At 31.9% G+C, this 276,670-nt stretch overlaps 1 protein-coding gene, 1 long non-coding RNA gene and 1 other non-coding gene across 4 annotated transcripts; 1 reads left to right on the top strand and 2 right to left on the bottom strand.

Annotated features, from left to right (window-relative positions):
• Nucleotides 1-118,582: 118,582 nt before the first annotated feature.
• Nucleotides 118,583-265,160, bottom strand: LOC126750601 (LIM/homeobox protein Lhx5). 2 transcript variants are annotated; one of them, XM_050460247.1, is made up of 7 exons: nt 264,775-265,160; nt 244,797-245,004; nt 225,598-225,821; nt 162,419-162,579; nt 159,166-159,417; nt 123,454-123,745; nt 118,583-119,295 (listed from the first exon to the last, which is right to left on the bottom strand). In XM_050460247.1, the coding sequence occupies exons 2-7, from the start codon at nt 244,967-244,969 to the stop codon at nt 119,072-119,074; spliced, it is 1,326 nt and encodes a 441-aa protein (XP_050316204.1). In that variant the 5' UTR covers nt 244,970-245,004; nt 264,775-265,160; the 3' UTR covers nt 118,583-119,071. The 2 variants fall into 2 exon arrangements, with proteins under 2 accessions (XP_050316204.1, XP_050316205.1); XM_050460248.1 differs by having other exon boundaries at nt 123,463-123,745.
• Trnar-ccu (transfer RNA arginine (anticodon CCU)) lies at nt 226,439-226,511 on the top strand. Its single transcript has one exon. It is a non-coding gene; the product is annotated as a tRNA-Arg (tRNA).
• Nucleotides 265,161-269,315: 4,155 nt separating the features above from the next.
• Nucleotides 269,316-270,277, bottom strand: LOC126733647 (uncharacterized). Its single transcript, XR_007659803.1, has 4 exons — nt 269,955-270,277; nt 269,725-269,895; nt 269,514-269,668; nt 269,316-269,429 (listed from the first exon to the last, which is right to left on the bottom strand). It is a non-coding gene; the product is annotated as an uncharacterized LOC126733647 (long non-coding RNA).
• Nucleotides 270,278-276,670: the final 6,393 nt, after the last annotated feature.

Raw genomic sequence — 276,670 nt, 5'->3', positions numbered from 1 at the left:
GCTGTGCAACATTTCTTCGAATGTGTTCACAGTTTTCTGCACAAAACACAAAAATGTGGAGGAAAGGGGGTTACTTGTTAATGGGAAGAAATTCTATGGCCCTCTATTGAGGATGCAATAATTCGAACTAATTTTGACATTTCATTTCAACCAATCAAAAAAAGCGTAGTCAAATTCGGCGCCAAATTTGAATTCAATTAAGAGCGGGAAATTCGAGTTCAAGGCCCGCCCAATATGGTAAAACTACTAAATGGCACAATCCTGCGATACTTCACTCGATTAAAACAGATTAGTGTTGTCAATACTGGTTTGCAAAGTGAATTTGCACACGAAGAAACAAATATATTCCTTATACAAATCTATTTTAACCAAGCAGAACACCGGCCGAGTGTGCATTTTGATGTAATTTAATCATAAGCTAAAAAGAATGTTCCTTCAGTAATAACGTTTATTTAAAATGCAGGTAAACCAATAAAACACCACTGCATCATTTAATGTAAACAAAAATATTATATTTAATCATCTTGAAAATAAAAATACAACTTTCCAAGTATTCTAATGTAATATCATAATAATAGTCTTGGCATGTTCTGTTTGTAGTCTTTGAGATACTAAAATAAATAAATTACTTCTTTGTACAGAAGTTATAACTGAGGAACTTTATTGAAATTAATTTCATTTAATTGCATATAAAACAAATATATACTCTAAAACCAACAATGATTTTTAATATAAAGTATATAATTCCTAGAGAGGACATATTTTATCAATAAGTTGCTGGTGCAATCTACAGTGGTTCAGGTCAAAAAATTGAAGTTTAGTTAATCGTACGATAATCAGTTTTATCGTAATTATGATTAAAATTTATGGTGTATTTCCTGATTTAATGTTACTGTTGTTTGTTTAAAAAAAATTCCGATGGACTATCTTCTACACGCATATATACATTTTATCAAAGTATTTTTTTTCTAGCCTCAACTAACAGAAAACCTACATAACCATCTTGACTTTGGTGTAAACGAATCTTTTTAGCGGTTTTCTTATCGCTGAAAATATACCGGATAGTCAAACCATTATAAAACCCATACATATAAGGTACCTGCAGGTAATAAGGCCTGGATACAACGAACAAAAACATAAGTATTTTTAGTATTTATAATTGTATTTTTAATTTATAACTGCAGATATTTTGGTTAGACTTTATATTTTGTGATTTCAATAGTTTATTAGATTAAATTTAGCCCACATAATTTAAATAAATTTACATAATATTTCGTCATGGATGGGTAATAAGGCCTATAAAAATAAGCTATAGGCCTTATTATCCTCATGACAAATTAATGATTTTATTAACATATTATTAAATTTCTAAACTATTCTTGTTTTATTTTCAGTGATTTTTAACATCATGCCTCCTAAAAGGGCATCTTAGTGCGAGGAGGATTTAATATCAGCAGTTCGATCTGTTCAACGCGGTACTCTGAGTACATATGGGGCTGGGACAAGGTTTAATATTCCCAGAAGAACCATTAGAAATCATGTGCAGAATGGAATCCTAATAAAAACACTAGGTGGTAAATCTATTTTAAAAGAAGAACAAGAAGCCGATCTCGTTAAAAGAATAATAAGATTTAGTGAAATAGGTCTACCTGTGACTCCACGGATCCTTCGTCGATTGGTATTCAGATTCTGTGAAGATAATAAAATTGCTCATCAATTTAATACAACTTCAAAACTTGCTGGTAAAGACTGGCTAAAGGCTTTTATGAAGAGAAATCCTGTAATTTCTAAAAGAAAAGCACAGTTTATGAATCCAGCTAGGGCTCAAAAACTTAATAAATTTATAGTTGATGATCATTTTTCTTTATTTTTAAAGGAAAGAGGCTAAAGCCAGAATTACATGATAATTTGCCAACAGGAACTGCAGTGGAAAAATCAAGTAAAGGCTACATGACTAACGAACTTTTTAAAGAATTCCTCAAGCACTTAGCCCGATACAAAAGTCGAGGAAGGTGCCTCTTAGTTTTTGATGGTGTAGCTTGTCATCTTAATTTGTCAATTGTTGATGTTGGAGACTCACTTGATATAGATCTCTACTGTTTGCCATCGAATACAACACATGAGCTTCAACCCCTCGACAAATCTGTATATAGTTCATTTGAGCATCATTGGGATAATGAGGTATTATTATTCTTGGATCAGAATCCTAACAAAAAGCTGACCAAATCACGTTTTAAAATCATACTTTCAAATGTTTGGTCTCAATGCATGACACATAGTAACATTATAAACGGTTTTAAGGCTACTGGTCTGTTTCCATTAAATCCCGATGCAATTCCAGAAACAGCATTTGCTCCTTCAAGTCTCTCAGACGTACCGGCACCGGAAGATACCAACAAAGAAAATAGGCGTCCACCTGAATCTCCTCAACCTGGTCCGCCTGGAATGGCATCCAACAAGTCTGGCAAATTTTCCTATTCCAATGTTTACTCTTCTGATTCGGATTCGACTGATGACCATATCCCTCTTGCTGAATTAAAGAGACGAACAACAAAAGTCACTTCTTTTAATGAGCTTTTGCCCACATCAGTAAAAACTAATGAAAAACCTAAAAAAAATCGAAAAAAAGGTCTAAACTACAAAGGAACTCCAGTCACTAGAGATCTTTTTACCGAGGAGAACAAAAGTCGTGCCAAATTGAATAAAGATATTGAAAGCTCCAGGGAAAAGTTAAGTACCGAATGGTATTGCCATGGATGTGAGGAAGATAGGCAGGCCGATATGAGGCAGTGCAGCAAATGTCTTAAATGGTACCATGAGGAATGTGTTGGCTTAACAGTCAATGACATGAATGATTTTGAGTGTCCCGATGGCTGCTAAACTTTGCCCAATTAACGAGTTGTGCCATTTTTATGTATAGGCTTTATTAAACCTCCATCGGATAATAAGGCCGATTTGCGTTATTTTTCTTAATATTTATTTTTTGTTTTCTAGTTTTTTTAGAGATTATTTTTTTAAGTTTGTTAAAATTAATATAACCTTATAAGCACTTTGGTGTATTAAACTAAATATTAACATTACAGTCTTTCACTTCATTAAATTTTTTTCTTAGCTAGGCCTTATTCCCCTCACTTATATATACTTTGATGAGCGGTAACCTTTTTAAGGTATCTGTAATTTTAAAGATTTACCACTTTACACTTTGCATTTTAGTAAATATTTCGTTTTGATCGTTGGTGTTGTTTGATTTTTTTAACAAGGCTTAATGAAGGTCGATGGTCCATTTTAGCTTTGAAGTTGATATACCTTAGGTGTACAATCAGAGACAACCAAAAAATTGGTTGTCTCTGGTACAATAAAAAATTTTCACAGCCAAATGACAGTCGAAGTAATTCTTTATCGACATGATTATAGCGTCGCATTGCAACTCTGTTAATGCTACTGACGCAAATTCTACTAGACGTTATAATTGTTACAGCAAGACCATAAAAACCACTGGAATCAAACGACTTTTCTTATCTGTCTAATGATGTTGATGACCATATATATATTTGTCTTAATCTGCTTGTGTGATTGGATAGATTAGGAATAAGCATAGATTAATACTTCCTAGATAGGAAACTCCCTTAAAAGCCAATAGAACACTAAACCGTCGATTAAATGTTGCGCCCTCTGAATGTCGAGAAGTAATACTAACTGGAAACAAAAATGAGTTCGTCACGTCATAGTAGCCGGAAGTTTAAAAATCGATTATCGCGCCAAATTTGAATTTTGTCCTACTCTACCGTGAGCTTAAAATTAATGGGAAATGTTAGAAACTATAGTAAGTAAATAGAAAAAGAATTAAAATAAGATTATTTGTCTTCATATTAATCAAAGTTCTCTATCAAGTAAGTAATCAAAGTTCTATGTATCACTTTTTCTATTTGCATACTATAAATTCTGAAAGACCCATACATTTCCTAGTAGATATATATATCTGGGCTTCAAAAATGAAAAAAAAATATTCAGAATATGTAAGCAAAAAATTCACAAGTGGTACAATAAAAATTATTATTCATACAAGTTTGGTAAAACATAAAATAAAATATAAACATTTTTCCAAATTTCATAACGTATAAACTTATAACTTAGTTTAATTAGAAACTTTATTGTATGAAGAACAAACGTTGTAAAGTAGATTTAATTCAAGGTGTTAACAAAAAGTTAAAGTAAATGTCATCAAGAAATTACTGCATACTCAATTCACCAGTAATGTTTCTTAGTAATTATTATAAATTAAATATATATTTATATCTATAGTAGTCGATTAAAATCCAAAACAATTTTTTAATCAATGCTTGATTATTGTCTGAAGAAAGCATCCCAGACTGAGCTTTTACTGCCTGGAAAAGAAAGATGATATTTCTTCCAGACAGTTGAAGCCTTGACACTATAACTGTCTGAAGAAAGCATTGCATACTAAGCTGTAACATACCTTAAAAGGTATATTTTAGTTTTACCAGACAGTGACTTTGTTTCTGGACCTCAACTGCCTGGAAGAATAAAATGATTTTCTTCAATAAACTAAATATTTAAAACATTTCGAGTCCATACAAGCATCAAGTTTGTATATGGAATAATGTGTGGATGGATTGATCATAATAAAATAATTATCTATAGCATATAGAAGCTATAAAAGCATATTAAAATCTGAATAATTTTTGTAATAACCTGAGATGAGACTATAAGAGCCTACTAAAATTATAAAAATTATTCCAATAATTCTTAATAATATACCTTGATAGTTAATATATTAATTATTCCAGTAAAGCGCATAAAGTTTTAACAATTTTTTAATTTTTTACTGAAGATTGTTTAACAATGTTGAATTACAACAAAATAATTATTACTTATTTGCATTTGAAATTTTCAGAGATTTGTATAAATCCAAGATTTGTATAAAATCCCTCCAAAATTGCTGAAATTGCTCTTCTCGCTGTAAGTTTTGACATTAATGCTGTCAAAAGGTATTTAAGAACATAAGATTCTTAGGAAAGAATTAAGGAGAAGAAGGAGTTCTGCTGCAAAAATTTAAATCTTATCCTATTTTGCCTTATTGCCCATGTAGGATCCTATGGTATTGTTAAAAACCTAGGTGCAGTTTTTAACCTTCATTTTATTTATTTCTGAAGCTATTACATGACAATCTATCAGCTTGGTGGATATTCTGTTATCAGCTCAGCTCTATGTGATACAAAATGGGCAGTTAGTTCTTCATAGTCATGATCTTAAGAAAAATATTTTCCAATGGAATGTCCTATACATTCTAACTTACCTTCTATTAAGCCTGGAAGGTTAATTGAAGGTATGACATCTGGTTTAGGCCCTCCCCTTGAATTGGACATGAATGAATCAGGAGTAAAATAATCTTCATATACATAGAATTCTAATTAGAATTGTTTATTACCGAGATTTTCATAGTTTTAAAGCTTAGGAATCTAAACTCAAGTATTAAACATATTGGGCCTGTTAAAAAATGAGGAAATCTGTGTCTTTTGCTATACACAGATGTAACACGACAGCTTGAAAAGTCTTGAAAAGTCTTGGTCTCTCCTGGTGATGTGTCCGAAGTAACCCAGAATGCGGCGTCGGCAGCTGGAGCACAATCGATCGGTGATTCCTAATTCGTTTAATATCGACCCATTGGTCCGGTGTGCAGTCCAGGGTATGCGAAGCATCCTCCGCCAGCACCACATTTCAAAAGCATCTATTCGGTGCCTGTCGCTCGACTTTATTGTCCAGGATTCGGAACCATACGAAAATATCGAAAACATTAGGGTCTTTACCAGGGCTCTTTTCGTGTTTTTGGTTATGGATCTGTCTTTCCATATCTTGGATAAGTTTGACATTGCTGTCCTCGCTAATGCTATCCGCCTTCTTATTTCTGTTTCACACCCTCCCTTGCTGTTTATTAGGGACCCTAAGTAGATGAATTCATCTACTACTTCAATTCTATTTTGCAGATTTCTTAACTATATGGTGTTGCTCCTATCAATGACCCTTAACTTGGTCTTGTCTAGATTTATTTCGAGGCCTAGAGCTCGGCTTTCATTAACGACCTGATCAATAAGTGTAACCATCTCATCTTCATCTCTTGTTATTAGGGTAGTGTCGTCCACGTATCTGAGATTACATATCTTTCTACCATTGATTGACACACCTCCTTCAAAATTTTCCAGGGCTCGTCTCATTATGAATTCACCGTAGGCATTGAAGAGTCTCGGTAATAGGATACATCCTTGACGGACGCCTCTATGTACTTTGAAAATGTTTGATGTTTTATTGTCGAGACTAACTATGGCATTGTTATTTTCATAAAGGTTGGTTATTAGAGATATGAAATGCGGAGGGACTCCCATTTCTTTCAATACGCTCCAGAGACTACTCCATCGAACACAGTCGAAAGCCTTTTTGTAATCTATAAAGCACAAGAGCATGGGGGTATTGAACTCCCGGGCTTTCTCGATTAATTGTCGGATGTTGAATATTTGGTCCCTAGTCCCTCTTCCCTTAACGAAGCCTGCTTGTTCTGAAGGGATTTGACTCTCTAAGTAGTTTTGCAATCGTCTATCTATTATTTTAAGCAGGATTTTGCTGGTTTGCAGGATGTGTGATTAGAGATATCGTTCGATAATTTTCGCATTTTTTGGTGAATCCCTTTTTGTAAATAGGAATAAATGCAGACGTTGTCCAGTCTTTAGGCCATTGACCACTTTGCCAGATCTTATTACATATATCATGTAGGATTTTGGTTCCCGGGTCTCCTAGTACTTTTATGAGCTCAGCACGAACATTGTCTGCATTGTCTCTGTATCTTTTTATTTAACCTCTTGTACAGGTCGCAGTCTTCTCCCGTTAGGGTGCCCTTCTTTTTCATTTCTTTTCGTTTGTTAATTGTTTCTATGGTGCTAGCTTGTGTGATCCAGGGTTTGTTTGGCCGATTTATGGGGTTATGTGTTAGTTGAAGGTGATCTGCTGTCGTCTTAATAACATTTCTCAATGCTTCCCATTCTTGGTCTGGGTCTTGTTTATTCATTATGTCATGTTTTTCGGCCTCCAATTTGTTTTGTATTTCTTCTTGAAATTGCCGTTTGGCTGTTTCCGTCATGTTGATCCTGTTGCGTTGGTGGTAAATTTTTTTTAGAAGGAGCCTGAACTTCATTAGTAATAAATTATGATCTGAACCACAGACAGCTCCAGGGTACGTCTTGCAGTTAACGACGGAGGATTTCCAGCGAGATCTGACCATAATGTAGTCAATTTGATTTCTGTATCTATCTCCTGGTGATGTCCATGTGTATAGGCGTCTTTTATGATGTGCAAATAATGTGTTTGCGATAGTAAGATTTTGTTCTTGGCAGAATTGAAGCATTCGTTCACCTCGTTCATTTCTTGTCAAGTTCATATATGGTAGCATTCAGCTGCTCATAAAACGCCTCAATAGCTTCGTCCGAGGAGTCACTAGTTGGGGCATAGGCTTGTATGACGTTGACGTTGAAAGGTTGCGATTTGATCTTTATTGTTATGATGCGATCGTTAACAGCATTGTATCTCAAACTCAAACTCAAACTCAAAAATGCTTTATTGTCAATATAAACATAGAAATTGTAGACAAAGCCAATAGACTGTAAATTAAATGAATAAAAACGAGAAACTAATTTAAAATAAAATAAAATTATATAAAACTTTGAAAAATACTTAAATGCTAATAATTAAAAAATTCACTTAAACTATAGTACGCTTTACTAGCAAGAAATATTTTCGTCCTTGTACGTAGGCTTTTTTCAGTCTTAAGTTGTCTTATTTCTAGTGGAAGTTTATTAAACAGCTTTCTACCTCCATATATGATAGAGCTACGGACAAGTTCAAAATGAGGAATGGGTAGCCTCAACAAATAATTTTGTCGCGTATTATAGCGGCTTCCTAAGTGGAGTTCCTGTTTATATTTTCTAAAAACTAAGCAAACTGTTACCAAAATAAAGATACAACACAGGGTTAAAATATTATGACTTACAAAAAGCGGGCGACATGAGTCACGAGGCTTGGCCCCACATAGATATCTAATGGCCGGTGGCATTAGATAGCGAACGGTGGCATGGTGATGGCTTCATTATTCAAACATATATCATTTGTATTACATTTAAAATTAAGGATATTTGTTTTGGAAACATTAAATGTCAAAAAATTTGCATCACACCAGTCTTTTATTTTTAACAAATCTGCACGTATATTGGCCTCCATTTGAGAAACATCAGAGTTTAAAGCTAAGACAGCTTTGGCGGTTGATCTGGGCAGTAAGAAAGCAACTCCATTGCGGCTTCTGTATCATTTCCTGAAAAGTATACTGTGTCTCCTGAGTCTGTGGTGTAATGACCGGATCCTTTCCAGTGTGTTTGCGACATGCCTAGCAGATCTATTTTGTTTGCGCGGGCTTCTTTTTCGATGATGTACAGTTTTCCTGCCTGGAGAAGCCCTGTGAAGGTTCGATTTAGGAATTATAAATAAGAATGCCAAATGCGCTTACACCATTGTATATTACTCTCTTCGATGATATCTGGTATATTAGTAGTTATTTTAAAAACAGTGTTCTACATAATTGTCGTGCATACGTGTGCAATAGTATTGCATAAATATTTAACAATAATAATAATTCATTGTATAATAAATTAATATACAGTATGATACTTGAAAATAAATAACATATATCACTATTATATTATTGTACCACATCTCCCCCTTTTGAAAGAATGAACTACATTTTTAATGAAATAAAAATGGAGTACTTTCGTACAAAAATAAATATTCATAAGGTATATGCGCTTTTTTACTACATTTTACACTTCTATTTTACAATAAAAATAAAATTATTAGAGGTTCAAGGAAAGTGTTAAGAAAAAGATAAGAGGAATAATAGAAAGAAAATAAATAATAAAGAAAGGATAGAAAAGAAAAGTATTTATCGATCGAGTATAGATTTAAATATATATATTTTTTTTTTTTTTTTTAAATGAAACCTAAAATGTTAACCCTAATTTTACTTAAACAAACTTATTACCTAAATAAACTTATTACTTAATTAAAGTACACATGTACTTAAGTTGTTTAATTTAAATATAATGCTACATAATTCTTAACTATTTCGAAGCCTAAACAATACGTGTTAAGTTATTAAATTATGAACCTCTTTTTGCGAAGATTTGCATTGACTTATGAGTACATAATATGTATTATAAAATATTAGGTTACAAGGTTAGTAAATTAAAACTAGTACATGTTTTCTTTTCGGTACAACTGCTATAATTGACATAATTAATTGTTTTTCTTTTTTTTTTTTACGATAAACACTGAAAATGGCTTTTTCACTATAATCACTTATAAAAATGCTGTAATCTATTTTTATGCACTTTCACTTTAGCGTCACTTTTACTATTACTTAATATACAATTTACACCTTCTACCTCCTCTACTACGAAAGGGCCTTTATACCAAGGGTCAAATTTCGTTCTATTTTCATTATTTAAAAGTACTGAGTCACCGGGTTTTAAATATATTTCTTTAGACTGTTTATCGTATTCTAATTTTCGCTGAACTTTTGCTTTTTGAATAAAATCATTGGCTCGTCTATTTGCAATTTGTAAGCGATATCTGACTTCTTGATAATATGCGTCGATATTATATACAGGGTCTATCAAAGTACCATTTAAAATATTAGAAAAATCAACCTTACGTGCAAAAACTAATTCAAATGGCGTATATTCGTGATATACACTGGGAGTTGTGTTATAACAAAAGCTGAAATAGTTTGTCCATTCATCCCAATCGTCTTGCATTTCGTTTATGTACATTCTAAGAAACTCATTTAAGACTCTATGATTTCTTTCGCAACCACCTATAGTTTGACTATGGTAGGCTGTCGAAATAGAATGTTTAATTTTTAGAAGTTCAGAAAGTGATGTAAGTACTTCGTTTTTATACTCAGTGCCCATATCGGTTCTGATTTCCTGCATTGGGCCATAATTAAGAATAAATTCATTAAACATTGCCCTAGCTATAGTTTTAGCTTCTTTATTCGGAATAGGGATAATTTTGACAAATTTAGTTAACTCGCACTGGATTGTTATTGCATACATATTGTTGTTACAAGTTTTTCTGAATGGTCCAATCGTGTCGATACATGTGATGTCAAATGCTTTTTGTGGTGTAGGTGTTATTACCATTGGCTCTGAATGAGTTATTTTTCTCTTATTAATTTGACACTTTTGACATTTTTTAACGTATTTGTTGACATCGCGGGACATTCCTTTCCATCGGTAATTTGTTCTTAGCTTCTTAAGCAATTTTTTCTGTCCACAGTGACCTCCGGTAAGTGGATTATCATGATATTCCTGTACTAACGCTAACTTGTCATCATTATTTTTAATAATTTTGGGCTCTTCATACAGAAAAATAGTAAGATTTTTTAATTTACTTAAAGCAATATTTTTTAATTCGTTTATTGTGCACAATTTAAATATTTCATCTGTTATTTTTAGCTTTAGTTCCTTAATGTTGCAATCAGCAGCCATTTTTTCCAGCTTAGACAAAACTGTTCCTAAGAATGATTTGTCATTACTGATTAACATTTTATCCTCGATTATAAAATCTTTATTCTTACCCATAATTATCCATAGATATTTATGCTGAATTTTAAATTTTACATAAGCTAATTTTAAAATATTACTATTTTCTAAAGTCTCTAAGACTTTTGGTTTAACCGTAAACGGCATGCTAGCATTCTCGCTATTATCTTCTGTTAAGGTAGTATCCTTTTTTGCCATTGCCCGTGTTACTGCAAATACGTTGACTGTTTTGTTATTTATCGCCAAATCGCTTAGTTCGCTAATACAAATTCTCGATAATGCATCTGCTCCTACATTGTCCTTTCCTTTAATATATTCAATTTCAAAATTATATTCTTCTAAATCTAATCGCATCCTGGTAAGTTTTGAAGATGGGTCTTTCATAGAAAAGAGATACACTAAAGGCTTCTGGTCAGATTTTACCAAAAATTTATTTCCGTACAAATATGGCCTAAAATACTGAATCGCCCAGTGGATGGCTACTAATTCTTGTTCTATAGTCGCTTTATTAGATTCTCCTTTAGTGAATGATTTTGAAGCGTAAGCTATTGGCAATTCTTGCCCATTAAAGTTTTGTGATAATATAGCGCCACAAGCATTTTTTGATGCGTCTGTTGTTAAAATAAATTGTTTATTAAAGTCTGGGTATTGTAAAATTTCGGGTTGCAACAACGAATTTTTAAGATAAATAAAAGCTTGTTTACATTTTTCACTCCATTCGAATTGCGTATTTTTTCTTGTTAACATATTAAGAGGTTTTGCAATTTCTGCGAAGTTTCGAATAAACCTGCGATAATAGTTACAAAATGCTATAAAGCGTTTTACTTCATCAGCATTTCTAGGCTCTGGGTATTTATTAATAATGTCGTATTTTGACTCGTCAGGCAAAATTCCATTACTAGTAATCCTGTGACCTAGGTAAGTAACTTCTTGCGAAAAAAAATTGCATTTTTCGGGATTTAATTTTAAATTGTATTTTCTGCACGTTTCAAATACACTACGTAAATTTTGTAAATGATGATTTTTTGAACAACCAATTACAATTACGTCATCCATGTACAAGAAAGCCTTTTCAGGTGTTATTCCAGCAAATGCTATATTCATCATCCTCTGGAAACTGTTTGGGCTTATTCTGAGGCCAAATGGTAACCTTGTAAATCTGTAGCTACCTGTACTTGTACTAAAAGTTGTAAAATCTCTAGATTCTTCTGCAAGTGGTATTTGATGAAAGCCCGCCTTTAAATCTAGGGTTGAAAACCATTTAGCACGGCCTAGTTGGTCTAAAATATCGTCAATTCGAGGCAATGGAAATTTATCAGGGATAATTTTCTTATTTGCCTCTCTAAAATCCACTACTAGTCGCCATTTTTTATCATGACCCTTAGATTTCTTAGGTACCAAAAGGATTGGACTATTGTAAACGGCATTAGATTCCTCTATTATGTTTTCCTCTAACATTTTACTTACCTGTGCATTTATTTCTTTAGATTGGGAAAGCGGTGTTCGATAATTTTTTATATAGAAAGGTTGCTCATCAGCTAATTTAATTTTTTGTTTATAAAAATTGTTTGTTGTTAATTTATCACATTTTAACCCAAATATATCAGCAAATTCCATGCATAATTCGGTGGTTTCCTTTTTCGCGCATTCCGGGATGTTTTTATTTAATTCCTTTAATAGTTGATCTTTTCGGTTATTTTGATTACAATGCAATTGATAACACGAAAAGTTTTTTAGGGGTTCGGTTACAATTTTAGGATTATTTATGGTTATGGTTTCGCATGTTGTATTTAGAATTTTAATTATTGGACTTGACCTAGAAATTATGGTTGATGCTATGAAAACGCCTGGGGATATTTCGTTATTTAATACAACCGAATCTTCTTTAAGATATTTTAACTTTTCTACTTTTCTAATTATTTCACATCTCGGGGGGATAATTAACATATCTTTTGCAGGGCTGTCATGAATTGGTATAGAGATAAAATTATTATGAAGTCTTATTTGCATTGTCCAATTAGAGTAGTCCAATTGACATTGATATTGTGTAATAAAATCTCTACCAAGAATTCCATCTGCTGGTATGGGAAAATTATCCTCAACTATGTGAAAATTTTGTTTTAAAGAAAAATTGTCAATAAACATTACAGTTTTAGTAGTACCTATGGAAGTTATATGTCCTTCTGTAACACCGTTTATCCTGCTAGCATTTGCTCTGTCAACTATTTGGTTTTTATCGATTTTTGTTCGCTTAATTAAAGAAATATCGGCACCAGTATCTACGATTAATGTTATTGTTTCATTTTGTGTCATTTGGGTCTGAACGACGATAAAATTTGACAACGATAGGTCCATGTTAAAAATATTTATTGCTCCCCCAATGGACCTGGTTGGGGTGATAATTCGTTTCCCGAATTATCTGTCTCAAAGCTGCGCACAGAATAGTTTCCTCTGCCTCGTTGAGAATAGCCCCTGTGACCTCTATATCTGCTATGGCCACCATGATAATTATTATGGATAGGAACTTCAGGATTTCTATTAAATCCTCTTTTCCATTGTCCTTGCGCCCTAGGATAATGACCTCTATAATTTGGATTTCCTCTATTGTTGAATCGATTTTGTGTAAAAAGGACTGTAGAATTTTTTGATTCAGTTTCGACGCTAACAAACTTTGTCAAGGCGTCTTGAGTTGTGTTGAATGTGCCTGCTTCCATTATCAACCTGGATCTTTCTGAGGTTGCATTCGATTTTAGGGCTTTAACTGCAATATTAGTTGTATAACCCTCTGCTACATTTACTGGTACACCTTCGTTTATGTACGCTCTTTTTAAGCTTGTTGCTAAAGCTTCTATGTCAGATGCATATTTTGATGTATCGCTGGATCCTTGTTTAAGAGCTAATAATTTTGCCGAAACTAACTGCGAACTTTCACCCTTAATATTGCTTGTTAATTTTTTTGAATTATAATTGGTATGGTATCATTATTGCCAATAAGGTCTCTTGCTTTACCAACTAATTTAGTTTTAATAAGAGCCACGGCATTTGCTTCGTGCCCTTCGCAATTTTCTTGGATTAAAGTTAGTGCGTCAATAAAAGATCGAAGTTTATCCGCTGAGCCATCAAAATCATTGCACAAAACCCTGCTGGTGAAATTAAAAAAATCCATTTTAGTCATCGCCATTTTGCCAGTTTCAATTTTAATTTCAGTGTTTGTATTTTCTTCGTCTGAACCCTCTGAAGAGTTTTCACTGTCAATAATATCCTCCTCAATCACGTTTGGATCAATTAGTTCAGTGCACGATGTAGGTATTTTATACGAAACATTTAATACTTGATATACCCTGACTACTTTATCTCTTGAGACGGAAAAAAGTTTTTTAATAGCAAAATACTGTTCTTGACTTAAATTTTTGTAATCATGTAATACAAGTTGCACAAAGGTATTATAGTATTTAAGTAAATTATCCCTAACTTCTTTTTTAATTTCCTCTGATTTAGGTATTTTTTTTCTTTAAGACTCTTTTTGATTCGTTAGTAATTAATATTTTTAAATTTGATAACTTGGTATAAAGTTCCTCCCAAGCTGATGACATAAAAATAACTAAATTTAGCCTAAATTACAGTAAAAAAAATCTAACATAATAGTAGTACATGAAAAATGTAAACAAAAATCCAACATAAAAATTATTATTCAGCTATATATATGTAATATGTAACTTTATAATATATTATAATATTATAACTTTCGATTACTTTATGAACTAATAAAAAAAAATAGTTTTACCCCCAAAAATATTTTAAAACTGCTAAATAGCCAAAAAATCTTATTCTAAATATGCACAAATAAATAAAATTACATACCAACTATAATATAACATTTGTGTGGTCCATGTCCTGGGACGGATGCAAAATCACCATTACATATCCTTCTTCCATCTTCCAATAAACAGGTGGCGTTTAATCGCTCGTCCTTAATGTCACTGATTTCAGGTTTTACTAAAATATTTTTCTACACCAACACATTGTTTCTTCTTTCACTAACACGGACTTACAAACACAAACCACTATGTAATAGTCTTACTTAGACATCACCAACTGGAGCTTTCAGCATAAGACTTCTTGACAAGTCTCTTTTCATGTTTCTGCGGTAAGCCTTCCTAATTTTTAGTAACACCAAGGTTACAACATAGCTTGTTCTTCCACTATAAAATTGGAGTTTACCACACCTGTGTCCGTAACTTCAGCATGCTTGGTGTTAGTAGTACCCATATTGACTCACACTGTATGTTACTGTACATTAGCACACTTTACAGCAACTAGCTCCCATACTTTTACCACGGTTTTACTATAAACATTTTTCTTTTTGTACTATATACATATAGAACAATTACTACTCTTACTGAAAAATGCACTAAAAAATGGTGTTTGGCACTGGCAGGGTCGCCATGTGAAGGTTCGATTTAGGAATTATAAATAAGAATGCCAAATGCGCTTACACCATTGTATATTACTCTCTTCGATGATATCTGGTATATTAGTAGTTATTTTAAAAACAGTGTTCTACATAATTGTCGTGCATACGTGTGCAATAGTATTGCATAAATATTTAACAATAATAATAATTCATTGTATAACAAATTAATATACAGTATGATACTTGAAAATAAATAACATATATCACTATTATATTATTGTACCACAGCCCTTGGATGTTCCATGAGCCGATTCGTGTAATGTAGCCGATATTAATTCCTTCTCGTATGACGTTTTCCAAGACCGCTCCCTCCGGAGATCCGAATGGGGAGCTATTTAAACCTCTGGAAATTTTCGTATTGAACATAGTCATGATGTTCTCTTGGGAAAAATAATGAAGGTGGTTTCCCCTTGCCTTCCTTCATGGTTGGGATAGGAAAGGATGTGTGGTGTAGGTCTGTAAGGATTATGGGTAGGACGTGATGCCTCCAAGTCGGGAGGTGGAGAACATCAATTGCTTCGTGTGGGCAGGGATACCAAGCCCTGAAGTAGATCTATTCTCCCTTGGGAATGAGAAAGAAGTATTTACCCGCTACCACTCTTATTACATTAAACTCTATTACATTCTCTATTACATTAAGCTCTGTCAAATTTTCCCAGACCTGATCCTTTTCTTTCCAAGAAGTTGCATCAGTCTTTTTTTGATTCAATTTTATCTGCATATTGACCTACTAAATTACAGAGCAAAATAACTTCTTTTTCAGAAAAGTTTACCGACCTCTTTTTTTTATCAGGTCATTGAGACATCCTCTAAAAAAATAATTTAAAAAAAAAATGATTAAAATTCTACCAAATTCACTGCACAGTATACAGTTTCTAAAAAGCTGTGTACTGTGATTCACTGGCAAATGCCTAGTATAGCAAAAATGCAAATACGTATTAATACTAGTACTAACAGAAAGAATATCGGATTTGGCATAAAACAAGTATACAAGTACCTTTAACTATTATCACACATTAAAAACCAAACACTTCCATTATTTTTGTTTATTTTATTTATCTTCTCAGGACCGGATATTCATAACCCTAATCTTTATTTTTTTCTTAAGAATATTATACCGGCCACAACAATTATGTTGTTGCCAAACTGTCAACGTTCTGCTACTTAACAACAGGTTAAAATTTGGTTCATAATTCCTCCTACAGCTATTGGTAGGTTTACCGAGAGAATAGAATTTATCTGCCTGATAACACACAGGAACTTTACCAGCTGGTCTGTAATTTGGCCCTAAACATAAGTAAGTTTTCTGTCATAAAGCGTGAAGTGGGCCTTATGGCGTTTTGTCAAATGTGTCAAGTATTGATATTATGTCAAATTCAATGTAGAGAGGACTCATTTCTAATCTAAAACTAAGGGTGTCGCCCACTAGATCGGAGCGCGCCGCAGCGTATGGCAGCGCGCCGGAAAGTACTTTTTATAATACATTGTTCTAAATGGGAGTCCGCTCACTTGTCGGAACAGCACCGATCGGCAGCGCAACGAAGCGACCAGAATTCTATGTTGGGTATATTTTTCCGCTGCCGTACGCTGCCGATTGCGGTGGTGCTACGCCGCGCGCTGGCTAATGTGCGATACGTAGCGACGTAATGAAAGGTTTTTTTTATGAAAAAATAAATCGAGGATGGGTTGTCAAATGATATCAGGTCAAGGCTATCCTACATATTGATTAAGATCGATCTTAGTTTCGGATCTTATACTATAACTAAATACACATTTTATTGTCAGTATGTTCTTAATCCATTATTCCTCTGTTATCATTTCATTTTGAACTGTGCCCTCGGGGGAAGAAAAATAATTTGCAAACAGATATGGCCTCCATCGTTACATTTCCTCCCACTCGTCGTAAATTTTGAAGATTATCATTGTTAAGGTTATTGTCAACTGATTCCAATGAAATTAAAGAAGGCCTTAAAAAATTATGTAAACAACAGGTCGCTAAAATAACTTTGTCCACATGTTCGGGGCTCATTTTTAATCTCCTTTGATAAATCCTAAATACTTGTGTCAAAATTCCAAAAACATTTTCAGATAACCTTCTGGCTCGGCTCAAGCGACAATTAAAAGTTTTTTTTGATATATTGTCTTTTTTGTCTAATTTGTGAACTAGGAAACGATCGCAATGAATGCTTGTTTAGAGGGAATGCTTCATCGCCTACAATTACGTGAGGCACGATGATATTGGTTCCTCGAAGACTTTTATCAGGAGGTATATTAAAAGAGTTCTGCAACAGTGCTTTTCCCATATTAGGAGAAGCAAATATTCCTCCATCACTGTTCTTTCCATAGGCACCTACATCTACACATATAAAACGATAATTGGCATCTACTAATGCCAGTAGAACGACACTAAACGTCTTTTTGTAGTTAAAATATAGCGAACCATTATTGGCAGGTGCTTCAATAATAACATGTTTGCCGTCGATGGCACCGATGCAATTGGGGAAATTCCATAGTTCGTAAAAGTCTTTTTCAACCGTTTTCCATGTTTCCTTTGTTGGGTTTGGCATGACAATATTGCGTACTTTAGTCCAAATTATGTCACAAGTTGAATATACAATTTCTCTATTAGTGCTTTCTCCTAAGCAATACGAAAATGCAATTGATCTAAATGAATCTCCTGTAGCCAAGAATCTGAAAAGAAAATTTTTATATTTCAGCTTCAAAATGTAAAGATAAATGCAAAAAACTAAGAGACAATTTTCGCAAAACCATGAAAGCTCGTAAAACAAAGAGTGGGGATGCTGCAAAAAAAATTAGGCCCTGGAAGCTTGAACAACAGATGGCTTTCCTTCTTCCACACATCACTAAAAGACCTGAAACCTCAAACATACAAATAACAGAGGAAGAAACTGGAAATGCAAGTGAAGAGGATTCTTATTTCAATATTAGTTCACCACCGCCCACTCCATCGACTATATCGACCTCATCAGCCCCTAAGAAAAAAATACAGAAATATCAAAAACTAACAAAAAAATGGAAAGTTTTTAAAGCTGTCAATGAAGCTGAATTAGCAGCTTTATCTGAAAGACAACTCGTACAATCAAATAGAGCTGAATATCCACCATATCCACTCTCATCTTTATCACAAACATCTCGTCAGCATTCAAATAACTTTCAAGATTCTGTGCTATTGGCAATACCTCAAACATCACCAGACATAAACCATCAATACTATTCCTACACTCAACCATCATCATCATATCAACAGACACAGGCCCCACAATTTTCCGAGTATCTTACCAATTTACATAATTTAGATGATTCACACTAGTTGCCTGAACACTTATAAAAATAATTAGGAAAACTTTTAATTTTATTTTTTTATTATAATTTAGAAAATGTATTTTTTGAGTTTTTTTGCATATTAGAGGTGTACTTTCTTTGTAATATTTTTTGTATGAGAATCAACAAGTTATTTTAGAAGGTTGCCTTTAACTTGCCTTAATTATCTGTTAAATTAAAGTTTTACTTTTTTTCTATTAAACCACTTAAATTACCTATTTTTGAATGTAATTAACCGTAAGCATACAGCTAACCTTTCTTCTGGACCTATAGCTTGACGAAATGACGTATTTTGTCTTTCTATTTCTGGTTTTAGGTAACCTAATAGTTTCATGAATTGTCCATGCGTCATTCGGAAATACTGATGAAACTTAATTTCGTCTTCTATTAGATCAGGAAATAAAGTATAGAATTCACCCTCAGTCTTACGTTTTTTACATATATTATGTATCCAACATTTTCTTTTTTTTTTGTTTTTTTTCTGCTTCTTCGCACAAAGCAGAAATTATAAATACCCCTTCCTCATCGGAGGACAGCATTGTACAAACTGAAGAAACTCAGCTAGCCGCTCCGCGTCGCTTCGGTTTAGCGCGCTCTATGTGCGTATGGGCAAGAAAATGCGCTCCGCCGCGCTGCCATGTGCTCCGGCACGCTCCGCTCTAGTGGGCGACACCCTTTAGTCTAATCAAATGGTAGAAAATAGGGGAAAGTTTTGGTGTAATTTTGAAATTTTCTTTATATATGATTTTTGGGCTGCTTTACACGATTATCAAGTTTGCCAACACGAATTTTGACCGGAAATGGGTTTTGAGAAGGAAACTTCCTTAAAAAGGGTATTTTTTAATATTTTATTTAAAAAACTAAAAACATATTTATGTTAGGTAAATATTGGTTATATGAACGGTTCAGCCGCGATGAGGGCGCAAAATTAAAGGTTTCTTCACCAACGCGTCCTTTTCCTTGAAGGCCCGGGCTCTTCATCGGCACATATAATACAAAAAGGGTCAAAAGAACTTACATATTGCTGTTTATTTATTATTCCTAGTTTAGACTACCTTGTCTAGTCTCCTTTCCTTCTTTCATTTGTTCAGTGACGAAGAAATCCAACTCCAATTAATTCCCCATTGAGATCGGCAAAGCTTCATCTTCATCTATACAGGGTGTCCCGTAAATAGTGGTCCAAATGAAAACTCCTATTAGATTGGACTATTTCCAATCAGAATAATCCAACATAGCTCTAACGAAAGTGTTACGGTTTTCGAGATATGATTGATTTTTGCGACATTTTAAGAAATACCTACCTGTAATCAGTTTTTTTATGGTGTGTCACTAAATGAAAAAAAATCACAATTTCTTGGGTTGGATATTATTTGCCGATAGAGGCGCTTTATGATGCGTATTAAAATTTTTGAGTTATCCAAATATTTTTCACAGGAAAAATTTTTGAAATTGCTATATCGGATTTTTTTCTTCTTTTCAAAAAGTTTGAAGTCCTATGACGCAATAAAATAATAATAGACTCTTGGTGCCCATTAGCGTAAAAACTTATTTATGCCATGCCGTATTAAAGACAAAAACTTTTTGAATTTTTAGTTAACCTCAAAAAAAATGGTAGTTTAAATGCCGAAAGAACTATTTTGTGAAAAAAGAAAATCGTTTTTTTTTTTCGATGTAAATTAATTCGGTTTATTTGTGTTTTGCAATTTTACAAAAGGTGTTCAAAATGGCCACCACCTGCTGCCTTATAAAGGATCGCTTAATCCGTTGCTTAATCAATTTGTGGACAGGGATTATTAATGGTGAAATTATAGGACCGTTTGAGTTGCCGCAAAATCTCAATGCTGAATATTATCTCCATTTTTTGCAAAATATTCTCCCCATCCTTTTGAAAAATGTTCCTTTAGGCATTCGTAGAAATATGTGGCTGCAACACGACGGATGTCCTGCGCACTACGGTGTGCAAGTTAGAAATTTTTTAAATGAATCCTACCCTAACCGATGGATCGGACGTCTAGGACCTATACTGTGGCCCCCACGGTCACCTGACCTAAATCCTCTTGATTTTTTTACTGGGGATGCCTTAAAGAAATTGTATAGAGGAGACCCATACAAAACATTGAAAATCTGCGCGAGCGCATCCAAACTGCTGCTCAAGAGATAAATAGAGCTGGCCACGCTCAACGGATTAAGCGATCTTTTATAAGAAGGTGTAGGGCGTGTATAGCAGCAGGTAGTGGCCATTTTGAACTCCTTTTGTAAAATTGCAAAACACAAATAAACCGAATTAATTTACATCGAAAAAAAAACGATTTTTTTTTCACAAAATAAACTCCTGGACAAAATTATCGCACCACTTGATTTTAAGAGATTTTTTTTTAATAAAGATAAAAAAATAAGCAAACTTATAAGCATTGTTAACTATGCATTATTAATTAACAAAAACAATTATATTCTATTTAACAAAACGAGATTTAAGTAACTAAATTCAATACAAGGAAAAGCATCGATTTTCACTAACTTCAATTTTGATACAAAAATAAAACAATAGACCCATAATGAATTCTTAATAACGTATATTGCCACCTCTAGCTGCAATGACCGCTTGAAGTCTTCGCAGCATTCCTCGTATCAAATTATGAAAACTTTCATGCGGATGTATTCTCACTCCTCACGAGGAGCATGTTCCATGATAAAGCATAAACATAGTTTTTGTTCTGCTTTTATACGAGAAAAGATATTAACTGTTTTAACTGATATTTATTTTTATTTAAATTTTCTTGACAAAATAATTAGTGGTGCGATAATTTTGTCCAGCAGTTTAGTTCTTTCGGCATTTAAACAACCATTTTTTTTGAGGTTAACAAAAAATTCAAAAAGTTTTTGTCTTTAATACGGCATGGGATAAATAAGTTTTTACGCTAATTGGCACCAAGATTCTATTATTATTTTATTGAGTCATAAGACAAACTTTTTGAAAAGAAAAAAAATCCGATATTGCAATTTCAAAAATTTTTCCTGTGAAAAATATTTGCATAACTGAAAAAATTTAATACGCATCATAAAGCGCATCTATCGGCAAATAATATCCAACCGAAGAAATTGTGATTTTTTTTTCATTTAGTGACACAACATAAAAAAACTGATTACAGGTAGGTATTTCTTAAAATTTCGCAAAAATCAAAATATCTCGAAAACCGTAACACTTTCGTTAGAGCTATGTTGGATTATTCTGACTGGAAATAGTCCAATCTATTAGGAGTTTTCATTTGGACCACTATTTACGGGACACCCTGTATATAGACAAAAGAAAATGGAATTTTTAAATTGGTATTTGTTAATAATAACTTTGAACTCATACCTTGTATAATTTCTTCGTCTTCTTTTATTGATTCTCCAACAAGATCCAATTCTTAATTCGTTCGCCATTTCCACCTCATCTTCCGGGTTTGCAAGAGAGACTGGTGTATTATCGCAACTGTTTTCGCAGTTGAAGCACAAGCTACTACTAAGCCCTGCTTTTTTACAGTCACAATTTCTTTGGCAATTTGTAGTGCACTTACATGACAAGCTTCAGTAAATCTGGGGGAGCAGGTGGTAACAAGCTAGTCACAGGTGAAAGACCATTTTTCGATTGTTTCCATCCCCACTCTTCTGGGTTTTTCTCGACACCCAATCATTGCTGGACCTGATAGTACACTCTTAGTGAGTGTTGTCGCGCTGCAGCAGCAGATAGCGGCAGTGATGCAATGTTTGCCTTGAGCTTAAAAGCAGATTTCATGTATCCATATAGTGAAACCAAAAAACATTCACCAGCATCAGCAACCATATCCTGAGTAGCATTGGAGTCTTTAAATACTTTGATACGGTCAGCAAGATACGGGTTTTTTCTCAGGGTATGAAGGAATTTCAGTTTTCCTTGATTGTACAATGCCGATGTTGTATCACAACCACTCATTGCGTGCAAGAACAGAATATTATCAGCGATTAATGTGTCACTTATAGCATCAGTGGGAGAGAAAAAAAAAACAAAATTAAAGGTTCATTGAAACTTTCAGAAATCAGCTTCGAATGTGTGTCGAAAGAAATGGTCGCCACTTGGTCTCTGTAATTTTCAAAACTTAATAAAAACAAAATGGCATACCATATATTTTTAGTTAATAAAAATCAAATATAAATAGCATTTATTAAAAAATTATTATTTAATTTAAAATTATTAAAAAACGCAACATTGGCGTTTTTATTAAAAATCAAAATGTGGGAGATCATTTTGCCGGACCCTGTAGATTATATTTGCTTGCAATTTTTTTGATTTTCTGATTTGATTATTTACTAGCCGTAGACACTTTGTTCTTCCCAGGTTTCAAAAAGAAAACATTCAAGTGTTCGCAGAGACCAATTAAAATTACCAAGAGGTCTATATCCTTACCCACTATAATCACCTTCTCATTGGTTGGAGAAAGTTGCAATGCTGTGTTTACTATTAGGGTATCAGCATCTTCTTTCGCCTGTTTGCAAAAAATTCCTACCGAAGTAAATCTCGCAATGAGCATTGATATGAACCGACTATTGTTTCTCATGTTAGCAAGAAATCTCTATTTTGCCATCGTTGGTACCATTGTATCATCAAACAACATGTCAGCTGAAGCCAGTTTTCTTGATCTGTTCATACGCTCTCTACTTTTTGTACCACCGTCGAGGCCTTCGGGGTACCCATCAAAAACAATTACTGCGTTTGATTGATATTTTGATTTGACATATTCTACACATACTTTTCACAAATAGAAAAAATGTTTCATTACCGTATGTAAGAGAAACCCGCCATCTATGACGTATTGAACTTGGATACTTAACTGGTTGCTTTTTAGGGGTTTGAGTGCTCTATGAAGAGTGGATTTGGTTCCTTTTCGTAAACCATTGTCAAACAGTGTTAAAGAAAAGGGACCTAGATCATAGCTCAAAAATTCCTCGAGCTGCTTCTCTGAATGTTTGGCAATGGTCATTCTTTGGACCAGAGTTGTTGGATTGATAGGTATTACTTCATTTTATATCTGTATCGCATTAGTCATTATTGCCAGAGGTTGCACTCGATCGCTCCTTTTAAATTTGATAGTTCCGAAGTCACCACAAACAATTCTATCAATACCTTTACTGCCCACATTCCAAGTTTTATGGCAGGTTATCCGATCGTCAGCCACAACACCAGTGCTGATTGAATATAAATCGGGGTTTTCAGGGAAAGGAAAATGTTGCAGGAGCCATTCATACATCTCGGCCTGATCCTTGTTGTCCCTTATAACTCTTGAGTCTTTCAGTGCTACGTGCTGTTCTGATGATTGAAAGGTAACCCCACTGTAATTTTCGATCTGTTCACAAACGTGTTGCACGGAGGTTATCCCCAATGTCCACCTTGCCAATACACCTTCTCCTACCCCACGACCGTGTGTGAGACCTCCATGAAGTTTCATATTCTTCATGAGAAACTGCTCGATGGTCATGTCCGTCCAGGTTCCACACCAGAATTTGTCAGATCGTCGAACTGTGAAAAAACCGCCGGTAGTAAATTTTTCATATTCTGCGGCAGACATTGTTTGTTTTAGATTTAGCATATCTTGTAAATACAGATGAGCGCATTTAGCATACGCAAAGTGTCCTGACGCATGAAAATATGGTAGCATATTCCAAACAGTTTCAAGGTGTTGATCCCAGTTGCCCATTCTTTCAGACGAGATGAATAATTTCACAAGAGTAACTAGCTGTATATACTGAACCCAGAGCTGAGCAGTCGGGCCACGTTGTTTCAGTTGTTGCAGTTGATGGTTTACCTTTTCCTTGAATTCGCGACATTCATCAGGATCAGATGCAAGGATCACTGATTTGTCAAAGTTGTGTGAAATATCGTTTAGTTTTGTTTCGATTTCTGAAGAAAATGTTATCATCTGCATTACAATCTTCATAAGTGCAACCTGGGCTAAAAAGTGAGCTCTTACAGCTCTGTAGTAAGCATGACCAGTCATAATTTTTTCTATGGAATTTAATGCGTAAATGATATTGAATAAATCTTTCAGGCCACTGCCGTCCATTATGTAACCTAAGGACCCTAAAAAGGAGTTGGCAGGGCAGTGTTGTCAGATTGCAGTGAGTTTCATGCCAGCCGGTCTGAACCGTCGATCGGACAGCAAAACTTATAACATAAAGTTTATATTTTATACTAATTTTTTGAATTCTTTAAAAAAAATTAAAATCTTCTTTTTTTTGGACAAAAAACAAGTTTCCGGTGAAAAATCGTGTTGGCAAACATGAAATTCATGCATATCTGCCTGTAAAACGTAGTGAAACCGAATATCAAAACTACACCAAAACTTTCCCCTATTAGCCCTTTTTGATTACCATTTGATTAGACTATATGATTTTCAATTGTAAATATTAATAAAGAAACAATTGTTCCGACGTTTTCTGCATCACGTAATCGGAAAAAAAATTCCCAATAGCAACAAGTACCAATTTCCTGGTACACGGTTATAATGACACATTAGGTCCCGGTTACACGTGTTTATTTGACGCGTACCGTCGGACGAGACACGCACTATCGCCTGGTCTGTCATTATACTACGTACTATCTGGCCATATCATTACGTTATTATCATAATCGCTCGCAGGCTGACGGCAAATTGAGGCCGATAATACTAATGATATTACTTTACCCGGTGCCCACGGACTACGATGCCGATACGGGGTATACCGAAATGATAATACCGGGAATATTTTGTAAGAAGGAGCCGGGGCTTAATGATATTTGATTCGTTTGACATTACGTGAATACTCTATCTCTCTCTCTCTCTCGTCAGGGATTTCGGAATAATAAGATGGAAATAGAATCAGTGATTCTGATAGCAGGGCTTGAAAGCTTGGGCGATTTACATAACACTAAAAAAGCTTCTACTCCTCAACATATAGATAGGGATAAGAAAGAGAAATTACGTTCTCAAGACTACACGGACTGTCAAGCATATATGTCATATAAAATGCAACCATTTTTCATAGTAATTTTTGTAATTCGGCTGCAAGTATAAATTCTACTTGTAGACGATTTTCTTTTACTTCTGCAAAAAATTAACTTTTATTAATCAGATTTTGCGAAAAATCTTAACAAAATTTATCTTTTCTCATATTTCGCATAAAATTTTTCTAGGTGTTTAGGTGTGACACACGTGGGATAAAGGAAAATTTCTAAAAAAGCAGTGAATTATAGTTGTGTGAAATAACTGAGAAATAAACACTAATTGGCGGCATTGCATTTACATAAATAGTTATTGCAATTAACATTTTTCACGAAAATGGCAAGTACAAATGTAAACAACAAAAGTGAGAAATAGATTCTGAGAAGAAGAAAGCCGCTGTGTTAAATCTGTGGACAGCAAAAGACACAGATTTCCTGGTTTTTTACCAGGCCTAATATGTTTAATACTTTGGTTCAGATTCTTAACTCTTAAAACCATGAAAATCTCAGTAACAAATAATTCTATTTAAAATTCCATGTATGTGAACGTGCTTTTACTCCTGATTCATTCATGCCCAATTCCTTGAATCAGTAGGAGCCTTAAACCATTTGCCATACCTTCGGTTAACCTCCCAGGCTCAATACAAGGTAAGTTAGAATCGTCTTTATCAATTTTGGAATAGCTGAGCATGCTTACTGTTTGTTGAAGTCCTATATGACAGACAGAGTCTAGCAACTTAGGCTTCGCCTTTTCAAGATCAGACAGATTTATAGCAATCTCAGGACTAGAACTACCACAAGGAAGTTATATGGATCCTCTGCTGTTTTTGTACTTCTTTGACTCCCTGCCAGATTGCCTCTCTAACTCTGCTGGGCTTCTGTTTGCAGCTTATTTTAAACTTTGTAGAGTTGTTAAGATACAAGAAGGTTGTATTCGACTACCGTAACAATTAGTGACCCACCAGAGGTGGTAAGCTTAAGCCTAATTATTATTGAGAAACTGCTTGGGTTAAACTAAGCTCTTTAATTAATAATTTGCCTTTATCGTAGTAAAAAAAATATTATGATAATATTTTTATCTGATATATTTGACATCAATAAAATAATATCTTTTTACTTCCTAGTAAGTTCAAGATGAATAGAACATTCCATTTAAAAATGTCTTTTTTCGGACCATGAATATAAAGAACTGACCACTTTTGATTACATAGAGCAGCATCCGAGAACCGAAAAAAAACTGCACCCTGGTCTTTAGTAATACAATAGCATTCTAGATGGACAATGTGGCAAAATATAACAAATTTATTTCTTTATTAATTTTAAAAATTATTACCTCAAAACATGCATTCTATTTCCTCTAATGTCTGGAAGACCAAAATAAATTGCCCAGTAAAACTCAATCCGCAGAAGAATTCCTCTTTTTTTTATGGTAAACACAAGCACAAGAGGAAAGTCCTATGTCACTCTTGGAGTGGTGCTTGCGCGAAGATATTTGCGGGCATTTATCTTGAATGGCTGTAGGTTGTATGCGTCGGGAAATATGTGAGGTAAAAGCCCGTTCCACAAAGAAGATGTTCTCCAGATGAATGAGTCCCGATACAGCGAGGTCCTTGGGGTAGGCAGGTGGACTCGATGTTGATGAGCCGCAACTGCTAGACGCGTCCTTCTTGCCGAAACAGCCCTGGGTGGAATCAGGCCTGCCAGCTCAGAGCAGCACTTACCGTGATAATAACGGTAGAATAAACAGAGATCGGCCACCTTTCTCCTGTGCTCCACACTATCCAGACTCTTTGTCAGTTCTGGTTTATCGATAAGACGAATAGCTCTCTTCTGTATAGAATCCAGCAGGTTTAAACTATGCTTGGGTGCAGAGCTCCAGACATGCGAGCAATACTCGAGGGAAGGGCGTATTTGAGCCTTATGAAGAGTCAGCAGCTGTTCTGGTGTATACAGTCTTTTCGTTTTGAAAAGCACTCCGAGTTTTTTGGAAGCCGCCCTGGCGACCTCGGCAACGTGGTCATGCCAGGACACACTGTTGGTGACTTCGACTCCTAGAAGATGTAAAGATGATTTCATTGGCAATGTTTTCCCTGCCATAACCAGCTCCGGGCCACCAAGGTTAGCCTTCATCGTAAATACTGCAGCCTGCGTTTTTTTAGCGTTAAAATTGACCAAATTGTTATCGCCCCACTCCAAGATTGCTCTAATATCGTTGTTAATTGAAGCTACTTGTTGCTGCCTAAGATTCTGAGAACTTGCGGCTGTCGTTGGTTTGGCGGACTTAAATGTGGAAATAAGTGTGCTATCGTTCGCAAAGCTGTAGATTGGATTGACAGTGGTTCCTAGCAAATCGTTGATATATACCAAGAAAAGGGTGGGGGATAAAATGCATCCTTGAGGGACTCCAGCGTTAATGTTAAATTTGTCGGAGAGGTATCCATCGATGGCTATTTGGATTGTTCGTTTTTCAAGAAAACTTTTGATCCAATTCAATAATAGTTTTGTATGCCGATTGAGGAGAGCTTGGTTAGTAGTGCCTCATGCCACACTCTGTCAAATGCCTTGGAAATGTCAAGAGCGACTGAGCGGGACTTGTCGTGCTTCTCCATGGCCTCCGTCCACAAGTGTGTGACGTAGGCCAGAAGATCGCTGGTGGATTTAAGCTTTCGGAAGCCGTATTGATGATCGCTGATTAGTCCAGATGATTCCAGATATCTTAACAGTTGTTGGTTGACTGCTTTCTCCATAATCTTCTATATTACTGGAACTAGTGCAATCGGGCGGTAATTGGAGGGCATCGTCTTCTTACCCTTTTTGGGTACAGCTTGCACTCGAGCAGTTTTCGAGCTTGTTGGAAATTGGCACTGCTTATACGATGCCGTGAACAGTCTACATAAGGGAGGAGTCAATTCGTCTGCACAATGTTTTAGTATTAGGGCTGGAATTCCATCGGGTCCAGAAGCTTTGTTGGTGTCTACGCTTTTAAGAATTTTATTTATAATTCGTTGGGGAAACAAAATTTCTCCCATCGATGAATTCACCTTTGGCAAATATGGCGGTGTTTTGCCTTGCGAGTGCAGAGTAGATTTGGACGCGAAGAGTTAACCCAGTAAGTTGGCTTTTTCCCTTGCTGTTACCGCCATAGAACCATCATCTGCTGTTAGGGGTGACAAGGCCGACTTCGAGCAAATCCTTGACTAACGGCTTTCGATACCGACCAGAGAGATCTTTTTCCATTTGGGCAGTTTAGCAGTTTGTTTTTGATCCTGTTGTTGTGACTCTCTTTGAATTCATCAATAATTCGCTTGCAGCTATTTCTGGAGGCTAAAAAGTTCCTCCGATTTTCGATGGAAGGATGTTAACGCCATTTGCGATATGCTGCGTTTTTAGTTTTTACTGCCTTTTTGCAATTCAGGTTGAACCATTGCTTGTTGCTTGATGCGCATTTAGTAGAAAAAGGGATATAAGCTGCCATTCCTGCCAAGATCGTGTCTGTAATTTGGTTTGCACATTCTGAGATGTTATTGGTTCTAAAGCAGACTTCTTTTCAAGGGAATGAGCGAGAAAATTCCCGAAGATGGTTCCACTCTGCTGATTTATAGTGCCATACCTTCCGCGGCATCGGAGGATCCTGCGTTTTAACCTCCAACTGGCAAGAGACTGTTATCAATTTGTGGTCCGATGTTCCTAGGAGGGCATGTACTAATACTGTGTACGAGTCAGGGTCTGAAGCCAAGGCCAGATCTAGGAGACTCGCGAACTCGCCGTCTCGATCGGGGATTCTGGTAGGTTCCTCCACAAGCTACGTAATCCCGCACATGGTGGCAAATAGCTCAGCTTCTCGTCCTTCATCGTCGTTCTTGTTGCAGAAGCGCAGCCAGTTGATATTGTGAATATTAAAATCACATATGACGATGATTTCTGCGCTTGGGTAGTCAATTTGCAGATGGTTAATGCAATCAACCAGGTTCAAAAAGAGCCGTCTATATTGGGTGTCGCTTGGTGGTCTGTAGATACAGCAGATAAATTTCGTGGCACCACTGGCTATTATTTTGACCCACATGACGTCGAAGTCCGCAGGTTCAAGCGTTTCCTCCCGCTGGCAACTCAAATCGTTCTTGACAAGTTTAGGCCTCTGATGTTGCAGAAATTGATTTTTAGGCTTTTTGATCCGCCTGATGGACCCCCCCGACCAGCCTCCGCCCGGAGATCCGAATAGGAGGTGAGTTTACCTCCGGAAAGTTTTGGTCGTGAGGGCGCCATCATGCATTTACTTTTCTTCTTCATTTCCCCTTTGGAAACCGGACACATCGACATGGCGGCGAAACGTGAGTTCCATGGAACCACTTCACGCCGCCTAAGTCCTATGTGGTGGTATTGAACCGGGCGATGCAAGTAAACTTCTTAAACCAACAAGCAAACTCTTGTTTCTGTATAGACTTTTTGACAGCCTCACTATCAAAACTTACTCTAAAGCTAACGCCAAACCTGAGAGAAGATCAATTTCACCAGTTTTGATGAATTTTGGAATTTTGATTTTATACAAATCTTGGACTCTATGAAATTCTCAAAGCCAAAAGGAAAAATGGTAGGCTCCATTGCCTCTTTCATTGCTAATTTGTTGATAGTTATATAATTTATAATATTTACCAAGGAACATTATCTAGTGAATTGAGTAGAGGGTAATTCCTTGGTGATTTTATTACATTTGTTTTGCCTTTGTACATTTACCATAACATTTTGCAACACCCTGTAAAGATTATACTTTGCAAACTTTGCAAGTTCCTAATTATATTAAATTGTAAGCTCATACAATTTAAACGAATTTTTATATTTTATTTAATGTTGTACCAAACTTATATAAATGTTAATTTTTATTGTATAACTTATTTTTTTCTAAAATCTCTTTTCCCCATATAGTATACATTGTTCTGGGTTTCAGCAATGGAAGTGAATATTTTTTGCTTCATTTCTTAAACCCAGAACAATGTATCTAGTAAAAAATGTATGGGTCCTTCAGAAATTATAGTACGCAAATAGAAAAAGTAATAATAGGAGGACTTTGTTGAATATGGAGACCAAAAAGGATCCTATTCATAACTTTTTCTATTTGCGTACTTTAGTTTACTAAAAACCACACATTTCCCACTAATTTTAAGCCCACAGTTTAGTAGACCAACATTCAAATTTGGCGCCATACTCAAATTTTAAATTGCCCGCTACTATGACGTCACAAACTCATTTTCGTTTCCGGTTAGTACTACTCCCCGACATTCAGGTGGCGCAACATTCACCGAGGGTTCAGTGTTGCTCTTATAGGAGTTTCCTATCCAAGATGTATTAATCTATGTTGTGAGAGTAGAGCGCATGATGCGAACTAAGTAGAGAAGGGGGCACATAGGTCCTCTAGGATTATTTTAATACAGGTAGCGCCATCTATTGGAACATATTAAAAAGGGCAAGCACGGACTCTACTTCACAACGTATATCAGTTACAGCCATGCGGTTGTAGTGTAAGAGTCAACCTTACCTAAAATCTGATTTTCAAGGTACGATATATTAAATTTTGTACTTACTTTAAGTGTGATTATACCATAGTTGTTTAAATAATATCATCTTTTATATCCCATAAAGAAACTACCAATATTATGCTATAAAACAAGTTAGCTGTCATTGGCGTAAATTAAGGTTAGTTTGAGTGGTGGTCATTTTAATTTTTTTTGTGACGTTGGGGCACATAGGTCCTCTCATGGTCCTCTGTGCCCCAGTTAGGACCTATGTGCTCCACTTATAATTTTTATTTTTGATTGGCTCTGTTTTTTTTTAAATCTATGTCTTCCTAAATGTTGTTTTTTTTAGATGGTTCGTACCTACGTAAAAAAAAGACCAGAACCTTCATGGACGGAAGAAGATATGAGAAGAGCATTTCAACTGATCTACCAAAATGAAATTTCGATACGAAAGGCCTCTGAACGGCTTAATATACCTAAGACTTGTATTTTGCGTCGCAAGAAAAAACGAATTAATTCCAAAATCACCAAGGAACGACCACTTTAAACAAGTTTTTACTGAGCAGCAAAAAAAAGAATTAGTTGCGCATATTTTGGACTTAGAAAAACGCTTTTATGGTGTAACTCCTTTGGATGCTCGTAGATTGGCCTTTGAGTTAGCGGAGATTATGAAGCTTAAACATCCGTTTAACAAGACCGCAAAATTGGCAGGAGTTGACTGGCTCTCCGGATTTAAAAAAAGGAATCCTCAGCTTTCCGTTAGAGCAGCCGAGCCTACTAGTATAGCGCGAGTAGCTGGGTTTAATAAGCCTCAAGTTAAAAAATTATTTAATGTTATAAGAGCAGTTTCGGATACCCATAATCTTCAACCAGACCAGATCTATAATATAGATGAAACTGGGGTCAATTCGGTTCCAGTTCCCAGGAAAATTTTGGCTGAAAAAGGGAAAAAACAAGTTGGCCGTATAGTAAGTACTGAACGTGGATTCAATGTCACAGCCGTTTGTGGAATTTCAGCTGCAGGAACCTACACTCCGCCGTTTTTTCTTTTCACCAGGTGCAGTGGGTTATGCCAATGGTTCTGGATGGATAGATTCTGATTATTTCGTCAATTATTTAGATCATTTTATAAACTACGTAAAGCCTAGTCCAGACAAAAAATATTATTAATCCTTGATAATCACAATAGCCACAGGACATTGGCTGCAATAAATAAGGCAAGAGAAAATAATATTATAATGGTCTCCCTTCCACCCCATACGAGTCATCGTCTACAGCCACTTGACTGCACTGTGTTTGGGTCTTTAAAGCACCAGTATGCAAAGGAGTGCGATTTATGGTATACTAATAATTTCATTATATGACATTGTGGAAATGTTTTTCAAGGCATTCCTTCATGTTGCTACTATGGAAAAGGCTGTAAAAGGCTTTCAAACCACAGGAATATTTTCCTTTAATGATGAAAATTTTTCCCGATGATTGTTTTCTGCCCGCCGAAGTCACATATGTGCAAGTGGAAGAAGTTGAAAGTCCCGTGATCCATGACTCTTTACCTTGTGAAAATTCTCTACCTGTTGGAAATCTAACAAACGACAACCAATCTGAAACTGAAAATCCGGTTAAGCCAAGCTGCCGTTATAGGACTTCGTTTAAAGATGCCATTGTAAAAGTGTCTCCAAGGCCAAAGTCAGATGCCCGTAAAAATTCTCATAAAAAAAATTGCCGAGCTCAGCATGCAGAAGAATTGACTAGTTTTCCATTTAAAGACCAGCTGATTGCAAAAGAAGCTGAAAGTAAGCAAAAGACCAATAAGGTGAAGAGGAAAATTAAAGAACATGTAACTGCAAAGTCTTCAACGAGTATGGAAAAAAATAAAAAGACAAGGAAAGATAAAAAACAACTTGCAGAGCTTTCAAGCAGCGAGAGTGATGAAGAAGACGCTAGCACACTTATTGTCCAAGCAAATATGGAGAGTCAAAAGCAGGAGAGGGATGGAAGAGAGGAAATAAAGTGCAGTGAAAGAAGACCTACGCGTATTGCTTAGTGATTATGAATTTATAATCAAAATCTTGACCAAGGTCAACGATAAACTATTGGGGTTTCACAAAAAACCATCGAAGTAGACATCGACAGAATAATTCAGGTCGGCGGCTGATTCGAGCACTAGCAACAATATGAGAAAATAAACGACATTTGTATTTACAATCTACCTGAGCAAGCAAAGGAAAATATGACACAAAAGTAGGAAAACTCAGACGATATGGAAATAGAATTACAGAGGACCTAATGAGGAACCGACTGACCTTTATCCAATAGCATAAGAAAAACGGACGAAGAAAAATGTCTTGGTTTGGTAATATTTTTTGACAAATAGACGGTGTTATGAAAATATCAGATGAAAACACCTTAGAACCTCTAAGGCCTACATTATAATAACACTATTTTTGGTTTATTTATTATATAATATAATAAATAAACATAATTTGGTTTATGGTTATTTCTGGTTTAAAATGTAAACTTATCACAGATATCAAAATGAGGCGAAAATGCGATGGTTTCAATGTCTTTTTTCTTTTATCATATATCAAATATTTTGGATTACAACCATGAGGTGGAGGAGTGTGGCATAATTGATGCAGGGTTGCGATGGTATGGATAGTATTTGTAATATTCTTTGTGGTAAGAATCAATTATAATATTAAAGTTTTGGTTCGGTCAGAGACATTTGCAATTAAAAATATTTCCAGGTACAATATACCAAAATTCGACATATTTTATAATGAGACTCAGTGTAACAAAAATTATAGTGTTGTGATTTGGATAAAGCAGCACCATCATACAAGTAACAAAATGATAAAGTTCTCGGAAATAAATATTATCAAAATAACAATACAAATTTAAATATTGTTGGTGTTTATTGACGTATTTTAATAGGACCAAGAATAATGGATATACCTGTAGTCTCCTTAAACAGGACTGATGATGAGGGGCGCCCAGCAGAGAACTTTCCGATTAGTGACGGCCTAATGCAGATTATACGGGAGCCAACCAGAATACCTGATAAAGAAGATACATTATAGATCAGTCAATTGGAGACATTTAAAACAAGTCCAGTCTTCAGTTCCCTTGGAATGATGTTTGTTTCAGGACCAATGGTTCTTCATTGTGTGTGAGCCAGATTTCAGAAGTGATTTTGGTAGCTATAGAGGCTTATATTTCAAATACCTTGAAAAGCTCTTCATACAGCAAACCATTGTTTGATAAAAGTTGCATTAATGCAATCAACAACAAAAATACTGTGACGATTGATACCTGCAAAGAAGAAAAAAATGCTCAATTCCCCAAATGGATCAAAATCATTCTGGTCTGCAGCAAAAGCAAGGTTTCTGTAGAACCATTGACTAAGGAAGATGGTTTTATTGCAATGACCACAATGACCACAAGGCAAAACATCACCTACTTTATCAAAAAGGCTTCTTCGATGCCAAAAATAGTTTTCCGTCACAGAGATCTTGAAAAAGTTCTCAAAAGCTTCATCACTAACAAGGCCTTTGGTCCTGATAAAATACTCTCAATAGTATTAAAAAAAGTGTGGGGTAGTGCTGACTCCACCGTTGTGCTTATAGTTCCCTGGAAACTATAAACTTGGGCGGAATCAACCGATATCCCAAAAAAAGGATAAAAGATGGTGCTTATGAATTACTGTCTGATTGCTTTAGTCTCGGCAATCACTAAGGTAATGGCGAAACTTGTCAATCGGCTAATTTTAAAATACCTCACGAGATTCCACCAACATTATTAGCGATCGTCATTGTGATTTTCAAAAACACAGGTCTACTGGCGCTGTTGGCCTATGTCACGTATGTTGGAGACTATTGAGAAATATGGCGAATCTCATGCAATAGCTCTATGTAATATTTCAAGGCATTTTATAGGTCTGGCATGAAGACCTCTTAAACAAACTATATTTTTACCACCAACTCTCATTGCTTGGCTTGGAAGCTTATTCGAGAAGACATTCATCCAGGTTATTATTGATGGACACACCTCGCAGAGGTTTTAAGTGAATGCTTCAACCCAACCCAACCCTACCCCCTTCCTGTTATATATGAACGATTTGCTCGACAAGACGAATTTAATTTACAGCTTCGCTGATGACATTACATTGGTGTCTTCAATATCAATTATTTGACCCAACGTAAGCAATATCAATATATTGCGTACCTTGGGTCTTCGTCAGTTCGCTTGTTAGGTGTGTAGGTTGAAAGCAATATGTCTTGACAGGAGCATGCAGCCGGGAATAGCTAAAGCAATTTCTCAAAAACTTGGAACGAAAGGGCTGTGTATACCGCAACAGTTTTTAATTCTTCACAAGGCTCAGATTCATTCATCTCTTGAGTATTGCTCTCACATACGAATCTCTGCATTTTAAAGCTACAGAAGAGGGCCATTCATTTTATAGGAGATCCAGAGATTACTAGAAGCTAGAAGAGTGTGGTGCATAGAAGGGAGGTAGAGGACCTAACCCTATTTTAACGATATCATCATGGTAAATGCTCTTCCGAACTGGCCATATTATTTTTCGTAGAGCTATATACTGAGAATGCAAATATGACTTATGAATATCGAATGCATCTGCAGATGCCTTGTTGTCGCTATGTCTTGAGAATGTCGCTATATCGGGACTCCTTTTTATGAAGAAATGCTAGTCTGTGGAATGAACTTCCAAAGCACGTATTTCCCGAATGTTACGACTTGTAGAACTTAAAAAATATCCAGAGACACCTTCGTGGGACTGGTGCTATTCGTGATACTCGAGTACCATAGGGTTTGCCCTTTTGTATCAATGTATTCCGTAAAAAAATAAAAGCTCATGAGTTTCTTCACTAAAAAGCTACTGATTATATAATGGTCAATCTCGCATGCGGAATACCCTGGACCATTGGAATTTCCCCTAGACTGATGTGTCTATGATTTTTTTTTAATAAAGTTGCAAAACCATCTTAGATATAAATCGAGGGCCCCTTTTTTAGCCTTGGCCTATACGACGGTAAATATAAACATCAAAAATTATATAGGAAGGTGACGTAAGAATCAATTAATTATTAGAAGTATTTAACGAAATATTGAAGAACTTAAACATAAGAAATACCGACAATATTAAAGTTTTGGTTCTGTCAGAGACATTTGCAATTAAAAATATTTCCAGGTACAATATACCAAAATTCGACATATTTTATAATGAGACTCAGTGTAACAAAAATTATAGTGTTGTGATTTGGGTAAAGCAGCACCATCATACAAGTAACAAAATGATAAAGTTCTCGGAGAGAAATATTATCAAAACGAGTTTGAAAAATAACAATAAAAATTTAAATATTGTTGGTGTTTATTAACGTATTCTAATAGGACCAAGAAGAATGGATATACCTGTAGTCTCCTTAAACAGGACTGATGTTGAGGGACGCCCAGCAGAGGACTTTCCGATTAGTAACGGCCCAATGCAGATAAAGAAGATACATTATAGATCAGTCAATTGGAGACATTTAAAACAAGTTCAGTCTTCATTCCCTTGGAATGATGTTTGATTCAGGACCAATGGTCCTTCAACGTGTGCGAGCCAGGTTTCAGAAGTGATTTTGGCAGCTATAGAGGCTTATATTCCAAATACCTTAAAATGCTCTTCATACAGCAAACCATTGTTTGATAAAAGTTACATTAATGCAATCAACAACAAAAATACTGTGACGATCGATACCTGCAAAGAAGAAAAAATTCTCAATTCCCCAAATGGATCAAAATCATTCTGGTCTGCAGCAAAAGCAAGGTTTCTGTAGAACCATTGACTAAGAAAGATGGTTTTATTGCAATGACCACAATGACCACAAGGCAAAACATCACCTACTTTATCAAAAAGGCTTCTTCGATGCCAAAAATAGTTTTCCGTCACAGAGATCTTGAAAAAGTTCTAAAAAGCTTGATCACTAACAAGGCCTTTGGTCCTGATAAAATACTCTCAATAGTATTACAAAAAGTGTGGGGTAGTGCTGACTCCACCGTTGTGCTTATAGTTCCCTGGAAACTATAAATTTGCGCGGAATCAACCGATACCCAAAAAAAGGAAAAAAGACGGTGCTTATGAATTACAGTCTGATTGGTTTAGTCTCGGCAATCACCAAGGTAATGGCGAAACTTGTCAATCGGCTAATTTTAAAATACCTCACGAGATTCCACCAACATTATTAGCGACCGTCATTGTGGTTTTCAAAAACACAGGTCTACTGGCGCTGTTGGCCTATGTCACGTATGTTGGAGACTATTGAGAAATATGGCGAATCTCATGCAATAGCTCTATGTAATATTTCAAGGCATTTTATTGGTCTGGCATAAAAACCTCTTAAACAAAGTGTATTATTGCCACCAACTCTCATTGCTTGGCTTGGAAGCTTCTTTGAGAAGCCATTCATCCAGGTTATCATTGATGGATACACCTCGCAGAGGTTTTAAGTTAATGCTCCAACCCAACCCTACCCCCTTCCTGTTATATATGAACGATCTGCTCGACAAGACGAATTCAATTTACAGCTTCGCTGATGACAGTACATTGGTGTCTTCAATATCAATTATTTGACCCAACGAAAGCAATATCAATATATTGCGTACTTTGGGTCTTCGTCAGTTCGCTTGTTAGGTTGGAAGCAATATGTCTTGACAGGAGTATGTAGAAGGGAATAGCTAAAGCAGCTTCTCAAAAACTTGAGGCTCTCTTTAAAACAAAAAGGCTGAGTATACCGCAATAGTTTTTAACTGTTCACAAGGCTCAGATTCGTCCATCTCTTGGGTATTGCTCTCACATACGAAGCTCTGCACCAACACACTTTAAAGCTACAGAAGAGGGCCATTTGTCTTATAGGAGATCCAGAGATAACTAGAAGCTAGGAGAGTGTGATGCATAGAAGGAATGTGGAGAACCTGACTCTGTTTTATCGATATGACCATGGTAAATGCTCTCCCGAACGGGCCCATATCATTTTTCCTAGAGCTATATACGAAAGCAAATACGAATTATGAATATCGATGCCTAGATTGTCGCTATATCCGGACTCCTTTTTATGAAGAAATGCAAGTCTGTGGAATTAACTCCCAAAGCACGTATTTCCCGAACGTTACGACTTGCAGAACTTTAAGAAGTATATCCAGAGACACCTTCGTAGCCGTGATACTCGAGTACCATAGGGTTTGCCCTTTTGTATCAATGTATTCCGTAAAAAAATAAAAGCTCTTAGTTTCTCCACTAAAAAACTACTGATTCTATAATGGTCAATCTCGCATGCGGAATACCCTGTACCATTGGAATTTCCCCTAGACTGATGTGTCTATGATTCAGTACTATGTTTTTTTTTAATAAAGTTACAAACCCATCCCAGATATAAATCGAGGGCCCCTTTTTAGCCTTGGCCTATACGACGGTAAATATAAACATCAAAAATTATATAGGAAGGTGACGATTTAGTAAAAAGTAATTTTCGAATTTAAAATTCAAATTTAAATACGTCTGCCCTTAGCCCTGGGGGATATTTATGCTTAAGCCATCATCATCATAATTCAATACAAGCATCAATTGCAACAATTACATCATTAACATAATGTCTGTATAATGTGTAAGACGTGCGTGCCCTGTTTTATATATGTCGAGAACATACCGCTAGAAGACTGATTTTTTTTTGGTTAGTATTATTTGAAGTTCCCGCCGCCGTATTGTTAGTGGCGCTTCTAGCGCAATGAGGAGTAATGACCATGTATGACATTTTAATTTCCACTAGATTTGTGTGCGAATATGAAGGAATTAGATAAGACAATCAAATATTGACAGGCAAGTTTTTCCGATAATATATTAAAATATGATTATTTTATCCCTCCGGTCCACCAGTACGTGATTAAAATCATACATTCCCGATTTAATATGATTAGTTTTTCCATTTCGAATAGATGGCGGTAACCCTAAACGCATCAAAATTCAAATAATAACGACCTTTTTTGATGAAGATTTATGGTTTCCGATGAAGATGAAACCCTTAAAAAAATTGATGTATATAATCGGTTATCGGAAACGCCGTTTTCTTTCCCATGGAGGAGGACCATAAAATTAGAGCTCCGTTTAAGTGTCCCAAATAGTTATTTTATTTTATTTAAAAAATGATCCCGACGTTTGACAGTTTCGGTTAATTTACGAGCGGGCGACCCTGCAATTTCGCGCTAGCTACCTTCGCCACTTAAAATTTTTATCGTTCTCCCTTTCTCTCTCTACAAAAAATTACATAAAGAAATCCCCAAGTCCCCCGTCTGCTCTGCCATGGGTTCGCCGATGGTCTGTTAGTCGAAATCCTTATATAATTAAATTTAAAAACGATAAGTGCCTTCGAAATATTTGGCTCAACTAAAATTCTAACTTGAAAATGTTCGGCACATGTTCTGGATGTAGTCACAAGCGTGCCTTTAAGGAACCTAAGAATGCGGGGAAGTTCTTGCTTACACTTGGAAGTTATGCAAGCAGGAGTGTATTCCTCATATTAGAAAAGCATTTCAATTAATTTTTTGAAGGTGGTAGACAATGGTACAGTGAAAACATCTTATCGGACTTGCATTGTCTTATTTATTTAATGTAACACGACGTTTCGGTTTAACAGTTTACACTTGATAACGGTTGGAGATACTTACCAACCGAAACGTCATGTTACATTAAATAAATAAGACAATGCAAGTCCGACAAGATGTTTTCATTTCAATTAAATGTCTGAATTTGAGCTTTAGAGGAAGCCTTAAGTGAAATTAAAATTAGCAGTTGGCAAAAGCTTGATGAATTTTGAAAACAGATTAGAGAAATGAATGAAGAAGTTAATATTAAGCAATATCTAAGTATAATGAGGAACACTTCTTCCGGTACGCTTATGAGATATAAAACTAAATAGGAGAAGGAAACTAAATAGGTATAAGAAATATCCAGCAACAGTCAGCTGGAGTAGAAGTATTTATAAAGTATTAGACGAGTGTATGGAGAAGAACACACTTTTTGGAAAGATAAGCTAGACTATGAAGAAATACATCATTACAGAAACAGCATCATTATCGTTTAGATTGGATTGCACTTAATACAGATTAGAGAGATCAAGGATATTCAATAGACTCAAATATACAAATGACGTGCCTCTGGTTAATATCATTACTAATTACATAAAACTACTTTAACTTTGTAATACTTCAAATAAGTATTCTAATTATCATTAGAAAAGCATTGAGAAGATTAGAAAAATTTGAGATCATTAGAAGTATACTGAAGTGAAGGACTAAAAGAACAGATTGAGTTGGATTATACTAGAAACTGATGAAGATATAGATGCAGAATGAATATATGAACGAACTGTAAGCTAGATTTGTCTTTACCTAACATTACACTAAATTAACCAAGAGAACTTTGATGGCAATAGAAATATGAACAACACCATTGCATTAATTTAAGACCTTGGTCCTTTACAAGCTAAGTTCTTTCGGCAAAGGTGCCAAAGTGCAATAGAACGACATAAATAGCAAAAACAGGGTCTTATCTGAAATGTCTGAAAGTCAAAAAGTCCTGTAACTTAATTTTGTTTAATCTGTCTGAAAATGCTGAATAAGATGACCTGCGTAAAGCTAAGAGACTTAAACTTGGTGTGGTTGAGGTTACAATTAATATAGTGAATGCATCAATAATTGGCAAACGTAATAAAGTGTCACCACCATTCTCTGCGTATTATACTTCATTCTCCCGAAGAGGTTTTTGTGGTATTGAAAGACACTGGACAGAGGTCAAAAAGTTTATTTAGTCAGGTTTAATATTAGAAATTCTAACTTAATAATTGAAGAAGGTACCTAAGGCAAAGGCAACAAAATGGCGAGAAAGACCTTTTCTTGAAATATGTTAATTGTGTTCCTAAAATAATAGCAAGAAGCTGAGTTGTCTGAGCTGAGCAAAATCTAATTATTATAGGGATCGCTTAAATATGTCATCAAATAGGCAAAGAGAGTGTTGGTCGATTATTAATGATTTTAGACATTGCCATAGAAAAGTATCGGAACCGGAGTTAAGACCTGACATTTTAAACGACTATTATTGTGATGTACCTAATATCTTGCTCAAGGGCATTCGTTTCTATTTTGTCTACCCTCTCTAATATAGTTGAAAAACTTGCAAAAAGCAGAATTTTGTCCTTTTTACATCATAATGGCATTTTGTCTACAAATCAGTTTGGATTTCAAGCCGGTAAAGGGACTCATGATGCTCTTTTTAGCTTTTTGGAGAGCGTCTATGTGTCCTTGAATTCTGGAGAGTCATCGGCGGCAGTGTTTTGTGATCTATCCAAGGCATTTGACTGTGTGGATCATGGAATACTGTTATCTAAGCTCGATAAATATGGTTTTAGAGGCGTAGCGTTGCGATGGCTTGAGTCCTATCTATCAAATCGTACTCAGAAGGTTACAGTGTCTGGGCGTTTGTCTGCTTCTAGATCCCTAAAATGCGGCGTTCCCCAGGGTTCAGTGTTGGGACCACTGTTATTTTTACTGTATGTGGATGACTTGAGTTCATTGAAACTGCAGGGCAAGGTGGTTCAGTTTGCTGATGATACCACCATACTATGGAGCCATAAAAATTCTGATTATATTAAGACTTGTATCCTTGAAGACCTTCAGATTTTATCAGGGTGGTGTGCTTCCAACAGACTCGTGTTTAATGTAAGAAAGACGTCTATTATGGGGTTTAAGTGCGATGTTCAGGGTCTGATGTTTGACGAAAATTCCCTCTTGCAGAATAAAGAGTGCTGCAAGTTCCTAGGAATTACCATTGATGGTCGCCTTCGGTTTGAAGATCATATTTTACATTTAGCTGGGAAATTATCTTCTGGATGTTTTGCAGTAAGAATGGCAAAACAAGAGCTGGGAGGGGTGGTTGCACGTTTAGTGTACTTTTCACTTATTGAATCTCATATTCGGTATGGCTTGCCTTTTTGGGGTTTAACCAATAAGGGGCTACTTAACATTATTTTGTTATTCAAAAAAAAGCAGTTAGATACCTGTGTTCTGCTAAGTTAAGAGATTCTTGCAAACCCTCTTCATTTCTGAAAAAATCCTAACTCTTTTTTCACTCTTTATCTTAGAAACAGCTGCTCTTATTCACAAAATTCCCAAACTACCCTCTGACACTGGCCATTTGACTCGTCGTGTAAATGATGTTCCCCTACCTATTCCTACGTCTTCCCTTACCAAAAACTCATTAATTTACATAAGTAAAAAAATTTACAATCATGTTCCTCTGTGTGTTAGACATATATCGGATGTTAAGAAATTTAAAAGAGAATTAAAGTCGCTTTTATTGGCTAAGGCATATTATAACCTAAATGACTTTTTTAATGATAGGTTTTAACCTTGGACATGTTGGAAAATTTTCTTTTTTTTCCTTTTTTCTTCTCTAGTTTTGTCAACAAGTTTACCTTTATTTAGTAATTGATTGTTTTATTTAGTTATCTTTAATTCAAGTATGTTCAAAAAGTTTTGTCTTCTTGTGTTTAATTTTGTTCATTGTTTTGTCAATTTTTGAAATTGTATTTGTGTTTTGTTTTTTTAGCTTGTAGGATGCTTGTACACAAGATTATTCTTACGTAACATAGCACATTTTCTTTCTTTCTTTCTTTCTTTCTTAGTGTGAATCTGCCAGCGTTTGCATGAGAGTTGTTTGAATACGTCCAAAATGTTGGTAGTCTGCGTACTAAACCTCAGTTGCTTTTCGAGAATATCTCTTACTCCCAGTAGTGATATTTAATGAAATATGTTTATCCTACAATTTCACAGATTCTGAACTCCAGCTGGTTTATTATAACATACGTCGAATGGACAGATCCTAGGAAACCAGTAAATTCTCCAGGAAAGGAGGTGAAATGAATTTACTAGTAGACTTTCATCATCAATTAAAACTATTTATCATTTATTTGTCCAAATAGAAATAAAGGAAAATAAGTTTATGCTTGGAACAGTCTATCTGCCTCCTAGGGATACCCTCAAAAAGTACGTTGAGTTAAGTGAATGCCTTAAGACAGTATCAGAACAGTATGATAAATGCAAGCTCATTTTCCTGAAGCATCGCCTAATGAGGTACAGCCCATTCAGGATATACCAGAGTGATACAAAAGTCGTTTAAAATTGGCTGAATGTTATGACGTCACTATCATTTATTCAGAAATAAGAAAAGAAATCGCCTTAAGTGTTCCTAGATGACCCATTCAAAATGTATGGGTAATATTTAATAGACAGGTGCTTTTACATTTTTTTTGTTTGCGTTTTTGTTGTGTTTTTATAATTATGTTATTTTGGGCCCTGATTTCAATTATTAATATTTCGACCAAAAACAAGTCAATCTTCTGGAATTACGGTCAGCCGAGTATATAAGGAGCTGCGTCGCATTACTGCTCGAAGGTCTGCGAATCTTCCGGAATTATAGTCAGCCAAGTATATAAAAAGCCGCGTCGCCGCTGGGAGTCGGTTGCCAGTTCAGTGTACAAAAGTTCGGAATATTGTCGCGAGATTTAAATTAGACATAAATAGTTGTAAATAAAAAAAACTAAATATTAATAAGTAATCGTGTTTCGTAGTATGTATTTTTGATTATTTTAATTCACACTTAACGAACGGGTAAAAACGCTTCAATATCATAATCTTTATCAAGCAAACGCAGTTGAAAATGAGAGCAATTTTACTCTATATTTTGAATTTGGTATTCTCTAAGGGCAGCAAAGCTGGGGTTATACTGGCAAAAGCTTGGTGGCCAAGAAGCCAACACTACCCACCCGTATCCTTTAAAATTCGATGTATTAACAAGAATTTAAATAATGGCGGTTTATAATGTAATGGATATTATAGGGACTTTTTTCTCAATTTGATTGGGACACCATGTTAATGACTAAGCCACTTGATAACATGGTTAATTTATTTAAGATTAAGCTATTGTTTATGACTGCTTTGTTTCTTTAAAAAAATACTCTGCATGAAATTTCCCATTTGGTTATCACAGAAACTGAAGGAAGGCTTGTTTAGTAACTATGACCAATTTTCTGTACTGTAAGAGCTGATTGTAAGGCATTCAAAAGAGAGTGCTACCTAATATATGTAACTGTTAGTTTTCACTTAGGAATAATGTAAGCAAATTTTGGAAATATGTAAACACAAAGTGAAAAGATTCTGGCATTCTTTATGAAGTGTTTTATAATGAAATAAGGGCTCCATCGGGGGAGGAAATTGTTAATCTAAGTGTAGAATTCTTATCAGATATATATGGAGAAAACCCTCGATAAAACTTTTCTATAGGATACCATTAACTTATCTTGTCATATAATCTCAATGCTTATATGATAAAACAAAGTGCACATGCTTTTGCGTAAGTTTTTTGAGATAAACACATTGAATGCACCAAAAAATGATGGAGGTAGTGTAAAAGCATATGAATCACTTTATTAATACAACCCTATATATATGATCTATAAGAAATTCTTATCCCTGGACGTAATAAGGGACCTGGTCCTGATGGTATTCCTTCTATTCTTATCCGATAAAGTGCTTTTATACTCCTCTGGTCACTTTTTATAATTTTCAGTATGTCCCTTAATAGTGGAGTTTTTCCAGAACTCAGAAATCAGGTTTCATTACATCCATCTTTAAGTCAAAGGACAGGTCGCAACTAACCAATTAAAGACCCATAAGCATTTTAAGTTATATCCGCACAATGTTCGACAGCCTAGTATAGGATTTTCCAGTCTAAAGCTCTGTTTTATCGACCAACAGTTTGGAGTTCTTTTGCAACGTTCAACTGAACTTAACTTACTTACCTGCTGAAATCATTGGAAGAAGGTTGCTATGTACACGCTCTTATACAGATTTCTCTTCTATTCATGCAATCTTAATTAACAAATCGAAGACTACTGGCACAGCATAAAGAAACCAGCAGTCGCACTTCAATAAAAATACATTGGCTTGAATAAGCGAGTTCGGTGCATGTGTACTAACGCAGGCGAGGCATATTTGCTTATAGTAGGGATGCCGCTGACACTCGCTACGGTCCACGTGGCTTTTGCCTTGGCTAGAGCCGGACTTAAACATTTTTTTAGATATTATTATCTTTTAAAATAAAAATACCTACATAGTACAAATATTGATTTTTTAATATTAATAAAGTTCATACAATAACAAAATATTTAAACAAAAATAAACATCGCATTTCTACATCTAACAACGACGATATAGAAGAATACGTGCAGGACGTTAATTAGGTATGTATTATAAATTTAAGAGACCATTCTTTGAATAATTTTAAAATAAAAAGTTCATATAAACATATGTCCAAAAATTCTTCGTTCTCAATATACAGGGTGTTAAAATTTAACAACAACTAAAATATACGCAACTGACTTTTGTGCAATTTTTATCATGTTCTGTGGATTATACAAATAAAACTTTTTTGTCTCTTGAATTTTTTTCGTATCATGCTTAGTTAATAATAAATTCCAAAAGAAACTTTTCCCCAAATTCCTTGTGTGATCCAGGCATATGCAATTAAGTGGACTTTTTTTTTCTCGAAAAATAAGCGAGATACGAAAAAGTTGTATTTGTATTTGAGTGAATCAAATAAGATATTAAAAATGGCACAAAATTCAGGTGCCCCAATTTTTTTGCCACAAATATTTCTTCAGGTCCCGTTCGAGATTACACTGAACCTAATAAATTTAATCATATTAGGGGTAAATTAGCTCCTTAATATTATAAATAACACCGCCAGAGAACTTGCGGACCTATGTTCATATGAACTTTTTGTCTTAAAATTACTCAAACAATCGCCTGTTAAATTATGTATGGTACATACTTAATTAACACCCTGTATAGTAACGGTTTTAGATTAACATCTGACTACATAGTAGTTTAAGGACAACTAATTATACAAATAAAGTAATATTTCAAAACAAATAGAAACTCTTAGGCCAATAAATAAAGACAAATAGTTGGCAACAATTCAAAACAGTTCTAACATCTGCGAATTTTTGTTATATTATTAAGTACCAACTAAAGTAAAAGTATACAATTTTGCAACTCTCTTAAATATGACAACATTGTTAAAATGGCAGAAATATAAATAATGTCCTTAAAAATCCAAAAAAAATATTACATTGCTGCAACCTTAATTGATGCTTAATTATGTTATTTAAGCCATACAGCCAAATTTGCAGCTATTAAAAACTTTGGCAAAGTCAATTATTTTGCTTCATTAAATTAAAATTAAATTTTTGACATACCCCTCTTTTAATATAAAAGTTTTTATAAAAAACGCTACGCTTTGTAAAAACGCTATTAAAATAGTCACTAAGTACGGCGCTGAACTAGGCGATACACCTATGAACACAGTTCGATAAACAGTGAGCTCGGCATCCGGAGAACATGGCTGCGGCATGGCTAAGGATGCTATTAGTTCGCTTACATTTTCGAGCGGAGTGCGACTGCTGGTTTCTTTATGCTGTGCTACTGGTATATATGGTCAGCTTTTAATGTGGTTGAAGTATTATCTCACTGGTAGAACACAGATGGTGCTACTTAATAATTTTCATTCGGAGAAGATCAAGGTAGTATTCCTTCTGGAGTACCATAGGGTTCTCATCTTGGTTCATAACTCTTTAACAATTACGTTAATGATATATCAACTTTTTATGTTTGCACATGACGGTTCACAGAATGGATGATTGCGTTAAGTTACAGTCGGATTTAGATCGCTTGGTTCAATGATGTGATCAAAATGTTATAGAGTTAAACCTCAAGAAGTGTCATTTGGTGGTTTTTAGTCGTGGTAGAAATCCTACAGAGCATGTCTACAATATAAGTGATTGTCCTTTGGTTAATATCTCCCAAGTTAGAGACGTATAAGTTATACTTCCTTGCACTCCGAGTTTTTTGGAAGCCGCCCTGGCGACCTCGGCAACGTGGTCATGCCACGACACACTGTTGGTGACCTCGACTCCTAGAAGATGTAAAGATGATTTCATTGGCAATGTTTTCCCTGCCATAAGCAGCTCCGGGCCACCAAGGTTAGTCTTCATCGTAAATACTGCAGCCTGCGTTTTTTTAGCGTTAAAATTGACCAAATTGTTATCGCCCCACTCCAAGATTGCTCTAATATCGTTGTTGGTTGAAGCTACTTGTTGCTGCCTAAGATTCTGAGAACTTGCGGCTGTCGTTGGTTTGGCGGACTTAAATGTGGAAATAAGTGTGCTATCGTCCGCAAAGCTGTACATTGGATTGACAGTGGTTCCTAGCAAATCGTTGATATATACCAAGAAAAGGGTGGGGGATAGAATGCATCCTTGAGGGACTCCAGCGTTAATGTTAAATTTGTCGGAGAGGTATCCACCGACGGCTACTTGGATTGTTGGTTGTTCAAGAAAACTTTTGATTCAATTCAATAATGAGTTTTGTATGCCGATTGAGGAGAGTTTGGTCCCGAGAGTTTGGTCTCCGTCCACAAGTGTGTGACGTAGGCCAGAAGATCGCCGGTGGATCTAAGCTTTTGGAAGCCGTATTGATGATCGCTGACTAGTCCAGATAATTCCAGATATCTTAACAGTTGTTGGTTGACTGCTTTCTCCATAATCTTCGATATTACTGGAACTAGTGCAATCGGGCGGTAATTGGAGGGCATCGTCTTCCTACCTTTTTTTGGGTACAGCTTGCACTCGAGCAGTTTTCCAGCTTGTTGGAAATTGGCCCTGCTTATACGATGCCGTGAACAGTCTACATAAGGGAGGAGTCAATTCGTCTGCACAACGTTTTAGTATTAGGGCTGGAATTCCATCGAGTCCAGAAGCTTTGTTGGTGAGAGTCCTACGAGTCCTACGCTTTTAAGAATTTTATTTATAATTCGTTGGGGAAACGAAATTTCTCCCATCGATAAATTCACCCTTGGCAAATATGGCGGTGTTTTGCCTTGCGAGTGCAGAGTAGAATTGGACGCGAAGAAATTACGCAGTAAGTTGGCTTTTTCCCTTGCTGCGCTGTTACCGCGATAGAATCATCATCTGCTGTTAGGGGTGGCAACTTCATGGTATAACTCCCAAGTATTTCAACGTAATCAAAAAACACCGTTTTCTACTGCTTTGTTGAGAATCACTAGTGTAACTATCGAGGTTGCTATTATCAGTTTCACCATCAGAGTTTTATTTAATAGTTTCCATAGTTTTTAAATTATTCTTGAAGACTAATGGTTACCGTTCAACGTACTTCACATTATTGTCCAACGTACTTCACATATCCTTTATTATCACAAAGTCTCTTCAAATTTTGGGTCTTATTGACCGTTGTAAAGAGATTTTCTTAATGTAACATCCATCAACTTTAATAAAGTTTTAAAGCATTTAATAAAGAAAGTGTCGCAGGTTTAGGACTTTAAATAAAACTGATTTCATTTCAGAAGAAATGTTTCTGAAGAAAGAGAATTTTTGAAGAAATAAAAATATTTCTGTTTAAAAAGCCTGATAAAACTGCCAAGTGTCCAGTGATGAGATATGAAAACATAATGAAGTATTGCGCTTTACATCTACGTCTACGTTAACAAATAAAAAAAAACACCACAACTGAAGGGACAAAATAAAATAGCTATGTACTATGTACTGTATACTAGAGAAAACCGATTTTTCCAAAAAAAAACATTTCTAGAAGGTCGGCATTTTTTTTGAGTGAAGTGTTTTATCTTACAGATTTCCTAACATACTCGTCACTATTCAGAAGGCACAAAGGAGAGTTTTTTTTTTAATTTTTGTGAGGGTAACACAATCTTGTGAGGATTTTTCACAAAAAGAAGAAGAGCTTGAAAAAACTCTTTTTTGAATAAATAATCTTTTATGGCTCTTCCAATACAAAACCATTAACTCAACATCAAGATTTTAATATCCCCAAATAATATATCGAAGTTTATTATAACATTCAGGCTAAACGTTAAATGAGCCAATTACGTCCCGAAAGCGTCTTGGGGGCCAAAGAAGCCGACCGATTCTCAAAGGCAGTTCCGGGGGCACTTGAGCCCATTATTTTATTAAAAATTACAATAAATTTCGGGTTTTCGGCCAATTTTTATTCACAACGAACTTTATATCGAAAATAGGAAAAGTACCCCTAGTTATGTATTATTTTAGGATATAAATAATCGCTCGGTAGGTCATTTGGTCATTAGGACAGACTGCTACGTCGTTTTAAGTGTATAATTTGATGAATTTTTATTATAGATAAAATTACCCAAGGGTAAAGTTTTTACCAAAAAAAAAACTGCGATTTTTTTAATATAAACCTCAATTTGTTTCATATAATTCAGTAAGCGTAGCCTAACCTAATACATCATTACCCTTGCGTCAATTGTCAACAGGAAACACAATGGCTACAATAAACGTCAAATAAATTCATTTTAACATTATATTCCAGGTCTACCAACAGTATGCTACTAAGGCCACATATACTTACATATTTCGAAAGATTTCCTCGTACTTCGAGAACAACAACTTATATTCCGACTCCAGTTTGGCTTTAGAGATTCTGTTCAGTCCATCCTGGAAAACAACATGAGTAGGAGAAACAGTATCGGCAGAAACATTAGCGGAACTTAGGGTTTCACGTGGGGTATCACAGTGGAAACAAGATAAGTCCAAGATTCGCTTGGACCTATCTTCTTCTTAATATGCATTAATGAGCTTTTCCTGTGTACTCCGAAGTTTGAATTTACTTAATACTATAACAAAAACCCAGAACTCTATTTGTAGTAGAAGAGTGGAAGGTATTGGGGTATAGGTTTATGCAAGGCTTCTTTGATGAGAAGTCTTTCTGAATCTGATTCACTGGATACCCTAAGAAATACTTACCATACGTTTCTTCAATCAGTTAAGAGTTACGAGATTATGGGACTTTTGTAGCACTTTTTATAGAGTATTTGCTCTTCAAATAATGGCAGTACGAAGTTTGGCAAGTCTTCAATGTCGAGAGGCCTACAGGGAAACCTTCAAAAACTTTAAAATGTTGATCCTCTCTGCGATTTTTATTTTATATTCTCTTAAATTATGACTGTCCAACGTGCCATAGACAGGACATTAGAGCGGCATTTTGTCCTTTGAAGAAAGCTCCAGACCAGAAAAAGCCAGACCTGAATTTACATGAGTACAAGCCTCCATGTAACATTAGGGGTTTGCAAAATGCAACTTTTAAAAAAGTAATAAAAAACTTCTTGATACAAAATCCATTTTATTTCCAGGAAGAGTTCATGAGCTGTGTTCATACCAACAATGTGACTTTTAGATATGTACCCTCAGTAATTTTTATGTCCAACTGATTTATTACTGTGATTATGTGAGTTTCTTTGTTATATGTGTGAAAACTGTTTATCAATAAACTATCTAAATTTTAATTTTTATAACGCAACTTGTCATTTCATCTCATAACCTATAAACTTAATCAATTTATTCCATACGGTTCAGTAAGCCCATATACCTATAAACTAGGGGTTTATAAGTATATAAGTAAGCCTAACCTAAGATTTGTCACGTCATTGCAGTTATGTCACTTGTCACACGCAAGAAATGGCTACAATAAACGTCAAATAAGCTCATTTTTATATTATTTTCCAGGCTTACCAACAGTTCTAAGGGCACATATATTTACATCTTTCGAAAGACTAAACCATTAAAAAGTGGATGGCAGCCTTTAATTACTAAAAAAGATCAATTTTACGTAACTTGTTCATAAATTTCTCTCTGCCCTTTTCAGCAATAAAAATTTTATTTTTATGACGTTCGACTAGCTAAACTGAGATCATAACCTATAAAATTAAATTTGTTCTTTACAGTTCAGCAAACCTTAATATTTATCACGTCTTTGCCCTTATGTCACTTGTCAACCGAAGGTTACAATAATCGTCAAAGAAGGTAATTTTTACATAATTTTCCAGGCTTACCAACAGTACTAAGAGCACATATATTTATATATTTCAAAAGACTAAACCCTTAAGAAGGGTGGCAGTCCTTGTCCAACAAATTGAAGTTACGACCCTACGGCTATGACCTCCAATTTAACAAAAACCACATTTCTATTAAAAATAAAAATAAATTCATGAAAAAGTGACCTTAATTTTATTTAGGGCTGCCACCACCTTATTAAAGGTTCAATTTTTCCGAATATGTGAATACATATACGCTTTGTGTTGTTGGTAAGCCTGTAAAAGTGCATTAAAATATCCTTATTTGACGTTTATTGTAGCATTTTTTTTTCGGTTGATAAGTGACATAAGGGCACTCACGTGATAAATAATAAGTTGGGTTTACTGAACTGTATGGAACAAACTTGATTTTATAGCTTATGACCCCAGGTTGATAAGTCAACCGTCACAAAAATCATATTGTTATTATTAAAAACGAGAAACTCATGAAAAATTTACGAAAAATCGATCTTATTTATAGTACCTGCTAAATATTCTTAAGAATTCAATTTTTCGAAATATGTAAATTCATGCTCTTTTAATGCTGTTGGTCTTCTTCTAAAGGTGCTTACAGTGGTACCTACTACGGTGTCATCTGCATATCTAATATTATTGATAAGTTGATCATTTATTGCAGTACCTTGATGATTCATTCAAGGCGTCTCTATAGAGATTTTTGAGATATATTAAGCAATGTCGGTGATTGTATGTATACATTTGTTATTTGTGGGCCGTAGGGGTTGTTTATTTCGGAAAGATGAAGAATTTTTTAGTAACTGTGTAACTATCTCTTTCAGCTCTAATAGAGCTACCTTTATTTCTATGTTAATGTCTACTTTATTAGGTTTAGGATCAAAATAGGGTATTAAATGAATAATATATTGTAACGAAATTCGGGAACACACTTTTATTGTCAACGTCAAAAGCACTAACCTAACTCGCCTTGACTGTCGTTTAATTGTTTCCAAGGTAAAAACTGACTAAACAATTAAAACTGAATGATATGTCACGAAGCGCGTCCTTTTTAAAACCCGATGGAACAGTTTCGAAATATTTAGAATTATCTTTATTGTTTTTGCCCAAAGAGACCAATAATTTTAGGAGAATACTGACAGTCAAAGCAAGCAAGTATACAAATTCTAGAAAATTAGAACTACAAGGATTTACAATAATATAACCTAAATAACCTAAATTGGGGCCAAAATGGGGCTCTCAAACAAGATGAACTACCTAAAAACTAAACACCATAGATGAAAATAATAAACCAAACGTAAGTAGAACCCTAAAGAAACCCTACGAATCAACTTTAACTACAGAATACTAATAAAATTGTACAAAAACTAGCAGAATAATTAACGTATTTACATTTTCATAATAATATTTATCTTTCTGTGTGAATAATGGTATGAAATTGTTCATTTGTCTGTAAAAAATACATTCAAAAGCTGAAATGTCAATTCATAATTAATTATGATTTAAAGTCGTCTGTTTCTAAATTGGAATCTAAAGATTTCTTTGTTATTTTAACCAATCTCTTAACCTTTAAGCTTCTGGCCAATAAGGTGCTTAATTTAAAGAGAATTTAGCAAATTTGTTAGATCAATACTGTTAAAAGATGGCGATTCTCTGATTTAAAAGTTAAAGGTTACCAAAAGGAGAAAATTTATTATAAAGATTGAGTTTTAAATATGAAAAACTAATTGAATTTATAACTTTAATTATCGGATATCTAGAATATTCGTCTACAAGTAAGAAAAGTGTTGTTGGAAATAAGACCTGCAGAATCTACATTTATGCATTGAAGAAGGTAGTCAGGTCAGGTGCAGAGATAACTGGATCTATATTGTTTCTTTTTGTGACAATGATGCCGAATATATGCTTAATGAATACTAAATACTACAGTGAACAGCCCCTAATTAGTAAATCGGATCGATTCTAAATTCGAAGGTGACCTTCGCAAACCCTTGTCTGATTGAGGCTTTTACAGTGAGTGAAACAAAGATGCGTATAGATTATACTACAGCGTTCCAGTGGCGTCGCCACTGGTATTTTTTTCGCTGTTTAAAATAACGACGTATCTATATTCATTACGGGGTAATATATCAAGTTAACAACCAAACCACCCAATGTTGAAGGTTGTAAATAGTTAAAGCCCGTGAATTAGAAACTCGGGTGTAAGTATAGAAGGCCCGAAAGCGAAATGAAATAACAAATGGCCAAGGGTAATAAATGTGGCCGAGGCACGTCAAGTCCGGAATAAGTTACGTGGGAAAACCGGGATGTTAACGACGTTGCGTTAACGTCAACGTATTACGTATATATATATGTATGTACGTGAGGCACATTAGATGAATTTTCGCTACATGTGTGTGCGTTCCCGCACTATCTGTTGACATTATAATCTTCAGATTTCTCTTTCAAACTTATATATTTATGCTAGCATATAACAAAGAAGGCACACAAATTCGATATAGATAAAAAAATAAAAAATTACAATTTTAGTGAATTGCATATATACTTATCTAAGTTCAAAACTCAAAAGAGTAACATAACATATTATTATTAAAAGTATCCATAAATTAAAACACTATAAACGACATATTAAAATAATTAATTATATGAAATAATTATTATTCTAAAAGAACTAGATACCCCGGACCACTCCGACTACTCCGACACGTCAAGCATTCATGCATTGGAACCAGCCTGTTTACAAAGGTTCTCCAGTATATACAGGGTGATCGTAAAGTAAGAAATAAATTTAATAACTCATAAAAAATTCATAAAATTTCTTTTTTAAATCACTTGGACCCCTCGATTTAATTTTTCTTGGGGCATATTTTGAGAAAAAAAATTTTATACAGGTTATTTAAAAAAAACTTTGCAAAACTTTTTTTTTTAAGTTGCAACCTAATTTTTTTATTGTATTTTTGCATTGTCCTCACAATTCTAAACATTTTTCATAGAGCATGCGCTTTACCTAAGTCCAAGCGTTTTGGAGTTATTAAAAGAATAATTAATATCAATAGCTATTATCCATCGAGTTAGAATCCTAAGGAGCCGCCATAAGAACCAATTTTGCATAAAGAAAACTGGTCTACTAGGCGTAACCTAATTGTACTCAAGATCATATAAGAATTTTCATAACAAAAATGCTATGAATTTAAAAATTGCAAAAATTTTAACACTATAATTAAAAAATTCTTCCCACGGACATAAACAATCATAACAGGAGGTTTTTAATGAATTTTAGCAGATTTTTCAATGCTAAATGGCAATTCTTGTTTTACAATAATTTATTTTCTTGTTTTTTTTTTAATCGTAGTATAATATTATTAATTATGTATAAAAAATTTTAATAATTTTTCGTTAACAAACTCTAAGGCTGTTTCTACTAAAAATAATATAGTTACTAGGTACCAAAAGGTGTTGAAGTGGTAGTCAATTTTTTAAATTCTTTTAATAATAAAAGTAAGGTTCGAAGTTTTTTATTTCAACATCATCACCTATAAAGTCCACTAAAAGTATGGACTATTCTTCATCGTTATAAACGCCTGAAAAAAACAATAAAAACTGTGTGTCTAAAAGTTGTACATTATACGTAGGAATATAAAAAATAACACAATTTTTGAATTTTCAAAAAATTAATTGTCCCTTGAACAAAACTATCTTATTGCTATGATGTCTTATGCTTTCTGATTTATTTGTTTTTTCTTTGGCAAGATGGTATAATCTAATATTTGTGTACCTATTTGCCACAGCTTTAATTAACAAAATTCGGTGGTTATCAAATACTGACTGATCATTACTATGAACTACTAAATTTGAAAATATGTTTCTGTTCACAAACTTTTTAAGAGTTATATTTACTACAGATTCTGCTGAGACTTGCTTTTTTGGACTGGATAATAAAACGTTTTTTATAACTTTTTCAGTTTCCATACATATCGCCAAAACATCTGTTGAGGGATATTGAAGTCCGCCTTTATTTTTTTTATTTATAAAATCCCTGGTAACGCTTGTCAAAGCAGATACACAGTCTGAACATATAATTTTTTTCTTTAAATAATGTACAACATATCCTGCTATATAGGTAATAATATGCTTAGAAAATTCTGAAAGAGGATCTGGCAAATAATCATGATCTCGGTTAACTAATTCGGCTAACTCTCCGTCAATATTTTCATCGAATTCAAGAGCTCTATAATGTCTAGAAGTAATATTAATTTGACTTACAGGCTCACATTTTAAAATTGGAAGTTGCTCTAAGGGCACCGCATTTCTACGAAAACTGTACCGTAATTCCACATGAACCAGTAATTTTTTATAAGCAGATTAAAATTGTCGAGCGGTGGGGTTATTATTATAACCTCCTTGAGAGCGGATAGATCCAAAGAACAACTCCAAGTGATCTTGAGAAAATTTGTAAAGGGGTAAAAACTGTAAAATAGTTGTGGTCACTAAATTTTTAAATAAAATGTTCAGACTGGCTATACATAGTTTCAGCCCTAAAAATCCTGTATGTCTTGGAGAATCTAAAAGTAAAGTTCCACCAACATGTGTTTTTAAAAAGCTTAAATATTTATCTGTAGAATTTAAGAACAAATGGATTTTTTCATAATTCTTGAGAGATAAAGGTTTTTTGAAATCATATTGAACTAAATTCCTAGAGTTTAAAATATCGAATAAATTGTTAATTATTAACACGAATCTCGCAGTAGCCCCAGCTCCAATGAATTGTTTTAAATGGAGTTCATTTTCACAAAAAGCTAATGCAGTGGTAACACTTTTACTAAACACTTGAGTAGCAAGCTTTACATGCATTTTTTGCTTAGTAAAAGCTACTATATGTTGTTGCCTTAATTTATTTGCCAAATGAAATGATTCATTTTTTTGTAAAGTAATTAATTCCTTAACATAGTTCCAAGACACTAATTCATCATTATCATCAGCAAGTGATCCCTTTTCACGCAGAGTATTACGAAGCAACTTCACCATATGACATGGATCTAAAAACAAAACAACATAATCGTTCGTTGAGGGATGTTTAAAAAAGATTTTCAAATTTTTATGGTTCAATCTACAGCCCAAAAGATTTGCCATGGCCAAACTTACAGGTGGGCCATCACATGTCAAACTGACAACCTTTATACCCACTTCATGGCATTTTTCCAAACACTGTAGCACAAGTCCCTTTTTCTGTTCCGAGGTCATGCCGGCAATAAGAAAAAAGCCAACAGGAATTTTCCAGTAACCATTCACACAATTTAAAAGGAACACCAAGGCATCCTTAGCAAGAGAGGTCTTTCGATCCCGTTGCAAGATCAACATACCCATAGCACTTGTCTTTTTCAGAATCCCATTCTGCATGTTGCCGAATAGACATCTCATCGATAATCAGGCTGCATATTATTAGATTTTTCTCAGCAGAAACTTTTAGCTGTAAAACCTTAAATGATTTACTGGTAAATCCAGGTTCTCCGTTAATGCTTTGGTACCACCGATTTAACGTTCTTGTGTGAGGTAAACACAAACTAAAGGTTTTTCTTACATAATTATATGCGGCTGGAAAATAGAAATGAAGAGTTAAAGCGAATACTTTTAATTCTTCAGAATACTTTCTTGGTAATGCTTTGTTTCTTGCTCTTTAATATTGCCTCATAAATAATTCTTGAGATCCCCCGCCTAGTTTGTTAATCACATCTAAACATTCTTCTTGCATACATTTTTTCTTCCGTATCTCTTAAATAATCTCCTGCATGATGCCAATACGTTTTTCTCTTCGAACTAGTTTTCTTTGTAGTGACCTAATCCTCCCCCTACCGACTAGTTATGTTTTATCTAGTTTATTAATTAACTTTCTTTTTCTGGGAGTAATATCACCAGTATCACCTGCCTGCATCATAGTAGATGGCCCTGGCTCTGCATTATTACTAGTTTTATCCCCTTCATTACCAATTGAACCAATATTAAGTGCTTGCTTCACCGGGAGTGAAGTATTTGATAAAATTTGAACACTAATATTTGGTGGTTCAACTTTAACTGGTTTATTGAACTCCTGATTGTCCACTCGCTCCTAAAATTTTAAATTATGTATACATATAATATGGTAAAAAATGAAATACAAAAACGGGTACTTTTTAGAAGTCATGCTTTCGGAAATACTATTAATTATAACCAACATCTTAACATCAACAAAATGAAAAAAATCAATTAAAAAAAATAAATATTAGGCACCTAAAAGTTGCATGTTTGAATCCATACAGCATTCAAAATCAACTTATGCTTTCATGTAAAAAAAAAAGAAAAAATTTTACAAAAAGTATGAAATTAAAAAAAGTATTAAAAAAATTTAAAAAAGGAACATTAAAGAAGATTTCGACTTCAATTCATTCAAACTTCAATTTATTTAAAAAATTGTAATTTATTTATAACTTATAACTTTGCAACAAGAGATTGGGTAGGTTCTTACAAAGTAAAGATGAGGTCAACCCGTTAAACCATAAAAATTTTTGTGTAGAACCACTCCTAAACTTTGATATATTTTTTTTTGTATTTTTGTATTTTAGTGTTGGTTGTAGGTATAATAGGTATATTATATGTTGTATATCAACTTCTTATAGATTGTAACAATGGGCTTTTGCTCGTTTATGTATAAATAAATAAATAAATAAATGTGCATGCTGCTTAAGCTCGGTTTTACATTAAGTGAGCTTAAATTTTGTTGGTGCCCTTACCGGTCAATTATTGTTTTATAACTTACAAAAATAAGCATTGCTATAAAAAATTAACCACTTCAATATAGCCATTGATTATGTTATTGTTTAGGTAAGTTTAGGTTTGTTATTGTTTCCTAAACAATAACATAATCAATGATATAGCCATCATACAACCACAATTATTAACTACTGATATTACTTATACTACCAGAATCATATTTATTTAGATATTTACAGAGTAATTACTTATAACACGTTTATTTATTTATCCGAGTATTTACCTAAGAGGGATAAAAGGTTGGAACAGCATTTCCTCTTTAACGAACATAACTACTTAAGCTTCGGTTTATGTGTGACTCAGAAAAATGTTTAGAACACAAAACAATATATTTTGTCGGATTCCAGCCAGTTCTATTTACATTTACAAACTCAATCCAAATCTTACGAAGTGCCGGATCTTTGGGAAACCTACAAGGGAAAGGGAATGCCTACTCGTCTACTTTAGTTTTTAATAGCAGCTTAGGAGCTTAAGTTCATATTTTTCACGCAAACATTTTTTAGATACTGCCCTGTATATTGTTGTGGTTTCCTAATACTAACCTATGGAAAGTTTTTGATGATTTCTTCTTATCTACGCCATCCCTGCTCTTGCAGGAACGAAAAGCACATGACACCATTATTATTTTCCAATATTTCAGCTAAATAAAACGCCTAAATCTTAAAAAAAAACCTCGTAAACGTGAAAAATAGCAAGACAACTTTCGCGAACAGCTGTTTGACGTTTGTGTCGAAAAACTCCGCCGACTATGCTTGCTTTTGATTACATGATCACGGCTCCTTAGAATTCTAACTCGATGCTATTATCGTTGGCAGTTCTGTGTGTATTCTGTATGTGTTTCTTAAAGATAATCAGCGCGTAGCATCTAGGTAGGTAGCAAAGGACATAAACACTGAAAAAACACGTATTTTTAAAATACTACATATGAATAAATATTATGTAGAATAGCATTACAAGATGTATCTTCTTGAAGATGCAAGTTCCTGAGGGAACTTGCATCTTATAATAACAACACTGGATGAGGGAAGGACGTACACAATTAAATCGAAAAATAAACATGTGAGCTGGCGTTGTTGGTTACATTATTATCGAGTCTTTCTTCTTTAAAGAAAATTTAGCGGGTGAGAGATACATGGGTTTTCTAGAAGAGGAACTTATTCCAGCTCTGGATACACACTATAACTTCTGGTTCCAACAACATGGTGCTCCCTCCTATTTTACTGTGGAAGTTCGAACTTAGTTGCACGACATTTTCCTAAATAGGTGGATTGGAAGGAGCGGTGTTATTGAGTGGCCACCAAGATCACCCGATCTAATACCACAAGACGTTTTTTCATGGGGATTCCTTAAAGGAGAGGTAGCTAATCGGAAAATAGATGATTGAAAACAAAGCATAAGAGTCAAGAAATATGTCGAATAACACTCGAGATGGTTCAAAATGTACAGCAAGAATTTGCAGATCGATTAGGCTTTTGTCAGTTGACTTACGGAGGATATTTTAAACATTTGCTGAAATATATATTTTTTTAAGTTTACAAAGCTTCGTTTTTGATAAAATAAAACGTTTTAAAAATTATTTTATTTTTCCTTTTCTTGAAATTTTGAATGCCGACCTCGGTAGCACCGTGGGCAAGGTGTTCACGATGCGATCGTGTGGTCTCAGGTTCGAATCCTGGCATGGGCATGGTTGTTTGTGTTTGTCTTATAAAAACAAAAGCACTTGTGGTTCGGAACCTACATTAAACTGTAGGTCCATAATAAAACAACAAAATTTGGCCGCCGTCGAAATACGACGCGAGACCATTGTAATTGAGGAAGAAGAAGAAGAAGAAGAAATTTTGAATGAGAATAACTCCAAAACGCTTGGACTTATGTATAACACATACTACACGAAAAATGTTTAGAAGTGTAAGAGCAAGCCAAGAATTGAATTGCAATTTAAAAAAAATGGTTTTTTAAGACTTTTGTTTTTTTTTGACGTTTTTTTTTTGCAAAATATGCCCCAAAAAAAGAAAATCTAGGGGTCCGAACGTCTTAAAAAAAATTACGGGCTTTGAGTTTATACCTTACTTTACAACCAACCTGTATATTAATGATAAAGTAACACTGGTATTCATAGTCCGTCTCCAGCTGCTCGCCAGAAGAAATTTTCGGAGATTTTGTCAAATTCGTTTCATAGTCGATCGCCCGCCGAATGTCGCATGCATAATGTCAACTGAAAACAAGGTGATCTCTCGCCGGCATAAATAATATATTACATGGGCCTGTACTTCGTCGAAGATATATAAGGGACCTTGATAATCCACTTGATTTTTAAAATGATGTGCAGTTTAGGAGGAAAAATGTAGTTCTTTATCATTTGACAGCGTTAATACAACCGCATTAGCAGAAAGTGAATATGCGTGGTTTACCGGTGCCTCCTCTAATTGCTTTATTATGTGCTTTAAGATTCTACGTAACAGGAAGTTTCCAGGCATGTAATTCTACATTTTAAAATATCTCGTTATTTACTATTATTAACCTATACAATCTTCAAAAATTAACTGAAATAATTTTTACTTTTTAGTTAACTTGTGGTGATTTAAGAGGTTTGTCGCAGCCAACAGTGTCCAGAAGAATAAAAAAAGTTTCCGTAGTTATAGCTCACCAAGCTCAAAATCAAATTAATATGCCTATCACACCTGCAGAGAAACAGCGAACTTATTAGGCATTTTACCGAATCTCTCGCTTTCCTGAAGTTATTGGATGCATTGATTGCACGCATATTCCTATAAAAAATCCCGAAGGACCATTTGCTGAATTATATCGGAACAGAAAACGTACATTCAGCATAAATGTACAAGCGGTTGCAGGCCCAAATTTAAAAATTATGGACCTTGTGGCTAGATGGCCAGGTCGAGAACACGATAGTATGATTTTTAATAATAGTGTTTTAAAAGCCAGATTTGAAGTTGGTCACTTACATAAATATCTATTAGGTGATAGTGGATATCCCTGTTTACCTTATCTTATGACTCCATTATTACATCCACAAAATGATGCTGCAAACCGATATAACACCAGCCAAATAAGAACTAGGAATGTAGTGGAACGAATATTTGGAGTCTGAAAAAGACGATTTCCTTGTTTGGCGAAAGGTCTAGGTAATAAATTGGAAACGGTTTCTACAATAATTGTAGCTTGTGCGGTGTTACATAATAAAGCCATTGACGTAAACGATAATCTCGACGACATATTCATTCAGGACAATGAGAATATACAGGAGGATATACCTGATGTGCGAGGACAAGTAAGAGGGAATGCCCAGGTTATGGTTATGGTGTTCGTCGTGCGCTAATAGCACGACAATTTATGGCGCACAATTTTTAAGGAATATACGTATATGCAGGATTTCCAATTTGTATTGAATAATGTGTCTAATTTTTAAAAAATACCCTGTTTAAAATTTTTTTAAACAAAATGTTTTCGCATATTTTGGTGACTTTGATTTTTTTTTATCCTGTCACTTCGTTGGCATGACAACCAAGTTTTTTTTAATGCCAACATACTTTTTTTAATTCGTATTTCGAATATACTCTTTTTCAGTCATAAAATCTGATGTGATTATTATGAGGTTGCATAAAATAAAAGATGGTATAGCATATTTTTTATTTTAGTTTAATTTGTGTGAAGTATTATGTAATTTATAATCATTTAATATTTAATAAATTAATGTTAAATCAAACCTAGCTTTTTTCTGATGTAGACTTTTTTATTAAAAATTAAAAGAAGTCAAGTACATAATGATATATTAATTTTATTATCAGATTAGTATCATTAAAATATGTTTGTAGAAAATCATACAACAAATAGCACAAGTGTAAAAAAATAGCACTACTGAAGGCAATAGCTATTCTGACAAGGTCTTTGTTTTCATTTTTGCTTGTTTTAGTTCCTCCTCCTTAATTAAAAGCTCTATTTGAGCTATCTGTCTTTTTATAGAAGCTTCTTTCTTTTGCTTCCTCTTTTCGAGTTTTATGGATTTCCATTAATTGCTGTCTCCAGCTTTGCATTTTTTATCCTCTTCTTTAGTAGGCTGTTTACATCCCTATCAGATGTCGCTTTCGGGATCGAAGTACGTTTTTTCCTATGTAATGGACTATAGCTGTGATGCTCTTCTTTGGGCACCTCATGTGAGACTGTTACCTCTGGTATTGGACTTTGAACGATCAAAGAAATGGATGAACCCGGTATATTTTCAGATGTAATCGTATGAGGATATTTTGATATATCTAAAATAAGAAATATTTTATACTAATTTACACTAAACATAGATTCAAATATTAAAGATTTGTTAATAAAATAATTAAATTCAGAAAAAGTTAATCTTGAAGACATTTCAATAATTTAATAATATAGGTAATCTAATACATAATTTAATCTTGAGAAATAAAAAAAAGGTAAAATTGCAATATGATGAAATGGGAATTTCATTTAAATGGTATTACTTCTTGATGTGTTACTTTTAATTCTGTAAACCACCAAATAAAATATATTACCTTGAAAGCAATATATCTACAGTTAATAGATAATACTTATGATTATTCTTTTAACACAGTGGTGCTTATTATAGCCATGTAATGCTGGGTATAACACACTATTATACTTACCCAAATAATCCTTTTTGCCTTCTCCTTTTTCAAATATGCCATCACTGTCAAATGGATTCGGCACACACTCTGTTAAATGAGGAACTTCATCTATCCCCGGAATTAACTCCTTGTCAGGTATAGATTCTCCACCCCCTGTAACCATCCTGGAATGTCTCTCTTCAGCTATATCTCCCTTTCTTTTTATCCCAACAGCGTCTGAGTTGTACTAAAGTGCGCTAAAATAAAACATTATCCTCTATTATAGAGTAATTTTTTATAATTCGTACCAACACTTCCTTATCTTCTCTTGTATACGGTACTGCCATTTTTGCCCGTTTATACAACTCAAAAATGTGTTTAGAACTATTATAGATACAAAAGAGGTGGATTTCTGAATAGTACTGAATATAAAAAACACAACAGGGCGCGTCGCCGCCGCCGGTCCGTTCGCCAGCCGGCGGTTCTTCAGCGCTCGATTATGAAATACACATTTTGGCGATTCGCCACCTATTCGCCCCCCGAAATATTTGCCGGCGAGAGATATTTCAGCGGCTCTCTCGGAGATGGACTATGAATACCAGTGAGTATACCCAACCTGGAGAACGGAAGTTTTTTAAAAGTACAATGTGGAAGTACCATTGAAAAAGAGGATATAAAGAGACGCCCAGAAGCTTAACGGTGTCATGCGTTGATATGTCAGCTGGTCTCGGAGTGAAGATAACTTTATTACTTGACCTTAACTTCACCCTTTAAAAAGAAACCTCGGTATATATACCTGTGATGTCATCAGCAAAAATAGTAAATTTTCTTTTTGATTTTTTCCTTAAAGATTTTATTAATGGCAAGTCATTAGTATAAATAAAAAATGTATAGGTATCAAATAGATCCCCAAGGAACACCTCGCTTTATGCTGATGATATCTTATCTGATCACTATTAGTAAAGTAGAAAGACACAGGTTTAATGCTGTTAGAGCTACGCCCATTCTTAAAGAGTTTCTTCAAGAGTATATCAAAGGAGAACGCAATCAAATGCTTAACTCAGATCGCAGAACAAGACCCTGCCAAACTGTAAGTTGTTCAAAGAGATCACAAAGAATTAATTAAAAATCTAAAATAACCATAGCAGTACCTACTTGTATCTTTCTAAAACCAAACTGACAGGATGTGAAGAGATTATTTTCATTGAAAATTCTGCTAATTGAACGTTTGAGATTATGGGCAGCCAAGAGATAGGATGGTTGCTCATCGATTGATTTAGTAAGAGACACAATGAGAAAATCTTTGACCGACGGAACCAATCTGACATTCAAACCATAAATACCATGCTAGTCTTATTTTTTAGTCATCAACATTCCCTTTAATTTCTATGAATGACACAAGAGAGAAAGAAAACACATCTTCCGGCATACCCAAACCAGACAGAGACAGAACTGGATTACTCCTTAATAATGGAATATTTTTTAACCGTATAATCGAATACGTGAAAAGAAGTTATTGAATTCATCTGCGATTATAGAACATTCATGAGAATCTTTTGACGTACCTATATTACTCTTAATAAGTTGCCATACAGCTTTAGTTGGTTTTTGAGCTGAAGACAAAGAATTATAATTTGACCCAATTTTTGCTTGCTGTATAGCCAATCTATAAATTTTTGATACATTTAGGTACTAGAATAGTGTCAAAGCATCTGCGCATTAGAATTAAATTAAAACCTGAATAGTATGGAAGTCAATTTGACGACGATTACAAGACAAGACACGAATCAGTCTGTGAAAATCTTCCTGTATCTTCTTCACGTGAAATACTGCAAGTCGACCAGACTCCTATTCAACTTACCTTATAGCAGTTAGATGATGTGTATAGATATGATGTGCATCTTTACAAATACCATCACTATCATTATTGAAACCACATTCAGTAGATTTGCCTCTATTAACATCCGGTCCTTCATCATCATAAAAAGATGAAGCCGGTCTGGATTTAATCTGAAATGATTTTGCCGGCAAAGTGGGAGAATTCTCTACAAATTTTAAAGAAGTCAATCAGGTTATAAGAACAACCAGTTTTCCCCGGGGAGGGCCGGGGCAGAATAGCCCTCCGGTACGCTCTGCCTGTCGTAAAAGGCGACTAAAAGAGCAACCCCTTTGGTGGTAGATGTTGTCCACTTGCATCGCCCGGTTCAATACCACCACATAGGACTTAGGCGGCGTGAAGTGATCCCATGGAACTCACGTTTCGCTGCCATGTCGATGTGTCCGGTTTCCAAAGGGGAAATGGAGAAGAAGAATAAATGCATGATGGCGCCCTCACGACCAAAACTTTCCGGAGGTAAACTCGCCTCCCATTCGGATCTCCGGGCGGAGGCTGGTCAGGGGGGTCTATCAGTCAAATGTTCACCTCATTTATCCTGGATACGATCTACACACCTGATTTCGACTAAACTTTGGATTGGCAGTATTTGTCATCCATCTGCAAATTGACCCCATGTCAACCATCTGCAAATTGACCACCCAAGCGCATAAATCATTGTCATGGGTGATTTTAACGTTCACAATATCAACTGGCTGCGCTGCAACAAGAACGACGATGAAGGACGAGAAGCTGAGCTATTTGCCACCATATGCGGGCTTACGCAGCTTGTGGAGGAACCTACCAGAATCCCCGATCGAGACGGCGAGTTCGCGAGTCTCCAAGATCTGGTCTTGGTTTCAGACCGTGACTCATACCCTGTATCAGTACATGCCCCCCTAGGAACATTGGACCATAAATTGATAACAGTCTCTTGCCAGTTGGAGGTTAAAACGCAGGATCCTCCGATGCCGCGGAAGGTATGGCACTATAAATCAGCAGAGTGGAACCATCTTCGGGAATTTTACCGCTCATTCCCTTGAAAAGAAGTCTGCTTCAGAACCAATAACATCTCAGAATGTGCAAACCAAATTACAGAGACGATCTTGGCAGGAATGGAAGCTTATATCCCTTTTTCTACTAAATGCGGATCAAACAATAAGCAATGATTCAACCTAAAATGTAAAAGGGCAGCAAACACTAAAAACGCAGCATACCGCAAATGGCGTCAACATCCTTCCATCGAAAATCGGAGGAACTTTTTAGCCTCCAGAAATAGCTGCAAGCGAATTATTGATGAATGCTAAGAGAGTCACAACAACAGGATCAAAAACAAACTGCTAAACTGCCCAAATGGAACAAGATCTTTCTGGTCGGTATCGAAAGCCGTTAGTCAAGGATTTGCTAAGTCGGCCTTGCCACCCCTAACAGCAGATGATGGTTCTATCGCGGTAACAGCAAGGGAAAAATGACTCGACAAATGGCATGACAACCAAGTTTTTTTTAATGCCAACATACTTTTTTTAATTCGTATTTCGAATATACTCTTTTTCAGTCATAAAATCTGATGTGATTATTATGAGGTTGCATAAAATAAAAGATGGTATAGCATATTTTTTATTTTAGTTTAATTTGTGTGAAGTATTATGTAATTTATAATCATTTAATATTTAATAAATTAATGTTAAATCAAACCTAGCTTTTTTCTGATGTAGACTTTTTTATTAAAAATTAAAAGAAGTCAAGTACATAATGATATATTAATTTTATTATCAGATTAGTATCATTAAAATATGTTTGTAGAAAATCATACAACAAATAGCACAAGTGTAAAAAAATAGCACTACTGAAGGCAATAGCTATTCTGACAAGGTCTTTGTTTTCATTTTTGCTTGTTTTAGTTCCTCCTCCTTAATTAAAAGCTCTATTTGAGCTATCTGTCTTTTTATAGAAGCTTCTTTCTTTTGCTTCCTCTTTTCGAGTTTTATGGATTTCCATTAATTGCTGTCTCCAGCTTTGCATTTTTTATCCTCTTCTTTAGTAGGCTGTTTACATCCCTATCAGATGTCGCTTTCGGGATCGAAGTACGTTTTTTCCTATGTAATGGACTATAGCTGTGATGCTCTTCTTTGGGCACCTCATGTGAGACTGTTACCTCTGGTATTGGACTTTGAACGATCAAAGAAATGGATGAACCCGGTATATTTTCAGATGTAATCGTATGAGGATATTTTGATATATCTAAAATAAGAAATATTTTATACTAATTTACACTAAACATAGATTCAAATATTAAAGATTTGTTAATAAAATAATTAAATTCAGAAAAAGTTAATCTTGAAGACATTTCAATAATTTAATAATATAGGTAATCTAATACATAATTTAATCTTGAGAAATAAAAAAAAGGTAAAATTGCAATATGATGAAATGGGAATTTCATTTAAATGGTATTACTTCTTGATGTGTTACTTTTAATTCTGTAAACCACCAAATAAAATATATTACCTTGAAAGCAATATATCTACAGTTAATAGATAATACTTATGATTATTCTTTTAACACAGTGGTGCTTATTATAGCCATGTAATGCTGGGTATAACACACTATTATACTTACCCAAATAATCCTTTTTGCCTTCTCCTTTTTCAAATATGCCATCACTGTCAAATGGATTCGGCACACACTCTGTTAAATGAGGAACTTCATCTATCCCCGGAATTAACTCCTTGTCAGGTATAGATTCTCCACCCCCTGTAACCATCCTGGAATGTCTCTCTTCAGCTATATCTCCCTTTCTTTTTATCCCAACAGCGTCTGAGTTGTACTAAAGTGCGCTAAAATAAAACATTATCCTCTATTATAGAGTAATTTTTTATAATTCGTACCAACACTTCCTTATCTTCTCTTGTATACGGTACTGCCATTTTTGCCCGTTTATACAACTCAAAAATGTGTTTAGAACTATTATAGATACAAAAGAGGTGGATTTCTGAATAGTACTGAATATAAAAAACACAACAGGGCGCGTCGCCGCCGCCGGTCCGTTCGCCAGCCGGCGGTTCTTCAGCGCTCGATTATGAAATACACATTTTGGCGATTCGCCACCTATTCGCCCCCCGAAATATTTGCCGGCGAGAGATATTTCAGCGGCTCTCTCGGAGATGGACTATGAATACCAGTGAGTATACCCAACCTGGAGAACGGAAGTTTTTTAAAAGTACAATGTGGAAGTACCATTGAAAAAGAGGATATAAAGAGACGCCCAGAAGCTTAACGGTGTCATGCGTTGATATGTCAGCTGGTCTCGGAGTGAAGATAACTTTATTACTTGACCTTAACTTCACCCTTTAAAAAGAAACCTCGGTATATATACCTGTGATGTCATCAGCAAAAATAGTAAATTTTCTTTTTGATTTTTTCCTTAAAGATTTTATTAATGGCAAGTCATTAGTATAAATAAAAAATGTATAGGTATCAAATAGATCCCCAAGGAACACCTCGCTTTATGCTGATGATATCTTATCTGATCACTATTAGTAAAGTAGAAAGACACAGGTTTAATGCTGTTAGAGCTACGCCCATTCTTAAAGAGTTTCTTCAAGAGTATATCAAAGGAGAACGCAATCAAATGCTTAACTCAGATCGCAGAACAAGACCCTGCCAAACTGTAAGTTGTTCAAAGAGATCACAAAGAATTAATTAAAAATCTAAAATAACCATAGCAGTACCTACTTGTATCTTTCTAAAACCAAACTGACAGGATGTGAAGAGATTATTTTCATTGAAAATTCTGCTAATTGAACGTTTGAGATTATGGGCAGCCAAGAGATAGGATGGTTGCTCATCGATTGATTTAGTAAGAGACACAATGAGAAAATCTTTGACCGACGGAACCAATCTGACATTCAAACCATAAATACCATGCTAGTCTTATTTTTTAGTCATCAACATTCCCTTTAATTTCTATGAATGACACAAGAGAGAAAGAAAACACATCTTCCGGCATACCCAAACCAGACAGAGACAGAACTGGATTACTCCTTAATAATGGAATATTTTTTAACCGTATAATCGAATACGTGAAAAGAAGTTATTGAATTCATCTGCGATTATAGAACATTCATGAGAATCTTTTGACGTACCTATATTACTCTTAATAAGTTGCCATACAGCTTTAGTTGGTTTTTGAGCTGAAGACAAAGAATTATAATTTGACCCAATTTTTGCTTGCTGTATAGCCAATCTATAAATTTTTGATACATTTAGGTACTAGAATAGTGTCAAAGCATCTGCGCATTAGAATTAAATTAAAACCTGAATAGTATGGAAGTCAATTTGACGACGATTACAAGACAAGACACGAATCAGTCTGTGAAAATCTTCCTGTATCTTCTTCACGTGAAATACTGCAAGTCGACCAGACTCCTATTCAACTTACCTTATAGCAGTTAGATGATGTGTATAGATATGATGTGCATCTTTACAAATACCATCACTATCATTATTGAAACCACATTCAGTAGATTTGCCTCTATTAACATCCGGTCCTTCATCATCATAAAAAGATGAAGCCGGTCTGGATTTAATCTGAAATGATTTTGCCGGCAAAGTGGGAGAATTCTCTACAAATTTTAAAGAAGTCAATCAGGTTATAAGAACAACCAGTTTTCCCCGGGGAGGGCCGGGGCAGAATAGCCCTCCGGTACGCTCTGCCTGTCGTAAAAGGCGACTAAAAGAGCAACCCCTTTGGTGGTAGATGTTGTCCACTTGCATCGCCCGGTTCAATACCACCACATAGGACTTAGGCGGCGTGAAGTGATCCCATGGAACTCACGTTTCGCTGCCATGTCGATGTGTCCGGTTTCCAAAGGGGAAATGGAGAAGAAGAATAAATGCATGATGGCGCCCTCACGACCAAAACTTTCCGGAGGTAAACTCGCCTCCCATTCGGATCTCCGGGCGGAGGCTGGTCAGGGGGGTCTATCAGTCAAATGTTCACCTCATTTATCCTGGATACGATCTACACACCTGATTTCGACTAAACTTTGGATTGGCAGTATTTGTCATCCATCTGCAAATTGACCCCATGTCAACCATCTGCAAATTGACCACCCAAGCGCATAAATCATTGTCATGGGTGATTTTAACGTTCACAATATCAACTGGCTGCGCTGCAACAAGAACGACGATGAAGGACGAGAAGCTGAGCTATTTGCCACCATATGCGGGCTTACGCAGCTTGTGGAGGAACCTACCAGAATCCCCGATCGAGACGGCGAGTTCGCGAGTCTCCAAGATCTGGTCTTGGTTTCAGACCGTGACTCATACCCTGTATCAGTACATGCCCCCCTAGGAACATTGGACCATAAATTGATAACAGTCTCTTGCCAGTTGGAGGTTAAAACGCAGGATCCTCCGATGCCGCGGAAGGTATGGCACTATAAATCAGCAGAGTGGAACCATCTTCGGGAATTTTACCGCTCATTCCCTTGAAAAGAAGTCTGCTTCAGAACCAATAACATCTCAGAATGTGCAAACCAAATTACAGAGACGATCTTGGCAGGAATGGAAGCTTATATCCCTTTTTCTACTAAATGCGGATCAAACAATAAGCAATGATTCAACCTAAAATGTAAAAGGGCAGCAAACACTAAAAACGCAGCATACCGCAAATGGCGTCAACATCCTTCCATCGAAAATCGGAGGAACTTTTTAGCCTCCAGAAATAGCTGCAAGCGAATTATTGATGAATGCTAAGAGAGTCACAACAACAGGATCAAAAACAAACTGCTAAACTGCCCAAATGGAACAAGATCTTTCTGGTCGGTATCGAAAGCCGTTAGTCAAGGATTTGCTAAGTCGGCCTTGCCACCCCTAACAGCAGATGATGGTTCTATCGCGGTAACAGCAAGGGAAAAAGCCAACTTACTGGGTAAACTCTTCGCGTCCAATTCTACTCTGCACACGCAAGGCAAAACACCGCCATATTTGTCAAGGGTGAATTCATCGATGGTAGAAATTTCGTTTCCCCAACGAATTATAAATAAAATTCTTAAAAGCGTAGACACCAACAAAACGTCTGGACCCGATGGAATTCCAGTCCTAATACTAAAACGTTGTGCAGACGAATTGACTCCTCCCTTATGTAGACTGTTCACGGCATCGTATAAGCAGGGCCAATTTCCAACAAGCTGGAAAACTGCTCGAGTGCAAGCTCTACCCAAAAAGGGTAAGAAGACGATGCCCTCCAATTACCGCCCGATTGCACTAGTTCCAGTAATATCGAAGATAATGGAGAAAGCAGTCAACCAACAACTGTTAAGATATCTGGAATCATCTGAACTAATCAGCGATCATCAATACGGCTTCCGAAAGCTTAGATCCACCGGCGATCTTCTGGCCTACGTCACACACTTGTGGACAGAGGCCATGGAGAAGCACGGCGAGTCCCGCTCAGTCGCTCTTGACATTTCCAAGACATTTGACAGAGTGTGTCATGAGGGACTCCTTACCAAGCTCTCGTCATTTGGCATACAAAACTCATTATTGAATTGGATCAAAAGTTTTCTTGAACAACGAACAATCCAAGTAGCCGTCGATGGATACCTTTCCGACAAATTTAACATTAACGCTGGATTCCCTCAAGGATGCATTCTATCTCCCACCCTTTTCTTGATATATATCAACGATTTGCTAGGAACCCTTGTCAATCCAATCTACAGCTTTGCGGACGATAGCACACTTATTTCCACATTTAAGTCCGCCAAACCAACGACAGCCGCAAGTTCTCAGAATCTTAGGCAGCAACAAGTAGCTTTAACCAACAACGATATTAGAGCAATCTTGGATTGGGGCAGTAACAATCTGGTCAATTTTAACGCTAAAAAAATGCAGGCTGCAGTATTTACGATAAAGACTAACCTTGGTGGCCTGGCGCTGGTTATGGCAGGGAAAACATTGCCAATGAAATCATCTTTACATCTTCTAGGAGTCGAGGTCACCAACAGTGTGTATTGGCATGACCACGTTGCTGAGGTCGCCAGGACGGCTTCCAAAAAACTCGGAGTGCTTTTCAAAACGAAAAAACTGTATACACCAGAACAGCTGCTGACTCTTTATAAGGCTCAAATACGCCCTTCCCTCGAGTATTGCTCGCATGTCTGGAGCTCTGCACCCAAGCATAGTTTAAACCTGCTGGATTCTATACAGAAGAGAGCTATTCGTCTTATCGACAAACCAGAACTGACAAGGAGTCTGGATAATCTGGAGCACAGGAGAAAGGTGGCTGATCTCAGTTTATTCTACCGTTATTATCACGGTAAGTGCTCCTCTGAGCTGGCAGGCCTAATTCCACCCAAGGCTGTTCCGGCAAGAAGGACGCGTCTAGCAGTTGCGGCTGATCAACATCGAGTCCACCTGCACACCTCAAGGACGTCGCTGTATCGGGACTCATTCATTTGGAGAACATCTTCTTTGTGGAACGGGCTTCCACCTCACATATTTCCCGACGCATACAACCTACAGCGATTCAAGATAAATGCCCACAAATATCTTCGCGCAAGCACCACTCCAAGAGTGACATAGGACTTTCCTCTTGTGCTTGTGTTTACCATTAAAAAAAAAAAAAAAAAAAAACCAGTAACTCGGATCTACGGCAACGATTTTTCCAATCTGTAGCTGTAAGACAATTTATGAAGCCACTTGCTCAAAACACCTAATTGGCTATCTACCAAAAATAAACACCATATTAGGACATCATTTCTACTTGTATCTAAGTCAACTAAATTCATTCCCGAATAGTCTTTTTGGGATTAATTCTATATATTTGTTTAAAGTAAAATTAAAGGAATGGATTCTAAGTTAGAGAGTATATTGAATATATCGTAGACTATAAAAATAAATAGATGTATACATGTTTTTTACAAAATTAGTATAACTAAACTTTAATTTATTACTATTTATTCCTAATTTAGACGCAAAACCCTATTTTGACAGACATCACCAACTTGGCTATTATACATGATACTTAGATGTGATCAATTGTTTATTTTACAATGTCATCAACTTGAAAATTGTTATTTGAATGTATTTTAGCACTACTTAGCAGTAAAAACTTGAATAGCATAAGTAGTTTTAATCAGTATTAGTATAACAAGATTGATAGTACCAAATTAAGATTTTTGTTTATTTAACAACTACTTTGTTTAAATTATTACTCTGTGTATTCATAAACCCCTAACAAGCTAACCTTTTGTGGGTCATTTTTTATTTAGACATTTTTATTTTAAACTTCATTTTACTGTATTTTATTGAACAAACTTATTATTATATTATTAATATTTGTTTGTGAGCTCTTTACACCTGCCTTTCGGGGTTAATTATTGGATCAGCAAGCGGTTTTATTGCTGGGAGCTCTGCTAAAAAGAATGTCCTTTCTTTTGTTAACTTTTTCACTGAGTCCTTGACAGATGTCAACTACATTTCTTGGCACACTGCCTTCCCCAAGACCAAAAACTCCTTTAAGACCTTTGTCAGGGTAAACCAAGGATTGTTAATAATAATATATAAACTTATGAAAGCAGGCATTGTCGGTCCTCTCTTAAAATGGCTTGAGACTTACCTAACTGATTGAACACAGGTTGTCAAAGTGTTTGGTTATGAGTTACATGAGATTTGGGTATTATCTGGTGTTCCACAAGGGTCTCATTTGGGGTCTCTGTTAATCATTCTTTATGTAAATGATATCTCAGAGTGCACAGATGATTGCTTCAAGCTTTAGTCAGATTTAGTAAGACATTATGATTGGTGCTTTAAGGATGGTATGGACTTTAGAGGCCTATTAGTTTTTGGTTGAAAACGGAAAAAGATCTCATTTGAGTGTTTTTCTGAACTGTTCGATTGTGAAAATTTGTACCATTTGTGACGCACCATGGGAAAAAAGGGGTACAAGCCGATCTTTTCAGAAGTAAATACCGATACTGTCATAAGATCATATCAAGGGAGAACCGCCATCATAAACGTAGAATATGGGAACATAGAAATAAACCTAAATAAAAAGTTAGTAAGAAATCTATCATAATTATAACATATGTAATTTGCATACAAATGCTTTTTATTAGATAGGTATTTTTACTCTAATAAAAGGCGTTAAACAAACAGAAAGAGTTCATAAACGGTAACATACTGCTTATAATGTCTTTAAAGCATTAAGGTCCACTATTAAATCAAATATTGATTTAGCTCATAAAGATTTTATAGTCAATACTGAAAAATATATTAAAAAAGACCCGAAAAACTTTTGAAAATTTATACAGGAAAGGCGAAGAACGTATAGAATCCCTGGGTCAATGAGTTTTAACAATATCAGTTTAACTAACCCTGATGACATAGTCAGTCCGACTTTTTTGGTAATGCCTTTAATCAATCTCTACCCTATTACTACTGATGATGTCAAAACTGAATCATGCAGATGTGCCAAATGCTCTTAAAAAAATAGCACAAGTGTAAAAAAATAGCACTACTGAAGGCAATAGCTATTCTGACAAGGTCTTTGTTTTCATTTTTGCTTGTTTTAGTTCCTCCTCCTTAATTAAAAGCTCTATTTGAGCTATCTGTCTTTTTATAGAAGCTTCTTTCTTTTGCTTCCTCTTTTCGAGTTTTATGGATTTCCATTAATTGCTGTCTCCAGCTTTGCATTTTTTATCCTCTTCTTTAGTAGGCTGTTTACATCCCTATCAGATGTCGCTTTCGGGATCGAAGTACGTTTTTTCCTATGTAATGGACTATAGCTGTGATGCTCTTCTTTGGGCACCTCATGTGAGACTGTTACCTCTGGTATTGGACTTTGAACGATCAAAGAAATGGATGAACCCGGTATATTTTCAGATGTAATCGTATGAGGATATTTTGATATATCTAAAATAAGAAATATTTTATACTAATTTACACTAAACATAGATTCAAATATTAAAGATTTGTTAATAAAATAATTAAATTCAGAAAAAGTTAATCTTGAAGACATTTCAATAATTTAATAATATAGGTAATCTAATACATAATTTAATCTTGAGAAATAAAAAAAAGGTAAAATTGCAATATGATGAAATGGGAATTTCATTTAAATGGTATTACTTCTTGATGTGTTACTTTTAATTCTGTAAACCACCAAATAAAATATATTACCTTGAAAGCAATATATCTACAGTTAATAGATAATACTTATGATTATTCTTTTAACACAGTGGTGCTTATTATAGCCATGTAATGCTGGGTATAACACACTATTATACTTACCCAAATAATCCTTTTTGCCTTCTCCTTTTTCAAATATGCCATCACTGTCAAATGGATTCGGCACACACTCTGTTAAATGAGGAACTTCATCTATCCCCGGAATTAACTCCTTGTCAGGTATAGATTCTCCACCCCCTGTAACCATCCTGGAATGTCTCTCTTCAGCTATATCTCCCTTTCTTTTTATCCCAACAGCGTCTGAGTTGTACTAAAGTGCGCTAAAATAAAACATTATCCTCTATTATAGAGTAATTTTTTATAATTCGTACCAACACTTCCTTATCTTCTCTTGTATACGGTACTGCCATTTTTGCCCGTTTATACAACTCAAAAATGTGTTTAGAACTATTATAGATACAAAAGAGGTGGATTTCTGAATAGTACTGAATATAAAAAACACAACAGGGCGCGTCGCCGCCGCCGGTCCGTTCGCCAGCCGGCGGTTCTTCAGCGCTCGATTATGAAATACACATTTTGGCGATTCGCCACCTATTCGCCCCCCGAAATATTTGCCGGCGAGAGATATTTCAGCGGCTCTCTCGGAGATGGACTATGAATACCAGTGAGTATACCCAACCTGGAGAACGGAAGTTTTTTAAAAGTACAATGTGGAAGTACCATTGAAAAAGAGGATATAAAGAGACGCCCAGAAGCTTAACGGTGTCATGCGTTGATATGTCAGCTGGTCTCGGAGTGAAGATAACTTTATTACTTGACCTTAACTTCACCCTTTAAAAAGAAACCTCGGTATATATACCTGTGATGTCATCAGCAAAAATAGTAAATTTTCTTTTTGATTTTTTCCTTAAAGATTTTATTAATGGCAAGTCATTAGTATAAATAAAAAATGTATAGGTATCAAATAGATCCCCAAGGAACACCTCGCTTTATGCTGATGATATCTTATCTGATCACTATTAGTAAAGTAGAAAGACACAGGTTTAATGCTGTTAGAGCTACGCCCATTCTTAAAGAGTTTCTTCAAGAGTATATCAAAGGAGAACGCAATCAAATGCTTAACTCAGATCGCAGAACAAGACCCTGCCAAACTGTAAGTTGTTCAAAGAGATCACAAAGAATTAATTAAAAATCTAAAATAACCATAGCAGTACCTACTTGTATCTTTCTAAAACCAAACTGACAGGATGTGAAGAGATTATTTTCATTGAAAATTCTGCTAATTGAACGTTTGAGATTATGGGCAGCCAAGAGATAGGATGGTTGCTCATCGATTGATTTAGTAAGAGACACAATGAGAAAATCTTTGACCGACGGAACCAATCTGACATTCAAACCATAAATACCATGCTAGTCTTATTTTTTAGTCATCAACATTCCCTTTAATTTCTATGAATGACACAAGAGAGAAAGAAAACACATCTTCCGGCATACCCAAACCAGACAGAGACAGAACTGGATTACTCCTTAATAATGGAATATTTTTTAACCGTATAATCGAATACGTGAAAAGAAGTTATTGAATTCATCTGCGATTATAGAACATTCATGAGAATCTTTTGACGTACCTATATTACTCTTAATAAGTTGCCATACAGCTTTAGTTGGTTTTTGAGCTGAAGACAAAGAATTATAATTTGACCCAATTTTTGCTTGCTGTATAGCCAATCTATAAATTTTTGATACATTTAGGTACTAGAATAGTGTCAAAGCATCTGCGCATTAGAATTAAATTAAAACCTGAATAGTATGGAAGTCAATTTGACGACGATTACAAGACAAGACACGAATCAGTCTGTGAAAATCTTCCTGTATCTTCTTCACGTGAAATACTGCAAGTCGACCAGACTCCTATTCAACTTACCTTATAGCAGTTAGATGATGTGTATAGATATGATGTGCATCTTTACAAATACCATCACTATCATTATTGAAACCACATTCAGTAGATTTGCCTCTATTAACATCCGGTCCTTCATCATCATAAAAAGATGAAGCCGGTCTGGATTTAATCTGAAATGATTTTGCCGGCAAAGTGGGAGAATTCTCTACAAATTTTAAAGAAGTCAATCAGGTTATAAGAACAACCAGTTTTCCCCGGGGAGGGCCGGGGCAGAATAGCCCTCCGGTACGCTCTGCCTGTCGTAAAAGGCGACTAAAAGAGCAACCCCTTTGGTGGTAGATGTTGTCCACTTGCATCGCCCGGTTCAATACCACCACATAGGACTTAGGCGGCGTGAAGTGATCCCATGGAACTCACGTTTCGCTGCCATGTCGATGTGTCCGGTTTCCAAAGGGGAAATGGAGAAGAAGAATAAATGCATGATGGCGCCCTCACGACCAAAACTTTCCGGAGGTAAACTCGCCTCCCATTCGGATCTCCGGGCGGAGGCTGGTCAGGGGGGTCTATCAGTCAAATGTTCACCTCATTTATCCTGGATACGATCTACACACCTGATTTCGACTAAACTTTGGATTGGCAGTATTTGTCATCCATCTGCAAATTGACCCCATGTCAACCATCTGCAAATTGACCACCCAAGCGCATAAATCATTGTCATGGGTGATTTTAACGTTCACAATATCAACTGGCTGCGCTGCAACAAGAACGACGATGAAGGACGAGAAGCTGAGCTATTTGCCACCATATGCGGGCTTACGCAGCTTGTGGAGGAACCTACCAGAATCCCCGATCGAGACGGCGAGTTCGCGAGTCTCCAAGATCTGGTCTTGGTTTCAGACCGTGACTCATACCCTGTATCAGTACATGCCCCCCTAGGAACATTGGACCATAAATTGATAACAGTCTCTTGCCAGTTGGAGGTTAAAACGCAGGATCCTCCGATGCCGCGGAAGGTATGGCACTATAAATCAGCAGAGTGGAACCATCTTCGGGAATTTTACCGCTCATTCCCTTGAAAAGAAGTCTGCTTCAGAACCAATAACATCTCAGAATGTGCAAACCAAATTACAGAGACGATCTTGGCAGGAATGGAAGCTTATATCCCTTTTTCTACTAAATGCGGATCAAACAATAAGCAATGATTCAACCTAAAATGTAAAAGGGCAGCAAACACTAAAAACGCAGCATACCGCAAATGGCGTCAACATCCTTCCATCGAAAATCGGAGGAACTTTTTAGCCTCCAGAAATAGCTGCAAGCGAATTATTGATGAATGCTAAGAGAGTCACAACAACAGGATCAAAAACAAACTGCTAAACTGCCCAAATGGAACAAGATCTTTCTGGTCGGTATCGAAAGCCGTTAGTCAAGGATTTGCTAAGTCGGCCTTGCCACCCCTAACAGCAGATGATGGTTCTATCGCGGTAACAGCAAGGGAAAAAGCCAACTTACTGGGTAAACTCTTCGCGTCCAATTCTACTCTGCACACGCAAGGCAAAACACCGCCATATTTGTCAAGGGTGAATTCATCGATGGTAGAAATTTCGTTTCCCCAACGAATTATAAATAAAATTCTTAAAAGCGTAGACACCAACAAAACGTCTGGACCCGATGGAATTCCAGTCCTAATACTAAAACGTTGTGCAGACGAATTGACTCCTCCCTTATGTAGACTGTTCACGGCATCGTATAAGCAGGGCCAATTTCCAACAAGCTGGAAAACTGCTCGAGTGCAAGCTCTACCCAAAAAGGGTAAGAAGACGATGCCCTCCAATTACCGCCCGATTGCACTAGTTCCAGTAATATCGAAGATAATGGAGAAAGCAGTCAACCAACAACTGTTAAGATATCTGGAATCATCTGAACTAATCAGCGATCATCAATACGGCTTCCGAAAGCTTAGATCCACCGGCGATCTTCTGGCCTACGTCACACACTTGTGGACAGAGGCCATGGAGAAGCACGGCGAGTCCCGCTCAGTCGCTCTTGACATTTCCAAGACATTTGACAGAGTGTGTCATGAGGGACTCCTTACCAAGCTCTCGTCATTTGGCATACAAAACTCATTATTGAATTGGATCAAAAGTTTTCTTGAACAACGAACAATCCAAGTAGCCGTCGATGGATACCTTTCCGACAAATTTAACATTAACGCTGGATTCCCTCAAGGATGCATTCTATCTCCCACCCTTTTCTTGATATATATCAACGATTTGCTAGGAACCCTTGTCAATCCAATCTACAGCTTTGCGGACGATAGCACACTTATTTCCACATTTAAGTCCGCCAAACCAACGACAGCCGCAAGTTCTCAGAATCTTAGGCAGCAACAAGTAGCTTTAACCAACAACGATATTAGAGCAATCTTGGATTGGGGCAGTAACAATCTGGTCAATTTTAACGCTAAAAAAATGCAGGCTGCAGTATTTACGATAAAGACTAACCTTGGTGGCCTGGCGCTGGTTATGGCAGGGAAAACATTGCCAATGAAATCATCTTTACATCTTCTAGGAGTCGAGGTCACCAACAGTGTGTATTGGCATGACCACGTTGCTGAGGTCGCCAGGACGGCTTCCAAAAAACTCGGAGTGCTTTTCAAAACGAAAAAACTGTATACACCAGAACAGCTGCTGACTCTTTATAAGGCTCAAATACGCCCTTCCCTCGAGTATTGCTCGCATGTCTGGAGCTCTGCACCCAAGCATAGTTTAAACCTGCTGGATTCTATACAGAAGAGAGCTATTCGTCTTATCGACAAACCAGAACTGACAAGGAGTCTGGATAATCTGGAGCACAGGAGAAAGGTGGCTGATCTCAGTTTATTCTACCGTTATTATCACGGTAAGTGCTCCTCTGAGCTGGCAGGCCTAATTCCACCCAAGGCTGTTCCGGCAAGAAGGACGCGTCTAGCAGTTGCGGCTGATCAACATCGAGTCCACCTGCACACCTCAAGGACGTCGCTGTATCGGGACTCATTCATTTGGAGAACATCTTCTTTGTGGAACGGGCTTCCACCTCACATATTTCCCGACGCATACAACCTACAGCGATTCAAGATAAATGCCCACAAATATCTTCGCGCAAGCACCACTCCAAGAGTGACATAGGACTTTCCTCTTGTGCTTGTGTTTACCATTAAAAAAAAAAAAAAAAAAAAACCAGTAACTCGGATCTACGGCAACGATTTTTCCAATCTGTAGCTGTAAGACAATTTATGAAGCCACTTGCTCAAAACACCTAATTGGCTATCTACCAAAAATAAACACCATATTAGGACATCATTTCTACTTGTATCTAAGTCAACTAAATTCATTCCCGAATAGTCTTTTTGGGATTAATTCTATATATTTGTTTAAAGTAAAATTAAAGGAATGGATTCTAAGTTAGAGAGTATATTGAATATATCGTAGACTATAAAAATAAATAGATGTATACATGTTTTTTACAAAATTAGTATAACTAAACTTTAATTTATTACTATTTATTCCTAATTTAGACGCAAAACCCTATTTTGACAGACATCACCAACTTGGCTATTATACATGATACTTAGATGTGATCAATTGTTTATTTTACAATGTCATCAACTTGAAAATTGTTATTTGAATGTATTTTAGCACTACTTAGCAGTAAAAACTTGAATAGCATAAGTAGTTTTAATCAGTATTAGTATAACAAGATTGATAGTACCAAATTAAGATTTTTGTTTATTTAACAACTACTTTGTTTAAATTATTACTCTGTGTATTCATAAACCCCTAACAAGCTAACCTTTTGTGGGTCATTTTTTATTTAGACATTTTTATTTTAAACTTCATTTTACTGTATTTTATTGAACAAACTTATTATTATATTATTAATATTTGTTTGTGAGCTCTTTACACCTGCCTTTCGGGGTTAATTATTGGATCAGCAAGCGGTTTTATTGCTGGGAGCTCTGCTAAAAAGAATGTCCTTTCTTTTGTTAACTTTTTCACTGAGTCCTTGACAGATGTCAACTACATTTCTTGGCACACTGCCTTCCCCAAGACCAAAAACTCCTTTAAGACCTTTGTCAGGGTAAACCAAGGATTGTTAATAATAATATATAAACTTATGAAAGCAGGCATTGTCGGTCCTCTCTTAAAATGGCTTGAGACTTACCTAACTGATTGAACACAGGTTGTCAAAGTGTTTGGTTATGAGTTACATGAGATTTGGGTATTATCTGGTGTTCCACAAGGGTCTCATTTGGGGTCTCTGTTAATCATTCTTTATGTAAATGATATCTCAGAGTGCACAGATGATTGCTTCAAGCTTTAGTCAGATTTAGTAAGACATTATGATTGGTGCTTTAAGGATGGTATGGACTTTAGAGGCCTATTAGTTTTTGGTTGAAAACGGAAAAAGATCTCATTTGAGTGTTTTTCTGAACTGTTCGATTGTGAAAATTTGTACCATTTGTGACGCACCATGGGAAAAAAGGGGTACAAGCCGATCTTTTCAGAAGTAAATACCGATACTGTCATAAGATCATATCAAGGGAGAACCGCCATCATAAACGTAGAATATGGGAACATAGAAATAAACCTAAATAAAAAGTTAGTAAGAAATCTATCATAATTATAACATATGTAATTTGCATACAAATGCTTTTTATTAGATAGGTATTTTTACTCTAATAAAAGGCGTTAAACAAACAGAAAGAGTTCATAAACGGTAACATACTGCTTATAATGTCTTTAAAGCATTAAGGTCCACTATTAAATCAAATATTGATTTAGCTCATAAAGATTTTATAGTCAATACTGAAAAATATATTAAAAAAGACCCGAAAAACTTTTGAAAATTTATACAGGAAAGGCGAAGAACGTATAGAATCCCTGGGTCAATGAGTTTTAACAATATCAGTTTAACTAACCCTGATGACATAGTCAGTCCGACTTTTTTGGTAATGCCTTTAATCAATCTCTACCCTATTACTACTGATGATGTCAAAACTGAATCATGCAGATGTGCCAAATGCTCTTAAAAAAACTTAAAAACAAAGAAACTTCTGGTTTTGATGGTGTACCATTCTATCTGTTGCGTGATTGTGCCTCTGCATTTGTGAAGCCTCTCTGTACTATCTTTAACTTATCTCTTTGTACAAGCACCTTTCCTAATGTTTGAAAATTTGCCAAAATTTGTCCCATCTTTAAATCGGGAGAAAAAAATGTGGTGAATAATTTACACGGACTTCGCCAAAGCCTTTGATAACATAGACCATGCTTAGATTTCTTGCATAGAAACTTATCAAGCTTGGTTTTCATTCTAATCTTGTACAATTTTTTGCTTCCTATCTGGCGGATAGACACTAGTTTGTGGAGTATAATGGGTTTAGGTCATATGTTTATAAAGCATATAGCAGTGCTCCTCAGGATAGCAATCTTGCTCCTTTTTTATTTTCCATTTTTATCAATGACATATCTGTTAACATTTTAAGCAATAGTCTTCTGTTTGCTGACGACCTAAGGATATTTCGCATTAAAACTAATTGGGATGACTGTTTGCTTCTCCAAAATGATATTAATTTAATCTACAACTGGTGCAAGATTAATAGGCTTCCTCTCAATATTGAAAAGTGTAAAAAGATGTTCATTTCTTTGCTAAAAAATTAAATTAGCTTCGACTATACATTAAATGGTACAATTTTTTCTAACTGTGATTATGTTCCTGATTTGGGTGTTACTACTGACAACAAGCTTAATTTTTGCAATCATATCGATAATATCATAAAGTCATCTTTAAATAAAATCTCTTGGTTTTATTATAAGAGCTACATCAAACTTCACTAATATATCAAGTAGAATCATCTTATTTAATTCCCTAATAAAATCGCGATTACTTTATGCGGCTCCACTCTGGTATCCAAACTATACTGTTCACATTGTTAGGCTTAAATTTGTTCAACGTGAATTTCTGAAACATATCGCTTTTAAAACTGATAAAATTTATCCGAAACAAGGATACGATCAACACTTATTACTCAGCAGATTCAATATGCTTTCCCTTCATCAGGAAACCATTTATGCAGGTTTGTTTTGTCTTTTCAAATTATGTAACGGTCGTATTAACTGCCCTTGCTAGCAGCTCTACACTTTGTTGTGCCTTACATTAATACTAGAAGACAAAACATTTTTTACTTACAAACACATAGCACAAATTTAGCAAAGAGAGAGCCTTTATACAGAGCATGCTCTTGGTTTAACTTGGTCCACTTGAGTCTGGATGTCGATCTCTGTAATATGTCTTCTCGTCATTTAAAAAAAATATTATTAAATAATATCGTAAACCTATGTAGTTACTATGCCTCTTATATATTTTTTTTTCTTCTTGAACATATTTTATGATTGCCTATTAGTTATATTTTGTCTTAGTTAATATTGTCTTAGTGATTAGGATTAGATTCCTGTTAGACAATAAATATATTTGAATTTGAATAATTTGATTAATAATAAATATTTATCATGTAAATTTTTTTTGACGACGCCACTGGTAAAGATTCACTGTGTCGGTGAAATCAACAATGCGATCAAGCGGCGTTGCGATGTTGTTGCCTTTTTCTATAATATACATTCATTTAACGTTAAATATTGACTTCTTTATATAGTATCTAGTACAATGCTTCAGATTTTATTAAGAAGGAAGAACAGTATTGTTTTGTGCCTGTTAAAATAAGTGACAAATTTTTGTGATCTTATAAAGTGTTTTTTTGCTCTTTCTGCATAAGCATTTGACATTATTACATCCAAGATGTGGCAAGCAAACAACTTCCCATAGTTCGACGGCAATGCTAGTTCTAGCCTTTCAATTATCTAAGGTGTAGAAAACCTCAGAATCACTCTTATCTCATAGGTGATACTATGCTGGAATCTGTTAATAAAATCAAGAATGTGAAGGAAGGTTTTACTTGACAGCGATCTGAGCTTCACACAGCATTCCACATATTTCAAATATAATAACTACTTCGTTCCTAATGCTCGGTGTTATTAAAAGGAGTATGAGTTAGGTTTAGTCTATCTAGTATTACATTTTTACCTCTTTTTTATACAATTCTTTTTGTAATGTTGAGTTAAGCCTATTGATAAATAAATAAAAAAATAAATAACAAAAGTCCTTACTCCCGCCACTAATATACGATTTTACGGTATTTAAGAGTCGCAAACCCATGTAATAGCGATAATAATAGAGTCGCCCCGGAAGTAGAAAAACCCATCAGTCCGCCCACGATGGTAATGGTAATCGATGAACGTAATAATTGCGAGGACAATTGCCAATTTTTGAGGGCCATCTGTTGTTTTAATTGGGGGGTTTGTTGGAAGTTTATCGGTTTCGGAAGGCGTGCGGTTAAAATGTTCAATTTTACGGATATATAACTAATTTTGGGGTTGGGGTTGGCACACTCCCTCGAAAATCCTACGAAAAAATTATTATATTACCCGACCGAAATGTGTTCGTTACCATAAGAAAATCGCGCTTTTTAAAACCATTCGTGCAGTTAATCGTAGCGATTCAAACCCATAATCCGAAGGAGAAAGAATTAGGAGCTAAAACGTATAATTGCTACTGAAAACGTTTCATTATCTTGTTAAAAGCTGATGATTAAATGTTGATATAAGCCCAGCAGCACGATCCTTAAATGATCCTCTATATTTAGACTAAAAATATGTACGAAAGTAGCACAAATGTGCTATTTTTAGGAAAAGTTTGCTGATTATAGAGCAAGTTTTTTAAGAAAATGTCCTATCAGGTTTTTGAGAAAGGCGCATTACTCGCTATAAAGATGGTTCAATAAGATAATTTTAACTATGTTTTAAACTTTTATTGCTTTATTATTTTAGCATACATAAAGTGTCATAAAAACAGGATAACGTTATGATTAAAATTTAAAAAAAAAATTATTAATACAAAAAACACAATATAGTTAATTAATTAAAATCAGTCTAAAACCTAGAAAAGTAAACTATGTGAATAGATTAAAATATTTTAGTATTATACATATGACTAGAAAGTTCTAAAAGATGCATATGCAAGACCTTAAATTTAAAAAGCTGCACCACACATTGTTCAGAATTGTTGAAGTTTCTAATAATTACTTTGCACTGAACGTACAAACGGAAAACGTCATTGCCGGCCTATACTGTCTTATACTTACTTGTTGCCATCTCCAGCGTTTGGTGTGTTCTATGGTTCATAATTGATATGACAGATGACTTAATTTAATTTATGCCTTTCATAGAGTAATTAAAAGTATAAGAGGGTTCAATCCCATAGTAACAAGTAGGCACCATCTTTACCCTAAACTCGATTGCAGTATCACGGATGCGGTCTAACCGAACTATACTAATTGACATTTGTCACAGTCGGTAAAATAGTCTACTGTAATACCGATCCGTCATAGAAATGAAAGGCGGGCTATTCAAAATTTTAGAAGGGCGCGGTTTTAAAAGTTTTTTTAAACAGCGTAAAGGCTGTGAATCTCGATCACAAACTCTAAAAAAATTTTGAAATAGTGCAAGTGTATTAGTTTAATTTTTGAAGAAGCTAAGAGTGATAATGTATGTAATTTAAGTTTATTTCTTACATTTTTTAAATTGAATTCGTTAGTGTTTTTGACATTAAATTCATCAAATTTGCTTTTAAGCTGTTTAGTTAATGCATTTAGGCCCTTCAAAAAAATAAATTATTAATAATGCGCTTTTTCATTGATTTTTAGAGAATGTGAAAGAGATTTTACAGCCCAATACGCTATCAAAAAAAGATTTAACGGGTCAATTATGTAAGACAATAATTTAGAGATTTAAGTATAATATATTAAGTCCTATTTTGAGAATTAAATGCTCGATACTAACAATGTTAATTTCACTGTTATCAACAAATTAACAAGGGCAGGGGTAGAATTAAAGTCAATTGTAAAGTAAGTTTATAGTCTTAAAAGGGATCCTGATACAATTTGTTTTTGTTCTGCTTTAGCACAACAATGTCCATGGTATGTATTTTGCTTTTTCTACATTTTGAGGATATGATACAAAAATTACCATTTATCAAATTTATAAATTAATTATTTATAGACATAGGAACTATATTTCTCAAAAATATGCCCCAAAAATTTTACGTTTAGTACCTACTTTTTTGTACAGAGGGTACCCAAAAATGTTAGGAGAGTGGTAATATATAAAAAGTAACCCTGTAATTAAAACATTTTTTATGGAGAGTATGATATTAAAAATTAGTTGACATTGATGTATACCCTAAATTCTAGATGTCATCGGTCCTTTTTTTAAATATTCAAGGAGAATCTCTGGATCTTACTCCCATCTTATCGAGGTGAGGTACCTCCTTGAGTAGTGACCTGGTAGAATGGAAGTTGTTTCACTTATTGTGCTTTTGGTACTTCCTAGCAGCAAAGCACTGATGATACCTTTCGTCAGACCTAGTAAAAAAAGTTTAAAAGTTTTTGTAGGGTGGATTTATTTAGTAGAGCTAGACTGCTTTTTAAAAACCTGTATGATTTTGGACCTCTTTTATAAAATGCTAGGGCATATACCTTATCTTTGGTTGTCCATGTTGGTCTTTTTATTTTTAAATTTGTAAAGCAATTTGGAAAAAAAAGAGGCTACTGAAGGATCCATATTTTGCTCTAGTTCTTTAAAAACTTGGGTTTTTGACAACTGATACGCCGCTTTCAATTTTTGTTTGCTCGAAAACAGTTTGCTTTTTAATTTACAGATTCTGTTGCTTTGGGTTTTGTTTAGATAATACATTTTTTTTTCTAGGAGTAAGATTTTTAACCCTTGTTTCAGAAATTTGACTCAACATACTAAAAATCTATTTTTTTGTGCCATTTTCTCCATCAAAATGCCCTATGCTTCCCACAACCTTTCTTTTCGAATTAGGGTGAATGACCATTGGCCTAGCATAATTATGTTCATTCTGAACATTGTATTGAGATTGCTGGATTATAACAGTAGGTAATAAAGTCAATGTATCTTCCCAAGGTACTTGTGGCTCAACTAGTACTGGGGCATTTTGAATAATACTTGGGCCAGCAATTGGGAGAGCACACTTTCTTAAACGAGTATGTATAGTACTAGTAAATGAAATATCATCAAAATAGTCTTGACATAAATAACACCTTGTTGAGGTTGGACTTAAACCAAGTATTTTAAACCATTTGGACCTCCTAATAATGTCACTTTAAGGAAATTTAAAGAAAATTTTATTTTTGTATGAATCCTCAATAGGCCAATTATGTATTAGAACAAGTAGTGCCTTGTATTTAAAAATGAATTTTCCTGATGATAATGTTATTAGGGTAGTCTTAAAATGGTAAACAACAATTTTAGCTGACCTACAACATGGTGAAAACAATTTGATAAAAAAAATTGCACTTATCCCATCCTAGGGATCTGAAACCACACAATAAAACAACAAAAAAGCTTCTATATGATGAAATTACACTTTAATGACGGGCGCCAAAATAAAAAGAAATAAGCGAATGCGACGATCGATGATGCGAAGGTGGGTGGTGGAAAGGGATGAAAGAAAATCGATAATCTAATGACAATTATGACAGAAGTTGGCCCTCGACGCGGTCTAACCGAACTAAATTTTTTAGGTTAAGTTTTAGAACTTGATGATCAGGTTAGGCTACCTTTCGAACACTCTTTTAATATTCATTTCTCTATGGTGCCTTTCCTGCTGAATCATGCCAAGATAGAAAGTTATTAAACTTTGTCTGTTAATTATTTAATTTTGTCAAGATAAATAAAAGGTACACAGGAATCCCAAGGAAATTACAGGAAATCCCCAAAGAATTCGCCAACAGAATCGTAGGCCTTTCCAATGAACACTATTTTTAACTGTTTTTTAAATATTCTTTGGCATAGAGACTTTTTAATCAAGATGGGAAGATGACTATATTAATACTATTATAAAATATTGATCTTTTTGTTAGATTAGTTTGATTGACCTTAAGGTTGAGATAGGCTGGAGAAAGTTGAAAAATTGTGTTCTGCTTGGATACTGGGGGATGTGAATTGCCAACTTCCATTGGTATTTACAGTGTAAGCAAGCAGTCACGAGAATGAACAAGCATAGGAGAGTGTATGTGTACCTTTTCTTGGACGACAAGAAACCCTGGAATTTACCTTACATCATTTGAAGAATACAACTGCCAGACTTTGCCCAGAAAGCAATACCCTACCAGGAAGGGATTAAATAATGAATATTAAACTATTTTGCTAATCCTTGGGCCAAGTGCCTGAACACTGATCCTGACAGTAAAGCATCCAGATTTATTGGCAAGAATATTTATCTGTGTGTGAAATTTGAGCTTCTTATTGATAAAAATTCCAAGAAATTTGCTGCCTAATTTTACTACATTTGAAAGATACCAATTTTGTCTTTGTGTGATTTACTGATAGAAGGTTAAAGTTGCACCAAGATTACACCAACTGCAGATCCTCCGAAATAATCGTATGGAGGTAGACTGGGTTCAAAGCCTTCCACAGAATTGTGGTGTCATCTGCGAATATCGTTACGGATTAGAAGAATAGCAATATCATTAATATACAACAAGAGAAGGACTAATTCTAGAACCGAACACTGGAAAGCCTTATCGTGGATTCATACTTATCATGCGTCGACCAAGTAGAAAAAATATAAACAACGATAAAGCATGTCCCCTAAACCCATATAGGTTAGCTTCTGCATCAGAATGCCATGACCAACAAAATCAAATGCCTTAGCCAAATCACAAAAGAGTACTGTAGAAACTCCACCATCATTGATAAACGTGTGCAAGTCCTGCAGCATAATTTGTTATTGACAAGTTTTTTATGATCTTAAACATTGTGGAAAAAAGGAAAAAATTGGCTGAAAGTTGGAAGGATCGTCTTGTTGACCATTTTTGTAAATGGAAATAATTTTGACTCTTTTTAGAGAAAAATAACATTCTACATAATTGTTAGAGAAAATATTGCTGAGTATAAAGCAATTTGTTTCATGAAAGTATCATTGGTAGTTCCTGAGAAAATTGGTTATAATGTCAGGACTAATTTATTCCAAGTGATTGACTCGGTTTAAGCTTTGATACCTCCGAAATCGCTCCATGTAGAGCAATTTTTTTTTAAAACATTATCATTAGTAGTTCTTAAGAAACTTGACTTGTAAGCTCAGACAGAAGCCTCGAGGGCTATTTGACTTCTAGTAATTCACTGGGTTTGAACTTTGATAATTCAATAATTGTTTATTTAAAAGATTTTTAGCATTCTATATTTGATTTAGAAAAGATATTGCTAAATAGAAAGCAATTTGTTTCATGACGTTAACATTGGTAGTTCTTGAGATAATTGATTTTAAGGGCCAAGGAGTTTTCAGGACTAATTCACTTTAAATGATTGACTCGATTTGAGCTTTGATAACTCGGAACTAGTTCGTTTAAAAGATTTTTACAATTTTACATTATTTTTAGAGAAAATGTTACTCAATATTAAACAATTTCTTCATGACGTTATCATTGGTAGTTTTTGAGAAAATTGACGTGGAATGCCAGTGAGAAGCTTCCACGACTATTTTACTCCAAGTGATTGACTTTTCAGTATGTGCTTTAATAACTTAATGGAAAAAAGGGATTGCAATGCCGGAGGGTTTTCGGGATCCCGCGATTTCGGGATTGAGAGATTAATTCTCAGGAATGCATCTAGCAATCTGGGCGAGGTTAGAAAAAGGGATAAAGGAAGATTGGGAATAATGATGGGTATGCCAGATAATGCCAGATTTAACTGTTTTATGGTTGGAATGAATTCTGATCTGAAGGATATGGTTTATAGTAAGTCATTATGGCCAGCAGTAGTGTGTTTGTAGCGTCCAATTCATTAAATACTTATTCAAATCGAACTTTGGTCATAATATCCCTACTCTTTGTGTCACAAATTCTCAATCTACAGTTGCAGAAAATGTAGCAGAAGGCGAACTAACCATATTTCACTTGAATACGCAGAGTAATAATAATAAATTATTATAATAGTGTAATAAACTATTTTTAGTGATTCCTTAAATTTTCCTTAGATCTCCTAGGATCTTTGGATACTTAGTTTTGACTAGGATCTCAGGATTTTCGGGATCGCGATCCCGGGATTGCAATGGAAACGGTTTACTTAAAAGATTTTGATATTTCAAAGATAATATTTACAGACTATTGAGTATTAAAAATATTGCTTAATATAGAGCGATTTGTTTCATAACATTATCATTGGAAGTTCTTAAAAATATTGAATTGAAATGCCAATGAGAAGTTTCCAAGACTATATTACTCCATGTGATTAACTCAGTACAAGCTTTGGTAACTGAAACATATTTCATTTAAAAGATTTTTATTTTTCTATATTATTTTTAGGGAAACATTATTGAATATAGAGCATTTTTTTCATTTCGTTATCAGTAGCTACGTTTACAACGCGTGTACCAAATATTTAATACTTGGATCAAATGACGTTATGAGTACTATTTTCTTGGTGTAAATGGCAGCGCACTAAAATTTGATACCCAAATTTGATGCGTCCCAAACAGGGTAGATTAAATTTTTTTTTGGTGTTAACACCTAAGACCTATTTTGAAGTACCAAAATGACAAGATTGACATTTTATTGGATGTTCGGTTAAGAGGTTTTTATTTTTGTACACAAAAATTAAGAAGAAGAGGAAGAGAAGGACAAGGGTAAACATTAAAAAAAATTATTACGTTTATGTTTATTATTTTTAAACAACAATAACACTTTTAAAGATTTAAAGGTTATGTTCTATAATTTTTCGTCTAAACTCCCTTCAACTGACATTTTGATCCTTAAGATAATCCTGCACTAATTTAACCGCCAAAACAAAATCAATCCTTGTAAATAGGGCTGTACTAAATAAAAGTAGTCTATCATTTGATCCTAATAGATCCGCGCGTTGTAAACGTAGCTATTAGGAGTTCTTGCAAAAATTGACTTCAAGTGCCAGTGAGAAGCTTCCAGGACTATTTCGCTCCAAATAATCGACTCGGTATGATCTATGATAACTCAAAACTGGTTTATTTAAAAGATTTTTAACATTCTACATTATTTTTAGAACAGATATTGCTAAATATAGATCAATTTTTTATGACGTTATCATTGGTAGTTCTTAAGAAAATTAATTTTAGATGCCAGGGAGAAGCTTCCAGGACTAATTCACTGCAGTGATTGACTCGGTTTGACCTTTGATAACTCGTAAATGGTTCATTTAAATGATTTTTAATGTTTTACCTTATTTTTAGAAAAAATGTTGCTGAATAATGATAAATTTTGTTTATGAGATTACCATTGGTAGTTCTTGAATAAATTGGTTTAGAATGCCAGTGAGAAGCTTCCAAAACTCTTTTATTCTAAGCGAGTAACTTGGTACTTGAGTCTTGATAACTCGGAACTGGTTCTTTTAAATGAGTTTTACCATTCTACATTATTTTTAAATAAACCATTGCCAAATAAAGAGCAACTTTTATCATCACTTTATCACGGCTAGTTCTCAAGAAAATTCCAGGCATATTTCATTCCAAGTGATTGACTTAGTATAAGCTTTAAAAACGCAAAAATTATACATTTAATAGATTTTTAAAATTTGACATTATTTTTAGAGAAAATATTGAGTATTGAGCAAATTTTCTCATGGAATTATCAATGATTTTTCAAAAAAAAAAAATTCTTTAAAGTTGCAATAAAAATCCACAATATAACATAATTTTTCTAAAAAAAAGAGCACAAAGGACTTTTAAACCGGCATATAATGCCACATGAGAAAATCCTGTTCGGTAGACCGCCATCATATACCGGTTGGTACTTTCTCACATGAATGAACCTCGATGATGATGCTTTATCTCGCGCAGGTTTTTTTTAGTTGTTGCTGTTCTTTTATTTGGTTTTTAATAATATAAAAATCGGGACCGGGGATGGGATGGGACGACCGGCGATTATTAGGTTCCGCAGAGTGCAGTTCTTCTTCTTCTTGTTCTTCTTCTTCTTCTCCTGCAGTTCACAAACCATTACCGCGCATCGGGTTATTAAGGTAGAAGAAGCTGGGCCGGGATAATTATAGAGTACCACCGATACGCCGAGACCCCGAGTACGTGCTTCTGGAGACGTGACTATGTTGGAGGAGGAGCGATTGGTTTTTTACTTGATGCTTGCCTGCTTCAACTCTTCTTTTTTTTTTAATACGATTTGATAGTGCTGGTGCCAACAACTTTACCCACTATACTTTAAAGGTGCTTTCATTGATTGTTTTTTTGCTAAAATTGGTCTTTACAAAGTTTAAACTGTCATTTGGATGTCAACCCCACGTGCCGCCAAAATAAAAATAAAAAGGAATTAGTTTAAAGTGGGGCAAAGAGAGATTGTTACACTAGTAAATACTTATAATGACAAAAATTAAACATTTGCAGATGACAAAAGCATTTTATCGAAAGATGGTACCTATTCTCCATTTTCATTTTTACGTCAAAAAACGACCAAGGGTCATACCCAAGTCAGGAAAAAAAAAGTTAAGAAAGAAAAAGATTTTACTACTTTACTGATATGTTGTAGATATTGTGAATAAGACTTAATAGACTCTATATATTGTAAATTAGCCTTGAACAAACTTGACAGTTTAAACAGTACGGAGAAGGCAATCTGTGAGTCAAGTGACGTATGTGTTGGTTATTCCATGAGTCATCCTAAAAATTAAGACGATTAGAGCCAAAATAGCTAACAGATAATGTAAAAACAGACGACAAAAGCATTTTTGGCCAACCATCTACCATTTTAAAAGTTTGGACTATCATTCTTACGTCAGTGGTAGTTTTACTCACAAATCATATAATAGGAAAACTTGAAAAACTTTTATACGAGAAAAATTTGCAGATGATTTAATATTGTAAAAATAAGCTAAGATTCGCGATGTTGATAGGGCTGTTATGTTGATAATTGTGTCTCCAAAATGGCCGTAATTTGCCATTTTGAATTTTAAAACTCTCGTTCTTATGTCAATGGATTATGGAAACCACGACCAAATTTTATAAATAATTTTTAAAAAATCCAGAAGGAGCGTTTAAATCAAATTTAGATTAATTTGCAGATGACACGAGTATTTTTGGTTCAAGATGCTGACCATTGACCATGAGAAGGACAAGACTTTTACACAAGAAATCATTTATCTATAAACAAAACATTTTGCAGATGGCATTAACATCCTTGCACGAGAAAAAGATTAAGAACGGCATTGTTAACGGTATTGTCATGTTGACGCTTTTTTTTGAACATATTTTGCAGATGATACAAGCATTGTTGTAAAAACTGTAATTTTTCAACGTCAAATTTGGCTGATAACTGATAATGAAAAAAACTAAAGACCGACACAAGCATTTTGAGTTCAACACGGTAACGCACGGTGACGGACTATTCGTCTTATCATCTTGGACGCAAAACAAATTATGATTAAATTGACAGGGTTTGTTATGTTGACGCCTTTTTTTTAAACGTTAAATTTTAAAGTTGAATATTTTGCAAATGACTGAAATTTTTTTGCTGAAAGTGCCATTTTCAATGTCAAATGTTCGGGTTCAAGGTGATGACCATCCGCCATTTTAAAATCGTTTATGTGACGTGCAGATAATATAAAAATTGTTTTCGCTTGACTATATTGACGCCTTTTTTTGACATCGTTATTTTCCAACGTCAAATAATTGCAGATAACTGACGATTAGAAAAAACTAAAGATTTACAGATGATACAAGCATTTTAAGTTCAGTAAGGTAGGCATTCATTATTTTCAAATTTTAAACTGTCATTCTTAGGTCATTTGATAATTTATCACGCTCAATTTTGATATAATAATAAGCTCATATAGAAGAAGCATTAAAGTTTGCAGATGATACACATAGCCTTAGACTTAAAAGCTACTCGGATGAGTGTTGTTGACTGAGCTGTCACCTTAATGCTTTCTTTTAAGACGGCATCAACTTTTCAAAAAATTAAAATTTGCAGATGATGCAAAGGTTTTTGGGATGAAAAAAAAATTAACTTCGGCATTCTGATTTGAGTGTCAATATATAACGGATCAATTATATGTAGATGACACGAGCATTTTGAGATCAGAAATCTTGAAATCATTCCTACGTTGTTGATTATTTACTCAAATTTTATATCATGATAAGCTTATAGAAGGAAGTGAGAGACCTTTACAGCAAAAAATTAAGAATTTGCAGGTAACTGTATATCCTTAGACGTAAAACAAACTTAGATGTTTTTTTCGAAAATGCCATTTTAAATGTTTAAATTATCAATATAAGGAAATTTAAAATTTGCAGATGATGCACTTTGAGTTCAGGACGATGAATGTAAAAGTAAATTGAAATTTGGCAATATAAAAAAATAGATTTGCAGATGATACAAAGGTCCTGGAATGAAAACAAATGTCAACAATGCTGATTTTAAGGATTTTAAAACTGTCATTTTTAACGTCAAATGTTTTGCAGATGATATAAACATTGTTGCTAGAACTATCATTTTTCAGTGTCAAGTACTTGCCGATGACACAAGCATTCTAAGTTAAAAATGATGAATATAAAAATAAATTAAAATCTATCAATTTAAAAAAAATCTATTTGCAGGTGATACAAACTTCCTTAGACGAAAAACAAATTAAGATCAGCACTATTGACAGGGTTGTTATGTTCACGCTTTTTTAAAACTGTCATTTTTAACGTCAAATATTTTGCAGATGGCACAAGGTATCATTGATGACTGTCATTTTCAACGTCAAATGTTTGCTGATGACTGATAATGAGAAAAAGAATTAAAGATTTGCAGATGACATGTATGTATTTTGAGTTCAATTTTATGATGAATTCAAAAATAAATTAAAATTTATTATTATAAATCAAAATTTTAATTTGCAGATGATACAAACGTTCTGAGACAAAAAAAATTAAGATCGGCATTGTTGACAGGGTTGTCACGTCGAGGCTTTCTTTGAAACTCTCATGTTTACCGTCAAATATCATGCAGATGACACAAACATTGTTGCTGGAACTGTCATGTTAAATATTTATGGTTCAGGATGATAACTATCTGCCATTTTGAAATTATTTGCATAATTTGCAGATGATACAAGTTTTGTCAGTGATACTATAACTTTGCAACATCAAACATGTGAAGATGACTGATGAGAAAAGCTAAAAATTTGCAGATGACCCGAGCATTTTAAATTCAGGATGATGAATATAAAATAATTAAAATTTGCAGATGATACAAATGCTTAGGTTCGAAAACAAATTAATATCGGAAGCTTGAAATGCATGAAATTGCCATTTTTAACGTAAAATGTTTGGCAAATGACAGCTATACATTGTTGCTGAGATTTGTCATTTCTCAACGACAAAATATTTTGCAGATTAAAGATGATGAAAGAAAAACAAAAGATTTGCAGATGACATGAGCATTTTAAGTGCAGGATGATGAATTTAAAAATAAATTAAAGTTTCTCAATATAAAAAAAAATTTGCAGATGGTACAAGCAATGTTGCTAAAACCGTAACTTTTCTACGTCAAATATTGGTAAATAAAAAATCAAAAAATAACTTAAAATTTGCCAATATAAAAATTAGCAGATGATACAAACGTCCCGAGACATTGTCATGTTGATGCTTTTCTTAAAACTGTCATTTTTAACGTCAAATATCTGGCAGATGATACAAACATTGCTGGTGAAACTATCGTTTTTTAACGACAAATATTTGCAGTTGACACAAGCATTTTGACTAAAGGATAATACATATAAAAATAAATTAAAATTTGTCAACATAAAATAAAATAAAAATTTCCAGATGATACTAACATCCTAGGACAAAAAACAAATTAAGGTTGTCATGTTGCCGATTTTCTTAACTGCCTTTTTTAATGTTAAATATTTTGCTCATGATACAAACATTTTTGCTAGAAGCATTATTCTTTAACGTCAAATATTTGCAGATGATACAAAGCTCCTGGGATAAAAACAAATCAAAATCAGCATGGCTGACAGGGTGGTCATGTTTAAATTTCTTTTTAAAACTGTCATTTTTAACGTAAAATGTTTTGCAGATGATATAAACATTGTTGCTGGAACTATCATTTTTTAATGTCATGTATTTGCCGATGACACAAGCAATTTAAGTTAAAAATGATGAATATAAAAATAAATTAAAATCTATCAATTTAAAAAAAACTCTTTGCAGATGATACAAACTTCCTATGACAAAAAACAAATTAAGATCAACACTATTGACAGGGTTGTCACCCTTTTTAAAACTGTAATTTTTAACGTCAAATATTTTGCAGATGGCACAAGGTATCATTGATGACTGTCATTTTCAACGTCAAATGTTTGCTGATGAGTGATAATGAGAAAAAGAATTAAGAATTTGCAGATGACATGTACGTATTTTGAGTTGAATTTTATGATAAATATAAAAATAAATTAAAATTACTTATTATAAATCAAAATTTTAATTTGCAGATGATACAAACGTTCTAAAACAAAAAAAAATAAGATCGGCATTGTTGACAGGGTTGTCACATCGAGGCTTTCTTTGAAACTCTCATGTTTACCGTCAAATATTATGCAGATGACACGAAAGCATGAAAGCATTATTGCTGGAACTGCCATTTTTTAATGTTAAATATTTGGGTTCAGGATGATAACTATCTAACATTTTGAAATTGTTTGCGTGATTTGCGGATGATAGAAGCATTGTCGGTGATACTATAATTTTGCAACATCCAACATGTGAAGATGACTGATGAGAAAAAACTAAACATTAGCAGATAACACAAGCATTTTGAGTTCAGGATGATTTAAAAAAAAATCTAACTGGTCAATATAAAAAAAATGCAAATGTGTCGGATAAAAAATAAATTTAAATCATCATTGCTTACAGGATCAGAAATTTTAAAATTGTGCACTGTCATTCCTACGTTTTTTGATTATTTACTCAAATTTTATATAATGATAAGCTTGTATAGGGAAATGAGAGACCTTTACAGCAGAAAAACTAAGAATTTGCAGATGACTCCATATTTTGCAGATGATACTAACATCCTAGGATGAAAAACAAATTAAGATTGTCATTGTTGTCAGTGTAGTTATGTTGACGCTTTTTTATAACTGTCATTTTTAACTCTAAATATTTTACAGATGATACAAGCATTATAACTAAAACGACAAATATTTGCCGATGACTGAATAATGAGTTTGTAGATGATAAGCATTTTGACTGCAGGATGATGAATATAAAATAAATTAAAATTTGTTAATGCAAAAGAAAAGTAAATATTGTCGATAACGCAATAATGACTAAAAATCTAAACATTTGCAGATGGCACAAACGTCCTGGGAAGAAAAAACAAATTAAGATCGGTATTGTTGACAGGATTGTCATATTGGCGCTTTTTTTATACTGTCATTTTTAGCATTAAAATGTTTGCAGATAACACAAGCATTGTTGCTGGAACTGTAATTTTTTAACGTCAAATATTTGAATTTAGGATAGTGACTGCCATTTTGAAATTGTTTGGGTGATTTGCGGATGATAGAAGCATTGTCGGTGGTACTGTAACTTTTCAACGTCAAATATTTGCAGCTGATAACGAGAAAAAATGGAAAAAAAAAACAAAAATTTACAGATGATACAATTATTTTGTGTTCAGGATGATGAATAAATAAATTAAAATCTGTGAGATAGAACATAAAACAAAATTAACATTTGCAGACGATACAAACGTGTCCCAGAACGTTTGTAGAACTTTTTGTATTTTTTATAGGATAAGCCTTTAATTACAGTATAAAATAGGAATTGGAAAATAGGATTGCAGATGATACAAAACATCCTGGACAAAAAGTAAAATTTAGATGAAGTTGAGAGGGCTTAACGACAAATATTTGCGCATGACTGACACTGAGAAAAAAACTGAAGATTTGCAGCATTTTTGGTTCAAGATGGAACTACTATCTTAAGTCAATATATTAAATTATGAAATATTTGCAGATGACACCAACATTGCTACTGGAAATTTTTTATAGATAGACAATTATTAAAACAACTTGGATTTAAAAAGGTCAATGAACTAGTTGCAATACACACCAACATTTGTGTAATTTTTCTGCTTAGCCACGCTGTATCGTAACAATAAACTTGTGTTCAAATTATCCACTTTTGGACACTATATAGGCAAACAGCATATAATGTGTGAAAGACGTCTATTGTATGCCTATAATAAATAATGCGACATTGCCAACGTGTCTATAATTTCTAATAAATTCAAATAACTAATCCTGACACACTTGAGTTCATATGACAAATGTATATTTTTTAAATTATTACATTACAATCTGGTCCTTCGAACCGGATCTATTAAATATACTCCTCTTAGTGAAACTTCCTTATTATAAAAATTCGGTGCACACATACACGCACACACAGTAGCTAAGTAAAATGCAAATTTTTTAAGTAATTTATTGTTGTCAGCCTGTATCAAAAAAAAAAAAAGAAAAAAAAAGCACGAACAAGGCGAGCCGAGTAGCCTCGGGTACATTCGGAAGCAGAAGGGCAGGTTGACGATCTAAGAAGTGTGTAATTACGTTTGACATGTCGGAGATATATCGGCTCGGTACCCGGTTATTATCGCATATTAAAACCCTTCCTTCGGAAATCTATACTGAAATTACAATCCATCGATGTGGAGAATTGTTAGCGATGATTGCCATCGAACGACCGACCAGGTTTAGATAATTTCCTCTTGAAGATTAGGGTCCCGGTCCGATCATGCTCAAGGCTGTTTCATTTTTTTTCCCGAAAAAAATGATATAAAACAACCATTATGGGGGGGTAATTTTTGATCATTTTATGGGATAATTTGTCTATCGTGGAAAAAAAAACGGATGAGTTCGTTCATTCATTGATCGATTTAAGTCAAGGTTGTTCTTGATTATTATTTTTGATCAGGAGCCTATGACGGTCTTTCGTTGAAGATGTGATATTTTTAGCAGTAATTTTTGGTGTCATCTGCAAATATTTGAGGTCAAAAATTGTCAGTTTAGATCTTAGGCCAAAAAGATCGTTTCCTTAAAGTTGTTCAAAAACAAATATTACGCATGTTCAATCAATACGAAAGAGCGTTAAAGGATCCAGTTCAAATAATACAAATAATGCAAAGTTTCCTGATATTTAAAAACAAAATCATTAAAGATACCTAAAAACGAACCTCTAGATATTATATACAGACTCCTACATATTTCTTTTCTTAGGTCCGAACAGATTTTAGATGAAAACGATCGTAACTTAAAATGTTATCATTTTATCATTATATCATACTTATCATTTGAAAGCGAATCTTATGTAAGTTCAAATAATACAAATATAATATACTGGAGGTTAACTAATCAGCAATAACATTTTATATCGCACATATTATCTATATATATTTTTGGCTACCGCAAAAAAAAATCGATGAACTCATTCATTCATTGATCGAATCAAATCAAGGTTATTGACTTGTGACTGTCTTTCGTTAAAGATATGATGATTTTAGCAGCAATCTTTGTATCATCTGCAAATATTTGAGGTCAAAAAGGGTCGGTTCTAGAATCAGTGTTTGTATTATATGCACATTTTTCTCCTTTAAATTCATTTCGATGTTCCTTCATTGTATTCGTTAAATGACTAAAAAACCAATAAAAATTATGTCAAAAAAACTCAGGATGGTAGTCAAATAATCAGCAATAATCCGAAAAATTGACTAAGCCTTTGAAACGGAGAGACTAATGGTAAATTTGCCGATATTTAAAAAAAACATAATTAAAAAAACCTGATAACGACCCCCTAGTTATTAAATTACATACCCCTATTTATTTATTTCTTACTACGAAGAGATCTTAGGCCAAAAGTGTCGTATCCTTAAAGTCGGCCGAAAGCGAACATTATGTTTATTCAAACAATACAAAAGAGCGTTTAGGAGCATGTTCAAATAATACAAATATGTTATACAGAGTTCGTCCTCCGTTGAGTGCAGATCACCTGCACGTAACGTCGAAGTGTTCTCTGAAACAGTTCCGCTGCACCGAGTGCACCAGTGCGACCGACTCCGCTGTCCTTCTACCCGACGACCGAGTCTGCCATGGCTCACAATCTAGATGAAAATTCTTCCTTCCTGTTAGAGGCCGACGAGGATTTCTCGGAGTTATGTAATATGGACGAGGAAGAGGAGACACCACTAGACGAGGCCGAACGTAAAGCGGATCTGGCCGTTTTGCAAACCAACCCGACGAATCAGGAGGAGTTAACTTACTTCTACGAAGTCCTGATGAGAAGCGTGAAGAGGAAACACGAGCAGGAGGTGAACGCCCTCCGCCGGATCTTCCACTCGACGACCAGGGCACTCAAGAGCCGGGTAAAGGCTCTTGAGTCCGCCCTGCCGTCCGCTTCCGCTGCGGTACAGGCCAGTCCCGCAGTCGAAGCACCCCCTGCCACCCTGGAAACACCTGTGAAGTCCATCGAGATGGCCGAACTCCCAGCACAGAAGCCTAGCTCCTGCACTACGACTCCAGCAGGTCTTGAGGACGAAGACGACGGGTTCCAACCTGTCGTCAGCAGGAGGAAGACCTCGGACCCGGAGACGTTCCCGAGGAAGACGCCATCCATCGCGCCACCTGACCAAGCTCCCGCTGCCACCACCTCCACCTCTAGGGCTGGTTTCAGGAACACTCCTCCTGAGCCCAATCCCGAGCCAGCTCCAACAAACCGCAGGACCAAGATCCCTCCTATCATCATAAGGGAGAAGACAAAATTCGAGGAAGTCGCCGCCGTCCTGAAGTCCAAAGGAGTACAATACGGCCATGTTGTCAACACTCGCGACGGAATAAAAATTCACCCTCAGTCCATCACGGACTACAGAGTCACCCAGGATTACCTGGAATCCACAAAAGTGCCGATCCACTCCTTCTCCTTGCCAGAGGAGAGAAGGCTATACATCGTCCTCCGAGGGCCTTTTGACCACTAATCGGCCGAAAGTATCCTGGAGGACCTGAGGAAGCTAGGCTTCCACCCTTACTCAGCGGCACGGTACTACAACAAGAACAGGCAGCCCACACCACTGGTCCTGGTGCAACTCCCCAGAGAAGAGAAGGCAATCTTCTTGCTTACGGAGCTACGCGGCGTGAAGATTAGGGTAGAATCCCAAAGAAACAAGTCCAGGAGAATACAGTGCCACAGGTACCAGCTCCAGGGACACGCCCAGGCCAGGTGCACGGCGGCACAGAAGTGCGTGTAGTGTGACCAACTTCACGCCTCCGCCGAGTGCACCAAACCACGCGACAAGCCAGTCACATGTGCCAACTGTGGAGGCCCACACACTGCCAACTATCTGGGATGCCCCAGGAATCCGAGCAGATCCTAAAGGCAAAAGCTGCCAAACGGGATCGCCCGTTTACCTGGGGCACTCAGGACAACAGCCGCCTTGCCGCACCACCCACACCACCGCAACAAGCCGCAGCTGCCGTCCCCCCTCCGCTAGGTACAGAACCAAACGCTATGCTACAAGCGTTCTTCCAGAGACAACCAACGAGACTGTCCACTTAATAGGAAATTTATTCCCATTTTTTCATCACTGTCTTTTACACCTAATTTCGTATTAAACTATCCCTGTCTGTCTAGATCAAAGGTGTATGTAGGTGGCGGTAGGAGCAAGCAAGCAAGCAAGGATTCGGCGATGCCAAATGGGACACGTCGTAAGACAGTTTAGTAATAAAATTATTGTACATCTCTTTCTAATGCAAAGAAATAGTAAGGCAAGAAATAGTAAATTATATTCATAACGACGACGTGGCAACACGCTAAAGTGACATTCATTCGCTATTTTGCTAATTGGTTATTGTTATTACGCATTTTGTGTTTTGTGAATATATTATTTTTTTGTTTTGTGACATTTTACAGAGATTTTCAGTGTTTCGCAAATTATTATCAGACTATATTTATCGAACTTTTTAGACTTTAGTATCGAGTCTTGTATCTTTGTGAGTGATTTTCAAACTATAACTCAGGTAAGTGTATACTGTTTATTGTAGGTATACTGTTATTAGCGGAGTTTTTTTGAAAGCAAAAACACAAATTATTATGTAGTCAAGGTACTCAAAACTCAAAATAGGTCTTTAATACTAAAGCATAAAGTAAAGGTGCCCTAAGGAAAAATGTAAAACGTAAGCCCTAAGGAAATAAACACATACCATTTCCTAAGTGTTCCTTTTATGTCTTAAGTCTTATGATTATTATAAATCTTCTAAAGAGAACTGTGGCTGTTTATTTTCCTTATGCTTAAGTGTTAAATGTTAGTGCTTAAGTTTTACATCATGTAAACTCTAAACTCTGAGGCCAGCAAAAAAATGGGTTATAGGGAAGTAGAAAAGGTTATACAAAATTAGGCTATTTTACAAAAACAGCAATAATGTTGCTCAAGAGCTAAATATCACCGGCATTCAATCTGAATGACAGTTCCTGCTAGCTTTTGTTGGACAAGCAGGTATATTTGCTGTATAAATCCACCATATGAATGCCATAACAATTTGCTTCAACAGTTTGCTTCAACAATATTTTTATTTATTTTATTTTTTTCCTAAATTGTAAATATTTAGAGAACGGCTAAACCAAACTCAAACTCAAAAGATAGCTTTATTATCAGAACAATACAAGTTGTTGTTGACAAAGCCAGTAAAATAAAATAAAACTATTATAAATTTAGGTGCATTTTAAACAAAGAAGAGAAAAAAAAACATATGTAAAATAGAACACAATCATACCAGGAAACAAACCAACAAAAAAAAAATAGCTAGCATATTATACATCTATTTTTGAAATCAGAAAAAAAATTCTTTCATTTAATATACAAATAGACAGAGACGTTAAAAACAAAGACGGAATAATAATACGATAGGATTCGTTTTTAACGCGGAGTTGCTCGTCTCGTTGGTTGTCTCTGGTTCTTCGCCTCAATGCAGCAGCAGTTCCAAATTCTGCTGCAGAGCATACATCCCGTGGGAGCCTGAGTAAATCCACCACACTCCACGCAAAGGCCACCTGCTCTTTGCATAAAGTAGCCAATTCCTTAAATTTTAAGAAATACTCAAGTTAGGCAAATAGGCATGAATCTTCTAGATTAGAACTTGTAACTTATGTTAAATAAATGTCAGTTTCAAAGTAAACAAATATGTTACATTGGCGGTCGAATAAGCAGCCACAAGTCAATGTCTTTTTGGACATTATAAATCAGTCTTGGAAAATGGAAAAATATTCGAAATAAATTTGTGGATAAATCAACAAACAAAATCCAGTAAAAAAAGTCCAAGTAAAACACGATTTACCATGTAAATAAAAGAAATGACTTGGCTACCTCTCGCTGTGCAAAATAAGTTAAACCATTAAAAAAGATAAAAGCATTCTTAAAGTTTTGGAAAACCGATTTGAAATGCATGGAAAAAAATAGAAAATACTTTTTTGTAAAAGTAACAGAAACTCTATGAAACTATGAACTATGAAAAACAAATTAAACCAACTGAAAAGAATCTCTTATGACCCAGGGTGGCATAGAACTATATACCGGTCGAATAATCAGCACCAATCTGATACGCTTAGACCTTGGATCCTCTAAAAAACAATGAAAAATTACGTTTATGGAAGAAAATCTTTTCAACTTCTTGGATATATAAGTGAAACAAGATCTTTAGGAGAAAGAGTCTCAATTTTCTAGACAAAACCTAATTTAACATACTGAGAAAAGTTGAGATGAATACCTGAAATTTTCTAAAAAAAAATGGGAAATCAGGATAGCGGTTGAATAATCAGCAACAATGCGGAAAGTTATTTGATCCAGCTTTTGAATACCGTGCGACTAATGCTAAGTTTTCTGATATTTAAAAACAAAATCATTAAGGATGCCTAAGAACGAACATCTAGATATTTTCATAGAACCCTATATATTTCTTTTCTTAAATTTATCTCAATTTTCCTTTATTGCATTCGTGAAATCACTAAAAAACCAATAAAAATTATATAAAAAAAAACCTCAAGACTCAGGATGGTGGTCAAATAATCAGCAACAATCTGAAAAATTGACTAAGCTTTTAAAATAGAGAGACTAACAGTAAATTTGCCGATGTTTAAAAAAACATAATTAAGAAAACCTGATAATGAGCCCCTAGTTATTAAATTACATACCCCTATTTATTTATTTCTTACTACGAAGAGATCTTAGGCCAAAAGTATCTTTAAAGTCGTTCGAAAACGAATATTATGTTTGTTAAAACAATTAGTCGCACTGGCGGTCGAATAAGCAGCAACCAATCAATGCCTTTTTGGAAGATATAAATCAATCAATTTCTTGGAAAATAGATAATTATTCGAAATATATTTTTGGATAAATAAACAAACAAAATCCAGTCAAAAAAAGACCAAGTAAAATATAATTTACTATGTAAATAAAAGAAATGACTTGGCTACCTCTCGCTGTACAAAATAAGTTAAACCATTAAAAAAAATAAAAGCATCCTTAAAGATTTGGAAAACCGGTTCTAAATGCGTGGAAAAAAAACCTTTTTGAAAAAGTATCTTCTAGAAACTCTTTGAAAAAACCAATTAAACCAACCGAAAAGAACCTTTTATGACTCAAAGTCGCATAGAACTATATAGCGGTCGAATAATCAACAATAATCCGATAAGTTTAGACCTTGAATCTTCTAAAAAAATAATGAAAAATTACGTTTATGAAAGAAAATCTTTTCAACTTCTTGGATGATAAACAAAACATTAATTAGTACATAATCAAATAAGTGAAACAAGATTTTTAGAATTTAACATACTGAGAAAAGTTAACAGGAAAACCTTTAATTGCCTGAAAGAAAATGGGAAATCAGGATAGCGGTCGAATAATCAGCAACAATGCGGAAACATATTTACTTCAGCTTTTGGATACCGAGCGACTAATGCTAAGTTTCCTGATATTTAAAAAAAAATAATATAAAATATCTAAAACGATAGAATAAAGATACCTAAAAACAAACATCTAGATATTATATACAGACCCCTACATATTTCTTTTCTTAGGTCAGAACAGATTTTAGATAAAAACGATCATAACTTTAAAATCGTTTGAAAGCGAATCTTATGTAAGTTCAAATAATATAAATATAACGTACTAGAGGTTGACTAATCAGCGACAACATTTTATATGGCACATATTGTCTATCAATATTTTTGTCTATTGTCGAAAAGAAATCGATGAGTTTGTTCATTTATTGATCGATTTAAGTCAAGATAGTCCCATGGTTGGAACCTTTGGTGTGACGCTCAAACTACGAGACAGTTTTACCACTAACCAAAACTCTCCAAACTTTACTCTCGACACGTGTTTTGCTAACGATGTTAGCATCTTTGAGAGAAGATTAAAACCGTTTTAGTTAAAACTGGTTAATGATGAAACTGTCTCGTAATTTAAGGTTGTTCTTGATTATTACTTTTTACCAGGAGCCTTTGACGGTCTTTCGTTGAGGATGTGATAGTTTTAGCAGCAATGTTTGTGTTATCTGCAAATATTTGAGGTCAAACATTGTCAGTTCTAGAAGCAGTGTTTGTATTATATGCACATTATCCTCCTTTAAATTCATCTCGGTTTTCCTTCATTGCATTCGTTAAATGACTGAAAAACAAATAAAAATTATGTCAAAAAACTCTCAAGACTCATGGGGGTTGAATAATCAGCAACAATCCGAAAAATTGACTAAGCCTTTGAAACGGAGAGACTAACGGTAAATTTGCCGATATTTAAAAAAAACGTAATTAGGAAAACCTGATAACAAGCCCCTAGTTATTAAATTACATACCCCTATTTATTTACTTCTTACTACGAAGAGATCTTAGGCCAAAAGTATCGTATCCTTAAAGATGTTCGAAAACGAATATTATGTTTATTCAACCAATATGTCGCACTGGCGGTCAAATAAGCAACAACAAGTCAATGCCTTTTTGAAAGGTATAAATCAATCAATTTCTTCGAAAATAGGAAAATATTTGAAATATATTTGTGGATAAATAAACAAAATTCAGTCAACAAAAGACCAAGTAAAACACAATTTTCTATCTAAATAAAAGAAATGACTTGGCTACCTCTCGCTGTACAAAATAAGTTAAGCCATTAAAAAAAAAAATAAAAGCATCCTTAAAGATTTGGAAAACCGGTTCTAAATGCATGAAAAAAAAACCTTTTTGAAAAAGTATCTTCTAGAAACTCTTTGAAAAAACCAATTAAACCAACCGAAAAGAACCTTTTATGACTCAAAGTCGCATAGAACTATATAGCGGTCGAATAATTAACAACAATCCGATAAGTTCAGACCTTGAATCCTCTAAAAAAACAATGAAAAATTACGTTTATGAAAGAAAATCTTTTTAACTTCTTGGATGATAAACAAAACATTAATTAGTACATAATCAAATAAGTGAAACAAGATCTTTAGAAGAAAAAGTCATAATTTCCTAGACAAAACATAATTTAACATACTGAGAAAAGTTAACAGGAAAATCTTTAATTGCCTGGAAGAAAATGGGAAATCAGGATAGTGGTCGAATAATCAGCAATATTGCGGAAAGTTATTTGATCCAGCTTTTGAATACCAAGCGACTAATGCTAAGTTTCCTGATATTTAAAAAGCGAAATCATGAAAGATGCCTAAGAATGAACATCCAGATATTTTCATGGAACCCTATATATTGCTTTTCTTAAATTTATCTCAATTTTCCTTTATTGCATCCGTAAAATCACTAAAAAACCAATAAAAATTATGTCAAAAAAACTCAGGATGGTAGTCGAATAATCAGCAATAATCCGAAAAATTGACTAAGCCTTTGAAACGGAGAGACTAACGGTAAATTTGCCGATATTTAAAAAAACATAATTAGAAAAACCTGATAACGAGACCCTAGTTATTAAATTACATACCCCTATTTATTTACTTCTTACTACGAAGAGATCTTAGGCCAAAAGTATCGTATCCTTAAAGTCATTCGAAAACGAACATTATGTTTATTCAAACAATACAAAAAAGCGTTTAGGAGTATGTTCAAATAATACAAATATGATACATTGGCGGTCGAATAAGCAGCAACAAGTCAATGTTTTTCTGGACAATATAAATCAATCCTGGAAAATGGGAAAATATTCGAAATATATTTGTGAATAAATAAACAAATAAAATCCAGTAAAAAAAGTTCAAGTAAACCACGATTTACCATGTAAATAAAAGAAATGATTTGGCTACCTCTCGCGGTCCAAAATAAGTTAAACCATTAAAAAAAATAATAAAAGCATTCTTAAAGATTTGGAAAACCAGTTTTAAACGCATAGAAAAAAATAGAAAATGTCTTTTTGTAAAAGTAACTTCTAGAAACTCTATGAAAAACATATTAAACAAACTGAAAAGAATCTTTTATGACCCAGGGTGTAATGAAAAAAACAGCAGTAATGTTTGTATCATCTGCAAATATTTTAGGCCCAAAATTCTAGCAGCAATAATTGTTTTATATGCAAAGTTTTTTCCTTTAAATTTGTCTCGATTTTACTTCATTGCAATCGTGAACAAATGACTAGAAAAGCAATAAAAATTATGTTAAAAAACTTCTCAAGACTCTTTTTTCTAGGAAAGCGGTCGAATAATGAACGGAAAATTTACTAAGCTTTTGAAAACGGAGAGACCTATGGTAAATATGCCGATATGTAAAATAACATAATTAAGAAAACCTGATACCGAGTCCCTAGTTATTATATTACATCCCCCTATTTATTTATTTTTTAATATGAAGAGGTCTTAGGCCAAAAGTATCGTATCCTTAAAGCCGTTCGAAAACGAATATTATGCTTAAACAATACAAAAGAGCGTTATAGAAGCATGTTTAAATAATACAAATATGTCGCATTGGCGGTCGAATAAGCAGCAATAAGTTTAATGCTTTTCTCGACGATGTAAATCAATCAATTCCTTAGAAAATGGGAAAATATTAGAAATATCTTTGTGGATAAACGAACAAACAAAATCCAGTAAAACATGATTTACTGTGTAGGTGATTTGGCTACCTCTGGCCGAACAAAATAATTAAACCATTTAAATAAATAATAAAAACATCCTTAAAGATTTGGACAACCGGTTTTAAATGCATGGAAAAAATAGAAAATACTTTTTTGGAAAAGTAACTTCTAGAAACTGTATGAAAAACAAAATACGTGAAAAGAATCTTGTATGGCTCAGGGTGGAATAGAGCTATACCGGTCGAAGAATCAGCAACAATCCAATACGCTTGGGCCTGGACGTTATAAAATAAAATGAAAAATTACGTTTATAGAAGAAAACCTTTTCATGTTCCTGGAAAATGGGAAAATATTCAAATTTATGGTTATATTATATTCATGGTTATATGGGCAAAAGATTGTGTGTGTGATTAGATCACATATCAGATTTTAATATATCTTTTCTCATCATAAATAAAATTCTTTCTTTCTTTAAAGGAATTAATCTTGTTTGCTATTTTTTTTCTTTTGTTTTTGTTATTCTAATTTTATTCTTACTACATTTTAGGTTTAACCTTATAAATATTTTTTTTTAATCTTGATAGCATAAATCCTGTGGTCAAAAAAGCAACAATCCTATCCGCTTAATAATTTAAATATGTTGTACTGGCATGGCGGTTGAATAAGCAGCAACAACAACGTTTTACATCCAAATATTAAACTTCTAATTGTCATCTAAATTACGCACATAACGGATCAGCCGTCAGCGGTCGGAGAACCAGCAACAAGCCAATGAAAAAATTAAAAAAAAAAGATCTCTTTGTAAACAACTAACTTAAAATCTCTGATAAAATCTTTCATGACTCAAGATAGTGTAGATCTTGTAGTTTAATAATTAGTAACAGTCCAAAAATTGACTCTGAAATCACACAGTCAGAGGTAGAATAAGCAACAACAATTCAATCCGCTTAATAACTCAAATATCACGTACTCGCGATTGAATAATCAGCAACAACAATATTTTATATCAAAATACTGAACTTCTAATTAACTTCTAAATTGTGCATATATTGGATCAGTGGTCAAATAATTAGCAACAATTTAAAAATTGGATCCCGGATCACTTAATACTTCGTGTATGTTCTCCGTGATATCCTATAATACTGTTTATTTATTAAAAAATATTTATTTATCCAAAACGTACAGACGTAAATTATAAAATTCCAAAAACGGGGCGTTATATCGCGCATTTACAATCAAATACAGTGAACGCGTATAAAACGTACAAAACAGCAAAGTCGATGTTTATCGTGACGATTTATATCCGATTTATCGCATTTTCGAAATTTATAATGCAACATAAATTTCGCTCCTTTTTCTAGTTAGAAATTGTTTTATGTTTAGTTTGGTATATTTAACGTCTAAATTTACATACAGTAACATTTATTTTACAAAAAGAAAAACGGGCTCCAGGGTTGTCAATAATTAATCAATAGCAAGAAAAATTGATCGTGAAAACTGAATCGTCATTATCATCGCGTGCTTATCGTGACCTTTGCGTGTTTATAACGAAAATACTCCCGATGGTCCACCGGAATCACCTGTCTGTGAATTTTCCGATTTTTTAATGAGATAGTGACAGTATAGCCATAGGGGATGAACTACCCTTAATTATGTATGTTTTTAATATAAAATGTACAATTATTTTGTGATTGTTATCTTAGAGACAACAAACCCTTATTTATTTATAACTTTTCAATTTTAACACAAACAATACGAAGGTGCAGCTCTGCCGCTCGAATAATCAGCAACAAAAGTTTAATCGTACCAAAATACGTTCGGTACCGCGTTTAAAAAAAAGGAATAAAATGGCAACGAACTCCTATATATATAATACTACCAACCAGTATTTGTTTGTTTTCTTAAATATTTAAAGCCAAAAGCGATTATTATAACTTTAAACAATATTAATGATGGTGCCGCCCTGCCGGTCGAATAATCAGCAACAAGTTGACAATTAATTAGATCTTTGGCACAGAAACGTTTAATTTTTTTGCAGGATAATTACATAATAATTGAAATGTAAATAATGCTCTGGATATTTTGCTTTAAACCACTATTCATTTCTTTTCTTACATATTTTGAATGTGAAACTTGTACGTTCAAACAATATAATAAACTTTCCAGTCTATTGGTCGAATAATCAGTAACAAACTCAAATTTCATTCGATTCTAAAGATTTTCTTTTTAAAGTAAAAAAAAGCATAATTTGGTCTTTTTAAAAGAAGAATCTAGTATTGGAGGTCGAATTGGCAGTAACTATACGAAGTTTCTATATTTTGGATCAATTTTCCAGTACAGAGATCAAGATCAACAACAGTTTTCACTGCAGAAGCCTTTCAGTAGCTGAAAACTTAAATTTTTTGGGCATTATTGAAATATGTTTAACGATTCCTTAGATATTTTACCACAAACCCCTATTTATTTAATCAAAATATTTTAGAAAATTCTAGATTATACGTTCAAATAATGTTATATAATAATTACACACCTTGCGACATCCCAGTCGAATATTAAGCAATAAACTAAAATTCTATCCGATCAAGAAGCTTTTGTTCCAAGCTAAAACCTTCCACTTCTTCTTCACAATATATTCTTTTAAAAATTTGAGTTTCTCGTTATTCTACACACTTCTTTAAAGGACAATATATTATTAGCGGTCGAATAAGTAGCAATCGTAGTTTCTTACACTAAAGTTTACTTTTCTAATGCAGAGATATAAATATAATTGATTTCTGAATATTTTTAGTGGTGACGTGCCTCTAGATATTATTTTATAAAACTATTTTATATATTACTATTTTACAAAACTGTATTTATTTCCTTGCAGACCTTCAATTGTTGGTCATGTTACCTGCAGACAGATTTATTTTTTTTTATTTTTTAAAAGAAAATCCCTTACCTGACATAACTTCATCACTTTTTCCAGGCAGTTGATATAATTTCTTTTACAAATAGTTTTTTTAGAAAACATAATTTCCATATTCTAAATCAGACCTCAACTCCCTGGAAGAAGACCTAAATTAGTACAAAATGCTCCCAGGAATGTTTCTAGCAATATCTAAGTCTAAGAGCAAATGTTCTCAGTTTGTAGGTAAAAATCATTATAAGGAGTGCAGAGATGAGCATATTTTTTCCAGAATATGTTTGGGAAATCGAAATTTGGCAGTTGAATAATCAGTCACAACAATGCGAAGTGATTTTCGATCTAGATGCTTTTGAGTAGTGAAATACTTGAATTTTTTGGGCATTTTTAAAAAAATGTACAACGTGCTCCTAGATGTTCTACTATAAACCACTATTCATTTATTAAAATATTTTAGATTAGACGTTTAAGCAATGCTGTATAATAATGACGATATCGCCTCTCAGTCGAATAATCAGCAACAAACTGTAATTTTAACCTTACACTTCTGCATATTTTTATACAAAATTTAAGTCAGTTATACTACACACTTCTTTAAAGGACAATATGATATTGGCGGTCGAATAAGCAGCAATCGTAATTTCTACACTAAAGTTTACTTTTCGACGTGTCCCTTGATATTATTTAACAAACCTCAATTTCCTTTTAGACCTTCAATGTAGTGGAGTGTTACTTACAGACTGTTGAACGTATTTTTTTTTATCTCTTATAGATCTTTATTTATTTCAATTGACTGGAATATTCTTTAAAAATTGCCTCAGTTGACATCTCCATCTCTTTTTCCAGGAAATTATATAATTTTTTTATAAGTATTTTTTTTGAAAATTATATTTTTCTTATTTCAAAAAGGACCTCAACTGCATGTAAGAAGACCTAAGTTAGCACAAAAGCTCTTGAATCTTGTACCCAACAATATCCAAATATAAATATTCTCAGTATGTTCATAAATCATTGAGAACATTTACAAGTAATGCAGGGAAAGTGACATTCGTGCACCACAATTATTTCGGAGGATCTTCTTAGGAAATAGGAATTTAAACATTTTATGGACTGTTCACTTCACAAGGAAGCCCTTAGCAATATTCCATACGTCTACTCGTTTGGCTCTTCAGGTCTTATAACGGAATAACTGAATTTTTGATTTAATTTCAAATTCGTATTAACTGGACAATTTTAAAAACATTTGCCTCAACTGCCTGGAAGAATTAGAAAAATTTAACTCAAACGTACATGTAGTGGGTAACATGCCGCTAGATATTATATTACAAACCCCTATTAATTTCTTCATTAATATTTAAGGACCACGATTACTCACGCGGAAAACTGAGCAAGAATTCATAATTGATGCTTAAAAAGGTTTAATTTTAAGTGGCGACGTGCCTCTATATATTATTTTACAAACCCCTATTTATTTTCATTCAGATGTTCAGTGTAGTGGAATTTTACATACAGGCGATTAAATAAATTTTATTTACCTCATATAGACATTTTTATTTACTTCAACTGCCTGGAATATTCACAAAAACTTCCCTCAGCTAACAACTTCATCTCTTTTTCTAGACTTATTATTACTTAATGGCCAAAACTGAGCCAGAACTCGTAATTAATTTTTGTATATTGTAAGTAGGTACATGCCTCTAGTTATTATGTTACGAACTTCTATCTATTCTCCATCTGGGAAAGTAAATGAGATATGACGACTGATTAGCTGGCAGTCGAATAATCAGCAACAACAATGCAAATCGATTTGCGATCTAAAAGCATCAGCAGCGAAATACTTGAATTTTTTGAACATTTTTGATAGAATTTACGGAAATATACAATGTGCTTCTAGATATTATACTACAGACCACTATTTATTTATTAAAATATTTTAGATTAGACGTTCAAACAATATTGTATGATAATGACGATATCGCCTCTCAGTCGAAAAATTAGCAACAAATTGTAATTTTATCCGATCCAGAAGCGTTTTCATGATGAAACCTTCCCTTCTGCATACTTTTATGCAAAATTTAAGTTATACTACACACTTCTTTAAAGGACAATATGTTATTGGCAGTCGAATAAGCAACAATCTTAGGTTCTACACTAATGTTTACTTTTCGACGTGCCCCTAGATATTATTTAACAAACCTCTATTTATTTCCTTCCAGATCTTTTTTGTAGTGGAGTGTTACTTACAGGCTGTAAAAGGTATTTTCTTGAAGGTATAATTTTATTTATTTCAACTGCCTGGAATAATCAAAAAAAAATCCCTCAGTTGACATCTTTATTTCTTTTTCCAGGCAGTTGATATAATTTTTTTACAAGTATTTTTTCTGAAAATTATATTTTTCTTATTCCAAAAAGGACCTCAACTGCATGTAAGAAGACCTAAATTAGCACAAAAGCTTTTGAATCTTGTTCCCAACAATATCCAAGTATAAATATAAATATTCTTAGTATGTTCATAAATCATTGAGAACATTTACAAGCAATGCAGGGAAAGTGACATTCGTGCACCACAATTATTTCCGAGGATCTTCTTGGGAAATGGGAATTTAAACATTTTATGGAATGTTCACTTTACAAGGAAGTCCTTAACAATATTCCATACGTCTACTCGTTTGGCTCTTCAGGTCTTATAACTGAATAACTGAATTTTTGATTTAATTTCAAATTCGTATTAACTGGACAGTTTTAAAAACATTTGCCTCAACTGCCTGGAAGAATTAGAAAAATCTAACTCAAACGTACATGTAGTGGGTAACATGCCGCTAGATATTATATTACAAACCCCTATTAATTTCTTCATTAATATTTAAGGACCACAATTACTCACCTGGAAAACTGAGCCAGAACTTATAATTGATACTTGAAAAAGTTTAATTTTAAGTGGCGACGTGCCTCTATATATTGTTTTACAAACCCCTATTTATTTTCATTCAGATGTTCAATGTAGTGGAATTTTACATACAGACGATTAAATAAATTTTATTTACCTTATATAGACATTTTTATTTATTTCAACTGCCTGGAATATTCACAAAAACTTCCCTCAGCTAACAACTTCATCTCTTTTTCTAGACTTATTATTATTTAATGGCCAAAACTGAGCCAGAACTCGTAATTAATTTTTGTATATTGTAAGTAGGTACATGCCTCTAGTTATTATGTTACGAACTTCTATCTATTCTCCATCTGGGAAAGTAAATGAGATATGACGACTGATTAGCTGGCAGTCGAATAATCAGCAACAACAATGCGAAGCGATTTTGGATCTTAAAGTATCAGCAGCGAAATACTTGAATTTTTTGGACATTTTTGATAGAATTTACGGAAATGTACAATGTGTTCCTAGATGTTCTACTACAAACCACTATTTATTTATTAAAATATTTTAGATTAGACCTTCAAGCAATGTTGTATGAGAATGACGATATCGCCTCTTAGTCGAAGAATCAGCAACAAACTGTCATTTTATCGGATCCAGAAGCTTTTCCATGATGAAACTGTCTACTTCTGCATATTTTGTACAAAATTTAAGTGAGTTATACTACACACTTCTTTAAAGGACAATATGTTATTGGCAGTCGAATAAGCAGCAATCTTAGGTTCTACACTAATGTTCACTTTTCGACGTGCCCCTAGATATTATTTAACAAACCTTTATTTATTTCTTTTCAGACCTTCACTGTATTGCAGTGTTACTTACAGACTGTTGAATATATTGTTTTTATCTCTTATAGATATTTTTATTTATTTCAACTGCCTCGAATATTCAAAAAAAATTCCATCAGTTAACATCTCCATCTCTTTTTCTAGGCAGTTGATATAATTTTTTTACAAGTAGTTTTTCTGAAAATCATATTGTTAATTAATTTTATAATTTTAAATAATTGAAATTAAACTAATAAAAAAAATACAAAAATATATTTAAAAATAAAGTTACTAAAATATAGATAAAATATAGGTAAATACAAAAGTTAAGCTCTGTGTTCTTTTTTACGCTATCTATATTGGTCTAATGATCCCACTGGCGGGTTCCTGGCCTCGGTCTCGTAATACGCTGACTCTTTGCTAGATCAGCATAAGACGCGAGGGGACAACAGCGATAAAGATGACGTTATTGCTAACACGGCCTTTCCTGACCTAAGACAACGTCTTCGTTCTTGAAATTGTATGCAGTCAACAGAAGACTGCCCTTGGGATCATTGCTGTCAAAATAAACCAAAATTAAAATAAATGTAATTATTGTATCTTAGTTAAAAGCGTCCTCTTAACCCAGATACGAGATTAAATAAATAAAAGAATAAATGGGGAATTAAAAAGTTGCCATAGACCAGCCAAGAAACTCACAGGCACAATCTAGAATAAAGGCTCAAAAAAGAAACATTACGGTCACGAAAAACAGATCAACTGCCACAGACAAGTCAAGCAAATCACAGACACAGTCAAGGTCAGCGTCTATAATTCAAGTAAATACTTTTGCAAGAATAGCTCATCTGTCACAGACAAGTCAAGCAAAGCACAGGCACAGTCAAGATCAGATACCTAGATTTTAATTAGACTAACCCAACCTTAAAAATGACTACTTTTCATCAAAAGGATTCGTCGCTAAGTGAATCCAGGCTTTAATGTTCTCAATACCGGCCACTCCAAGATAAGATTTATGCGAACGTTTAGATCCTACCACGTGGCTTACTTCATAACGATCGTTTTCTAAAACTTTGGTTACCCGGAATTGACCTCTCCACTTAGGAATAAGTTTTCGACTAGTTGCTGTAGCCGGCAAACTAGTTACTTTTATCAAAATAAGATCCCCAACGAAATGATCTTGGGTTTACATCTTGATTTGTCGAATCGCTCTCTATCTTGAAGTTGTTGTTTTTGGATTCTCTGAACGACTTCTTGACGTACTTTAGTTATATCGATTAGATCTTCAATAACTGGTTCCCTTCCACCGTGCACTGAGACTCGAAACCCCATTAGTACTTCACTCGGTAAGGCCTCCAATGTCTTATTAACAGTACCATTAATACCCAACTGTAGTTTAAGAACATTCTCGTCCCACCGTTTGTCATTGTCCTTGCTTAACGCTGCTAAGGATTCCAATATGGTTCGATTGTACCTCTCTACCTGACCATTTCCCCTTGGCAGAACCACAGCAGTGAGATGGTGAGTCATATCAAAATTTTGTATATAATCTTGAAACTTACGAGAGGTGAAAGCAGTACCTGCATCTGTAATCAAACGGTGTGGGGCGCCAAAAAGTTTTATAAAGTCGTTGAGACTCTTAATGACCAAATCAGTTTTAATAGTTTTGGCAGGATATATTAAAACAAATTTTGTAAAAGCGTCAACGATAACGAGAAGGTATTTATTGCCCATTTTACTTTTGATAAACGGACCTAAGTGTTCCAAATGGATCGTATGAAAAGGAATTGGCGATTTTGGGATTGGATGTAGGTACCCAGGCCGCCCGATGTTTCGAAATAAAGACAATTTAAACAATTCTTAATATATTTCTTTACAAACGATCTCATTCTAGGAAACTAGTATTTGGAAGAAAAAATCTCATACGTTTTGTCAAATGCAAAGTGTCCCAGATCGTCGTGATTCATGCGACAAATCTGAAAACGAGCAGCTTTTGGAACAACCCAGCGAAGCCTATAGGGCGTATTTCCCTCAGATGATGCTGTATCTCAAGACCCTTTTCTTGGCCACTAGCACTATTAACACCTTATATATCGTCTTCATGGGGTAAACGTATAAGGTAAAGGGGGTGTATAACTTCCACAACGTCGCTGTTCAGATAATTGTTTATGTGTACCGGAATATCGCGTCGCGGTGGACCGCCGCCGGCGTTCAGTGGAATGTTTTGGCATTTTTAAAGGTACAATGGGTGATTCCACTTCTGATGTTAATTAATTTTATAATTTTAAATAATTTAAATTAAACTAATAAAAAAAAAAATGCAAAAATATATTTAAAAATAAAGTTAAACAAAAGTTAAGCTCTGTGTTCTTTTTTACGCTATCGATATTGGTCTAATGATCCCACTGGCGGGTTCCTGGCCTCGGTCTCGCAATACGCTGACTCTTTGCTAGATCAGCATAAGACGCGAGGGGACAACAGCGATAAAGATGATGTCATTGCTAACAGGCACGCTGGACGCTCAATGGAATACTACCTGGTGTTCAATTATTTTGTAGAACAGAGATGCAAAATATAATTAATAGATCAAACGACTTACCTTAAGGAAGTTCGATCCAAATTATGTGAGAGATGCGAAACATAATTAATGAATCAAACGACTTACCTTAAGCAAGTTCGATCCAAATTATGTGAGCATCCCTGTTCTACAAAATAATTGAACACCAGGTAGTATTCCATTGAGCGTCCAGCGTGTATTGTATATATTTCAGCGTATATGTTTCTTATTCCAAAAAGGACCTCAACTACCTGGAAGAAGACCTGAATTAGCATAAAAGCTCCTAAGAATGTTCGCAACAATATTCAAGTTTAAGTGTAAATGTTCTCGGTGTGTTCATAAAAATTATTGAGAACATTTACAAGAAGTGCAGAGAAAGTGCACCATAATTATTTCCCAGGATATTCTTAGGAAATGTGAATTTAAACATTTTATCGAATGTTCACTTCAGAAGGAAGTTCTTAGCAATATTCCATACGTCTACTCGTTTGGCTCTTCGGGCCTTATGCCTTAATCGCCTAGACGAATTAGAAAAGTTTAAGTTAAATCGCAACGTGCCCCTAGATATTATATTAGAAACCCCTATTAATTAATTTTTCATTAATACTTGAGGACTAAAATTACTCACCTAGAAAACTAAGCCAGAACTCATAATTGGTTCTTAAAAAAGTGGCGACGTCTAGATATTATTTTACAAACCTCTATTTATTTTTTTTCAGACATTTAATGTGAATGCATCATGTTACCTACCGCAGACAGTTGAAGTTATTTTTTTTATTTCTTATAGGCATACAGTTTCATTTACTACATATCTACCTGAATACTAAACAAAAATTCTCAGCTGACCCGACTTCATTTTTGTCCATGCAGTTGATAAGTATAGTTTTTTTTATACAAGTATTTTTTTCTGAAAATCAAATTTTTCTTATTCCAAATAGTACTCCTACTGCTCTAAGACGTGCAGGGAAAGTGACATTCATGAATAATTATTTTCCAACTAAATTTCTTTCTGAATTCTACCTGAATACTAAACAAAAATTCTCAGTTGACATGACTTCATTTTTTTTCCATGCAGTTGCTATACATTTTTTTATACAAGTAGTTTTTTCTGAAAATCATTTTTTTCCTATTCCAAATAGTACTCCTACTGTTCTAAGACGTGCAGGTAAAGTGACATTCATGAATAATTATTTCCCAGAATATTCCTAAGAAAATGCGAATTTTATGGAATATCCATTTCACAAGGAAGTTCCTAAAAATATTTTACTCATTGGCTTTCGAGTCTTATTCCAGAAATATTTTGATAATTTAATTTACGATCGAATACTAATTTTAAACTTAATTGTCTATTCAATTTAACCTTAATTTTGACTGGCGAAATGTAAAAACCATGTTAATGCTTTCAACTGCCTGGAAGAATTAGAAAAAAATTAAGTTCATTGGCAACGTGCTCCTAGATATTATATTAGAAGCCCCTATTATTTTTTTCCTTATTACTTAAGAATCAAAACTGAACCAGACCTCTTAGAAGTAGGTACATGCCCCTAGTTATTATGTTACGAACACCTATTTATTCATCATTTAATAAATGAAATGAAACTACTGATTAATTTTTATATAGAATGTGTTTTATTTGTATTGATAGGACATCTAAAAGTAAATAACAATATACACTAATAATCCGCTGGATGGCTCTTTTATACAGCACCTATATAACTTATATAACATACCGAATGTACACGTGAAGAAAAAACCAAAATATTTCACAAAAATTATGGTTATTACGAGGTTTAGTAGCATTATATTTACAAGGTTTTATATAAATTATATAAATAAAAAAGTTGCTTGGCACTTTTGAGAGGAGGGCAGCAGAGGTGAAGTAACAAAATCATCTTAAGCTCCAAATGAATCCAAGATTAGTTTACAAATAAACCAAATGCCTTTACAATATCACTATCTTTATATATATATTTATATATTTACAAAATTTGTTGTCTAATTTTTGCACTATATCAGTAAAGTATCTATTTATTTACATTTCATAATCGGGAAGGAAAGTACCAAGAGCATTAATGTTAACAACAAAACAGTAACAATACAACCTAATAAATAGCACAAAGGAACATAAAGAAAACAATTTCATCATCGTCGGACGCTATTATAGTGGGAAGCAAGTTTATACACACAATGAGAGAAAAAAAAAAGCCGAAAATAAACAAAAAAAATTATTCTCTAGCTCTTTTGGCTAGAGCCTTTGCCAGCTACCAAACGAGCCCCTCGTTTAACTGCTGCGGGTTATCGGAGAAATTTCCGGGGGACATGAACTCTGGACTGCCCCCACGGCCTCCCCCTTGTCCCCCGGGACCTCCGGGCATCATTTGGTCTGGACCGGGTGGTTGAGGCATGAATTGGCCCCCTTCTTGTCCCGGCATACCGCCGAAGTCTGCGCCCATCGGCATCGGACCTCCGTGATCCATTGGTCCACCTGAAATCAAAGTTAAACATGTTAAATCATATTTATCACAGATTAAATGAGGCGAATGTTCCTTCCTAGTATACGGTTGGCAAAGATTTTGCAACAGTTTTCACAGTAATAATGAAAAATATAACTAACTGTGTTATCAGTAATCGCGTCGGGTCGCGTGGCGACAAATTTTAAATATTGTGACGATATTGGCAACGCCGCGAATACCAGCTGTTCTCCCTCATTCCGGAATGATACAAGCGACATCTCAGGAGACGCGTAAAAGGCTAGCGAATCTTTCGGAATCATGGTCTGCCGAATATATGACGAGTCGCGTTACTGCTGGAAGATTGGTTGACAGTTGACTTGAAATTCAGTTCGAAATATTGGCGCGAATATTAAATCGGACATAAATAGTAGTAAACAAATTTTTAGTATTTTTAAGCCACTTTGTTTAGTAGGGTAAGTGAGTAAATAAATCAGTTGACTATTTTTAAGCATCGAGTGTTTTAATTAACATCTAACGAACAGGGAGCTTGAAAAACTTAAAGTTAGTATTAAGGATATATTTTTCAATAAGAACTTATTAAGCAAAGAAATCGATTACAAAATATAGTGGTTTTCTTTATAAGAAGTGCTTCTACGAAAACGATTTGATGAATTGACCATTTATTCATCACATTTAGAAAATAAACATACTTTATTACTTCAAAATATCTAAAACATATTATAAATGGAAAGTTTAGGAAGGAAATAACCTAAAAGACACTTGAGCATATTAAAACACAACTTTCTTCTATGAAATAAAATCATAGAAATTTAAACATGCAGACTGCAACTTCTCCACAATATTAGTAAATATGTGTACCCACATATTTACTTAGGTACTAGTTTGAAAAACTTTTGTTTTTCCAGAAGAGCCAATTTACATATACTTAAAGTGATTTTGGTTATATTTGCTAAAATCGACTAAGTAGATTAGCCTTTGGCTAGACTTCGCCTATGTAAATTATTGTAAAGTAATAATAATGCAATTATTATTTTTTTGTGGCTATTCCATTGATATTATGGCATATTTGATAATTATACTACTTGATATTATAGTCCGTCTTAAATCTACCAATTTATGTAATTATTATCCTCTGATTTTCCATTAATTTATATGCGATAAGTAGTGTAAACATTCGTAATAAAAAAGTTATCGTCCGTTGATTATTACGTGATATTTCACTGATTATTTATTGCGTTATTAGAGATGATTATCACGTGATATTCAAATAATTTTAATGTTACTTGGGAAGATTATGACTTAATAATAATTACATTTTATGTAATAATAAATGAATAAAAACCATTTCTTATTACAACTGTGCAAAATTTTTGAGCTTAGAATTATTACTTAATTCATAATATATACATACATTGATTTTTATTCATTGAATATCTATTGATTATTTCATTATAAATATACATATATAATTTCAGATAATCCATTAATTATTATGTTACTTGTGATAATTATGACGTGATAATTTACCATAAACACAGCACTAGGAAATGCTAATAAAGAATGATTATCACGTGACAACAAAATAAACAACGACACATTAAAACAAAACCCAAAACCGACAATTGACCTGTGATTGATTATTACGTGATTCGTGAAAATTAATTGATTTTTAGGTTACCTGTGATAAGTATTATGTGATATATAAAACTGTTTAAACCCAAAAATTTAGGACAAAATAAAAAGCAATTTTGTGGCTATATCCCAATAATTCATGAAAATCGCAATAAAAAATGTTGCCCATTGAATTTTGTTCCTTGATTATTACATCGTCTAAATCAATTATTATGTGACAATTCATGTTATATCCAACAATCCATGCTAATTGCAATAAAAAAATTTTATCCATTGATTTGTATTTATTGAATATCTATTCAATATTACGTCAGCTGTAAAAATGATTTCATAATAATTCATCTTAAACGGTCATTTAACCGCAATAAAAATTGTAGTTCATTGATTCTTTTGCATTATTTATCAACACATTGCAATATAAAATTCCGATTTGTTATATATATGTTATATATATGTTATAATATTATGTCAACTATGGTAATATAAAATAATAATTTCTGTGATTATTCATTGATTGTTACGGGATTCGTGAAATAAATTTAAGAAAATTAAATCATATTTGAAGGAAAAGGAAAATAAACCCAAAAATGCCATAAAACCACATTTAACCCATGGCTGATTATTAGGGTTACTCAGTAATTATTATCTAAATCGTGAAAATTAATTGACTTTTAAGTTACCTGTGATAAATATTACATGATAATCCTTAAAATTATATCCCAATAATCCATAAAAAACGTAATAAAAATTTGTCTATTGATTTTTATTCGTTGACTATTTATTGATTGTTACGTCGCCTGTGATAATTATTACGTGATAATTAATCTTGAACCTATATATTTAAAGAAAAATTAATTAAAAGTATATGATTATTATTACATGATAATCCATCAAATTACATCATAATCTTTGTAAATCGTAATAAAAATTTTCGTTTATTGATTTGTATTTATTGATTATGTACTAATTATTGCCTCAGATGTTAAAATTATCTAATGATAATTCCTCTTAAATTCGGTAATTTAAGACAACCATAATGAAAATGATAGTTGATGAATTCTTTTCTATTATTTATTAACACATTTTTTCACACATTTATGATTGATCAGTTTTATATAATTACCATACTTCAACTAAAACTCATTAATTTAGGATAACCGTTATAACAAAAATGGTTATTCGTTGTTTGTCTTGAATTGGTGATCTATTGATTATGTCATTCATGATAATTATTACATGATAATTAATTTTAAACCAAATAAGTTAAAATAATCATAGTAAAAAATTATGTTCCATTGATTCTTATTAATTTATAATTTATTGATTATTACGTCGCGTAATAATCAATAAATTATATAGTCATTAGGGTAATTATCTTTAACACGACCATGATTGATAATTGTTACATCGCAATAATTCATGAAAAACTTGATAAAAAACTATGGCCATTGATTTTTATTTGTTGATTAGTACATCCTCTAAGTCAATTAATATGTGATAATTCATGTTAAACCCAGCAATCCATGATAAATGCAATAAAAAATGTATTTATTGAATATCTATTGATTATTGCGTTAGCTGTAAAAATGAATCAATGATAATTCATTTTAAACGGTCATTTAAAATAACCGCAATAAAAATTGAAGTCCATTGATTCTTATTAATTTATAATTTATTGATTATTACGTCGCTTGATAATTCATTAGGGTAATTCATCTTAAACCCATAAATTTATGATAATTTAAATTAAAAAATCCGGTTTATTATTTATTCATTGATTATCTATTGAATATTACATCGTCTGTGATAATACCCAATATAATTTATCTTGAGCACGACCATAATTGATAATTGTTACGTTTAAAATTATTATCACGTAACAATTCTTTACTATATTTGTTTTAATGATGCTTTTATTGAGTTTTATCAATTAATAATAAATTTATTATTATATCGCCTGTCATAATAATTGTTATGTGATAACTAATTCTAAACCCAATAATTTTAAAAAATTACAGTAAAAAAATTATCTTTCATGGATTCTTATTAGTTTATTATCTATTGATTATTACCTCGACCTGTGATAATTATTAAGTAATCATTGATTTGAAATTCGGCAATTAAAAAAAATCATAAAAAAATATCATTGTTTATAGTGATTAAAATTAATTTAATTGAGCAATTCAAGTTAAACATAATTAACAAAAAAATGTATAGATTATTACATCATTCCTGATGTTTATTACGTGATAATCCATTGATTGTTAGGCGATTCGTGAAATAAATTTCAGACAATCGTAACAAAAAATATCAATAAATAACTATATTCATAATTTAAAAAATCATTCAATATTCTTATTCGTTGATTATTACGTCTCCCGTTATTTTACGTGATAACCCAGCCATTTAAAAAAATATGATTTATTGGTTATTAAGTGACCCAAGAATTGTTATGTGACTGAGCCTCTTATAGAAATATTTACGTAAAAAAGTCCATACTATTAAAAAACAAATATAAATAAAAAAACGAAACTTACGAAACATACCTCCTTGGTTAAAAGGTAATCCTTGACCTCCGGGTCCACCTCCAGGATGGTGTCCAGGAAAGAATGGACCGTCGTGTGGATGAAACGGAGGACCTCCATAACCAAACTCGAATTTACCGTCAGCAAAGTAAGGGAAACCCGGTGGACCATCTTCTAATCCACCTGGCGACAAGTTCATGGGGAAACCTCGCATCTTCCTCGAACCACCGAAGAACGGACCACGTCCCATGGAGGTTAGTTGCTTTAACCTTCGCTCTTTCGACCGTTTATTTTGAAACCAGACCTGTAACAATGAATAATGAATAATATTTTTTTTAGCTAATAATTGCAAAAGAATGCAATCCATTAAGATCTAAATAGGGTTACAATACTCTTATTTTCTATTACAGGAGGAATGGTAAATATTGACATCAAAGTTTTGATTGATATGGGGTAAATTATAAGACTCCAAAAGATCTTTCCAGTAAACTTGGAATACCAAATTATCTGGAAAAGTACATAGGGGACAAATTTCAAAAATGGTTTCAGCGAAAAGCTTAAAACCATTGCTATTTGAACCGACCAAGTTAAAAACTAGAATCAAAAACGCAAAAAATAAATGAGAATGAAAATATATGAGAACCTTTACTCCTTAGAATAGGACCTTTTTAACTTGGGTCAACAACCATTTTTATCTCTTTTCATTCACGAGGTTTCGTATTATTTTATACTAATGCTAATAATATCTTAATGTACTGTTCAATAGGTCTCAAATTCTTATAAGAACATTTTAAAATTTAATTTCCTTAGCAGTTCAGCTTTATTAGCAATACAGAATGATGACAAATTTTAAAACACCGATTTAAATGAAGTAAATTAAAGGATTCTGAAGGGTCTTTCCAGAGGATTTGGAATACCAATTTACCTGGAAAGGTACATGGGGCACCAATTTTAAAGATGTTTTTAGTTGATGGATTCAGATCATTGCCATTCGAACCGACCAGGGTGAAAACTAGAATCAAAAAAGCAAAAATTCAGCTGTTTTCACAAGATATTCTTGAATACTCCCACTATTGTAATTCTGTAGTGATATTTTGTATGAATGATCGTTCAAGACGAGAAAACGGACTTGACGTTTATGGATTTTTAAGACGCCGACTCTCAAAGGAACGGGCCGACGTTATAATACCGTCGATACAAAAATCTTAACACCTGAATATATAAAATATTTATAAAGCCGTAAAACACATATTAAAAATAATATTTATATATGTGGAAAAGGACCGACGGGTCACTTTTACGGTGGATATTGAGTTGTTTACGACCAGACCCGGTCGAAATGGGTATAACGTCGCTTTCATGGCTTTCCCATGGCGATAATCCACTGTGAAGGCGCTCGAGAACATCGATGGTACGTTCGTTTCTTTTTTGTCCTACAACGTTGTCAGTTTTAATGTGTGCCACACTAAAATTTTTGTTTTTTATTCCCTGTAATCCACATAAAAATTAAGTGCAATTCAAAAATATACGGTCTTTAAAGTGAAAATTTTAGGTTTAAATGATGGTAAAGGATCTTCTGGATGGTAGTCGAATAAGCAGCTACGATTTGATTAGAGTTTGGGAATACATTCTTGTTTTTCTACATAATATTTTTAACATGTCTAAAATTCACCTCTATATATTTGATTAAGGAATTTTTGGAAGTTTCTTGAATATTTTTTTTTTAATTTTTATAAAAAATTAAAAAAAATTGAGTCGATACGAATTTTGTTTTTTTATTAATTGTTTAGGAGTATTTTATTAATTTCTTTTATTAGTGCATTGTTTACTGTCAGAAATTTTTGGGAGTACAAAATTTTGAGTCCATGTAAACTGAACGTTTTAACTAATATATGGAAATACACACATCGGAAAAGTCTAAGGATATTTTTTTTTATAAAATAATAAAATTATAAAAAAAAAAAATTTTTTGGTGATCAATTTAAATCAAATTTGAAGATTGGCTCGTCCTGTAGATTTCTGTGAGAAAAACAGAATCTTAACATTGATAATAAATATTTTAGGAATTTTTTCACAAAACAGAAAAAACCATGGTTTTGATATTGCAATGAATATTCTGGTAGTCTCGATTTCGTTCATGGTACAGAGTTACTGCTTTGCAGAGTGGATAAAAAAATTGTGTTTTATCATGGAACGACGTCATTTAACTTTGGACGAGATGAATAGAGCTGTAGGACTTCTTCAAGGAGGCATGCGGCAAATTGATGTAGCTGAGCGTCTAGTCTCTCAGAGCGTTATAAGTCGATTGTGGCGGCGTTTTCGTGAAACTGGAAATCCAGCTGAACAACATCCATGATGTGACCGCGCTACGACAGCTGCTCAATATAGATTTTTAGTTTTAACTGCTAGAAGGCAACCTAACATTACAGCTCCTGAATTGGTTATCAACTTGTAGAGAGCACACAATATTACGGTAGGCCGTGATACTATAAAGAAACGTCTCCATGAAGCCAACCTCCACAATCGAAGGCCACTTAGATGTCTACCTCTTTCCAGAGGCAATCGCGCTGCGAGATTAGAATGGTGCCAAGAATATCAAAACTGGAATGAAGATGATTGGGCTACAGTTTTATTCACCGACGAATCCAGATTTGGATTTCATCTAGATTCACGTCGAATGAGGGTATGGAGAAGATCTGGAAATGCAGAACACCAGCATTTTACTTCTCAAATAATGTAAATAGAAGGTAGATGACATTGTTTGGCAGGTGGAATGCTGGTGGCCATTTTAATATATGGTTGCACTGGACTTTATATAGCTAAAAAACCCCATTAATATAGCACTTTCAAACCGTTTTCTTTTGGAATTTTGTAAAGATTGTCCCTTAATTTGTTTTAATATTATTTTTATAATCCTTCAAGGAGCTGGGATGTAATTTAGTAAAAATATAAATTACAGAGAGGATTAAATTATAGAGAAGAATTAAGAATTTTTTCAAAAAAATTGTTCTTTTTTAAAAATTCTTTTGCAAGAATGCACTTAGAAAGAAGATGCACTAAGAAAGATTTTTTAAAAAATTCTCAAAAAACTTCAGCTTCTGACAATTTTTCTACGTATTTTCTTAGGAGCTAAAACCCCTTGCCAAATTCTAAAAAAGTAAATTTGATTTTTTGGAATATTCTCGAAAAAAAAATCAAAATTAAAAAAAATTTTAGAAATATTTTTTTGATCATCAATATGAGGTTTATTGTAAAGAAAACCGCTTTTAAGGCAATTTCTGAATTAATAAATAATCAATTATTTAATCAATAATTACAACATTTAAGTTACTAGAACTCAAGATATTTAGTTGCCAAGAAGAATCAAATTATTTTATTCCTTCCTGGCATTCCATTAAGAAAAATGTCAATATCTTGATATTTAGTGTATGGATTTTAATAATTTTTTCTTTTTTTAATTTTTTAATTTGTTAAATTTTTCTAAATGGATTTTTTATAGAGCGTAGAAATTTCCTACAAAAGTAAAGAGAAATTTGGTTTACATAATAAGAATTTATTTAAAAAAAAAATCTAAATATTTCAGTATTAAAAAAAAAGTACATGAAATTTCTTAAAATTTTCTTAAAAAAATTAATTTCTAAAAAGTATAATTGATACAAATCAAGTTAAATTCTTTCCTCTTTAAAATTGAAACGGAACTCCATTTATTGCGTTAAATTAAATTCCAGAAAAATGAGATATATGTATATGGTCAACAATTGGATTTTTCAACATCACTTCTGAATTTAAAAAAAATATATGAAATTTTCTAAAAGGTTCTCAATGGAATTTAATTTTTTCAAAAAATTAACGTATTTTACAAGTAATAATACAATAAATAATTATACAAGTAAACGAACTTTTTATAAAGCCTTAAATTATCTTTAATTTGATATTCGAAAAGTATTTCTTAAAGTTTCCAAAAAGTAAAAAGAAAGGTTTTTTCAAAATTTTATCAAAAAAAAAATGAACGTAATTGAATATAGAAGATCCATGCACAATAATTATTTGAGTGATATATTTGAAGATTTGCTGAAAACAGTTGGAACAACAGTTTTCTGATAGCGAAATACTTTTTTCTCAGATGTCACTACAATCCTAAATAACTCCCAATATTAAAAATATTATGCGTAAAAGAGGCATATTTCGCCAAGAAATAAAAAAGCTATTTTTAAAAGTTTTAAAAGAGCAATTTTTATTAAAGAACAAGAATTAAAAGAAAAGAAATGACATAGTCAAAGAAATCAGAACAAAAAAGAGAATTTTTTGCAGCGACTATTCATCAAATTATTCATCGAGTTATGGAAACATCTAAAGACTCGTTTACCAGGAAAAACTGAAACTATGAATGACATTTCTTTTGATTTGAAAGTAGTGTCCGATGAGGCGAGTATAGCACTTATGTATAATAATTACTTTGTGGATAGTATTGACTCTGTTATTCAAAATATGTCACAGCCGAATATCGTTCATTATTCTAGTATTTCGGCCGCCAACAATTTCTTCACAAATTTTGAAAAGTCACAAAGGTCAAAATGGAATCTCTAAGAAAATTATTTGTGACGTATTTTGCATTACTGGAGACTGACTTTTGGATATTGTTAACACATAATTAACCAATGGTGTCTTCGGAGTCCTGGAAATCGTTAACTCTTATTCCGGTTTCCAAGGCGCAAAACACAAAGTGCCATAATGAATTTTGGTCAATTAACACAGTGGCAATTTATGACAACATGCTTGAAGTATGTGTAAAAAAGCAGCTAGTTTAATTCTGTAAAAGAAACAATTATTGTACATTTTTAAGCAGTTCAAATTTAATTAGAAAAAAATTCCAGGTAGCCACAGTTTATGACAAAGACTTGGAAACAAAATTTTATATTGTTTCAAATTTTAACCAACTCTCAAAATTAAAAAAAAACAAAAATACGTCATACAATTAATCATCGCTCCATTAAACATATCCTAATCCATTTCTTCGATTTATACGCTCCGGCCAAACATAAATTTTTTACGCCAGTTATATTTTCTATAGGATAAAATGGTACCGGAGCCAAAGGTTATAAAAGCAGCCAAAGAATAAGGTGCCCTGCCTTCTTTACATAATATCGGAATGATTTACGTGCCTCTTATATATATACCACTCCAGAAATCCCATAAAGTTTATAGTTTCTTGGGAGTTGTTTGGGCTACAGGGTGGCCTGTGATGATGCTTTTTTTTGTTTAAGTTTTTAAGATTTTTTTTCTGTGAATGTCAACACTTTAAAGGGCTTTAATAGAAACTAGTTGATTTTTATTAAAATATTACTATCAAAGTTTTGAAAAAAAAAAAGAAAGTTGTAATTAAGAAAAAGAAGTTGAACAAAAGTTTTTTTAAGAAAATTTCCTGAAGGCCATGTCGATGTCATAACTTGCTGAAAAACTAATATAAAAGAGTATAATTTAAATAATATAAATAATTTAAAAGAAATGAACGAAATTAAAGAAAGGTTAAAATTATTTTCTTTGAAGAAATTATGAAAGAATAAAACTTTTTTAAGAACTGCCTGGAAAAATAAAACTTTAAACCCCAAAATTTTTAAATCCTCTCCATATAACATTTTATTGTTATTTTTTTAAACGTTTTCTTGAAGAAACTTCATGAAAATTCCTAAATTTTCTTTTTTTCTTCAAAAGTCCCTTTTCGAACTTTTTTTGAGAAAACTCCAAAAAATCATTCACTTTGTTGAAGCGACCTCTATATATTTTAACTACCAGGAACTAAGTAAAAATATTGTTTTATCAAATTAAACAAAGCTTAACGTAGTGAACAATAATAAAATTATTATAAACAGTTATGTTTCTGGTTTTCAAACAGAAGTGGAACTAATACATAATTTAATTGTAATAAGGTTTTACTATCTTGTTTTTCTATCTACATCTTGGAAAGTTTCGGAAAATTCGAAAGGAATTAAAAAGTCCTTACATTTTCCTATTTTGCCGAAAGGCCTTTCTTCAAAATTTTTGCGAATATTAAAAAAAAAATATTTATTTTTTTTTTGTCTTTGTATATTTCAATGCCCTGGAAAAATAATCCTTTAAATTTGAAACCAAAGTTTTCATTATTGAATGGTTATGAGCAAATTCCAAAAAAGGATTTACATTATTTTTTTTAAACGATTTTATTTATTTATTAAAATTTCCGTTAAAACTACCAAAAATTAAAAAAAAGCCATATTAACTTCCTAGAAACGCGCAAAACCTCAAAATTAAACCCAATATTTCCATCTACATTATTTGCTCTTCTTATTTGTGATATTGTTAATCAAACATCTCAACTTTTTTTAAAAAACCTTAAAAAATCCCTAGAAAAACAAACCTTAAACTTATTTTCCTTTGACATTTAAAAAATATTAATTATTATGAGGAAATTTCAAAAAAACACTTAAATTTTTTCTTTGCCTGTAAATAATTTCTTTTTTCAAATTTCCATTGAAAAAAACAGTAAGTAAATTTAAAAAAATGCATATCACCTGCCTGGAAAAGTGTAAAACTTTAAGTTTAAACTTAATATTTCCATTTAAATTATTTAAAAAATAAAGGAAAGTTTTGAAAACCCCTCTGAAATTTTTAATAATTATATTCTTAATTATACACCTCAACTTCCTGGGAGCATTTTTTTTTATAAAATTAAAAGCATTTTTTTTGAGAAAATTTCTAAAAAAAAAATTTAAAAAATCCCTGGAAAAATTACTTTTTAAATTTTCTTTGCCTATAAAGGTTTGTTATGTATCAACTACGTGGAAAAATAAAACTTCACATTTAAATCCAAAATTTCTCTGTTTATTTTAATTTTCAAAACTCTGATGTGTTTTTGTGTGTATAATGGCAAGTAATAGTACAAATGGGTTTGATGGAGATCCTGATAGTTGTTTTAAATGTAAAGTCGTGTTTGACGATTTTAAAGCAATAATTCAGTGCACAGCATGCAAACAGTATCTTCATGGAAAGTGTGGAAATGTAGATATGCCGGGATTCCACATGAGGAAGTCAACCTGGAAGTGCGATGGGTGCGAGGGATCAATAGTTGATGTACCGAGAACCAGAAAGCGTAGCAGGGTCGATGATTTCATTGACCAGGACTGTGTTGCTGAAATCAGTAACACCTTACAGTTTCTGGTGGCGAAGACGAAGGAACTGAGAGATAAAGTCGATATGTTGCTACACGAAAATCGAAGTTTAAAAGAAGAAGGCGCTAGCCTTAAGGGGATCAAAGTTACACCAGCTGCAGCAGCTGCTATATATCCAAATGTACATCCAATTTCCTATGCGAGAGCAGTACAAAATGACAATAACATTTTGGTGGTGAAATAAAAAGATGCAGAGAAAAATATTAATCAGGTTAAGGAGGACATAAGAAGAAAAGTAGACCCAACTGATATCGGCGCTGACTTATCATTGGGTGGGCCTACAAAAAGGGAAGAAATTGTTTTGAGGTGTGGTAACGAGAAGGATCTAAAAGTTATAGAAACTCAAATTCAAACAAAAATGGGGGATAAGTACGTAGTAGATGTTCCTAAATCATTGGAAAGAAGATTAAAGGTAGTCGGAATTAATGAGTGTGAACATTCCCTGACTGATGGGGAAATTGTGGGCAAAACTGAGAGGCAAAACAACATACAGAGGAATTCAGAAACCAAAATTAATGTAATCAGGAAAACAAAGAATATTAACAAACGATTTAATTTGGTTATTGAAGTTGATTCAAACACCTATAGTTACTTTATTGAAAAAGAAAAAATAAACATTGGTTGGAACAGATGCTGGGTATTTAATGATTACAATATTCGTCGTTGCTTTAAATGTTGCCGTTATGGACATATTGCCAATGATTGTGAAGGAAGTAAGGTGTGCGGTAAATGTACTGGCGAACATGATGACAAAGAATGTAATGTGGATGTACCTAAATGTGTAAATTTTGCAGCATCAAATCAAAAGTACGGTCTTAACTTAGATGTTCGTCATACTGTGTGGGAGATCAATAAATGTGATTCGTACAAAAGAGGGCCTCCAGCGAAATAAGTATACCAAATAGCAATTAGATTCAAATATTGTCTAGAACTCAAGCATTGTCTATTTAAACTCTCAAGGCTTTTTGAACAATAAGGATGAAATAATTGTTTTATTAAAGGGCTGGCAACCTACGATCTTGTTTCTCAGTGAAACTCATGTATCAGAGGATATTGAACCCTGTGAACTTAATGTTGAGAGGTACAAACTAGAAAAGTGTGTGACAGACAATAATAATAAAACTGGAGGAGTAATTGCTTTAATGAGAAATGATCTTCGATACAAGTTTAAAAATGAGCAATATATTGAAAATTTTGTTTGGTTGTTGTCCTTGGAACTGTCCTTGTCTGGTGTAAAGTATTTGTGTTCTGTATTGTACCATGCTCCACAAAGACAGGATGCTGCCTTTATTGAGTTTTTTGAAAACTACCTAGACGAGGTAAGCGATTTTAATGGCACTATTATTATTTTGGGAGATTTTAATCTGGATTTATTTAAAAACTCATTTTATGCTGACAAAATTATGTAGTAACTAACGATAAAAATTTACCTCTTGAAGTTCATTTAACACCAAAAATCAGTGACCACTATCTCGATTAATGTTGATCATCAAAATATAGTGACTCCGAATATAACTACTTTGAAAAGATCTACTAAACATTATAGCTCAGATCAATTGCAACATGATATTATTAGTACATCTTGGAACACCAGCATTTCAGATGTTAATTTACAAGTAAGAGCCTTCATCTTCTCTATTACATCAAGCCTCAACGAAATGTGTCCTATGATCCCAGCTGTCACAGAACAAAAATATCAAGATAAGAAGTGGATTAACTTGGAAATTAAAAATCTAATGCGTGAGAGGGATAGTCTGTATAAATGAGCCATTTTACATAAAAGTGAAGACATATGGGCAGAGTATAAATCAAGACGAAATGTTATCGTGAGTAAAATTAGGAATGAGAAAGACAATTATTTTGCTGCAACCATAGATGAAAATCAAAAAAATCCAAGGGAGCTATAGAAAAATCTGAAGACCCTTCTGCCGGGTAAAACTGAAGCAATACAGAGCGAAATTCTCTTTGGAGCAAAGATTGAGACTGACGTGGCAGCAATAGCACATCAATTTAATCATTTTTTTATTGATAGTATCAGTGAGATTATTCAAAATATACCACAACAAAATATAGGTAGCAATGCCCCAAGAAGTCCAACCTCAACTAATATTCTCCAGAATTTTGAACCAATATCAATGGCTAAATTGAGATAAGTCGTTAATAATTTAAAAAATGTAGGCGGGGTGAAGATGGCATCTCCAAACAGATTCTTTGTGATGTCTTTCATGTTGCTGGAAATAGGCTATTGGACGTAGTAAACACCTCACTTTCAAATGGCGTCTTCCTGGAGTTCTGGAAGATATCAACAGTTATTCCTGTCCCAAAGGTGCCAAATACCAAGTTGTCTAATGAGTTTCGTCCTATCAATACTGTTCCTATATATGAAAAGGTCTTAGAAATATGTGTAAAAAAGCAATTGCTGCAGTTCTGTGATAACAACCAAATTATAGTTCCTAACCAATCTGGCTTTCGTGAACGTCATTCATGTGAATCTGTACTTCTGAATATCTGTAATAATTTTTTAAAGGCAATTGACTCAGGTAATTATGTGTTGGCTGTGTTTTTGGATTTTAAAAGGGCGTTTGAAACTGTTGATAGGGATATATTGTTGGGTAAGTTAGAGCACATAGGAATTAAGCTGAACGTTTTAAAGTGGTTAAAGTCTTATTTGTGTAATAGGTTACAACGTGTGAAGTTTAAGAATGCGATGTCTGAGACTGTAAATGTCGATGTCGGTGTGACTCAAGGTACTGTTCTGGGTCCATTATTGTTTTTATTTTGCATTAATGATATGGTTCGGGTGGCTCAAAAATCAAATATTATTTTATTTGCTGATAATAGTATGCTCTATATAGTTGGTCAAAATCTACAGCAAATGGTTTGCTACATGAACATAGAACTTGGCAATTTGTTTGACTGGCTTTGTAACAATAAGTTAAGCTTAAATACCACAGAATCAAAATTTTGTATATTTGGTAGACGGTCGAAGACATCTTCTATTGACATTGAAAGTGTAAGTGTTGTGTGGATGGACAGAAATTGGTTTACGAGGATCAAATTAAATATCTCGGAGGAATTTTAGACTCGAACTTAACTTTTCAGGCTCATGCGGATTATATCATGAGAAAGTTTGCTAAAAAGGTAGGGTTCATTAATAGGATGGGACAAAACTTATCAATGAATACAAAAATAACGTTATTTAATGCTATAGCTCTTCCGCATTTACAATTTTGTTCAACTCTTTTATATAATTTACCGCAATATAAAATCTCTCAATTGGAAAAAAATCAAAATAGTGCAATGAGAACAATATTGAGATGTAACCGCTATACTCCTATTAAAATAATGTTAAATGTCTTAAATATGTTGACCGTCCATCAACAAATTATGTTTAATGTTAATGTATTTATATTTAAGTTGAAGAAAGACCTTTTACCTAATTATATATGTGATAAGTTAGTGCTATTTCGTGATGTCCATAATTATAATACTAGGAATTGTACTGATTTTATTTTAGCTCATAAGTGTAACACCGTTCAAATGCTTAATTCCGTGCTATATAAAGGTTTGCTCGAATTTAATAAATTGCCTAATGACTTAAAAATCTGTAATAATATAAATAGTTTTAAACGATTATTAAGAGTACATATTTTAAAATTGTATTATAAGGCCCATGTTTTGTTTTTTTTTCATATTTAATTTTTGTCGTTTTAACCTCTTTGTATTTTATATGTAGCAATTTGCTAAATAAAGATTATTATTATTATTTTTTGAGAAAATAAAAAAAAAATTGCTTTGAAAAAAAAGTGACCTCTATATATTTTTATTACCTGAAACTTATATAAAACTAAACAAAGTTGACTTCGAGAAGAAAATGAAAACATTAATTTTGGGAAAATTTTTAAAACTCTTAATTATCTAGAAAAATAAAGCTTCAAATTTGTCATGAGGAAATTCCGAAAAAGCCCTTGCACTCTTTTTTTATTTGATAGAATCTTTAATTATTTTTTGAGAAAAAAATTTAATGTTAAGCAAAATTTGTTTTTTTCGATTTTCTTTAAAGTTTCCTTGGTTTCTTTCTAGAAAAATTAAATAACAAAATTCTCTATTTTATTTTTCTGAAACGATTTTCATATTTTTTTACTCCCTAAAAGTTATAATTTTTATAAAATATCAGCTCTTAGTCAATTGCCTCAACATGAAAAAAAACTTATTATGCATTATTAAACTGCATTATAAACTAAATACCTTACTCAAAAATTAAAACTTTATATATATTTTTTTAATACTAAATACTAAATTTAAATTCTAAGTCGTATTTGATTTAGAAAGTAAATTAGAGCCGTAAATACTTTTATATTTTCAAGAGTTAGTAAGTGCATAACATTAAAGAGAAAAACTTTACATTCTGTTCTCAAATTTAATAGTAATGCTTCAATTTCTGGAATACATTTTTACGACTCTAGAAATATGTGTTTTAAGACCTTGTAGTGTTGCAGACGATACATTTATCAGACGACGATACATCTCTAAGTTTCATTCTGGTAATTATTGTTGTTACAAAACGCCTGGACTCTCTGGAAAGTTCTTCATGCCAGTATTCGAAAGGCATCTTTAAAATAAACTTAGAATAATTTATTGGTGATTCCTTATAAAGTTTTTCCTATGATTTATTCCATTTAATAGCCATACCATTTTTTAATGTTATAGGAATATCACTAAAAGAGACTGATAAGGGTTCTCCTTGACTTACTCCATTTTTGGCTAGCGTATCTACGATCTGGTCACCACTTAGCCCTATATACGCCTAAATCTATATAAATGTTAAATTTTTATTCTGATAAGTTAAAGCTCTAATCAATTTAACTTCCCATATTATAGGATTCACTTTATTGGACCATGTGTAGCCATTTTCAATTGCTTGAAGTACAGATATGAAGTCTGACAAAATGACATAATTAATGGATTAGTTTAGAATAATTTCTTGCTTATTCCACGTGATATTCTCCAGCCATATACAACAACTTACACATAATTACACAATTTCTCAAAAAAAATCAGAGTATTGAAAACCATATTAATATGTGCACTTCTCCTCTCCAACCTTGTCACGTCTTTCACATTACATAACCACCAAACCATTATAAATTTTTAAACGCTTTATTATCACACCGGCTCGAAGGACCGAAACCGTCAGTCGGCCCTACAAAGCCCCCCGCGGGAGGGCCCCTCAAACCCCCTAGGGGGGCTCCCGCGCAGCCCTTCGGCCTTTAACCTGTCCGTTACGGTCCCTATTTCAGAAATATTATTAATAACTCGGTGTGGTCAGCGCGGCGCTTAAATTCGTTTTGGAACTTGAAGATTTATAGTTTTTTTTTATTTAGGGGAATTTTTGGCAAACCATAATACATCCATTAGGTATGGTTATTGTCTACCTGGGTTGTTAGCATAATTTAAATAAAAACATATTGTTTTCTAGATTACCACTTCTTCTTCCAGACGGTCCAGAGTAACTGACACACGTGTACCCGAAAACTCGTTGACAAATCGCTTAATTATATCCACCTTTGAAGCCGCGGAAACGGTTTTGTGTCGCCATCAGTGTCTCGTTTCGACTCCATTCATCATCAGGGATGAAGGATTGAGTTGATTAAGGCGGGAATCCGGGCGAAACGGCGAAATTAGTGAGGAAATTGGCCGTGGAGGCGACAACGAGGAGGTCTCGTGTAAATGTCTTATTAAAAATAGGAAATGTTTTTTTATTTTCTTTTTCTGTGAAAAAGTATGTTTTTTTTTTTTGGTTATATTTATACCATCAGACCCACGTCGCCTTTTTGGCGTGACAGTACCAGGAAGAATCGTAAATTTTTTAAAGTGGGCCGCGTTCATAGCCCGAAGCTGCGGTGTTTTTTTTTTGAGAATTTTATGGCTTTTCGGTTGAAATTTTGCGGTTTTTATTTGTGATTTTTATTATTTTGTCGTTGACAGCTTTATTAAAGTCACTTTTAATACGATTAAGCTCTAAATTAGCATCTGAATGTAGAAAAATTAATGAAATCGTATCGTAAATTCCGAACAAATATTTAAATGAGAAATAAATATGTAGGGGTTTGTGATTGAATAACTAGGAGTTCGTAGAAATTTTCCAATCAAATGACATTCCTGGAAGATTCTATCAATGCCTTGTAAAGTATTGAATATTTTGTATATAACTGGTATATTCTGAGTATGTTTCAGTTAGGCTAAACACTTATATGTATACATTTTTTTATCAAAAGATTTATTATTTGAGGACGATTTTTTTTATATTTCTTAAAGAACGTGATGTACAAGTTAAAAAAAATTTTTTTAGATTAGGTAACTAAATAAAAGGAAATAAATAAAATGGACATACTCGTAATTTAGTTTGGTTTAAAATATTGAACAGCTTAAAATTCTTTTTAACTTGAATTTTGCCAGAAATTAATTATTTATTTTAATTTTAGAATAAATAACAAGTAAATTGAATATTTATTAACGAAACCCTTAAAAAATTACAATTTGTATAAAACAATATTTTAAATTGTAGAAAAATTCATTTTCCGAAGAACCGAATTAAATTTTAATAACATATAAGAAAATAACTTCGCATGATCTTCCATGTACGTTTATTTTGTCTTTATTAGAGTCACTTCTAATATGATCAAGTCTTAAATCACCATCAAAATGTCAAATAATTGCTTAAATCGGACTTAATAACTCGAAAATCTTAGTCGTCAGAGTAATTATGTAGGAGTTTGTAATAAAATAACTAGGGGTTCGTCGTGGTTGTGTTATAGTACGTTTGTATTAAAAATTATATTCTTGGGATATTCGAGCGATGTCTCGTGAAGTACTAAATATTTAATACATTATGTAGGTAATTCTGAGAATGTTTTAGTTTTGCGAAATGTTGCCTTAAATATTTGTTTGCTTTTAAAAGATTTATTATTTGACTACGAATATATAATTTTTTAATTAAGAAAAAATCAAAAAAAATTAAGAAATAATTTGAATTTTAATCAAAATACTCTCAAATTTATACATTTTTTAAAACTCTTCAACGTTTAAAAAAAGAAGTTTTTTAAGAGTTTCAAAATTAATTATTTATTTGAATTTTAGAACAAAGGGTGAGAGAAAGATAATTAAAAAGTAAAAATAAATTAAGAAATAAAATGATAAAACAAAATTTAAATTTTTAAATATGTGTAAGAATTTTGAATTGTCTTTAACTTGGAATTTATTAAATTATTTTGAAAAAATCGAAAATTTTGCCTTTTAAATGAAGAAATTGTTTAAAATTTCAATTGAGGAAACTTCAAAAAAAATTACAATTCTTAAAAATTAATATGTTAAATTATAGAACAACTTAGCCCTTAACAACTATTCTAAAAAAAATCGCAACAACTATTGATGGGTCAGTAAGACCCACTGTATTATTTATTCAAAAAAAGGTAACCAAACTTACAACGTATTTTCTAACATAAAAACAAAAACATTTTAACAAAAAAAAACTTACTTAGTGCAGTTAGGACAAACTTTTACTGCACATTGTTGACAAATAGGCTTTTTACAATTATTGCAAACAGTATTTGTTTTTCGGTCCTTTGACCACATCTTTTTCGCTTGGACGTTGTTCTATCAGTGAGTGGCACAGAAGGTTCTGGAATCTTAGTGTAAAATATATTGGAGCCCATTTCTCGAACCTTTCGAGAGACCTTTGTATTTCCTAGTGTTTTTATGACGAACGGCTTGCATAACGATACCCCTAGCCGCTTTAGAAAATCAGAGTGCGTAATTTTTGTTTCATTAGATGCACAGTTATATTACACGTAACTATTAATTCTAGCACTATTCAATATTGCATGAAATAATGCCATTGGCCAACGTCTTGTTCTGCGAGAAGTAGAATAATTTGCGCATTTTTCGTCAAGAGCATCAACCCCTGCTTTAGTCCCATTGTAGTACTCGATTATATCTGGTTTCAATGAAATTTCATTTATCTTATTATCGTGGTGCATACTTGATACTAATATAACTGCTTTATTAGTTTTTGGAACAAATGATACCATGGTAATCACCGGAGAAAAACCAAACAGTGAACTTTTAGGTTGTCGCTTACGGCTGGGTTGAAATTCTGGTGGTATTTGAGGTTTTTTTTTTTTTAGAGTTCCTACATAAGTAAGCTTATTATTCAGCAGCTCATTTACTATCTCAATTGAAGAGTACCAGTTGTCAGCGGTTACATTGCGGTTGGTACCCATTATGTGCTTTGTCAAACGAAGCACAACCTCCGAAGAATTCGAAAAACTTTTTTCTTTAGGGGCCCGATCTCCAATTTGGACACCTGTATATACTTCGGCGTTCAACATATAGTGGGTCTTTGAATCCGCCAGAATTTGTACTGTCAAGCCATACTTAGCTGGTTTACTAGGGATGTACATACGGAATCCGCATCTACCCCTAAAGGGTACCAACATCTCATCCAGGGTAACATTATCACCAGGGTTATACATTTCCCGTGCGTTATCCACAAATGTATTAAAACTTCTGAAATTGGCGCCAGTTTGTCCAATTTAATCCTTTCCTTCCTGGTTTGTAAATTATCAAAGCGTAAACAACAAAGCAAAAAAGAAAATCTTGCAAGGCTCATTGTAGCTCTAAAAATGTCTCTTTCTATTCCATCAGTACACCACATTGACCTTAGATCCTCATGACCAGACTTGAATAAGCCTTGAAGATATAACAAACCAAAAAATGCTTTTAGCTCATCTTCACTTGTTTTGGCAATAAACGTTGGCTGAAATTTTCTTCTGGCAGCCCTACGTCTTTTGAAACTTATATTGATATTTGGCCTGACACAGTCCAATTTTTATATTTGTAAATTTTACAAACTATCTTATCATTTATAAGTAATTTCCATGCTGACTCAGTTGACTTGGGTGGATTGGACAATGCAAAGCCCTTCAAACCTGGTTTAGTGTAAATAATGTTATGAGCTGCTGCTCTTCCACGTGTTGCTGCTCCTTTTGACCATCTTGTTCCATCCTTTCCAACCCAAGGCGTAAAATTAATTAGAGGTTGATCTTAAAATCATCATTGCCAGAAACCCCAGAAGCCTCACTCAGAGAATCATGTTCACTAAATAGCTCGCAGTCCTCTTCAGAATCATCGCTTTTATCTCCATCCTCCAAAAAAGAGCGTCCTGTTCATTCTCAGCAATTTCCAAGGGCACATTGGCGCCATTTTCATCATCCGTGAACTCATTAGTTTCATCCACGTTTTCGAGGTCCTGCCAAAAATCGTCATTTTCTATAATGTCTAAAAACTCCGCATCCGTGTATAATTTGGAATTCATTTTTATGGATAACTAGATACAAAAATTACAATAAACACTTGTTGATTTGTGCTAACTTGAGAAGTGCTAAATTGAAAATATTTATAACGCAACAACTACCGCTGGGTCATTTTGACCCATTTTCGTAAATTCGGCCACAACGAAGCTGCATTCCTATGTAGTTAATGCGCTACTAAAAGTACACGCGCGCTAGACCAAGTCGTGAAGCCTTGCCCCCAAGTTACAAAATTGGAGGGGGAAATTTCAGTTTAAAGGCGTCTCTGGGTCAATTTGACCCCGTCAATAGTGGTTAGGGGTTAATTAAAAAATAAATAAAAAATAAATCTAAAAAATGAGAACAATGATGGATATTTTGTTGTTCCATTTTTCTCTTTAAATCGGTAAATTTATAGAAAAGAAATATTACTTTTGAAAGTGATTATATATGAAAATACAAAAACAAATGGGAATAAAAAACTTCATTTTTAAATTTACAAAATAAAAAAAGTAAAATTACTTTTAAATGGCAAAAAAATATGAAGTTAAAAATTGTAAAAATTTAAAGTCACTTTAAATCCTAAACCTTCGTTTTTTTTTAATTTTATGGGTTTCAGTTAATTTATTTTTTATTTTTTAATATTGACTATGTAGATTTATTTTGGCTTTATTGAAGTCACTTTTAGCACGATCAAGTCTTGAATCAACATCAAAACGTCAAAAAAAGTTGGACTTGGGAAATCAACATAGACAATAATCTTAATCGTAAGAATAAATATGTAGGAGTTTGTAATAAAATAACTAGGGGTTCATCGTGGTTAATGTTATAGTACCTTTTTTAATAAAAATCACCTTTCTGGGATATCTTATCAATGTCCTCTGACAGTTGTTCTGGTATTTACTACACAATTTTTTAGTTAAGCGAAATACTAGTCTAAAATATATTTTTTGAATTTATATAATATTTTTTCTTTTGAAAATTTATAATTAAAAACTTGCACAATTTCGATTTTTCAATTAAATTTTTTTTAGTAAGAAAGATAATAAAAATTAAAGTCTTGAATCAGCATCAAAATGTGACAAAATTGCTTTATTCGGACGCAAGAACTCAACTCACACAGCAATTTTAATCATAGAAATAAATATGTAAGGGTTTGTAATAAAATAACTAGGGGTTCATCGTAGTGAGTGTTATAGTATCTTCTTTTTTATAAAAATAACATTTCTGGGATATCCTATTAATGTCTCATGACAGTGATAGTTTGAATGTTCTGGTATACACTGAGAATGGTTTTAGTTACGCGAACTGTTAGTCTAAAATATATTTCTTATATTAATATAAAATTTTTTTCTTTGACTATAAAAACAAAAAAATTTCGATTTTTTTAAATTAATTTAAATATTGAATCAGCATCAAAATATAAAAAAATTATCTAAATCGGACAAACAATCTTAATCGTAAGAATAAATATGTAGGGGTTTGCAGTAAAATAACTAGGGGTTTGTCGTGGTTAGTGTTAGTATACTATTTTTTAAATATAAATGACATTTCCGAGATCAATCAGATCCTATCAATATTATGAGATAGTTTGAATGTTCTGTATAAACTACGAATGTTTTAGTTTAAAAAAATTGTTAATGTAAAATAAATTTTATGTGTTTAGGATATAGGGTTTTTTTTCTTTCACTATGAATTTTAGATGAACTTGAAGTTAGTTAAGAAAATGATTAAAAATAATGGAATTAGGAATAAAAAACTTGTAGAATTTTGATTTTTTAATTCAAATTCTTAATAGACCATAAAATTAAATATTTAACGAAATGAAAAGATGAAAAAAGAGAAAGGTAATAACGTCAGAATCTAATAATAATCTTTATTTAGTAAAATAAAATACTACTTACATAAACAATAAAAATTAAGATTACTGTTGATAAAAGTTCTGGTAAAAGTTAAAAGAAAGAAAGAGAGAGAGAGATTATTAAAATTAAAAAAGATGAAACAAATTATGGAAATTCTGAATTTTCCGAATTGTTAATTTTAATTACGAAAATTTATTAGTTGTAGAAAAATATGAAAAAATGTGAATTTTTTTTTTGTTAACAATATTTGTTTTTGTTATTTTAAATTTGAATATTTTTAGTGTATTGATAAAGATAAGTCGAGTGCATGCTGACTATAAGTCACATTAAAAGCCTAAAAAATTAACTTTGTAGCTACTCAAAATTTCCATAGATACATAAAATTTAAAGAGAAATTAATTTAAAATATTTCCTAAGTAGGTTCCCAATAAAACTAATCATACCCGATGACTGATTGATTCAAGCATCAATTAAAATCACATGTTGATACTTTACTATATTTAAATTGATTTACAGGCACCGCGTTAATTACCTTTAATGATTATGAGTACTAATAATTATTGATAATAGTATTGAATTACTGCCACTTATAACCTGGAACTAATGATCGGTTTTGATGTTTCAATTAGCCGCCGATCTCGGTTTGTATCTAATGATAGTTGTAGGTGTTATATATTAATCTAAAAAACAAACGATTTTTTAATATCTAGATATATCTTGTTACTTAATATGCAATAAAAAAACATGCTCGGAGACCAGTTGTACTATTTGTATAAATTATCGAGTTGCTTGACCCGTATAATTAATCACTCAAAAATCAATCATAAATCAATATGAAAGGCTGTTATTACGTCGGTTTTATCAATTTCTTATCCCGGAGTTTATTAACATAACGTGACGTAAGGCTGCTTAAATTTTTAGTCCTCGATTAGATTTTGGTTTTACATATTACAAGTTTTTTGGCTTGTCATTCTGGAAAATGCATGTGAATACCAGTTTTTGTTCAGTTAATTATTGAGTATTTTTTGTATAAGCAGTTGAAATGGAATTTGTATTTTCTTTCGTTCATTTATTTACGTAAATTTTGTCCATGTTTTTAAAGAAAATCTCTGTTTTTCACCGTTTTATATAGACGATATATGCATTATACTGTATTTTCGTTATTTTTTTGTTTACTCAAAGTTTTTTTTAAAATTATATCTATTGTTACTAAGAAATATCATAATTAAGACTTTAGACATATTTTAAAAATTTACTCATTCATATTTATTATTGTAGGCAATCAAGTCAACTTTTTCATCATTTGTATTACAGGAGAATATCTAGACCATAGGTCTTCACAAAACTTAAAAAACGAAAATTAACAGGGATTGATGCTGTTTATTCGACCGCTGATAATACACATAAGATATACAAAATTATGGATTATCACTGAGATATTTGAAATTCATTTTAGAATAGGTGTATAAAATTTTTGATAATTTTCATAAAAAGTGCCTGAAAATAGAAAAGAAAATACATTTTTCAAACTTACTAAACTAATAAAACATCAAAAACGAAAATTAATGTAAATGACTGCTGCTTATTCGACCATCAACCGTATATGCTTCACAGAACTTCAAAGAACAAAAATTAACGGAAATTGATGCTATTTATTCGACCGCTGATCGTAATTTAACCATATAAAAATTTTTGGATTATCACTGATATTTTTTAAAATCATTTTAGAGTACACGTGTTTCGCTCCCATTGGAGTATCATCAGACCTAGATCTACACCTACATATAGGTAACTAGGTAGGTAATCCAGAATTTCTCAGATCTTTGATGTACGATCAGCAGTCGAATAAGTGCTGATCGTAGAGCTAGGCCTGATGATGCTCCGATAGTAGCGAAATACGTGTAGCTTACGAAAATTATATATATTCATTGAGAACGTGACTTTGTATTTTTATCTTTGTTTTGTATATTTATCAAGGTTATTAAAAAATTAAATAAAAACATCAACTTTTCCCTCTGTATCTCTTTCAAGCAATTGAAAAAGAGAGAATTTCAGATTATTATGCAATGTAAATCACTTTTTCATGATTCCTATTATAGTGGAATATCTGGACGTCATAAGGGGTGTTTGACTAAGCAATAATTTAATTGATTCGCGGGTGAGTTTTTCTAATAAACTTAAGTACTCTCTAGTGATTACGACTTACTGACTACTGAGTCATAATTTTATTAAATTGTAGCTGATCTATGCAAAGTTTGCTAGTTTTCCTAACTAAATGACTCCTTATCAAATAATTTAATTGATTCATAACCAATAAAGTGTACAAACGTAATATATTTAATTCAGTTATTTTAATCAGTTCAGTTAATATTTTTTTCAGTGATTTTCACTTTACGACTGACTAAAGAACTTCAGGGTTTCAAAAATGGCCTCACAGAACTTCAAAAACAGAAATCAATGTGAATGAATGCTGCTTATTCGACCAACGACCGTTGACACCGATGCTGCACAGAGCCTTAAAAAACGAAAATTAATGAAGGTTAATGCTTCTCGTTTGACCGCATGTACCCAGAATGCAATAAATTCCGGATTTTCACTAAGACATTTCAAACTAATTTTTGAGCGAGTGTAAAGATTTTTAATTTTTGTGAATGGCTGTCAGAAAACAAAGACAAAAATATAATATTATAGAGCTTCACAAAACTTCAAAAAAAACGAAAATTAATAGAGGTTCATGCTTTGAAATTCTTGAATTTAGGATCTTTGAGTAATAATTGAATTGATTTACGGTTGATAAGTAATAGTTTTATTAATTAATAGCTGATCTATGCACATTTTGTTTGCAATTATAACTGGATGACTATTTATCAAATAATATAATTGATTTATGTGTGATAAGTCTAGACTTGATGACTCTTTAAGTAAGTAAGAATTAAATTAATTTGTGCCTGTTAAAGGCGCTTATCTGATAAATCACAACTTTTCTAGAAATCTTGATTTCTTCAGATTGATAACTAGATTTTTCTTATAAATTTAGTGATTGTTTGATTCATGTCTGGCTAGGACTTTTCGGATAAATCACAATATATTATTTCAGTGATTCTGACTTAACGACTGAGTACGTTACTTCAAAAAGTAAAGTTTAAGGGTAATATTGATGCTATTTATTCGACCGCTGGATATAAAAAAGTGTAGACTATCACTGAGATATTTAAAACTAATTTTAGAAAAAGTGAATGTATAAAATATTTATGAAAATTTAAATCACTTTTCTATTATTCCTATTATAGTGGAATATTATAGGGCTTGCAGAACTTCAAAAAATTAAATTTAACGCGGATTGATGCTGCTTATTCGACCGTCTATACCCAAGATATTTCAAACTAATTTTAGAGTGAATGTAAACATTTTTTAATTTTTATCAAAAACTTCCTGAAAATATAAAAAAATTTATACAATTTTCTGTTTTTTTTTTTTTTTAAATAGTAATTTGAGAAAAGTCTCTTTCATCTTTAATTGATGCTGCGTATTCGACCACTGTCATCAATTACACATTACAACGATATAAAAAATTTCAATTATCATTGAAATACATTCAATTTTAGAGTAAGTGTATAACATTTCTGATAATTTTTATAAAACGTGCCGGAAAATAGAGAAGATTTTAATGCAGTTGAAATAAATTTCACAATTAAAGCATTTTTTTCTCTTTCAGTAATGTTTTAAGGACTTATTAATCACAGTATTTTTTCAGGCTATCAAGGAAAAAATAAAATAAAAACATCAGAACTTCCCTATTATCATCTCTTCTAGGCAGTTAAAAAAGGTAAAATTTTAAATTTGTAGGTAGCTAAAATTATGTTTTCATCATTGTTATTATAGCGGAATATCTAGACAACATAGGGCCTACAGAACTTAAAAAAATTAAATTGATTGATGCTGTTTATTCGACCGCTGACTTGGGTATGTATCCACAAGATAAAACATTTTGAATTATCACTGAGATATTTTACACTAATTTTAAAGTGAGATTTTTCAAGGCAATTAAAAAAACTATTTCTTTGGTAATTTAAATCACTATTTTATCACAGGATAACATCTAGAACATAGAGCTTCACAGAACCTCAAAAACGAAAATATATTAGGATAAATGCTGCTTATTTGACCGCTGATCATACATTAAAATTATCTCTTCCAGGCAACTGAAAAAGAGATAATTTCAAACTATTAATCAATTTAAATTATTGTTTTATCATTCTTATTAGGGTGGAATATCTAAAGGCCTACAGAACTTCAAAATTAAATTTAATAGAATAAGAAAATTGCTCTAAAAGCACAAGAACAAGAAACTTAAAATGCTTTAAATATTAAATAAAGAAAAGTGCCTGGAATAAAATATTATTAAAAAATTGTTCCCAAAATTTCCGAAAAATGTGCCCGAATTCTCTCAAAGAAAACTTAAAATGATTTCAAATGCTTGGAATAATATAAAAAATTCACTACATGAAATAGAAAGACTTAGAAAGTTGATTTTTTATTATTTATTTATCAAACTTGAAAAAAAAGGTTCAAAGCCCCTTTTTTCAACTCATTTTTAGGCCTACAATCTTTGAATTAAAAAAAAATAAGCTCAAGTGCCTGGAAGACTTAAAAAATTACGTCAAATAACTGAAATAAAATTTAAAAAAAATACAGTAAATCCTGAAAACAAAACGACTTAAATTCCTGCAAAAATATGTAAAAGTGAAAATTAAAATAACACTGAACACCTGAAAAGTATCAAAAATTGCTTTAAAAGTGCAAGAAGAAACGTTGAAAAATGCCAGGAATATTTAGAAAAGCGCCCGGACTAAAATATTGTGCGGTTTTATTTGAAAGAAATTTGAAATTGTAAATTGAAACGCCCGGAAAACGGAAAAATTACGTTAAATCTGTAGAGTAAAATTTAAAAAAGTACACGAAATCCTGGATGAAAAATGACTTTAAATATTTGGAGAAAATAATCAAAAGTCTCATCAATAATAAAAATATTTTAAGAATTTGTTGTTTTATATTTATATTTTTAGGCGAATAAAGAAACATATTATTAAACCGATTTTCTCAGTTAAATGTAAAAAAAAAGGAGAATTGAATTTTTTTTTTAATTTTGTTATCAAACTTATTAGAGAAAAATATACAGACTATAGGGCTGTACAGAATTAAAATTAAATTACAAAACTAAATGTTTTCTATGTAAGTTTTTCATCTATTTCACTTTTTTATTATTCTTATTATAATGGAATATCTGGATGCTATATTCTATGTTTATCACTTATCACAAGCCTTCAAAAAATAAAAATTAACTAGTTGATGATGCTTATTCGACCGCATATACCCAGAATATAAAAATTACGCATTTCACTAAGAATTTCAAACTAATTTTGGAGTGAATGTATTTTATTTTAAATTTTTATAAAAAGCTACCAAAAACATAAATTTCAATTTTTTTCATAAAAATGCTAGAAGGGAGTTTCATGTTTAGGCAGCTGCAAGAAAATGATCTTATAAAAACAATTGATATTAACTGTATTAACCGAAAAAACTTTTATTTTCTTTGAATCAGTATAGTAGAATATCTGGACAAGATAGAGCTTCACACAACTAAAGAAAACGAAAATTAATGGACGTTGATGCTGTTTATTCGGCCGCTGATTAAATTATCAGTAAGATATTTTAAACACTATACAAATATTTCGTAATTCTTGAATTTACATGCAATTAAAATAAATTTTTAATAAAAAAAAATGTACAAAAAAACCAAAAACTTTAATATCCTTTAAAAAACGAAACTTCGCGGGACTTGATGCTGCTTATTCGACTGCATATACCCAAGATATAAAAATGTCTTTATTTCCACTGAGATATTTGAAACTAATTAATTTTAGGGTGAGTGTAGAGGAGAGTCGCCTAATATGGGGAGGTTTCCTATTTTGGGGAGATCTAAAATTTTAGACGGTGAGAGTATACGACTAATCGCACGTACTCTATTTTGTAGAGTATGTCTGGATGCCTACACTGCAGCAATGAACACCTGTTTTATTCACGTTTTATTACGTTATCTGAACGTAAATATTTATAAAGTTTATTCGTGTTATCGATTTTCATTAATAACTACGGTAAGTGATTAATGATTTGTTTTTTTTATTGAATGAAGCTTTGTAGATAAAATATTGATGATTTACGTTTATTTTAAATAATAAAAGGTTTGTATTTATTTTTTGAGGTTATAAACCTTAGCAGACTGGGTCTCCTATTACAGGGAGTTAAGAGAGTCCTAATTAGGGGGGGGCCCTAAAGGGCTCCCCATATTAACCATTTAGTAATGTATTGCAACTAAGTGTGTCGTTTTTTTTATTTGCAGATGCCAAAACGAAAGACTCCTGATGACGTAATTAAAACCAAAATGAGTAGAAATTCGATTTTACCGCAAGAATTAGAACAGGAACTGGTTGCATATTGCCTTGAAATGGAAGAAAAACATTTTGGCCTTTCGCGAAGAGATGTGCGATGCATGGCTTATACAATATAAAGAATCCATTCTCTAAAGAAAAGGAGCAAGCTGGTAAAAAATTTCTCCGAAATTTTATGAGACGACATAAAGAGCTTTCTGTCCGAACTCCCCAAGGCGTTTCCTACGCAAGAGCAAAAGGGTTTACACGCGAAGCTATTTCGAGGTTCTTTGATATTTATGAATCCATTATGGAAAAGATCAAGCATTCCCCATCACGTGTGTATATTTGCGATGAAACGGGGATTACTGTGGTTCAACACAAACATACTATAGTATATCACTATAGTTACCCCGCATGAACCCCGCGGATCACTTCATTCCTCCACTAGTGATATTTCCGCGTAAAAATATGAAGCAAGAACTTATGGACGGAATACCCCTAGGGTCCATTTATGCCTGTCACCCTTCAGGATGGATCCAGTCGGAATTATTTACTGATTGGTTTAAACATTTTTTAAAGCATGTAGAGCCCACAGCAGATAATCCGGCTGTCCTGCTACTTGATGGTCATTTTACACATACCAGAAATATTGAGGTGATTAACCTAGCTCGCAGTAATCACGTTTACATAGTGTGCCTCCCTCCCCACAGTTTGCACAAGATGCAGCGGCTAGATCTTTCTTTTATGTCACCATTTTAAACTTACTATCTTATTATCTACTTACCGAAAAGCGGCGACTGCTGAAATCGCTGCAAAAGGTTTTGAAAAGGCGGGCTTGTTTTTCTGTAGTCGCCATAAGTTTGGATCACACGAGTTTCTTAACACAATTGTTGATCAAACAGTTTCAAATCCACATATGGAAGCTCTACAAAATGATCCCATTCCTGATGAGAATTTAGGAAATTATCCAATAGTGTCAACCAGTTCTACAGAGGATATATTTAAACCTGATCCATCCGGCCCACAATGTTAGAAGTTTTGTTCTGGTCAAAATCAGTTAGACAGTCCCGCAACACCGGCAACTCCCAAACAACAGAAGTTATTCCTAGCGAAATAAGCCCTGTGACAGTCTTGAATCCAGGCAAACAAAGTGCCCGTTCCGGATCAGAAGAACATATTACGGGGACGCCATATAAAACGTATTTGGAAGAGTCACAAAACAAAACCCAAAGCTCAAAAAAAAGAAAGCTGTAGCTCCTGTAAAACCAAGTAAGCCCAAAAAGGGGAAAAAGTTAACTCTTTAGGAGAATCATCTGATGAAGAAGGCGAAGCCCAATATATGGATGACTCTGCAGACGATCCAATGTCTGATGAAGATGCGGAGTGCATTTACTGCAGTGGTCTTTATTCAGATGACCACGAAGGTGAAGACTGGGTTCGCTGCACTGCATGTTACAAGTGGGCCCACACACTATGCGCGGATCTCGGTCCTAAGGTCGTAGTGCTGTTTAAATGACCTACTTGTAGCAGCAAAAAAAGAAAAATTATGTTTTGAGGAGTCATTTATCGTGTCTTTTGAATTTATTTTTTTTTATAAGAAAGTTGTTTTTTAATAAATGTATCTTAGTAGATGTTAAAATTATTTTCTTAAAAACAACGTCCATATTTTTTTAAATACACTTTGCAACCCATTGAATCGATCACTTGATTCTGCAAAGGTGTGTGTATATGAAAATTCGACCTCCCCAATTTAGGTGCCCACAGGTTCGTAATTTGGGGAGATGCATTTTTTTCACATAATAGGATCACTACCCTAATTTAATTAAATTTGAGTGTTTTTGTACATATATCATCTGTCCTGGTGTAAAATAATATCACTATGAGATTTTTTCAATTGTGAACATATCATGCAATTTTTTTACTATTTTCAAAAAAACCCTCCCCATATTAGGCCACTTTCCTCTATATATTTTTTTAATTTTCATAGTGCTTCACAGAAAAAATGAAAGTTAACGGGGATTGAAGCTGCTTATTCGACCGCTGATTATCATTGAGATATTTTAAACACTATACAAATATTTTCTATTTCTTGAATTTCCTGGCAATTCAAATGAATTATTTAATGAAAAAATAGTCTATTAAATATATTGTCGTGGTCAAATATTTCGAAGTATTTACCTCTCAAAGAATCTAATTTATCTCCGTTACAAGTTCCATTATTTCTAGGTGATAATTTAAATTTATTTAAAAAAAAACCACAAAATTTATACCATCGCATTCGTCAAAATCCTAAAAAGAAAAACACAATAAATTCCACACGCCTGAAAATGAGAAAAGTGAAATAAATCATCGTGTCCGCTCCTCCCCCGCATCTGGTATCCGAAATATTTCAGAAATGATAATTTTTAAGGGTAATTAAGTAAACCCCCCTATAATTAAAATGGCGGCCTTCGAGCGTTCCTTTTGGTACGGTATAATAAATCTGTTTTCTCAGTTCTATGACAGGGATTTCAAACCGGTATAATAATTATAATTTATTTGTAGTGTATTTGATAAAGACGAAAAGGTTTTGCCTTTGACACTTCTCTCGTATGTATAGGGAGGGAAAAATTTGACAACTTAATGACATACTAAGAGCATAAGGGAGGTATTGGAATTATTTATTATTTGCTTTGTAAATATATTATTATTAAGACATTTTTGACTGAATTGAAGGAAACTACTACTATCTGTACAGCATGAACAAGGGTACTTACTAAACCTATTATCCTAAACTCTATTTCTCATTCAAACACATTTTTCTTTATAAATTGACTTCATTAACTCACACTAAATCCCTATCTACAAATCAGCCCTAAACGGGCCCAATACAAAGTCAATCTCATTTCCCTAAATTAACTTTTTTTCCGGTAATTCTTTTCCCGATTACCCCTTGGGGGGTGGTGGGGTGGTATAAAACACAAATAACCAGAACTAGACGACATAAGGTTGATCCGCCCCCGGGGGTTTTAGAACATATACAGGGGGTTAACGGTTAACAAAGGACCTTTTGTATAATATAACTGTAGCAAGTGGGCAGCTATATTTCATCGATGAAACGAAATGTTACGTTTGGATGGGGGGTGAAAAATTAGGTTTGGGGTTGCTTTTGAAAAATTTTAATAAATGGCATAATTTATATTAAATATTTAATAGTTTTAAAGTTTTTTTTCTTGTTATTTTTTTATAAAGGTGAACCTTATAAAGATTTTAAAATATAATGTGTTTAAAGTTCAAAATTAAAAAAATCAAATTTAGAAGTACTGTACGTATTTTTCGATTTAAAAAGTTAAAAACAAAGTTAAAAAAAAAGATTTTTAATAAAAAAAATACAGTGCTACAGTTGTACAAAAATAGCTCTATTTTCTTAGAATAATTCCTGGCAGTTGAGCTTTTTTTAAAATAATAAAAATCCACCAGGTAGTTTTTAAATTATACCCATTCATTTAGAAAAAAAAAATCATTTATATATTTGCCAAAAAAATTACTTCAATTACCTGGAAGGTATAAAAAAATACTTAACCTACTTGCAATAAAGATACAATGATTTTATTTATTTTGAAAGCTCTTAAGCTATTTCAATTAACTACAAAATCCGATCTTAAATAGTTGACCCTATTTAAATTTAAAAGCTTTTAAAATTTTTTAAAAAATGTTCCTAAAAGATTAAAAAAAAACTTTAAATTACTAAGAAAAAAAAGTTTCTACCTGGACTTACATGAAAATTGATTTATTACTTAACATTACGTAGTTTTTGAGAAAAAGAGTTGAAAAGTCTTCACTGGTTAAGAGACCCTTTAAAGACTAATATATTAAAAACCTATTCAATTAATTCCATTTAATGTAAATTCTAGGAAGTTGAACAACAATTTTTTTAAATATAATAAACAAAATTAAAGTTTTTGATAAATCTTCTTAAAAAATAAAAAAAAAATACGTTAACTGTCTCGAAGAGACTATATTTGTTTTAAAAGTAATAACATTGCCTTAAAAATAAGACTTTAAGTGGTTGGCATTATAAAAACTCCAGGTAGCTAAGCCTTAAAAATTTTACAGAAATCTACTTTTTTGAAAAATCACCTTAGAAAGTTGAAAAAAATTACTTTAACTACCTATAAAATATGACTTTAACTGTTCAGCACTAAAATAAGTTCTAGGTAGTTGAAGTTCTATTTATATCTTCAAAAATGTACTTTTTCAAAAAATCGTCTAAAAAAAATCGTTTAAAAAAAATCTCATACAATTTTTAAGAAAGAGTCAAAGTGAATCCACTACCTGAAAGCAACAAAAAGAAATTAATTGAACTGCCTGGAATTAACAGAAAATTACTATATTCACTTTGATAGCCTAAGACTCCGTTCCCCTGTCAAGAATATAGGACTTTAACTGCTTGATATTAAAAAAAAAATCAGGCAGTTAAAGCTCTATATAAAATAAAAATATACCCTTTATTGTAAAATATTCTTTTTTGAAAAGACTTCAACTATGGAGGCAAAAAAGATAAGTGCCGGGTATTAACAGAAAATAGGTATATTTATCGCGAAAGCTTGAAAATCACTTTTACGGTCAAGTAAATATTACTTTAACTGCTTGAAATTAAAAAAAAAATTAGACAGTTGGAACCCTATAAAATAAAAATATTTTGCATAAAAATCCCTTTCACTGTAAAAAAATATTATTTTAACAACTTAACGGGAGAAAATATTCCAGGCATTTAAGCATTATATAAAATAATAATATTTACTTTTATAAATAATATCTTATAATTTTGAGAGAAAACTATTTTGACTGTCTGCAAGGAACAAAAGAAATTAATATAACTGCCTGAAATTAAATGACAATATTTATTTTGATAGCTTGAACAAAAGAACATGAAAAAAAAATTCTAAATACAAAGAAAAACCATTAAAAGAAAATTGGAGTTGATCTAAAACTAAAAAATTGGAAACTTTGTTGTCTGTTCAAAAATTTTAAAAAAAATTGAAAATTACTCTATTTGCTATGAAAATAATAAAATTACGTCAATTACTTACAAAATTGGACATTGACTGTTTTTCATTACAATAATTGCCTCAACTTTATAGAAAATATTACTTAAACTGCTTCGCATTGAAACAAGTTCTATGCATCTAAACCTAATTATATTTTCGAAAATATAATTTTTTGATAAATCGTCTTAGAGTATTGAAATAAATTACTTCAAATGCCTGGAAGAAGCAAATAAATTTTAACTGCCTAGAATTAAGTTAAGAATACTAAATGAATAAATTTTAACTGCCTAGAATTAACCTAACTAAAGTTTTAAAGTTATTTTAACTACCTAGAAAATATAACGTCAACTGCTTGGCATGAAAACAAAATCTAAACAGTTTAGATTTTCAAATATCAACTTTTTCTAAAAATCGTCATAAAAATTTGGAAACAAATAACTTTAAATGCCTTGAAAAAAGAAGCAAAATTATTTTAACTGCTTGAAATTAATTAAAAATGTATTTAAAAAGCCCTAAAATTGCTTCAACTGCCTAGAAAATATAAGTTTAATTGCTTGGCAATAAAACAAATTCTAGGCATTTAAAGTTCTATTTAATGAAGGTTCTCGAAAAATCGCCTTAAATATTGAAAAACAATTTACATTAACTCCTAAGGAATAATATAAATTATTTTACCCGCCTGGAATTAAGTGACTATAATGGAGTTTAGTTCGCCTCCACGAGGTGCACCCTGGGTAACACTAAATGAATTAATACAAGATGCGTTAGACAATCTTCAAATCTATTGGCAAGAGAATCACAGGCGCAATAATAGATGACACCACAAAAATGAGAATGCTACCACAAAATATACAATGTATTCAAAATTTCAATTCGCTTCTTGTTTTCAACAAGAGTGCTGCATGGACCTTCTACAGTTTAAACTTTCCATATATCCATAAGAGGCTCACACACCTAATAACGAGAGATTCGATTATTTTTTTATGCAACTTTTCCTAACAGATGGATTAGACTAAGAGGACTGATTGAGTGGCCACTAAGATCACCGGATATAACCTCATTAGATTTTTTTATGGGGATAATTGTAGTTTATGTGAATAGACCAAATAATGTTGATCATTTAAAGCAAATAATTTGACAAGAAATTATACTAGTAATGTAATGTAATAGAAAAGTAATTGAAAATATGTAATCGGAAGTTATTTACTGATTTCAAAAATGCATTGAAGTAAATTAACAACAAATTGAATATCAGTTGCAATAAATACTGTATAAGTGTTTGTTTCTTAATGCCGTATGTTTCATTAGTTCTTTCAAATTCCTTTGAAAAACCCCTATCTTCAGAAATATGGTATGCTATACAAAAAGCGTTTCGGTGAAATGTCATGATAAACGGGGTGTTTCATTAAAAAAAATTAATGTTGACGCCATAGTTTCTAGTTGAGGGATCCTGTATAGAAAAATTTGATTTGGAAAAACGCGCAAGTGACAATGCTAATCGACGTGTCCGAAAAAGAAAAAAAAGAAAAATACTTTTGAATTTTAAATGAATTTGTTTCTCTCATCGTGGATGATTACTGTATACTTACCTATGATAAATAAATAAGTCTTAGGATAACTTTTACTACTCAAAAATATAATTTTAACTGCAGTTAACAGAGAAAAACCTGTAGCCTTATGGGTTGGATCGGAATTCATATAAATCCGTATTATTCATTAAAAAAATGTGAGGTAATTAAAAATAAGTCACGTAATGAGCAATGGCTTATATAGAAAGAAAAACAGTCACGATTGTTTTATAATTTCTTTCATAATTTACATGGTTTCATGTTATACTCCAACAAGGCTACTACAGTCATTAAAGTTGATTTAATATTAAATAAAATGCCCAGTTCATCCCTATCAAACTGTTCAAATTTACGATCCCCGATTATATGGCAAATTATGATCGTATATGACATGTGGCTGCGGAAAATGGAAAAATTAGGGTAACTATCCGAGAAACTATTATGTACACTTGTCGGGGGTGCTTTATTATAAAAAGGGGTGGTGTATGCTCCAGAGAGTGAAAGATTAATGTTTATATATATAAGTGGTGGTAAGAATTTATAGGATTTTGACCAAATAGTTTTTTATATATGCTGCTACTTTTTATTTTCTTAAGATTATTCATATATCCACCCTTCCCGTCGTAAATATGTTTCTACTTTCGACCGATCAAACACCAATAAATAAGTAAATACGACCCCGTCAAGTGCAAAAATTAATGGCCCTAGAATTAGCACGCTAGAATTGGTTATTGTACTGCATCTGATTGGGGTAATTTTCAAGGGTGCAACTGAAGAAAAATAACATTTGGTTAACTTTTGGGGTAAAGCAGACGGCACGGAGGGTTGATTTTATGTGGTTTTTGGTAAATTAGTTTGTTAAGGGATGTTTTTCGGGTGCATAGAAGCAAGTCATGTTAGAAGAATATAGAAACGTTTATCAATATTCCAGTAGTTTCCATTATTTAGAAAAAAATGTAATACGGAGGTTTTTTGAAATAGTTGCAGAGTTGAGTTATTTATTTTACTATAAATATACTAAAAATGACCATTATACCAATAAAAGAGATACTAAAGTATTTAAAAATTTTTAAAAATAAGAATGTTAATAAACACATTTTTTTATATTCTTGGACGATGTCAATATTTGTGAGAAATCTGAAAGAGCTGCTCAACCTGAAATGTTACGAATTCATGAATCCATTTTAAAAATGATCCAAAATAACCCAACAATGAGTACCAGAGCCATACCAGCTCAATTTGAAGCTTATCATAGTAAAGTGTGAAAGACAATACCACAAGAATAGTATGATCCTTATAATTATCAACAAGTATAAGCGTTACAACCTGAAGATCATCCTAGAAAAGTTGTATTTTGCCAGTGGCTTTTAGAACAGTTCGACGAAATGAATTTTGTGTACAGACGAGGCCACATTTACACGGGATGGAGTGCAAAATTTCCACAACAATCATGTTTGGGTAGTAGAAAATCCACATGCTGTACAAACATCTAATTTTCAACATAGATTTTTATTAAATGTTACTTTTTTCTACCTCGACTGACCAGTGAAATTTATTTAGATTTTCTTCGATGCAATCTGCCATAATTAATAGAAGATGTTCTTCTAAATATGAGACAGAATATGTGGTTTCTACATCATGGAGAATTTTTTGGCCCCCATGCTCTCCAGGTTTAATGCTTAGCAATTTTTTTCAGTAGGGCTATTTGACAGAGTTCGTGTATCATTATAGAGGAGTAAATACTTCAAAAAACTTCATGAGCGCATTGAGTCGTGGATTCTCCAAGCAAAATTGTGTGTTAACCGAACAAATAGAGACAATTTTAACTGAAAATAAACAAATAAATATATATTTCCAGGCAGTTTTCAAGCACTTGAATTTATCCTGGATTAAAATAAAAAATATGGTTATTAGATTTATTAGTTGAGTCTTTAAAAATGTTTAGACGCGATAGAGTTGAAATATATTTTCTTTTTTAACTGCCTGAACATAATAAAAAATATATTTCTTGGTATATGAAATATATAAATTTTTTTATCGGTCAAAATTATGAGTTTTAATTTTTACTGCGTAATTATTGAAGAAATAATATTTTTAACTCTATAATTACTAAGCAGTTAAAAGAGGAAAGAGACTTTCATTTTTTAGCAATTGACAACGAAAATTTATCAATTTTTAGGCAATTAAATTGTTCTTGATTTCTTCCAGAAAATATATTTTTTAAAAAAATAGATTGTTGGAAAATGTTTTTGTTTCCTAAATAAACGACTGCACTTTTTCAATTTTAAATGTTACAATTTATTTATTCCTTAGCAGTTGATAAATGAAAAAAGTAAGATTTCTTAGGTACTTTTTAATTAATTTTATGAACAATTTTATTTTCATTTTTTATTTTTTTTTAAGGCAATTGAAATGAGATAAAAATGTTTTTTTTTTTTTTTAATATTTGATACGAAGGAAGATGGTGTTATATTTTTCCTATTTATGAGCAAATGAATTTTTTTTTTAGACACTAGACAGTTGAAATATATTTTCTTTTTCAACTGCATAAAAATAAATAAAAACATTTTTAGGCAGTTGAAAAAAGCAACAAATTTTGTTACTTGATCAAAATGTTATTTATTTTGAATTTTCGAAAAAAATAATTTTTTACAATGTAAATAGGATCTTAACTGCCTAGAATTTCTTTTAATGGCAAAGAAGGTCAAACCATAATATATTATAGACATTTTAAGTAATTTTAAACCTTTTTAAATATAGTCATTTACAGTATATTCCAGGTAGTTTAATTTTTTTCTTCTACGCTTTTGGAGTAATTTATTACAATTTTCTAAGACGATTTTTCGATACAGTTGATATTGGAAAATCTAAATGGGACTGCAAGTGCCTAAAATCTGTTTTAATGCTAAGCAGTTAAAATATATTTTCTTATGTTTTTCAGATATTTTAAAATATTTTTTTTTTAATTTTTAAAGACGATTTTAAAAAAAGTAGATTTTTGAAAATCTAAACAGAACTTTAATTGCCTAAAATTTATTTTAATAAGTATGTCACTACCTAGAATTTCTTTAAATACAAAGCAGTAGATGTTTTATTTTCTAGATAGTTAAAGTGATTTTAAGGCAATTATAGCCATTTTCGGTTTATTCCAGGCATTTGAAAACGCTTTGGCACCGCTATTCAGGTGGTTTTATTAACCAACGTTTTAGGCAATTAATTTAAACTGTCACATGTTTTAATTTCTGCGCAGTTAAATATATTTTTCTTAATTTTTAAGAGAAATATTTTTAACTGGTCCTATTTTTCAATTTTACCTTAATTGCCTAAAATTTGTTTTAATAAGTATGTCACTACATAGAATTTCTTTAAATACAAAGTAGTAGATGTTTTCTTTTCTAGACAGCTAAAGTGATTTTGAGGTAATTATAGCCATTTTTGGTTAATTCCAGGCAGTTGCAAACGTTTTTGACACCACTATTCAGGTGGTTTATTAAACAACGTTTTAGGCAATTAATTTACACTGTCACATGTTTTAATTTCTGCGCAGTTAAATATATTTTTCTTAATTTCTAAGAGATATATTTTTTAACTGGTACTATTTTTTAGCGATAGATAAAGAAAACTAGACCTAAACAGTAAAATATTATTTTAGGTAGATAAAAAGGAAAAAATTTATATTTACTTCTTATTTTTTAAGCAGTTTAAAAAATCGTTAATTTCTTTCTGCACTTCCTTCAGTTAAAGAATTATTAAACAATTTCCAGGGAATTGATTAAGAAAAGCTAATTTCTGGACAAATGAAAGATAATTTTTACTAATTTTGAATTTTTGGCAGTTGTAACAAAAATATTGAAAAAAAATTGTCTTTAATATACGGGCAGTTAAAAGAGTCGATTTTCCTGTTTATAAGCAGTTGAAATAGACATTTCTTTCTGCAGTTGAAAACTTGAAAAAGTAAAGTGAAGGGAAAACCGGTAGAGCCAACAAAAACTGATAAATCATAAACCAAATTATCACGTTTCATCATAAAATAAAACAAAAATAATCCAATAAAGTATGTTACATTGAGTAATTAACCTAAGAAAATAAATTCTCCAAGATTAAAATGGATTCGGTGTTTTGTACTTCATGGCTAATTAAACTGATTACACTTGGGAAGAAATTACTTTTGTAGATTATCTATAACACAGGAAACTGCCGCAATATTTCATATTTTTTCTCTGCCATCTTTCTTTCTCATTTCAATTCATATAATAAAGAAAAATAGTGAATCCTTACTTGTATAACCCTCATAGGTAATCCAGTCTCCTTGGCGAGTTGCTCCCGGATATGCCGGGTGGGTTTCGGCGTTTGCGAAAAAGCCGTCTTCAGGATTTCGAGTTGTTTCGCTTTTATCGTCGTGCGGGGACCACGACGTTTCGACCCCGCGCTGCTATCATCAGGACTTTTGTTTTCGGTTTGGGAGTCGCGGGTTTCCGGGTCGCCGTCGAGTGAGTTTTGGTCTTCTGAGTCGTTTTCTACTTTTGGGTCCTAAAATGAGGTTAAAAAGACTCTCTAGTCAACATGATACTCGTCTTCAGCTACTTTTGTCTAAGTAATTAAATAGTGAAACTAAATTTTTGGTACGATCTTAAAATTCCCATCAAAACTACACATATTTTCCTAATTTTATTTAAATATTCGAGCAATTAAATCGCATTTTGCAAAAATATTTCACTATAGAAATTTCCCTTTTTATGTCGCTTTAAAGCCATAAGTAATTATAAGTAATTAACCCAAGAAACATAACATTAAAAGGAATTTCAGTATTACTTCATGGGTAGTTAGGCTAATTACCCTCGATGCAATCGTAATTGCCCACCATAACGGCACTATTATATTTTTTTGGTCATATTTCTTCCACCATTTAACTTATTTAGTTCACTTTTATATTTCTAAATTATCCCAAGAAAAGTAAATGTGGATTTCCTCCTAAATTAATTGAATATGAATCACATTTTTGTATTTTTTTTACCGAATCATTCCATGTACAAACTTTAGATACTTATGCATAACTTAATTGGAGTCGAACCACCAGTTATAATTTTACTTATGTGTATTTAAAGAAAACTAAATAATAGCGCCTACTGCATCACTTACTTAGATTTGAACGACATTTTCTGTTAACACTAGTCAAAGTCAACCCAAATTACGTAAACATCAACAAACGCATCATCTAATGAAAAGTAACAGAGCGAGACGGAGAAGAAGAAGACAAAGAGACTGAGATGCACTCATTCATTCGAATGTGTTGCAGGTGAAATTAATGCCTTCCTCTAATTGCTCGCATTAAACCAAAAATAAATAGAAGAAGAAAAAGGAGAGCGAGACCATTAATAAAACACCGCACGACTGACAGGTGCAATCCTTTAATTTAATAGCTGGTATACGTTCTGTCTAGAAGGATTCTTAGACCGTTTTGAGTTTGAGAATCCTGTCCTGTATAAACTTGACAGATTTTGCTGCAACCAACCACATATACCAAATTTGTAGTTGTTTTAAAAAAATAGTCATTTTAAAAAAATATGGCAGTCACTGTTCAGTAAAACTATGACAAAATGGCAATTTTAATTTTTTTTTGAAAACACTTAAATGTTTAAACTGCGAAGAAGCCTTAACTTTACAAATTTGTCAGGGAATATCAAAATTTAGGGAAATCAACGAATTTATCAGTGACAAAACGTCAATTTTGAAAACCAATAAAAAAATTTCAAAATTTCAATAATTTTTAATTAATCACCCTCGAACTTCAAAAATTAATGATCAAACATCAATTTCGAAAATTAATTAGAAAATTTTGAAATTCCAAGAATTTTTAATCAACGAGGCCCAAATTTCCAAAATCTTTCAGGAAATCTAAACATTTGAGAAAAATAATGGATTTATCAGTGATAAAACGTCAATTTGAAAAATTAGTCAAAAAAATTTTAGAGTTCTAAGAAATTTTAATCAACGATGCCCGAATTTAGATCTTTCAGAAAATTTAAACATTTAAGAAAATAAATAAATTAAAATTTTAAATTAAAATGTTAATAAATTAAACAGAAATTTAAACATTTACTAAATTTAAGAAATTTAAGAATTTTTAAGCTACGAAGCCTTAATTTCACAAATTTTGTCAGGAAATCTAAAAATTTAAAGAAACCAATACATTTATGTATAAATGAGCAAAAGAAAGGCGAAACTAACTCACTTCCTCTAATTAAGAGACTTAGTTAGACGAATACTATGTTCTTTTGAACCTTTGTAATGAAGAATTGAGTAAATTAAATAAATAAATAGTTGGAATGTAAAAGTATTAATGTTTCTGTAGTTAATCTAACACAGAACATAGATCATGATTAAGAATTGAAGATGAAAATGTCACTGCAGACTAAAACTACGACCTTCTAATTACACTTGATCCCTGTCATCTCCTGATCTACCGAAGGTAAAATCTACATAAATATTCTTGGAATAGTGACCCATTCATTTGCCAAGTTGAGGTTGCAGATTGTGTTTTTCTTAAGTGTTCCAATTTAGCATTTAGATAATAATCAACTTAGAATCTACTTCATTAATTAAACTTCTTTATCAACTCAGAATCTAATAAAAATATGCAACTTTAAACAATTAATCTGATAGCAATGATCAAAGTTGGGTAAACTGGAAAAAATTCCCACTGGATTAGGAAATGAACGCACGAGAGAGAGACTTTAAGAAGAAAGAAAAGTTCCCAGCAAAAAAACATTAAAAGTTTGAAAATTTGTTAAAAAACGTAATACTTAAAGCATTTTTCAATCATTCAATGGCTCAACTTTGGAAAACTCTCAGGAAATTTTAGTAAATAATTATGAGACAGAGTCCAAGTAGAAATAATGAATATTACGGAGGGTTGTTGGGTGGGGTCAGAAATAAAACAGAAACCTGTTTACTTAAATGTCGACGTTTGGACCTAAATTAAGTCATCCTCAGGACACTGGTTGGTTCTACATTAAAAAAGAAAACACTTGTGATTTCTGTAATTCGCAAGTTGTCTGCTGATGTTCGCCCATTTCTTCAAGTATTCATAGGTTTGTATTCCATGATTAGTGTTTTCGTTTACAATGTAGAACCAACCAGTGTCCTGAGGATGACTTAATATAAGTCGAAACGTCGACATTTAAGTAAACAGGTTTCTGTTTTATTTCTGACCTCATCCAACAACCCTCCGCAATATTGAAGATATTGGGTCACAAACACGCTTAACTAAGTTTGGAAGCTAAACAGGTCTAGTAACCCAGGATATTTGGGCATCATTTTTGACATCCATTTAAAATGGAATTATTACATGTCGAAGTTAACTAAGAAACTACGATCACTATTACACATATTTAAGTTTCGGAGAACAATTTGGTATTAAGAAGAGTGAAACTTGAAATGGCTCTAGAGATCTACTAGATCTACAGATTTTCTTAAATATCTTTTAATTTTTTCCTGCATTGTAAATCTACATGATCCTTACTTTACTCACTTGTATCGAATTACTAATATCAGAGTGAGGTAAGGAGTTGTTGTTTGTTTCACCAGGGGCTGGCGGTAAGGAACCATGGAGGGAGTGATGTTTTAACACAGATGACGTTGTACTACTCTCGTCGTCCTCCTCGTCTTCCGAGGCGGATCCTAGAAGCGAATCTGAAAAAAAAAATCGATTAAATCTACTAGCTAATATAAAGTCAAGGAAAGTGGTAAGAGACTTAGATGCCTTATATTATGCTTTATATTTCATTAATTTACTATAAATAGTTTCTGAGTAATATAACAATACTTTTTTATTTTTTTATATTTTCTTTTCGTACTATTCTAAGACAAAAGTAATGCGTCAACTAAATTATGCCGATAGTGCGCTATAAATAAAATCGCATATCAACAGTATCTATCAAATATTGTTGATTGTAAACAGGCGTGAGTTTTGTGAAATAATAACGCAAGTAGAAGAAATTGCCGGATTATTTGTACAGAAAGGGTGTTTGAAACGGTAAAAAACTAGTGCAATTGACTGAACTCGGAAAAAGTGCAGTATATGAGACAATTAAGGGGACAAAAATTGGTACTAAGAGAGGGCAGAAACTGGTAATAAGAACAGTTTCGGAAAAACAGCGGAAAAAATTTAAACGCTTTAGTGAATTTAGGACGACAAAATCTGAACCTAGGGTTTCGAAAACTGGCCAGCATATTTAAAAATCAATAAAGAATTAATTTGTATCTAGAAACTTTCCCCATAGCACTGATAAGACAAGGCTACATATCAAGAAAACCAAAAATGAAAAAAGGAAATACAAAGTATCTCAAAACTCGAGTAAAGAAACTATAATAGCGTTTAAATCACCAAATTTCTTACTAAAATAATGGTTTGGCGAATACCGGCATTACAAAGGTAGTTAAAATATATAGGACTACAAGAATATACCTAATCTACAAGACTAAGCACACGAACTTAATAAATAAACCTGGATTGCTAATGCATGTGGCCTCCATACCCAAAAATGACCACTGCCTAATTGCCGCCATTTTTACAGTGTTTGTGTCCTTTTGATGTTGGTCACTCTGAACATTTGCAGTGTTGCCAACAAAAATATATTAAATAACGGTAATAATTTGACGACGCTGCCGTTTGACGTGTGAGTATAGCGGATTGTCCAGTTTTTGGCGATTTATAAATGATACGCTTGGGTATTTGGTATATCAGGCGATATAGTTTCCTCATTATTTAATTCATAGATAATGTATCAGCATCCTTATTTAAACGTATTTGATTCGCTGTTTCTCAAAACCGAATTATTGTAAATTATCTGTCTGTGTTGTTTATGATAGAATAATATGGAGAGTTGTTTATTTCTACTATATAAATCCTTGCTAATTACAAACCCTCACCCTATAATAGATAGTTGTAACTATTAATGTGGAAACTCTGTTTATAGAAGTAAAGTAGAAAAGTAAAAATAGAAAGAAAATAAAAGTGTTCTTAACTAAATTTGTTAAGTAAACACAAGCAAAAATTTTAATGAAGATCATCATTTTCAGGGTATTACGATTTATAAGATTCAAATTTATCAGAATAATAAAACAAATTTTTAAAGTGCATCCCAAGTTAATTGAAACTTTGTCTCATTTTAGATGAGGATTACTTTCTTTCATAAATTTTAACGAAATTCTTAAAGAAAATTACTATCTATTTCTATACTACTATCTATTCTTAACTAAATGTAACTTTTTATTATTTTCTTTTAAACATAACCTCTCAAAAACTTTAATTGTTTTACTTCCCTACAATTGGCACACCTGAAATTTGTCAGAGTGGCCAACATCGAAAGGACACAATCACAAAAAATGGCGGCCCTCTAGTAGTGGTCATTTACTTTTTATTGAATTGGTAGTCCAGGTATATTTATTAAGTTCGTGACTAAGCAATATAGTTAGAAAGTAAAATAGTAAAAAATTGAAAATACCTATCGCATTTAAGGAATAAAACAAACACTTATTATCTGACAAATAGAATGACAATTACAGGTAAAGAGGTGGCTATATCCCAATATTTATTCTGTTACATCATTAGGTTTTTAATTTCTTTAACAGTTATGTTAAAAAAAATCAATATTCTTATTTCTAAAGAGCTCATTACAGTTCTCTAAAGGACTCTCCTTAAATGTCCAAATGCTAAACATTCTATCACGCCTTTATCTAAGACAAGCTTTAGGTACATAAAAGTTAATAAAAGTTATAAGTGAGTAATTTTGTTATTTAAGATTATTTAATAAATAATAAATCAATATCACAGAGTGTTTTTTTTCTTGTATCATAGAGTTTTGAGAATTTGTACGAGTCTAAAACACTTTGATAAGAAAGCCGGTAATAATAAGAGTTGTTTTCTTTCATGTACAGGGATCTGAGAAATTTCTTTTGAATGCGCTTAATTTGTTAACTGTGACATTGTGCACTAGATATTGACGCATATTTTACATAAGACTTTACACGAGTATTGCTTAAAGTTTCTGGAGTTGCATATAATAAAACCCAATTTTTGCTGCCAAAGTTTTGCCAGCCATAAAGTCATAGTGTGAGTTAAATTTTAAGTTACTTTGCATATAAACACCCAGATCTTTAATTTCTTGTTTTTTTTTTGGGTAAGACTAAACCATTGATAAAATAGTTGAATCTTACTGGATGATGTTTTCTGGTATATGTAACTGTAACACGTTTGTCAGTATTTAAGCGCATATTATATTTTCGGGAGGAAAATTTCAACAAGGGTACAAGAACATCTAGGTCTGGTGAACAAGTTTAAAGCCACCGATACTGTCGAGACCAAGTTAGCGTTTGCCAATCATTTATTGTCAACAGGTCATAGTTTTTCCTACCCCAATAATGTGGCAGTGGTTCATGACTGCCAGAAGGGCAAAAAGCTGGATCTTCTAGAGAAGCTAGAGATTACAAGAGCGAAGAGGAGTCCAGTTTTGACTTGCGTTAACGACGTGTTCAATTTTGAGCCGAGACTCATTTTTAATAACATTTTGTATTCCCTTTTTTTCTTTTCAAGCTATCGCATGAATTATGTGGCCTAGTCAACGCAGCAAACGGTAACAGTCTTGCTGTAAGATTGTAGGTTCAAATCTCGATAGTTCCTTTTTACTTTTTTATTATTTTCTTGTATTCAAGTTCTATGTTATTGTTTTTTTATATATTTGTGACATCAGTTTTTTAAACATTTTACCATTCAGTGTGTGTATATTTGACGTAGTCAGGCGTGTTTTTAACCTTCTCAAGGTATACTTTTTCATTTTACTTTAAGGTCTTTTTGTAATTTTACTTGGTTTTGTTTACATTGTTTTTTAGGTCTGATGATGCTCTTAGGAGCGAAACACGTGTCACTACTCTAACATATAAAAGAATTTGTTGAGACCGAGACTTTGTGTTGTTTTCCTTTGATTTATTTATTCTGAGAGGACCAGTCCGCAATAGAGTTTAAATCCTCTTGGAGCTACAAAGAATCAGCCAAAATAATGGTGGTATTCATGAGATTCCTTGACTGATTCATCAACTATTTTTAGCATTTCAAGGCATCAGTTTCTTCCAGGAAATTGCCTCGAGGAAGCTTGAACTGACTGGAATAGTCACTTGAGTTCTAAGCAGTTAAAGCAACTTTTCTAGGCATTTGAGACAATTTTGGAGTATTTATAGTTATTTTATGATACTTCTAGGCAGTTGCCACTATTAGGAGTCATATTTCGACACTTCCAGGTAGTTGAAGGCATTAATTTCTTTCAGGCAATTGCTTCGAGGGAGTTTTAACTGCCTGAAATAGTCACTTGAGTTTAAAGCAACTTTTCCAGGCAACTTTGAGGTATTGAAAGTCATTTTTATACTTCTGGGCAGTTATTTTTCAACTTAAATCATTTCAATCGTATGCGAAGACTAAACCAGATGAGAATCTTAAGCAATTTACAAGCGAATTGATAAAAACCACAAATAAAAGGGGACCCACATTACTCCCTTGCGGAACCCCTAAAGTTGCAACATATGAATTTGAGTAAGATCTACCAATTTTTTACTTTGTATGTCTGATTAGAAAGATAAGAAATAAAAAATAAACATGTTTCCTTGGAGAAGCCCAAATCAATGCCCAAATACTTTTGCACAATCGGTATTTATTGTGTCAAGCTGTTTGATTGTTTATGGCTTGAAATGTCTGTGTAGTTAATTTGCAAAGATCGGAAACTGTGGATTTTTTAAGTGACAAATCCATGCTGTTCTTCGGTAATTTTGTTTTTTATTTTATTTATAATATCATTATACAGGATAATTTCAAACATTTTAGCCAAAGAGTTTAACATACTTATAGGCCTGTAATTTTTTATGTAACTTTCAGAATTATTTTTTTAAAAAAGGATAATGACTGCTGCCTCAAGCTTTTCAGGAAACATCTAGCTTTGGACAGACATATTAAAAATATGTGCAATTGGTCTCGCAAGAAATTCATTTTAAATGCTTTTCTTCTTAAAACGACTTATTCCTTATATCATTTTCGGTGGCGTTTTCAGCAGGATAATGCAAGATCTTCTGCCTATACTCAAGCTTGGATGCAAGAACACCAACTGATAACAACTCTATGGCCAGAAGCTTCACCAAATCTAAGTCCCATTGAAAACCTATGGGGATGATTGAAGATGGATGAATGGTTTGATTCGTTCGCAGTTTTACATGCCTGAACCACCATCAGCGACCAGTATGTCAGTTATTATTTAAATAAAGAAAATATATGTCCAGATAGAACCGTTTGTTTAATGGATGTTCAAAATTAGTCCAATTATTACCCAGTATGTCTAAGTATAAAGAATGAATATTCATTGGACAGCCAAAGGAGTACCGGTTTAGGATATCGGTTTGTATTCTTATTATTTTCCAATGTTAAAAATATGGATTTGTGTTTATAGTATATTGTCCATATCTCAATTTTAAAGCTTAAAAGCCATTAGTATATTATTAAAAAAATTAATAATTACCTTTTAGTTACTAGAAATCAAGATATTCAGTTGCCAATAAGAGACAAATTATTCTAGTACTTCCAGGCACTCAAGTGAGAAAAAAGTCAATAACTTGACCTTTAGTATGTGGATTTTAATATTTTTTTCGTAAAATGCTGGAAAACCCTTACATTATCTCAGATATCATTTATTGCAAAATTTTAACCTCAAAAACTCAACATATTTATTTATCAATAAGAGACAAATTATTTTATATCCTTGAGGCATTCCAATGAGAAAAATGTCAATATTTTAATTTTTAGTACGTGGATTTATATAATTTTCTTCAGAAATATTTAAAGTATCTTTATAGTCTCCAAAAATCAACAATTATAAAATTTAAACACAAAAACTTATGCTATATATTCGTTTAAATATTTTCCTTTTACAGGCATGAACCACCTTCAGCGAGCGGTATGACAGCCACCTAATTTCTGGTGTACCTGGACGTAAAGTTGTTTAGAATGAAATGGAGGTTGTATAAGCAAATGGAATGAATTGTTTGTTGTTATGTTATTATTTAAATAAAGAAAATATATATCCAGATAGAACTGTTTGTCCAATGGAGGTTCAAAATTTGTCCAATTATTACCCAGTATGTCCAAGTACAAGCAATGAATATTCATTGGACAGTCAAAGAAGTACCGGTTTAGGATTTCGGTTTGTATTCTTATTATTGTCCAATGTTAAAAATATGGATTTGTGTTTACAGTATATTGTCCATACCCCAAGCTTTAAAGCCATTAGGATATTACTAAAAAAATTTATAATTACATTTTAGTCACTAGAATTCAAGATATTCAGTTGCCAATAAGAGACAAATTATTTTAGTTCTTCCAGGCACTTAAGTGAAAAAGGTACCTTTAGTACTTTAATTTTTTTTTCGTAAAATGTTGAAAAACCCTTACATTATCTCAGATATTAATAATTACAAAATTTTAACCTCAAGAACTCAACAAATTTACTTATCAATAAGAGACAAATTATTTTATTTCTTTGAGGAATCCCAATGAGAAAAATGCCAATATCTTGATTTTTTTGTACGTGGATTTATATTATTTGTTTCAGAAATATTTAAAGTATCCTTATAGTCTCCAAAAATTAATAAATACAAAAATTAAACAATAAAACTTATGCTATATATTCGTTTAAATATTTTCCTTTTTTTTTTAAAGTAAACTCTTAGTGTCCATAGTGTACATTATAGGATAAATAATGGATTCCAAATGGAGGTCCAAAAGACAAGATGTGATTATCCTAGCTCGTTTGTCCAAAAGGAATCATGCACTGGATATCCAATAGCTTAAAGTGTATCTGGGTCCTGAAAAATTACAATTGCGTTTTTTTCCCGCTTACTTTCTAGATGGACTATATAATAAATGTCTTGTTCTTTTTCCTTATTATTTTCTTTAATTTTTATTTTCTAGTTGTTTGTCGGTTCATTAAACGTAGACACCGTAAAAAAAATATAAAATTACAAGTATTTCTCCTTTCCACTTCGTCTTCTCCATCTTAAAATCGATTCCGGCCATAGTTTTATTGCGCAAACGATTGCGTTTAATTTTTTTACGGATTTTAGAGGGCAATTACGTGACGGAGCCATAAATACGGTAAATGCAACGTCAATTTCTAGCTCGGACTTACGAGCTTAAAGTTTATGGCGTGTTGCGTATAACATTCCCTCCGTGTCGGCCCAATCGGAGGGCGAGTTTCGCTCGTAAAAACGCTCGCGTCTTGATACGACCGTGAGTTACGACTATTTTAGTGCGTGGAATTCTTTAGCGGGGATTAGCTTTTGTTTTTTTTCTTGAGTGTGCTCTTTTTTGTTTTTTTTTTCTATTTAAAGTCCCTTAAATGAGGAGCAAAAAAAATTGTTTCACGCGACACTAGTGCAAGCCAGTGATACTCAATTGTTTTAACCAACTTGTATATACTTGAGGTGGACACAGCAATGATATAAATGAAAAACAAAAAAGCAGTAGACCAGATAACATAAAAGCTGCTTTTCTAAGGCTGTTGGATAATGAAGGAATAGTCTGGATTACCGACAGCCTCAACGGAATCTTTAACTCTGAAAATATCCACGGAAAACGGTTGCAATCAGAAGTTACAACGTTATTCAAAAAACCCATAGCAAAAAAGTGCGAGGAATATCTGACCAACGTTTCTTTAAATCAACTCCAAAAGAATTTACAACAAATGCGAAGAACAGATATCTAAAAACCCCTTTGGAGTTCAAGTCCTAATCCAGACGTCAACTGTGAAAGAGCAGATGATCGCGTTCAATATCATATAATGATCTGAAAGAGACCTGTTTAGATGATAAAGATATCAGATTAATTTCAAATTTCTACTGGAATCAGACGGCTTATAGTGCGAAAAAAATTTCAACGAAGCCCTAACAAATTAGAAGAAGGTATCCTTTTAAATAGAGTTAGACTTAAAATTATTCAAAACACCGAAAATAATAGGATATAACTTGTAAGTACTGCAAAGGTTAATGGACTATATCAAGCAGTACAGTCAATGTAAAGAAAACGAAACAAATTATCATCAGCAAAAGAGATACTACCTCAGAATGATATGCCTTTTATTATTGTTTTTTTTGCATGACATAAAATCCTGGATACTCACAGAAGCCACCACTAAAATTCTGAAAGCATTTGAGATGTGGCTGTATACGAGAATTTTCAAAGTACCATTCACAGCTTATATTACGAACACAGAAGTGCTAATATGAAAAACGATCTAGAAGTCAAGTACATAATTAAAAAAAGAAAACTAGAATGCCTGGGGCATGTTATGAGAAATAAAGATCGATACTGCCTACTGCAAACCATAATACAAGGAACGGTATAAATAAAAGGTAAAAGGAAAAAGAGGGCTCAGAAGAAAAAGAAGAACATCATAGTTGCGGGACCTAAGGACTTGGTTTAGTAGTAAAATTCCCGCTCAGTATAAGAAGAAGAAATTTAATTTGTAATAATTTGACCTTCTAGAATGTTTTTTCTTTTTATTTTATTGCTCTACTATTAGTAGTTTTTGAGTAATATGGTTTTAAACTCAAGCAAGGCAGTTAAGTAACTCATTTAATTATTATAAAATCTGTGGTTAAATTATTTGTGGCTCAGAAGTTTATATTTCTGATTTTAGAAAATGAATATAAGTACCTGGAACTAATGAATAATAACTAAAAAACTGGTTTAAAAAGCCTACAAAAAATGATAAATTAGCTTTGAAAGGTTTACAAATACGTGAACAAAAATTAATAATGACTTTAACCGTCTAGAGCTCAATTACTAAAAATCTGCTTGAAATACTTGAACCTATTGAATGAAAAAATTATTAATTAAATCAAGACTTAGAATGGCTGAAATGTGGAACTAATATGAAATGACTTACTTTTAAATGCTTAAAAACAACTTCTTTTGGAAGAAATTAATAATTTGCTTCAAAAGGTATAAAAGAAAATAAACAAATAATATAAATGTAATAAATTAAAATGCCAGTAAAAAAATTAACAATAACTTTAAACATCTAGAATATACCCAAACTTACTGAAAATCTGCAATCAAAGGGTTATAGGTGGTTTTGATATTTTGAAAGAAAAATATAAATAATGACATGACTGACTGGCATAGAAAAAATTTATAATTTGCTTTGTAAAGCCTTTAATCCAAAATACAAATAATGATGCAGTGTTAGAGACATAGTTTAAAACTAAATCCATAAAGATGCGTTTGATAAATATGTAAGATTGTTTTTGTTACGAGTTGGAAAATCATAATTTGCTTCGTAATACCTTAAATTGATTTGAAATTTGAAATATCTGTAAAAAAATTATTAATGGCTTTTGGTGCCTGAAACTAACGTGAAAAATTTACTTTTAAATGCTTAAAAGTGACTTCGACTGCAAGGCGTAAAATGACATAAAATGTCTGTAAAAATATAAAATATTTTTACAGACATTTTATGACACTTACTACCTGAAATTACCATCAAATGATGAAAAATATATTTTCAATTGCTTAAAATCAGTGTAACTGTCTGGAGGAAATGAATAATTTGTTTCAAAGGATTTAAAAATGTCTTGAAAAAAAAAAAAGAAAATTGATTAAAACTAGCACAAAATTACTAAACATCTGCTTTCAAATGCTTGAAAATTACTTCAACTGCTCAAAAGAAATGAGAAATTTGCTTCAAAAGATCTCATAAGGAAATACCTGAAAAAAAATTAGCAATAACTTTAACAGCGTTGAACTTGCTCAAAATTACTGAAAATCTGCTTCAAAGGCTTAAAAATGACCTGGACATTTTGAAAAAAAAACCTCGAAAACATAAACTATGATTTCAATGGTATGGAAAAAAATTACAATTTGCTTCAATCATCCCTTGTTACTTCTAGGCACCTAAAGTCATTATTAATTTTATTCCATGCAGTTGAAATAATTTTTAAGTCATTTTTAAGGCAGATCCTCTGCTAGTTTCAGGTTAAAGAATACTATCAAGAAATAACAAAATAATAATTCCAACCTTTTAGAAGTGAAAAATACTAATAGGCTTTAGAAATTACTTTGACTGCCTGATAAATAACAAATTTTTTCCAGGCAATTTAAATAATAATTTTTTCTTTCAAGCAGTTGAAGTCCCTTACAAAGCAGACTTTTGGTCATTTTCTTATATTTTAAGGCAGTTAAAGCCAGTATTAATTTTTTTCAAATCATTTTTAACCCTTTCATAGCCGATTTTAAGAAATTTTCTTTTTTATTTTCAGTCAAGTCAATTTTACTACATCCAGCCAGTTTCGGTTTCTCATTTAATAAATTCAGAGAACTTAAGATGAAAAATAAGGTAAAAAATTAGAATAATTACCTACGAAAAATCTCCTAATTATTTAAGGTACCTAAAAAAATCAATTACTTTAACATCCCAAAACCTGCATAAAATTACTAAAAAAAAAGGCTTGAAAATGAGTTTGACATATTCAATAAAAAACAATAATGACTTAAACTGCCTAGAAAACATAAATAACGACATTAACAAAATTTTAATTGATCTAAAAAAGCTAAGAATCACTTTAAGTATCTCAAAAAAAAGTAACTTTAATACTGTAAAAAAGTGCTTCAAATTCCTCAGAAAGCGTTTAAATGCCTAGAAAAAATGAATGACTTCAACGTTGTTTAATAATGTCAGGTTGAACATAGGTTAAAAATATCTTTAACAAAAATATTAGTAGTTTCAACTGCCTGGAAATAAATGAATAATGAATTCGTCTATATGAAAAAAAAATTAATAATTGCTTTGAGAGGGCTCAAAATGACTTAACCCAATATTTTTACCAATATTACTTTATGTAGGATTTGTAAGCCTTATTTACTGTCAAAACGCAAATAGATAATCTATAATGCCATCCATTTCATAAAGTTTTTCTTTAATTTTTGCCTATATAACATATATAACAAATATTGTGGTTGGTAAAACACGCCCGATGCCAATTTAGAAACAAAAAAAACCAAATGGCTGTATTGATGCTTTAAAGCAAGTCATAAAGAATTTACTTTAATTATATGCAAACAAAAGAGCATAGTTATTAGAATGGTAAGCGCCATAAGTGGTAGTTTTTCTTATACTATAAATATCATATTTTCATCCATTTTTGAAAGACTAGAGAGCACCTTTACAATTATTACTATCGCTCTAGACCCTGAAGAAAACAAAAATAACGTAGTTCTTGGACTTGGATATTAGTTCAGATATAGAAAAAGAGGAAGTAATTTGTAGAAATGTAGGTTCAAATAAGACTAAAATGAGACTACTTAAACTTAATAAAAATATATGAAAACTATGACTAAATCTTAAGAAGTACAAAATAAAGGAGAAGGTATATAAAAGACTTAAAGGAAAAAACATCGACCCTGTAAAAATGAAAAATACTTTTAACTGCCAATGAGTAACTAGTGGAAGGATGGAAACTAACTAATAACCAATTAATAGTGAAATATTAATTACGTCATGAGAATTTCTTGCCAAATTAATATCAGACATAGGAAAGCTCAACTATATGCCTCTATTATTAATTTGTACTACTAAAACCTCAGTATATTTTCATATCAGTGAATCAGATAATTCTCGCCCTCATACCCATATATCACATCATCCTTAAACCTGTCGAAGGATGAGTTACGAGTTGGGCAATTACAAAAAATCTTCGCGGTCCGCGGGGGGGCCACGTCCCCAATTAGTACGGAGCCCCATCGAGAAACACGACTTTAAAAGTGGCCCCCCTTTACGCGAAACGACACCTCTCGTAGTATTTCGTACTTTGGCATATATGTATGGCGGTTTTTTTCGAGTTTTTATTCCAATATCGTCTTATCCGCCCATGAAATGAATACGCGGAATTAAACGTTGTGAATTTATTAAATGGGAAACCGGAAATAGTTTGAAAGATTCTGTTTAAAGTGATTTGATTAAATGGACTTAAGACAATAAAGGATTGCTGAAAATCGCGGAATTAAACGTTGTGAATTTATTAAATGGGAAACCGGAAATAGTTTGAAAGATTCTGTTTAAAGTGATTTGATTAAATGGACTTAAGACAATAAAGGATTGCTGAAAATCAGATGTGAAAGGGTTAAAAATTTCTTGAAAAAAATGAATGCTGACTTCAACTAAGCAAAGCAAAAATTATTATTTGAACTGCCTAGGAAAAATTTAATGTTTTTTTTATTTTCAGGCAGTCAATTAAAAAATGATTTCTACTTCTAGAAGGTTAAAATTATTTACATTGGCCTTGGAGAGACAGGAGTTACATCCACCTCCGTTTTGCTGATGATTTTTACTAATAGAGTACAGAGTACAATTCATTACTAGCGAAATAGATCAGCTTCAAACTATGTTGCAACAACTAAAAAAAGTATCATGTCAAATCAGACTGGAAATGAACGAACTAGAAAACTACGAAAAAATCAAAGTATTGAGTATTGACGAGATTGAAGTGTTTATTGACAACAATAAAATTAAAAAAAATTTGGCTGCACATATATTTAGAATATAAGACCAGAATAAGAAAGGAAAATTAGACAGCAAAAATTGAGAGAAGAGTTGCACTAATGTTTGATGCTGCATTTATATACCATTTATATACCTTAAAATAAAAATATACCAGTAAACTTGAAGAGAAAAGTGAAGACTATCCTGTAGACTAGAAAGAGCTGCTAAAAAACTCATATAAGACAAAATAACAAATAAAAAAATAAGAGGAAGATCGAAAACTGATTACAGTACAGGACAGAAACACGTCGAAGGAAGTTGGAGAGACCTATGTTCAGGAGTGGGCAAGCAATGGCTGAGGAAGAAGAAGAAGAAAAAGAAGACGCTACGTGAATTGGTGAAGAATATAATTAATTTGTTCTTTCTCTTGGTAAAGCAAAGGTAAAAATATGATGAGAAGATAAGCAGAGAGCCAGGAAATTTATATTGTTCAGAAGAGTAGAGCAGTCAACTTGGTTGTCTAGCAGCTTAAACAACAATACTTGTAAAAAAAAGCTTCTCATAGTTTAGAAGGATTTGCAGCAAATCATTTTCTGGAAATCCCTAGAATGGATAAACACTATGAGTTTTAATATGAAAGAGTCTTTGAATTCTTCTTTGGATTCTTTCGGGTTCTTGAATATGTGTATTATACTCCCGAGACCAGGAAACTGAAGCGTATTCTAATTTCGATCTAACAAATGAAACGTTGTTTCGTAGTGCTTTCTGAATGTTAATTCCAAGTCAAAAATAATGTACAAGTCATCAAAAAAGTCGGATCTAGTTATCGCTGATAGATAGAGTAGTTACAAAGAATTGAATTAGTTTTAGATGTAAAAGAAAGTACTTGGTATGTATATTCGTTTTTAGATAGTTTATATTGCACCACGTAATTACAGTATCTGAATCTACTTGAAGGGTAAGACAGTTATCAGAAGATGCAAAACAGAAGTTTGAGATCATCAACACATATCAGTTTTTTTGTCAGCCTGGAAGCACCAGAGGATATGCCTTAACAAAGAATTCAACTGCCTGGAAAAAAAAAATAATCAGTTTAAGTACCTAGAACAAAAAATGAAAAACTTTGTCTTAAAAAAAAAATTGTTTTACTTCCAGGCAGTCGAAATCATCATTTTCTGTTTCTTCCAGGCAGTCAAAACCAAATAGTATTTTTTACTCTTAGGAGATTAAAATTATTATTTTATAATTTCTAGGCAGTTTTTTTGAACCTATTAGCAACAAAGCGTCTATTTTAAATATGACTTCAAATGCCTGAAAAAAAATTACGCCTAGGCAGTGTCAATAATATTTTTTAGGCAAATAAACTCATATTCTAACCCGAAGAAAATAGTATTTTTTGGCTTCTACGAGGTTAATATCATTATTTTGTTACTCCTAGGCAATATTTTTCAGCCCAAAGGCAACAGAGTATCTGAAAAAAAAAAATTATTTATTCAACTGCCTAGAAAAAATTAATCATGACTTTATGTGCCTAGAAGTTACAACGTATGATCGCATTTTGCTTAGATAGATTAGAAATTATCGAAAGCTTAAACATGACTTCAAATGTCTTGTAGTAATGTCAATAGTCAAAAGTGTAATTCTCTTTTACTTCCAGTCAGCCGAAATTATTTTTTTTTAGATAGTTTAAAGTCATTTTTGGTCATTCATACTTTTTCCAGGCAGTTAAAACCATATAGTTGTTTTTTTACTTATAAGAGGTTGAAATTATTATTTTATTAATTTTAGGCAGTTTTCTTTAGCATGGCGGCACCAAAGGATCTATCCTAAAAATGACCTTAACTGCCTGGAAAAAATTCATTATAAATTTAGGTGCCTAAAAATAGCGAAGAATGTTCGAATCTAATTTAAAAAGATTAAAAATGACTGCACATTTTATTTGAAAAGCCTACAAATGACTTTAATTTTTTTTGGAAAAATACGAATACTAGCTTCAACTGCCTAAAAGCAATAGAACATTTTTATTTCACTTGCCATAGTAATTTCCCTGTATTTCAGGCAGTTATATTCAAATATATTTATATATAATATTTTTTTACTTCTAGGAGTTTGAAATTATTAGTTTGTAATTTCTAGGCAGTTTTTTCAGCCTACATAAGAAAAAAAATTAACAAGGACTTTAAGTGACAAGAATTTGCTTTCAAAAAATTATAAATGACAGAACATCTGATGTCGAAGGCTTAAAAATGGCTTCAAATATTTAAAAAAAAATATGAGTAATAATTTCAACTGCCTGAAAAAAATGTAATTTACTTTTACTTACAGGCAGTCGGAATAATTTTTATTTCAGACAGTTAAAGTCATTTTTTAATCTTACGAAGAAATTAATAATTAACTTGATTTTTAGTTCTGAGAACAAGGCAATAATGAGTAATTACGGCCCCATTAGCGTTCTAGAAGATCTTTGAAAAATATGTTAAAGAGAGACCGATATTTCCTTTTACAATAAACAATATCCTCTCAAAAAAGCAATATAGATTTTTAAGGGGTTCTGGAATTTCTGATGTGCTAGTTGAAGTTGCTAAACAAGTTACAAATAACTTGGATAAAAGGAAAAAGTGGATCGCAGTATTTATGGATTCAGCAAAGACATTTAACACGGGCGCCATGATTAGCTCTTAGATGTACTATTTCGGAATAGTATTACATGTTCTGTATTAGATATTTTTAAGAACTACCTAGATAAAAGAAAACTGATTATCTTGCTTAAATGCTTTATTATATGTATTTACGATTTAATTAATTGCCTTTTTCAGGCAGTTCAAGTCAAACAGTATTTTCTTAAATCTAGAAGATTATAAGTTATTATCTTGTTATTTCTAGGCAGTTTTTCCAGCCTAAAATCCACAAAGCATTTGCCCTAAAAATGACTTTAAGTGCCTAGAAAAGATGAGTGGTGACCTTAAGTGTTAAGAAGTAATAGAAAAATTCTATTTGAGTTCAACTGCCTGGAAAAATTAATATTCTTTTAATTTAAGTCAGTCGAAATCATTTATATTTCAGGCAGTTAAAGTCATTTTTTTCCTACAAAGAAAATTCAAATCAATCTTCAACGAGGTTGAAATAATTATTTTATTTATCTTGAGTAATTTTTTTCAGCCTAAAAGCAATAGAGGGTCTAAAAAAGACTTCAAATGCCTTGTCAAAAATTAGTAATAACCTCAACTGCCTGAAAGTAACAAATTATTTTTATTTGACTTTAACTTAAGGCCATGTTTTGACTCTACAAAATAATTCAGAAATAAATAATAACTAGTTTCTTCCTGACAGTGAAAGCCAAATAATCATTTTCCATTTCTTTCAAGTAGTTGAAACCAAAAAGTCAATATTTTATTACTTCCTTTTACGTAGTTAAAACTAAATAGTATTTTCTCACGTGCAGGAGATTAAAATTATTATTTTGCTATTTCTAGGCAACTTTTTCAGCCTAAAAGTAAATGAGGATCTGCCTTAAAAATATCTTCAACTGTCTGAAAAAAATAAATAATGACTTTAACTGCCTAGAAGTAACCAAGATGGATGAAATTGCTTAAAAATGACTTTAAATGTCTTTAAAAACATAGACTTGTGAAAAAATTTTCATTTAGGCCTGGGCTAAATGTAATTTTCTGTTACTAAATAAAATAATTTTGATTAAATATAAAAAAGATGAATAGTGACTTTAAATGCCAAGAACTAATAAAACACTTCTATTTCAGTTCAACTATCTGGAATAAATGCAATTTTACTTTACTATCAGGCAGTCGAAATTTTTTTTTAGGCAGTTAGTCGCTTTTTAATCCTTCGAAGAAAATATTCGTTTTCTGTTTTTTCCAGACAGTTAAAGTTAAATAGTAAGTTTGTACTTCTAGAAAGTTAAAATTAATATTTACTTATTTACAGAGAGTTTTTTTCAACCAAAAGTAAAAAAGGATCTGCCTTAAAAATATCTTCAACTGCCTGGAAAAAATAAATAATGACTTTAACTGCCTAGAAATGAATTGCTTAAAAATGAGTTTAAACGTCTTTAAAAAAATAGAGTTGTGAAAAAATATTTATTTAAGCCTGGGCGAAATGTAATTTTCTATTACTTACTGAATTATTTCTGATTAAACATGACCCAATATCTGATTCAAAAGGCTTAAAGATGACTTCAAATGTCTTCAAATGCCATAAAAAATTTGAGAATAATAACTTGAATTGCCTAGAAGTAAATTTTTATTTGTCTTCAACTGCCTGGAAGAAATTGAAAATGACTTTGATTGACAAAAACGTTTAAAAAATTAATGACCTGAAAATAAAAAGAACTTGTTATTTATTTTTTTAACTTATATTTAAATTTTGCTTTGAGTTCGCAGTCTCTTGCTGGTTTAATCTCCCCAAATAGACCAAGTCCAAGCAAATCAAACAATTGCTTAATATTGACTTAAATGAACCCAAAATAATCTGTTTTTAGAGCTTCCATCCTAAATTTTAAAAATCCTTTAACGTTCACGTATATACCCTATCTGAGCACTAAAAAATGAGAGAAAAAAAAATGCGCCCCTTAAAATAATATTTAGTTTGGGTACGGGGTAACAACTCCAAACAAAAGGGTATGTTTTCGCAGCCCGAGGGGCTAAACATGCGCCCGTGATGATTAAAAGTGTTTTCCTTCTGATATCTATACCTAGCGGTGCGTTTTAACTTTTTACATATAAAAGAGGAGGGAGTATACATATAAAACCCTCGATCGAGGAAGTATTGTTGTGGAAATATTAGGATAATATTGGTTTTGCGGTGACTTATCTGGTCTGAGAAATATATATGCGCTTTAGGTAGCCTAACCCAAAATAACACAAGGCTATTTTAAAAAAAGGTGAATAGTAGAAGGTGTGAAAAAAGCGTTGATTTAAGCTTTACATTTATACAGTTTTTAAAACTTATTATGGATACAAAAGGGACTCTTGGGAAGCTTTGCATTTACTCTACAGTGGTGTTAATAAAGGTATATTGTCTAATTATCCTCAAGAAGTCAATATGCAGACAGATTCCTCGTTTGTACGTTATTGGTATGTTTTCAAAATGTTGATTTAATAATAAATGGAAATATAACATGAAAGAAATTTAATGAACAGTAAAGTAAACCTGCTAGCAAAACTCTCTCAAAATAATAATTTTATATCCTGCGCCCTTTTTAATCTCGATAAAATATATTTTTTTAATTAAATGGGACTTAAAGGGTCGCACATTTAAAATCTTCGACTCGACAACTCCCGGATAACTTTTAATTGAACGCGGAATTGAAAATTGAGGTTTTGGGTCCGAGTGCGCTTCGCCGCTTTTCCTAAAATAACCATTCAGATGCTAATTATAGATAGGCGTAGGATCTTTCTTAATACAGAAGTTATTTTTTGAAACCATGCTTTATTTTTTATAGGCAGTCAAAGTCATGTTTAAGCCAATCAGAGACTCAAATTTTCATATTTTCTTTTTTTTTTTTAAGGAAATTGAAGTATTGATTAATTTTCTGCCAGGCAGTCAAAATTACTTCTTTTAAGAAATTGAAATAATCACTAATAAAAATTTTAAATTTCTTGAAATATTACTATTTTTACTTAAATTTCGAAAAAAAAATTGTCACCCATATCAAAATTTGTTCCACTTTTAAGTAGTTTTTTAGAGCTTTTCATATTTTCATAAACTGGCCTCCCAAGCAATACACGATAGTTAAATAAACGTATATTTTTGATTTATACCAGATGAACATTTTTGGTTGAACTCTATTACCAATGTAGATATTTTTTAAAAAGGTGTGTTTTATACATTTATTTATTTATTTAAAATTCTTCATTACAAAGGTTCAACAATGAACATTGCATGCGTCAATTTCAAACCTTAACTAAATGTATACACTAAAGTCATTAATAATTAAAAGTTAAATAGAGACATACATATGCTAACAATACTTATTAAAGCGAACTTACAAAAGAAGACTTAAAGGCTAAAACACTATAGACTAAAGACTAAACTTGCACAGATTTTCCATTTTTTAGGTTCAGTAGGAACAGTAATAGGAGTTGCTTTATTTTTGACTGGTTGAACTGGTTTATACCGTCAATTGTTTTTATGCAGTTTGGTAATTTATTAAACGCTTTTGATGCTACAAAAATCGCACTCTTTTCAAATAGAGCCGTATTATGGCGCAAAATGTTGAGATCTTGGTGATATCTTGTAGGCATATCCATATTAAAATCTGCGTTCCTTATAAAGTAATGACTGTATATTTTTCCAAAAACCAAAAGTTTATAGATGTATAACGAATATAGTGTCATTATACGGTGTTTTTTAAATAAAGGTGCAGCATGGTCTAATAATCCAGCTCCATTTGATGATACCCCCCAGTTGATGATACCATAAGAAAGTCGCCATTAAACGTGGGCATGAATAAAGAGTCGAACAACATCCGTGCTTACTATACGTGTTAGGTTACTTACGACAAAGCACGACGGTGCCAAGCTTTTCGCTATTTGATCGATGTGGGTGTTCCAAGTTAGCCTGCTATCGATATGTAAATCTAGAAATTTAGTGAAGTTTTCATTTTTTATTGATTGGCTTTTATCAGATTGAACAGAAACTCAGAAACTGATATCTATTGATCAGTTTCTACGAGGGTACTTTGAGGGTTTTTAATAAATAAACGGTTATTTTTAAAGTGCATAACAACAAACTTCTCGGCGTTTAATAGTAAACCATTTTGCTTGCAACAGTTTGAGAAGTTCATAGAAACCTCATTGCAGCTTGCAACTGCATCGATGTATATCTGGTTGCGGACTATGATTGAGGTGTCATCTGCAAATTGACAAATATGCCAATCCTGGTTATTTATGTTATTAGAAAGATCGTTACAAAATATAAGAAAAAGAAGTGGGGACAGAATTCCTCCCTGGGGAACTCCAGATTTATCATCAAGTGTTTAGGCCTTCAAAGGATGGTTTTCCATTTCATTTAGTTTGTTAGTGATTTGAACGTATTGTTTTCTGTCAGAAATATAAGAAATTAGCCAGTCTAAAGGTGGCCCATAAATGCCGTAGGCTACGTGTGTTTCATACACGTTAATGCATTTCCTATTTTTGTCTAGATTTCTTTGTGTATGATATTCCAATATTACACTATAAGATATATACAGTGTGGTGACTTGGTGACTTGGTGGAAAGGCTCTTTTCAATGAGAGTTTAAAAAAAGTGGCTTTCCATTTGAAAAAAAAAAGTTGGGGTTAATTTGGAACCCCCTGTAGGTGAAAAAATACAAAAACTATCTTGAAATGTGAAAAAAAAATAAACAAAAATCGACGGGTCTCAGGAATTTTGCGAGATAAATTTTGATTAGTTTTAACTGAATTTATTCCAGTTAAAGTCACCACACTGTATGTGTATGAAAAGTGTATCGTATCCTACATAGTGGCATACATGTAATATCAGGATTATTTTGTCACATATTTGAAGTGTAGTGATTTGAAGTGTGTCAATTTTTTTAAATACCGAAAATCTCTCCCTTGTATAAACAGAATCGTATATGATATACGTATACTCTACAGTTTAATAAATATACCTTGACCATATACGGTTGATAAATATATCAATAGTTTTAATTCAAAAACTGTATTTTTAATCCTAGATAATAAAAAGTTGTCTAGAACCAAAAAAAAAACTGTTTTTTTTTTGAAAAATTAATGACTTATCTTAAATAACCTAAATTTCCACTTATTTGCGAAAAAACATGGCACAACAGCTATGGAATTTTTCATAGCCATACGTTTTACACTCGAGAAATAAAACACGTTTTTTCCCCGTTTTACTCGAAAATCTTAAGGTTATATGAGAAAAGTATAGATATAAAAACTATAGATTTTTTTGTCACCTAGAATTTTCTTAAAAAGCATTTTTTTTAGGCAAATATTTTTCGTAAAAAAACCGTTTTTTATTAAACCTACCCTTACCCCCCCACCCACCCCACACAATTTACCAGTAAGAAATTTGTTTTCAAAAATCATTGTTTTCCAAAATAATACCCATGAATATCAGCTGGTTTCGTCGTTAATATCTAATCTAATAACGCAGGTTGTTTATTTAAATTTAATATAATTAAATATATGTATATTAATAAATATTTAATACAAAAACAGTGCTATTAGATTATTGGACAATAAAACGGCGATTTTTCAAAAGAATTTCTTACTGGGCAAATATTTGGGGTGGGTGGGGGGCTAAGGGTTGTGATGATAAAAAACAATGTTTTTGCAGAAAATATATATTCAATATTTAGTTTAATAAGACTATTTATTTAAATTTGATATAATTTTATATATAAATAATAAGTATAAAAACAGCGTTATTAGATTGGATATTATGGACGAAAAACAGTGATTTTTCAGAAGAATTTTGTTTTTTTTGACATTGACAATTTTCACATTATTCCTAAATTCCCTAGAAATCCCTAATAATTTCCAAAAATTACATAAATATCCCTGAAAGCTTATACCCTAAATAGTCGGCCGAACAAATTTTGAAAATTATGAAGAAAAAAATCTAAAAGAACATTTTGCAGGATTTTCCTATAAAATCTCTTACAATTTCTCAAACTTTTCTTCGTATATTTCCTTTTTTTTGTGATTTTTTAATTTTCTGAAAATAAGCAATCTCAATAAAAGGAAACTGCTTTTTTTGTTCTTGTAATTCGTAATTATGAGCCAGAATATTAAGGAATTTGTAAAGTTATAACTGATTTCCTGTACATTTATAAATTTCTTTTTTAATAAAATTCTAGCAGTTGACCAAATTTTTCTTATGATTTCCAGTAAATATATTATTATGTATATGTTCTATATATTATAATGTACAAATTTGTAATTTGTATTAAATTTTTGACCTAAAATTTCTTCTCACCACTTTGCGCCAGAGAATTGCAACCTGAAAATTTCGATAACTGCTAATTAATTAATTTCTGAAAACTTAAATTATTAAAAAAAGTTTTTTTTTTAACTAGAAAAATTCTATTCATTCTATTTAAATTTTAAGCAGTTTCTTACAGTTATTTATGGAAATATGATATTCCATAAATCGTTCAATTAGTTTTTTAAAATTTTACTTAAAATTACTACTTACCAGAAATTGACCTACTTTTTCTTGTTAAAATACCATTTAAAAAAAAGTAGGAATTTTTATGCTCATAATTCCATTACTTATGACCTTTTTTTCCTTTTTCATGACTTTATATCAGATATTGTGTATATGAAAATAGATCAGACATCCGGGTAGGTAAAGAAATTGAAGAGTCAGGGGGAAGAACGAAAAATAAAGTATTCAATGCAAAACGGTGCTTATAGCCTCTATTTTGTCGGGTTACAGTATAAGAAGAAACAAAGATGACAGTCCAAAGTTATAATCGAAATAAAATTAGATGTACTAGGAAAGAACGCTGAAAGTTCATGCGTCAGCGGAAAAAACGCTGAGAGTCCCATATGGATTAAACGGCGCCTTTAAAAATATTACTTCATAATATTATAAAAATATCACTTTTAAATCAGTGCGACTGTGTTGTTGTGAGTGATAACTGATAAATATTGTAAACACGTGCATTTTTGAGGTTATGAAGAATAGTTTGCCTAGCGCTCTGACGAAAAAACGAAGGAAAGATGGACGTATTTGTAATGCTACAAAGAAACTTCGCTTGAAATCTAATGAGACTGGCAGTGATTGTAAGTGTAAGAATTTGAAATGTTTTTCTGTTGTAACCGAAGAAACGCGTCGTATAATTTTGCGTGAATTCATTAATTCTTTATCATCATACAATGAGCAGAACTCGTATCTTGCCGGACTAATTTCCGTAGTACCCATTCAGCGACGACGACCCCGTCAACCGCAAAATGAAGTCACTAAGTTTAATCAGTCATCATACAAATATAGAGTTAGAGTCTTGGGGCAAAACGGTGTCACTTCTGACGTTCAGATATGCTTCAAAGCATTCCTGTCAATTCACGGAATAAGTGGACGGCGTGTCCAAACAATTCAAAGGTCATTAAAGATGACAGGTGTTTCTCCAGTTGACAACAGAGGTAAGCACAGAAATAAAAAGCATGCTCTGTCCAAGGAAACAATTGCGTGTGTAAAGCAGCACATCTCGTCTTTCAAATCCCGTAGCAGCCATTACAGCTTAAGTAAGTCCAAGAAAACGTATCTATCGGAGGACCTAAATGTTGCAAAAATGCATAAACTGTTTAAACAAAAACATCATGATATGAAATTATCTTACGACAGCTATCGAGAAATTTTTAACAAGAACTTCAACATTAGTTTTGGGTACCCTCGTTCAGATACCTGTTCTTTCTGTGACGAGATAAACGGCAAAATACAAAATCTTCAATCAAAACTCTCAAAGACGGAAAAAAGTACTGCTGAAATTCTCAGAGAACTGAAGAAACTGCAACTGGATAAAGATATTCTTTTGAGGAAAGCAGATACCTTTTACAAAAGGAAAACAGCTGCGAAGAATGAGAGTAGAAAGACAATGGAAATGGAATCAATATGCATCGATTATGCCAAGAACTTGCCAGTTTCAAACATTTCCACAAATGACGTGTATTAACTATTATTGCCGGCAATTGTCAATTCACACATTTATTATTCACATTTTATCGGATAATCAAGCTATTTTCTATACGTATCCAGAAGTAATAGGCAAAAAGGGAAGCTCGGATGTTTATTCGTTATTGCACAATCATCTAAATCAGCAAACGAGGAAACTAAACATTTTCTGTGACTCATGCCCAGGACAAAATAAAAACTGGACAATGTTTAGATACTTGTATTATGTTATATATTTCCAGAAACGTTTGGACTTTATTCAAATGACATTTCCGATTCAAGGGCATTCATATATGGAGTGCGACAAGGACTTCGCCGCAGTGAATCAAAAGCATAGAGCAGAAATACCGCAAGACTGGATAGAGGCTTTCGATTCAAGTCGGAATAAATCATCGCCCTTTAAAACTAAAAATGTTCAACAACACTTTTTCCGGTAATGGGAAGTGCTTCTAAATACATTTTACAAAAAAAATGTCTCTTTCCAACTAGAGTTATTAGGGAAATAAAACTTTCAAAGGAAAATCCAAGGCTTCTGTATTTCTGAACAACATTCAACGGGAAGTGGCAGTCAGCTGATATCGTCGGAAAACCATTAGTGTTAAACAATAGGAGGGAGTTTGAATTACCTGGAATTTCTTACGAAGGTATAAATTTGTATGCATTTTCCGATGAGATTTTATCTTATCCAGTTTGTCATGTTTCAGGTCTACTCCCTTTATCAGGTACTAAGTTCAAAGATTTAACTAAGCTTGCAAGATTTTGTGGAGAATCGGCACAGGAGTACATTTGCAGCCTGCCACACAATTGAGAATTTCTATTTTATTTCGTAGTCTCCATTTTGTCACCAAACAATAAAGATTTATTTTGTAAAATTGAGCTTTTATTGAAAAACCGTATGAGTTCTTGATAATAAGAGGATATATCGATGAAAGTCACTGGACCCTCATCTTTATTTCTCAGTTTTTTGCGATCTCTGCTAGAATATTTTGTTTTTTATTGTTCTAGAGCCTTACAATTTTTTTTTCGGGTAGTAACGCCGTTGAACTACCCAATAGTACATATTTATTCATTGAATAATTTTTACGCTAAATATAGAATGATTTCAAACTTAATTTTATCGATATTTCGATTTTATGTTTCATGGACTTTCATCCTTATTCCCCCTGGCTCTTCAATTCTTGCGAACTAAAGTCAATATTAAGTAATTTTTAAACCCATCAGAGACTCAGACCAGTTTTTCTTGTTGTTTTGCTGATACTTGATCTTATAACTTTGAAATTAAAAAAAGATAAAGCATCCAATTAAAAAACATTTATACAACATTTTTGTAGCTATATTTGTTAGGGAGCTATTGCAACTTAAAATTTGCTCCACGTCAACTGAGCTTTTAAGGGTACCACTAGATATTTGACCTTATAACTTTGAAACTGGAAGAGATAAAGGCTTACTTCCAAAAGTTCCTTATAAACCACAAAAGTCCATTAAAAACTGCTTTTATAATACATCTCTGTAGCTATTTTAGTTAGGAAGCTATGCAGCTTAAAGTTTTTCTCACGTCAACGGAGCTCTTAAGAGTCACACTCGCTGTTTGACCTTATAAGTTTGAAACTGAAAGAGACAAATAATTATCTCCAAAAGTTCCTTATAAAGCACATAAGGCCCTTAAAAATACATTCATAAGACATTTTTGTAACTATTTTAGTTAGAGAGATATTGCAACTTAAAGTTTTTCTTACGTCAACTGAGCTCTTAAGAGTCGTACTCGTTATTTCACCTAATATCTTTAGAACTAAAAGAGATAGAGGATTAATTTGAAAAGTTCCTTATAAAGCACATAAGTTCGTTTAAAAAGCTTTTATGAAATATTCTTTTAACTATTTTAGTTAGGGAGCTATTGCAACTTAAAGTATGCCTCACTAGGAGTCATACTCGCTATTTGCCCTAATAACTTTGAAACTAATGAAGATATAGGCCTATTTTAAAAAAAGCCCAATAAAAAATAAACATTTTTATAAACAACTTTTATAAAACATTCTTGTAACTATTTTAGTTAGGAAGCTATTGCAACTTAATAAGAATAAAAATTTCTTTCAAAAGCTTTCATAAAATATTTTTGTAGCTACCTTAGTTAGGGAGCCATTGCAAGTTAAAGTTTGCCTCACGTCAACTGAGCTCTTAAGAGTCACACTCGCTATTTGACCCAATAACTTTGGAAACAAACTTAATAACTTTTAAATCAGAGGCTCAGATCAGATTTTCTTATTTTCTTTTTAAGAAATTTAAAGTCAATATTATCTTTTTCTCCTTTGATAACACTCCTTAAGAAGAATGATACTTCCAACACTTGTTTTTAAATTAGCTTAAATCCTTAAGAAAACTTTAAGAAAGTATTTAAGATTAAATAAAAATCGCTCACTTAATTTTAAAAAGCTTTCAGGTAAGTGGTTAGCTTAAAAAACATATTTTCAAAAAAAATTCTTAGATCAATTTAATCAGCCTAAAATAAAGAAAAATAATAAAAAAAACTACTTCAACCTTGGATGTAACCATTGACCTTACCAGTACTCAAGACCGTTTCGTATCATCTACCAATAGGAACATCGAACATGACCTTGGCCCAAATCTTAGAATAGCAATTACAGAAAAAAAGAAGATAATTTTTGTTGTAACATTTAATTTAAAAAACAAAGTTTTTAGTTGTAATGTTCCATGCCACGAGATGATAAACGTAAAGAGGCGAAGAAGTACCATCATCATCATCATCATCATCATCAGTTGGGTCTCGTCCCAGATTAGTATCGCTCAGTGGTACTAAATGAGCGAGCACTTTTTCGCATCGAGTACCGTTTCTAGCAGCGGAGGCATCAGACAATACGGTTTGTTGTGTCTTCTTGTATACTTTTAAGAATAATGGAAAAATTATACTTGAAAGAGGAATTAATTTCAGGGTTATCAAAGGTCTTTCATACACCGTAAGCCGTTAAAACGTTACACGATATTTACCATATAGTTGTGAAATATCAAGGCGCTGACACACACAATATTCTGTCCAGCGCGCGTTTATCTCCGATCAAAGATCTAAGATTAAATGTATGTAACAATGACGGATTTTATGTAAACGCGCTTGATTTTACAAGGTTCTTGTAGGAAAAGTTAAAAAGAGTGAAAAGTTTAAGGTGGTATGACCTTGTATTGGTACGCCCTAAGGCTTTAAACATCATGTTAGACAATCGTTATAAATAAAGTAAGAATTGGGTGCACCAATGTAACTTAAGTCGTGTTATTCATATTTAAAGTATGACATATATATTAGTTAAAGCGTAGATGCATTTTAAATCTTAGCTTATGTTAATTTTTATTCATGAATAAAAAAGCAAATTTATACCCCCAAAAAAATCCCTAGACAAAATAAATTATTCACAAAAACGCTTGTACTAAAATGCTGCTAAACGTTTACACTTATGTGACAAAGTGTGATGGCGAATATTATAAGGCGTTACCAAATATTCTAAAAGGTGTGGTTTAATAGTCCGGGCGTAAATGTTAAAAATTTAAATAGTAGTCTAGGGTTAAATATTACACATTTTTCCTCACAAATTTTTAGTCTCAAAGTTCCACTATAGTAAAAAAATTAGAAAAGCAAATCCCTAGACAAAAAAATTTATTTACCAATAACCCAATTCGGCCTTAGAAGTGCTATAGGGACTAGAAAAGCTCTATTATCAATCCGGATGCTATTTCAGCAATGTAGAAATGTCAACTGCGATGTATACGCAGGTTTCGTAGATCATAAGAAGGCGTTTGAGTAAGTGAGGTACAAGAAAATATATAAGTTCTCCAACAAGCTTGCCTGGATGGGAAGGATCTCAAAATCATCAGAAAACTCCGAAATTAGATGGCTTATGTCAATAGAAAAAATCCAGATATTACTTGGTATAGTTGCGTGGTATAGCTCTGCAAGATATTGAAGCTAGAATCCTGCTAAATGGAAAACGATGGAATAACATAAGGTATGCAGATGTTCCCGTTATTTTTGGCAGACAACCTAATGGACTTGTTAATGGACTTGCTTCCTAATGGATAGTGTTACATCATACAGATGACAATAGGTTTAGAAATAAACACAAACAAAATAAAAAACACCCGTGGTATTTTATTAGTAGACAAAACTCCTTTAAACAAAGACAACCACATTTTTTTCTCAAACTTTTTTGACAGACTCTATAGAATACTATTTTAAAACTATTTTGATAGGCAGGAAGCATTGTCAGATAAAACACTCTTTAATATTTTACTACGAGCCCCTATATTTCATATCTTCATGATAATTACAAACCTCTAGTTACTTATTTACGTACCCCTATATAATTTTTAGAAATATTTGTATTTGGCCTCTATATAAGTACTTATAAATTTTTTTAACCACCTCTACTATTTTTTATGATAACTCTGCTTCTACAAACCTTGCTAGATACTTATTTAATAGATAATTTAATTACATATCAGAAAGAACATTATTATATCGTTCACAGTATTAGGAAATAAAGGATCTTATAAAGTATAAAATTACCTATCAAATGAGAGACTAATAAGATCTGTAGCTCATTTAGGATAGAAATTATTATAATTTGAAGTAGAGTAAAACTACGAACTCCTATTACTTTTGATAGATGAGAATCATTGATTGGTATGGGGAGAGACCCCTACTTATTTTACTAGTAACTCCTATAAACACAAAATACAAATTTGCGCACGAATATAAATGATAACTAGGACCATTCTGTGGAGGTCAGAACAGGCACTGAAAAGCCTTTACTGGCCACGACTTATAGCTGTCAATGATAATTCGCCTATGCTACGAGTTTTTGATTCTTTTATATGGGGTCGAATTGTGAATGCTTATGGAGGATTCCTGCCAAAAACTAATGGCTCTCCAATACATTGGACAGACCTTATAACCAATATAGAACCACTGAGAACTATAGGAAAGGAAAAAGAAGTCCTATATCGAATACAGTTAAGCCTTGAAAGCTAAAATATCTTGGACAAGTAAAGCGCCTATGGAGCTAGAGGAGTAGACAGAAATAGAATATTGTGGTTGAAAAATTTAAAAACGTGGTGACTAATCAACCACTCAAAAGCTGGAATGCCCAACATGATAGCCAACATCTGGAACGCATAGGCACTCTAAGAAGAAGAAGAAGAATAAGCCCGGACTAAGATGCTGCTGAACATTTACACCTGTGTGATAGAGTGCGATGGCGAATAATATAAGACGTTACCAAAATGTTGTGAAAGGTGTGGCTTAACAGTCCAGGCATATGTGACAAAAATTTGAATAGTCAGGGTTTGCTGTATTAAATATTATAATTTTTTAAGTTGTTTCAAAATTTTCCAAAATTAAAATCATTTAAAAAATAATTTTTATATAAAAAAGTGTACGTTAAACCCAAGTTTTCATTATAGATTCTATTTTTAATGCCAGAATCCCTTTTTAGTAAAAAAAATTAAAACACTAAATCCCTAGGAAAAAAAAATTGATTAGTATTTGACCAAATTTTACGAAAGGCGTGACTTAATAGTCCGAGCGTATATGACGACATTTCGCAGTAGTCTAGGATTTGGTCTATTAAATGTTGTAAAAGATATAGCCTAATAGTGCGGGTATATGCGACAAAAATTGGAATATTAATCCAGGGCTCTATGTATAAAATTTTAAACAATTTTCACTCAATCATTTTTGTATAAGAAAGTGTACCTCAAACCCAATTTCTCCTTATATTACGAAAGGCGTGCCTTAATAGTCCGAGTATATAAGACGACACTTCAAATAGTAGTTTAAGGTTTGATCTATTAAATGACAATTATTTTTCAATCAAAAACAAAATGACAAAAGATTATTGTAACTATTTGAAAAGAAAATTAAATGACAAAGAAGATTATTAAAGCGTTTAAAAAAAAGTCGGAATTGCCTATCAATGGTCCAAATATATATATTAAAATTTGGATAGTAGTACAGGGCTTGATGTATTAAATATTAAACATTTTTGAAATTATTTTCAAAGGGAAAATCATTTTGACATTAAAAAGTGTATGTTAAAACCAATTTTTCTCACAAATCAGTTTTCAGCTGAAATCAAAGGATTTAAAAATTAAATCTATAGGAAGGAAAATTAAAACACCAAATCTCTAGATAAAAAAAAATTATAAATGTTTAAAAAATTATTTATAAAATAAAAACTTATTAAAAAGTGTGCGATGGCAAAATATTACAGTGAGATATCAAATATTGCGAAAGGCGTGGCTTAATAGTCCAAGCATATGAGACGATTTTTTAAATAGTAGTCCAGGGTTTGATCTATTAAAGGTCGAGCATTTCTGAATCAAAAATTAAATGACAAAAATTTATTAAAGCATTTTTTGTAAAAAAAGTTTAAAATTGCTTTTTAAATGGTTCTTGTTAAAAAAATCCACTACCGGATTAAAAATATCAAAAACCGATTAAAAACAAAAGAGTTCATCTATTAAGACGACCTGACTAAAGTGCTGCTGAACATTTAAACTTCTGTGATAGAGTTCAATGGCGAATATTATAAGGCATTACCAGATGCTGTAAAAGGTGTGACTTATATTTATGCCTGAACTATAGGCATATGTGATAAAAATTAGAATAATCAGGGTTTGATGTATACAATATTAAGAATTTTTGAAATTATTTCCAGTTTTTTCCAAAATGAAAAGTTCATTTTTATATAAAAAGTGTATGTCAGACCCAATTTTTCCTCACAGATTCTATTTTTAATTTCAGAATCCCGCTATAGTAAAAACAATTGAAAACACTAAATCCGTAGTCAAAAAAAAATGTTCGTTTGCAAATAAGTTCGAACTGAAATGTTGCTGAAAATTTATAGTTCTGTAATAGAGTGGGATGGTGAAAGTATAGGTCAAATGCTTGATAGTCCGAGCATAAATCCTAAAAATTTCAATTTTAAATACTGGGTAACAGCTGGTAATAGAACGATTTTGAAATAAATGTTACACAAGAAATTTGTGGAAAATACTATTTCCCTAACATCAAAATAAAGCTTATATTATGCCATTTTTTGATAAAAGTGGGATGCAGCTTTCGATCCTTTTTATGAAATCCTCCATAATACGCTACATTGCTCGATCAATAGTCAAGATTTCCTAACGAATTGCGTTGTTCAACTGCATCAAACTACGAGGCTTGTAAGCATATACACGACTCTTTAACTACCCCCATAGAAAAAAATTGCAAATTGACAAGTGTAAAGACCTTGGAGGCTATGGCATGTCTCTGAAACGTTAAATGTGTTTTCCTGGGAACAGGTTGCGAATAACATTAATTAAATCTACATATTCCTTGGGATTATCCGTTTTCTTCATAGTTTTGGAACCACACATTTTTGGATCATGTTAACGTAATGATTAAGGCTGATGTTACAGCCAGCCTCTTCGAAGAAATATGGACCAATAATGCCAGTTGGACCATATTGTGACTTTTTCAGAACGTAGAGGACGCTCATGGATATTTCGAGGATTTTCACGAGCACAGTAGCTGTAATTCTGTTTATTAACTGCTCCATCTAAGTGAAAATGAGCTTCGTCTCTCATAAGAAGAGGCTGACCTAAAGTTATCCTCTAAAATAATTTGCATTCTCGTAGCGAAATCCTCACGATATTCAAATACTCTTTCCTTTAATTGCTGGACCATATGTAATTAGTAGTGGTGGAATTTTGGGTACTACAACATTTTTCTAACCGATTTCTAATTAATGTTTAGCTCAATTGAAAGTTTTCGGGCGGACTCTGCAGAACCTTTGACGACCATTTCTCTAACTCGCTCTACGTTTTCAAGAGTTCTTACCCTTCTCGTATTGCATATATCTCAAACACTACTTATCCAAAGTCAACATATGACCTATTAAACTTCTTGTAAGTTAGCACAAATTTAAATAACAGTCACATCAAGAAATTTTCCTTAAATGGAATTCAAACCGAGCGTTGTTATGACATTAAATCAAAAAACAAAAAAAGGGAAGTCGTGGGGCAGCGAGTCGCCCCGAGCAGTCGCTGACCCATGTCTCGGTGGAAGACTTGAAAGACATCTCCGAAGGCCTTTTAGCGGCTTGTCCGAATGTTATTTACATGATAGAGTGACACGACAGCGGAATGTTGTTAAGTATATGAACAAAGAACCCGGGGGTATCTGGGTTATTATTTGAATACACTTAGAAATCAGTTAAATAAAAAAAAAATTTCCTCTTATTTCAAAATTTATGAGGATGTTAAACAGGATACTAAAGAAGATTTTCCTTGTTAGTTTATTATACAATAAAAAGGGGGACGTTATTCGATTTTGAGCCAACACAAACAGAAAACGAGTGGGGAAATTGATGCTTAACCGCACTCGCTAGTGCATCTGACACTTTTCGTTCCCCCAATCGAATCGAGGGGCACTTGACTCCCTTTCTGATGTGTTTTTGTTGTTTCACCACCGATGAAATTACATTTATTGAAAGAAAACTTCCCATATATTTTTTGTTGTTCAATCAGTCGCTGTTTGAACCACCCTGTAGAACTTTCTTTAATTCAAAACCCTGCTGGGGGTGAAATTTTATTTATATATATGCGATCGACAGTCATCTGTTTTAGTAAGCCGTTGGCTTTGTACGGCCCTTCGTCCCCGTACCCGGTTTGTTTGAACAGGGAAATTGAAACTGTGCTCCGGAGTGCACCAGACAAAATCCCGGATTCACCCCGCTGGTGTTTAAAAGGGGATCAAACGGGAGAGTGCTCGAATATTTGTTTTTTAATTTAGATTAAATAGATTTCAATACCGTAGGTTTTACACCGGATACCCTTAAACCTCAAATGAACGAACGAAAAAAAAATGTGGGCTCACCATCATCATCATCATCATCAATCGTCAGCCACGAAGTGAACCGAAGAAATTTTTAATTGCTTTTTTGTCCTGTTCTTCTCCTTTGTTATTCTATTGGTTGAAAGAGGCGAGAAATGTACGGGTGAAGATCTAATGGGAGCCGAAGCATGGCCTACCCAAGGCGCGAACAAGGTGTTTGACAATAGGAAACTACAGGTTACCTACTGGTTTCATAATTATTATTATTATTATTTGGTGGGTGAAGGTTTCATGGGGAGATTTTAGATTACAATTTAGTTCTTTTTGCAGATTGCATTTGTGTGCCTTCAAAGGATGGCAATTCATTTATACATTGTGCATCATCATAATAAATATTGTTATTTTTTTAATTTATTGGTTAATATAATGGAAGATTGAACGTTTTTCAAAATGCTTGGATTTATTCTATCTTTCCTTTGAAACAGATAAACAAAATTTACAATAAATCTTCAAAAACCGACATCTAAAGGATTTAGATCGGGGAAGTGGGGTGGCCAATGAATAGGCCCAGATGTTTGAATTAAAAAAAAAATATATATATATGTATTAAATACAAAAAAATCATTTTTAACCCGAAAATTAAACAAAAATTAAACGGAAACTGGCACTACAGGAATAATACTTCGAAAAAATAATACCTAAAAAATTAAGTCGACTCCCGGACTAATATGCTGCTTAACCTTAACACGCCTGTGATAAAGTGCGATGTGATAGAGTGAGATGATGAGTGTGATAAAGATAACTAGATGCTATGGTAGAGGAGAATACGCAAACGTTCTATAACCGTACTTTAAAAGCTGAAACATTTCAAATAACAAGAAATCAATTTTCTATCAAAAGTGCCCTGACTATAGAGTCACGCCTTTTATGGTATTAGGCAACGCCCTATAATATTCGTCTCCCCACTCTATCACATAATCGCAAACGTTAAGAAGCATTTGTTCGTCCGGGTGTTTTGGTGCTTAAATTCGAAATAACTTTATAGATAGTAGTGAATATATTTTACATATAAATCAATTCAATTGCATAGCATAACATTTAAAACAAAAATAACTACCTGGAATACATTGTAAATAATTCATCAAAACCCTAGGACTAATATGCTGCTTAACGTTTACACCTATGTGACAAAGTGCGATGACATATAGTCCGGCTATGAAATACAGAAATTTTGCTGGAGACGTTTATCGGAATTTAAAAAAAAATAGATATGTGAATTAAATATACGATACATTTACCTGACAAATCATAGTTCTTGTTCAAAAAAATCCACTTTTAACCCAAAAATTTTAGAAAATAATTAAAAGCAGAAAATGATACTACAGGGCTAAAGATTCGAAAATGTAAAACTTTAAAAAAAAGTCGACTCTTGGACTAATACGCTGGTTGACATTCACACCCTTGTGATAGAGTATGATACCATATCGGCAGTTGTCAAATGCTATGAGAGCAGTGACTTTATAGTCCGAGCACTTATGATAAACATTTCACTTTTTCTTGTTCGAAATTCCAGTTTCAGCTTTTAAAGTATTGTCATTTGAATGCTACTTTCCTACTAAAGTATGTGGTTTCTTTTAAATGACTTTGTAATGACGGCCTAGAATACAATTTAATTCTAGCGTCACTAAATCGTAATTTAAAAGAAACTAGATGTCCATAAAAATTGTCCCATACAAGTTTTGCTATAGACGTTTATCAGAATTTAAAAATAATACAAATATATAAATTAAAATGCTGAGAAAGATTTTAGTTTTCATATCTCCTACAGAATCTGGATTTTTTTGAGATAGTCTATAATAACTGCCTGGAATAGAGAAATCTATAACTCACTATCAGGAATTTAATTTAATTATAACGACTAATGCTGAAACTAGATGCTTTAGTAAAGGAAAATACTCAAACGTTCAATACCTATATTTTAAAATCTGAAACCTAAATTGCACAATTAAAGAAAAAAAAAATTTTTTTTCATAAGCCTATAGACTATAGTCACGCCTTTCATGGCATTTGGGAACCCCTTATAATATTCGCCATCTCACTCTACCGCACAGTCGTAAACATTAAGAAGCAATAATTAGTCCGGGTGTTTTGATAGTTTAAGCAGAAATAAATTTACTGCCTTTAATACATTTTCAAGAAAAATCAATATAATTAGTTAAACTACAGGACCAATATGCTGCTGAACATTCTCACTCACGTGATAGAGTGCGATGGCGTATAGCCCGACTATGGAGGAGTCACTTTATAGTCCGGGCACTTATAAATACTATAAAAATTTAACTTTTTCTTATTTGAAATTTATGTTCCAGTTTTTAAAGTATTGTCATGGAACGTTTGAGTTTTCTCTTCTACTATAGTGTGTGGTTTCTTTTAGGTAACTCTATAATGACTACCTGAAATGGAAAATTCAATTTAACATTGACAACAAAAATAAACTTAAAGTCAAAGTCTCATAAATGTAGCGTCTTTTAGTTAGCTTACGAGTTTCTCGTCTTACGGCATCCTCAGATTTTAATTTAAGTACAATAACGCACATTAAAGAATACTTATGATATGATGGGACACAGGTAAACGTGAGATGGTAACAATGTGGTGTCTCGTTATTAACTCAATTAAGAAAAATCAACTGCCTGGAATAGAATTATACATTAATATATTATCGAGAAATTTAAACGAAACTAGATACTATAGTATAGAAGAATACTCAGACATTCTTTAATCATACTTTAAAAGCTAAGATTTAATTTCATATAACAAAAAAATTAAATTTTTTATCATAAGCCTAGAGACTAAAGAGTCACGCCTTCCGAGGCATTTCGCAACGCCCTATAATATTCGCCATGCCACTTTATCACATTGTAGTAAACGTTAAGAAGCATATTAGTCATGGTGTTATGTTGCTTGAAATAAAAATTACTCTACTGTCTTGTATACCTTTTGAACAAAAATCAATTCAACTGCATGGCATAACGTATAAAAGAATTTAACTGCTTAGAATACAATTATTATATAATAGAAATTAGTTCATCAAAGCAGCAGAACTAATATGCTGCTTAACGCTTACACCCATGCGATAGATAGGAATGATGTATTTTAGGCGTGCCTATATAGTCCGGACACTTATGGAAAAAAACTTCTTATTTGAAATTAAGGTTCCAGCTTTTAAAGTATGGCTATAGAAGGTTTAAGTATGATATGGCTATATATAGCATTTTCCAAAATGCTTTAATCTGTTCCATCTTTCCTCTAAAACAAACAGACAAAATCCTGCCTAAATCTCCATCTAGGGGTTTAAGTCAAAGAAATAATGTGGCCAGTTAATAGGCCAACCTTGTCCTATAGAAATGTTGCTTTATACATTTATCATATATTAAAAATATTACAGATATATGAATTAAAAATCTAAAAAAAAAGAAACATTTGAGTTTTCAGATATCTCACATAATCTGGTTTCTTTTGAGATACTCTATAATGACTGCATGGAATAGAGAAATCAAAAACTCCAAAAAGTACCAGGAATTCAATTTAAGTATGCGTCAGTAAAGTGACATTTAAAAGAGACATTATTGTTATAGTAAAGGAAAATCCTGAAGCATTTAATAACATATTTTAAAAGCTGAAACCTCAATTGCAAATAGAAAAAATCATTTTTTTCATCATAAGCCTATAGACTATGGAGACATGTCTTTTATAGCATTTAGCAACCTCCTATAATATTCGCCATTTACTCTATCACACAGTCGTAAATGTTAAGAAGCATTAATTAATCTGGGTGTTTTGATGCTTTTAATAGAAATAACCCTACTGAGGTTAATACATTTTGATAAAAAATGAATTCATCAATGTAATTAGTTCATCAAAACTCCAGGACTAATATGCTGCTCAACATTCTCACTCATGTGATAGAGCCCAATGGCGTATAACCTGTCTATGAAAGGCGTGACTTTATAGTCCGGGCACTTATGATAAAGATTTCAGTTCTTATTTAAAATCTAAATTTCAGCTTTTAAAGTATTGTCATGGAACGTTTGAGTTTTCTTTTTTAATATAGTGTGTGGTTTATTTTAAATTAATTTATAATGACTATCTGAAATAGAAAAATGAATAACGCAACTGCCTGAAATACAATTAATTTATAGCGCCATTATAGCGTAATTTAAATGAAATTGGATGCTCTAGTAGAGCAGAATACTCAAACGTTTTTTAATCATACTTTAAAGGCTGAAACTGAATTTCATATAACAAAAATATTAAATTTGTTATCAGAAGTGCTCGGATTATAGTCACGCCTTTCAAGGCATTTCGCAACGCCCTATTTTATTCGCCATCCCACATTGTCACATAGTTGTAAACGTTCAAAAGCATATTAGTCCGAGTGTTTTGGTGCTTAAAATAAAAATTACTTTATTGTCTTGCACACATTTTGAACAAAAATCGATTTAACTGCATGGCGTAACATATAAAATCCTTTACTTAGAGTACAATGAAATTAGTTCATCAAAGCACAGACACCAATAATATGTTGCTTAACGTTAACACTTATGTGATAGTGTACGATGGTGTATGTTTATGGAGTGTTTTCCAAAATGGTTGGATTTATTCAATCTTTTATCTGAAACAGATAGACAAAATTCTGCATAAGTCTCCATCCAAATGACTTAGACTGGGGAAATGGGGTGGCCAGTTAATAGGCCAATCCTATCCTATAGAAATTTTGATATAGAAAAACATTTGAGTTTTCACATTTTTTACAGTATCTGGTTTCTTTTGAGATATCCTATAATGACTGCCTGGAATAGAGAAATCAATATCTCAACTACCTGGAATTAAATTTAATTACAGCGTCAGTAAAGCGACACTTAAAAAAACTAGACTATATATAAGTAATGCCTTTCAAGGCATTTGTTAACACCTTATTAGCCATCCTACTCTAACACAGAGTCGTAAATGAATTCATCCATGTAATTAGTTCATCAAAACTCCAGGACTACTATGCTACTTAACATTCTTACTCATGTGATAAGTGCGGTGGCGTATAACCTGTCTATGAAAGGCCTGACTTTAAAGTCCAGGCACTCATGATAAAAATGTCACTTCTTATTTAAAATTTAAGTTTCAGCCTTAAATTTATAGGCAAGGAACATTCAATAACTCAACTGTCTGGAATACAATGTTGCTATTTTAATAAAACAGCTTTACTAAGATACTGCTTGTCGTGCTCACCTATGCGATAGAATATAATGGCGAATATTATAGAGCACTGCCAAAAAGCGTGGCTTTATAGTCCGGGCACTTACTATAAAACACTGATTTTTTTAATATGTGAGATTTAAAAAATTGTCGTTTTTCAAAAGATAAACAAGGAATGTGTGTCAATCGACCCGTAAAAGATATAGTCCTAAAGGGACAATCATATATCAACTCTTTGTCTGGATTCACCTACTTGCTTGTAATATCCTGTATATTTTCTATAAGAGTTGTATAAAAGACAAGTAAAGTAGTTCTTAAAAGAATCAAAAGTTGGTACCGTGGACTCGGTGAATCTGCTACAATGGTGCATACAACACGATGCCTCATCATGTGGTTCGAAGGATGGAATGACTGTCGAATTGCACGGTTTAACGCAGCGATGAAGAAGAAAATGAGAACCATGAAGGTCGTACCAGAAAAAATACGACGACCCGGGTGTGCTCGTGGTACCGTCTGCCGTTAAATAATGGTTTAATTATTAAAGGTGCTTCTTGTGCTTTCATACTGATCAGCTTATGAAATCACTTATTTTCTGAGGGAAAACGATTGATTTCATCAATGGTGAACTTCGAACCTTTGGATATAGAGGGTCAGAATATCTGAGTTAGAATAGGCTTTAAAGACTAATCATTGATTCCTATATGAGTTCTTTCAAATGACTTTGAAGGGATTTTCTTGTAAACCTTAACCTGCAACTTGACATTGACTTATTTCATACGAACCCTTCGGTTTCGTATGAAATAAGGGAAGGAAGGAAGAATGAATGGTTTTCAATTTAATATTTTTAATAACCGGGTTTCGAATGTGTCTTTCCTGCAAAACAAAAAACCCGACTCTAATTCGATTGATTTAATTCTCGATTAAAATCCGCCCTGAGTCACCCTAATTACCCGGAGCGTAAGCTTTAAAACAACCATAAAATTAGCATGTTTAAGAGGGCCGCCTCATTTGAAAAATAAAAAAAAATCATCCGGTCCTCATTAAATATTTATAAGGATGTCAGTGAGTGAGAGAGAGAGAGAGAGAGAGAGTCGGAGAAGCGCCGGGTCGTTTTGACTTATGAAAAATGATTCTCTCAACTTTATTTCCTCGCCTAGGTCGTTAACTGTCAGAATGTTAATTTTTTTCATCTTCTTCTTCGTCGTTTTCTTCTTCTTGTCTCATTTTTCTATTACCCCGTTTGCACTATGCGGCTGATATTATAAAAGCCCTAAAGAAGGACTTAGATTTACATTTTTAGATATAGTTTAATGTTCATAATTTTCCCGCTTTATGGCTTTTTTAGAATACAGTTCGGTTTTAATGAGCTGAAGAATTGCTGTCATTTTTTTAAAATTATAATTGGAGGGTCCTATTTTCATTTTATGGGCTACTAGTTATCTCCAAAATACCCGTGTAGTAAGTTAGTAAGTGGTTTGGTATTTAGAACACTTAAACGAGTTGTATTATACACACAAACAAACCCAAATTGCAGACTAACGTTCTAGTAATTAGTAAAACCCATGTAGACATTTTCTTGTAATTATCCTACCTACACAGTATATAGTAAAGTGGCTATGAAAATTAAATCGTGTTGCAATAATGCAAAAAAAATATGCAGCTTATTAATGTTGTATATATTAAAGAAGTTTTTGTTGCGAGTTTTCAGAAGGTAGTTCTTTAGCAAGGTTCCCTTATTTTTCGTGATTTCCTAGATACAATTTTATTTATCAGGTAATTTATTGAGAATCGCCATCAATCTATGGTGGGTTAAGTCACCTTTTGATTTTTTCCAGACAATTTAAGGATTTTTTTTTTAATAAATGTCCGGAAAATATGCAAATTTAAACATTTTTTTACTTAAACTGTTAAGAGAAAATTGAGGTCAAATTAAAACTGCCTGGAAATATAAAATTTTCTTTTCTTACAGTCCTGAAAATTATTCTGTCAAGGACATATACGTATTTTTGCAATTTTTCTTCACTGCACTGCTTGAAATATGACCCTTAATTATCAAATTTTAGAAAAAATTAGAAAAAACTTTAAAGCTGTTTCTTTCATGCAGTAAAAGCTCTTTTTTTAACTACTTGTGAAAAATTATGATTTTGTTTCTTGAAAAGCCTAAGGTAATTTTTATTAGTTTTCCTAGCTATATTGCCAGTTATATTTTCTTTTTTCAGGAGGGTAGAGTAAGTTATTTTCAATTTTCCAGGCAGTTGAAGGCATTTCTGATGTTTTATGGTTTTCTCTATTCTATACAGTCATTATAGAATAATTTAAATGAAACCACATACTCTAGTAGAAGAGAAATATTAGTTTTAGTAAATATAAGTTCTTTGAGAATATTTCAAAAAGCTGAGACTTTTCAAACTAAATTGTTATCATAAGTGCCCGGACTATAAAGCCACACCTTTCAGAGCATTTGACAACTGCTTATACGCTATCGCACTCTATCACATGGGTGTTAACGTTAAGCAGCATATTAGTCTTGGAGTTTTGATGAACTTTACATTATTTAATTATATTACATTTTGCCAAGTAGTTGAATTGGTTTTTATTCAAAATGTATAAAAGGCAGTTATTTCTATTTATAAGCACCAAAATATTCACACTAATTAATGATTCTAAACGTTTACAACTGTGTGTTAGAGTGAGACGGAGAATATTGTAGGTCGTTACTAATAATATAGAAGTCGTCATTAAATAGTCCAGGCACCTACGATTAAAAAAAATTGTTTTTTTGCTCATGAAAAATTCAAGTTTTAGCTTTTAAAAAATGGTTAAAAAATATTTTAGTATTTTCCTCTACTATAACAATTAGTTTTTTTTTAATTACACTATAATGACGCGATAATTAAATTGTATGCCAGGCAGTTAAATTATTAATTTCTCTATTTCGGGCAGTCATTAAAAAGTAACTTAAATAAAATCAAATTTTCTAATAAAGGAAAAAATTCATATGTTTCTTGACAATACTTAAAAAGCTAAAACTAACAATGTAAATGAGAAAAAGTGAAATTTTTATTAAAAGTGCCCGGACTATAAAGCCACGGTATTTGGCAACGCCCTATTATATGCGTTATCACACTCTATCGCACGGGTAAACACGTGAAGCAGTATCTTAGTCAGGGTGTTTTATTTAAATAACACTGTGTTTTAGGCAGTTGAATTGTTGATTTTTTTCATTTGCATAGTGCAAGTGAAAATGGATTTTGAACATTACAGAAAATAAATTTTCAACTACCTGGAAAAAGAGGGTTTATTTTTCTTCAATTTGTATCTTCGTTTTTTTCTAGTAGAGTTTTTCCACGCGATTAAGGGAATTTTGGCCTTCATTTATAAACTAAATTGATTTGTCAATTAGTATACTTTTTATTATATTTTTTTACTTTGTATACTTTTTCTTTTTCATTTAATTTTAAGGTCTGTTACTTTAAGTAATTTAATAAGTTACTTACATAATTTTGTATTGGGCTTGATCAGTTAATAAATAAATAAATAAGGAAAGAAATTGTTTCTGGAAGTCTAAAAGATATTTTTTCCCTTATTGGTTTTCTAGTAGGATTTACTCACTTTATTGTATTTTTCCAGGCATATTTCTTTGACTGATGTGGCTCGTTAGATTTGTGATGTTTGGAATATATTGAATTTTCTAATCAATCTTATATAAATATTATAATGAACAAAATGTAATTAATTTATATTATTCCTGCATTGATGTGATTAGTGTGAAACTTTATCTATCCATCTCATTCGCTCTCGTATTTTATTGACCTATGAAAAGACCGTTCAGTTCTCCGCCTGACCTATGGAAAATTAATCCATATAACTTTACAGCTACATAAGATATTTTCATAGTGCTTTTACAGTAATATAGAGGCCAGTCTGGATGAATTCTATATATAAAATTCGATCCTGTGACAAAAAGTCGCTTAATTAGGACAACTTCTGCTCTAAAATACTGACAACAGTTTATATGCTTGTCATTTAAAAACTTTTTGAACCACTTGAATGGAGTTTCACTGAAATAAGAGGCATTTTGTGAGGAACAATTTGACATATGAACCATTTTTATGAGTCAATGCTCTTAGAACAATTTCTCCAGATGTGTGGTATGTGAAATACCCTGAATTCTCTAATCAATCTTGGAGATTTTTTCATATGTTGATTAATTCTATATTGAAGTGATTACAAAAATTACTTCAAAGTCTTTAACTATCTGGAAAAACATATTTTTCATTTCTTCCCGTCCTGAAATTCTTCTGCTAAAGTAATGAATAATCTGACTTTTTTTTTTACCGGAGATTGAAGGTTATACTTTTCTATATATAGTTTAAAGCATTTTCATTGCGTCTTTGTCCGCTACCCAACTACCTAAAAAATTACCTATTATCAAGTTTTAGAAAAAATTAAGGAAGTGTTCAATGCTTATTGCAAGTGTTCCAGTGGTTTTTTCAGCCTAAAATAATTCTTTTAATTTTTCCAGTATTTCCTTTATTGCCTAAAAATTCCAGTTTTATTGATCGTAACGATATTGATAAATGAGAGCAACTTTATTCTATTTTAAATTTGGTATTCCTACAGGACAGCGAACCGCCAGAAGTTTTGTGGCTAAGGATGAGCCAATAGCACCCACCCCTCTCCTTTAAAATTCGATGTATTAACAAGAATTTAAATATAAGCGGTTTAAAATGTGATGGATAATATAGGGCCTTTTTCGCAAAAAACTAAATATAGACCCATAAGAATCTTAAGTTGAAAGTTGAATTTTCCTTCTTTAAAAAGTCAAGTAATTTACTCATTTTCATCTTCCAGAAGGACCTTTTTATTCAAGCGTGCCTGGAAGGAATGCCTGATTTTATAAACAGTTTTTAAGTAAAATTCAAGGAAATCTCCAAATTCAGTTGACATTTCAGTAAAATCTTGGATACACCACTAATAATATCATACAGGGCGTGTCAATAGCCAATATAAACTCTATATGGAAATTCTATTACAATATAAGGCTTGTCTCTAAATAGAACTGTAATTTTAAGTATTGGGTCAAATAACTTTTTAAGAAGAAACTAAACTTGTATGTAAATTAAATATTCATGGCGGCATAATAAAATCATGTACTGCTGGCCAAATTTCTTATGTAGGCGTATTAGACTCAACATTATTAATGACTTAATGAATGCACTGCATAGCGTCACAAGTCTTGTAGTAAGAATTTGATTTTTATTGAGGCAATTAACACTAAAATAACCAATATGAATTTGGCTGATAAAGTGTTTCTACCTAACTGATCAAGTCACCCTAATGTGATTTTGGAAGACACATCTATTCAAATTGTTTGTAATGTTAATTCTAGTTCTTTCTGGCCAATACAAACTCCCAAAAAAATTATTGGGAAAATGTTATTATTTTCATTAAATCTTTAGTCCTTAAGAAATAAATCTGATAATTTTTATACGTTCGTCCTGATATAGTATTAATTACTGAACACTGACTGAAACCTAGCCAATGCTTCTTAATACCCGAGTATAGGCTAAGCTTTGCTAAAGTTATATGAAAAAATCTTCTAGGTTCAATTAATTTTTGAGTTGATAAATTTAAAAATTCACTGGAAGATAAGACTTTTGAATGTTCAATTTGTTTCTGTAACTAATTAAATTTATACATAATTTGTCTTTATCGTTCTCTCTTGGAATCGACAAAAGACTTTTTCGAGCGCCTTGATTCAGTTTTGTCTCATGTGTCATTGAATTGAATTGTCAAAACAGTGGGCTGCCAAGGCAGTTATGCATATAGGTCTCCTAATGGACCCGTCATGCCCCACCGGGGGTTACCAGATCCCAACGGCCTTAGAGATACCGATAAGGCTCTCTGGTCTGAAGGACTTAAAGTCACTCGGTACACTGAAAGTGTTACCCAAGTATTTGAACCTGGCGGGCGTGAGTGCTGGGCACTCCCCGACTACATGGTCAACGGGGTCATCCTCCTTATAGCACCATCGGCATTCCGGGTTGTCCGCAATACCGATAGTATGGAGATGGCTTCTTAAGTGCCAGTGACCGGTTAAAAGACCTGTCACTAGCCGAATTTCGCGTCTTTTTAGGCGTAGTAGATTTTTGGTGAGACAGGCAGAGAGCCCACCTATGTGCGCTTTGGCCTGTCTCATACCAGGGGACTCAGTCCATCTTCGGTGGGTCCACTTGTCCAGCAGACCCTTCATCGACGCGACCGCAACGCATTTGGCGATACCAACTATGGGTTCCGGCCCCATCCCAGTCTGGCAAGAGAGTCCGCTTCCTCATTACCTGCATGGCCAGGTATCCAGACATGCTGGACCTTGCAGCTAACCTGCACCAGTTTTTTCAGGACTCTTATGCACTCTAGTACAAGCTTGGAGCTTACCTTTGCGGCCGTGATAGCCTTAATGGCAGCTCTGCTGTCCGAGCATATTGATACGACTGTATTGCGGTGTCCGCAGCTTAGGATTTTCTGTCCGCATTTTAATACAACGAATACTTCGGCCTGGAAGACAGTGGCGTGCTCCCCCAGCGATTATGCCCTACTGGTATGTGGGATTCCATCACAAAGCCCTGATCCGGCTCTGTTATTCATTCTGGAGCCATATGTATACCAGATGGTCCCCCTATTTAGCAATGTAGGTCTGTTGGAATGCTGCCACTCCTCTCTACCTGCAATGTGCGTCACGAATCCCTCGCAGTCCACAGTCACTGGGGCCATGCAGTCACTGCCCATCAGAAGGAGAGGACATTCCTGTATGGCCCGTGACCGGTCTCATGTGTCATGTCTATCAAAAATTATTCTGACAGGGATAAACTTTAATATTAACTATCTTGATAAAGATTCTGTAAATAATACCTAGCTCGCAAATTTATTTTTTTCTTATGGATCACAAATGCATGCTGATGAAGCTATTTAAACTAATATTGACTATGTTTCCACCAATTATCACAGTACAGTTGCTTACTCAGTATTAAGATGAAGATTATCTGATCATGATGCAGTGTATTGCATTATTAACGCCGGGAGAATTTAAAAGCAAGCTAATAGTCGTAGTTCTGGTAGAATCTTCAGAACCGCTAATTGTAATAAATTTTTCTCCTTGAAAACCTGGACTATAATTAACGATTTTCGAAATATTTCCCTAGATGCTCATCCTGAGTGTCTTAACAAATTCTATTGTAACGTAGCAACTGATCTAACTCAGGACTTCTAAAATAGAACTTATCTCTTATTTTCAGAACTTTACTTTACTAGTAATTTTGCCTTGTTTAAATGATTCTCATCTAATCCTCTTTGCTTTAATCAAAGCAAAACACATATTGTTGGATTTAGGTGTGACGTAGCAAGACTTGCTCTTAAATGGTAACCCTTTACAGAAGGTTGAAGTCTTATTCAGTCTTTCTTAGAATATTGAATACTAGAATAAACATTGGCTGCTTTGCATTGTGCGCAACATCTACACAGGAGGCAGAGGGGATATTCTGTTGATAAACATGTGATTACTCAATTTTAACAAAAGAAAATAAAGTGATATAATAAATTATTCCAATTAGCATAAACTGAGTTGCATTCTTTATGATGGTTGCAAATCTCTACAAACGTAAGTTTTTTGATAAAAAAAAATTATTGAGTTAGATGTTATAAACGGCGATAACTGCCAAAGGACCTCAGACGACCAAACAGTCGTCTTTTTAAGTAATTTTCACAAAAAACTTTGGTTTGTAGATGTTTACGACTATAAATTGATTTGGTTGTTGATTGTTAATATCTGGACAAAAAATATTAAAATTCCTTGGGAATTTCAGGAGATACAGGCATTATATCGATTAAATAACAGCGGGCGCAAGCTATAAATAGGTTACTGGCAAACGACATATGCTGCGTTCCAGATTTTTGGTCGCTGGATATCGATCGGGCGCTAGCTTCACAGATATAAAAATGTCTAGAAAAACGACACAAAGTGGCAACTTTGGATACGTGCATTGTAAACACAGAGTTATTCTACGTTGCCAAGTTGCTTTTTTTCATTAACTTTTTTGTCAGGAATCTTTTTTTATTCTGAAAAATTTGTTGATTTTTCTCAAAGTATATTTTATTAGTCAGCAAATAAACGAAACTTTTAAAAAAGTATATTTTTTACCTGTTACAAAATACAACACATTAAAACATATGTAGTGGATTAAGAAAATTATATATTGAATGAAAAATTAGAAAGTCGATTTGACATCATTGTCTGAGAGATGGTAAACTCAAACAGCCTCGTCTATGGTTTGCAACTAGGCTTATTCTAGGCTTTCAGTGTTCTAAGGTTGAAGTAACTAGGCTTCTAGGCATTCTGATTGATCAAGAATTACGCTTCAAAAAGTAAAAAGCTTTAATAAGAATGTTTTTCTATAAGGGTGGTAAAGAAGGAATTGAGACATCAGCTGACACGGACAGTCTATTTCTTCTGTTTGAGTCGCAGTTCAGGTATAGAATACAATTCTGGAGTATTATCAAGAAGGCACTTTTGAATATGCTTTTTATGATTGAAAAGAAAGCTGTTTGTTTTATTACTGGAATAAATCAAGCAGAGTCTTGTAGACCATACCTTATTCACGTAAAAATTGTCTTACATCTTTATTAATGATGGAGGCTTCTACCCTTATTTTTAAAAATTGAAACAATACTAATTGTTTTGCATTCATGGGTCTTGTCACTTATCACAACATACAGCAAAATCACCTCTACCGCTTTCAGGATCTACACTGGTAAAAAAGTCACTTGTATATAAAGCAGGAAAGTATTAAACCATCTGCCTACCAACAAATCTAAAAATACTGAATTCCTTAAAGACCTTTCGACAGAGATTTTACTATTGGGTAGGGCTTATTCTAGTATATAAGAATTCTCTAAGGATGCACTTGAAATTTAAATTTATTTTGCTTTTTTATTCTGATATTGGTTTGTTAATGTAACATTATGTTTGATATCAATGTTTATATTTTGTAACTATTAAAGCACTTTCAAATTTGAAGAAACACCTTGTTTATAAAATATGAATAATATTTCTTAACTACGGCACTGCTTCTATGGTAATTTTCCTTTTTTTTTTAATTCCAACCGAAAATACCGAATCACGTTGACTCAGCAGAACCGATTGTTGGCCGAACATGTTGCGAAAACTCAATTTTAAAAGTAGGGAAATTCTTTTTTATGCGTCGTAAGGTGAGAACGGATTTGCAGCGGATAGTGCATAAAGAATGTTAATTACCTTTAAAATATTATGCGAAATATCTTGAGATAAAACAGGAAATTAACTCATATCTTAAGATGGGACTCATGAGTGTTTTATGCCTACCATCGTCATTGCTTTTGTTATAAGCACAATGTACTGGTAGTACTTTTATGATTCGATTTAATATCTACGGTTAATCTTTTTGTTATATTTGAAGGCCTGTTCTGAAGAACAGTTACTGGAAGCCTGCTGATGTTAGACAATAGCAGAAGTGTCTTTTTAGATAAACTGCTTAGATAGGGAATTTGTAGTGTAATGGAAGAGAAAATGATGACTGTCTTGATATAGTCCTAGACTACTGTGAGCTTTACACGTTTTGTATAAACTAATAATATTTGTTAAATAAATATCAAATTTAAAAAACTTAAAGTGAATGTAATTTGTGTCATTTATTTTGCTTTTTAACAAAGTTTTGTGGATTTAGGAATGCCTTTAGAGTTAACTAAATATCAAGAGAAAATTGTCCAGAAGAATATAAACAATAAGAGAACTGAAAAAGTGAATAAGACTGCCTGGCAGTAACAATAAACTTCTTTCTTTCTTGTCTTTGGAAACGTCAATCCATCAATCTTGTACACATAATCATGCTTCAAACTAACAATATTAACAATAAATTAGATCTCGATGACATGAAACCAAACGATCCCATAAATCAAAGAAAACACGATCTCTTATCTCAACTTTAGTGTTGTAATAAAAAAGAAAAAAATATGATAAAACTAAGTTAGCATAAATAGGGCGGGGTATCACACGAAATGCGTTAATGTTCTTATAATTAACATCGAAAATAAATCATGGTTACTACTTGTAGTGGTATTAAAGTTGTCACTTGCACGCGACCTACCTGATGTAAGTTTCATATAAAAATGTCACGTGAGGAAAACACAATAAAGAATAGTGTTATGAAACGGGTTGTTTTTCATTTTATTTTTTTGTTAAACCATAACCAAAGGTTCTTTTTCAAATAAAAGATCACCATGGAATCACTTTTTGTCCGAAGATTTAGTTCCAGTCATAGTCACAGCGAGTGGAAATTAGCGATGGTCGAACAATTTTTTGGTTTCGATAAAGCGAATCTATAACGCGTATTTATCAGTGAAATCTGTTTCAATAATTCCTGAATTGATTATCGGTTCTCGCGGTTTTATTTTTCTCTCTTTTATTTTTTTTTACTTGATGGTTTTGATCGGCGGTCTCGCGGTGAGACGGTGTGATGGCCGCAAGATGAGTTCCAAGTCGTTTAATGTTATTTACAAATGAAATTGCAATGGTTTTGATAATAATTAGGATTTGATATTGGTAAACGAGTTTTCTGGAAAAAATTAAATTAATTAAAATATAATTCAACTCCATTGATATTACTAGCAAGACACTAAAACATATAAAATACTCAATTGCAAAGTCTCTTATTCATATTTGTATTCTCATCATTGTATTATAGTATGGAGTGGTACATACGAATCAATTTTTCAATCTTTGAAAGTTTTGCAAAATTATACTCTCAAAATAATTTACAAGAAGAACAAGCTATACTCAACTGAATTGTCATAAAATTCTGAGATCCATAACAATCAGTCTTTACCACTTAATCACAAACAGTTCATAAATTACCATAAATTACCTAATAGGACCAAATTTTTACAGTTTAATGCCTCCTGAAATTAGAAATATAAAAAGACTTAAAATATTCAATAATAAATAAAGTTAGGAAATATGTAAATAATAATTATAATAAATTTAGTATGTATGTTGATTCCTATTCCTCCCCTCCCTTGTCTTTTTCACAAGTGTTTATTTCTACATAATTTAAGGTTGGAATTAAAATTTATTATATAGACTATAAATACTTAAGTGTTTACCATAGATTTTTCTAGGGTGAAGTACCAATATGCAAAACGAAATAATAGGCGAAGAGTCCTGTTTAATTCACAATCTTTATTTCAAAAATCCCGACGCGTTTCGGTTGTTAAGCCATTGTCAAGGAAAAAATAAATCTTGTTGATTGTTTGTAAATATACGGTGTGATGAGTTGTTTTTTAGATTAATGTATTGTGATGTTATGTATGTGCCGTTGTTTTTAACCTTTTCATGGACATTTTGTGATAATATCATTTTTATCTTGACAATGGTTTAATAACCGAAACGCGTCGGGATTTTTGAAATAAAGATTGTGAAGTAAACAGGACCCTTCGCCTATTATTTTGCTTTACTTAAGTGCTTTTTGCCATGCTATTAATATTTTAATGTAAAATTTTTGAAATAAATCGGAATATTGTGAATATTGGCAATGTTCAATATGTATTAATTAGCGAATATTTCAAAGGTCTTCGAATAAGATTCTTGTTAATTCGTATTTAGAATAATAGTAGAAAAGCTAAAAAAAAAATATGATATTAAGGATAAAATTCTACACTGATAAAAATGGTAGTAATATTATCAATAAGTCATAGATAGGGTCTTTCCCTATATATTGACCCCCCCTCTTCAAGGCTTAAGTGAAAAGTAATAAAAAAAATAGTACAAAATTTTTAGGGATTTACTTCAAATTTTTGAATCCGATGCTCTGTTTTCTTACATAACACTCTGCATAAGACTTCATAGTTTAAAAGACAGAAATTTTCGGATTTCAAATATATATGGTTTAACTACTTTTAATTAAACCGTTTTGGAAATATCAGGCTTCAAACTTTAGAAAAATGTAATATTGAAGATCTTGCTAGGCGGGGAAATGCTCGCATCTTTTATCTATTTGATGACTTGACTGTCTGTCTTTTATGTTCCCTTAAGATGCAAAATAAGCCAAGCCTCATGATTTTATTGTAATTTAAAGTTTTCAACTAATTTTATAGTTTTTTTCTGTTTTTTTGTGATTTTCCAATGTCATGGGTTGATAAATTATTTAAGCTTGCAAACATCCAATTATTGTTCAACTACATAGAGCAGAGGACAGATAAATTGTTCAATGATGATTCTTTCCTTGTCTGCATCTAGGTTAAAATAGTCACAGATTTCATAGATTTTTTAAATTTCTATCGAATCTATCCTTACAAAAATCTTGAAAGGAGATATGTCATGCAAGTCCTAGTAAAAATATCGAATTTGTTTCAATAATCGAGCATAATAAAATTACTCAGACACCTAATACAAAACAAGTCCTCTTTGCAACCCAGTCCCGAATTGTGTCTTAAGATATATTCATTGATAAATAAATAAATAATGCCTTTATTTGTACTTTTCAATAGTGTACATAGGCGAAGTCCAGCCAAGGGCTAATCTACTTAACCTATTTAAAAAATGTAAACAAAATTATTTTAGATAGCACAACAGAAAGAAAAAAAACATTTGTTATGGTAACACTAATATTAATATAAAAATAAACAGATATACACCCATTGGTCCATAAAAATCTAAAAATTATAAAATATGAAATACCTACTGACAATTTAGCTATTCTGTTTTGTTAAAACATGCAGCTTTAGTTTTTTGTTGAAACCCGCTACTGACATTTCTTTTATAGGATTCGAAACAAGGTCATTGTAAATTGCCACAGCATTATACAGAAAACTACGACGAAGGAAGGCTGTTTGATATCTAGGAATTGACAACTTATTTATAAATCTCAGATTTGCTTCATGTAAATTTTTCCGAAAAGTAAGTTTTTTGCGGAGGTAGGGAGGAGTAGACAACGCTAGCAGTCTATGCGCAAAAACCGCCAATTGCAAAGAAAATAGATTTTTCACGCGCAGCCAACTAAGTTCACATAGCCTTGCAGAGACTCTATCATACTTTCTCAGTTCATAAATAAATCTGCAGCATTGATTTTGCAGCTTTTGCAAACGGTACGCAGTGATTTTGTCTAAACATGGAAAATAAACAATATTGCAGTAATTCATAACAGGTAATACTAAAGACTCACTCAGTTTTTTCCTTACCTTAAAATTAATTATATTTCTGTTTGCATACAATGGCTTTAAAGAATAGTATGACTTTTTAATAACATTAGAAACGTGTAACTTAAAGCGCAATTCATTATCCAAAAGCAATCCAAGATTTTTTGCACATTTAACCATACTTAGCTGATTACCTCCCACAAAATGCTTGAAACCGTCCAATGCAAATCTTTTTTTGTTCTTAGAAGTAAAGCACATAACACAACACTTTGAAGGATTGATTTTTAAATTATTTTGAGAGGAAAAGAAGGAAATTCTAGAAACATCGTCGTTTATTTCATTTGATGCCTCCAATACAGATTCAGCTTTAAAAGAATGATAAATTTGCATATCATCCGCGAACCCCTGGATCTGGCAGTATTTTAAAACTTTAAACAAATTAGAAACATACATCAGAAATAAGAGAGGTCTCAAAACAGATCCCTGAGGTACTCCAGATGTCATATATTTAATATTTGAAAAAGTCTGATCTTCTAAGACCACCATTTGCCTTCTGTTGGATAAGTAGGAATTAAAAAACATTCGGGAAACATTATCAAAGCCATAATAAGCCAATTTTGCCAAAAGCAAATGATGATCCAAAGTGTCAAATGCTTTGGAAAAATCAAGCATTATAAGTGCTGTGGAGTCACCTTTATCCATTGCAGAAGTTATCTCTTGGGTAACGTTTAGTAAGACAGATGTCGTGCTATGTTGTTTTTTAAACCCAGATTGCTTATGCGGAATAATATTATTGGAGGTGAGAAAGTTATAAATTTGCGGCTGTATAAACTTTTCCAAAACTTAAGCGATGACCGGGATAATTGAAATTGGTCTAAGGTCGCTGCAGAAATTTTCCACATACCCGGGACATACCCAGCTTCTAGGCAACAGTTTATAATATGCGTAATAAGTGGAGATAGCTTTGGAATACAGTGTTGCAACATTAACGCTGATATTGAATCATAACCGTGTGCATTTGATTTAAGGCTTAAGACTATTTTAGAAATTTCCTCAACTTTGGCTAATCGAAATGAAAAATCTAGATCATGCTTAAACTGTTTGTTCTGAAAAATAGCAACTTCTTCGGGGCATCTACCTAACGGGCTATAAATTGAAGTAAAATAGCCATTAATTTTGTTTGGATCTCGGAGATTTAAAGGAATAGAACGACTAGAGACATTTTTTAGACTTAGATTATTAATAGCTCTCCATAACTGCTTACTATCTCTGATGTTCTGATAAAATTGCAGATAATTTCTTTTTTCTCGCCTAATCATTCCCACCACAAGATTACGCATCTGTCTATAATATGCCCAATCCGTCAAATTTTTAGATTTTTTAAAACTTGACAATGCCTTATTTTTTTCTTTTATAAAAAGCTGCACATTTGCAGTTATCCACGGGGTATAAGGCTTAGATATTTTTGACGTCGTAAAGGGTGCATGTCTATCAAATAATGAGCAAATATTACTAGTAAGATACTAAATTTTTTCATCTAGATTATTGATATAGTACATATTATCCCACACAATTTTATTCAGGTCCTTATAAAAATCATTTTTATTAAAATGTTTAAAATTACGATAGAGTTTCGTTTTTATCTTCCTACTCCGTGCCGCGATCTCGATACTACAGAATATAGCTTGATGGTCATTAATTAGATCAGCGTTAAGTACTGCTGTACTTGTAAAATTTGAGGGTTTATTAAAATAGATAACATCAATGAGTGTTTGTGCCATAGCAGCAATACGAGTAGGCTCATTTATTAACTAAGTAAAATCATAAGCTGTAAGACAATCAAGTAAAATATTATTTGTAAAATGATTAACATTAACATCACCCAGGATAATAATATTCTCATACTGTAGACATGCTTGTGATAATATATCATCAAAACATTCAACACAACGCCCTAAATCTGACCTTGGTGGTCTATAGACTGTTCCAACAAGAAAAACTGTTTTGCCTATATTTACGTTAATAAACAAACACTCTAAATCATCAGAAAAGTCAATGTCAGCAAAAACTAAAGAGCTTTCAAAAATCTATCGTACATAGACAGCCACGCCCCTACCCCTACCACGTCTATTCTTTACAAATAATTTGTAGTTCGGGATCAGAAAATTATCAGCCTCAGAATCGCTCAGCCAGCTTTCAGAAATACACATAATGGCAGTATTGGTTAATAATTATTGGTTACGTAAGGCATTATTGCCTAAGTATTAAGTATTGGCAGTATTGGTTACGTAATTAAATTTACAAAATGATCAAAGCCTGTAAACAGTGATCGGACATATGCTCAAATTAAGAGAACATCTTTATTTAGCAAATAAAGAAGCTCTAAGTTCATATAAAGAAGAAAAATCTTAAAATAAACTTAGTAAAATATTTGGTTTGTTTAAAATCATGGTTGCAAATTTTACAAGCTCTAATTTACCGAACATCTCTCAAATTGCTGTATAATGGTAGATTTCAGTTCATCGAGAAAAACCTGAATGAGTCCTCCTTTTGGTTATAGATGGTCTATTCAGGATAACGCTTTCTCTCTCTCCATTTTTAAATGGAGTCCCAGACTGTATGAGTATTTAAAAATAAATTTCCAATTACCTTAACCTAAGACTTTTCAATATTCCCTTTGAATAACATTAAGCCAATTATTCTTGAACATGTTAAGTTACAAGCGGAGTCTATGAGTGCCCTAAACCGCTACTGTGCTTTTATGTTTCATAAAATATCTTTCATAAAATATCTTTCATAAAATATCTTTCATAAAATATCTTTCATAAAATATGTTTCATAAAATATCTGGGCTTTTTCATGAAAAATCCAAGCAAAGAATCTCTGATTTTGAGGATTTGGGTGAACTTTTGACAGGACCCTTAATCAGGCAAATCATGCTTTGGTTTTTATGGTAAAGGAGCTAAGAAAAGAGTCCTGTTTCTTATTTTTTTACAGTAAAAATTAATAAAACTGAGGCTTAAAAAATATATTATCTGGTATAAAAGATTTACAATCCATTGCTATGAAATTCTGCATAACTTAATTTTTTTTAATTACATAATGGTAAAAGACGAGTAAAATCTTTTTACAATTATACTTTTTATTTAGATATATTTGTATTTGTTACATGTTTCTTATAATGTTTTTAATACTTAAGGAAGTGAAAAAATAGCAGGTAATTTCCTCTGAAAAAAATATCATTTATACCTGCAACAATTCCATATTCATATTTAAAAGGTCTCATTAATACCATGCTTACACTTTACAGTATTTAACTTAGAATGTATTGTAACTATTTTTACGCGTCTTAGAGCCCTTGGTAATTTTTTTTAATTCATCTTAAAATAAAATATTTAAAAAGCAAATTGTTTTTTTTTGTTTAAAATTTGCTCCCATATTCATGGTGTTAATGGCTATAATTATTCGTAAGTATCTATGTTTAAATATCCTCGAAATCCAGACTTATATGTCCTAAGTACGCAATTTCTTGAGAATAAAATTAAAATCAAATAATATTTTAGTTCATATATTAATTCTTAAAGAAAGTGATAAGGGATGTCTGAGTTAGATAGACAATGGTAAACTTTATTTTTCTCTCAAATTCAAAATTGACGAAATTTCTGTTTATAATTTATTTAAATTCTCCACCTAAAATAAAAATTAATAATGGGGTCATTATTTCCTATGCAGACGATACAGCGTTACCATTTAATAACAAAGACTAGGACCAAACCAAACAATATGCCAGAGAGGGCGTTTATCAAATAAAAAATTGGCTGGAAACATTTTAATTGAGGTTAAATGTTTCATTAAAACGAACTATATTGCGTTTTCACTAACTGCAGCAAACAGACCCAACTTTTCAGCAGATCAAAGAAACAGCACATATAAAGTATCTGGGAATATATATGGACCAAAATTTTAAATGGCATTTACATGCCGATTATCGTATCTCAGGCTAGGCGTATCCACTATAGAGATGCGACGAAGATGTCGACATTGTATTAGAAACGGTGGTTCTCACTTCGAGCATTAGAGTAATTAATTCTTGTAAATATATGTAATTAATTTTTGTTTGTATATTTTGTTAATTTGCGTTTTTTAATTAACCTACTTTTATATTTACAGCTTGTATTTTATATTCCGTATCTTCCTGCGCATTTTTTTGTTTGTTTAGAACTACTCGGTGCTAAGTAATCTTCGGTTAGATTTTTAAACACTAATTTCTTACTACAGTACATATCTACAAATGCTTTTTACTTTATTTTCTTCACAAAAAAAATATAACCTTATGCTTTTTAAAATCATGTTTAAAAAAGTAATACTAAATGATTTATTTCATTTACTTATAGGTAAAAATCATAAAAGATTAGTTGGCCCGTTACGGTGCAACGCAAAGATACTAAGGAGCAATAAGAGCAACAACAAAAATAAAATTTTAAAAACTGAACCACATCTCTAAACTGCTGTCAATAAAAAAGAAGCAGCGTTTTCTGTTGGAATGTGATATTTTGATTTTTCTGTTGGATAACAATCAAAAGAATAAAGATAAAGAAATTTTTTGAAATTATTTGAACAAATATCTTATACACTTCAAGTTATTCGCCTATAAACTCCAAGTTAGATATTTCGGTAAACTTATTTTCTACATTCTATTGTTCCACTTTTTTTTTTATAAATTGTATATTCCAGTACGTATTTTATATCTATGAAATACATATTCAGATTTATGATTAATTATAAAAAATAATTAACAAAAGTTTTACTATGACTTTTATGGATCCATTACCAAATTCGGTACAATTCGAAAAAACCTTGATGTCGAAAACCGTAACACTGGTCTAACACTATATAGGATTAAATATGTTCAAAATGATTTCACCTACCACCCCCTTTCTTATATTACACGTCGTTGAACCAAACACCCTGTATATTCAAAACTTATTAATAAAATGACTTGGGAGCCATTGGCTCATTCCCATGCTACAAGAAATTGCGAAAAAAAAGTTCCGAAAAAAGCAAAAAAAAAAATTGAACAAAGGTGTTCTACATTTATTGGTCCTAAGGCGTTTAACATCATTCCATATGATCCAAAACTATAAAAATGGATTCAGGAAACAAATCGCCAAATTTTACACGACTTAGTGAACACTAAATGAAATATACTAAATATTATTAAAAAAATGTGTTTTATTAATAAAACCAAAGTTAAATTGAAATACACTAAACTCAATCTCTATGATCCATTTGAGACTTTTTCTCAAATTGTGAAACTACATCCCGAATTTTGACGTTATTATATTTTGTTTGTAATTTAGATTTTTTTATTTGTACCATAAAAAGATATCATGTTCAATGTCCAAATGTCGTTTATAATTAATTAGTTTTAGTGTAATACAATATAAAAAAAACATCAATAACAAGTTGTCAATAAGGGTAATTTCTGTGATTTTTTTCGTTTATTTGTAAGTATTTATTTATGATAAATTTGGCCAAATAAACGTATTATTTGATATATTCATAATATTCGTTCTACTTTAGTTCATTTAAAATTTTAATGTTTAGTGTTGTTTAAAACTGTTTGATAGTCTGGTTTTACCGAGGTTAGAATATGGAAGCATAATTTGGTCTCCACAAGTCTCGATTAAAACCATAAAGCGTCTACACAGCAAATTTTTAAAATATATATTTTTAAGAGATTTGAATATTATCCCGAACAAAGTTAAAACCATGGTTTGCTTCTGAAAATATTTAACAGATTATCCCCAGAAAATCAGCGCATAAAAACTTCCCTAGTGTACATTAATAAAATTTTGACAAATAAGATTGATGCTCCTTAAATTATGGAAATGTTGCCATTCTTCATTAATGTTGGTAATACCAGACAAAGAAAAATCTTTTTTTCATCTTGATTGTTCTAGATCAAATATATACAAGAACTCACAAATCTGTAGAATGTGTGATTATTTTAATATTTATGCCTCTGACCTTGATATTGCTATTACAGATTTAAGACATTTTACAGAAATTATTGACATTAGACTTTTTGCTTCTCAGTCTCAGGCCTGATATGTGATAAATGTGGGTAGTTGCAAATACTTAAATATATTATAAGAAATATTTTAAACTTCTTATTAGGTGCATTGTACATATTATAGGTGGTATCTGTAATTGGCCTCTATAACTATTGATACTGTAATTCAATAAATAAATAAATAATTATGATCCAAGCCTAAAAATCCCCCTAACGCTTTATCATCTGCTCATCCAAGACAACAACAAACATCCCAAAAACCTCGCGCATCGCATCCTCCATAGAAGATCGTCCACCACAAATCGATCATCGACACACTCCGTCTCGCTCGTGGACGCGTCGCGACGCCTGCGTGACCACGCCCCGCCCCTTCCGCTTTTCATCGACCAATCGAAGTAGGCCGACCTCTGATATTCGACGGGTCGTATTGGGGATCCCAGACCCTCGTAATTTCGGTCCCGTGGGGACAACACGGAGACCGAAAGTCGTCGAACTTGTCCGAAGGGCAGGTGCCGATTGTGTGTGTCGTTTGGGGATCGAGAGTATATATATGTATAAGAGGAAAGGGGGGAGAGGAGATCGCGACCCGATGTTTTATGTATTGTCGGTTGATATACACGTTGGGGGGAAGAAACGTAAGAAGTGAGGTTCGAGGGGCATCAGGGGGGAAGAGGGTGTTCTTTAAGATCAATACCACTAGTTTGATAAGAGGAATATATTGCATCGGGGCAGGAGATGCTTTTTGAGCAGATGTTCAACCATAGTATTCGGTATGCCTTTTTAGCATCTTCGGTTTTTAGGACAAAAAAACACTTTTTTTTTTAAAGCAGTTATTGTAATAAAAGATTCAGCTTAATTATTTTCCTTATTTTTTATAATTTTTCCAAAATAAGTGCTGTGTTAGATTTTATAAAAGCAAATGCCCGCCTTATTTTGTCTTCATTTGCGAGGCGTCGGTCGTATGTCCTGTAGCAAATATTAATATAGAAGAAAATTAATATTATTATAAGTATATCATACTTATTTCAAGTTAGTTAACTCTTAACGAACAATTGAACAAAACTTTTTGTGTGTGTGTGTGGGAATAGCTTTGTGCTTGTGTTATGTAAATAAATTAAAATGGAAAAGAACAAACCTGGAGTATAAAAAAATTATTTACCCCTGGATGGGCAAATCATAAAATGGCAGTGGACTCTATACAGTGCTTTCATTTCAAAACAAACCTTAATAACTGCTTAAAAAAAACACGTCAATTCAGATAGGTATACGGGGGGACGTTTAATTTTATGTTAACCCGAAAAAACAAAAAGGAAATACCCACAAAATTTTTAGATGTGAAACGCAGTTATGCAAAGAGATTCCTTCATCCGCTTTTGCCTTTTCCAGAGATTACTTGGTTATATGAGATATTACTTTATTGTACTTCTAATAAGTTCCATGCATTTTCACGATAATATAAATTTAGTAACCAAAAAGCCAGAAATAACAACATTTTATAATTTGACTAAAGGAGGAGTCGATACCTTTGGTTAGTTTGGTAACTCAAAAACAGTTGCGCGAAATACAAGAAAATAGACTTTAAGAATTTTTGATGTTGGATGCTGCTGAAATTAATTCTTTCGTGCTATATCGATTTAAAACATTGAATAATGACGTCAATGATATCAGATCTAATTTCCTAAAAAAAATTTGCTAATGTTTTGGAGCAAGATCATGTAAAGAAAAGAGCGGAGAAAAAAGATTTCCAAGAAAATTAAGACAATCTATTCACAATTACCTTGGATATCCGGAAGAACAGCCGATACCACAATAGCCTTCAAACCGTTCACGTCGTTGTGACTTTTGCACAAGAACTCGAGACTGAAAATGGCGTCACATTTGCGTGCATTGTAAAAAAAATATGTGCGCAGAACATCGGTTTAGCATTTGTGAAGAATGTGAATTGTAGCCTTGCCTTGCTATATTTTTAAGTTACTCTACATTATTTTAGTCTTATCTTCTTAAATGTAAGTTTTCCAATTGTATTCTATAAACTCTTCGTTTAGTATTCACAATTTGTTTTTAGGTTTTATATACCTAGATACATTTTTGCTTGGTATTTCCTGCTTGTAGTCTTTTTTATATCAATAAATAAAGATTAAATTTTTTTTTTGACCAAATATATTTGTTTGATAATTTTATAAACAATTTAAAAAAAATAGGTCGCCGACTCCACGCTGTAGTTCTAGGGCTAAGATTTCGTTTGCTTGTGCTATTTATTAAGCGTTTAGTTTATAATTTGTCCATCAACAATTTAACAAAACTGATATATATTACCGACATATTCAAGAATTCAGTGCTTTCATTTTAAAACAAACCACCCTTAATAATTTCTTAAAAAAAATACGTCAATTTAGATATACAGGAAGACGTTTAATTTCATGTTTGACAAAGTTCTGTCAATCACCTCCTCACCTCCAGCTAACCCTATTTTGATATGTCAAATGAAAACCCCCATCGTGTGACACATCATAAATCGTAAGTAGCGTTAAGATGTCTATTTAACAGTGTAAAAAAAAATTAAATTGGTTGACGTATAAGTGAATAGTATGCAAAAATGTAGGGTAATAAAAGACGTTTTATCAATTTAAGCTTTGATTGGTCAAATGGTTTCCTTGTAGTGTATAAATTTGGCATTTAAATGGCAAATAATAAAATAAAACAAAAAGTATCTTGAAAAAATTATTGTGGGCAGGAATTTATTCTAGCGAAATCATAGGGCCAATTTTTGGATGAAAATTTAACTAGACAAATTCATTTAAACCCTCTCGAAAATGCGATATATCCTTCAATCATCCAATCTTTGGAAAACCAAGTGGATGAAATTGGTGTTGGGAAACTAAACGAAAATAATTTGTATTTCCAATAGGATGGAGCTTTCTCACACTCCGCTTTGACAGTTCGAGAGTGGCTTAATGAACAGTTTCCAGGAATGTGTTATACAATCGAATGGCCCGCACGGTCGCCAGACTTAACAGCACTAGATTTTTTCCTTTAGGGGTATTTAAAAAGCAAATTTTATAAAACCCCCATCTGAAAATATTAATGATTTAAAGGATCGAATTACTTGCGAATGTAGAGATATTGGCGGAAAAATACTTGCCAATGTTCGTGAGGAATTTTAAAACATACTTTTTTATTGTCTCGTGAATAATGGAGAACATTTTCAGCACTTAATAAAATAAGTTCTGTGAACTGATTAAATTATTTATTTTTTAAACACCTTTTTACACCCTGACTATAAGCCTATAAACTTACATTTTTTATACAGCGTTGGGTGGCAGATTTTATGTCCTATGAAATGATATGTCGCACTTAGGGTAGTTATTTGAAATACAAAAATTTGAGGTCGATAAAATATCTATTATTCCCAGGTATTTTTGGTCACTATTCGCTCATAGTACGTCAACAAATTTAATTTTTTTTTGGTACTCTCAAATAGATATGAAAGGTGATTGACAGAACTATTAAACATCCCCCTGTATATATAAATTGATGTACGACTTTTTTTTTAAGCAGGTGTTAAGAGTTCTTTGTTTTGAAATAAAAGCCCTAAATTTTGGATCATTTCAGTGATACATGAAACTCTTGTAAAATTGTGACGGACAAATTATACACTTAAATGCTTAGTAAGTAGCACAAGCCAATCAAAGCTTAAATTATATAGATACATTTAAATAAATTTAAATGTATCTATATTTTTTTTGTTGTTTTTGGAGAAACGTTTTATCAAAATTTAATAACTTAATCAAATTTATATAATCAAAATTTTTGCAGAAAATTAACATAAATCTTGTTTTCTCTACGAGGTTCATAGAGGCTGTATCAAAAGATGTCACTAATATGCGAAATGGAAGCACGCATCTTTTTTGTAACATTGGATAAATTTACATCGCTAACATCAAGGTTTGTTTTTCTTTGTTTAACTTCTGAATCAATTTAATCAATTTTAAAAACACAGAAAAAAACCGGAGAAAACCTCAGTCATATATTAGCTTTATCAGAATTTTATAGAAAGAACATTGTAATTAGTGATATATTGGAGAAGTATAAACATTTTTGCTCATTTTTTAAAGTACTTTCAAAAGAAAATACTTAGTACTGAGGAAATCCTGCTCTTATTAATGGCGAATAATTTGGAATATATTTTTTTAACTGCTGACTGAATGTCTTTTCAGAACTTACACCATTCATCCTAAAACTAATATATTTGTAGAATTTTCGTTGAACTGACTCGACCCTATTAATATATAGTGCATAATTAGGAAACCATAATAAAGATGCATACAGTAGGCGTGATTTTACTAGAAAAGCTAAAAAAAAATCGTTTTGCTTGAAGTATTAGAAAATAGTTCTGTTGATCTTATAATGAAGCCTAGGGTCTTTAAAGAATATCTTATGATGATTTCTATATGAGAATCAAAGGTAAGTTTTTCATCAACACAAACCACCAGGTCATGAACAGAGTTACAATTTGGAAGTGTGGTATCATTTATTACGTAGTCACAGTCAATCTCATCTTAGAGCAAACAAATTTACCTCTTATTACATTTTTGAAGGTTAAGTGGGCGTCTGTTAGCTTCACACCATTTATAAACCTTTTTAAGAGCTGCTTGCAGCTGCATGCAGTCATGACAATTTTTAACAAGACGAGAAACCTTCATGTCATTAGCAAACAGTAGAAAGTTACTGCCTCTACTAGAAATATCATTGTTAAAAATCAAAAACAAGAATGGATGGCACCATTTGAGACAATTTGTAAAGAGAAGGCAGAACCCATTGAACTCCACAAATTCCGGTCTATTTAATTAGTAAGAAAGGAAAAGCTCTACTAGATGTTTATAAAAACACTTTTTATAAAGTTTTTTTAGAAAGAATTCCATGGTCCAACCTATCGAAGGCCTTAGCCAAATCTGTGTATATTACATCGGTGATATTTGCAACTTATAGCCTCATATGCGTTTCGCATAAATTATGTTAAATTAGTGACTGTTGATCTACACTAAAAAAAAACCATATGGATTAGGTAAAGTAAGATTTGGTTAAACTATTTATTTTAGCTGCTAAGAATAACTAAAACAAAAGCAGCAACTGAAAGAATAAAATCACGTATTTAGAAGCCTCAAGTCAAGATTTATTTTTCCTATGTAGTTAAGGCCAGGAACTGCCAAAAATTAAAAGAGATCTGAATATATGCCACACTTTCTCTATTAGTTAATTTCTTTCTAGTCGTTTAGACGAGATAGAAGAGGACAGCAGCTTGAAGAACAAAACCATAGCCTCAAAAGTTCAAAGGCATGTTTTATTTCTTCTATGTACTAAAGGTATCTATCTGATTAGAAATTAACACAGCAGATTTATTAAGGTTTTGTTTTTTATAGTACAAGTCATGGTTAAATTTTTGCAGTATAGTCATAATTCAATGTTTCAATGCAGGAAAGGTTGTTTTTGTCCCAATTGCTTTAAAGAAATTCACGTATATTATGCTGTCTATATAGGGCTTCCTTGCAATCAAAGCAGACCCAGACGTCTAAGGGTGACTCCTCTCTTCCTCTGTTAATAATCTTGACATAGATAGATTTTGCTTCTCTTTAGGTGGTTCAGGACAAAATGGTTTAGTCCTTCAGGTAATGTCACCAGTATCTTGTGTTTCTCCCCTAGTTGCTTTAAACTGCCCTCAATTTCCTCAATATGTGAAACCAACTCAGATATTTCTGCCGGATTTATTTTCAAAAATTACGTGTAATTTATTCCACATATCAGCAGAGGTATTGCAGGATAAAACATGGGTGAGCAAATAGTAATAAATCAGACTTCAAGTTACAAGTCTCAAATATATTGAATACAAAGTTAAAGGATTACACATGTTTCGCCTGTTCTAGGCATCATCAGATCATCTGCAAGGGAGAAACAGCATTTTGATTAAAAATTGATGCTAGTACAGGCAAAACAAGTGTAATTCTTTGACTTTGTTTTTAAAATATTTGAGACCTGTGACTTGGAGTTGGTAATTTATTTGTATTTAATTTAAGCCGGTCTATTTAAGAAAAAATTAACAATTTCTTCGAGATGGGTGAGTAATTTCTCTTCTAATCTAGTCTCAATCACTTCTTGCTTCCTGACATCTCTCATGACCATTCTACTAACTTTTTTTCAGTTTCAACTCTTGCTAGTTTTCTAGTTGTACTACAGACTATATCGAAACCAACTTTTGATTTCAACTTCGAAGTTGTTGTCTCCATTTAAATTTGGTACAACAAAAGCTACATGGCCCCCGAAGTGATGAACTTGATAATAATTGATTTTCCATATAAATGTCACACTACTTAAACCTGTTGATAATATGCCTTTAGGTCATATTGTCAACAATAAACCACCTTGGATCTGATAAAAGGGGTTTTAATGAAGAACTCACTTCACTATTACATAAATTTCTGAGAGAAAACAAACCAGGCAACGCCGATAAGTAAGACTACTTCTTGAAAAAACGCACACATACCTTTTGGATTTTAAAAATAAGGTTATGTTTATTCGCACTTCTTCTCTTTTTGGTAACATAAAAGAACATTTACGGACATAACCAAAAGATATAACAATCTGAACAATAATTATTTTATTGCCTATATACAAACGGCAGTGTTGCTGATGGAGATTGAAATATCTCAAAAACTACTGGATATAGACTAATGAAATAAATGGCAAAGAATCAAGAAAGTATCACCCTATAAGTCTTGTGAAGAGTTCACAATGATTAAAGCAAAACTCTGGAAGATATCCAGCTTTTTCAGCACTCTCAGGAATGTTCCTTTTTGAAGCTCATGGCTCGACACAAAGTGACGTTACTCAAAAACCAATAAACTTAGAGTACTAAAATAAACGACAAATTATTAAGAATACATTTCTTTATAACCTTTGTTGGTTTCATAATGATTCAATCAAAACTCTGGAAGATACCCAGCTTTTTAGTCCTTAAGGGTGCTCTAACTACCAATTCTAAGGACTTACCTTGTTGATGTGGTATACTAGAGACTTTATTCCCGCTAAGGTAGTCTTCCTTGCAAATAAATTTATTATCATCTAATACGTAGAGCTCCTCTCCTGTGGACAGTTGCTTTCGGCACACCAGGCAAGTGAAACAGTTCAAATGGAACACTTTGTCTCTCGCTTTTCGTACTAAGTCGGAGGGAGAGATGCCTTGGCCACAGCCTCCGCATTTTGTACCGTATCTCCTGAAAATAAAAATACATATTTTTTTTTTCAAAAAGAAGAAAAAGAAGACGACGAAATAGAGTTAAAACAGACAACTCTCCTTGTCTGTTTTAACTCTAGTTTCCACTAAATTATCAATTTGATAGTACTTTCAATAAAATTCTTGCGGAACTTCGTTATTATCGAGACACCCTATATATTATTAGATTTTCATTCATTCTACGGAAAATTCCAAAAAAATGTATGGTTCACATGACATATTTTGAAAGAATGGTTTTTTAAGATATTCAAAAATAAAACTCATCTTTTTTGACTTTTTCAGTCTTTAGTTCCGAAACTATTCAACATATTGGTCAAAAATAGGGTTAATTTTTGTCAAAAATATTAGCACAAAAACTGATTCCCCGAACGATTCTTAACCTCAAAAACTAAAATGTTTAACTGCAGGTATCTTGAAAAAACTTTATCCAAGACCCAAGACCTGATCTGTCACCCATAAAAATTCTTAAAATTTTACGGAGAATTTTAAAATTAATAATCCTTAACAGATTATAAATAAATTAATCTTTTCTTAACAATTTGAATTAAAAAAAACACGCGTATAAGTTAATACATGGATTAAAATCCTAGACGACAAGCCCCTGTGGCCTAATGGATAAGGCATCTGCCTCCTAAGCAGGGGATTGTGGGTTCGAGTCCCACCAGGGGTACAAACTTTTTATTTTTTAAAATTTAATTTTAATTTTTTCTATAGGTTTTATGAATTTTCCTATTAAATCATATTTTGAAGTATATAAACTATAATATGAGCTTTTATTCCGGTTATATGGAAACACACCTTTTTTTTATTATCTTATCTCAAAATAAATCATTACATGTTAACAAACCTTTTATCACTTAATCTTAATCATAAACATGGCTTAATAAATAAACACGAAAAATAGGATGTCAATAAATAAATAAAAAACATACATAAACACGCTTTATCTAGGTTTGGAAGCACTACATTAAGATATAAAGATTAATACATAATTAATTATTTTATAAAAATTATTTATTGCCTTGTTATGTAATTAATTATGTCCGCTAGAATATGGTGTTAACGCGGGGATTAGACTTTTATTAATTGCGTATGAAAAGTTTTACAGATGACACCTATATATAATATTTGATGTTTTTGGGGTTTTTAACATTTCTTGACATCTGTTAAGTTACTTTGATGTTTCGAACGTCATTTTTCTTCTTGTAAAATTGAGTTTCCTTTAAATTAAAATATATTTTTCTTGCATGATTAGAGGATTTTCTTGAATTTATCTACAATCGTTTTCTCATGCGGGCAAAGTATATAGATTTGAACATATTTTTCATTTTTCGATATACAGTGAGAGCCAAAAGTCCGGAATAAATTCATTTAAAATTCAAGGTATGTTCAAAAAAAAAACGCTCGGACACGTCGATTTTTATTTTTAACTGCGGGTTTTCTTACTATAATTTTATATATACAGGGTGGTCCAAAAATAAGTTACGACCATCAACTTCAATTTTTGAAATAGAAATACCTATTTTTTATACTGTATTCTTAAAGAACAGAAAATTCTAGACATATTTATGTACAATGTCCTATACCAATCTTTATTTGTTTTTGAGTTATTGACAGTTTGTAAGATCGGCATATTTACACTTTTAATCGAAGCTTTTTTAAAACCATCTGTTGACACTAGCTACTAGTCGACCAAAGTGTCTTGGCCTCTGAGATTTAAATGCGCGGTGACAAAAACCGATGGGAGCTCATTTAAAGTGGTGCTCTCGTAGTGTTCACATTGTTTACTCCGCAATACCTATACTTACTCGGCAGTAAATCTTTATTAATATTTTGTGAGGTGATATTAAAACTTTTATAGTTCAAAATGCCCTTTCAAACTAGTTTAAAAAATAAAGTTCTTACCGGTCAAAGTCGGGAAATAATTAGCAATTTGTTAAATTTTTTGCAAGCAGAAGCTGTAGCTGGAGAAGTTTCAATTCCTCTCTAAAAGGTATGTATGTATTTAATACCATTAACTTATTATTATTACATTAACTTAACTTATTATTATTGTTTTTTACGCGACTGATGTAAGAGTAAACAATTAAGACAAGTTACAAATTATGACCTTTCATCCCGCGAAATGTACGGTATTTTCTATAAGGGCATCAAAGTTTGGATTAAATTTGTAAAGGTTGTTTTGATAATTTTCTAAATTGACAATTTGATTTTGACTAAGACGGTCACTTTTAAATGATAAAAATAATAATTTTAAAAGTGATTTATGCGTTGCTATGGTAACATTTTATTTTTTCACCCGCTTTTTTTATTGTTATAAGACTGGCTAAAAAACATCAATTTTCGTTTCGCTTATCCAAAATACATCATGTATTGTATAGGAGGTATGGAAAACTAAGTTTTCGATGTACGTATTTTGGAAAAATATTTTCACATCACCTTTTTCAGAGGAGGTCAACAATTCACATGAATTAAAAGCTATGATTTTTTTAGAACCACCCTAAAAAAATATTTTTTAAGATTAGAGCATCGAAAATTTAGTTTTGCTTTGTAAGGTTTATTGTTTTGCGACTTTTGATTTAAAGAAATTGTCACTTTATATAATGTATGTATAAATTTATAATGTAGGTACATATGTACCTACGTGTTATGAAATCATGATAAAGATTTTTATGAATATTATATTTTTGTACATAATTTAAAATATTTACTTTTTAAACAAATATGTAAATATATGTATATCTAGGTTTTTACCTAAAAAGTACCTACCTAGGAGAAGGTAGCTTGGTAATATAGGTTAGGTACTTGTATTTAAGGTAATCAGCTTAACACCCCTTAATAACACGCAATTAGTTAATCCTTTTTATTGCTTTGTTTCCTTATAAAATTAACATATTTTTAAATAATTTGATATTTACCACTAGATCATCTTCAGAAAACTTAAGAAAATCCAATTAATACATATATACCTGGCCTGGTGCGCCTTTATTTATAATTTTATAAATTTTTGTATAAGCTCGTATTTTTACCACGTGTTAACGCAACAGCAAAGTATTTTTTCCTTATGTGTAATTGTTTGGCAGATTTATAAATTAACTTTTTTTTTATAGGTTCAAGAACGCGTGGCAGCAGCAACAGGGGTATCAATTAGAAGTATTCGACGAATTAAAAAAGAGGCAACATTGGTTACATCAGGTTAATCAACATCGTTTTCAACCCCTAAAAGAACTAATAAAAATACCAAAATTAAAATTCGCTTGGATGACGCAGATTTGGGAATTTTGCGAAGAACAATCATTAACCACCATTTCACGGAGAAAACAGTTCCTCGATTAAAAACAGTGCATGCAAAATATGTCGCAGATACTGGGTATCGAGGATGTAAAGAGACTCTGCGTAAGGAAATGCATAAAATCGGTTTTCGATGGAAAAAATTTAGGAGCAATCAAAGAGTGCTAATGGAGCAGCAACCCATCAGGCTGCTAAGAATAGAGTTTCTTAAAAAAAATGCGTCAGTATAGAGAAGAAGGTAGAAATATAGTATATATGGACGAGACATACATTCACTCAACGCATACTCACTTAAAAGGTTGGAGTGATAACTCTTTGGAAGGCATTAAAAAACCAACAAGCAAGGGACCACGTCTCATTATAGTTCATGCAGGAGGCGAAGATGGTTTTGTCCCCAATGGGTATATTAGATGAAAATCCAACAGCACAAGTGGCGATTATTATCACGATATGAATTATGATAACTACAAAAAATGGGTTTTAAACAATCTCATTCTAAAAATAAAGCAAAGGTCTGTTGTGGTAATTGACAATGCTCCATACCACAATAATCAAATAGATAAAGCACCAACAACAATAACAAAAAAAGCAGAAATGCAACAATGGTTACGTTTATGACGATAACATGTTAAAGCCGCAACTATATCATTTAATAAAACTGCATAAACCCAAATATAAACGATATGAAATAGACGAGCTTTTCAATGCAAAAGGTCATGATGTGCTAAGATTACCTCCATACCATCCAGACCTTAGTCAATTTTCTTTAAAGTTTTCTTGCATTTTTTTAGAATTAGATGTTTACTGTAACTTTTTCCTTTGACTAATGAAAAATCACGAAATTGTTCCTTTTGGAAAATATTAAATCACAATTAAAAATTAATGATAACCATTTCCTGGAAAGTCATTCAGGTTCATTTTTCTTAAGTTTTCTTGTTTCATACATTTACTAAAAATATTTTCATGAATTTTCAGTTTATTTAAGTTTTATTACACTTTAAAAACCCAAGGGTTATAAAATTTAAAATTAGGAAAAATTCTTTATTTCACTCAAATTTTATCGTTTTCTATGATTTTTTTGAAAATTTTTTAGTTTTCTTGTAATTCTTAGCTTTCTTTTGAGATATTCTTTATTTTTTCGATAATTAAAAAGCATGAAAGACACCTTATTTATTAAAATAATTCAATTTTTCTTGAATTTCCGTTGTTTTTTATTTCAGTTTCCTTAATTCCTACTAATTTAACAATAATTTCTATTAAACCTTATTTTTGGCTTTTCTTGCTTTTTCCTCGGCAGTTCATTGTTTTTTTTTTTTTTTTCCTTTTTCCTCAAAGACTCGTGGGCTTTTTCCCGGCGTTTTCGTAGTAAAATCTAGTAAATACTACCCACAATTATATTTTAAGTAATTTATTTAATTTAATTATTGTTTTTACTTCTTAAAATTTCCTTAATCTTAGTGGATTTATATTTTTATATTTGTCCGGATTTCTTTGGACTTCCTTAAATTACGTTAAGCTTTTGTCATGTATTTGAATTTCTCTGGTGCACTTATTGGGGTTTCTGTAAAAGTCTTGTTTTCTTGGATCACCATTTTAAGGAGTGTAATGTTAATAGTGTCAAATGTGCAAACTGTGTTATGTCTAATAAAAAATATGGTCTCACTCTAGAAGTTACTCATACCACCTGGGACTTAAACAAATATGAATCCTACAAAAGAATTGAGGATATTCAACGGTGTAAGTATATTAAATAGCAATTAGACTTTAAAGATGTTGATAACTGTAGCATTGTGTATTTTAATTGCCAGGGTTTTCTAAATAACAAAGAGCACATTATTTTATTAATTAATGATTAGAAACCCAAAATAGTATTTCTGAGTGAGACACATGTATCATGTGATATTGAATTATGTGAATTAAATATTAGGGGGTATAAATTAGAGCAATGCACTACCAATAACAACAGAACAGGGGGGGTTATGGCATTAATACGTTGTAATATTAGATATAAGATTATCACTGTTCAATGTCTTGAAAACTATGTTTGGTTATTGCCCCTTGAAGTATCTTTGTCTCAGTCTTGTTTCAGTATTTGTGTTCGGTTTTATATCATCCATCTCAGAAAGATGATGCAAATTTTATAGATTTTTTTAATAATCATCACACGTAACAAATAATAAAAATTTCCAATATAAAGTTCACCTTACGCCTAAAATCAGCGACCATTCAATTCTTTTAATAACAGTTTCCCAAGAAAAAACTCCAAAATAAAAAAATAACATTTCAGAGGTCTTTTAAAAATTATGATCCCAATGAGTTACAACAAGAATTATCACATTCTGTTTGGAATAATAATGTTTCTGAAGTAAATATTTTGGCTAGTTCTTTCATTGGAGATATTGAAAATATTATTAATCGTATGTGTCCCAGGGTCAAGCTAGTCCAAAATCAAAAAATATCTCGACAAAAAATGGATTACTTCTGAAATAAGAGAAATGATGCGTGAAAGGGATCTATTATACAAAAGACCTGTTATGAGTGGAAGTGAAAATAATTGGCAAGAATACAAAGGGAAAAGAAATATCATTGTAAGTAAAATAAAAACAGAAAAAGATAAATTTTACGCAGAAACAATAGACTTAAATAAAAGTAACCCAAAAGAACTGTGGAAAAACCTTAAAACTCTTTTACCTGGGAAAAAGCAAGAATTGCCAGACGTAATCAGGTTTGAAACAACAAGAAATAAACAAGAAGTAATCAACCAAGAGGCAGACATAGCTAATAGATTTAATAAGTATTTTGCGTATAGCATTGACGGTATAATTGGGGATATACTACTTCCACAAAATGCTGTACCCTTTTATATTGGACCCACAGTGCATAGTGGAATATTTAGTAATTTTGAAAAATTAACAATGGTTAGAATAAAAGACATGGTAAAAAACCTTAAAAATGTGGGTGGGGGTGAGTGTGGCATCTCTAAGCAAGTCCTTTGTGACGTAGTATATGCAGTTGGTAATCGTCTTTCAGATGTTATTAACACGTCACTTAGCAATGGTGTTTTTCCAGAATCTTGGAAATTAACAACTATCATTCCTGTTCCTAAGGTAAATAACACAAAATTATATAATGAGTTTCGTCCAATAAATACGGTGCTAATATATGAGAAGGTTTTAGAAGTTGTTGTTAAAGAACAGTTGCTAAACTTCTGTGATACAAATAAAATAATTATTCCTAACCAATCAGGTTTTAGAGAGAACCATTCCTGCGAGTCTATTGTTGTTGGTATGTGTGATGATTTTCTTAGGGCCGTCGACTCTAATAACTATGTCTTAGCCGTTTTTCTTGATTTTAAGAGGGCTTTTGAAACAGTAGATAGGAGTATTTTAATAAACAAATTAGAGCATATAGGAATCAAGAATACTGTTTAAGAGTGGTTTAAGTCATACTTGGATAAAAGATCTCAACGTGTGTCTTATAAAAATTGTTTGTCGGAGTTTGTAAATGTTAAATATGGTGTACCACAGGAAATGGTTTTGGGTCCGCTGTTATTTTTAATCTATATTAATGATATGGTTAGAGTAACACTAATTGTAAAGTTATTCTTTTTGCTGACGACATAATGCTTTATATTATAGGTAAAAACTTACAACAAATGCAGAAAGATTTGAATGATGATTTGGAGCGTATTTTTGATTGGCTGTGTGTTAATAAGCTATGTTTAAATACTGATAAATCCAAATTTTGCATATTTAGAAAGAAATCAAAGCTTAGTGAAGCGGAAATCCAAAATATGCACATAGCTGTAAATGGGAAAAACATTACTTATGATGGGCAAATTAAATATTTAGGCATAATGTTGGATTGCAATCTAAACTTATAAGCTCATGCTGATTATGTAATGCGAAAATTTAAAAAAAAAGTAGGTTTTATAACTCGAATAGGTAAAAACTTAAGCATGCATACAAAACTACAACTCTATAATATTATTGCTCTCCCACAATTCTGTTTGACTTTGTTATTTAATCTACCTCAGTATAAAATAAAGCAAATGGAGAAAATACAAAATAGAGCTATGAGACAAATTTTAAAATGTAGTTGGTATACGCCAATTAAATGTATGTTGAATGTTCTGAATATGTTGTCTGTGAAGCAAAGGGTTTATTTAATGCGTATCTGTTTGTTTTTAAATTTAAACATAATTTGTTACCTAACTATTTGTGTAATGGATTGAAGGTATTTAGTGATATTTATAGTTATTATATTACGAGAAATCGTACAGATTTTATTTTATTGGAACGGTGCAATTTGACCTAAATGCAAAACTCGGTTTTATATAAGGGATTATCTGAATTTAACAAATTACCTGTGATAATAAAAAACTGTGATAATCTAAACCGGTTCAAAAGGCTCCTAAGAAAATTTCTTTTTGATAACTGTTAGTACAGATAGTTATATTTATTTATTTTAATTTTACAGATTTTTGTAATACCAGGGGGCAACAATAAAATTAAACAAAGATAAAACTTAACCTATTAACAAATAATAAATAAAATAATTAAAAACGGGCTAAAATGTGTTAAATTAAAAATAAACATGTAAAATATTTATATACAGGACAAGAAACAAAAGAAACGAGAATAAACCTACAGTGCTAAGATGTATAAATAAAATAAATAAAAACGGGCTAAATTTTCTTAGGAGCCTTTTGAACTGGTTTAGATTATCACAGTTTTTTATTATCACAGGTAATTTGTTAAATTCAGATAATCCCTTATATAAAACCGAGTTTTGCACTTGGGTCGAATTGCATTTTAAGTAATTTATTTTACTTAATTATTTATTAGTTTTTACTTTAAAATTTCCTTAATCTTAGTAAATTTATATTTTTATATTTGCCCGGATTTCTTTAAACTTTCTAAAATTACGTTAAGCTTTTGTCATGTATTTGAATTTCTCTAGTGCACTTATTAGGGTTTCTGTAAAAGTCTTGTTTTCTTGAATTTCCATGTAATTTTTTTTCATTTCTTTGTATTTTATTTTCATTGTTTTTTGAAAATCCATGATTTTTCTTGTATTTTTTAGAAATTTTCAGCAATTAATTTTTTTGTAATCCTTTTGTAAGTGTCTTTGAACTTTCCTGGTTTCTTTTGGGATTTTCGTTGAATTTCACTTTTAGTCTTCGTTTCCAAGTTGTATATAACATAAATAGGTATTTTGCTTACTATTTGATTAAAACTTTCAAAAAATATAATTTATTTTATATAATTATTACCTTGAATATTTAGTAATTTTACATTGCCTTAAATATTTATCGTAATAATCTTACATTACAATAAATGTCACTAATTTTCTTCACATTCTTCTCTAGTTCAAATGTGCACCAATTTCCCATACACGACTCTATGAGTTTCCTCCAACAGTAAAGTTCATTCCCAAAATCCATTTGTACCCATCCAGTTTTATCCTTATGAACATTTCCTGCTAGAAAAAAATCCTGGGCTTAAATCTGGAGATCTAGAGGGTCATTTTAATAGTAAAGCTTGCAAATGTATTTCTGGAGATTACAGGCATACGTAACAGTGACTAAAAATAAAATTTTGCAAACTTTACTCGCCCCCTCTCCCTTTAGAAATAGAACAATACGAACGAAACCAATAAATATTTGATTTAATACCCTACTGTGAATTGTTTTAAGACTTTTAACGTTTACGTTTTATGGCCTATTCTATTCTCGGTTAATATATAAAGGGTCCTTTACTGTTATTTTTTTTTATTACCCATAGTCACGAGCGCCAAGAAGAAAAATTTAAAATTCAAAAATGCTAAAAAATGTACGATGAAAAAAAAGGGTAATAATTATGTGTCGGGTAATTCACCATAAGGTATGGGACTTGGGGCCCATTTGAATATGGTTTACGAGAGTTTCGCGGGAATTTTTAAGCCATAAAAGAGGTAATTTTTTTTTAAACTGGCTTAGTCACATAATGTACTTTTAAATTTTAAAATATGGTTATAAAAAAAAAAGTTATTTTAGGTAAAATGGTAGTATGGGCCAGGATAGAGTATAACTCATAACGGGGTAATTTATATTATTATTGGTTTGTTCAATGGGCACCCAGATCTTTAGATCTATTGCCTCTGGATTTTTTATGAGCTGTCCAGGAAAAAATTCAATAAAGATCCTTAAATCCAGAAATTGTTTTTTTCATGCACGTCAAGGGTTTCAGTATAAGAGTTTAAGGAAACTCGTGAATATCTAAGGAAAATTTAATAAATCAATATAATTAAGTCTTTATAGTGTTTTGATGTAGTACAATTGTAAAATTGTGTTGAAACCCCAATAAAATATAAGAAATCCAAGCAAGCTTGGGAACATTTTTTTAGAGGTTTATGGATATCCAAGAAAACGATAATATTTAAATAACATCAAAAGTGTTTCGTGATTTCACATTTTGGAACTCAGGCGTTTATAAAACGTGAGTAAACTCTAAAAAATTCATGAGTGTTTTATGAAAATGTAAGGGAAAATTCACGAAAACTTACAAAGAAACCCAAGAACCAGAAAAATCCAAAAAATAAACATTTATGGAAATTTGAAGAAAATTATTAAAAATCGAGGAAAATAATGGAAACCAGTGGAAATTTGAGAAAACTGTAATAATTTTTTTAAATAAGGTATTTTTCGTGATTTTTTTAAGGCAATAAACGATGTTACTAAGCCTAAAAAAGCTCAAATAGACTTGGAGTAATTTGACGCAAAATTAATGAAAGAGAATATCAACCACGAGATTCTTAACGAAATCCAAGAAAACGATAACATTTGAGTAATTTTGCATTTCACAACTCTAGAATTTTAAATTCTAATAAAACGTGAGTAAGCTTAAAAAAAATCAAAATAAATTTTAGAAAAACCTATTTTGGGAAAGCGGAAGTTTACGTAAATGTATGAATTTCTTAAGAAACCCAAGGACTTCCCAGGAAATCACAAGAAATTCTAATTATATAAAAAAATTAATAAAATTACGTTGAAACGAAAAACAAAAAAAAACGAGAAATAGAATGCAAAATTCCGAAAAATTCTTAAAACATTTAAATAATATTCGAAAGAAGGAAATCGAATTCCAAAATCCAAAAAATTTAATTGAATATAGGAAAAATCAGAAGAATTAAAGAAAACTTGCTGGGAAACAGCAATAATTCAATAAAATAAATTATTTAATGAAATTTAGTGAAACTTAAGCAAATTAAAGGAAGTCTCGCGATATGTAAAAAAGCTCGAAAGGAATTTTCAAAAGTTTTAAGCAATTTAGGCAAAAATCTAGAGCACCTATGAAACTTCAAGAACACTCAAAAAAACTTGAACAGAAGTCATAATAATAGAATAGAACAAATTATTTTGATGTAAATATTACCTTAAAGGCATCAAGTTTAAAAAAAGTCAAGGAAACAGTAAAATTCTAAGTATTTAGGGCGGTTTTACATTATTAAGTAAAAAAAAAACTCTTTCATTTTAGAGTTCGGTAACAAAAAATTTAAAAAAATCTACGGAACAACATTAATATTTAAAGAAACTTATGGGAGAATCTATAGAAGTTAATATAAATTTTAAAGAAAATCCAACCAGAATAATTTTCAAGGAAAATTTAATATTTAGATAAAATTAAAAAAAATTTTCACAATATTTAACCAAATGAAAGCTAAAATACCACAAATATTTTAGATATAACTTCAACATAAAGGCGAAAAAGGAAATTCAATGAAAACCCAGAGAACATAAAGGAAACCATAACAATTCTAGGAGACCCTAAGACACACATGAAAATTGCAAACCAAAATTAAAAAAAAACTAAAGTAGGAATGGAAGGAAACGTATGGATTTTTATTAAGCAATAAAAATAAAATGCCAGGAAACTCGAAATGTAAAAGCTAAAAAATGTACATGGACGCAAAAATATTTTAACTTAAATGGTAAATTACTGTGGGTAGTATCTACTGTATATTATAGAAAAATCCTAAAAAATATTCTAATTATTAATAAAATACATAAAAATAAAGAAATTCTGAAAAAATTTAATGAAATTTAGAAAAATTGAGGGAAACTGAAAAAAAATTAGCTCTGAAATAATAAAATAAAATAAATTGTTTAATGTGAAATTTAAACAAATATAAAAGAAATCCAAAAAAAAATACTGAAAATCTAGAAAAACTTAAACATTTTAAGAAACTTAACCAAAAAATAAAAAAAACGAAAATTCAAGAAAATTTGCATAAATTCAAAATGCCAATAAACTCAAAATGAAAAAATATTTAGAATAATAAAATTTACATGAAAATTTAAGAAGCACATGGAGTTGTAAACCTTAATAAGTGCACCAAAGAAATCCAATTAAATAAGGAAAGCTTATCAAAATATAAGGAAATCTAAATAAATTCACTAGATTAAAAAAAGAACGAATTGAAGAATATCCGCGAAGAGAATTTTGAAATTTAAAAACAAAATTTTATTCAAATAAATTACCTAAAATGTTAAACTCAGTGAGGGTAATAATTGGGTATTATTATTGAAATTAAAAGAAAATCCGATGAATTTTTATAAAATTCTGAAAAACTGAAGAAAAACTCATAAAAACTAACCAAAAACCAGAAAAAGTTAAACTTTTCAAGAAACTGAACCAAAAATCAAAAAACTTACCAATATTCAAAAAAACTTGCGAAGAAACTGCAATAACCAATAACAACAATACCTCAAAAAGAAGACCCGGAAATTAAAGAAAATGCAGGACTTGTCCTTTCATCTAAAAAAACCTTATAGAAAATCTTTATAGAAATCTTAGAATATAGAAAAAAGCTTAAAAAAATTATCAAAAGTATGAGGAAATTCATTAAAAAATTAAAAAAATTCAAAGAAACTTAAAAGAAAACTTGCGCAGAAATGAAAATAATAAAATAAAATAAATTATTATATTTGATGGCAGAAAAACTTGACAGAGTTTTCAGGAAATTAAAGTTTTGATCGTGAATATAATTTACCCTAAAAACTTCAGAAAATCTCTAAAAAACTTCAGAAAATCATCAAAGTTTCTAGAAGTTTCAAGCTGAAAAATAAGTACCCGCAAACACACGGAGCCCACAAATCCCCTTATCAAACCCCACGCAGGCCACCCTAAAAACCATCAGTTTACATTCGCCGAATGGAGTGAATGCTATAACTCGATTCCGAAATGCATTTTGCGAGCAACTCCCACCCTCAGTATTTTAATCATTATAAAGACAGGACGCCAGGGATCAAACGTTAAAATAACCTCTTGTCCTCTTGATATCGCCACCCTCGCAGCTATAAAAGAACACTTTCATTTATTTATGGTAATCGTTGTAGAGAGGCCTCTTAATTTTGGGGCTGTTTGTTGCTGGTCCGTAAAATCGAGTGAGGGGCGCCAAAGGAATAGAGGGCTTAATAGTAATTTTCATTTTTCTTCAGTTTCTTCTTCTTCTTCTTCTTTAAGTACCATGTTCTCCTCGAATGTTGTCTAACATTAGCGCTATTTGCACCTTATCCATTGCTTTTCTAAAAAGCGACATTGTAGTAATATTAAACCATTGCCTGATATTTTAAAGCCACGAAGTACGCCTACTTTTTATAAATTTGTTTTATTGCAACTTTTCTTAAGTTTTCCATGAATTTTCTCCTATTTTCTAGAGTTTTCTTAGCCTTTTTAGTTGTCATAAAATTCTTCTGTAGTTAAATCGACACTTGCTTATATTTCAAATATTTCCAACTTTCCATGAAAACTGCATATGTTGCTTAGAAAAATATTTGCTATCTAATAACATCTAGGGTGTCCCAATTAGAAAAAGAATATTGGAATGAGTAGTAGTATTGTATTTTTAATTTCAGGCACCTTATGTTATATACCTATTATGTACATACATTTATATACCAAACGTCAGAAATAGAAAAAAAAGGTCCACTCGAGCCGGACCGATCGAAATAACCGATTCGTCACAGCGATTCGGTTCAGGTTCGGATTACGTTATTTTTTATTACCGAACCGAGGAACCCAAACGATACGATTTTCGTTCTTTCTTTTTTTTGTTTTTTAACGACCGAAAACGGTCTTGTTAATTCGAAAACATATTTGTTATGTCGCGGCCGAAATGGTGGTTTTATGCACTGTGGTTCCCTATTGTGACTGGCTGACTTTAAATTGACTGTATAAAGGGTTTCTCGAGCTGTTTTTTTTTGTATTATAAAATAAATAATAAAATTAACGGGCATAACTTAATTGTATACGACGAACGTTTTCCTAAAATGTTTGATGCTAAATCGCTTATTAAACGGGGATTCTAAATCGGTCCCTGGGATGTGTTTAAACTGTAACGTTTTTTCCGTCAAATTGGCCTCGCAGGAACAAAAAAACGGTTCATTACCAATTCTCCTGGATCTTTCTTTTTGTTCGGTGTAGCGTGCCCTTAGGATTAAGAAAATTGCGGGAGGCAATTACGCATTTCAATTTTTAATTTAGATGGAAATGCTTCTGTGTGGGATAACATTTTTGGTTAATTAAATCACGGTTAACGGGAAAAAAAGAGAAATTACTTATCAACTTACACTTGTAAAGTACGAATCAACTAACTTCAAATTATTTATCGTACGTCAACAACAACTATCGATTATATTTTGGAGATATGTTCTCTGTTTTAGCAATATTTTGCATTTTCTTGGCGAATTTAATTTTTTTGACATAACACATAACAATGGTTATTGTTTTGAGTGATTTGTGAAAAACTGTTTTCGACTTTCACTAGACATAAACAAAAAGTGCACAATGGTAAAGAAAATCAAGATAATTGTCACAATTGTCCACTCCCAGAAAAAACATCTGGAAAAAAAGATTTAATAAAGATTTGAAAAATCATTTGCAACTCCGGCATCATTTTCAAATATATTTAAAATCACTAAATTTTTCCGGGATAAAAAGGAAGCCTCTTTAATTAATTTAGTTACATAGTATTTAATTCTGATTTTTTGAATAAAGCATGCAGTAGTAAATGAAAAAATTTAGTATCTACAATATGCGGGAGGTAGATTCCGCTGTATTTGTGTATCGCATGGTAAGTTGTACAACAGAAACATGATTAGTATGAAAATCTGATTTATTGTATATTAAAAATATAGATTAACTATTTATGAGAACTGAATGAGCACATTTGTAATCAAAAGCACAAACAAGAAGTTTCTAACAATTTTTTTTGCTAAATTTTACGCTGAGGTAGGTATGTACAGGATCTTTTCCCATATATTGATTCCCCCCTCTACAAAAGTTAGTTAAAAAGTAAAAAAAAAATTACTAGGAAAATAATTAATTCTATTATAAATTATCTTAATAAGGTTGATAGACAATTTATAATAAGTACGGTACAAGAAATTGAACAAGATTATATATATTGTATTAATAATGGTTTGATCATATTGAGCAGTTAGAATTATTTGGATTTAATTTAAAGTTAAACAATTTTTAAAATAATGTATTTTTCTCAAAAAAAAATAATATCACTTAATAAATATTAAATATTAAGGTTTTAGCGTTTCTACTTAAATCATTTATCTTAAAAAACGGCAAAATGATAATGTCGCCTGAATCATTCGTGTTCTAATAAACGTCAGACACTAAAAATGGACACAAAAATGGACGGTTTATTTAAAAATAGCTAAACTAAATATATTTGAAAAAAAGTCATATATAGGGAAAATCTCTATACAAAAAACTGACCATTTCTCAAAATTTGACAAGTTGTGTATTTTACAGTAATAATTTTTTATTTGCGTCGGCATGAATTATTTTTTGATATATCAGTACACCAATCCATATATTTTTAATAATTATTATTCCGAATTAGGTATACCCTTAATTAAACTTACTTTTTTATAGGCAATTTGAGAACATTATCGCATGAACATCTAAAGAGGAATGAAAAAGTTCAAGATACAGAAAAATGAAATATAGGCTGTACGAGTCAAATAGTTTTGGAAAAAACGGAATCAGGTCACTTTATTGTACAATATTTTAAAGATCATTAAGGACATTGATTTAAGACATAGCAAGGATTTTAATTTAAAACATATTTCAAGAATTATCGTACAAATATAGCCTGCTTTATATTTATTCATATCCTGGTTATACTTTTTAATAAATCAACAGCAAAACAAAAAATGAATTATCTGCAGAAATTTTCAGACAGAATTTAGGAATAATTGAATATTAGCAAAAATATTGGTGGGTAAGAAGTATTAATACCTATATTACAACCAATTAAGCAATTAAAAATTCCTTTATTCTTATTTAGTTTATTCACTATTGTATTTCTTAGGCAGCAGCATTAATGTTAAGAATAATTTATTTATATCTTTATTTATCTGTATCTAGTTCGTAAATTTTAACATACAGTGAAAATGAATTATTCCCGAAAATATCAAAGATTTTTATTGAATCAAGATTACGGTTTCAAAGTGGTAACCAACCTTACAATTAGTCAGCAAATTATAGAAGCTGAAAGATTGGAAAGCTTCATTCAATATTTCCTTGAAAAATGGACAAAAGTTTAAAAATTATTTTAAAATGAATGCTATCTCAGTACTTGATGAATGTCGACAGGGGTTTTCAGTGGTCTTCTAATATTCAAACAGAACGGAATAATTTATGTATGATTTTTTTTTAAGCATGTTAAAAATGCTGTAGGCATCAAAGAAGTTAATATTGATAATATAACACCTATATGACGGATATTACGCTTTATTTTACGGATATTTCTCAACATGTTATCGACAAAAGATTGCACACGACAAATGTTCAATTATTTGAAAAATTTCTATTATGATACCAGAAATAATTGGGCTTATTGTTTTCGAAAAAAAGAGGCATAAATACCAATATGTTTTTGGAGAACATGCACTAGGTAATAAAATATGATTACACGGAAAGAAAGTACGAAGGCTTAATAAAACACTGCATGCACTTCAAACATTTGTAACAGATAATGCGGTGACTAGTAAAACTCACAAAAGACCATATTTTCAGACACCTTAATGAGATTAAAAAAAGACATAGAAATGCTATGTGCAACGATTTAAAAATGTCCGTGGATGGTAATGTTTAACATTTAACAAGGAAAAAAATAAAGTCCATATTTAATAATAATATGTAAAAGAAATATAATATATAGTTTGTCTAGAGAATATCCGGAAAAAAGAAAGCACAATTATAATTTTGCCGTATATATTTTTATTATTTGATTCTAGGCACTTAACTAAATGTTCAGGTACACTAGAAACTAGATGACTGCCTTACTGCTTGGTGATAGTGGTTCAGGCCTGTAAAACCAAACGAATTAAACCTCCTTTATTTTATGAGGCTGCTCATTCTACTTCAATGTTCATTAATCCCCATAGGTTTTCAATGGGAGTTGTTGATTGACTTCAAGGGATCTTATTGAATCTCGTCTATTTAACTGTTGGGAGGGGATGAAAAATGCGCAGTTATTTGTTCATTTTTGGTCATAAATGCCGTCATTAGTAAACAGATCATCGAGACTCGCGCATCAATGGCTTTTAAATTAATGCTTTTTGAGTGGGGCCTGTCTTCATACGTTGAAGGATTTGAAGGTAAGTTCATTCTTTGAATATTGAATTTACCTATTTGTGCATGATGTTTATGTAGCGCCGCAAATAATCATGAAATTTAATGACCATTTATTTGCTTATGAGGTTTCTGAAAAACCTGACACCAAGTGCCTATTTTTCTATGAATTTATAGGAAAAGTAAGAGTATCACCCAGAATAAGGAATAAGTTTATTACGATATAGCAAATATTATATTTTTGAGAATAAATCAAAACTGTGCTTAAAACTCGTAATCATATATGTATATATATATTCCATTTTTGCTTTAATATTCCTCCATTTTAATATATTTGTCTATGTATAAGCAGTTTATTTTTATTTGTATTTTTATAATTTTCTTTCTTTAAATACTTTTATGTGTTTATTTTTTGTAAATTACTCAAGTCTCCCGTTAATCATCATTAACCTGTTTTATTTTTTTCCTATTTTCTAGATTTTTTTTTTAAATTTATTCAGGAATGTTCTAAGTTTTTTTTTAAATTTTGGACACTTTTTGATTTTGTGGAAAAGCCAATTAAAGAGCGTAAAAAAAATATGGAAAAAGAATTTTTATTTCAGCAAGTATTGCAATCAGTGTTACAGTCCTTCAAGTAACGCCTAATTTAAATGATATATTCAATGATATGTCATTCGACTGCAATGTTTCAACGTTCGTTTATGTACAATGTCATTAAACTCTACAATAACCTACCAACTGAATTGTCAACTTTAGATCAGAAGTCATTTAAATCAAAATTTAAGAAATATCTTTTACATTTAACCTTCAGCCCGTAATTTAGGCCTTTAATTATTTATTTTATTTTTGTCAATTTTTGATATTTAGCTATTTAATATTTATTTAAATTATATATATAAAGTTCTTTATTTGGGTATTTAATGAATTTAATAGAGTTAATCTTTATATTGTAGCTTAAGTTTATGACCGTTGAGTAGGGTTCAGTAGAGTAGCTGTCTTAGCTAGACTGCGCCCTGCTTCTCGGGTACTTAATTATAGAATGTTATTATTATTAACTACATCTGTAAACTTTGAATAAAAGACATTTATTATTATTATTATTATTATTATTATTATTATTATTATTATTATTATTATTATTATTATTATTTGAGCACATGTTCAAAGCTTTCTGACTACTCAAATTTATTTTTTTTTATTTAGAATTTTTAGTGTTTAACTTTTCAACTGATTTTTTTTTACTGCGAGTTTTTATTTATTTTGCACTTTTAAGGCTAGACTGACTCATAAAAAATTAATTAGAGACATTTATATATTTTGTTTAAAAATTTTATGTTAAAAAGTTCCTGCATCGGTTTTGATGACATTCCATGGGTGTCAAAAAAAAAACTTGTATACCGCAGCTCTTAAACAACCTGTATTAAAATGTTAGTGTATGTTTTTTGACAAAATCGATGGGTCCGAGCCTTTTTTTTGGAATTTGTTCGCATTTAATTTTTATTGATTTAGCCTGGCCTAAAAATTGCCATATTAATGACAAATGCGTTTTATTAGATCCTAAACTAATACCATATTTAGCATTTATTATCTTAATACGGATGAAAAATGAAAGATGAAAAATAGATCATCTTGATACGGATAATAGACCACCTTAATACGGAAAATCGACTATCTTATTATAACATTAAAATATCTTAAGGTGATACTAAAGAAAAATAGTTAATAGAGTAGGACATTAATATATCTATTTACCACTAACAAGTTCAATTTATAGTTTTATTAAGATGCATACTGATAGTCACTAACCAATCTAAGATAGTCTTATGATGAGCTATTGGTGGTCTTAAGATGACCCACTGATGGTGTTAAAATATATCTATCAAGGTCTTTTGATAGTTAGTAAGACGAAGTTATTAAGATCAATCTAATAGTGGTATTTAGACCATATTATTGTCCCCTATGTTAGTAAGATATCTTACTGACTAGCAGTGAGAATCTCACTGAATCTCGGTGCGAAGGTAATTTACCTAAAAAAATCGGTCCTACAAAACAGTTTACCCTCGCGACTGAAACACTTGTCCGTCAAGGGGGCGTGACAGTCGAAACACCGGACGCAGTCCGCGTGCCAGGTGCGTTCCAGGACGTTCAGCAGGAACTTGTCCAGGATCGGCTTGTCACAACCGGCGCATGCGATCAGCATGCCTGCTGCTGCTGCCGATGCTTGCTCGCACCTCCCTGAAACAAATAAACATTTCTCAGTACAAGCAGTGCGAAAATATTCATTGCCGCACTAGTTTCGGGACGAGTACTTACGGCGCCATCTAACCGTCAGACCTTAAAACGGAATGAATTAAGGTATCTGAAGTTGAACAGGTTAACACTTATTTGAAGAATTTAATTGTAAAATGAATAAATTGTCGATTGTCCGTCACTAAGCTGCTAATACTATACGAAATTAAAGCGTCGAAAGCTCTTAAGCGCCTAACAAAAGAACGCTAATTAGGTGCCTAAAATATGTGTCATGACGGTGTCATAACATTGAATTTTACATTCGTAATTGGTAATTAGTTAATAAACTTTAATTGAATTATTTGTTTAATTGGTTGTTCGGTTACGGTATGTGTGGGTTTAAATTTATATGAATGATGCTGATTTATGAACGATTTAATCCAACAGCAAGGTTTATTAATAAAGACTTATAGACCTGATCTACAACATACCAATGCAGTTCAATCCTTTTTATGCAAGATATATGGAAAGTTATTATTTCTACAAAAAAACTCTATCTATAAATGAATCTTATTGTAGAGCAGAATATGATCTTAAACTTTGCTCCGTAGGGAAATTTCGATATAACCAACAGGCAACCAGTTAATCAACAATATACCACACAAAAAAGATTATTTTAAGCGTTCAAATTAGTTGTTAGTATGTCATTGTATGTATGTTAGTGAGATATAGTAGCGGCCCCTATAGCGTAAGTGAGACAACGGATTTGACAGGTACTATATAGATGACACTATCTAAATTTCACTGGCTCGAACTGGATTAATAAGGAATGACTTTTGGAACTTTAAGACCCTGCAAGTGTTTATTTGCCATAACTTGAAAAATGTTCGTTTTACAAAACAAAATCAGAAAGCAATTTTGAAGAGTGAGATCTGGTTTTCAATTTTCCTCCTTAGGGAATTCTCATAATTATAATAGGGAATGAATAATCAAGCCTGGAATATTCAGACCCAACTTATTTATCGGGACTAATATCGCCCATTTTGATGTAGTATTGTCCAGATATTTGAGAATGAGATGCCTCTGGTTTCAACATCTCACTGCTTGGTATCTCAATTAAAGGGTTCACTGCAGGGCACTTTGAAATAACGTGAAAATTGTTGGTTGTACAAAAGGATTTTAGAAATTAATTTGGTAAAGTGGAATCTGGTTTTCAATTTTGCTCCTTAGAAACTTTTGATAATTCTAAGAGCAACCGAATAATCCATCCACACTAACTTAGTGGCGATAAATATTACCTATTTGGATGTAGTGTCATGCACATCTTTGACGGTTAGATGTAGAACGTAGGTCATTAAATAAGAGAGTTACTACTATATAGATGGCTCTGTTTTCAATATCTTACTGCTTGGTATATAAACAATTAAAGGGTCCGCTGCTTGGAACTGAGTTAGAGTTAATAAGGAACCAGCAACTAAATTCTGCTAATTTTTCATACCAGAACAAAAATTCCTAACATATGGTAAACCTTGACAGTAAGGTGTAGACCATAGCGCCTCCTAGAACTTTGACCAATTTAATGCATATCAAAGTCATTACGTAAACAGTGCTACTTTCAACATATCATTGCCTAAAATCTGTATCGCTTAGAATTTAAGTTATTGTTGTCTTTGACGTCATCTATAAGCAGTCGATGAAGTGACCACAACCAGCGCATTTTCACCAACATCCATCCCATGGAAGGAACGGAGGCAGACTCTCAGACTGTCAAAAAACGGAAAAAAATGAAGAAGAAAAGAAGAACAAAGAAGAGCCATAGACATGGAATCATCGAAAAATACTGACCATTTTCACAGTGAAGATGAGGAAAAAAAGAAACAAAAAGAGAAGAGACAAAACAGGGAAAAGCAGGGTAAGTCCGAAAGTAAACATGCCCCAAGCCCCAAACTAGAACCTAATCAAATATCCAAAATTTACCCTAAAATTGACAAAAACCCCCAATCAGTGTGCGATAATGTTCAAAAAAATATTAATAGCGCCGATTATAAAGAAAAATACTTAAAACAAAAACAAATTATTTCAGAACTCGAAAAGGAAATCTATAGCTTAAGAAAAGTAAATCTAGAACTAAAGAATAAAATTGAAACTTTTGATAAAACTATTAATGAAAAAATTAAAATAATAAAATCTTTTAACGAAAAAGTTGATAGCATTATAAAAATCAAATTAATAATTAATAGAGTAGAAAAAGAAAACAAGTATCTCACCCAAAAAAATAACTAAATCCAAAATCAACAAAAAAACAATAAAGAAGAACTCAACATAAAAAAGGAGACTCTCAGTGGATGTAAAGCGTTCCTCAGGCTCAAAAGAGAGTGACGAAATGCAGGTCGCAGACACGGAGGAATCTCCCGAGCAGGAAAGCATCGAAATAAGAAATCTCATAAACAAAAAAATAATAAATGTAAATCAAAATGCAGGGTCTTGTACTAGCATAAACAAAAATTAACATTTTCCTAGTCTAATAAATAAAAATAAAAATCCTTTAGACACATCACTAAAAAATTTATCTCTCATAAACAACACAGGAATCAAAGAAAACCTTAATAAAAAAGAAAAAAATCCAAAAATTTTACTCAGAGACACATCAAACTGGGTCTCAAAACATCAAATGATTTGCGAAAATAAAATAAACCTCACTGAGGTAAAAAAAGATAAATTAGGGTTAGCATTGTTTCCTCAAACAATTAATGATCACAAAAACCTTACTAGGCTCTTTAAGCAAAAAAATATAGAATATCATTGTTTCTTCCTGGAAGAAGAACGCAAACTAAACCTGTTAATCAGAGGTTTTGATAAAAACTTTAAACTTGAAGACATCCAACAAGATTTGGAAGAAAGAAGCTTATTCCCGGAAGAAGTGTTTTGGTTTAAAGCAGGTCCATATAGAAGACCAACCGACTTCCGACCGAGGTTTCTATTACCAAAAACACAAAGTCATATATATGAAATTAATGAAATGCTAATCATTAAAGTAAAAATTGAAAATCTAGATAACAATAAATAATAAAGAAATTAACATTGGACAATGTTACCGTTGACAAGAATTGGGCCATTCCATGACCAACCGTAATGCTCAGCCGAGGTGCCACAAATGCCTTGGCAATCACATATATAAACATTGTAACCTGCTGAATATTGCAATTGCAACGGAAACCACCCAGCCAACTGTTCAAAATGCCCTAAAAACCCTAACTTTATAAATAAAAACAAAAACATAAATAACAACACAAATAAAAATAACAGTATAAATCATCAATCAATAAACCAAAATAAAAACATACAACACAACTTATTTCAACTCCTAGCAATGAATGAAAATGAAATAATAAAAAGCTTGACAACATATCAAAAATAATAATTAAAAAAACAAATCAAAATCCCTTATTAAAAGCCTTTCTAATAACAAGTTCAACATAAAATTCAAAGAAATCATTGAAAAAATAAAATAAAAACTTTCTTAACAAATATAAGAAAAACAGGTCCAAATAAAAATATACTGGACGAGAACACACCCCACACTCATTGGGAGATAGAGTCTAGTCCAAACTCTATTAAAACCTGATCCCCATCCTACACCTATCCCAAAAAAAATCCTCCCCAATCAAACCATACCTTCGGCACCAAGATGCCAACAATAATGAAAAAAGAACATTATCTTATATTCTCCCCGCATTTAACAAAAAATGCCGCATAAAAGCAGCTAGAGCAATTGGCTATGCTGCAAAATTCGAGTTAAAACAGAATAAGGCATGAGTTTTGGAACTTAAAGACCCTGTAAGTAATTATATGAAATATTGTGGTTTAGAAAAAAAATTCAAAGATTAATTTTGTAGAGCATGTTCTTCATTTTGCTCCTTTAAACAATTTTCATAAATCGAGTAGGAAACGAATAATCAAGCCTGGAATAATCAGAACAACTTACTCGGGACTAATATTGCCCATTATGATGTACTGTCATCCAGAACTTTGACGGTGAGATGTAGAACGTAGCGCTATCTAAATCATTGAATAAGAGCGTTAGTACTATATAGATGACTCTGTTTTCATAGAATGGGATCTGGTCTTAAATTTTGCTCAATAGAAGAATTTTCGTAAGTCTAATAGGAAATGAATATCCAGTCTGGAATAGTCAAAGCCTTCTTACTTACGGTAAATATTTCCGTAGTATTATACAGATCTTTGATAGTGTGATGTAGAATGTAGCACTTTCTAGGTTAATGGATAAGACAATTACTACTTCTTCATTTTCAACATTCCACTGCTTGGATTATGTTTTACCAAAAAGTCCAAACGAAAAAAATTTTCGTTATTTCTACAAAAAAAAATGCAATACATTTTCTCAAGCAATTTTTCATAAATCCGGTAGGAAAAAGTTATTTTCCTAAATGTCCCTTTGATAGTGAGGTGTAGATCTAAACCATAGCATCCCCTAAAATTTTGACTAACCCAATGCATATTAAAGCTATTACGTAAACAGTGCTACTTTCAACATATCACCGCCTAAAATCTGTATCGCTAAAGATTCGAGTGATTTTGTTCTTTGATATCTACATAATCAAAATAATTACGAATTTCCTCAGTAGTACCCCAAACGCATTTTTTATCCTTTTAGTACCGGCAACTAAATGCTGCTACTTTTTCATACCAGAACAAAAATTCCTAACATATGGTAACCCTTGACAGTAAGGTGTAGTCCATGGCGCCTCTTAGAACTTTGACTAATTTAATGCATATCAAAGTCATTACGTAAACAGTACTACTTTCAACATATCACTGCCTAAAATCTGTATCGCTTACAATTTAAGTTATTGTTGTCTTTGACGTCATCTATAGAATCAAAATAATTACTGAATTCCCACAGTAAAACAGGAACTTTTTATTCTTTTACTACCGTCATCTGAATTCCGCTACTTTTCCCATACCAGAACAAAACAAATTCTACCTCGGTCAATAATCATTTCTTTAGCCTACAATTGATAAAAACCATGAATTATGGTTATGATCTGATTAGGCAAATATGTCCACGGTATTCGATTCTATTTGTTTTACGGTGTAACAGGTGGTCGGCCGATCCGTAGTTAATATTTTTATAGCGGATTAAGGCGGTAAATAAAGTGGTTTACTGTTAGAAATCGCAAATTATGGATTTTTATTTAAAAAGAAAAAGAGAAACACGAATACCGAAGAGAAAAATGTTTATGTAAATGTCAGCCGAGTATATAATGAGTTGTAGACAAGTATGACAAGGAAAAGAACAAGTCTGACATTTTATTTAAATAAGCCGTATAAGTTACAAAGGAATAAAAAGGATTAGTGCCCATTTATTTATGTATTCAGGTTAGGTGGGGAGCTGAGTATATACAGGGCAGTACTTGCATGAGATTTATTTATTTTTATTTCAAAGAGTGGCGCTTCATTCATAGCTCAAATAAAGATTAATACAATTATTTAAAGAATTGAAATGATTGGTAGATGGGGTTAGTTTCAACCTCTCACTGATGAGATCTCAATAACTGAGAAATTTCAAAAATACCTTGCAATAGAATTTGAGTTCCTTCTAATTCTATTTCTTCTCTCTCATTTTATTGATTTGTTTTGAGAGCAAGAAAATTCCAATAAATTTGTCGGAAGCTTACAATTTGGCTTTTATTTCCTATGAACTAAATATTCCCAGCCTAAATTATTGGGAGCCTTAAATAAAATAATTTATTAAGAACCGTTTTTATGTAGATGGAGTGAGCTTTAGTATCTCAGTGCTTGAAATCTTACTGAGTGCAATGATTCCAAAAACGAATATTAAGAAAAAATCCAATACATGTCTTAGACTGTTAAAATATTAAATTTTATTTTAAAAAAATATGTAATAAATCTTAAAAGCATTTTTCTTGTAATCCTGTAATTGGTCCCAAAAAAAAAGCCAAAAAAATTGATAATTGCTTCTAATTCCAAAGAATTCTAAAATATGTCTTAATATTTTTACTTTATTTCTAAAAAAAACTTCCAAAAACGTATCCGTATATTTCAGCTTCTAAAAAATGCCTTGAAATCTTAGTTTGTTTGTTTTAAAAAATTACCCAGGAAATTGGCAATTTGTTTCGATTTCCAATGAAAACCCAACCATTTTCTTGAAATATTTCTTATTTAATTCGATCCTCCAATAATTTAAAAAAAAATCTTTAAAAAACGACTCGGAATTTTAGAATTTTACAAAGAGTCGATTGGAATCTGATAATCTAATTTGAATTCTACTAAAAAAATACAAAAAAAATTTTTGAGTAGCCAATTTTAAAATTCTAAAGTGTGTCACGAAATCTTACAATTTAATCGACTTTTTAAAAATTCTAAAGCAAATGCATTAAAATGTTACAATTGGCTTTGATTCCCAAATAATTCCGAAAAACTGTCAAGTATTTTGATAATTTATTTTTATTTTCGATAAAAATATAAAAATTTTCTTATAGTGGCAAATTCTAAATTTCTTAAATTCCTGAGAAATGCTCAAAAAATTCTTGAAATTTCGCAATTTTCTTTGTTTTCTAAATAATTCCAAAAAAATGTCACGGAATTTTGCAACCCAAAAATTATGAAAAATTTTCTGGATTCCAATGCTTTGGTACAAACAAAAAATTATTTCCAAAATGTATGAATTAAAAATTGTCATAATTCTTAAAAATATCTCGGAATCTTAGAATTTTCGAAAAACTGCCATGGAATTTTAGAATTTGTTTTTTGATTTCCAAATAATTCCAAAAACAAGTCTTGACATGTTAAACTTGGTTTAGATTTCCAAATAATTCCGAAATGCTTAAATTTTTTTTTCAATTTATCTATGCAGCTTTTTGTTTGCTAAAATAAAGGTTATTATTTGTTTCCATTTAAATTCTGTTGGAATTTTAGAAAAGAAGAAAAATTTTTGGAATCTTACCTATTTTAGTTTGAATTTTAGGAAAACTTCAAAAAACCTCTCGGATTCTTACGATTTTCAGAAAGATGCGTTGTAATTTTACAATTTACTTTGATTTTCACTCAATTTTGAAAAAATCAGGAAATTTGTGATACAATATGCTATAAATTCCAATAAAAAGTTAAAAAGTTTCTTGGAATTTTTTAAATTACTTCGATTCCACAAAAATATAAAAAAATCCTTAGAATTTTCTTTGATTTGCTTCAAAAATCTAGAAACTCCCTAATGAAAAGAAATTTTTTAAATTTCCCTTAATCCTCAGAATTCTAAAGAATGATAATACTGTAAAATATTTTAAAATTTATTTTCAAGGTATTTCCACAAAACTGTAAAAACGTCACAGATTCCAAATAATTTCAGACAACTGTCAAGAAAATTGGCAAATTGCTTTGGTTTTCTTAAAATAAAAAATTAAGTACTGGAATATTAGAATGAATTTTGTATTCCAAAAACCGTCTCGGAATCTTACAATTTACATTGATTCCTAATAACATTGGAAAATTCCTAAAAATCTAAAAAAATTGAAATATTTCAAGAAAATATATTGAAATGTAACATTTTTATTTGATTTTTGATAAAAAAATCAAAAAAAAGCTTTTGAAATTAATTTTTAAAAAAATGCTTTGTAAGTGCCTGTAATCTTACAATAAAAGTAATAAAAGTTTCCTGAAATTTTCTAAATTATTTTCACCCCCCAAAAATTCAATAAAATAATCCATCAAGTTTTACTTAACGCTTTGATTTTTATTAAAATCTTTAAAAAATTCTTGGAACTATTTAAATTACCTTTATTCCCACAATATCTCAAAAAGTCTGAAAATAATACAATTTTCCCTGCATTCCAATAAGAATATAAAAAGTTTTGAAATTCTATAAAAATTCTTAGAAATTTTAAAACTCCTGTATAATATTATCGAATTTTACAAGTTTATTTGATTTCCAGAAACACTGTAATAAAGTCTTAGATTCTAAATAATTCCAAACAAAAGTCAAGGAATTTTGGAATTTGCTTTGATTGCTGATAAAAATTTAAAAAAATTCTGGAAATATTCAAAATTATTTATATTCTCCTAAAATTAAAAAAAGAATTCTAAGATTAATACCTTTTTTCTGCATTCCAATATTAATCTAAAACTATTTAAAATTTTTAATATTTTTTAAGAAATATTAATAGTCCTGTATGTCTTGGAAATTTACAAATTATTTTTTAATTTACAAAGAAACTGTGGGAAATAACTAGGATTCCATATAATTCCAGACAGCTGTCAAGGAATTTTACAATTTCCTTTGATTTCCAATAAAAATTAAAAAAATTCTAAAATTCTTAAAAAACATTTAGAAATCTTAAAAATGCTATAGAATGTCCTGGAATATTACAATTTATTTTAGTTGCCAGACCAACTGTAGAAAATAACTCAGATTCCAAGCAATTCTAAACAAATGTCATTCAATTTTGCAATTTCTAGGAGAAACTGTAAACAGTTTCTCAGATTCCAAATATTTCTAGACAAATGTAGAGGAATTTTTGCAATTTGGTTTGATTTATAATAAAAACCTAAAAAATATTATGGAAATTTGTACATTAATTTGATTTATAATTGATTCCTAAGATATTCCAAAAAAATCCTTGGAATTTTACAACGTGGTTTTAATTCCGTTGAAAATCTAAAAAATGTCTTAGAACTTTTTAAATTTTCTTTAACCATTAACATTCTAAAAAATGTATTTAAATATTAGAATTTCCGGTGCATTCCAAGAGAATAAACAATTTGAAACTTTCATTTTGAAGAATGAAGAAATTTTAAAATACTTCTTGCAATGTTGGGAAGTGATTCTATTCTTTCAAAATTCTAAATAATGTTTTAGAAGAACACAATTTCCGATGTATTCGAATAAAAATTTAAAAAAAAATCTAAAAAAAATTCTACAAATATTTAAAATTCTGCATAATCTCCTGGAATTTTTGATTATAATTTTATTTCCAGAAAAAAAAATATAAAAAACGTGACGGATTTCAAACAATTCCAAACAAATAACAAGAAATTTTGCAATTTGATTTTTATTACAATTCGAAAAAAATCTTTGAAATCTTACAACTTTCTTTACTTTCCAATAATTTTTTTTTGGAAATTTAACAATTTTCCTTTTAATAAATGTTTCGTAACCTTACAATTTTCTGTAATTTCTGATAATTCCAAAAAAACTCCTTTTATAAGGCATGTTCCTTTGATTTCAATTTACAAACTCACCACACTAAATCTTAATTTTCTTATATTTGTCTTACGATGATAGTCCGTCTCTGTTTGTGTAGGTAGGCCAGCGCAACCATTTTTGCTATATAATCTACACGAAAGAATCTGAGACCAACGTCACTCTTAAATGTCAGACAGACAAGACAAGACAAGAAGATCTTGAAGCAGCTCGTGGGCTTCGAACGTCTTCAGTTCTTTTGTTTTTGAGTTTCTTAAACGGCTTGTAATTGTTCGGATTAACATATCGTTTACACACAACTTCGTCTTCTTCATGTTTTTAATTAATGATAGGCACTTAATGTTTTTTCGTATTAGTTAAAGAAATTTTTGAAAAATTTAAAACAAATTGAAGTTATTGAAATTTTTTTTTAAACTGGACTTTTTCTACTTAAATTAGGTGCTTAAACAAACCTTTTTTCAGGCAGTTAATTTAATTTTCTCCATGTATTGAAAACAAGTTCTAAACCTCTTAAATGTAGTGGAGCATTCTCTATTACTTCCAAGTAAAGTCCAGTGCAACGATATATTAGAATGGTCACCCGTCAAAACACCAGCATTTTACTTGTCAAACAATGTAAATAGAAGGTGGATGACATTGTTGTCTGACATTGTGACAGGTGGAATGCTGGTGTTTTGACGGGTGACCATTCTAATAAACCGTTGCACTGGACTTTACATCAAATTATTTTTTATCTCTTACAGGCAGTTCAACTTCATGATAGCATCTTCCTAAGAAACCTAATTTCTTTAAACTTGAAATCTGATTTTAACTGCTCGAAATATAAAAAATATCTCCCCACATTTAATAAGTATTTTTTCCAGGCAATGGAATTTTATATTTCTGTAAGCTTTCCTTATCTTAACTGTTTGTCATTGGCAATTTGGATCAACTTTCTGCTAGACTCTTTTAATATCTTCCAGATCAAGACATTGAAGCTTTCACTAAATGAATTAATGATTTTTTTTCTATAAGAGTATTTCCTAAATGACTCTTCTTATAAACACATGGATAGACCTAAATAAGGCATTCGATTGCGTTATTCATGGGATACTGCTGAGGAAGCCAAAGCATTGTGAAGTTTCATATATAATTTTGAAAATCTTAAGCTTATTTGGATTAAAATCGTCATAATGCTTACAAAAAATGCATGACTTAATTGCATGTCATTGTCATATATTAAGAAAATATTTTTAATAGAATATTAAGCTCAATTCTTCACTTCTATAAATAAGATTATCAATTTTTCAAAATATTTATAATTTTAAAGAACTCTTTTTCATTTAATTTTTTTTCATAAAGCACTAAATACATAACTTAACTGGATACTTCTCCCATATATGATTCTAAAAATCTCAGGCTTCTTTGAAATTAAATCCTAATAATTTTTAGTTTCATATAATAAATATATTACTTAATTGAATCGACAGTCATATATTAAAACAAAACATTTTTAATGAAATATTTTGTTTAATTTTAATTTTTCCTGGAAGCTACTCATAAATTTTGAAAAATTTCATGCACTTACAGTGCAGTGGCTAAGAATTAAAAATAAACTGAAGCCTATGTATCTGCGTTTGCATCACCGAAATTTTAAATTTAAAACAATAAATGCATAATTTAATTGGATCCTACGCCTATCTAAGATTCTAAAAATCTCGGGCTTATTTGGTATAAAGTCGTAATAATTCCTATGATAAATGCATAACCTTATTGGATACGACTGTTATATATTTAAAGAAATATATTTTTAGTTGAACATTTTGTTCAGTTCCTAACTCTTCTGGAAATGTAGTCACTAGTTTTTAAAAAAATTTTGAATTTTGAAAAATTCCGAATATTTTCACAGCAATGGCTAAAATTTAAAAAAATCTGAAGCGTATCTGCGTTTGCTTTAAAATAATTTTTAATTTAAGATAATAAACCCATACTTAGCCCTAGTTAAGTGTACTTGTGAAAGATCATGTAATTCTTGAATTCTTAAGAGAAGTGTTTGAAGTCAAAAGATCATCAACATTTTAAATTGCTACAGACTCAATAAACGCATATTTAGCCCTAGTATACTTGTGAAAGATCATATAATTCCTTAAATCTTAAACGAAGAATTTGATGTCAAAAGATCATCAACATTTGAAATTGTTACAGAATGCGTATTTTATTTAAAAAAACTTGTAAAATTTTAAAAAGAGTTGAGGTATTTGGTTGTAAAAAACTTAAACCTAAACGATGAGATGATCTGATGCATCTGGACTAACATAACTTTATGTTACATAATATAGTTATGCATTCATAACTTTATAGATTCGACTTTCATAAATGCCTTAAAAATATTATCGGTTGGAGCTATAACTAATTTTTAAATATGCACATTTCTTTAATTACAGTATGAATTATTATAAGTATATTTTCAAATTGATGTAAAATTCTATAGCCGATCATACAATTCATATATCTCAGTATAATTATTAATTATATTTTGTCAAAACCATTTTAAATTTAAAATCATAAATAATGCATAACTTAATTGGATCTGTTTCTCTGGTTTAAAAAAACATTTTAGAGTGTAAAATTTTTAAATTGAAAATTCTAACCAAATTTTGCAAAATCCCACAAATAATTTGAATTTTTTATTTATTTAGTCTCACATTTTTGGAGAAAACGACGCTATTGCTAAGTTTCTGTGGTATGTGCAGCTAAATTTGTATTTTTTTTCAAATTTTGCAGTTTTTAAATATTGGGTAACGTTAATCAATATAATATTTTTTATCAAAAATTTAAGAAGACACCTAGTGATTTACATAAGAATGGTAATAAGTTAAAAACGACAATTGCATAACTTGATTGACTAACTAGATTCGTAGTTTTTAATACGAATTAATTTTTAAAAAACTACAGAGAATATGTATAATATTTGTAAAATTTTGATAAATTTCGAAAATATATCCAATAAATACACATAAAAACTTCAAAATGTCTCCATAACAGACGTTTTAGGTATATATTACATCTTTTAATATTATTTACATCAGTTTAAGTTTATATAGTATAAGGCATAACTTAAATGGATGCGAACATAATAATTAACAATCAACGTTAACTTTTTGAATACTTAATTAATTTTAACTTGCTATCTGTTAAATATTTTTTTGATTTAAATGATTTTTGTATACATATCGGTGTATTTACAGGGTGTTTTAAAATATTGGATTACTTATTAAATCTAACATTGTATATATCTATAATAGTTGCCTGGAAGTGGAATTTAATTATTAGAAAAAATGCTTAGAAATATTTCTAATAATGCGAAAAATGGGACATTTGTGCCACACAATTAATATTCAAATATTCTAGGGATTTTTCAAAAGTTTTTCGGAGTGCAATGTTTCATAAAAATTTACTTATCATGGCTATACCTGCGTACTACACAAGGAAAAACAAATTAGGTTTAATTCGTATCAAGAACTAACCGAAATTCTTAAACCAAAAAAACATCCCATAATGTATACACAATCCTCCCAAAGTGTTACATGACAATCCCTAAATAAAATCGACATTTATTACAAACAAACCCACTGTAATTTGACGATTTAATGGCGTTATAAAACGGTTTTAAATTTTTAAGAATGTGCTAAGAATATGTGTAAATCGGTTAATTTATAACATCCTTTAAGACAAACCACTCGGTGGTCTGAGCTTGAAGCTCAAATCCTTCTTTTTCGGTTATTTTTTTCATTTTGTTGATCCATCGAACCATCACCACCGTCACGGCTCAATGAATTCCAATGGACAAAAAAAAAACAGAACCGAAACCGAGTAATCCAATCAGTACAGAAAAGGACACAGGCAACTGCGGGTGACAAAACATTATTATTTAATGACCGTGATCATGATGATATTTGTGTCAATGATTGATACGGTTCGCGATTTAATTAATACATTGTTTATGTGGATCAAGGAAAAACTATGATTTTTCCTATTAAAAGAAATCGGGTTAAGTCCCTGGAAAATATGATTCAACTATTCCAGGCAGTTGAAGTCTTTTCTGCTTACATTAAATAAGAAATTATGTTATAAACTGCCTGAAAGAGATTAAGAAAACAATTTAAACTACTTAGAAACAAATAAATAAAGACGTTTAACTGCATTAAAAACATTGGGTTAAAGCCAAATTTTACTTTCGACTTTTTTATTATTCCAGAGAGTTAAAGTACTTTTAAACCAATGAACGAATTAGTTTCTAAAGAAGAAACCACTTCAAAATGACCCTATAGTAAAAAAAAACAAAGTTATTAAAAAAAAAGACAGTTTGATTTATATTTCAGTTGTTTTACGATGTTTATTTTAAATGTGGAATTAATTAATGATTTTAAAGGCCTAAAATAAAAGAGGTTTTTTTACAGGCAATTTCTATAAATAAATAAATAAAATAAATAGATAAATAAATAAAGACATTTTACTGTATTTAAACGATTGGGTAAAAGGTAAATCTTACTTTTTTAGAGTTAAATAAGAACTATGTTCAGAAATTGCTAATTGAACTTGAAATGCCTTGAAGGGATCTCTACCTGGAAGTATTTGTATTAGATAATGATTTACGGCATTAAAGAGTTGGATTAAGAAGCCCAAATTCCACAAATTGTCTAAGCCATTTAAATGCAGTTATTGCATATAAAGAAAAAAATTCTTTCAGGCAGATAAAGTCTTTAACTCTAGTTTTTTAGGAAACTATTTTAATTGGATGAATTTCTTTAATAAATGATAATTTGAAATGCAGTTATCAAGATATTCATGAAAAGACAATAGATCTAGATGTATATTGTGATGAAATCTTCGTAGAAACTTCGTTGTGAAAAGGGCATTACATACATGTTGAAAACTTAAAGTCCAAAATTACATGAATTGCCTGGAAAGTCATTATTATAAATTTTATTAAGTAAATAACTAAGTAACTGTAACTTAACTCGAACGAACTAATTTAAAAAAAAAACGTCTTCTACAAAAAGTGCCTGGAAGAGAACACAATTATTTAAACTACTTGGAAAAAATGATTATTTAATATTTTAGACAAATAAATTTAATTAAAATTAAAGAATATTTAAATTAACAGAATATTAATTAATTATAAAGAACTGCTTTAAATAAGTCAAAAATGGCTTTAACTGCCTGTAAGTCAATAAAATAAAAATGTTAACTGAAAAAAATAGTGAAACCAGCAATTTTTCTCTTGATTTATTCCAGGAATTCCTTAAAATAATTATTTTGGAAATTTTCCTTGTTCTTATTTTCATATTATCGAGAAAAAATACTTTGAACTATCTAAAAAGGAAAGTGTTAAATATTCAAGGCAATTGGAGTTCCATTTGAAATAAGAAAATAGCAGTTTATTGTGAAAGATGGCTTTTAAGTCAAAAATAACTTTAGCAGTCTGGAAGGGATTAAAATAAGAAAAAAATGCTGGAATCTAGGATTTTTTTTTAAATTATTTCAGAATATTAAAAAAAATATTTTTGTCTCAAATGTTAAATTTGGGTAAAGGTAAGTCTTACTTTTGGCTGCCTGGCATATACATTTTTTTAAATTCTTCTAATCAATTGAAGTCCTTTTAAATGTAAAAAAAAATTAATTGAAAAAGTCAAAATTTCAGTATCTAAACATTGTATTCCTTTTATTTAAATATTTGCAGTACTAAACATTTTTTTTTATAAACTAGCAATGAAATTCCTGATATTTTCCAATTATTTTGGAAAATATAAATAAAAATATGTTTAAAGTTGTATGGAATTTTGAAAAGTTCATGCAGAAAATCAAACATCATGCAGAAAATAAAACTAAAATTAGTTTTAAATTTAAACTAATTCTGATGAAAATCAAAGAAAATTTTTATTTCTTCTTAATAAGAAAAAATATTTGAGGGACGATAACATTTAAAAAATGTTGATTAAAAAATCGAAATTTCTGCACCTCAAACTTGTTCTACTCTTTGTTCTAATAATTGCAATAATAAGCATATTTTCTCCTATACTATAGCTGCTAAATAAATGACATTTTCCGATTGTTTTCTAAGTTTTTTAAAAACAAAATCCATATATAATTCTTTATTAAATATATGAGCATCCGGTTCAATTAAGTTATGCATTTGTTGATTTAGATTTATATTAAGTGTAAAGTTAATCCTAATATTGCATCTGAGTTTATTTTAAATTTTTAACAACTAAACAACCAGTTTGTTTTTTTGACATTTCACAAAAATTTTAAAATAATATACATATTCTATAAAATTATTAATGAAAGAAACGAGGATGATTTTTTGGAATTATATGATGTTTCAAAAATATACATGCATTTAATTAAGCGTTTGTTTTTTAAGTTTATAATTATTAAGAAACTTAAATTTAACAAACTGATTCCAGATTTGAACAATTCCAGAAAAGTAAAGAATTGAACCTAATGTTCTAATGCAAATTATTTTTTTTTTTACAAATAGCGATTGTATTCAATTAAGTTATGCATTTTTCATAAGAATTCTCACGATTTTAATTAAAATAAATTCACAATGCTTTAAATTCGTTAACAGTACTTCAGGACTAACACATTTGAATGCTTTAGTTAAGTCAAAAAATCCATGTGTTCATAGAGGTCCTCCAAAAAAACTGAATGGCAGAATTCCTAAAGTAGTTTTAAGGTATTTGGGAACAAAATTTTAAAAAACTGATGAGTACGTTTCCAGATGCATTAAGAATTCGTTTAAATGGTATTTTACTTAGCAACCAAATAATTTATAATTGTGTGAATATCATTAATACATTTCTACAAGGATATAAAGGAGGCAAAGTCTAGCCATCTGGCTACTCTTAGTTAATTTAGCTAATGCCTCTTAAGTAAAAACAAAATATTACTTAGCGAACAGCCCTTTAAATGTACGCACATATATTATTGAGTAGAATTAAATGTTACTTACAGAAAGATTAACTGCACGATATTCAATACAAACTACACAAAAAAGTAATTTAAGATCTTTATCGAGTAGTAAATAGATAGTTTTTATAAAAGTAGATAGCAACAAACAATCGTACCCAATTATGCATTTACTGTTTTCGTATTAACATAATTATCTACAGATGCATGAGTTTTTTTATATTTTTATTACTTTTTTTTATTAATTTCAAGCTCTAAGCCCTTTATATGTTATAAGTACGAAATTATTTATAACCTAGAAGGATTATGTTTATTTTTACGGTAATAACCATTCTATGAAAGTATATACTAATCTTTATTGTGGATAGTTTATTGCAAAAATTATTAAAAAGCTGCCCATCGGGCATATGGTCCTTAGGATATCCTAAAATCTTCTACATTCTTGTATTAACTGTTAGACAATGAGACATTTCATGGATTTCTATTAAAAATATGAAATTTTATTGATCAATAATATGAATTTTTTATAAAAATATAAAGAATCAATTCCAATTAAGTTATGCATTTATTGTTTAAAAATTAAAATTACTCCAATGATACGCTTCAGTTTTTTTTAAATTTTTAGCCGTTGTACTGAAAAATGTATAAAATTTTAAAAAAGAAGTAACAAATTGAACAAAATATTCCATTTAAATTTTTTTTATTTAAATATATCACAATCGTAACCAATTAGGTTATGCATTTGTCACAAGAAATTAAAAATGATCACGATTTTGTTCTAAAGAAGCTTGAGATGTTTAAAATTATATATGAACGTAAACCACTGAATTATGCATTTGTTGTTTTAAATTTAAGATTATTCGTTGATGCAAATATGCTTTATTTTTTTTATTTTTAGCCATTTTACCGAAATTCAAAATTATATACGGAATTTCTCATGATTCCAAAAAAACCGACAAATAAATTCTTAGAAGGGTTAGGAAATTGACAATCGGATCCAAATAAGTTATCCATTTATGGTTTTCATAGTATTATAATGTTGATAACTCAAATATGCCTTTCATAAGTTTTTTTATGTTTTTATTACTTTTTTATTAAATTCATGCCTCGAACCCCTTACGTGTTGTACATAAAAATTATTTATAGCATATAAAGAATATGTAATATATTTGCGCTAAGAGCGTCTATAGTAACCTATATTGTGGGTATAACATCCTAAATTATTTAAATGAATTACAGGTGTCATTTAGTTAGTAAATTGGCAAAATTTCTGAAAAAGGCTATTTACTTTAACCCAACAATAGATAGAAAGAAATAGTACTTAGAAACTTAAAAAATATATAAGTTAACATTTGTGTATGTAAATGATGATATGCATAACATAGAGTTTCATGAAGGGAGAACTATCTATATAAAAATATTTACCGAAGTTGTACTAATAGTTCTCGTCTGTTAAATTAAAATAGCTCATAATATATTATAGAGATAAAAACGTAGAAATCACAAATTAAGGCCGGTTTCTTACAAGAGGCAATACAACTAAAATATAAAAAATATATGATTTGAACAAATCGGTAAACAACAGAATTAAATCTATGTATTTATGTATGAATATATATATAAATATATAAACAACTGATAATAGATATGTTTTAAGGTTTTAGGATAAAAAAAATAAAAAATTAAGAGTTTCATGAAAAAATATTAATCTCATTCAACATTTCTTAATTAAAAATAATTACTTATCTTTTCTTATTACGAAGGTACTATATACGTACATAATGTTAACTTATATTTTTTAACAAACTTATATTTTTAAACAAATTCTTCTAACTATTGTAGATACCTGAAGTATAAATCAAAGCGTTACAAGAATCAAATAGTTTTCTTTAGAAATTGGTCAATTTACCTACTTCTAATTTACAATCTTTGATATTATTAAAAAATTATTAAAATTAAGCCCGATGGATAGGCGGGTGTTTAGGAAATCCTAAAATTTTTAGAAATTTTTAAATAAATTGTTAAAAAATAGGACATTTATGGATCTACAATAAAAATGTGAAATGTAGTAGTGAAATGGTGTAATAGTGAAATTTATGAGAGTTACATGCAATTAGGTTATGCATTTATTTCACAGATCATAGATCCCGGTTTTTTGCAAATTTCCTATAACTTTTTAGTACATCGCATTATATATATTATTAAAAAAATATTTGACTATAAGTTGCATATTTGTGGTTTAAAAAATGCATATACTAACTAACTTATATTATGGATAGCATGTTGCAAATTAATAAATTGAGTACGAAGCACCAGACATAATTTCTAAAACTTCTTGCATAAACTGTTAAAAAATGAGATATTTAATGGAATTCTGACTTATATATTAAATATAAATAAGTTAAATCCAATTAAGTTATGCATATATTGTTATTGTCAACTTATAAATACTGAGTTTTTGTAAATTTTCTATAACTTTTTTAGTATATCCTCTTATACAGCGTATCCGTTTAGTACTCCCTTCTTCTATTGTAACCTAGAAGCAAAAAAATCCTTTTTTGTAGAAGGGGTAAAAAAGGCCACGTTTTAAAATTAATTTGAATCATACAGGGTGTTCACAAAAGGTGGTGTAGTAAAAATTTATGTTTTTGTTAATAGAAGACTTTATATATTACTTGATTTTTAGATTCTTCCTAAGATTCTTAGAAATGTGCTGTCATTAAACTTTAATCAAGTAGTTTTTGAATTAGAGACAGTTGAAATTTGGTTTTATTCAACTTTAATAGGCTACAGAGCCCTACCTACTTGTCATAGGATAAAATAATTTTTACATTCTTATCCTTAACTTTTTAAGATGTGTTTAATATAAGAAAAAATGCTATTGTCACTTCAAAAATTTGAAAATCATTTATAGGCCTCTTAAAGTTGAAAAAAGTCGATTTTTAATTGTCTCTATTTTAAAAACTACTTGATTAAAATTATAACGTTTAATACATTAAATTGTTGAAATTTTAACGTAGAATTAGAAAATCAAATATTACAAAAGAAGCTCCATTTAAAAGAACATAAAATTCTTCTGCCAAGCGTTTTGTGAACATCGTATATATGTCAACATAATTTTTGTATGTATCTTTTCTCACCCCCTGCCTACGAACAAAAATTTGTATTTTTTTGCCTCAAAAATACAGCTACAAGGGAGGAAGGTAGCACTAAATAAACACGCTGTATAATAAAAAGGAAAAATATTCGAACATAAATTGCATATTCGAGGTTAAAAAAAATGCGTATACTAACCTAAGCTCATATTGTGGATGGAACGTTACAAATTATTAAATTGAGCCCGATGAGCCAAGCTCAAAAATGAGATATTTATTTCATAAATATTATGATTTTTGTATGAAATATATGTGCGTCAAATCCAATTAAGTTATGCATTTATCTTTAACTCACAGATACCAAGTTTTTGCAAATTTCCTATAACTTTTTTTAGTATATCCTTTTGTATATTATAAAGAGGAAATATTCGCACGTAAAAGTCTTTGAAATTGACTATGTTTTCAGTTAAAAAAAACACATATACTAACCTATATTGTGGGTAGAATGTTGCAAACTATTAAAATTGGGCCCGATGGGCACATGGGCCAACCCGGCCCTTAACGTCAAAGTCCCCACGGGTGTAATGGCGGGTCCTTCGAGGTACGCCGCCAGGTTGACAACGTTTATTCGCTCCTCACACTTTCTCCTCCTCGAGCACTCACGCACTCAATCACCCAAATAAAGCAGTTTCCACTCGCAATAAAATATATAAATAAATAAAAAATTTCTTTGATTTTTTTTTTCTTTAAGGCACTTCCTCAGGTCCACACGACACGCGATTACGTCTTGCTTAATTCTGTTATGTTATTTTTTTGTTTTATTTTGACAGATATGACTCGACAGACTGACAGTATTAACACGGCAACGCGTACAGACCGACTGGTCTCCTTTGTAATATCGTGCCTTTGGGTTTCGATCGATTCGATTTTGTTTAATCCCCACCACCGAGACGGGGCCAATGGTGCAGTTTTTCCACACCCCTAACCGAGACCACGCCCATACCTGGCAGCCATGAGGTTGTGATCTTTATCGGCACCGCGATGTTCTTATGTTTTGTGTGGCACCGAAGTTGTGGTTGGCATTTGCCTACTCGATTTTTTAGTGGTTTGTGGTCTCTCACACGCCTGCTTGAAGCCACTACTGTTTTTGCTTCTTTTGTTTGTTGCTTTCTTTTTCTTCTTCGTTCGTTTTGTCGTTTGTTTTCCTCCTGTGCGGCGGTAGAGGTGCGAGAGAGCAGAGGTGACATCCGAAGGTGGGGTGGAATCGAGACGGGGTGGGAACATGTGAATCTGCCGCTGGGAAATATTTTTGTTTTGTCGAGGGTGTAAAGAGGCTTCTTTGGTGGTTTAAGGGTGGATTTTTAAGTTTTTGTCCTCGAAAACTGGAGATTCTTTAATTTGAAAGTCTATGAGTGTCGAAACCAATTAAGTTATGCATTTATTGTTGGTGTATTTTATACGACATGAGTTTGTCATTTTGCTTGTGAAAAAAAGTACTTCAGACGACCTTTTTTATGTTGTTCTTAACGTTAGCTTTTAGCTGCAACTTAGAAACTAACAGTGTTATCACCCTAAGATATTTTACTTTTTTGCTATTTATCATATGTCTGCGACTCACTAAATACGGTACTTGACTATTTTCAAAATAAAAATCACCACCTTATTGGTGTTACACAAAATATTGATGATTATGTCCTTAATGTCGAAGGCAGAGTAAAGGCTAGGGATCGTAGCCTATGTTCGAGAAGTTGTAAAAGTTGACGTTATTTTAAGTGGATATTGGGGTTTTTTGGAAAGTGTGTGGTTAAAGTTATATATTGAAAATCAGCGTCATATTGTAGGTATCCAAATGAAAATAAAGAAAACTTATTTTTTGTAAAACCTGTTAATCATTTTTTGACGAACAGCTTATTGATGTATACTCAATGTATGCGTTCATTTCTTGTATGTGCGATTTTAATATAGATTTTTTTAAGATGGTTGATAGTTTTGAATTAAAGTTAAAGTCTATTTGTGATACTTCTAATCTGAATCATTTATTAAATGATCGTACCCGAATTACTGGCAATTCGTCCTCCTTAATTAATTTGCTTTTTACGAACTATAATAATAATATTAGAAGAGAATTTTCGATTGTCACTCTTTGGAATTTTCTGTCAATTTAATAATAAATCTACCTTGTATGTAATTGAACCTAAGCAATTTTCTTTTTAAGCGTTAACAAATGTAGATCCTTTAAGCTTTCAAACTGATCTTAAAAAAAATCCGTTTAGCAACATACTGGAAATTTAGAAGATCCATGGATGACCGATAATGTAAAGTATTTTCCAAAATTCAGAAATTAAGCAGTGAGATTATTATAAGTAACTACGTAACTATACAAACGCTGAAATAGCAGGTAAAAAGCGAGCATACTATAAAATAAATATTAAAGATTTTATAGTATTAAGGCTAGCCAGAATTAAATAAACTAATAATCCCCAAATGCCTGATAATATGAAAAATGTTAATGGCTTTAATCAGTATTTTACTAATTTTACTTATATCGGTAATGTTACAAAGTTACAGAGAATATATTTAATTTTGAAAATGTTAAAGAGTTTCTAGTAACTTTAATTTTACTAAAAATTAAATCGAAGGCCTTTGGAGTAAACAAATTAAAAATTTTTCTTATTCAGCTTTGTTGTCCCATTATTGCAAAATACCTAATCAATATAGTTATAATGAGTGCATGATACAAAAATACTGAAAATTTGGCAAGATTTTGCCTTCTAAGTAATCTGGTTTTAGAATGGACGGGTTACAGTTCTCCCGTGAAATAATAAAACATAGTAAGTAATTTTTGTAAACATCAATTAGCAAATTACAAAATCAAATTTAAATGTTTTAATTAGCCATTACTTTATTTATATAGTAACATGATTGGGATTTAGCGTCTAGGGGTTTTTAAATTCGAGATTTCCAATTCTTACTTTATTTTTTATTTTGACGCCTGTTTTTAGCTTTTATAGGACTTTTATAGGACTATTTTTTTCTGTCAGCAAAATCTTAACAATGCCAAGGAATAAAATAGTATCTTAGGTTGCTATGAAAAAATTATCAGAGTTACCGAGGAAATAAATAGTATCTTGGTTTGCTATATCCAAACTTGTAATTTTGCAAAGAAAACAAGTAGTATCTACAGATGCTATGTTTAAAGTAGTATCTTGTTTAGTAGTGTTACTAAGGAAAATAATAGTATGCTGAGTTGCTATGACAAAATTTTCTATTTTTTTATGAGACAAAAAAATTGTGTAAAGAAAACGACAATTTTATACAAAATTATATATTTTGAGAAAACCGACAAAGAAAAATAGTCAAAATAGAACAAAATAAAAATTCTCAAGCTTGATAGTAACAAAAAAGTAATACTTATCTTTGGTAACTATTAGTAGACTAGGTAATTCAGTTTCGCGTTGAAAGCAAGTCTGAAGAAGTTTCCGAATTTGGAAGTTTTTTCCAAAAGATTTTTTTTACCGGGAGCATTGATGGCACTAAATCCTAAGGCATGCAATCTTTTTTATCACGGTTGATACCCCTATTATTTTTTTTTACATCTGGTAATTTTAAATTATATTTGGGTTTTAAAAAATCAGATGAAATAAATTCCAAATCTGTATGATTTTTTTTGAGAAATAAATTTTTGGAACCCTTTCGAAATTCTGCTACTTTCACTTCGTTTAGCAATGGCATTGTTTCATCTGCTTTTTTCTTTTGCCTTGCCCCTTCTTTAAATTCATAAAAGTCTTCATAAGACATAAGCAGTGTTTTGTTTTTTCTTGATGTTGTAAGAATAAGTTTATTTAATTCATTCAAGTCGTAAACGTTAGTTCTCTTTTTTCAAGCTTTGCCTATTTGGCCGTGAACAGCATCGGCCTTCATATAAAAATGACCTGCTTCAAAAAATTTAACTGTTATGCATTTTGGTTCCCAGTTAGAATTTACAATAGACACGAATGCAGCATAAAGCCTCCAATTTTTATTTTGGGCACTACAGTTGTCGCACCAAAATATGTAGTATTCTACATCAGCAGAGACTCTTTGCATTACTGCAAGGTAAGTCGATGCCACATCCTCTGCTAATCTACCACTAATGGCTTCATGCCACAAAACACAAATATTTTCCCCATTGTTTAGCAGCGAAGCAAATGTTTCGTTGAACACAACTAACTTTCTGACAAAAACAGACGACTTTAGAGACATTTTTGGTAAAAGGAGAACTTTTTGCATGGCTACACTATAAACTCCAAATGAATTTGGATATCTTTTTTTGTCCCTGTCATCTTCGTAAGCCTTTCTTGCTTCAACATACAATAAATGATGTTTGTCAAAATCGGTACATGTAGTGCAAGATTCTCTTGATCCTTTACAGATTTTTTCGTGTTCTTTATGTAATATACAATCACTACATTCGTCTTGATTGGGTTGCTCAAACCCGATATTTAACAAATTAAACTCATGTCGATATTTAAGTTATGTCGATGTATAAGAAAGTGAGTACTGCCTTTTATTATTACTATCAGTTTTTCTCTGCTTAATTGTTTTAAATTCTATGTGTGCATTAAAATATTGACGCCTCTCTCCAAAAGTAAGTTTCCAAAATGCCTGGCAAATTTCGTTTCGTCTTTTATCTGAAAACTGATCTATACATTTTTTTTTACAAGAACATGCGTACAGAACATGATACTTTTTTAAATGGTGTTCTATTTGCTGCTTTTCTGTTCTTGCTCTTTTCTTCTTTTGAGATTTTTTTTGTATTATTGGAGAGTTTTCGTTATTACCTTCATGACTAATACTAAAATACTAATAACGCACCAACATGGGAAGGTATACAATCATTGAATTTTCTCTTTCTTTTTATTCGTAAAGTTTCTAGTTCGGATCTAGATCCGAATCATCAGCAGGACTTTCAATTAAAAAACCTGAAAAATATTTTACTATTTAATAAAATACTAGGTTAAGAAATTGTACTGTAAACATACTTTCATCATAATCCACTGACTGCAGTTTTTTGGGATCACCTTCTTGCGCTGATATGTTATGGTCGTCTGATGTTAGTATTGTATTTTCTACATTGGTCTCGACATTGGTCATTACCTCATCGCCTATTTTAATTTAATAGTTAGGTATACAATAATATTTAAAGGTTAATTAAATATTACAATAATATTTAAAAGTAAAAAATTTACCTTAATTTTTACCGAAACAGACTGGTTGCAGTTCGGTATAAATCTTCGAATCATCTTGATTTTGGAAAAAATTGGTAGGTTTACATGAATGTTTATCTCTCGCTGAACATCCATCTAGGTTATTAGGCTCTGATACTGATTCATTATTATGAGAACTAAAATAATTTTTTAATACACCGAGACATATTTTCAGTTTTTACAACGTATTTACCTTTCTGTTTCCAAAATTGAGTTAAAGTCGTTACCATTGATTGTGGATTGATTATCTTTAAAATAATTTTCAACAGAATATGTAAAATTATCTTCATTTAAACCTGGATCATTTCTCTTGTTTGTGTCCAAAACATCAAATATTTTCGAGCATTTTTCGCTTGCTTTAGAGCTAAAATGATTTGTCGAATCAAAAATATAAATATTTTGTATATACTCGTAGGTACTTACGCATCGCTAATATTGCTGTTGTTAGCATCCGAACAGCTTTTTACGTTCAATTCTTGATAACTTTAAAAGAAATAAAAAAATATTAAAAAAAAAAACTTTTATTTGGCGTGTACTGAAAAGATAAAAATAATAGGTATTTTCTCTTTTTTTACAACATTTAAATTAATAATTGCACCCTTTAAGACAGAGAGCGAATTATTAATATTATATAAGTTAGGTACATATTAATTAGGTAAAAATTTAATGTTATTAGGCGGTTGCTGCCCAAAGCTTTTATAGTGTAGATTCAAATATAAAGGTGAAGATAAAGATGCGTAGCCAACAAACTTAATTTCAAAGGGTTCAATGACTAATTTAAATGTTGTAAAAAAGAGAAAATTGTCACAAAAAGTATCACATTTATATTGTAAATATTTACTAAATATACTTTTATAACCTGGTAAATAAAATTCTATTACTATACATTTATTTATAAAAACATATGATATAGAGATTCTCTAACTATATTTACTTTACTATGGCTTTCTTTACTCTTTACTATTGTTACCAACTCAATTAAAATTTTCTTCCTCGTAGACATGTTGTTACTCTCACAATTTACACCAAAATAAACAAATAAAAACCTAAATACTTTTACACACTAACGCACTATAAGTGATCATCCAACGTCGTTCTGCTGCGGTTTTACACGTTAAAGTGTTTATATTTACTAAACAGTGGAAAAATCTAGCAAGTCCAAATGTCATTTTTCCCGCCAAACCGTATTTGGCGCCATTTATTAGGGAAGAATATAGCAAAGTAAATTAACGGATTGGATACAGCGGTGTTTTTAAACATTAAAATATGGAATAACCTAGTAAATCATTTTACTACGTTTTTGCATGGTATTACTAGAAAATCGTTAAAATGAAAATGTTAGTAATGTAAAATACTAGGTTTTTCCATTGTAATAAATGAACCATCTTTAATTGATATGCAAAGGAAAAACATTATAACTATACATATTATCTTTTCCCTGGGATCTTATTATAACTTATTTTTTAAATTCAATAGCAAAAAAAACTTGCTATGTTTTTCTCTTGAAAGGCTGTTTTGCTATGTTTTGCCGATGAAAAAGAGTAAATTTAAGGACTTACTAGGAATTTCCAACAGCTATAAAACGTTTATCCGTAGGATTTTGGGGAAACATTTGTATTGGATAATAGGAAATACCTAGCACTAAGAAAAGGTAACAAAATCTAAATTTTGTAAAAAATTGAGTTACTAGGTTTTTCCTTTGTACGGGAGAGTTGTGCTTCAGCTATGACTGACGTAATTGATACATTGCATTGCGTGAAAACGATATGACGACTGTAATAGATACATACCACAAGACACAAGATTACAAGATGCTAAAAAAAGGTATTTGTGTTAAAATTAACATGTCTGCTTTTGCATAAACCCTCCTTATTTGTATAAATTGCAATAAGACCAGGAGAACATACATATATAACAATAAATGTTTTGTTATTTGAAAAATACCAGTCATATAATATTTATAAGTAATAGACAAAACTATATAATAATATGTAAATAAAAGGCCGAGAGATTCAGATTTCTGATGTGCCGAGTCTGTGTCTTCAACATTGTGATAATGTTTTCAGATAATATGCTACTATAATAGGCTACCCTTGTTTAATTTTCTCTTAATATTTTAAAAACGTAGTTCGGAAAAATCTCTTAAAACAATAAATGCTTTACTGAATGATTGATTCTATTCAAAATATTCAGTAAATGTTTATTTTAAAGAATATTCACAAAAAAGCTTAAATATGAATATTCTTAAAATTTTAAATGCATTTCAAAAACCTAAGGTAAAATATACTAATATTCTTAGAATTAGTAAACGGTAATATAGCTGGACCTGGATTTTTTAAATAAATAATTTGATTTTTCGTATATTGTTTTGGCTTCTCTAAGTTTTTATAGAATATAAATATTGACGCAAATATTCTTACAAGAAGTTTTAAAAGGATAAATATTGAGCATGCTTCGGTCTGAATACTCCTGGAAGTGTTTAATTTGTCTTAAAAATTGTATCTTATAAAATTTATTTTTAAAATATTTTGCCTACACTTTTGCTTACGCTAAAAAAACGAAGGTAAAAATTATATAACTATATTTATATATGTTTTTTTAAATAATAATTAAGGAGTAATTTGTGAATTATTATCGTTAAATGTTCGAAGAAATTTTTAAATTTTTTTAAGAATATATAGTTTTTTCATTTAAATTATATTATAGTAGTATGATTAATATGATTTTTTAATAAAAAATATACGAGATTCCTATCCAATTAAATTAGGCATTTAAACATATTTGTAAGAATTTTTTACGTTGATAGTTTTTAGAAAAATTTATAAAATCTTCAGTTAATAGAACAAAAAAGTCATACCACTAATATATGCTTTTCTAATATACTTATTACATTTGTATTTAATGAATGCTAATTGTAATTAGTTAAATCTATTGTTTTTATGTATGTTTTTATCACTTTTTTTTCAAACATTTCTCAACATTTTAAACAAAGTATTTAACTCTTTAGTAAGTCTCCACGTGTTTTTTCATCAGGAAAATAATAAATAAATATATTTAAAAATGATATTTTAAACGTTAATTATAGAATATTCTGGGAAGTGTATCTAAAAGATATGTGAAAATTATTTTGACAACTTTCTATCAAATTTTCAAAAATATAGATTTGTTTTTAATATAATTGCTATGATTTATTAACGGCATATTTTTTTATAATAATATCAACTATTTTTTTTTTTAGACTACAAAAAAAAACTAATTCATTAAAAATATTATTTTTTTAAATGTAATTATGAAAATGTACCAGAGATTTAAAAAAAAATTTACAAAAATTTAAATAAAATTTTGAATACATTTTTCTTCCAGTCTAGACTTGCCTAGTCTAGGCTCTATATTTTTTTCACCAGAAAGCGAAGACATGCGAAGAATATTTTGATTTCTTAGCAATTTTCCAAAAATATGATTTTTTTGTTTAATAAAATTTTTATGGTGTCCATTAACAACATGATTTTTCGTAAAACATAAATGCGAATTAAATTTAAATAATTTATCCAGGTATTACTTGCGTGTTTATCTTTTATTCTGATTTTTTTTCAAATATTAAATTTTTTTATTTTTAGATTAAATAAAAATTCGTAAAATTTTTATCCGTTAAAAAACAAAACAGATATTACACTAATTATATAATTTTTTTGATAAAATATACATATGATCGTCGTATCCACTTAATTTATGAAAATAAAGGATTATTCTTTGAAGTATATTCAACGAAAATGCAAAGCATATTTTTAATTTGAACAATACAATACAATCGCTTTATTGCCCAAAAATTATAAATTTTGTAGACAAAGCTAATATAAATAAATAAATAACATACAAGTAAACACATGAGTACACAAAAAACAAAAACATAAAAACACAAGACATTTAGATTTTATACAAAATAGGTAACCTATTGTACATGGACAAATTACTTATACAACTAAATGTTTATAAAGTCAGAAGTTGATATTAAAAAGAATATAAAACAATACAAAAATGTAAATTAGGTAAAAGAAGTATACAAAATAAGTTGAAGTTAAATTACGACTATTATCACAATATAGACTAATATCACAGGTATAACTAATTCTAGGGATGGAGACTATAAAGTAAATAGGGCCAGTGTGTGTGTGGTATTTAAAAGGAAATATTAAAAAAGTCTTCTACTGTATATAAAGCCTTTTCCAATAGTAAAGCTTTTAAGGCATGGCGAAAACAGGAAAACATGGTCATAGATTTAATCGTAAAAGGAAGATGATTGTACATTTTTTTTGCTCTGGAGAGTATAGAAGCTTTTACTAATTCCGACCGTGGGGTTGGCAGATAAATATTATGCTCTGCTTTTCTAAGTGGATAGTTATGAGAAAGCCTCTATGGAATTTCTGACACATGCTTTCGGATTAAGCAAACAGATTCAAATATAAACAGTATGAAGGAAGAGTTAATATTCTATGTTTTTTAAAGTATTCTTGGCAGTGAGCTGTACTTTCAAGTCCCAGTAAATAGTGTATCGCTCTCTTTTGCAACTAGATCTTACGGTAAAACATGCTGAGCTTAACTTTGTGGATAAGGTGTCGATATCAGATTTCCATTTTAGAAAGCTGTCTAAAATTAGTCCCAAGAACTTGACAGATTCAACAATATCCAAACTGGTATTTCGTAGAGTAAAAGGATAAATGGTACTTTTATATATTACAACCTTTGTTTTAGAGATATTAAGGCATAGAAGATTGGAATCGCACCAGGACTTAATGGTAAGTAAATCGTTAGATATAGTTGCATGCAGAGACGTGATATCTGGAGTGCTCCAAGTAAAGCTGGTATCGTCGGCGAACAGACAAATTTTGTCGCTGATATCCAGATTGGCCATGTCATTAATAAATATGAGAAACAAAATAGGACCCAAAACTGAACCTTGCGGCACACCACATTCAATTGGTTGGCATGAAGATGTTGTCGTATCAACCTTCACGAGTTGACTTCTGAAACTAAGATATGACTTAAACCATTTGAGAGAAAATCATCTTAACCCATAGTGTTGCAGTTTGTTAAATAAAATATTATGATTAACACAATCAAATGCCTTTGAGAAATCGCAGAAAACTGTAGCTGTGTAGTGTTGATTGTTTAGGCTAGAATAAACACTATTTAGGAGCGAAAACATAGCATCACTGGTGCATTTATTTCTCAAAAATCCAAATTGATTCGGTGTTAGAATTCTATATTTAAGCAAAAATGACAAAACCCTTTCTTTAACCAGTCTTTCAACAATCTTAGATAAAGTTGGGAGAAGTGCTATTGGGCGATAATTTGAGGCTTGATCTTTATCCCCTCCTTTATGCAGTGGAATAATAATTGCAGTCTTAAGGCAGCTTGGAAAGATTCCCCTCTGAAATGACATGTTAATTAGGTTCACCAAGTAACTTAAGGTGCAATCAGGCAGATTTGCAAATATTTTGAGAGCTAGGCAATCTGTACCAGACGATGATTTATTTTTTATTTCATTAATTGTACTTTGAAGGTCGGTGAATGATACAGAGGTAAAAAAGAAACTGTGCAGATTACCATTAAAAAGATACGTGAGAAGGTGATATGGTGGTCATTAGGTTCTTAGCCACATTTATAAAGTAATTGTTAAGGTCTTCACCTTTCCGGTGAAGTAGTGATAGTGCTAGGCGAGGAAGGTTTAATTCTCAATTCGTTAACAATAGACCATGTTTCTTTAGACACATTACCAGAATCAGTAAGCCTTTTGTTATAATAGGCATCCTTTGCAGCTTTTATTGTCTTGTGATAAACTCTTCTGTATCGCCTGACGTAATTGTGGAAAACGTTGCTGACGGAGAATTTTTTTAGATGCGATAATGAGCGCATGTTTTTTGCTGATATACGTAAGCCACAAGTAGACCAAGGCTTATGATATTTAATTTTTATAGGCCTCAAAGGAAAACACTTATCTGAAATATTTGATGAAGTCCTTGTAAATCTAGAAAACTCATCATCGATATCATCAGAAAGAAAATCCCAATTGCACTCAAGGCACTGATTCTTGAAATTTAATAAATTCTTGTCATCAAAAACACGGCCTAATCGACGTAAAGTATTTTTGGTTTTAGATTCCAAAGAAAATCTACAAATCACAGCCTCATGATCAGAAAACCCTGGATTTATGACAGTACAATCAACGAATGATGAAATAAATGATGACACAATATAGTCGATTGTGCTAGAACTATTTTGAATTATTCTGGTTAGAGAGTTGATGTGCATTTCTAAATCCAATGAATCAAAAATTGACTGCAGAGACTCTTGAGCAACACACACACTGGTGAAGTCAATGTTAAAGTCACCACATAAAATCAATTTACTTTTTATAGGTAGGGATTCCAGCAAGCTCAGTAGTTTTTGGCAGAAAATCAGCACATTAGCGTCCGGTGATCGATAAATACAAATAATGTAAAGGTCAAGTAAAGTCAAGTTTCAGATAATAAGATATCGAACTTAGTGACCGCTACAAAGTCGCTGTTGGTAAACATAATTAAGGTGCCGCCATGAGAAAAAATACGTCTATTGAACCTAGCAATTGTAGTATAATTTTGAATACAAATAGGTTCATCTATGTTTAACCAATGTTCGGTAATAGCAATAATTTCAGGAAATTTAAGTTCTTCTAATAGAAGGAATAAATCGTTGGTTTTGCGTCTTAAGGACTGAATATTTAAAAGAAAAATACTGAGCTCGCTATCTTCCGGCTTTACAGAGGGTGCTAGATCCTCTAGTCGCGTCACATTACATAAAAATTTTTGTTTCTAGATGGAGAGCAACTAGAAAAATAATTTGATTGACTTTCCCTAATTGTTTGAAGCCTTACCAGTTTTTCAGATGAAAAAAAAGAACCTAAAGGCTGAAAGGTCATCTTTAACCTCGGCGGCGCCAATGCCGTAAACGTCATGGAAGCGGATATACAGGTTTCGCAATGAACCAAGATCGATGGGCAGTCCTTCGGATGCTAGCATTAGTTTTATACTACTGGTCGTGTGCCCTTCAAAGCACACATTGGAGGGTTGGTCGTGAAGGTATGACAGGTACAGCCTAAGGGC

Source organism: Anthonomus grandis, chromosome 2, assembly GCF_022605725.1.
Source record: "Anthonomus grandis grandis chromosome 2, icAntGran1.3, whole genome shotgun sequence".
In the NCBI taxonomy this organism is placed as follows: Eukaryota; Metazoa; Arthropoda; class Insecta; order Coleoptera; family Curculionidae; genus Anthonomus; species Anthonomus grandis.
The sequence above is the reverse complement of the archived record's forward strand: the minus strand, read 5'-3'. Positions and strand labels throughout refer to the sequence as shown.

What these genes read in the sequence shown, in the direction of transcription:
- LOC126750601 (XM_050460247.1), bottom strand. Translation starts at nt 244,969, where the DNA reads ATGCTGATCGCATGCGCCGGTTGTGACAAGCCGATCCTGGACAAGTTC. An exon ending in ATATTAGTAATTCGATACAA is followed by an intron (nt 159,418 to 162,418) that starts GTGAGTAAAGTA and finishes ACCTCATTTTAG; the next exon opens with GACCCAAAAGTAGAAAACGA. An exon ending in TAACCAAGGAGGTATGTTTC is followed by an intron (nt 119,296 to 123,453) that starts GTAAGTTTCGTT and finishes CTTTGATTTCAG; the next exon opens with GTGGACCAATGGATCACGGA.